General features: G+C 40.3%; 1 protein-coding gene across 1 annotated transcript; it reads left to right on the top strand.

Moving 5' to 3' along the window:
- Positions 1 to 79,272: 79,272 nt before the first annotated feature.
- Positions 79,273 to 222,847, top strand: LOC126299401 (vacuolar protein sorting-associated protein 41 homolog). Its single transcript, XM_049991275.1, has 19 exons — positions 79,273 to 79,531; positions 90,874 to 91,017; positions 93,191 to 93,349; positions 105,276 to 105,399; positions 117,819 to 118,017; positions 127,400 to 127,554; positions 139,416 to 139,634; positions 154,723 to 154,828; positions 160,672 to 160,823; positions 160,911 to 161,065; positions 164,581 to 164,759; positions 164,841 to 165,027; positions 194,358 to 194,553; positions 194,820 to 194,960; positions 203,266 to 203,402; positions 220,922 to 221,021; positions 221,099 to 221,143; positions 221,297 to 221,379; positions 222,716 to 222,847. The coding sequence occupies exons 1-19, from the start codon at positions 79,520 to 79,522 to the stop codon at positions 222,791 to 222,793; spliced, it is 2,571 nt and encodes an 856-aa protein (XP_049847232.1). The 5' UTR covers positions 79,273 to 79,519; the 3' UTR covers positions 222,794 to 222,847.
- The last annotated feature ends 3,584 nt before the right edge of the window (positions 222,848 to 226,431 follow it).

Raw genomic sequence — 226,431 nt, 5'->3', positions numbered from 1 at the left:
AATATTATAAGTACTTGTCTTTGCAATCTTTTGTTCTACTAACACATTCCACATTAGGATGTTAATCATTAAATAATCTACAGGACATGAAACTAACCTACCTGCAGAAAATTTTAATCTGTTCATAAATCACCCAGATGCTGTGTGAGCCTATTTAACAGAAAATCAAATAGCAGTTGTTGGTGATTTTAACATAGATTTTCTTAAAAACTGCTACACTAACATTATCATTGTAAATTAATTCCTAATGAGAATTTACGAAATTCAGTAGATAATTCCTTAAAAGAACCATCGATAAAAATTTTTATAGAATGGTCTAATGAACATTATATTATAAAAAGAGTAGTATGTGGCTCCAAATATCATAACATACAATTTATTGTGTTGTAGACTATTGTTAAGATTGATCAGGACCAAAAATCTATTGAATCTGGATTCAGAAGGATAGTCAGTATGTCACAAATTGATTATTTTAGTAAAACATCAATAACATCAACTACAGTGGTGTATACAGTACACATGACATGAAAGACAAATACAATATATTTATTAATAAAGTTCTTAACTTATTTGAAATCTGTTCCCTCCAAAAGTATCCCTATTTAGATCAAAGTCTACAAAAACTCCATGGATTAATCAAGGAATAAATGTATCTTGTAGGACAACAAAGAAAAATATCTGTTAGACAGATATCATTCTGATGTTGATTCTATAGCTCATTACAAGGCATATTGATACTGAAGAAAGCAATATGGGCATTGAAGCAAAAGCTAAACAATAAAAAAGTAGTTACCACAGGTAACAAAATAAAGACAATGTGGAATACAGTGAAGTATGAGACTGATAAGACCAAGATGAGGTGTAGACAGCTTTAACATTTTTTTATTCCGACATTTCCATTTCTTTTTTGTTTAAAATAGTCTGTTCCTTGATTTTATGACTTTTAATGGTTTTAGAGGAGGCTTAAGTTGCCTTAATTGTTTTGCTTTTAATTACTAATTTCTATGATAATTACACATTCACTATTGGTTCTTGATGGTGACTGGCGGACCACTTCTCATAGAAACACAGTTTACCCAATTTATTTGCAATGATTAACTTAATATAGTGTTGCGAGTAACAGTTTTTGAAATTCAGTTTGTTGTGACTAATTGTTTGACTGGTAAGTATAATGGATTGCTATCGCAGTTGTGGCCTTTCTCATGCTGAGAACAAAGTATTGGCTGCTCACAGACGTTAAAGTTAGATATTTTCTCAATGGTTTTTCTTACCTGGGAAAAGATGGAATGGGGCCTGTGGATATTAGCATGAGACATCGTACTACGCTATGTCTCAAGGCACGATATTTACAAAACGGAAAATATGTTACATCATACAGCTTCTTCACTTCTCTCAAACTGGGAAAAGAGCTGAAAAAGATGGGTAGAAGTGTCGTTGGCATTTGGACCAGGATTAGAGGGTAAGTGCCACCATCTGTGAGAAAAGGTTAAGATATACTTAATTCAACCGTTATATACAAGGGTGATGACATTAATCTGCCCTCTTACCAAGTGAAAACTAAGAAAAATTTGTTAATTCTTAGTTCTGTGCGCTTTATTGTAGTAGTCAATGAGGCTGCAGTAAGGAAAACAGCAGTAACAGTCAGTGTTTACAATAATACACAATTATGCATAGATGTTGCAGGTCAAATGTTCATAAGAGACATGACAAAGTGCTGGCCCATAGATGTTTTCTGTAACATTCTTACATTCTTACAAGTTAATAACTGACTCTGTCATCTATAACTGTATTTTATAATGAAGTTGTAGAGAAATTAGTAGCACTAATCAGGAATTTTTGTCCTCACAAATTACAGATTTCGCCCATTTTAACTGAAACTTGCCAAGTTGGATTGTGCAAGAAAAAGAAACTAGCAGGTCATGTCTAGGCAAATGGATATGCAAAAAATTGCGACTGTAGTTCTCTAAATATACAGAGTTGTCTATATAGTTTTGTCTAATAAAACACTATTAATTTATTAGATAATAAAGGTGTAATTAGTGAGTAGGTAATTAATTCTATGGTAATAGCATTTGCCACCACTCTTACATGATTTAAAACACACACACTGAAACTGTAAGTAATTTTTTATACCACTACTGCATTGTCACTTAGTTCTGTATGGTGTAACATAAAAAAAATTTATCATGTTCAAATAAAAATGTGCCCACAAAATTATTATATATGAAAAATAATAAAGGCATTATTAAAGAATATAATACGAAATATCGTTACAGTTTGTAAAAAAAGAAAACTTAAAATGAAATGAAAATCTTAGCAGTCAGTATTGACCTCCATTGGACATTCTAGAGGGTAGTTCGAAACTTGGTGTTCTAGTGTTAAGAATAAATGATACTTTAGCAACAGTTTTGAGAACTGTTTCAATAGATTTTAACAAATATTCCGTAACTATCACAGAAATGATGAATTACCTGGCTCAGTAAATGCTAGGACTGAGTTTCTCTAACTAGCTATTATAAAAAATTTCAGTTGTGTGAATATGAGCCTCGCTGCATCAGAAGAAGTAATTCAATCATAAACTCATTAAAATAAAAAAAATGGTTATGATAAAATATCAATTAACTTAATTAAAGTGGTGTTCTGAGTTGATAAATATGTTAAAGTTATTTGTACAAACAATTATTTATCACTGGATCATTTCCCAGTTGGGTAAAATATGAGAAATTAAGCCTACTGTGCAGGAAAAGAGAACCAAAATTATATCTTATTTCAGTTTTACCAGCATTCTCAAACATTTTATAAAATATAACATCCAAGCAACTTCTTAACCTTGCGATTACAAAAAATACACTCACGCTCATAAATTAAGGATAATTGCAGAATGTGGTGCCAAGCAACGTTGCACTACACAAAACTGGCGCTAATAGCATAGGCACATAGGGAACACACATGACACAGATTTGTAAGTCCACGGTATTGGTGATAAGTTGAGTAAACCGTCTCGAAACACATGTGCTACAAAACGCCACTGTTTCCTGCCCATTTACCTCGACATCAATATGGCATATGATCACCATGCACATGTGCACAGGCCGCACAACGAGTTGGCATACTCTGGATCAGGTTGTCGTGCAGTTGCTGGTGTATAGTCTCCCATTCTTGCACCAGTGCCTGTCGGAGCTGCTCAAGTCTCCTAGGAGTTTGAAGATGTGCAGCTGTACTTCGACCGAGAGCATCCCAGACGTGCTCGATGGGGTTTAGGTCTGGAGAACAGTCAGGCCACTCCATTCGCCTGATATCTTCTGCTACAAGGTACTCCTCCACGATGACAACGTGATGGGGCCATGCGTTATAATCCATCAGGAGGAATGTAGGACCCACTGCACCTCTGAAAAGGTGGAAATACTACTGCAAAATTACGTCCTGATACACCTGACCTGCTACAGTTCCTCTGTCAAAGACATGCAAGGGTGTACGTGCGCCAATCATAATCCCACACCACCAAACCACGACCTCCATACAGGTCCCTTTCAAGGACATTAAGAGGTGGTATCTGGTTCCTGGTTCACACCAGATGAAAACCCAGAGAGAATCAGTGTTCAGGTTATACCTGGACTCACCTGTGAACATAATCTGGCACCACTGTTCCATGACCATGTATTGTGTTCTTGTCACCAGGCTTTAGGGCTCTCCTGTGACCAGGGGTCAGTGGAATGCACCTTGCAGGTCTCCAGGCGAATAAACCATGTCTGTTAAGTCGTCTGTAGACTGTGTGTCTGGAAACAACTGTTCCAGTGGCTGTGGTAAGGTCCAGAGCAAGGCGGGCACTGATGGTGAGATATCGGTCTTCTTGTGGTTTGTACACTGTGGACGTCTCGTACTGCAATTGAACTGCATTGTCTTCTGGAATGGTTGCCATAATCTGCAGTACTCCGTGGCCGTCTGCGGGCACTGATGGTGAGATATCGGTCTTCTTGTGGTTTGTACACTGTGGACGTCTCGTACTGCAGCGCCTGGTCACGTTTCCTGTCTGCTGGAATGGTTGCCATAATCTTGAGATCACACTTTGTGGCACACGGGGGCCCGTGCTATGATCTGCTGTGTTTGACCAGCCTCCAATCGCCCTAGTATTCTACCCATCATAACGTTATCAACGTTATTTTTAACGCACAGTCACCATTAGCATGTCTGAAAACGTCTGCACAATTACTCGCTGCACCGTACTCTGAAATGCACAACACACCTCTGCATATGTGGACTGCTGCCAGCGTCACTGTGTGACGACTGCCTTTCAAATGCACCGAATGGTCATATTCCGAGGTGATTTAAACCCACAAACCGCCCACCGGAGCGTTGTTTCACCATGTATGAGCATGAGTGTATATTGTCAAAGTCACATTGTGTATTTCTGTATAGCTCCAATACTGTAATTGCCATTTACAAACAGCTAGAATCTACTGAATTTGTTAGACAGTAAAAAACAGGCTACCAGTATATTCTGTGATCTGTCAAAGGTGTTTGACTGTACTAATCACAGTACTCTTTTAAGTAACTTGAGTCATTACCGTGCAATGGGAGCTGCATTAAAATAGTTCACTTCTCCGACAGGAAACACAAGGTTACAGTAGGAAAGAGTCTTTATTGTGGTATCAGTTGTCATTCAAGTGAGAACTAATTACATGTGATATCCCACAAGAATCTGCCTTAGGACCTTTATCTTTTCTTGTTCTTTGTTTGTGTACATGACATAAATATTGCAATAAAGAGCAAATGAAGTTTTGTTTTTGAAAACACTAAGTAATGAAATTTTCGTGCACATTACTAAATGGTTTCTGTCGGTTCTTTGTCCCTAAACTTGAAAATGACACCCTGTCCACAGTTCAGACCTTATAAGAAGAGTCCTGCAAGCATATGTCTACAATATGATAAGTAGATGCTAGAGGATGACTGTTAAATTCATGACATTAAACTTTATAGTTAATTCAACTGGTCATTGCAAACCACACAACTGTTAAAGCATATAGACGAATAGTAATTTGTAATGTGGATGTTGTCATGTTAAATAACGTAACATCCAAAACTTTGACTGACATAATTTGGTTACACTTATTCCAGGTCCATTTCGAGCTAAAGTTCTCCGAGACCAGAAGGATGTAATATGAATTATTTGTGGTATGGACTCAAGAACATAATGCAGAGGCTTATTCAAAAATTTGGGGGTAATAACTACTGCTTCCCAATATAAAGGGTGTTTATAATTAATTTTCCAGTTCCAAAGGTTATAAAAACGAACCAATTCTCAGAATAACGTCAAATTTGAACGGAATATCATCGAAGAAGGAGGAAACGTTATGAGAAACAAACAGAATTACGAAAATTATGCCATAGCGCTGTAAGCGGTGGAATATGCGTTTATGGTGATTGGCAATGTCTGTCTCCACGCAGGATCGCACACTGCTGATAAAGCTTTTTTTAAAGAACGGTGACTGCGCCAGTAGCTCTGTAGAAGTTCCGGACACTCAATGGTATGAATAAAAGGCGTTGGTTCGATGTGTGCCTATGGTCTGGAGAAAATGATTACGAAATTCTAAAAGACAGGTTCCTTTGAAGTGCAATGTCGCAGAAGAAGGAAAACATTGATCCGAAGTCATTAGAATATGTGGGCACAACATAGTAAGGTGGGGTTGAGTGATGATGTACAAACATGGAGCGCACGGGGAATTGCGTGAAGTTCGGATATGCCTGTGCTCACGGAGCACAGAGTTCTATGAAACAGCCTGTATTGCCATCCCTACGAAATTATCCGTGATAAAAGGTGCTTCATGATCTGCCAGTAAGACATGTTTGCTTTACAATTTCTTTCTCGTATGGAAGTGGGCAATGAATGTCATTCTATGGACAGAAGCCCATTTTCATCTCCATGTTCGTGTTAATATGCAGAATATGGGCAGTGGAAAATTCTCTCACACACTAACCAATACTGCTTCATTCTGCGAAGGTAAAAGGTAACTTTGTTGCGTGGGTTGACGGCATCATTAATCACAGGGCCATATTTTCTCAAGATGGGTGCTTTGAGTCCTGTTACCTGTGCCGTCACTGTAAAACGCTGTGAGAGTCTTTTGTGCACTGTCATTCCTATCCTTCAACAGCGTGGATGTATGAGTAGGATTATTTATGCGCAAGATGGTGTTCCTGAACATACTGCACAGCCAGAGCACCAGCCGTTGCAGAGGCATTTTGGAAATACTACAATTACCAACCGTCATTTCCCTACAGCCTGGCAATCCAAATCACCTGATCTTAATCCATGTGACTTATGACTGGATTTATCTGAAAGAAAGTAACATAGCAGAAATGAAGGTACAAATTATGCAACGCGTTCCGAACATGAGCCCTCGGCACTCTGACCTGTTGTGGAAAATGCTGTTTCTCGATTTCAACTTGTGTCTTCAAAACAGTCGACACAATATTGAACATATCTTGGAACAGTCCCACGGTAGCTAAAAGCCGATTTCATTGTTGCTTTTTATGCATTTCTTTGAAATCAGCTCAATTAAAAGCCGTTGTCATTGTTGCTGTTGCAGATGTTGGCCTCAGGACAATTAAAACCGACTTTTCCCATCGGATGTGGTGCGACCTTGTCATGGAGGCCGGCCGCGGTGGCCGTGCGGTTCTGGCGCTGCAGTCCGGAACCGCGGAGCTGCTACGGTCGCAGGTTCGAATCCTGCCTCGGGCATGGGTGTGTGTGCTGTCCTTAGGTTAGTTAGGTTTAAGTAGTTCTAAGTTCTAGGGGACTTATGACCTAAGATATTGAGTCCCATAGTGCTCAGAGCCATTTGAACCATTTTTTTTTTTTGCCATGGCGGATGGGCTTCCTTAACAGCGCCACAACTGTTGAATGCCATACTTGAGTAGTCATGCACATTGTATAGTACGGATGGTTCAATGTTCAGCTCACACCAAAGCCGCCGTATTGCGCTTCATCTGTCGTTTATAGTGGAACACATTTACGTTATGACGCTTACAGTGCCAACTAGTGGGAAAATTTTCCTTCAATTTATATTTTCTTTTGTTTCCATTACGTTTCACCTTTCTTTGATAATACTCTGTTCAATCTTCATGTCATTCTGAGAAGTGGTTCTTTTTTTTTACAGCGTTTTGAAAGTAGAACTTTAATTATAATCGCTCTGAATTTATTCCTTAAAGAAATTTGCATAAATAATAAGTTCAGTTTTAGGAAAGCCTAAGGACTTTATTGGTAGTCAACTCTTTGTACTCCACTGACAAATTTATTAGTAGAACCAACTGACATATATGTTGTTAATGGCATCAAATAATCCATTTCTTATGTAGAGTCTGATTTCTTCACATCATCAGTGAGTAATATGATCAGTGTACATGAATAAGTGTGATAAACTGCTTCTGTATGATGACACAAGGCTACATTAGTCCAAGAATGGTATTTTGTATTGAAATGGATCTGAGCACTATGGGACTTAACACCTGAGGTCATCACTTCCCTAGAACTTAGAACTACTTAAACTTAACTAACCTAAGGACATCACACACATCCATGCCCAAGGCAGGATTCGAACTTGCGACCGTAGCTGTCGCATGGTCCCAGACTGAAGTGCCTAGAACCGCTCGGCCACACCAGCCAGCTGGCATTTTGTACTTCATCTGTATATATATTACCTCTCAGAAGGTACTTAAGTGTTGCAGAAGTAATAAGCAAATGTTCTCATTTCTTTGCTATTTGTCTCTTAAACATAAATAGCAGGAGAGACGCTCAGTAGGTCAGTACAGGCTTTTGTTAAAGTTTCGAGAACATACCTCCACCGAAGACTCAAGCAGTATATTGCTCCCTCCTACGTATATCTCGCGAAGAGACGATGAGGATAAAATCAGAGAGATTAGAGCCCACACAGAAGCATACCGACAGTCATTCTTTCCACGAGCAATACGAGACTGGAATAGAGGGGGGGAACCGATAGAGGTACTCAGGGTACCCTCCGCCACACACCATCAGGTGGCTTGCGGAGTATGGATGTAGATGTAGATGTAGAGAAATAGTCTTGCTTGTGATAATATTATTTGTTACATCATAGACAATAAGACCTTTTCATTGTCTGTGATATCACAATAGATTTGTTGTGTTGAGAATGGTAAAAATCATATTATAAATGATCCAATGAAAAGTATGTGGCGTTTGTGATTCATATGTATGTCATATCTGCTTCATCTCTATATTGAAGCATTTCACACTAGTATGCAATGTTTCAGTAAATAATATTGTGCAACTTGTAAATATTTTGGCGTGATTGATCAAATATTTGTGTCTGTTACCAGTTAAGGCAAGAATCAAAAACAAATTCTTACGGTGTATGAATAGATGGACTGTGACAAAATTGGCCATTTTTATTACAGGGAACAATTATCCACTGAAATATATAATCGTGGTAATAAGCTTCTACCTTGAGCAGTCCACCACCAAAAAGCGAGTTGCAGTCACAGTATTAATTTCCATAGAAAGTTCCACTCCTCAGTTATAAATAGTCGTATCCATGCACTCATAGACATTCTTACAGTTACTGCATAATGAATGAGCTTAAAAAGGTATAGTTTCTGGAAGTATTACAAATTCCAAAGCCTGTATTACATTTCTTAGTATAAAACATAAAATCTAAGCTACATGGAGAAGCAGTACTGAGTACATCCACAGCATACTGTGGCTAATTATGAAGTTTTTACTATTGACAAGATGAAGCTGCAAATTTGGTGATGGGGTTAGTCCTCAAAGTATTCACCCTTCAGTGCAACATATTCTCTAAAATACATAAAGGAACAGTACTGGGTACATCCGCACCATATCACGCTTATTCATAAAGTTTTTGTTGTCACATTGAACAGATTAAGCTGCCAATTTGGTGATGGTGTTAGGCCTCGAAGAATTCACTCTTCAGTGTAACATATTTTTCCCTATGATGGCTGATTCGTCAGTGACCTTGGTTGCAGGAGTTTGCATATTGGCCCTTCAGGAAATATTGCACTTCAAACATCACCTTTTCATCAACATCGAAATGCATGCTATGCTATGGTTCTTCATCTGAAGAAAGAGATGAAAGTCACTAGGTGCCATATCAGGAGAATCTAAGGATTAGGGTAAGTTTTATAAGCCAAATAAGTAGCATGTATGACTGCATCTCTTTGCAGGGTGAGCTGGAGTGCTGTCATGGAACAAAAATACAAAATTGGACAGATTTCCGCGACACCCCTTCTTGATAGGCTCCTGTAACTTGGTCAGGGGTTTTGGTAGTATGTTCCTCTGATTGTTTGCCCCTAACTGAACCATGGCAGTCTCAAAAATCACTCAGCATCACCTTGCTCAATGATGGTTGGTTTTTTGCCTTCTTCAGCTGTGGTGAAACCTCACATTTCCACTCTTTGGTTTTCCCCTTCGTCTCAGGGTCAGAGAGGTGAACCGAGCACTATCATGATTAGGAGACTAAAGAAATCACCTGCATTGCCCTGGCACAGCTGTAACATTTCCGGTGCTGCGTTGGTTCTGTGGGCTTTTGAGTGGGTGTGAACAGTCGTAGATCTCAGCAAGTGATGACCTATGTGTTGTTCAAAATACCACGCAAAATGTTGAAAACTCAACGATGACTGATTTTTCAGATTTTCCAGTATCTCCTCTATTGCAATACACCTGTTTTCGAACATAAGACCTTTTACTTCTCTTGTGATTCTCAGTTTTTCATAGAGGGACGATCTGCCACTTTGCTTTTTGTCTTTCAGGCTTGTTAGATCACAACATAAGCAGCTGTGGTATGTAAGCACTGTGTATTCTACTACTGACTCAACATGGATTGTTGCAGCATTGTTCCCCTTCAAATGCACAAAATTAATTATCATAGTTTACGGTACTCTACTTTATCAGTGGGCTGTGACATTTTGTTTTGACTCCTCTAGTGGCTTGCTATGTGAGATGATAATTAAAACTTTATGACTGACTCTCTTACATATCGGACTGTATTTGTCACTGGGGCACCTGATGATTCTGCACTGTGAAAAGAATTTTATTAATCCATTCCTTTTCTGTGTTGAACAACGCTGATCATTCATTCTGTTTCCATGAATCTCCTACACTGAAGAAGTAATGTGTCCGCATATGCAGATTTAGAAAGTTACGTTACAGGAAATTATTACAGCATTACTTTTTCTTGTATTTCAGTTTTATGATCAAAAAAATTTACGAGATCATTAAAGACGGAGCACAAGCTTAGATTACAGAAGGATGGGGAAGAAAATCACTCGTGTCCTTTCAAAGGAATCATCTCAGCATTTGCCTGGAGTGATTTAGGGAGACCACGGAAAATCTAATCTAGATGGCCGGATGCGAGTTTGAGCCGTTGTCCTCCCGAATGTTAGTCCAGTGTGCCACCACTGCGCCAGATTGCTCGGTACCTAATTTTACGACTGGTACACTTTCCATTTATTTGTCTTTCATCATTTCACTATCTTCTCATCTATGGCTGAATCTGTGAAAAGCCCTATAAAACTACCTATACATTTCTGGACGTCTTTGGCAAATTTGTCTCAGAAAATGAAGGTAGCCCTTATAATCCCACTTTTGACACTTCATTATTGAATTATTTTACAGTAGGAAGTACCAATTCATGTAACGTTAATACTGAAATTTATGTTGAAGAAAAGTCTCAGAAGATACCCTTTCAAGCATTGCATCTTACTAATTTTCTTGAATGTTAATTACATATCTATTTCAAACACACATATTTCCTTTGATGTTTCAGGTTATTAGGTAATTAACAAAATATGTTCATCGTTTGTTTTACAGCTCCTTGTATTGGTCGTGTTTACAGTTAAAATTGTTGGATGTGAGGTCCGCCAGTTATGCAAAACACCGATTTTTCTCAGTAGCCAAACATGTTTCGGCACCACTGTGCCTTCATCAGTGGGTTTTCGTTTTTATTTATTCTGCAATGTGAACACTTTTGTTAAATGATTAAAAAATTATGTTCATCTTTAGTTCAAACAACAGATCGTTTCTTTTTGTAAATACCTTTGCATTTGGTGTGCATGAATTTTCTGGATCACTTGTGTGTTAATTACTGCAGGTAGCTTGTCATCTGCAACCGAACGATGTTGATGAGATAGTTTTTTGCTGGGAGTTAACCTATCTTCTAGAATTTAATTTAGTTTGTCGCGATGTTTTCGCGCCTATATTCGTTTTTAGTTACGTTTTCGTGTGGCAAGAACCTCCATTCTCTGCATCATGCCAAAACACAACATTAACACAAACATTTAAAACAATTCAATAGACAACTTCATAACGGAATCAGAACACATTATACAGGAACAAGAAAGTCTGAGCACACCAAATTTTAATGCAAACTTGACAAGAGAATTAGTAGCTGCAGAAATAACACAGATAACCAGAACACACAAATCCACAATTATTTCTAATCACAAAACATCAGAGGAAATCGCAGCCAGCAAACTAAAACAAAAATTCAAACAGAACAATGCCGTAGTAACAAGAGCAGACAAAGGGAATATTACTGTAATTATGGTTGAAAAAGAATACATAGAGAAAACACTACATTTTATCAAAGACAACATCACAGAACTAATCCGTGACCCAACAGCAAGATACCAGACAAACATTCAACAGACACTGAAAAACATCAATAATACATTCTCAAAAAGCCAGGTAAAGAGGATGGCACAGAAAAATCCAAAACCACCCACCCTAAATTCCCTACTAAAGGTTCAAAAGGATAATATCCCATTAAGACCCGTTATTAACTTCCGGAATGCTCCATCCTACCACCTAGCCAAAGAAACACGAACACACTACTGAAAAAACTGTACACGTTTGATAACAACAGGAATTTCGAAAACTCAAAGAAGTTAATCGACAGAATCAAGAACATAGACATACTGGACACAGCAACCCCCGATGTCACATCAATGTGCACTTGCATTCTAATAAATGAAACAATCAACATCATCACACAAAAATTAAAACAGCAAAGAAACATGCCAGACACACACAACAATGAAATAACAACCATACTCAAGACCATAACATCACAAAATTATTTTGTATTCAACAAAGATTTTTATTCTCAACATGAAGGACTGCTAATGGGATTACCAATCAGTGGCCTCCTATCTAACATATTCATGAACAACCTGGAGAACATGATCTTCAGACACATAATAAAACCAAAAAACTAGAAAGTTATATACAGCTACCATTATGTCGATGACACAATATGCCTGATTGATGAACGACATACACACATAGAGCAGCTACATAATGAGATAAACAACTTATACCCAAAAAGTAACTTCACATTAGAAACAGAAACTAACAACACACTACACTCTCTAGATCTCACCATACATAAAACTAACAACACACACAACTTCACAATATTCAGGAAACCGACAATTTACAAGCACCACCATTCACGACCTATCAAACCACCCATTGACACATAAGCATGCAAACTTCAGATTAATGTTCCACAGATTAAATAGAACACCCACGAACAAACAGAACTGCACTCAAGAACTAAACACAATTAAAAGAAATAGCAGTAGAAAATGATTGTACTACCCATATGTTGGACAAGTTAAATAAAAAAATATGCAAGCAGTACCAAAATGAACATACCACACGCACACAAATCCTCACCCAGCACAGAACAACACAAAACACAAACAATGACCACACCCAAGACACAACAGAGCAACAACACACACAAAAAACTAAATGGAACATACTCAACTACAATAACAAGATTTTTCACAGAATAGGCAACACATTAAAGAAACAGGGACTCCAAATAGGATACAGGACCAAGAACACAACACAGAAAAAAATCAGGGCACAAGAAACACCCATGGATAAATTTAACAGATCAGGAATATATGAACTCACATGCAACACTTTCCTGTCAGTGTACATAGGACAAACATGCAGATACTTCAAAAGGAGATCTTCAGAACATCTCAGAGCTTTAAAAAGCCTCTCCATCGTTTTTAGGTCCTTGGTTCAATACAATACAATATAATACACTTCCACATCAAATCCATACCTTCCTTACGAATGGACATAGTCATTTCCTTTGTACGTGTCAGACCACAAACACATACTTCACAAGCCTCATGCTCAAGGTGAACCTATCACGCACTTCCTACTACTAAGTATAATACTTCACCAATAACTGATTGGTAGCGATACGAAATAATACTGACCCAAAATCAGCGATGGGTGGATGTGTCTCATAAGTTTTTCTTACGACTGGTACCACTGTGCCTTATAAAGTGAGGCGTAATCATCTTACAAACCGCCAAATTAAAAAAAAAAAAAAAAAAACGCGTTCGCAACAACTACTGTATGTTACTGTCACAAGCGGTCTTCGTTCTACAGGGGCGTACAAGTATCCATGTTAAAAGCTATACTGGCTTTATAAATCGAGGTATGGCACTACCTCCAAATCAAGTGGTTTTTTCAAGACAAGTACTGTTGTTGTTGTTGTGGTCTTCAGTCCTGAGCCTGGTTTGATGCAGCTCTCCATGCTACTCTATCCTCTGCAAGCTTCCTCATCTCCCAGAACCCACTGCAACCCACATCCTTCTGAATCTGCTTAGCGTAGTCATCTCTTGGTCTCCCTCTACGATTTTTACCCTCTACGCTCCCCTCCAATACTAAATTGGTGATCCCTTGATGCCTCAGAACATGTCCTACCAACCGATCCCTTCTTCTGGTCAAGTTGTGCCACAAACTTCTCTTCTCCCCAATACTATTCAATACTTCCTCATTAGTTATGTGATCTACCCCTCTAATCTTCAGCATTCTTCTGTAGCACCACATTTCGAAAGCTTCTATTCTCTTTTTGTCCAAACTATTTATCGTCCATGTTTCACTTCCATACATGGCTACACTCGATACAAATACTTTCAGAAATGACTTCCTGACACTTAAATCTATACTCGATGTTAACAAATTTCTCTTCTTCAGAAACGCTTTCCTTGCCATTGCCAGTCTATGTTTTATATCCTCTCTACTTCGACCATCATCAGTTATTTTGCTGCCCAAATAGCAAAACTCATTTACTACTTTAAGTGTCTCATTTCCTAATCTAATTCCCTCAGCATCGCCGGACTTAGTTCGACTACATTCCATTATCCTCGTTTTGCTTTTGTTGATGTTCATCTTATATCCTCCTTTCAAGACACTATCCATTCCGTTCAATTGCTCTTCCAAGTCCTTTGCTGTCTCTGACAGAATTACGATGTCATCGACGAACCTCAAAGTTTTTATTTCTTCTCCATAGATTTTAATACCCACTCCAAATTTTTCTTTTGTTTCCTTTACTGCTTGCTCAATATACAGATTGAATAACATCGGGGAGAGACTACAACCCTGTCTCACTCTCTTCCCAACCACTGCTTCCCTTTCATGTCCCTGGACTCTTATAACTGCCATCTGGTTTCTGTACAAATTGGAAATAGCCTTTCGCTCCCTATATTTTACCCCTGCCAGCTTCAGAATTTGAAAGAGAGTATTCCAGTCAACATTGTCAAAAGCTTTCTCTAAGTCTACAAATGCTAGAAACGTAGGTTTCCCTTCCTTAATCTAGCTTCTAAGATAAGTCGTAGGGTCAGTATAGTCTCACGTGTTCCAACATTTCTACGGAATCCAAACTGATCTCTCCCCAGGTCGGCTTCTACTAGTTTTTCCATTCGTCTGTAAAGAATTCGCGTTAGTATTTTGCAGCTGTGACTTATTAAACTGATAGTTCGGTAATTTTCACATCTGTCAACACCTGCTTTCTTTGGGATTGGAATTATTATATTCTTCTTGAAGTCTGAGGGTATTTCGCCTGTTTCATACATCTTGCTCACCAGATGGTAGAGTTTTGTCAGGACTGGCTCTCCCAAGGCCGTCAGTACTTCCAATGGAATGTTGTCTACTCCGGGGGCCTTGTTTCGACTCAGGTCTTTCAGTGCTTTGTCAAACTCTACACGCAGTATCGTATCTCCCATTTCGTCTTCATCTACATCCTCTTCCATTTCCATAATATTGTCCTCAAGGACATCGCCCTTGTATAGACCCTCTATATACTCCTTCCACCTTTCTGCTTTTCCTTCTTTGCTTAGAACTGGGTTTCCATCTGAGCTCTTGATGTTCATACAAGTGGTTCTCTTATCCCCAAAGGTCTCTTTAATTTTCCTGTAGGCAGTATCTATCTTACCCCTAGTGAGATAAGCCTCTACATCCTTACATTTGTCCTCTAGCCATCCCTGCTTAACCATTTTGCACTTCCTGTCGATCTCATTTTTGAGACGTTTGTATTCCTTTTTGCCAGCATCATTTACTGCATTTTTATATTTTCTCCTTTCATCAATTAAATTCAATATTTCTTCTGTTACCCAAGGATTTCTACTAGCCCTCGTCTTTTTACCTACTTGATCCTCTGCTGCCTTCACTACTTCATCCCTCAAAGCTACCCATTCTTCTTCTACTGTATTTCTTTCCCCCATTCCTGTCAATTGCTCCCTTATGCTCTCTCTGAAACTCTGTACAACCTCTGGTTCTTTTAGTTTATCCATGTCCCATCTCCTTAAATTCCCAACTTTTTGCAGTTTCTTCAGTTTTAATCTACAGGTCATAAGCAATATATTGTGATCAGAGTCCATATCTGGCCCTGGAAATGTCTTACAATTTAAAACATGGTTCCTAAATCTCTGTCTTACCATTATATAATCTATTTGATACCTTTTAGTATCTCCAGGCTTCTTCCATGTATACAGCCTTCTTTTATGATTCTTGAACTAAGTGTTACCTATGATTAACACAAATACCGTAACACTGAATATAGATGGTGATCGCTGGTGTGTGTATTATCAAACCAACAGTGGGGTTACGCGTCGCCGATGGTGCAACCTCGTAATAAAATTATAAAATTACCTAATTTAGAAAGAGATTCGGCTAAGGAACGTGATATGAAACCAGTATTTGCAACTCCCTCATTTCACTGCTAGATATTTCTCCAGTCATTGTAATGCATTCTGCCTTTATGTCATGTCAGAGGCTTGGTGATATATCAGTTGGGTTATAGGTGATGGTTGATTGAGAAGGATCACAAACAGTAGATAGTTTGCTGATTGAGGTCATTAGAAATGTACACTAGCTTTTCAGATATCTAGGGCTACGCTTTTCAGTAGAAATGATGTCTATTATTTGGAATCAAGTCTTTCCATTCAACCACATATCTGCGTTGCATCCGATGTAGAAGTCTTTCAATGATTACAGCCACTAGTGAATCATATTTCTGGCACTCTCATATCTCAAAGCGAGTTACCTTTTTCGAACCTATCTGCTACAGCAAAATTTTAGATAGTCGTTATGCATCTTGCAACTGCCCCCTCAGACTCTGCGCTGCCACCCAGCAGATTTGCGCATGTGACTGTTCCAGGCTGCATGGGATTATCCGAGCAGTGTATGGGCCTGCAGTCATGGTCCCGGCGGAGGTTCGAGTCCTCCCTCGGACATCGGTGTGTGTGTTAGTCCTTAGGATAATTTAGGTTAAGTAGTGTGTAAGCTTAGAGACTGATAACCTTAGCAGTTAAGTCCCATAAGATTTCACAGACATTTGAACTGTTCCAATTTAAGTCGAAACTGAGCAGAAGTCGGAGAGCTATATCCACCACCTTCTGCAACCCAAATAGAAACAGACTGACCCGAGTGAGTGTGATAAGACCGTGTTTTGACCATTTGGTGGAAATGGGAACAAGTTGTTGCAACTCCGCCAGCAATGTACGATGTGTAAGGTCAGCGCCAACACGAGGTAGTATAAAAGACAGTATGGGAACTGGGAGAAGGATGAGGATTTTGCTACTGCATTGTGGTATGTCCCCAAACTACATGCAGATACTGCAATCAGAACCAGATCCGTGTCCCTCAGGCCCATTCACGTCTATCACACCAACATGCTATCATCGTTATTCTGTACCATCCAACAGAGAAAATTTATGAACTATAAAATCTCCACTAACTTCATCCGATAGAGAACTCCTTAAGATTTTTGCTGTATCTCTCTCCTCCCATATATCATAAACAAATACTGTCTGCATGCCTGCATCAAACACATGTGATGATCCTATTAAATATACAGGTATTGATCCATTGCACAGACCAGTGTAAAGTTGCTCATCTGTACCGTAGCAGGATGGCCATATCCCACAAACTATACTATAAGTCGCAAGAGACGCTCCATGTGATCCTGTGTCATTGTTTGAAACATTTTTTTCTGCTGTAAGACGCTTTGTACATTTTGTTTCTTCCACCACGACTTCAAGGTCTTACCTGACATTAACACGTTCTAATCCGTTGTTTCTCACGGAAGACTAGATATTACATGCCGTAAATCGTGCTGTTACTGCTGCTACCATAACAGACCACACACACTGGAAGATTTTAAATAAAAGACAGTTACAACATAAGGAAACTGGAAAAGTTTGGTGGCGTTGTGGAGCGTTTCCAAACTGCTGTCCAAAGGTGATTGACGAGCTCTACATTTAAACTCATCTGTCATAGTGATGGAGTGGCTGATGGCTCTGTGTTCCGTTTCTACTGATTCGTCATATTGCAGTCATATACGCGATCACTGTTTCAGTGCTAGCCATCCCCAGTAGGTGTTGCCCCTCCACCAAAACTCTTTCCCCATCTCAAACAAGTAATGTCGGTCAATGATTATGTGGTAACCAACAGCGTACCAGTGGACGGATGGGATGGAAAAACACCGTCGATGTACTGTAATAAAAAGCATCACTGTTGATAGTGCGAACAATTTTACAGTAATTCTAACACCAACCAATGATACAACAGCATTTTTCCCAATTGCAGTACCATCGCTAACCCCGCCCCCCCCCCCCCCTTCTCTGCTTTGCGAGTACCATTGCGGATGTAGATAGATAACTGTGCAGTACGCCCATTCATTGTTAATTCTCGAACATATACGTCATCAAAATTACCAGACAGCGCTCTACATATTTCTAGCATCTCAAGCATAGTGCTTAATATACGATCTCTTTGCGGATGGTAGTCGCAGAGCATTCGCGCAGTCTTAGGATAAAATTAGAGACTGAAAGAGCCCGTCGCACTGTCTTTAACCAACATGCCCTACAGCACCTTTACCGATTTAATCTGCAACTGACTAGAAGTAGACCATTAATTTCCGCGTCTTATGAATGAATTGAGCTTGCCAAGTCTTCGCCCATCCAAGTGCACAAGATTTATCCAGATGCGCCCATGTCGGGGATGTTAGCACTCCTTATCTTTCTATAGTAACAGATTTGAAAGTGTTGTGATGTAATAGCGGACGGTTAAGAAGAACAAGAAACGGGTGATTATGCATAATGGATCTCCATACAGATGGAGTTTGACGCATTTTACGTAAATCAACTGCGCTATCAATTTTAAAGTATTGTTCAAGTGTCTGGGATCATACCAAGAGGGTATTGGTAAGAAAGAACATAAACACACGCAGTGCTAAGGCCACACGGTTCTGCACTTAAAACAGGTTATAATGTTAGCTCGCTTGAGTTTCCGACCTATCAGTCGTGTGGAACGCAGCGCCGTTGATATTCCAATATAAGAAATATATTTCCAGAGCATGACATACATCCTTCTTGCATGTTTCTCTACTATAAATTATGGTAAGAAACTGTAAAATGAAAAAACTACTTCCTTAAAACTTCAGCTCTGTGTGATACATGCACAATATAGCTTTCCAGAGATGTACAGTGTCCACTGTTCACATCCGATCATGGTTCAGAAATTATACTATGCACACATCACTTCTATATAAAATGATCGTTAGTAATGGAGAATACCTCTTACAAAGAAACAAATTGATGCATAGCAGTGGCGTCCGACATGTGAAATTACACGTCATGCCGCCACTAACTCTGTAAACAGCACATCTGTCAGGCAGATGTATACACGGGGACTGCAGTGTCTCACAAGCACCTATCGTTAACTTACAGTCATCTTAGTTATGAAACTGAAGTCCCAATTTTATACCCAAGATGCGACAGGGGAATGGAGTACATCACATAAATCTTCGTTCGTTTAGAGGAATGTGTCGGAACAGGATGGTCACGTTTCATCACACATAAGATGGAAGTCCTCTGATGACGGAGAGGTTTGCTAAGTCACATACAGAACACGTGGTTGTATACGAGTCGAGCGCAGGCTATGTCACGCGACTGATGCACCCTGAGAGAACAGCGGAAAAAATGGTCAAATGACCTGCAGCAGCATCTCCCTCTCTAGAATGCATCATCAGTCTGCCATTAAATCGTAGCTCGTTACAGCTTCATCTCAGTCGATCACTTCGTCCACTCTCTGTTATACTTTAACGCAGATTCATGTAAGTTTAGAGGCAGATGGTTCTCTGTTTTCCTGAAAAGCGTCAAATACAGTAGTCAACTCTCGTGTATCACTGTTACCTCAATAGACATATAGTAGAATGCTGCCTCGACGGAAAAAAGGGACTGTTTCCTTGGTTCCCTTCTCTTCCATGTCGACGTTTTCTTGGATTCCTCTTGCGGTTGCCATACTTGTTTCCATGTACAAACTGCTCTGCGCCAACCCGAAGACACGCAAGTACTTCCTCAATTTCCCCCAGCATTTCGGTGTATGTTCCCTCAATTTATATGTATTTTCCCGTCATTTACGCAATTGTATCGATTTTATGTCAGTTCTATCCATGCGATCATGACGTAACCACTCGATCCGTGTTCGAAAATTGCTTGTAAATGTAGTACAGCTGCCAACACCTAGTGCAAATGCGCTATTTTTTGATCGGGAAGCATAGTACAACACTGTACTCGATTGCATCCAGTCACCTCCACCCACATATTTCACATTTGCCGTGTTTGCTCTGTTCTCTGTATGTCTGTGTATGTGCATGTATTGCGGATTGCTCCCAGGACCCCCAGTAGACCCGAATTAGCGTTCGAGTGTGGATCCGCCCCCGTTATATACAGAGCGATGTTGGGATGCGGATCCGCAATATGTCGTGCCCGGAATAGGGTTTGAAGGGGGATCTGCCACGCATAATGTACGGAGCGATGGTGGGATGCAGATCTACAATATATCACATCCGAGTTAGTGTTCGAGAGCTGATCTGCAGCGCACTATATCCAGACCGATGTTCAGAGGCGGATCCACCAGACGTCACATCTGGGATAGGGCTCGTAAGTGGACCAATCACGCATTACGTCCGAAGACGTGTTCTATGTCCGGAGTCCACCATCGGGAGGACAAGTGAGTCGTAAATGTGAGTGTCTGCTTAGCTGTGAAATGCACTAACTACAACAAAAATGTTTTTCGCATGATCAGATTTCCAAGTGATCCTGAACGAAGAAAAAGATAGGGCATAAATTGCGGGAGAGACAACTAGGAATGAGGACCTGGCACCAAATTGTGTATTGCAAGTATACGTTAGTAAAAGTAGTAGTTATAAACATGAAACAAATAGTATACAATTACATTTCTTCCCCAAGTCGAAAACTATACTGAAGTACTTCGTCTCAAAATTTTTCGATTCTTGAGATATTTTCGTAATTGACAAAATGGAGAGCAATATTTGAGATTTTATACATCGTTATCATAAACATACGTACAAAAACTGAACACTATTTAACCCCATATCTTATATGGGTACAGTAGGACAAGTGATACTTAAGACATGTTTATAAAGGAATGGTCATAGTGAGGGAAACATTACAGGTAATATAATATTCAATTTTTATACAACTCAACAAACAACAAATCTATCATAAAGTACAAATGAATACTGGATAAATAATAGACGAAACTATTAATAAATTTTCACTTCACTGTAACATGATACTATTTTTAATCATAAGAAAGTTCTTTAAGAAATGCGGAATTTTTATAGCACAGAGGGGGAAAAAGTATAAAGACCACTTCTACAAGTGCCTATATAAGGGCAAAAACTAATAAATAGGCACAGTGGGTAACTGTATAACAACCATATTTGAAGACATTGGAACCGAGTTCATGACTCATCACATTTAATATCTACAAACTAACACTCAAGTTCTGAGCCTACATTTCTATAGCCTTGTAATATTATACAGGGCAATTCAAAAAGAAGGAACAGATTTCAAACATTTATTGCTTTCAAACTACAAAAGGTAGAAACACGATCCCAACGTTCCTGGAAAGAGAAAAGTTCAAATTTTTATGCATTCAATGTGAGCACCATGAGTTACACTACAAATATCAAAACGGTGGCTCATTTCCTACCACACATGATGCAGTTGGTCTCTCATTATCGAATTCACAGCTTCAAGAATATGATGTCGCAGACTTTCAAGAATGTCAGGCAGAGGGGGGATAAAAATGTGGTCTTTTACGTAACACCACATGTGAAAATCACACGGTGTGAGGTCTGGAGACCTGGGAGGCCACTGGCGATGAAGTTCATCTTCTGCTCTTCCTCTTCTGACATGCTCTGAGAAATTCTCTGAGCACGTCCGACGTACCTGCATGACACCATTCCAGGACGTTGGATCGGAAGAGGGGGAGCAGAAGACGAACTTCATCGCCGGTCGCCTCCCAGGTCTCCAGACCTCATACCTTGTGACTTTTATCTGTGGAGTTACCTTAAAACCGCGTTTTTATCTCCCCTACGCCAGACAATGTTGAAAATGGACGACACCGCATTGTTGAAGCTGTGAATTCGATAACGAGAGACTAGCTGCTTCGTGTGTGGCAAGGAATGAGTCACCGTTTTGATACTCCCACTGAATTCTCAAAAACTTGAACTTTTCTCTTTCCAGAAAAATGGAATTGTGTATCTATCTTTTGTAGTTTTGAAGCAATAAATGTTTCAAATCTGTTCCTTCTTTTTGAATAGCCCTGTATTTCAGTTTTGCTGTTGGAAAGGGCATTCTCAATATTTCATTACACAGTAACTATTTTTTGGTACGTTTCATACACGCAGTATCAAATATTTTATAAGAAATTTTGCGTGAATAGGCTAACCACCCACAAGGTAAACATTGCCGAATCCTCAGTGTTGGGGTAAACATGGCGGACGATTCAGCCTATTTCATAGGACAGGGGTGATCAAGAATTCAGCTTGTAGGCCGTGCCGTGGCACGAGTGCCGTAGTGCTCAGCCTGGTTGCCACATTTCACGCACCGCCTGCTCACGTTGTCTCACCATGAGGAGGAGGAATCTGTGAACACGCCACGCTGCATACGACTTGGTTTCATATTTCACATTTCTCAGCAACATACATCAAAAACGAAACAAATTTTCAGTATTACTGATGTATTTTTGGAGCCCCGAAGACATGCAATTTTTATCTGGTACATACTGTCGGCATACGAAAAGATGTAGACGGTTTTCACACTCAGGTTGCCAGTAATCGTAACTTATTTTGTTTGACAATCTAAAAAAAAGTCTTTCCCAAAAACATGATGGTCGAAATAGTCTACTGCTTTTGCAAACTAATTATGTAGATGCGGAAGGCACCCGAGGAAAGTAGTGTTGAACACCTTGCATTGTCTTAGTGTGGGTAGTGTGCAGTCAAGTCCACTTATAATACGAGGTCTGCAATCCATTCCATATGTCCCAATTTTCGTTCCTGCACTCCTTCTTCCTTCATAAATTCAACAATAGCAAGTTTGAAATCGAAAAATTGCTGCATGCATGAACCTCGTCTTAATCAACGTACTTTGCAGGAATACATAGTTTCCATACACATCGTTCATTTCCATTGGAAACTCTTGTAATTGAAACACCGAGTTTGACTTCAGAAATTTTACTATTCGTGCCACCAATTTCTTCACGTGCTCCTTGCCTGCTTATTTAGCAAAAGTGCTTTTGATGTACAGAACAATGAATCCCATCTATTGATCATAGTAATTTTCTGCCCTTTCACTGCCAACTAAATTTTTAAATTCGTTCTGGGTGGTACTGTAATGTCGTTTCATAGCAAATTTGGATCATCCATCGCTTATGCGAGTGCATAACATTTATCGAGAATTCACATCCCTCTCTTTCTGTCACCCCCATTCATTTTAAATGCTTCCGACCATAAATGGCTAGACTGTCTCTTTTTGTGCAAACAGCCACTGGACCTGTGAACGTCCCCCATTTCATGAACACGTAGCGAAGGGTAAACAGTGCTGACACCACGATTCTGCAGAACTGAAGTGAGTTGCAACGACCAGAAAATGCCACACCACAGTACCAAATAAAATGTCACACTGTACTGGCTACTTCCTGGAAGGAACGAGCAAAGTCGAGACAGATTGTGCCTTGGCCCACTCGTGGCCCGAACAACCTGCATGAATGAAATGTGGCATTTTCTGTTTTTTCTTTATTGTAATTTCATTCCCCTGCCCCGAGGGCTGGCAGCGGCACAGTCGACCGCTCTTCAGCCAAATGACTTTACAAAAATATAGGAGGGGGACTCTTGGATAAAAAGGGAGGACATAAAAAACACAGTATATGGAGATGAATTGCGGCATTCCGTGACTGGCCCTGATAAACGAGCTCTACGTCGCTGCCTCATGCCACCTGACGTCACTCTATCCTGTTTGAGGCCTCGGTTCCTCAGTGGGATGGAGCTGCTATGAACTGCTCAACATGCTTCCGCGCATGCCTCACTTTGGCCCTCTCTGGAAGGTTACAGAGACTTCTATTGCGTCTATACAAGCAGAATACTGTGGAAGCCCCAGCAGTCAGTGATTTTAACTCCTTATGAGCTCAAAAGCTCGAGGGTTTCACTCGATATGACATGGTTCGTAAAACGAGCAGATTTTATTAAAGAATGTCACTGTGAAAGACTTCGAGTACACATATTTAGAGAGTGACTAAAAATACGAGTTTCAGAGTTCGTGAGTGGTTGACGAGGCTGCTGTAAGAGTATGGACAATTCGTGAATCAGATACTAGAAGCCATAGCAAATCAGAACAGGACGATAAAAGAAGTAAAGGCGGAAAGCTGAACTTCAGATGAGGGCAGAAAACGTTGAGACAACACAGACTGAATTCAGAGAAAGGAGCAAAGTTAACAATGAATGGTAAGCTGTACCAAATGAGTAACTCGCTCAGAGAATAGATGCACTGGAGGAATATTTATCAGAGGAGCAGATTGAAACCAACAGATTAGTAGATCGAATCAGGTTACTGACTTCATGTGCGGAAGAGTCTATGCAGTCTTACTGAACAGGAAAGAAGCAGTTCATTTCGCTTGCCACTAAAGGGAGTGTGACATTAAAGAAGGAAGATGAATGCTGCAAGCTATATGTGTTCCCAAAGAAGTTTTTGGTGTATGCATATTCCGCAGGAAATTTACATTCAAAATTCTGCATACCTCAGTTCCTAGATGGCTCTGAGCACTATGGGACTCAACTGCTGTGGTCATCAGTCCCCTAGAACTTAGAACTACCTAAACCTAACTAACCTAAGGACATCACACACACCCATGCCCGAGGCAGGATTCGAACCTGCGACCGTAGCAGCAGCGCGGCTCCAGACTGGAGCGCCTAGAACCGCACGACCACTGCGGCCGGCTCTCAGTTCCAAGAGATGTTACTACCCTACTGATGTGACTAATTGAAAATACCATTTCCTTGCAGACACATGTGTAGTGAGGCCACGGGAGAAATGTGTCGTTATACAAAGGCATGTACAACTTTTGTGCAATTTACGGCTGTCTCTTTGAACGAGTACTGAGTGCAGTCAACACAAGAGAACATGAAACAGGGAATATTAAGTATGAGAGGATTTAATGACCAAAGGAGACACGGCTTGGTACAGTACTTCCGTGAGTCTGTCAAGCGAAATCACTTTTCAGATCAGTCCTACATAAACAATATCCTATCACAATTTATGCTACGAAGCTACTCGATCACAGAAGACGTGACATTATCTTTGTTAAAGAGAACTGACAAAAGTATTAGGTCTTTCCAATGCTTAATCGAAACTCTAGATCAAGGCCGGCCATGGCGTGCCAAACTGCAGCCGTGCTGCACGTGTGAACCGGGTGTGGATCAAGGCATGGCCTGTCACTCGACTTCACTTGGTCCTTCGAGTAATCACCCGGAACAGCGCGACATTTCATTTGGCATTGCAATGCGGCATTTTTCGGTCGGCACAACTCTCTGAGTTAGGCAGAATCGTAGTGTTATCGCTGCTTAACCTTCGCTTTTTTTTTATATGAGGGAGGCAGTCTAGCGATCTATCTCACTTTTTTTAATTAATGAGAAAGACAGAAGAGAGAGATGACACTTCTCAATTCGCATAAGCCATGAGTATTGCCTATTTCCTATGAAACGACATTAACATACCATGCAGAAAGAATATAACGATTTAGCTGACAGTAAAAGCGCAAAAAGTTACAACGATCGACAGACGGGATTCATTGTTCTGCACATCAAGAAGCACTTTGTGCTAAATTTGCAGGCGTGGTACATGTGAAGAAATTGATGGTAGGATAGTAAAATTCTGAAGTTGAACGCCCTATTCCATTGTCATTTGCAACAGTTTTCAATGTAACTGAATAAATAGTATAGAGACTTCGTACATTACTGCAAAGTGCGTCGGTTAAGTCAAGGGTCATGCCTGGAAGATTTTTCTATTTAAAACTCGCTATTGTCGAATTTATGAAGGAAAAATGAGTACAGCAACGAAAACTGAAACACCTGGAATGTATTGCAGACTTCCCATTTTAAGGGAACTTGACTACACACTGTCCACAGTAAGGCGTTGCGAGATAACTTCTTTCTGATTTAATGGGGATGCATTAAACAGAAACTCGCGTTGTGGAAGTGACACATTCTGACAAAGACATTCCAGTTCCCTAAGTTCACTGGCGTCAAAGAAACTGCAAGATTTGAAGAATCCATATGCATGTGCAGATGAAACTGATTGACCTGCAAGGTAATTCCAGGTTTAATGACGAATCTGTTTTAGCTAAAACCGTCCAGAACGTCTACATTGCTTTTCTCAGGTAGAGTTTCCAAGTTCCCATAATGAGGATGCATAAATGGTACAATATTTCGCTCGACAAATTTGTGTGAAAGACCTTTTCTCAATTATGAAACTAAATAACTCACGAATATGTGGCAACTTGAGTGCGAAACTCTATAAAATTGTCTGTGTCTGCCCTATTCCGATGATCTGTACCATATAAAAATTATATTATGTCTTTGGTGCTCCAAAAACAATTAAATAATACTGTAGATTTGTTTTGTTTGTGATCAATGTTGTTGCTAAATGTGAAATATGAAACCAAATCGTATGCAGTGTGACTACACTGCCATTTAAAAGTGGTGCTTTCGCAGTTTTCCTCTTTCACCCTCCTTGCGTAAACTTCAGCTCCTTTACGCAGGACAGACTACTCACCCTATTGATGAGCATTATGTAGAGTACTCACAATGTGTTAGAAGAAGGGAACTTGAGAACTCGACCGTGGCTTGACATTGCCTAGAAAATGGACACAAAATACAATCTGAGAAGACGAGAGTTTTGACTCAAATTTCATCCTATTGGGAACGTATTATAAAAGAAAATTCCGAAATTAGAATAAACAGCATCAGTTTTAACAGGAGAAATCTATATGTCACCAAATAATTTTGTACTGTAAGAGAATTCACACATACGTTCCAAGCAAAAACATTGAATTTTACAGGCTACAATCGTTATTAACCAGTGACTCTCCAAAACTAACCACACATTTTTTGCAGTCCTTCTCTAAGTGACCATACCGCCCAGAAATTCCAAAAGTCATGGGTAATCCGAATCATACGGTGCTTGGTGTCCAATTAAGTTACATTCTACACGAATGATTGGATTTGATAACCCATCCATTTCGCTACTGTTGCCACGAAATTTCCTTAAATTAGGCACAGTACTATTTGATACAAAGTTGACCTTAAATATTCTACAATCCTACATATTTACTGATGCAAATCAGTTACCCCGATCAAAGTTATCAACAAGTTATTCCACAAGCTGACTTACTTTACACATATAAACAAAATTTCAATGCAAAACAAGATTCAAATTCTTACACAAAGCATAAAACCTCATCAAATTTATCTATAAACCAATCAGCCAATGAATTCATCACATTTTAGCAACGCAGATAATCAATGTAGGGAAAAACAACGCTGGTTATCTTTGCAACACTGAAGTCGCAAGATACCTGTAAGAGAAAATTACGTATTAAATATTTCCTAGCATTTAACGCTTCCCAAAGGAACTTTGACGTCTAAAATATCCTGCCAGCCTTCGCCAGATGAATGTAGTCTCCTTTATTTTGTAAACACTGTGCTTAGCAATACCTAACCCGCAGAGAGTACCAAATCGTCTGGAATTCTATAAATATTAATTGATTGTTAGTCCTATTCTCTATGTTAATGAGAAAACTGCACAACGGAAATTTAACTAGTGAACTCCAGAAATACCGATCACCGTTTACACTTTAGTAAACATTTCAAGTAATTTTTCTCACAAAGTGCATAAGGTTACAGACTACAGCAATAGGGAAAGCAAGCTGGTATGCACGCTGGGGTGAATTTTAACGAGGTAAGTAGCTGCATATTGAACATTTAAGAGATGGAGCGTAATCCTGAAACTGCATTTACATGGAACACACATAAAAATACTAAGCCTACGGTTCCATATGAGCAAACCATAATAACGTACATTATTAGTTGGCAAGGTTTTGTGAACTATGGAAAAGCAACATGGACATGTAACTGTACACACACAAAGATTCAAACTCACCGCCTAATTGTAAGGAAAGTTCCCCACTTTTCATCAGCAAATGAACCATCAGAGCCAGATCATAACTCGCAGAAAAAGAATCATGAAAGTTAACTGGACCAACGATTCATGAAGTGAGTCATATCCAGCTAACGACCGAATTCGTTTCCATTTGAATTTACGTAAAATGATACTGAAATCATCACTAGTGAAAATTCCACAATGCTCCTAACGATGGAGTATAATCGTTATAGAGATTTCTATCTAAAAATTGAACTAGCTCCCATCCAAAGATCGCTGTTCAAATGTGCACAGAAACAGCGTGTCATACTTGATCATGGATCAGCAAGTAACTGTTGTGATTCGACTCAACCGTGCGCCAGCAACTTCTAACCAAAATGCATACAGTAGAACCTCTCTAATCCGTCACCTTCGGGCCGGGAGAATGGTCGGAACGAAAATAGGTCGGATTATCTGACAAATCTAATATTTATTGCAAAAAAAAAATAAAAAGACATTTAGTACAGAAAAATTAAACAATGTAAGAACTAAAAGACGTCTACAGTAATATAAAAAAATGTTTTTTACACAGTGTTGATCAATATATTAACTACAAAACGTCTACGCACACTATAGTATTGGTTTTAAAAGGAAAAACGACAAACAAATTACAGTACTGTACTGTACTTAATAATGTATATACGATGTATACCATAAACTAAAAAATTTTTATAGCACTGTATATAAAATAGAAATTTTTACAAAGAAATAAACTACTGTATGTACAAACTAAGAAATGATTGTACTGTATGCATTGTTTTCACAGTAAAAACGAAAACAAACTACTTTGTAAAAAAAGTCAGTGATACATATCTGTTTAGCAGATATTATTCTAGATTTAGTTACAGTGTCCCTACATTTTTTAATCCACAAAATGTCCAATGGAGTTGAAGTTGGATTCTGCTCGATTTGTTGAAGGGCGATGTCAAAAGCGTTTTTTGCATCGTTGTGTGAAAATCGGGTGGGAGGTTTGTCTTCCCCATCCGAGTCCTCATTCACAGTTTCCTGGCTAACAGCGGCAACAATCTGGTCGCCATTGAGCTCTTCAAGTGTCACAGTCTTTGTCACATTCGTTGATCCACTATTGAACTTCATTGGCAGGGACGTTCGGCTCCAAAGTTTGTAGATCTTTAACGATTTCCAGTGCGCCGTTGTTTTGCTCATCTTCGGTCTGCTCATTTTCAGTCATAACGTGTGGCCAAAGCTTACGCCACGATTTCCGCAGTGTGTCAGGTTTCAGTTCATCCAATGCTGCAATGATTGTGTAGATAGCATCTTTGATGTTCAGAGATTTCATTGCCTCAAATGAGTTACGACCTTCAGATTTTTCCAAGATTGAGCTGATATACTTTCTGCGACATCACCTTTTTAACCATTCGAGAACTCCCTGATCCATCGGTTGGTTGAGTGAGGTCACATTAGGAGGCAGAAAGAGAACTTTTATGTCCCCTTTCACCAAATCTTTCTCAGATGGATGTGATGGTGCGTTATCCAACAGCAGTAGAGCACGAACAGGCAGATTTTTTTGGTTATAGTCTTTTTCAACCGATGGCACAAACTCGTCGAAAACCAGGATTTAAAAAGGTTGCAGTCCATACATGCAGATTTTAATTGCGGTAATAAACCGGCAAGGCAGATAAGTTTATATTTTTGAATGGCGTTGGCTTCTTAAATTTGGCAGTGATGAACAAGGGGAGCTTGTGGCTACCATCTCAGTTGTTACAAGGAATGACTGTTATTCTATCTTTTATAAGTTTCGTGCCTACTGCAGATTCGTTTGAAGCTGCGATCGTTTTTGTTGGCAACATTTTGAAGGTCAACCCTGTCTCGTCGATGTTGGCAGGATAACAGTTCATTTTCTTCTACAATTTCTTGAAACTTAACAGAAAACTCCTTAGCAGCTGCGGCATCGGCAGGTAGTTTTTCACCGGAAATAGAAACAAATCGGACACCATGACGAGTTTTCCACCGATCAATCCAGCCTTCACTGGCAGCAAATTTACTTTCGACTTCCAGTTTTTTGTGCAAAACTATCGCTTTTTCTTTGAGAATTGGCCCGAATATTGGAGTTACTTTCCTTCTTTCTTGAGAAAACCACACCCACAGTGAATTATCAAGCAGTTCAAGTTTAGGCTTTTTTAATGTTTTGCGACTCTTCAGAATGTTTTCACCATCAATCGTAACTGTATAGGATTTAATGTCTTTCCTATTCTTCCTCCAATCCTTAATTATCGTAACACCTACATTCAGTTCCTTTGCAATTTTTTGGAGCTATTCTCCTTCGTCCAGTCTTTGTAACACTGCTAATTTGCCATGTAGTGAAAGAGTTACTTGTTTACATTTGAATCCACACATGTTGAAAAACAGACAACTGTACACGCAATGAATCTACAGTGATAAGTACTGTAGAGAACACGGAATAAAGCAAACAATGATGTTTTTTAATCCCAACAAAGGATAAAACTGCACAATAACGTACAGTACAACAATATGCGCAGCGATAGACACCGCAACAATGGCCCGACATGCGTCCAGTCACTGACAAGTCGGCACAGGCTCGCGAATCTGAGCATGGTCGGACTAACCGAAGTGGCGGACCATCCAAGGTCGGATTATAGGGGTCCTACTGTACAGAGAGCGACAAACTTGATGGGAGCGCACTGATCAATCTCAAAAGTGAGTTTACCAGTAAAAGCAGGTGTCTCTTCTAGTCAGAAGTCAGGATAGGAACGACTAATTCTGCTGTCCTACAATTTTCCACTCGTTTCAGTGGTTGAAATTTTGAAGACGGAGACGACTGTTTGAATTCGAAAGGGCCAACCATATGGCTGCAAAATTAGAGACGCAGAGCCGTGTGTGGTGACAGAGTGTCACGACAGACTGTCGTCGTCAGAGCTGGCTGCGAACATTACATTCAACTGCCATCCCAGGCTGCTACTGCAAAATTAAACCATGAACTCCCACATGGATTTGGATAGTTCCATGCGTTTGTAATTACACCCATATTCATTCAAAACAAGCGATATAGTTACTGATTATCAGTTGTAATTAAGATGGGAATCAACATTTACAATTTAGGTGCTCAGCGTGATCTTCCTCCCTGCCATGGAAAATATGAGCAAATACAGGCAGAGAAAAGATACTCCGCTTAACTTGATAAAACAAAACAACCAAATGATATGAGAGGCGGATTGATTGACACTTTTCAATTGCTCCTGTAGAAATGTGAGGCAAAGGCTGGTCTCCACATGTTTTGACATTTCTGTCGACCTTCTCTATTCAAAAGGCTGAATCTGTGGTGTGGGCAGCACTAGCCGGAATTTTGTGATAGCTAACACGCAAAAATAGAGTTTTAGTAGACTTTTCGAATTAAATGCTATCATGCAGCATTTAAGGTTCATTATTTAATTTTATAAATTTTACCATACAATATATGATTTAGTGAATAGGTGGAAGCAACTGAATTAATCAAATTGGGACTTTTTGCTGATCTACAATAAAATTCTCTGAAAAATGATGCGCTGTTATTCTGTCAGATCTTGTTAAGATTTTAAAACGGTGCTAATAGTGGCATCTTAGCATTAAATGTTCAGAAATGTAAAATTGTGCTCTTCACAAAATGAAATAGAAAATACAGTGTTCTATGACTACATTATCAGTGAATGACAATTGGAAATGGTCAAGTCAAACAAATACCTGAGTGTAACAATCTGTAGAGATATGAAATGAAAGAGTCATCTGCAGGTAAAGGAGGTGCCAGACTTCATTGGCAGGATACTACAAAAATGTAAGCAGTCTACAAGGGAGATCGTTTGCGAAATACTCAGGTCACCAATCCCGGAATATTGGCTGCAAATGGTCTCCAAGTAGCAGAACATAGCTATTTCCATTCAATGACCGGTCCAAATGAAACAGAGGCCCCATTCCATTCCACGTAAACACAGCCCACAACATTACAGAGCCGTCACCAGCTTCCGCAGTGCCTTGTTGAGAATTTGATAGTAAAAAAAATATGAAAACTTTTTCTAGCGTATTCAACACTTGTAAAAGTGAAAGTGTACCTAAATTCTGTATTATATATGTATGGCAATTTACAACAAAATTATGATCTGAACCTCCATAAATCTGATGTCTGATATGTGTTAGTGATTTCATAAATCTCATTGTGAAGCTAATAAAGATGATGGGTACGAGTGAATTTAAGAAAATTGCAACCATTGTCATAATCAACCGTTCAAAGCAAAAAGAGACTGTGAAACTATGTTCATTTGATGTGCAAGTTCAATTTGAATCCAAAGAGAATTTCCCCAATAACACAGCTGCATATGCACTAACCTTGTGTGACAGAGTCATTAATTACTAACCAATCACTGACATAAGACAAAGGGTAATATAGGAAGGACTTCTAAACCACTTCACAGTGGAACGTTAGAGAATAATCATCGTGGCAGACACACAAAAGGTTTAGCGAAAAGATGGTGAACTCGCCATTAAAATCATTGGTTTAATAGCATTCAGACTTATGACTTTTAATACAACTGTTGCCCCAAAAAAGTTGTTAAGAGATTTCAAGTGCCCCAAAACTTCCAGTAGCACCATATGACTGACGAAACACTATCATCGCTTGCACTGGCTTGTTACAAACGCTTAGAACTTTTGATCATACAAACACGATTTTATATTTCGAAGATCGTGAAAAACTGTTTGGATGAGAGTCATCTACAAAACCGAGTCAATATCAGTCCTTGAAGACTTCAACTGTCCAACAAATTCGCGGTTTGAAGAATGAAAAGAAGACTAGCTTGATTAATTCGTACGAAAATGTGCTGTTATTATTCAGCTGGGTGGTGAATAAATGACTAATGGCATTATTTTACGCGTAATTTATTAATGCAAATGAAAAGATATAGTCATTACTGGTGAATAAATGATTTTAATAACATATGAAGGGAATTCAGTAAGTAATATAACACATTATTTCCCGACAAATTTCGGTTGAAAAAAATGCGGTGTTTGTTGTGGGACTTAGTGAAATATTCCTGCTTCATGCCTTACAGTTTCATGAAGTTCCGATATGTAGCGGCGCTGTACATAGACTTAAAAATGACGTCAGTAGCGGAAGTGCATTGCAAGCAGTGAACTGTCATTGAGTTTCTTTGGCGGAAAACCAGAGATTCGCAGATATTCTCAGGCGCTTGCTGAATGTCTGCGGAGACCAGGCAGTGAAGCACAATGAGCCGTTGACCGAGGCGTTTGTCATCATCACAACAAGGTCGTACAAACTTGTCCGATCTCCCGCGTGCCGACTGCCCACACACAGCTGTGACTCCTGCAATGTTGGAACGTGCGGACACTCTCATTCAAGGTGATCGACTGGTGACAATCAAACACCACACAGCGTAACTGGACGTCTCTGATGGTAGGGCTGACACATTCGTCCACCAGTTGGGATAGTCAAAGATGTGTGTCCGCTGGAGCCTGCCGAAGTGGACGAAGGGTTCTAGGCGCTTCAGTCTGGAACCGCTCGACCGCTACGGTCGCAGGTTCGAATTCTGCCTCGGGCATGGATGTGTGTGATGTCCTTAGGTTAGTTAGGTTTAAGTAGTTCTAAGCTCTAGGGAATGATGACCTCAGAAGTTAAGTCCCACAGTGCTCAGAGCCATTTTTTTGTCCGCTGGGTTCCTCGCCATCTAACACCATACGAAACAACAAAGGACCATCTGTGAGGAGTTGCTTGCACATTACGAGGATGATCGTGACAATTTTTTGTCGAACATCGTCACAGACGATGAAGCATGAGTTGATCACTTGAGAAAAAGTCTAAAGCATCGCCCTCAGCCGATGAAGTCATGGCAACGGTCTTCTAGGACTCTGAGGAGGTTATTGTGTTTGATGTCCTCCTCATGGTGCAACGATCAACTCGGAAGTGAACTGTACTCCCGTCAGGAAACTGAAGAAACGACTTCAGCGTTTTCAAAGTGGCTCTGAGCACTATGGGACGCAACAACGGAGGTCATCAGTCCCCTAGACTTAGAACTACTTAAACCGAACTAACCTAAGGACATCACACATTCCAAGTCCGAGACAGGATTCGAACCTGCGACCGAAACAGTAGCGCGGTTCCGGACTGTAGCGCCTAGAACCACTCGGCCACTACGGACAGCTCAGCGTTTTCGTCGCAAAAAATGTAAACGAACTTCCCGTTCTCCATGACAACGCAAGGCCTCACAGGAACATGTGCGGCCAGCCCGGCCGAGCGGTTACAGGCGCTACAGAGTGGAACCGCTATGGTCGCAGGTTCGAATCCTGCCTCAGGCATGGATGTATGTGATGTCCTTAGGTTAGTTAGGTTTAAGTAGTTCCAAGTTCTAGGGGATGATGAGACCTCAGAAGTTAAGTCCCATAGAGCTCACAGCCATTTGATCCATTTGACCTTGTGCGTCCGAGAGGATCCCAGAAAACTGCTCTTCCTCATCCACCCTACAGCTAGGATCTCGCACGTTCCAAATTTCATCTGTATGGCCCAACAAAGGATGCATTCTGCGGGAAGCTGTGCGTGGATAGTGGGGAGATTACTCATATAGCATATACGTCGACCAGTATAGTGGTACCATGCAGGCATATAAATCGTCCCAGTAAGGTAGCGTAAGGCCGTAGCACTGAACGGAGGTTATGCTCAAAAATACGGTTTTATAACCAAAACAGTGGCGGATAAAGTGGTGCATTGGAATCCTGAATAAAATCAACCTGCTTTCGGAAAAAAATGTGTGGCTTTGCTTACTGAATGCCCCTCGTATGTGTTCTTTTTTCAGTGTTACACAACTTACACATCCATTCCCTCTTGAAACCATTTTCCCCAGTAACAGTCTCAGAAAAAGTGATTGATGTCAGATTAAACTATACTAGGAAGCTACTGGAGGTGGTAGTGATCTCATACCTGTCTGCCAGCTATCTAACCAGGCCCCAAGTTAAAAATCAAACATTTAGCAAGTGGTAGTGACAGCAAGCCTAAGATGTCGTGTAAGGGTCTGAATTGTAAGTATTTGACGTATAAATTTTATATATTATGTGCACATGTGAATTTTTTCCCATCATCTATCTATTCTTTCCCTGGTATTTTACAGTCGATATATTAATGGGCACTGGAGAGTATTGGTATTATGCACTTTGGAATGTTTTGTTGCTGCAAGAGCCAGCAATGGTTGAGACTGACATCCCCATTCCATGTAAGTAATAACTCTCTTATCGGAAATATTGTGGTTTTTTAAAGCGTGTTTACAATTTTTTAAGAGTTTTATTTTATATTTTATCGTTACAGCTATTTATGATGAGGATACCCACCCTGTCCCCATTGTGGGTGTGAATCATGATAACTACTGGTAACACTCTCTCTCTCTCTCTCTCTCTCTCTCTCTCTCTCTCTCTCTCTCTCTGTGTGTGTGTGTGTGTGTGTGTGTGTGTGTGTGTGTCTAATGATTCATTCCACATATGCTACAGATGGAATGCCAAAAGAAAATCGGGATGAGTATTTTGTTGGGACTGACTCACCATAAGTTGTGACAGGTGTTGTGAAGTGTAATGTTCCATGTAAGTACTAATAACTTTTTTCCCATCAGCTCTTGTGCGTGTAAAATTATGTATGTATATCGCCATTTTAAGAATTCATTCTATATGTTCAGCACACGTCCCTAAAATGTTGGATGAGCTGCATCAACAGCTAAAGGGTGAGCAGTAGCACCATATGTATAATGTTGCTATGGTACACACACATCAACATATGCCACAGCAGCATAATGTTGCTGTACAGACTGAGATCTAGGCAGACGATCAGCCATGTAAGTACTTTTTTTTTTAGATTTGGGTGTATATTTTACATTTATACATTATCTAATTGTCAGTTTTATGTCGCATGCTGCGTTGTTGATAATCAAGAGACAGCTCATAAAATTAATCAGGAGCAATATTTTGAGGCAAATGAGGCCTACCCCAGCACAGTGATGGGCGAGAAACACACTGAGACCGTGCTATAACATTTGAAGAATATCACAAAAAAGGAGTTGACGAACATGACATTAGAGTGGATGCAACAGGTAAAAATGGTGCAAGGTGCAATCAGTAAAAAACAAAAATCTTTTTCCACTTCGTCTTCTTCTTTATTCACTATTTAAGGATTTTTATTCGTTCACTGCACTATGCCAAGGTAATAGTGGTGCTCCATAGACCATAGATTGCAGGGGTGACAACAGTTGTGGAGATATGCACGGGCTAATAGATATGCAACTGTTGAGCAACTGATCACCCAGATGAAGCAAGTGGATACCAACAACGTCTCCACAACGACTGTTCAGGGAGCTTTGTTGTGTATAGGTTTCCACAACAAGCTCCTGTTTCATGCATCCATACTAACTGCTGTTCTTCATTGACGAGGGCTGAAATTTGTACACCAATACTTCATCTGGACATCTACTAACTGGCGACAGGTAGTCTTTGAATATGAGTCACGTTTCATGTTACATTGGCGTGAAAGGTCTGAAAGTAAACACGGTGCACACACACCCACCCACCCACCCACCCACCCACACACCCACCCACACGTGTGTGTGTGTGTGTGTGTGTGTGTGTGTGTGTGTGTGTGTGTGTGTGTGTGTGTGCTTTTATATATATATATATATATATATATATATATATATATATATATATATATATATGATTGTCATCGACTTTCTTTAAATGATGCTAACTATAATTTGTTTTCTTTTTTCCAGAGACACCACAGCTGAGTTAGTCTTTCTACCTGCCACCACCTACCAGAGTCGCCCAATGGCTAAGACCAACACAGACACCTGCCAGTTCCTCACAACAATGAAGCCTAGTCAGATACTCACATGTTTGCTCTGGGCAGCAAGCCCCTGCCAATGTTGCAGTAGTGATTTAGCATGTAAATTGACCAGCAGAAGATTCTCAGTCCCCTTGTTATAAACAATGATGACAACTCAGCACACTAGCATGATGCCACAAAAACATCATCCAAAGAGGCCTTCAGGGCCAAATGGTAGCGACTGGCCACCATGTCATCCTAAACCCTTAGGCATAATTGGTTGCAGATATGGACGACCAAGTGGTCAGCACACCTCTCTCCTGGGCGTTGTTAGTTTTCATGACTGGTGCCGCTACTTCTCAAAGAAGTAGCTCCTCAATTGGCCTCACAAGAGCTGAATGCACCTCGCTTGCAGAAAGTACTCGGCAGATCCAGATAGAGAACTCATCCGAATGCTAGCCAAATCGAACAAAGCTTAACTTCGGTGATCTGATGGGAACTGGTGTTACCACTGCAGCAAGGCCATTAGCATGATACCACACCGATACCACTTTCTGTAGCCAGAAGGGCATTTGGTGGTAGGATCTGGGATGTATTTATCACGAACGAGATTGCTTATTTAGATTCTTTCATGTTCCTATATGCGTTTCAAATTGTTTGGGAACATGAGATTTCCAAAATTATTAATGATTTACGATATTTCACCACTATGTGGCATAATTCCCTTTCTGGGAATTTAATTCGGTAAGCAGGGAAATTGAGATCAGTACCATCTAAGAGAGATGATAATGCGGGGCATACTGAGTACTGCATGGTGTGAGAAGTGAAAATTAAACTTGATCTGGGTTCGTCTTTCTGAATTCTAGGGAGGGAAGTCCAGAAAAACGCTAGTTCGCACGCTATGACTCAAGGTTCACTCATGTAGTTTTGATCTTGTGTAAGGAGGTTCTTCACACTTTGAGCTTGAAAAAGATGAAACTAAAAGAAGGGGTATTAGTAATGTGAGGAATAAGGACATCGCATGCTTTGCTTGGCCCATCTGTATTTTGTGTGGTTGTCAGGTTTACATGTATTATAATTCTGCTGGTATTGAGTTCCCCTAACGCTTCAGGACGTTTCAGATTTTGAGAGGCAAAACACCAAATTTTCAGTTCATGAATATGCACTACAAAAAGACGAGTCTACTAATGTGAATAATCGTAAATCTTTCAATCTACTCCATACCACTCCCCACATGGAAATCAGCATCAAAAATGTTGATTTGCTACTCATATCTGACTGTTTGCAACAGTATTACTGCTTAATCAAAAACATATTCAAAGAATTTCCTCCCAATTGACTAACTATGACCATAAGTGATGTATTTGTAGCAGGAGCCAATTGATTTAGCCTTTGAGAGATTACTCTGCCCAGGATTACTAACAAGTTCTTACAATCTGAGAACTTCAAACACAAAGATTAGCACCCTTTACTGTTCATGCAATTTCCAAATGTCGTCTAGTTCTGTGGTGGGCTGTGTGAATAAGCACACCACTACTCAAACATTTCGTACAGAATCACACACACCATTCATCGCAGCACATCAGGTAGTTTGCATATATCATTCGAGTCTTAGTTTTCATTGATCATATATCGGAGAAGAGCCTACGAAATGGTTTCTCTCTGTCACAGAATATTGATGTGATTTGTCACACTGAGGTTTCTCTAATTAAAACGCAGACAGCTTGAAAACAGTTTAAGAATGCTGTTAACTTTTTTATTTTATCAAATCTCAACGAAAAAGGGAGTTTGATCACTGCCATTTGACCGGAAATTTTTATGGGGCGGTATACAACTCACGCAACCTCAAATATCAACTCCTTCATTACATACGAATTTCCTTACATTATTTGAGCGGATATGATGTTCATTTCATCATTAAGAAATGGTAGATTTAGTACCGCGTAAATGCACAGATGAACATGGAGAATTAAATTTAGTTTTATAAGAGGATTATGTCACGTTGTAATTCCTGAATTTGTTAGTATTTATGCATGCACTGCTTCAGAAACTTGCTGAATATTTTCATCAGGTAGACATGTATCTCACACAAGCTACATATCCCGATGATGTAAAGTTTCAGCTCATTAGAAGTGCGTATTCCCATATCAGTATCTGGATTAGATGGAGAAACTCAACGAAACCACACTGCCTAATATATTGCACTCTCTGGTGAAGTTAAAAAGTGATACCGCAAGAGATGGAAAATATAGGCATATGGTGAGCGTTTGAAGGGAATTTAGTACCCCAGACTTAAGTCAATATACCAAGTTTGGTGGTGCAGTGTTAGCACATTGGACTCGCATTCAGGAGGACAATGGTTCAAATCCGCGTCCTCTCATCCAGATTTAGGTTTCCCATAATCTCCCTAAATCGGCCCAGTCAAATGCCAGGATGGTTCCTTTGAAAGGACACGATCGACTTCCTTTATCATCCTTCACACAATCCGAGTTTGTGCTCCATCTCTAATGATCTAGATGTCGATGGGACGTTAAACCCACTCTTCCTTCCTTCCTTCCTTGGGTTAGGAGTCAGGCAGCAGTAGCCTACCGCGACAGTCGCAACAACAGATAAGTAAACCGCTTTTGTAACATTTACGAGTTCCTAACCAGGAGCGAATTTCATTATATCATCTGAGTGCTTTAATAGTTTAGTTTCTTGAGTTTCTGCATGTAAATAGCAACAGTTCTCGCGTTTTCGTTTGCGTCAGAAAGTAAACCGATTTTGTGATATATTACAAGTTCCTTATCAGGGGCAAATTGTTTAGTTTCACCTGAGTGCTTCGGTAGTTAGGTTCTTGAATATCTGTGTATTACTAGACACAGTGTGTTTTTGTCAGGGTCCACATTAGAGTTGCGCAGCATGTGCGATAGTCCGTTTATCTGCATAGTTTAGTTTTCCACAGTCTTTGGTATGGACAGGGACTGTGATTGTTGTGTGCAGATGCGAGCCGAGTTGGTGACACTTCGCCCTCAGCTTCAGGCTGTGCTGGCTTCGGTTACACAGCATGAGGCTGAAGTAGATGGGCACCGCTGTTGTGAGCCGGCCGTGGGGATCCAACGGGCGTCCAGCGTGTCAGAGTCCTCCGATCGGTCCTCACTGGAGGCCAACCCAGTTACTGCTCGCATTGAGGGTGACACCCCTCACCTGTGGTCGAATGGGAGGTCGCCCTGGGCAAAGCAGGCGGCGAAAGACTTCCCAGGTGGCTGCACGTAAGGCCTCCCCGGTTTGTATGACAAACAGGTTCCAAGTTCTGTCTGTGGCTGACACTGTTGCTGAGCCGGATGCTGTTGCCTGGCCTGTTTCAGAGGAAACCACTCAGCCTACAAGAACCGTGCAATCGCAGAGGGTGGGACTATTAGGAGTTGGGAGCCCGAACGCTAGGCGCGTTATAGGGGCCTCTTAGAGACTTGGCTGACAAGCAGGGTAAGAAAACCAATGTGCACTCCGTGTGCATTTTGGGTGGAGTCATTCCAGATGTGGAAAGGGTCCTCCCGGGTGCCATGAAGAGCACAGAGTGCAGCCAACTGCAGGTGGTTGCTCACGTCGGTACCAATGATGTGTGTCGCTTTGGGTCACAAGAGATTCTCTCTGGTTTCGAGCGGTTAACAGAAGTGGTAAAGGCTGCCAGTCTTGCTTGCAAGATGAAAGCAGAGCTGACCATTTACAGCATAGCCGACATGACCGATTGCGGACCTCTGGTACATAGCTGAGTGGTGGGTCTGAATCAGAGGCTCAGACGGTTCTGCGACTGTGTAGGCTGCAGATTCCTCGACTTGCACCAAAGGGTGGTTGGGTTTCGGGTTCTGCTGAATAGGCCAGGTGTCCACTAGAGGCAGGAGGCAGCTACACGGGTAGCATGGGGTGTGTGGCGTGGACTGGGCTATTTTTAGATTATAAGGTCTCAAGAAAACACAAGATGGGCTTCAGTCACAAAGGCTGCAGGCTGAACACAGGAAGAACATAGATACAGGAACCATTGGTACAACAGTTGTAAATTGGTGTAGCTGTGTTGGGAAAGTACCAGAGCCCCAAGCGCTAATAGAAAGCACTGATGCTCAAATCGTTATGGGCACTGAAAGCTGGCTAAAACCGGATATAAGCTCAGTCGAAATTTTTTTGAAGAACCTATGTTGTTGTTGTCTTCAGTCCTGAGACTGGTTTGATGCAGCTCTCCATGCTACTCTATCCTGTGCAAGCTGCTTCATCTCCCAGTACCTACTGCAACCTACATCCTTCTGAATCTGCTTAGTGTACTCATCTCTCGGTCTCCCTCTACGATTTTTACCCTCCACGCTGCCCTCCAACGCTAAATTTGTGATCCCTTGATGCCTCAAAACATGTCCTACCAACCGATCCCTTCTTCTAGTCAAGTTGTGCCACAAACTTCTCTTCTCCCCAATCCTATTCAATACCTCCTCATTAGTTACGTGATCTATCCACCTTATCTTCAGTATTCTTCTGTAGCACCACATTTCGAAAGCTTCTATTCTCTTCTTGTCCAAACTAGTAATCGTCCATGTTTCACTTCCATACATGGCTACACTCCAAACAAATACTTTCAGAAACGACTTCCTGATACATAAATCTATATTCGATGTTAACAAATTTCTCTTCTTCAGAAACGCTTTCCTTCCCATTGCCAGTCTACATTTTATATCCTCTCTACTTCGACCATCATCAGTTATTTTACTTCCTAAATAGCAAAACTCCTTTACTACTTTAAGTGTCTCATTTCCTAATCTAATTCCCTCAGCATCACCCGATTTAATTTGACTACATTCCATTATCCTCGTTTTGCTTTTGTTGATGTTCATCTTATATCCTCCTTTCAAGACACTGTCCATTCCGTTCAACTGCTCTTCCAGGTCCTTTGCCGTCTCTGACAGAATTACAATGTCATCGGCGAACCTCAAAGTTTTTACTTCGTCTCCATGAATTTTAATACCTACTCCAAATTTTTCTTTTGTTTCCTTTACTGCTTGCTCAATATACAGATTGAATAACATCGGGGAGAGGCTACAACCCTGTCTCACTCCTTTCCCAACCACTGCTTCCCTTTCATGCCCCTCGACTCTTATGACTGCCATCTGGTTTCTGTACAAATTATAAATAGCCTTTCGCTCCCTGTATTTTACCCCTGCCACCTTTAGAATTTGAAAAAGAGTATTCCAGTCAACATTGTAAAAAGCTTTCTCTAAGTCTACAAATGCTAGAAACGTGGGTTTGCCTTTTCTTAATCTTTCTTCTAAGATAAGTCGTAAGGTCAGTATTGCCTCACGTGTTCCAACATTTCGACGGAATCCAAACTGATCCTCCCCGAGGTCTGCATCTACCAGTTTTTCCATTCGTCTGTAAAGAATTCGCGTTAGTATTTTGCAGCCGTGGCTTATTAAACTGATAGTTCGGTAATTTTCACATCTGTCAGCACCTGCTTTCTTTGGGATTGGAATTATTATATTCTTCTTGAAGTCTGAGGGTATTTCGCCTGTCTCATACATCTTGCTCACCAGCTGGTAGAGTTTTGTCATGACTGGCTCTCCCAAGGCCGTCAGTAGTTCTAATGGAATGTTGTCTACTCCGGGGGCCTTGTTTCGACTCAGGTCTTTCAGTGCTCTGTCAAACTCTTCACGCAGTATCGTATCTCCCATTTCGTCCTCATCTACATCCTCCTCCATTTCCATAATATTGTCCTCAAGTACATCGCCCTTGTATAAACCTTCTATATACTCCTTCCACCTTTCTGCCTTCCCTTCTTTGCTTAGAACTGGGCTGCCATCTGAGCTCTTGATATTCATACACGTGGTTCTCTTCTCTCCAAAGGTCTCTTTAATTTTCCTGTAGGCAGTATCTATCTTACCCCTAGTGAGATAAGCTTCTACATCCTTACATTTGTCCTCTAGCCATCCCTGTTTAGCCATTTTGCACTTCCTGTCGATCTCATTTTTGAGACGTTTGTATTCCTTTTTGCCTGCTTCATTTACTGCATTTTTATATTTTCTCCTTTCATCAATTAAATTCAATATTTCTTCTGTTACCCAAGGATTTCTAGCAGCCCTCGTCTTTGTACCTACTTTATCCTCTGCTGCCTTCACTACTACATCCCTCAGAGCTACCCATTCTTCTTCTACTGTATTTCTTTCCCCTATTCCAGTCAATTGTTCCCTTATGCTCTCTCTGAAACTCTGTACAACCTCTGGTTCTTTCAGTTTATCCAGGTCCCATCTCCTTAATTTCTCACATTTTTGCAGTTTCTTCAGTTTTAATCTATAGGTCATAACCAATAGATTGTGGTCAGAGTCCACATCTGCCCCTGGAAATGTCTTACAACTTAAAACCTGGTTCCTAAATCTCTGTCTTACCATTATATAGTCTATCTGATACCTTTTAGTATCTCCAGGGTTCTTCCACGTATACAACCTTCTTTCATGATTCTTAAACCAAGTGTTACCTATGACTAAGTTGTGCTCTGTACAAAATTCTACTAGGCGGCTTCCTCTTTCATTTCTTAGCCCCAATCCATATTCACCTACTATGTTTCCTTCTCTCCCTTTTCCTACACTCGAATTCCAGTCACCCATTACTATTAAATTTTCGTCTCCCTTCACTATCTGAATAATTTCTTTTATTTCATCGTACATTTCTTCAATTTCTTCATCATCTGCAGAGCTAGTTGGCATATAAACTTGTACTACTGTAGTAGGTGTGGGCTTCGTATCTATCTTGGCCACAATAATGCGTTCACTATGCTGTTTGTAGTAGCTTATCCGCATTCCTATTTTCCTATTCATTATTAAACCTACTCCTGCATTACCCCTATTTGATTTTCTGTTTATAACCCTGTAGTCACCTGACCAGAAGTCTTGTTCCTCCTGCCACCGAACTTCACTAATTCCCACTATATCTAACTTTAACCTATGCATTTCCCTTTTTAAATTTTCTAACCTACCTGCCCGATTAAGGGATCTGACATTCCACGCTCCGATCCGTAGAACGCCAGTTTTCTTTCGAAGAACCTAAAGACAGGCTAAATACGGTTGGCGGTGGCGTGTTTGTTGCTGTTAGAAGTAGTTTAACTAGACTCGCAGTTGAAGTAGATACTTCCTGTGAGACAGTATGGGCAGAGGTCATTGTTGGCAACCGAAATAAAATAATATTTGGATCCTTTTACCGACCTCCCAGTTCAGATGATGCAGTTGCTGAAAGGTTCAAAGAAAGCTTGACTTTGATTTCAAACACGTACCCGACTCATACGATAATAGTTAGTGGTCACTTTAATTTACCCTCAATATGTTGGCGAAAATACATGTTTAATTCCGGGATTAGGCATAAAATATCATCCGAAATTGTGCTAAACGCATTCTCTGAAAATTATTTCGAGCAGTTAGTTCATGAGCCCACGCGAATAGTAAACGGTTGTGAAAACACACTTGAGCTTTTAACAACAAATAATCCTGAATTAAAAACCAGCATCAAAACCGACATAGGGATTAGTGAACACAGGGTTGTCGTAAAGAGACTGAATATTGTAATCCCCAAATCCTCGATAGATAAGCGAAAAATATATCTATTCAAAAAAGCAGATAAAAATTCACTTAAAAATTCACTTGACGCCTTCCTGAGAGACAATCTCCACTCATTCCAAATTAATAATATAAGTGTAGAACAGATGTGGCTTAAATTCAAAGAAATAGTATCAGCAGCAATTGAGAGGTTTACACCAAATAAACTAACAAACGAAGGAGCTGATCCTCCTTGGTACACAAAACGGGTTAGAAGACTGTTGCAGAAACAACGAAACAAACATGCTAAATTTAAACAGACGCAAAATCCCAAGATTGGCGATCCTTTACAGAAGCTCGAAACTTTAGCGCAGAGTTCAATGCGAGAAGCCTATAACAGTTTCCACAACGAAATTTTGTCTTGAAACCTGGCAGAAAATCCAAAGAGACTCTGGCCTTGTGTGAAGTACACTCCTGGAAATGGGAAAACGAACACATTGACACCGGTGTGTCAGACCCACCATACTTGCTCCGGACACTGCGAGAGGGCTGTACAAGCAATGATCACATGCACGGCACAGCGGACACACCAGGAACCGTGTGTTGGCCGTCGAATGGCGCTAGCTGCGCAGCATTTGTGCACCGCCGCCGTCAGTGTCAGCCAGTTTGCCGTGGCATACGGAGCTCCATCGCAGTCTTTAACACTGGTAGCATGCCGCTTCAGAAGAGCCACGAAGCTTTGCTGTAGTGTGTCATTGGACCACTATTTGCCGGTATAAGTACTGAGAACTGATGAGACTAAACAGTTTTCCCTGTAAAAGATAGAGGAGGAGTTCGGTGTCACATTTTAAGCATCAATTTCCCCCAGAATCAGGAGCGGCTGGGGAAATTGATCAAGGACAATTTCATATTGTAGAAAATTCAGCGAGCACACTGTTAACCGTCATCTGAGCAGATACTGTGACTGCAACCACATGCATGTCTGTGATGAGACGACAGATTTAAATGGCTCAAATGGCTCTAAGCACTATGGGACTTAACATCTGAGGTCATCAGTCCCCTAGACTTAGAACTACTTCAACCTAACTAACCTAAGGACATAACACACATCCATGCCCGAGGCAGGATTCGAACCTGTGACCGTAGCAACTACGCGGTTCCGGACTGAAGCTTTTAGAACCGCTCGGCCACAGCAGCCGGCGACGACAGGTGAAACGTGACACTCATCACTGAACATTCGGGAGGACGACGGTTCAATCCCGCTGGCCGTGGTGGCCGAGCGGTTCTAGGCGCTTCAGTCCGGAACAGCGCGACTGCTACGATCGCAGGTTCGAATCCTGCCTCGGGCATAGATGTGTGTGATGTCCTTAGGTTAGTTAGGTTTAAGTAGTTCTAAGTTCTAGGGGACTGATGACCTCAGATGTTAAGTCCCATAGTGCTCAGAGCCGGAGGGTTGAATTCCGCGTCCGGTCATCCTGATTTAGGTTTTCCATGATTTCCCTAAATCGATCTAGGCAAATTCCGGGATGGTTCCTTTGAAAGGGCACGGCCGACTTCCTTCCCTGTCCTTCCCTAATGCGATGAGACCGATGACCTCGCTGTCAGGGCTCCTTCCCCAAAGAACCTAACCCTTATCACTGATGAATGCGGCATGGGATCTGCAATTTTTCCCTTGGGGCAGACGCGAAGTGGTCTTAGCTGTGTCAGGAATTTCAGTTCCTCCATTTGAAAACTTCAGCCATTAGAGCTCTACTGTACGTTCGGGCGTTCATTACTGAGATTTCTCTGTTACTCCAATTATTTTCCGTCTGTCACACATTGCCTGTTCCCATAAAATGTGTTTAGCCGTCTTCAGCATTTGAAATCACCACCCTTCTGCTGTAGTATCCCTTGCAGTTTGCTCTCTTTGTAGCATCTCTCTTGTTTCTTAACAACTTTAACTTCTGCATGTGTTTATGTACAGGATGATTCAAAAAGAAAGAATAAGCTTCTGTTGTTTATTAAGGACAAACTACGAAAGAGAGAGAAGCATTTCGCATGTCACTGGACAGAGGAAGGTTCAAAGTTTTATATTCGCAGAGACACTATAGCATACAGTCAACACGAGCACCATGCTTTGCTCGAGAAACATTGAAACGGTAGCCCATTTCATTAGACACACGAATCAACAGATTCCTGTTCTCATCTTTTGAAGAGTAGCTGCCATAGGCGGGATAAAGAGTCTGTCTTTTGTATAGCCTCACAGATAAAAATCACTGTGTTTGAGGTCTGGTGAAAGATCTTCTTGTCCACCTCTTTCAATCCAACGTTGTGAGATGATGTTGTTAATGCTGAAACTCAAGGTTAACGTGAGACAGGGCGCCGTCATGCATAAAAATGAAATAATTGTAATCTTCGTGGATTGAGGAAACAACCAGTTTTGCAACATGTTCAGGTATGACATTCCTATCATAGTTTCCTCCGCAATCAACATTATGGCTGTTTAGTGTACCCGACAGATGACACGTCGATTCGTCCGAAAGAATGAGTAGTCTGGAAAAAGTGTCCGCTGCCATATTATGGCGGACTGAAATGCAGAATTCGTACCTTCTGTTACCGTCTCCGGGTCATCATTACTGCAGTGACTACATCGTGTAACGCTTCATAAGCAGGAGTCGTTTTACAACACAGCACACCCCACACCGTTGTATGAGGAAGTTGAAGTACTTCGCTTGCCCGTATTGTGGACTTCCGAGGCCTCTGTGTCAAGATATCTCGGACACGCTCGACATTTTCATCAGACATGCGTAGCCAACCTGTGCTCTTGCCTTTGCATATGCAACCAACTTCCAAGAATTTTGTATGCCAGTATAAATCTGCTAGTGCAGAGGCGGCTTCTTGCTGAATCGACGGCGGAATGCACGTTGCACTTGAACAATGGATTGACTTCGCCGCAAATTCCAACACACATAATGATTTCTCAGTGGTGTAGTCGCCATGTTGCAGCAAAAACGACAGCGCAGCTGTGTCAAAACTTTGAACCCTCCTTTATCCAGTGATACCCCCAATCTCTTATTTTTTATAGTTTGTAATATACGACTGATGTACGCCCTTTCTTTTTTAATCGCCCAGATAACTCTGATTACTACTTGATTTTATTATGGTTTTTGTTTCCTCGGATGAACGTAAGATCGCTCACGTGTATTTACATGAAATGATTTTACTGAACAGATTATATTAGATTAGATGTAACTTTCGTTCCAATTGATCCATAGTGAGGAGATCCTCTGTTATGTGGAACATTTCATAAAACAAGAATACACAATAAATAATTACAAAATAAGAACAGATATGCTAATGCAGCTTCCACAGATCCTAAATGAAACTGCCCTTGTGAATGTGGAATGTATTTGGAAAAAAGAATCCGTAGGTATATTTACATTTAAAAGGATATAAAACTTATCACCAAATAACAAATGTTCAGTACATTTAAGTGCATATGATTATTCTTAGGCTATTATATCTACGCGTCATCAAATGCTTATTTCCAACGGTCGCAATACTGCAAAAAATTAGTACAGAAGACCGTAGCAGTCCTGCAGTTCCGGACTGCAGTGCCTAGAACCGCAAGGCCACCGCGGCCGGCCTGCATCGAGTGATTTTGCTAACAAATTCATCAGTGGAGTAGAAGGAGTTTGCCACCAATAAGTCTTTCAGACTCCTCTCAAGCTGAACTTTATTATTAGTTAAGCTTTTTACGGCTGCTGGCGTGTTATTGAAAATCTGAGTTGATGAATAGTGGACACCTTTCTGAACCACAGTTAGTGACGTTGAATCTTTGATAACGCTATTCTTATTTCTAGTATTGATTCCATGAACTGAGCTGTTGGCTTTCTAATGGCAAATTTCATTAAGGAATAAATACACTGATCAACCAAAACATTATGACCACCTGCTCAAAAGCTTGTTTGTCCGTCTTTGGAACGAAATACACTCCTGGAAATGGAAAAAAGAACACATTGACACCGGTGTGTCAGACCCACCATACTTGCTCCGGACACTGCGAGAGGGCTGTACAAGCAATGATCACACGCACGGCACAGCAGACACACCAGGAACCGCGGTGTTGGCCGTCGAATGGCGCTAGCTGCGCAGCATTTGTGCACCGCCGCCGTCAGTGTCAGCCAGTTTGCCGTGGCATACGGAGCTCCATCGCAGTCTTTAACACTGGTAGCATGCCGCGACAGCGTGGACGTGAACCGTATGTGCAGTTGACGGACTTTGAGCGAGGGCGTATAGTGGGCATGCGGGAGGCCGGGTGGACGTACCGCCGAATTGCTCAACACGTGGAGCGTGAGGTCTCCACAGTACATCGCTGTTGTCGCCAGTGGTCGGCGGAAGGTGCACGTGCTCGTCGACCTGGGTCCGGACCGCAGCGACGCACGGATGCACGCCAAGACCGTAAGATCCTACGCAGTGCCGTAGGGGACCGCGCCGCCACTTCCCAGCAAATTAGGGACACTGTTGCTCCTGGGGTATCGGCGAGGACCATTCGCAACCGTCTCCATGAAGCTGGGCTACGGTCCCGCACACCGTTAGGCCGTCTTCCGCTCACGCCCCAACATCGTGCAGCCCGCCTCCAGTGGTGTCGCGACAGGCGTGAATGGAGGGACGAATGGAGACGTGTCGTCTTCAGCGATGAGAGTCGCTTCTGCCTTGGTGCCAATGATGGTCGTATGAGTGTTTGGCGCCGTGCAGGAGAGCGCCACAATCAGGACTGCTTACGACCAAGGCACACAGGGCCAACACCCGGCATCATGGTGTGGGGAGCAATCTCCTACACTGGCCGTACACCTCTGGTGATCGTCGAGGGGACACTGAATAGTGCACGGTACATCCAAACCGTCATCGAACCCATCGTTCTACCATTCCTAGACCTCAAGGGAACTTGCTGTTCCAACAGAACAATGCACGTCCGCATGTATCCCGTGCCACCCAACGTGCTCTAGAAGGTGTAAGTCAACTACCCTGGCCAGCAAGATCTCCGGATCTGTCCCCCATTGAGCATGTTTGGGACTGGATGAAGCGTCGTCTCACGCGGTCTGCACGTCAAGCACGAACGCTGGTCCAACTGAGGCGCCAGGTGGAAATGTCATGGCAAGCCGTTCCACAGGACGACATCCAGCATCTCTACGATCGTCTCCATGGGAGAATAGCAGCCTGCATTGCTGCGAAAGGTGGATATACACTGTACTAGTGCCAACATTGTGCATGTTCTGTTGCCTGTGTCTATGTGCCTGTGGTTCTGTCAGTGTGATCATGTGATGTATCTGACCCCAGGAATGTGTCAATAAAGTTTCCCCTTCCTGGGACAATGAATTCACGGTGTTCTTATTTCAATTTCCAGGAGTGTATGTTAGCGGCAAGAAACAATCAATGCCTTCTCTGCGCGATAACAATGGAGATACTATCGAAGACAGTGCTGCCAAAGCAGATTTACTAAACACAGCCTTCCGAATTGATATTACAAAAGAAGACGAAGTAAATATTCCAGAATTCGAATCGACAACAGCTGCGAACATGAGTAACGTAAAAGTAAATATGCTCGGAGTAGTGAAGCGACTCAGATCACTTAATAAAAGCAAGTCTTCTAGTCCAGACTGTATACCAATTAGGTTCCTTTCGGAGTATGCTGTAGCATTAGCTCCATACTTAACAGTCATTTACAACCGTTCGCTCGAAGAAAGATCAGTACCCAAGATCTGGAAAGTTGCGCATGTCACACCAATATTCAAGAAAGGTAGTAGGAGTAATCCACTAAATTACAGGCCCATATCGTTAACGTCGATATACAGCAGGATTTTAGAACATATATTGTGTTCGGACATTATGAATTACCTCGAAGGAAACGGTCTATTGACACACAGTCAGATGGTGCAAATCGCTCTGAGCACTATGGGACTTAACATCTGAGGTCATCAGTACCCTAGAACTTAGAACTACTTAAACCTAACCAACCTAAGGGCATCACACACATCCATGCCCGAGGCAGGATTCGAACCTGCGACGGTAGCGGTCGCGCGGTTCCAGACTGAAGCGCCTAGAACCGCTTGGCCACACCGGCCGGCGACACACCGTCAACATGGGTTTAGAAAACATCGTTTCTGTGAAACACAACTAGCTCTTTATTTGCATGAAGTGCTGAGAGCTATTGACAAGGGGTTTCAGATCAATTTCGTACTCCTGGATTTCCGGAAGGCTTTTGACACTGTACCACACAAGCGGCTCGTAGTAAAATTGCGTGCTTATGGAATATCGTCCCAGTTACGTGACTGGATTTGCGATTTCCTGTCAGAGAGGTCACAGTTCGTAGTAACTGACGGTAATTCATCCAATAAAATAGAAGTGATTTCAGGCGTTCCCCAAGACAGTGTTATAGGCCCTTTGCTGTTCCTTATCTATATAAACGATTTAGGAGACAATCTGAGCAGCCGTCTTCGGTTGTTTGCAGATGACGCTGTCGTTTATCGACTAATAAAGTCATCAGAAGTAAAAAAAAACTGCAAAACTATTTAGAAAAAATATCTGAATGGTGCGAAAAGTGGTAGTTGACCCTAAATAACGAAAAGTGTTAGGTCATCCACATGAGTCATAAAAGGATCTCGTTAAACTTCGGTTACACGATAAATCAGCCTAATCTAAAAGCCGTAAATTCAACTAAATACCTAGGTATTACAATTACGAACAACTTAAATTGGAAAGAACAGTTAGAAAATGTTGTGGGGAAGGCTAACCAGAGGCTGCGTTTTATTGGTAGGACACTTAGGAAATGTAACAGACCTACTAAGGAGACTGCCTACACTACGCTTGTCCTCTTTTAGAATACTTCTGCGCGGTGTGGGATCCTTACCAGGTAGGACCGACCGAGAACATCGAAAAAGTTCAAAGAAAGGCAGCACGTTCTGTATTATAGCGAAATATGGGAGAGTGTCACAGAAATGATACAGGATTTGGGCTGGAAACCATTGAAAGAATAGCGTTTTTCGTTGCGACGGAATCTTCTCACGAAATTCCAATCGCCAACTTACTTTCTCCCCTCCGAATACGAAAATATTTTGTTGACACCGACTTACATAGAACGGAACGATCACCACAATAAAATAAGGGAAATCAGAGCTCGTACTGAAAGATATAGGTGTTCATTCTTTCCGCGCGAAAAGTGGTTCGATGAACCCTCTGCCAGGCACTTAAATGTGATTTGCAGAGTATCCATGTTGATGTAGATGTAGTATTTTCTATGCCAAACATGGGCACAGACCTATGCCTCATAGGAGACGTTTTTGAAAAATTTGAATGATTAAAGCCACAGAGGTCGAACCCAAACTTTTGGCCAATGTCGACATACTGCTGTTCTTCAAGTGCTGGTTCTTCGGGGACTTTGCCAATGAGTATATAGACATGCCAAAGCAAATAATCCATGTATGGGTGAATCGTATGGTGAAACTTCTGACGAATCAATTTACATTCTGTGCTTGGGTATTAGCAGTTTACACTGACTCACCATGCAACAATGTAACCAATTGCCTGGCCGATGACGGAATCGCCAAGTTAACTGATAATATCTCAAATCTACCGAATAACGATGCTGAAAAAAATGTCTTGGAGGTAGAACTAACTTAGTCTGTTAGTTCGCATGACGTACGCAGAGATTAGCTGCCATGTCCAGAGCGCAAATACTACGAAACAGTTCCAAATCCAAGCAGTTGACAACACTAGGGAATAAATTTAGACATATAATGCATTATTAAAAAATCCGGAAGCAATATTCCAGATTAGGAATGGATGTTAGTAGAATCACTTGCGGCATCATCTTCAAGCAGAATCCCTAGCTGGAATTGTATATTGATGTGAACACTGAAAAGAGGGCTTCTACATCATGTAAGTTTGAAAAAGCTGTTTATAAAACCAATGATCAAAGCGATTTCCAGAAAAGTAATGGAGAGCATTCAAAGTTATCGTACAATTCATTTAATCAGAAAATGGGATGGGCCGTTTGGTGCTAGAGATTACATCACCATACCAACTTCTGAATGGGCAACTATCTTCAACGATGAATTTCTGACTCTGAAGATGGCTAAGGTTTTGATACTGTTTATAAAACCTATTTATGGTAGTATGTGTGTATTAGATGCAGCAAAATTCCACATATACCACTTTCATTAGGAGTTTATGAAAACTTACTAAAGTTATTTTATATGGATACAGACAATTTCATTTACAGGTGGAGGTTGCAATCCATAAGAAGTGATAAAGTACATCTGACACATCTGGATATGCAGTTGATAATCCTTATGGTAGTGCCAGCAAACAATAAGGATGTTGGCTTGATGAAAGACAGTGCGAACAGACAGCAGATTGTGAATTTTCTGGACATATGGTCCAAATTACACGCACACTGTGCCCAAGAAAGTCACACTCTGTGATGGGCTAAGGCTCTGAGTCTTTCAACTGACAATTACTGGGAGTAATTGTGTAATGACATCTTTCATTAATAGCATCTACTGATGAGTGAGATTAAGTTTCCTACTGCAGGTCGCCCAGTTCGAGTACTTTCTAAGCATCATCTAAAGAAAACCTGATACCATAATGGCATTTTTCTAATGTAATTTAATTTTTGATACTTCATACATAGATATAGTATTATATCAGTATATGTAATAGTTACTTAGATGCAGAGTATACATTTACCATTTCGACAGTCTAATGTTGTGTGATCTTAATGTATAATGCTACATATGCTTAGTTATAGAAATATCTGTGTATCGATAAATGTATGGTATGTGAATGATTGTTTTTTTTTATAAAGCTATAGTATAAAAGCACGTCTTCATATTTGTATACCGGTTTCATGAATTGGCATGAACTCTAACACACAAAAAGAAAAAAAAACAGCACCACCAAGGAATTATCTGATTGGGACGAAAAGCAGTAAATTTGGTGTATATGTACAGACAAACAAATTATTACAATTTCAGATAAGTTGGATAATTTATGCAAGAGAAAGACCTCACAAATTGAGCAAGTCAGTAACATGTTGGTCCACCTCTGGCCCTTATGCAATCAGTTATTTACCTCAACGTTGACTGATAGAGTAGTTGGATGTCCTCCTGAAGGATATCGAGACTAATTCTGTCCAGTTGACGAATTAGATCTTCAAAATCCCGAGCTGGTTGGAGCGCCGTGCTCATTATGCTCCAAACTTCCATAATTGGGGAGAGATCTGGCGACCTAGCTGGCTGAGTTAGGATTTGACAACCACGAAGACAATCAGTTAAAATTCTCGTTGTGTGCTGGCAGGCATTACCTTGCTGAAATGTAAGTCAAGGATGATTTGCCATGAACGGCAACAAAACGAGGCATAGAATTTCGTGGACATACCGCTGCGCTGTAAGGTTGCTGCGGATGACAAGAAAAGGGGTCCTGCTGCGAAAAGAAGTTGCGTTGCAAACTACCATTCCTGGTTGCCAGGTCGTATGGTGATGAGAGTCCGGTTGGTGGCCTACCACTGTCCATTGTATCTCCAGATACGTTTTCGCTGGTCATTGGGTTGCAGTTCGAAGTGGGATTCATCACTGAGGACAGTTCTATTCTAGTCAATGAGATTCCAGGCCGAAGACGTGTCTGGAAATGCACCAGTCAGCAGTGTGAAACTGATGTGACTGTTGCCTGCCATATGGCCCGACAGCCAGGAGTAATGGTCGGGGGTGGCAATTCTTTTCATATCCATGACCACTTTGGTTGTCACCAGTGGCACCCTTACAACGGTATGTCGAATATATTCAGCGCATTGGTTTGTTGCTCTTCATGGGCTTACATTTCAGCAAGATAATCCCTGCCTGCAGTTTCCACTAATTGTCTTTGTGCTTACTAAACCTTTCTTTGGTCTTCAACGTCGCTACATCTCTCCCCAATTGAGAATTTTTGGAGTGTTATGGGAAAGATCCTCCAGTCAGCAACTCTGTCAGCCAATGTCAAGCCGAATAACTGTTTTTGTGTGGGCCAGAGGTGGACCAGTGAGTTATTTACTTGCTCGATTTGTGAAGCTATTTCTGTTGAATAGATCGTCCAATTTTACTGATATTGTAATGATTTCTTTCTCTGTACACAAACATCAGATCTACTGATTTCTGTCCCATTCGGAAAATTCCTTCAACGTTGCCTCTCCTTTTTTTCTTAGAGTGTACATCTATAGATATTTCACTTTTTCAGTAATAACTCTCTCTGATATTTGCAAATGCAGAATATGGTTACACATTCCACTGAACATTTATTGCAAACAGTTCATTTGTAAAAATGCAGATATGCAACATACATTGACAACATAGTATATCTGCATTGTTAAACTATTTCTATCTCTGTTCATATATTTTTCCCACATTTGCCATTTATGTGCCTCTGCATGTGTGCTTATGTGTGTGTGTGTGTGTGTGTGTGTGTGTGTGTGTGTGTGTGTGTGTGTGTGTGTGTGAGAGAGAGAGTGTGTAGGGAAAAAATGGCAAATATATTTGCACAGCTATGTGCATTGCAATCATTTGCTCGTGTATTTTAAATACAAAGCTTGTATGGTAATGCTGTGGTAAATTACACCTATTCCTCACTTTTACATGAGCACATCTTTAATAAAATAATGTTCTTTATATGTATGGAGGTAAGTTGTACATATGTATTGCAGTAACACATGTAAACTGCAGTGTTGTCACCTCTCTCACTTAGTTAATATTGCAATGAAGCAGAGAAATCAGTGTGTGTCACTAAGTCAAAGTAAATATACCTATTTTCCATGTCACATGTATATTCCTTCTACTTTTATATGAGCATCAGCTATGTGCATTGCGCTGAACGAATTTTTTTATGGGTCACAGATACAAGTGTATCAGAAAAAAATACATGAACTGAATATCCCAATTTTCTAACATCACATGTATTCATTCCACTTCTATATGAGTACAGAGGTTCATTGCACTGAATCAATTTTTTCTTTACAGGTCAAAAGTACACTCCTGGAAATTGAAATAAGAACACCGTGAATTCATTGTCCCAGGAAGGGGAAACTATATTGACACATTCCTGGGGTCAGATACATCACATGATCACACTGACAGAACCACAGGCACATAGACACAGGCAACAGAGCATGCACAATGTCGGCACTAGTACAGTGTATATCCACCTTTCGCAGCAATGCAGGCTGCTATTCTCCCTTGGAGACGATCGTAGAGATGCTGTATGTAGTCCTGTGGAACGGCTTGCCATGCCATTTCCACCTGGCGCCTCAGTTGGACCAGCATTCGTGCTGGACGTGCAGACCGCGTGAGACGACGCTTCATCCAGTCCCAAACATGCTCAATGGGGGACAGATCCAGAGATCTTGCTGGCCAGGGTAGTTGACTTACACCTTCTAGAGCACGTTGGGTGGCACGGGATACATGCGGACGTGCATTGTCCTGTTGGAACAGCAAGTTCCCTTGCCGGTCTAGGAATGGTAGAACGATGGGTTCGATGACGGTTTGGATGTACCGTGCACTATTCAGTGTCCCCTCGACGATCACCAGAGGTGTATGGCCAGTGTAGGAGATCGCTCCCCACACCATGATGCCGGGTGTTGGCCATGTGTGCCTCGGTCGTATGCAGTCCTGATTGTGGCGCTCACCTGCACGGCGCCAAACACGCATACGACCATCGTTGGCACCAAGGCAAAAGCGACTCTCATCGCTGAAGACGACACGTCTCCATTCGTCCCTCCATTCACGCCTGTCGCGACACCACTGGAGGCGGGCTGCACGATGTTGGGGCATGAGCGGAAGACGGCCTAACAGTGTGCAGGACCGTAGCCCAGCTTCATGGAGACTGTTGCGAATGGTCCTCGCCGATACCCCAGGAGCAACAGTGTCCCTAATTTGCTGGGAAGTGGCAGTGCGGCCCCCTATGGCACTGCATAGGATCCTACGGTCTTGGCGGGCATCCGTGCGTCACTGCGGTCCGGTCCCAGGTCGACGGGCACGTGCACCTTCCGCCGACCACTGGCGACAACATCGATGTACTGTGGAGACCTCACGCCCCACGTGTTGAGCAATTCGGCGGTACGTCCACCCGGCCCCCCGCTTGCCCACTATACGCCCTCGCTCAAAGTCTGTCAACTGCACATACGGTTCACGTCCACGCTGTCGCGGCATGCTACCAGTGTTAAAGACTGCGATGGAGGTCCGTATGCCACGGCAAACTGGCTGACACTGACGGCGGCGGTGCACAAATGCTGCGCAGCTAGCGCCATTCGACGGCCAACACCGCGGTTCCTGGTGTGTCCGCTGTGCCGTGCGTGTGATCATTGCTTGTACAGCCCTCGCAGTGTCCGGAGCAAGTATGGTGGGTCTGACACACCGGTGTCAATGTGTTCTTTTTTCCATTTCCAGGAGTGTATTAGTGTGCCACAAAGCTCAGTACAACTGTTCACAGAGTTTCGTACCTTAAGATACCATTTTATGCATCTCTCTCACATAACACTGTAATAATGTGGAATACAGCTTACACAAAAAAGTAAGATGCAAAGTATAAGACTGTGAGCTGAATATACACAGCAACTATTTAAAACAATGAATATTAATTTTATTTATTTTATAGATACAAATCGTTATTAAGTGGAATCATTCATATTTTGTCACATTGGTTTGCTGTAGATCAATATTAAGTGAATAACTGACATTTGTATACTTTAAATTCGATGTGCATGTGATTTTGTTCACATGCATCTAAGCAGTTGTCCATTTCAACAAACCACAAACCCACTTATCTGAGCATGAGGAGGAGGAGAAGGAGGAGGTGAAAACAGAGAATGTGCCGCATTTAAATGCCAGTACAGTCGTAATGCATTGTCATGGTTTTATATTTCACATTTCTCACAACACAGATCGCAAATAAAACAAGTATTCACTATTAATTAATTATTTCTGGAACACTGAAGACTTAATTTTTTATGGTACAAACTGCCGCAGACAATCACAGAATTTCGCACTCAAGTTGCTACGTAATCGCGACTTATTTAGTATCATAACCGAAAAAATGTCTCTCACACAAATATATTGTAGCACTTTTGCAACCTCATTATCCAGACTTGGAAAATCTACCTGAGAAAAACGATGTAAACGTCCTCGACATTTTTAACGTAAAAATATTTGTAACTAAAGCTGGAATCACCTTTCAGTCAGCTAGTTACACCTGCACATCCACAGAGATGCTTTCAACTGAAACGGCAAACGGTCTCGAAATCAGCTTGAAAACAGATGTAAGATGACAGTACTATCAAACTTTTTATAAAACTACCGTTGTAGTTCTTGCAAGGTCACAATGGATACTTCAAATTTCTCGCTTTCCTTAACGCCAGTCAGATTAGGAAATGGGACTGACTTTGTCAGAATGTGTACCTTGGACATGGAGATTTTGTTTTGAAATGAATCCCCTTCAGATCAGAAGGACATTAACTTGTAATGTCTTATTGTGGGCAATGTGTTGTCAAATCCATTTAAAATGTGTAGTCTGCAATACATTCCAGATGTTCTAATTTTCGTTGCTGCACTTCTTTTTCCTTCATAAATTCAACACTAGTGAGATTTAAATCAAACAATGGTTCCAGGCATGCCCTTCGCCTTAACCAGCGCACTTTGCATTAATACATAAAGTCTCCATGCTCTTTGTTCACTCCCATTGCAATCTGTTGCAACTGAAAGTGAAATAAGGTGTGCAACTTCAGAAATTTTACTATTCTGACCATCAATTTCTTCAAGTGCTCCATACCTGAAAATTTACCACAAATAGCTATGCAGAACAATGAATCCCGTCTGTCGATCGATGTAATTTTTTATTGTGTGGTTGTTATTTAAAATTTTCTATTCTTTTTGCATGGTAATATAACTTCGTTTTGTAGCAAGTACGCAGTACCCATCGATTATGCGAAATGGGATTCCTCATCCCTCTCTTTGGTCATTTCCATTCATTTTAAAGGATTGTGATGATAGATCACGAGACTGTCTCATTTTGTGCAAGCAGCCACTGGGGCTGTCAACATCCTTTACACCACAAACAAATAGCTAAAGATAAACAGCGCTCAAATCACGATTGTGCTGAGTTGTACCGACCGCAAAATGCCCCATCGAAAATGTAAATGAAATGTGGAGCTGTTCAGTGTACTTCCGAGAATGACCGAACAAAGCCGAGTATTAGGTTGGGCCTTGGTATGCACATGGCGTTCACAGCTGCACATGTGAAGTTTGGTACATCGTGGCTGGCCCTGCTGTACACATTTCTTATATTGTCTGCCACTTACCATAACCTGTCTAAAGCATAGTATACAGCGTCATACACATTTTGTACATTCTAAACACTTTTTTTCAAAAGATATACAACATATTGTATCACAAAGCTGTATTTTAAGTACCGTACCACACTGTTGCTATTAAAGTGATGACACGACCTCTGGTGCTCCTGATGTTTCTGGTGTTGATACCACTGTTGAAGAGAACATTGATATATACGTCATATGGGTTATATTCTGTGGTAAGCTGGCTTTCAGTGTATGTCAGATTCTCATGTAAGTGTTGCCATTCTACTTGATTCAATTGAGCATTTCTACACTGTTGCACATTTTCCAGTTCAATGATGACAGTAAACTCTTTGTTTGATGCTATTCCCACAATAACACATTTTGACCCATGAGCAGTCAAATAAAATATACTCATAAACAGAATCATTGTTTGAAGACTAAGTAGATTGATGGCCTATGGGGCTTATATGCACTTGTAAAAACCGCTACTGTGGTATTGTCTGCAACTATGGTAGGGCACATCAGTCTGGAGTGGTGGCTGCCAATTGTCATAGTCTGCATCTGCCTTTTTCCCACCAATTTGTGAAAAAGTAGGACATCAGCTGAAAATAGAGTGTCCCAAGAAATAAGTAACTGATAGACTAAAAATTTAAACCCAGATATTTTCTGGGAAATAAGTAGGTCCTGTTTTTTAATAGGGAGGCCATGGCGCCCACTGGTTCTGATGGAGCCAAACACTGACGTAAAATGGAATTGAAGTAGGTCAGGGGGTGGCTACATCAGTACTGGTGAGCACATGCTACTTACAGTGATGTTGGACTCAGGCATCTGTAATGAAATCGACATTGTTAACTCATCCCAAAGTGTGCCACTGGGAGTAGTAAGTGGATACATTGAACACAATTGGTATGTTTTTATTGCACACACTTTTTTATGATTTAATTAAATTAATTATATCATATATACACAATATAATTAATGTAATTAATTGGTAAAAAGTGTAAGCAATAAATATATACCAACTGCACTGAATGAACCCACTTACAACTTATATTTCTATATTCACATCAATTTTGAGCACATTAGAATAAATTTTTTTAAATTACAAGTCATGAAATTCAGTATCATTTTTTAAAGTTTTTGCATTCCTAAGGATATCATCTTCAAAATAATTAAGATCTTTAGAAAGAATATTACTATAATGAATAAAAAAATGAAAATTTACTACTCAAACCACCGTTTTTTTCACCAAAAGTCCCTGTTTCGTATGGGGAAATCATGGGCAATATTACCCAGGATTTCTTAAAAATATCCAGTATATGAGCAGGATTTAAACCATGAAGTGTCACTAGTAAACATTTCATGGTTTGAATCCCCCTACCTTCATGCTGAGCTATCCACTCAAGGTGAAAAACGTTACTTTAATTTCATTTGTAGCTCAAACTGCACACATTGTAAACGGTAATACCTCATTTAAATAGTATAAGCTGAATTTTCAACTGTTAAGGTTGTGCCATTGGAAATATGTGGTACATGTTAACTTTTTGAAATGAATTTTAGCCATATCAGTTAAGAAATAACCGTAATTTTAGTCAATATTAGTGGTTTAAACTTTGAGTTATAATATAATAGGCAAAATATGATTGAAAACTTCGTATTTAACCTCCCTATTCTGGTGACATCTAGTAATCAGAATCTGAGACTTCCTTGTGTGCCAATATTGTGAATATAACTGCATGTCAAGCAAGAGCTACTGTGCGAGAGAGATGGTGATAAGGGGGCGGAGCAAGTGGAAGGTGTACTCAAATCATCCATGCCTAGCTCACATAGCTGAGACATGAGACGTATATGCAACAGCTGCTACCTGGTCAGTTATATAGATCGATTGTTGTTTATTTCACAGCCAAGTACCAACCGATTTAAAAAATTTAAAATGCTAACATAATTTACATGAAAAGGGCTATCCAGAAAAAATATAATGAATAAAATGAAATATCATCTACTAATTAATAATGTTCAGTAAGCATTCTGTGTTGAGAACCCCACGTCAATTTTTTTGCCAAACATGACTATATAGAGAAGTGTGTCCTTTGGTGTCTGAGCATGGACCCACTAATTTCATCGTTGCCTTTTGCCCTGTAACAATATTTTTTCTGTGTGTCATGTCAGTCACATGTATAGGGTAATTTGTCATGAAATTATACGAATTTATATCAATATCGCTTTTCAGTTGAATAACTCATTTAAAATCGAGAAAAGCATTATAAGCTTTCAAATAATTATCTGGTGATACTAAATTGCATGCTTTTTAAGGAAATATTTCGTTTCTTCTGTTTACCAAATGTAGATTTTGTAGCTTTATGTGATCATGTTTCGATGAATCAGACAATTGGTTACTTTTTCAATTAGTCTGAAACACAACAAAAAAAACAGCTAAACACAGTATGATAGATACCATTGATGATACCATCTACTCTTTCGAGAACAGTTACTAGTTATTCTATAAGCTCCCTCCTTTTTATCTTCTCTTTCTTCTATAGCGAATTATTCTAAGCCATTTTTTTGGATAATTTCTAACAAATATTTCAATTTATTTACCCTCTTTATCTGGCCAATATCTGTTACTAGGGAGTCTGGAGCATTTTTTATATTTGTCATAAATGTTTTTGTACAGATATTCTTAAACCTGATTTGTTGGCTATTTCTAGTAAGAGATTCATCTGTATTCCAGCATTTGTTAGGTTTTCAAAAAGAATGGTAAAATCGTCTGCAAATGCTAAAAGCTGAATCTCAATACCTTTCTTTTTAGTTCCCAGTATGATTGGTGACAGCTTCTCTTCTTTTAGCTTTTGTTTCCATTCTCTTACTATTTTCTCTAGTACACAGTTGAAGCGGAGTGGAGACAGCCTATCGCCTTGCCTTACACCTGTTTTTATGTTGAATGCCTTCGACATTTCACCCTGAAACTTTACTTTTTATTTGGTGTCTGTGAGCATTTCACTAATAAGGTTTGCTAGATTAGATTTGTTGCCAAATTTTCTGATCACTTTATCTAGTGTTTCCCTATCAACTGAGTGAAGTGCCTTTTTAAAATCTATAAATGTTACAACTTTCTGGCAGATTAAAACTGTGTGCCAGACCGAGACTCGAACTTATGACCTGTGCCTTTTGCAGGCAAGTGCTCTACAAACAGAGCTATCGAAGCGCGACTCACTCACTGTCCTAACGGCTTCACTTCTGCCAGCACCACGTCTCCTACCTTCCAAACTTTACAGAAGCTCTCCTGCGAACCTTGCAGAACTAGCACTCCTGAAAGAAAGGATATTGCGGAGACATGGCTTAGCCACAGCCTGGGGGATGTTTCCAGAACGTGGTCGTCATTCTGCAGCAGAGTGTGTGCTGATATGAAATTTCCTGGAAGATTAAAACTGTGTGCCGGACCAAGACTCGAACAAAAATCTTAGACATAGAAGTAACTATTGCATGCTTACCTAAGAGAATTTCAAGCGAACATCGACAAAGTTCATTAACAAAATTTTTGTCTGGAGGCAAAGTAACTAATATTTGGCCTTCATATCTTTATACTGTTATCTGCATTTTCTCTGAGATGACTTGATATTGTGTTTCTCATATTTGTAAATCCTAAAAGTTCATCCATAGCTTTAAACGATGGTTTATTCTTTTAATCAATATTCATAAACACTTGGTTATAATTATTTGTAAAACTGTTGTTGACAAGGTCGATAACTAATTCCAGGTCGCAAAACTAATTTTTATTCGAATTTTTCATAATTAAAATATGGGTTCTCTGATGAATTTTGTTCATTTTTGTACATATTTAGGTAGTACCATTTTGTTACTCTTGAACTATTTTAATCAAATCTTATAATATTATAAGTGTATACAAATTTAGGTACTTTTACTATTGTTGTTGTGAGAAAAACAGTTGCAGATGATAGGTGTAAAGCAATAATGTATTTGACTGATTATGCTTAGATAAGCAGTATGATGCTAAACTTACTCCAGTGAGTGATGATGTAATTGTGAATGATTAATGTTACTTCATTTAACGCAAATTCTTGAATTAAATTGTGAATATGAACGTCTTTGCTGTAATGACTTCCATCCCAATTCGCATATCATATCTGCCACACTCTCTCCCCTATTACGTGATAATTCATTATTTAGCGACAACTGCCACCTGCCACACCATACGGCAATCATTTCTAAATCGCTTTGCAACTGATACTGGTCTTCAGATGACCTTACTAGACGGTAAATTACAGCATCATTTGCGAACAACCTAAGAGAACTGCTCAAATTGTCACCCAGGTCATTTACATAGATCAGGAACAGTAGATGTCCCAGGACGCTTTCCTGGGGAACACCTGATATCACTTCAGTTTTACTCGATGATTTGCCGTCTATTACTACGAACTGTGACCTTCCTGAGAGGAAATCACAAATCCAGTCGCACAACTGAGACGATACCCCATAGGCTAGCAGCTTGATTAGAAGTCGCGTGTGAGGAACGGTGTCAAAAGCTTTCCAGAAATCTAGAAATACGGAATCAACTTGAGGTCCCCTGTCGATAGCGGCCATTACTTCGTGTGAATAAAGAGCTTGTTGCGTTGCCCAAGAGCGATGTTTTCTGAAGCCATGCTGATTACGTATCAATAGATCGTTCCCTCCGAGGTGATTCATAATGTTTGAATACAGTATATGCTCCAAAACCCTACTGCAAACCGACTTCAATGATATAGGTCTGTAGTTCGATGGATTACTCCTACTACCCTTCTTAAACACTGGTGCGACCTGCGCAATTTTCCAATCTGTAGGTACAGATCTATCGGTGAGCGAGCGGTTGTATATGAGTGCTAAGTAGGGAGCTATTGTATCAGCGTAATCTGAAAGGAACCTAATCGGTATACAATCTGGAACTGAAGACTTGCCCGTATCAAGCGATTTGAGTTGCTTCGCAACCCCTAAGGTATCTACTTCTAAGAACCTCATGCTAGCAGATGTTCGTTTTTCAAATTCTGGAATATTCCATTCGTTTTCCCTGGTGAAGGAATTTCGGAAAACTGCGTTCAATAACTCCGCTTTAGCGGCACAGTCGTCGGTACAGTACCATCGGCACTCCGCAGCGAAGGTATTGACTGCGTCTTGCCGCTTGTGTACTTTACATACGACCAGAATTTCTTCGGATTTTCTACCAAATTTCGAGACAAGTTTCGTTGTGGAACCTATTAAAGGCATCTCGCATCGAAGTCCGTGCCAAATTTCGTGCGTCTGTAAATTTTAGCCAATCTTCTGGATTTCGCGTTCTTCTGAACTTCGCATGCTTTTTCCGTTGCCTCTGTAACAGCGTTTGGACCTGTTTTGTGTACCACAGGGGATCCGTTCCATCTCTTACCAATTTATGAGGTATGAATCTCTCAATTGCTGTTGCTACTATATCTTTTAATTTGAGCCACATCCCGTCTACATTTGCATAGTCATTTTGGAAGGAATGGAGAATGTCTTTTAGGAAGGCTTGTAGTGACACTTTATCCTCTTTTTTAAATAAAATTATTTTGCGTTTGTTTCTGATGGATTCGGAAGAAACGGTATTGAACCTAGCTACAACGACCTTGTGATCACTAATCCCTGTATCAGTCATGATGCTCTCTATCAGCTCTGGATTGTTTGTGGATAAGAGGTCAAGTGTGTTTTCGCAACCATTTACAATTGTCGTGGGTTCGTGGACTAACTGTTCGAAATAATTTTCGGAGAAACCATTTAGGACAATTTCGGAAGATGTTTTCTGCCTACCACCGGTTTTGAACAAGTATTTTTGCCAACATATCGAGGGAAGGTTGAAGTCCCCACCAGCTATAACCGTATGAGTGGGGTATTTATTTGCTACGAGACTCAAACTTTGTCTGAACTCTTCCTTAACTGTATCATCGGAGTCTGGGTGAGGAAGAGTTGTAATACTTGAAGCGTGATGGGAATACACCAGAACATAAAACAAATCTAACTGAAGTTCTAATTCATGAAATTGGTCACGCATTTTGTCTATATCAGATTGATGTTTAGGGAGCAATAATGCATTCTTAATATAATGGTTCAAATTTAGAATTATCTCAAGATGATATCTATGCTATTCATAGCTCATATGGTAAAAAAATAAAAACTACTCCAAAAAGAATTTGAATTGTTTCATCTGAACCACCTGTATCACTATGTAAATTAAGAAGTTCGATTCCTTCTTATCTATGAATGGGATTTTGTGTATTTTTTATCAGAAGTGGGTGTTGATAGGCAGTGATACAAAATCACAGACACTGAATAGTGTAGTCAACAATTTCTCAGGTAGAACGTTTTTATTCCCTAGTGAATTTTTCTGAGCCAACTGCATGAATGTAATTTAAAATATAAAGGTCATGGAGCTATAAGCAGATGGTTTCCAATATTGCCTGCAGGTATATTAATGAATTATAAATTTTTCAAGGAAGATATTTTTTATGAACATAATAAATTCACAAAAAAGATAGAGCAGGTAAAATTGATCTATCATCATTTGATATTGATTGTAATAAATCATCAGCATTAGTTTCTCAGATAATACATAAATTACAAGACACATTACAAACATTAGAAAATTTTACTTCTCCCTAATAAAATATTTTCTTTATAAATAGAGGCCACCCAATCTAAACTGTGAAAGTATTTTAAAACTAGGAAGTCAATTGATAAATTTACTTCATACAAATAAACAAAATATGGTTATAGCACAATGTGTAGAGAATGTATATAAATGAATATCATGTAAGAGCATAGAACAGTAAATGAATTCCTCGGGTGTATGGGAAAAATGTTTCTATACTATTATAAAAATCGCATGCAAACAAATTCTGGGTGAAGACCATTCGAAAATTTTGTTGTTGAAAAATGATGAGCAACAGACTGAGACCAAGAACACACACAAAATGTGTTGATTGTCCCGAGATTAAAAAAAATAAAATGTTTTATTCAAATCCAATGTATAAAGACAAAACATACAAATAGGTGTAAGAAATATATAAAAAACAAGGAATCTGAGTGAGTCTTTTTTAAAATCCTTAATAAAATTTTTTATAATATATAAGAGACTAAAATTGATCAATTCATGATTGCCTAACTTCATGATTATTGTAGAAGAAATAATGAAACTAATTAGAGCAGATTAAGTAAAGATGAATTAACTGATTTAATTACATCAAATAATTTAGGTATTCCTACAAGGGTTCTCAATAATATGAGAGTAGTTGATCTGAGAGATAGAGCTAAAACTTTTGGTAATAGGGGTTACAACCAGTTACAGAAATCAGAAATAATTGATTCAGTTCTTTTACAAGATTTTCCATTTCATCAAGTATTATTCCTAACAAGACCAAAATGTGTGCCTAATATAAATTATTTTTACAGGATTTGTCGATGATGTCTTTGAAAAAACTTGTCCAGTGAGAAAAGAAAAAATAGTGAGACTAGATCAAATTTATACATTCATTAGTAAACTATTTGAGTAAGAAAACGAGAAGAAACTGACTAAAAACCATTTATTTGAGATTAACAAAATAAAATGTAAGGCATGTGAAAATTTAAAGCCTGGTCTGTTGACTGTAATATTCTCTTTAACGATTAGTAAACCCAATACTGTTAGTAATAAAACAGATTATATAAGGAAAGTACAATTTTAGAAAAGGAGATAAGTTGAACATAACAACAGCAAATTCAAAAATGTTATATCCAATTTCTACACAATATAAAGCATCAAATAATGTTCTAGTTTTGTGCAATATAATAAGTGACATATTAACATTTGATGAGTTTATTGATACAGCGAATACTACATTTAATATTCAAATTTTAGTGATTACAGGAGGCAACAAATGTATTAATATAAAAAATTAGGCAACGATAAAAGGACTAAAATATTTATTACTATAATTAAGAATAGTGCTAACTTGTATGCTTCTAGAGCAACAATACTTGCCTTAACATATCAAACAGACTGTATCTTAGACATAGAACCTAGTATTGGTAAAATTTAATCAAATCAGAGAAAGAGATAAATACAAATTACAAAAGGTGTTAACCAGGATATAATTTAGTCACTTTGGCTAATACAAAGAAGACGGATTAATTCATGACGATATTAAAAATGTTGAGCAACTATTGGTTACTCAAACAAATATTATATGCACCTATCATGACCCTAAGAAAGCAATAAAAACATATCTGTATAAAAATTGCAACCATTTAGACATAATTCTCTCTATGTCAGCATTCTGAGGATATTCATATCTCTGTTATAAATGTAGCAAAATGTATGATGACAAAACATGCATAAATGTAAAACAGAAAGTAAATTATGTATATTATGCAAGACATGGAACACAATACTGTGGAAAATAAGATGTAGTGTGAAAACTGCACAACATTCTGTTATAATGAAAAATGCCTAAACGATCACCAAGGGGTCTGGGATATAGCTTATTAATGTGAACAACGTATAAGGAGTTGTTTGAGATCTAACGTACATAAATATGGCTTCAAAAAATATAGAAACTGTGATCTACAAGTAGAAATTGAAAATGAAAAGTGTCACATGAAATAGACAATACTAATAGGTGGTGTATGTGAAAGAAAAGTCAGTGAAGAATACAAAGTCAAAGGTTGTCAAATATGGAGTAAAAATGGTTGTATTGATGGATAATTTAAAAATTATTATATAATTTAAAAATTAGTATATTTTTGAATGGTCGAAATGCAATAATATAGTTTCAGGAAAACAGTTTAAGTGTTGTAGGAAAGGATTCCCAGAAAGAATTCCACATGGCCTCATTTTGAAGCTCAACAAGAAACAGAAATACATATTCCAAATCTCATGATATTTCACAATTTTAAAGGTGATATTGTTTATAAATTGAAAACAAATGATGAATTCTTCAGCTGGATGATACCTAATAAATATAATGATTATACATTTATAGCTCATTATACTAAGATTGATTTACAATTCATTCTGAAGTACTATGTTGGAAACACAGTAATGCCATATACTATCTACACTAGATCTACATTAATGTTACTGGAGATAAAACAATTATGTATGAAAATTATAGATAGCAGCAATTTTATACAAGGAAACTAAGTACATTTCCAGAAACATTAGAAAGAATTAAAGAAAAAATAGAAAAAGAAATCAACAGACAAAGAAATGAAAATTACATAGGACTGTTCCCTGATATCAAATATTATTGTGCTGATAATATGACACCTAAAGTTCGATATGAAAAAAGAAATTGACTAATAGTGTAACTCTGATGTAAATATACCACGAAGAGTCTGATTAGAACTAACAAAACAATTGCTATAAATAGCTAACGACGAACCATTCTGTTATTTAACGATTACTAGAGTTTGTATGGCTATATACAGATCTAAATACTTACTTAATACAATTATTACTGTATTGGATACAGAGCAAAAGGAACATCATAGTAAAAAATCTATAGCTTGGATATATATTTCAAGCAACAATAATATTCAATATGCTGTTAATGAAGGTAAGGTAAATATAACTGGAGCTAAAGATTGATAAAGAAACCAATACTGTTTATCAGTACAATGATTGATTTTGGCATAGTTGCAAAAAATGTTTTGAAACTGAAACGATTAAAAGTAAAAATCGAGAATCAGTGGTTGATTTATATCAAAATACGTTAACAAGAAGAACAGAAATACGAAATTCAGGATATAATTTAGCATATATGTGGGAATGTAACTGGATTAGCTCAGCAGTTAATAAAAAACTTATGAAATTAAAACAGTTCAAATGGCTCTGAGCACTATGGGACTTAACATCTGTGGTCATCATTCCCCTAGAATTTAGATCTACTTAAACCTAACTAACCTAAGGACGTCACACACATCCATGCCCGAGGCAGTATTCGAACCTGCCACCGCAGCCGTCACGTGGTTCCAGACTGAAGCGCCTAGAACCGCACGGCCACACCGGCCGGCAATTAAAACAGTTACCTGAAGTTGTCGAACCACTAAATGCAAGAAATGCTTTTTATGATGGTTTAAGAAATACAACAAAATTGTGAGCTAAAGCAGATGGTGTTAACACAAAAATATTATATATATCACCATATCACTTAAGCTTAATGTGACTACAGCAGACACAAGTACAACTTCGTGTTATTTTAATCATGTCTTATACACTTAAGTGACAAGCAATGTATATATGACTATAATGAATTTCTTATACATATCCAGTCTTTTCCCTTATTCTTAAACTGTGTATCTCTGCTATAAATAATACATATCACATGAGCACAGGTTCTTTCTGCTACTTTAATCTTTCCCTTTATACTTCAGTGAGAAGTAGGATCATGCATTTCTTATGAAACACCAATGTGTGATTTACTTAAACTGCTTGTGGCAGAGCAAACAGCAGCTGGGTGAATGGGCTGCTTTTACCAGCTTTGATTTTAGAATATCAATTATCATCTTGTCTCTAACATTGTGCTGGTGAACATCGCCTCTTACATGAAATTCTCTTACATTCAGTTATCATATAGTGTTGAGACATATATGGACATTGACAAATAAACACTTACAAGTGATTTCAAGGAAATTCGCTATGCCCTTTCAAAGGAACCATCCAGGCATTTGCCTTAAGTAATTTAGGGAAGTCACAAAAAACCTAAATCTGAATGGCTCAGCCAGAATTTGAACTGTCATCTGCTCAAATGTGAGTCCAGTGTACCAAACACTGCTCTGCTTCTACCTTGAGAGTGAGCGCTAGCACCAACCTTATTAATTTCTCATATGACTTTCCTTTTGTATGTTCAATATATCATTTATACAACAAAGAATGACTGGAACTGAGTTAGCAAACATTTATATTGACAAACATAAATATTTACCACCTGCAGACCTTGTTAAATTCATAATTGACAACGATATTCAAAATGTTTAAAACAAAATAACAAAGCTTATCAAATTGATTCTTACATTCCCTGTCATTACAGCTTCTTCTGAAGAAGTATGAGCACCCTTAGAAGAATTTAAAATGCCTTCACAATTCAATGAAAAATGATGGTTCAAGTTCTCTTTGAACAATTTCCATATAAAAAAAATCTGGTTAGACCACTTACAAGTGATCATAAATTTAAAGATAATGTCATTCACAAATTTGTTAGCAATAAGAACTGACGTTTGGATCTCCTGTATAGAAACATATAAGGTAAGCCTACCCACAATTAGTGCATTAGCTTTTCCATTGAAAACATCAACTATTACATAGCAACACAGTTGAAACTGTGTGCTGAGTAGTCGTGACAGGTAGCTACTGAAAGGAATGTGACGAAAAATAAGAGGACGTCAGCAGCAAAAGTCACTGTTGAACTGAATGTCACACTCAAGAATCCCGTCAGCACCAAAACTACACTGAGCGAGCTCCAGAGCAAGGAATTGGGTGGACAGCTGGAATTCCAAAATCATTCATCAGTAATGCAAAATATCCATATCAGGAAAACGTTGTGTCAAAGCCATAAAATCTGGGCTGTGGAGCAACAGAAAGAATGTAATTTGTTTTATTCAGTCTTGTTTCACACTGCTTCAAACTGCTGACCGAGTTTGCATACTAACAGTGCAATATTATGGGGCTTTGGTCATGACAGCAGCCATATCACGGTATTCCATGGGCCTCATGCTTACTCTGTAAGCTACATGACTACCAAGGAGGATGTTTCCAGTTTGGCTGACCAGATCCATCCCATGGTATCATGTTTGTTCCTCAGTGTTTTGTAAGATGACAGGGAACCTTTTCACACAGCTCGCTTTGTCCAGGACTGCTTTTGTGAGCACAAGGATGAATTGTTGCGTCTCTGTGGCTACCACAGTCAGTAAATCTGAATATTAAGTCTTTGTGGTCTACTTTGAAGAGAAGGGTGTATGATCACTACGCACCACCATTATAATTACCCGAACTTGCCAATATTTTGCAGGAAAAATCATATGAGATTTCCTTGAAAACCTCACAGAACCTGTATTTATCCATTCTGAGAGGACTGGAAGCTGTTTTTAATGCCAACGTTTTTTGCACAGTGTATTAGGCATGGTGATTGTCGTGTTTATGGTGTTTCCATGTTTTTGTGCAACCCCTGCAGTACATAGTTTCCAAAAACATTCACATACAGGGGTAATAATAAAATGTATCAATAGAGAAGTTAACAATAATACTGTCCAAGCAGCCTTCTTTATGATTAGCACTTTGTTCATGCAGAAAAAATTGTGTAACCTTAGATCTTGAAAATTCCTTGTGAGACTGTGACATTTCTGTATGAAGGTCACTGCAAATATTGTTAATTTCTTTTGTCTTTGACATTTATTTCACTGACAGTTCAAAATTTTAGAAAATTATTTCTACAGCTCCATTTGGAATCCTATAAAGAATTACAACTATAATTTTTGGTCTTTCAGGTTTATGCAGTTGAACTCACAAGCCAGTTTAGAACAAAAAATGCTTACATTAACGTCTGTGAATTTCAGACAATCTTAGATAAAAATTACATCACTAGTATTTTTTCAAGTTTTCTGCTAACAACAATATAGCCTTGAGATACTGACCAGTTTATTTGGCTGACATCTAGAGAATAATTTATATTATTCTTACTAGTGTGTAGTACTACTAAGAATCTATTCAAGTTTTCTAACACGTTAAGCCCACTGTATAAAAACTATTTTAACATTACTCATGACAACATTGTGATCAAGGGAAAGATTGAAGGTGGATGAAGATTCTAGCACTTGCTATTGAAGTGCAATCACAGCTCCAGGCTTACGAAGTGAGCCGCATTAGGTCGGCAAATAGGAATTTCAGTGATTTCTGTGTGGATCTGCACAGCCAACAGGTACACTCTATTATCATAGAAAGAATTTATAAACTCACTGAAATTAAACGTCGATGCAAAGGCTTAGAGATATCAGCACCTTCACTAAGCAACCACTGAGCTTTCTTGATATCAATTTCCTTGAATAATTTTTGATTCCTCTGCTAGGCATTGATAGGTGTTCTCTGTTGGCGACAGGATCTGATTCGAAAATAGTACTACTTGCTTCTTGTTGCCTATCTCTGGCACTCAAGCCACTTAAGATCATTTATACTGTTTTAATTGTAACAGTAGCAGAAAACACAACTTTTCCACAACAGAAATAACACAGTACTGTGGTTCAGGCAGCAAAACATCAGGTTTCTCACAATTTTATAAACCTCAGCTGTTCTTTCTTATGATTCAATTTTCGCACTATATTTTTCTCGTGTACCAGTATGTCTGTGCCATGAACAACATTGTTTTCTCATCTACTCTTTCCACACCTATCAATCCATTAGATATATAAACATTGAAATTCTTTCAGCCTTTAAATAATGTTTGTCACAGATTGATTGGGAGCCAGCCTGAGTGTAACTAACGTAAATGATAATTTTTGTAGTTTCGTAAATAAATCCATCTCTCTATTTGAAATGAATTTTCCAAAAAGAATTGTGAGGAAGAACATTGAGGTTTGGCACAGTAAACCAAGGATTACTGTAGAAAGTAAAATTTCTTGTAGGAATAAGAGTGAATTATGTGCTTCGTTAAGAGTATCAAATGTTCCCCTTGAATTATAAATTGTACTGTGATGTTTTAAAAGGGTGATAATTAAATCTAGAAGCTTATATATTGAATCTGAAACTGATAAATCTAGGAACAAAAGGAAATAATTTGAAATATCACAAAGTGTGTGTGTGTGTGTGTGTGTGTATGTGTGTGTGTGTGTGTGTGTGTGTGTGTGTGTGTGTGTGTGTGAGAGAGAGAGAGAGAGAGAGAGAGAGAGAGAGAGAGAGAGACAGAGAGAGAGAGAGAGAGAGAGAGAGAGAGAGAGAGAGAGAGAGAGAGAGAGTGTCAAGAGCTGTAACAATGATAATACCATAAATATATGCTATAATAACAAGGTGGTACATGATCTTGTCACAATTTATAACATACTTAACAATCACTTCTTAAATGCAGCACAACATGTAGGTACTGTAGCAGCACTATCGTTCTATATAGGAAAAGTCAGTTTTGGTGCAATATTTCGGAACATTCAAGTTACAGCCAGGCACGGGCCTGTTTACAGTGAGTTACACTCACCAGCAGTTACAAAGAAAATAGAGGCCACAGAGGCATAGAACCATCAGGAAAAGTACACACAGTGGTTTGCAAGTCACAGACAGAAGGGGCCCACTGGCGAACCTAAATGTTATGAGTACATGACATGGAGTGGCGCGTTTAGCGAAACAGAGGCTGCATATAAATGGGTACCAGTACACTAACAAAGTATTCAAGTGTGGCAGCTCTCCTGGATGGCGGGCCGTGTCACACCACCAGCTACACACGGTAGCAGATGGGGCGCCAGCGTTCCAGTCCATGGCAGGTCGCTGGCTCGACGCTGTGAGGCTGACGCGGTGTCTGTAGCCAGCCAGTGATGGGCCACCCCATGGTTCGCTACCACGGGCAGCTGTCTTGCCTCCCAACACTCACCAGAGACATCCAGGGCGAGGTCCGAAGATTCAGATTCCGGATCGCAGGCACTTGTTGTCGCTGTGACCCAAGCCACACCGGCAGGGACACATGGTACAGGGCACCTTGCAGTTGTCAGTGGGCGGCACTGAGGCAGTGCAGGATGAAGGCTGCTGAGTCAGCTGCCGGCGCAGTCTTGTCGTCGTCATATCACCGTGGCTGTATAGGGTCGACACATTAGCAGAGCTCTGTGCAGTTCATTGAGGTGGTGTCCTCCTGATGACACAGGCCAAGGGGAATGCGGTACTGTAGTTGAAAACAATAAATCACTTGGAAAGCTTGGACGAGTCTTAATACTGTGCCTTGTATCTGTTCCTGCTACATTTGGGGTTGCTGTTACATTTGGTGACAGAAGTTGCCACTACAGTAGTAAGGGCTCATTAAATATGGACATAAATTTATTACGAGAAGTGGAGCACTAATTATATGACCCAATTTACATAGCTCCAGTAACTATTAGTGAAGCTGAAAATATAATTAATGCATTAAAAAACAAAAATAACACATGTCTGGACAACATTTCATCTAAAGTTATAAAGCACTGTAGTTATTATATGTGTCAAGTCCTGTGTCATGCTTTCAGTGAATCCTTGCAGCAAGGTACTGTCCCAGGAAGATTAAAGTTTACTGTAGCAAAATCACAGTTTATGAAGGGTGATGAATCTAATTTATCCAACTACTGTCCAATATCTTTCCTAAGTAGCTTCTAGAAAATATTAGAGAAACTGATATATAAAAGAATTTTAACCCAGCTCAACATTCACACGATCCACAACGAAAACCAGTTTAGTTTGAGGAAAAAAAGAAAAACGTATCATCAGAGCAAGCTGTTTTCTCTCTCACAATAAAGATTCTTGACTTAATGACTAACAAAATGTCACCTACTGGGATTTTCTGTGTCTTGTCAAAGTCCTTTGGCTGTGCAGACCACAATGCTCTCTTAAGGAAACTTGATTTTTTTATGGTTTTAACACTAGCACTGTATGGCGAGTTGAAACGTATCTACACATAGAAAGCAGAAAGTGATACTTAATAGTACTGATGGCAGTCCTGTTTCATTTAAAAGGGGCACATCTAAATGTGGAATGTCGCAAGGATCCATTTTGGGATCTTCATCAACGATTTTCTACTTTGTACAAAAAATTTTGACCAAATTTACACTTTTTGCTGGTGAGACTATATCCTGCTTAAAAGTCGAATAATCACTGAACTAGAAAATAAATCTAATGCTGTGCTTGTAGACATCTTACATTGTCTAAACTTAATAGATTAACACTATATACTGAAAAAACTCAATATATGCAATTTAATGCATCTCAACACAAAATGAAGTAATTCGCTTGTACTCTGATAACCAAAATATACTGCATTGTGAATCCTCAGCATTCTAATTGACGAGTCTCAAAAAAGACTCAGTGTGCAATTTATGTCCTATGTTTAAATACCCCTGTCAGTCATGTGAATACTATTAAAGCTGATAATGCTCGTTGTTTTCACTCTATCATGTCACATGGCGTAATTTTTTGCATAATCAACCTTTAGCTTTCTCACCAATTTTCTACACCTTCGTTATTGTGCATTTGTTTATGGCATCTCTATATTGATATAAACCTACTTAATTCCACATTGCCGGCCTGTGTGGCTGTGCGGTTCTAGGCACCTCAGTCTGGAGCCGCGTGACCACTACGGTTGCAGGTACGAATCCTGCCTCGGGCATCGATGTGTGTGATGTCCTTAGGTTAGTTAGGTTTAAGTAGTTCTAAGTTCTGGGAGACTCATGACCACAGATGTTAAGTCCCATAGTGGTGGTGGTGGTGATTAGTGTTTAACGTCCCGTCGACAACGAGGTCATTAGAGACAGAGTGCAAGCTCGGGTTAGGGAAGGATTGGGAAGGAAATCGGCTGTGCCCTTTCAAAGGAACCATCCCGGCATTGGCCTGAAACGATTTAGGGAAATCACGGAAAACCTAAATCAGGATGGCAGGAGATGGGATTGAACCGACGTTCTCCCGAATGCGAGTCCAGTGTGCTAACCACTGCGCCACCTCGCTCGGTAAGTCCCATAGTACTCAGAGCCATATGAACTATTTTGAATTCCACATTCTTGTGATTCATCACAATTTGGATCTACAGAATTTCAGATAAATAAATAAATAAAAGTAAAATAAATATGTGAAAGCTAGAATTTAAAAAAAATCAGCTAAATCTGCTACACACATCTGAGACCATACTTCATCTACTTCAGTCCTTATTTCATCAAAGAACAGAACATCATGAACTGAACTGTTCACAACGAGGAAAATGGTCCCAAATACAGGCCATGAGCTACTTTTTCAGGATTTCACCTTGAGCACCGTTCATAATTATGAGCACAAAGTTCTCTTTTCTCAGGACTGAATATCATAGGCTGCTTATGTCTAGTAGCTTGTAGGATAACACAGGGGAATAGCCAATGTCTATCTTGTTAACCCACGTTTACACAGTGATAGGTATGTCTTCATGTCTTGTGACTTTTTAACGTAAATTATTGTATTCCTCAATGTCACATAAATCTTTTCTATTTCAGGATGAATACGTTCTAATTTAGAAATAGATAGATGTTATCTTGAATGAGATTTCCCCTCTGCAGTGAATTGTGCGCTGATATGAAACTTCCTGGCAGATTAAAACTGTGTGCTGGACTGAGACTTCAACTCGGGACCTCTGCCTTTCGCGGGCAAGTGCTCTACCATCTGAGCTACGCAAGCATGACTCACGCCCCGTCCTCAGAACCTTACTTCTACCAGTACCTCGTCTCCTACCTTCCAAACTTTACAGAAGCTCTCCTGCGAACCTTGCAGAACTAGCACTCCTGAAAGAAAGGATATTGCGGAGACATGGCTTAGCCACAGCATGGGGGATGTTTCCAGAATGAGATTTCCACTCTGCAGCGGAGTGTGCACTGATGTGAAACTTCCTGGCAGATTAAAACTGTGTGCCAGACCGAGACTCGAACTCAGGACCTCTGCCTTTCGCAGGCAAGTGCTCTACCATCTGAGCTACCCAAGCACGACTCACGCCCCGTCCTCACAACCTTACTTCTGCCAGTACCTTGTCTTCTACCTTCCAAACTTTACAGAACCTCTCCTGAGAAGGTAGGAGACGAGGTACTGGCAGAAGTAAGGCTGTGAGGACGGGGCGTGAGTCGTGCTTGGGTAGCTCAGGTGGTAGAGGACTTGCCCGCAAAAGGCAGAGGTCGTGAGTACGAGTCTCAGTCTGGCACACAGTTTTAATCTTCCAAGAAGTTTCAGATGTTATCTTATTTTGTCATATGTTTCATGGAACTGAATTACATAACCAATGTCAGTTTTATTGCTTTTGGCCAGCTGAAATGAATTATAACATTCTGATGACCCATATGAAAAAACACATATTTGATCTTGTAGCTGCTATTTCCAGTCTTACAAGAGGATGGTCCGAATACGCCATGTCGAAATCTGCCCTCAAATTTTTATACTGGGAGAATACACAATGTCAAAATTTTAGCTGCTAAGACATTCTGCAATTATCTTATAAAAATTGTTGAAAATTGCTAATTTTGTATTTGGACAGGCCGATGGAGAAATGTACACACTCTACAGTAGCTGTAGCAGACAACGCATGAGACCATGGCAACCACATATCCTTGGTTGACGGCGCATTAGTAAACAGGTAATACAGCATGATCGTCATTTGTAAAGCAAATTTCAGTTTCTGTTGACAGCTTCTCTGACACAGTTGTTCACAGTTACTCTTCAGTCAAACATGTATCTCATTTAATGTACATAATAAATCAATAGCTACCTTTGGTGTATCGCTAAGTGTTAACAATGGATATAAAACTAAATTAATTTTCTGTAGTTTCTTTATAAATTCATGCTAATATCGTCTGTCTTTGGGTGAGAGCTTCACTGTAACGTGCAATCTAATTTATGTTTTCAACATTGCAAAGATAAAATATGAAGAACTTGGTATGCAGTCGAAATCACATACTTACCAGAAGTTCTGCATATGTGTTATTTATTAGTTAATTTGTTGGACATTCATTTTAATGATGTTGTCATTTCGTTAGAAATTGTGGAAACATTAGGAGAAACAGTACATTACTCTGACGATTCCATGAATTGTGGTTCGAACGATGAATGTTGTAGTAATTAAAGTCTAGAAGAAAACTACAGTATCTTCCTAGCCAAAAGAAAACATGTACAGCAAAAGAAATGTGCAAAGACTGTTCTTTTTTCATAAAATGCGAACGTGAATTGTAAAAATGGAAGAAACATCAGCATAAATTATGAAATATGCACCAAAACAGTACTAGTAAAAGAGTGAAATAAAAACTAATTGAAAGATTTAGAGCTGCTTATGAGAATCAGTGCAAAGGTAAATCTTCGAGACTGTGGCATCTGAAATTCAAGTGAGATGAAAATGACTGACTTTCAGATTTTTTTGAGTTGGTTAAAGAGATTCAGGAAATTATATGGGAAAGAAAGTCACAAAATTGTGGAGTTAACATCAAGTATATGTGTAGAGGACATGTCATTAATAGGAAACATTACAGAGAAATTCGTAGCTAACGTGAATACAATGTTTCTTGTTATCCACTAAAATGTTATGCAAAGTCAATCACTCAGGTTTCACACAAGAACTGGATGGAAATTGCACATTATCTTTTTGAGCAAAAAGAAAGAGTTTGGAAAACCAATATTAACAAGAGAACTCCTTCAAACCATCAGCTGCATTTTAGATCTGCTAAACGAAGAAGAAGCTCAGGGGTTCCAGAATCCACAACACGGCGGTGTCTTTTCTGACCCAGGCGTTGAGACCTAATATCCAGAGCGAAATGCGCTATTTGTAAAAAAAAAATATTTGTTTGGACCATGTCTTCAGTAATGTATTTTTTCCCCTATGTGAATTTTTTCTTAATTATAATTTATGTGTTTATTGTATTATTGTGAAATAAAAAAATTAAATATTTTAAAAGTCCGTTTTTTTTGCGGTACACACCCATTGATGCAAATAAGTGTAGCATTCCAGGGTTAATAAAAAATACATTATTCAAAAATTCTCATAGGAAACATGCTACAGGAAGTGTTATAAAATATCTCATGTCAACAAATTAAAGTCCAGATTGATGGAAGTCGTCTGTAGCGTAACATCATGCACTGATTTGATTTTCTTTTCTCTGCTAGTCGCTTGTGTCACAATTACATCTGCAACAGTCGATATGTACTGCAAGGTATTCAAAAAATTTACGATTTGAGACATTTTTAGTGTGGTTTGAGTGCTTAAAATTCGCGAGTGTACACATTGGACTTCGCGCTACACGGCACTACGTTCTTTTGCCACGGCTGCACCTGCTTATTCGTCGACTCATACGCTAGGCAGGAAGGGCTGTACAAACCGCTATTATAGGCGGTCTTTCGTGAAGCAAAAATGAGCAAATTTAATATAAAAAATTTGTCGTGGGTCTTAGTAGCTAAAATTTTTACAGTGAATTTCTTTTGTTTTTAATTACTTTTTATGTGACATTATCTGAAGTATAATACGATTCGCGATTTTCTACGTTAAGTGACAAAATGTTTATTTCACGATGCTGTTTGTAGCCGCTGAACTAGAAAAATTCAAATGCAGTCTTTTATGTCACGGTCGGTACATCATGTTTCAACTCCAGATGACTATAATAGCACTTCCTAGAAACGACTGACACATTACATAGCGGACATTTTATTTACATACTAACACCATTCGCTAATGCACATGCATTTGTTGTGCAGAACATTAAATGACGATGCTGGCTGAACTGTTTGCCACATAACCCGAACAAAAACGGTATATGTGAAATATTTCCACCCTTATGTGCAGAGCGATGCACTAAGGTTTTTTCGGTGTGCTTGTAACAATGTTTTTCTTAAATTATTGTTGTAATCAGAGCTTCTTCCACACTCTGAAACATCAAATATCCACCTACTGAACAAGCGCGTTTTTCGTCTGCTATCACATAGAGCTCGAATCTTCGCTTGAGACATCGGGTCTCGTGGAGCCGTAGTTGCGCGGCAGTGGCTAAACACATGTGATTCTAAGCTCCTTGGAACAAATAGATACAAATGTCAACATGGTATGAGGAACTTTGGTGAAGTGTAAAGCCCTTCATCTGTCACTTCATAAAGTGGTGGGGGTGTGTGTTTACTTCGTAGTGGACAGTAGATCTACGACCAAAACAATGGAAGCGGATGTATGTGTTCGTATGAAGAATCTACTTTCATTTTGTAGTACAAAAGATAATACTGACCCTAATTTTGAGTCTTATGTGAACACTTTCATGTTGATCTGTATGCCGTGACGCTCAAATGTCAACAGTGTTTGTTTATTGTCATAACCTTCTGTATAAATGTTTTATTAAGACGTTAATGTATTTTATAGGAGCTGTACACTATTAGTAACACCATGACTCAGTTTCAGCGTAGAATGTCAACCTTCAATCTGTAATTAGATACAATGGAATTGCATATTTCACCAGGGGTTCTGTGGTTGCAACTAACTCAACTATACGTAGCATTTTATAACCTTTACCCTATCGTAGCAAACATCTCCATGGTCTTCAGTTGCTAACAGTATTATTTGCTCTTTTGCATAGCAGTCGCAAAAATTGAATAGAGGAAGTAATGCAATCGATTAATAATGAACGTTACTAGTGTGCAGTACTGTCATTCGCTTTTAATATTTCGTGTAAATGACGTAAAGAAATAGTCAGCAGATAACAGCTTTAAGAGATTTTCGAGTTGCTTTTTATCATAGAATGCTTAGATAAAGAGTTGAAGTAGATACACAGGCAGAAAGAAACAAAATAATGGAGCATAAAAATGTAGATTATACGTATTCCAGATTAAATACCTGAAACAGGAGATTGAGTAGTAAAAAATACTTGAGAAACTGTTCACAGAACTTTTCCTGCAATTATTGTATTTCACAGGAAAACGGGCACACAAGACAAAAAATAAACAACATTGAGCATATCAGACCCATTACCATAATGTGTGAGAGATTCACAAAAGAGTCAGCAACCCCATACAAGAAATTACACTAGATTTCAGCCAGACAAAGAAACACGCTGACTTTAGAGGTGCATGTAGAACATTGGAACATTTACAAGCTGTGCACGGAATAGTGAAATGGCGAATTGATTTGCAATTGCCACTTTTCACGACATATCTTTGACGAAATTTGAATAAAATCCAGAACATCGTGTGAGAAACATCTGGTAGTGTAAAGGACAACATATATTCCAGTGCTATAACTTTCATTAAACTTTGTCAGGATAGGGAGCACTTCCAATGTAAAAGAGAAGTTTATCAGGGATTCCTTATCACCAAAACTAATAACAGCAATATTGGAAATATTTTCCACCTCCTAAAACTGGCTAAATGAAGCGGCTCCTTTATTTTTCAAATGACATATTTGTATCAGTTTTGTCTTAATAACAATGAGAGATGGATTTTTAAATTGAGAAGCATTAAGAATGGAGAGGTAGGTGTTGAAATTTGCTATGAGATGCAGGAAAACACACAGATAGCTCAGTGAATGGATTGTAATGGAAGATGTAATTATGACCGCAACTCAAAAACGGTGGACAGCCTATGAAAAAGGTGAGTGGATGATAGGCAGAATGAGGAATTTATTTCTGGGTTCTGTAGGTATGGAAAGACCAAGAGAGTGACCAAATATGTAGTGGTTAGGTGACATTAGAAAGCATGTGTGAAAAATATGTACAGAGTTTAGACAAAACTATGGAAACATCACGATAAATGCATGCTTGAACAGTAGGTTCCACTGTTGCATTTGACCATGAGGGACAACTGTGCAATGTCCTTTGTATGTGTAACTTCAGTGGTGGTCAGAACAGCAACCGGTGTGGTTGTGAGTGCATTATGTCAGAGCTAAGTGAATTTGAACATGGGAAAATAGTTGGTACTTGTCTTTTTGTAAAAAAGGTAGCGGAAGATTTATTGAGGATTTATGCTGCATGCAGGGAAAGTGGACAAATGCCATCCAATAAGTAACAATGCAAACCCTGTCGGCACCAAAACAATATGAAGTGAGCTCCTTAAGCGGGGAACTGCAGATCGAGTAGGAATTGCGAAATTACTCGTTGGTGGTGCAGATGACCTTCACAGGAAAATGTGATGGCAAAGCCATAAAACCTGGACTATACCAGAATGGAAGAAAGTCATTTGGTTTTGTGTGTCTTGTTTCATACTATTTACAACTTCTGGCCCAGTTTATGCCCCAAAAGTGAAACTTTGGACGGGGGTTGGTGATGATTTGGCCAGCAAATTTTTAGGCATCCATATTGATGAGAAGGCTTTACAGAAGTGTCCGCATCAACATGGCAGAAACAGCTACTTTCATTGTACACAAAATGATGCACTACATACATGTGCCAACAAATGTGAGCAAAAATAAAAATGACACAATAATGTCTCACTCCAAAAATAAAATGAAACTAATGGGACAACCGCGGAAAATTGGGGGCTCAGGGCAGGCACAAGCTAAATATAAAACAATAAAAGAATACAGCGCCATTCCAAAACAAAAAATATTAAAAAATTAATTTACAGTATTCTACTACACCAACAAAACCACAGGAATTGGACATTTCCGTTGTCCATTAGCTCAATCGCAGCTAGAGATACAAGAGAAACAACATCTACAAACCCAAAAAGTGAAATTGGAGATTTCCATTGATCTATGTAACTCCACTACAGCTATCAAAACCAACCACCAACAGCTCCAAAAAGTTTGCCCAAGAACTGATAAACCCAAATACCCCATATTAACTTCACCAATTAAAACATAACTGATCTACCATAAATATGCAACACCCAGAATGTCACAGTTACTATAGAATAAAACCAAATCAAAAATTACTTACTAACAAAAGCCTCCAGCAATACCCCCTACGTTGACCAAAACACACACACACACACACACACACACACACACACACACACACACACACACACACACACACAAAACCATTTGGACTTCAAGTTACTGCAGGCCTTTGGGAGAGAGATACTTTGCACATTTTCATTCAAGAATATAATATGGAATAATGTTCTGGGGCAGCTCATGTTTGAGAAGGAATGTCTTCATTGCTCAAAAACCTGCTGCAAGAATAATATGTGGTACTCACCCATGACCATCTTGTAGACCTCTGCTTAAGGTATTGGCCTTTTGACTACTACTTCACAGAAATTTATTCCCTTGTGAAGTTTGTTGCAAATAATCCACTGCCATTTACAAGGAGCAATGATGTACATAAATACAACTCTAGAAGAAAAAATACATTCATTACTTCACAAGCAGGGTGTCTTTGGCACAAAAAGAGGTGCACAATGATGCAACTAACATTTGTGATCACTTACCCAGTTATATAAAATATCTGATAGACAGGAAAGACAAATGTGAAAAAAAACAACAAAAAAACTGAAAAAGTTTCACCTTGACACCCCTATTCTGTTGAAGAATTTCTGTTGTTGTAATAAATATGAGGTGGTGGACAGGAATTACAAAGTCACATTCATTAAACTTATAAATGTTCAGCGTGTGGCCATATTTACAAATTAATTTCTTATGTGGATGTAAAATGACTTGTTCCATATCATTACAATTCATTGTGCAAACTATTCATGGAGCATGCAATTAACTTATGCCATTGGCCCCATGGTTATTCTTTAAGGCCAAATTACTGCCAAGGATTATGTCACCATTTAGGCTTATCAGATCTATCTGGTACGGTATTTGTTCCCCGATGGTGAGTTCCAAGATGACATGGCCCCTGTTCACACAGCTTGCTCGTCGAGGACTGGTTTTGTGAGCATGAGGATGAACTGTCGCATCTCCCCTAGCCACCTCCGCCAACACACGTCAATATTATTGAGCCTTTGTGGTTTACTTTGGAAAGAAGGGTGCGTGATTGCTATTCATTTCCATAATCTTTACCTGAACTTGCCACTATGGTATAAGATTCCTCTGAAAATCATGAAGGACTCGTATTTATCAATTTCAAGACTACTGGACGTTGTTTTGAATGCTATCAGGTTTTCTACACCGTATTAGATGTGGTAATGTGTTGTGTTTTTGGCTTTTACATATTTTTGGCCAACCCATGTACGTTGATAACTGAAGACTATAATGCCTTAAAGTCTAGAGGAGACCTTTATCCAAGCAGTGGATGTCATGGAGATGATGATGATGATGCAATAGAGTGTGTTAAATTCTTGTGAAACTCGGTGTGCCTAAACAAATTAGACCCGGGGGGGAGGGGTATTCAAGTTTCTGTTAAGGGTTTATTTTTTGCACAGTAGGCTTTATAAAAAGACAGTAGGTCCTACTAACAAATGTTCCCTTAGGTTGAACCTGCACCTAATGTGGTGTAAGACCATCTTTGGGACCCATAAAAGCTTGAAACTTCCTGGAAATCAGTTCATAGCTATCCTTTGGTGATTAGTTTGGTTTTATACCAATCATTTCAAAGAAATTCCTCCAGTTTCTTGTATAATAGGCCCATAATTATATTTCTAATAAATACCTCATTATGTTGACAATACATAAAAAACCACACCATTAAGGAATTATTTGAAAACCAGTAAATGTGATGTACATGTACAGACAAATAAGTGGTTACAATTTCAGAAAAATGGATGATTTATTCAAGAGGAAGGGCTTCACAAACTGAGCAAGTCAATTGTGCCCTTCATGTCAGGACACCCTGGGGTTACATTTCAGCAAGATCATGCCTGTCCACACACGACAAGGGTCTCTGTGCTTGTCTTCCTGCTTGCTGAACCTTACCGTGGCGAGCAAGGCTGCCAGATCTCTCCCCAATTTAGAATGTTTAGAGTATTTTGGGCAGGGCCATCCAACGAGCTCAGGATTTTTGTCATCTCATGCACAAGGTAGACAGAATTTGGCATGATATCCTTCAGGAGACATCCAAGAATTCTGTCAATCAGTGCTAGGCCGAATAACAGATTGCATAAGGGACAGACGTGGAGCAACGCATTATGACTTACTCAGTTTGTGAAGCTCTTTCTGTTTCATAAATCATCCAATTTTTGTTTGTCTGTACATGTACATCACAAATACCAATTTGCGACCCATTCGGATAATTCCTTTTTGATGCATTTTTCTTTTCCCTTTAGAGTGTGTATCCTGCATTTGTTAAGGCTAGGTTTTCATCCTCAATCAGATCAAACCCTCTTCCACTCTACCATATCACTAGTCTTCATTTGTCACACTACCATTAGAAACTAAGTTTTATTCACTATGTATGCCATGGTTGAATTACAATTGCAGAATTGCTTACCTTCCCTTTAGAGGGACCCATTATTAAGACACAGAGAGTATGAATGAAGCTTGGTCAACATTTCATTGGAATATAATAATGTCCAAGAAAATTGAAATGCCCACCATGTGCAAACTATGCTTAGTCATGTGATTGCTAAATGCATAGAATCTGCCAGTTCTGGAGTCACTGTAAGTTCTGTAAGGTGTAAGTGATATGTGAATACAGGTGCATTTGTGGTGAGGAATACAGTAAGTCACAATCTCTTGAGAAACTGCCATGGAAACGTAGGTGGGAGAGAATAGATGGTTTCACATGATAACCCTTTCTGTGTATTTTCCATTAATTTCCTGGTCACTGCTACAAGAACTTTTTTGAAGCTATGTAAATCACATGCCTGTCGGATCCCGCATTTACTGACAGATAGTCTCCTATGATTGTGAATTAGGAGAGAATTACTATTTTTATATAATATTGTGATGAGAGTACACCTTGTTTTAAACCACAACATGACTGAAGGCAATAAATAATTGTTACACAAGATGCTGGCAACAGATTGGTAGTTGACAGAATCAAGGCACATGTTGTTACATAAAATACTAAAGCTATTCCAGTTCATGGAGCGTGGTACAGACAAAGTGTATTGCCAGTTTAGACCACAGTGTGACTACTCAACATCAACAAATTTTGGAACACATTATTTAAACTGAATTGTGTGATCCAAAGCATGCAGTTTCAAATAGCAATGTCATGGTTCACAACAATTTCAGCAATGTCATGGTTCACAACAATTTCAGCCTCATACAGTTGCTGAAATATGAAGATTCATTACACTCTTTGGATGAAAGAACTCTCCTAATTCTTACATTGCCTCAACCAGGCCATGTTCTACACTATGTGATCAAAAGTATCTGGACACCTGGGTGAAAATGGCTCACAAGTTCCTGGTGCTGTCCATTGATAATGCTGAAATTCAATATGGTGTTGGCCCACCCTTAGCCTTGATGACAGCTTCCACTCTCGTAGGCATATGTTCAATCAGGTGCTGGAAGATTTCTTGGGGAATGGCAGCCCATTCTCCACAGAGTGCTGCACTGAGGAGAGGTACCGATGTCGGTCGGTGACGCCTGGCAAGAAGTAGGCGTTCCAAAACATCCCAAAGGTGTTCTATAGGATTCAGGTCAGGACTCTGTGCAGACCAGTCCATTACAGGGATGTTATTGTTGTGTAACCATACCTCCATAGCCTATGCATTATGAACAGGTGCTTGATCATGTTGAAAGATGCAATTGCCATCCCTGAATTGCTCTTCAACAGTGGGAAGCAAGAAGGTGCTTAAAACATTAATGTAGGCCTGTTCTGTGATTGTGCCATGCAAAACCACAAGGGGTGCAACCCCCATCCATGAAAAACACGTCCACACCATAACACCACCGCCTCCGAATTTTACTGTTGTCACTACACACACTGGCAGATGACGTTTAACAGGCATTCGCCATACCCACACCCTGCCATCAGATCAACACATAGTGTACGGTGATTCGTCACTCCACACAACATTTTCCCACTGTTCAGTCGTGCAATGTTTACGCTCCTTACACCAAGTGAGGCATCGTTTTGCTTTTACTGGCATGATGTGTGGCTTACAATCAGCCGCTTGACCATGAAATCCAAGTTTTCTCACCTCTCACCTAAATTTCACAGTACTTGCAGTGGATCCTGATGCACTTTGGAATTCCTGTGTGATGGTCTGGATAGATGTGTGCCTATTACACATTACGCCCTTTTCAACTGTCGGCGGTCTCTGCCAGTCAACAGACAAGATTGGCCTGTATGCTTTTGTGCTGTACGTATCCCTTCACATTTCCATTTCACTGTCACATCAGAAACAGTTGACCTAGGGATGTTTAGGAGTGTGGAAATCTCGGGTACAGACGTATAACACAAGTGACATCCAATCACCTGACCACGTTCGAAGTCTGTGAGTTCTGCAGAGTGCCCCATTCTGCTCTCTCATGGTATCTAATGACTACTGAGGTCGCTGATATGGAGTACCTGGTAGTAGGTGGCAGCACAATGCACCTAATATGAAAAATGTATGTATCTTCATCCCCTCTTAACGCTGGAAAAAAATTCCTTTCTGGTTATAGATTTCAATTAAACAATGCAATGTTGTGCCTACAGATGAATGGCATTGACACACTGAACATTCATAAGTCAAGAAATGAGCAGTATATGTCACTAACAACACAAAAGCTATAGCAAAACAAAAAAAAACAAACAAAAAATTAATTAATAAAATCTGAATGGGGATAGCAATATTTTAGGTGGGGATGTTGTTGTTCATAAGGTCTTCAAATATATTTAAAAATATCAAATGGGAGGACAGGTTAGGGGTTTGCATCAGGTACCTAAATTTTTTTGTAAAGCCTTTTTGTGCATGACATCATTTTTGACTTTGACATCTTAAAACCAATCTGTCATCTTACAACCTAATGTAGACCTTGGGCTACGTTACAGATCAGTCAGTCAGCAATACCCACATTTTAAATACACATTTAAAAGAATTTCTTTTTTAAAAAAATTTTGAGTCATTTTATCTTGTTTCTACTGGAAAATCGATAATTATAACAGTTGTTAATTTTTTTATAATAAAACAGTCCCAACTGCTGAGCATTGGTTATATTCCCCTTAGAGTGGTGCCTGCTCATCACCAGCTTCAGCAGACTTCCATGGAGTAAGCGATCTGATGATGACCAGGATAGTGGCTGAAACCAGTCACCAGTATATAAACAAACATCTACAAGTGGTTAGGACTGTTTTATTATAAAAAAGTAAAAATATAAACTTACAATAATTTCTTTCTGTCATGGCACATTACAACCAATCAATCACCTTCCAAACTAATCTTGAGCTACTCTACAGTTCAGTCTGTAAAGAAAACTGGAAAAACTGGAATGTGGTCCAGATCTATTAAACAACACAATATAAGTAACCAACCACAAGAACTAAGTGACATATTGTCAGAAAGGCACACAAACGACATCTACTACTGGAACATATAAATAGAAACTCTGAAGACACTAGGAGAAATGGTTAGATGGAAGATTAACATTTAGCCTTCAATCAATGCCTAGGAGGTGAGGATGGGTAAAGACATTGGCAATTTTCTTTTTTCAACAAAGCATCCCACCATTTGATTTACTCGTGGCATTGTAGTTTGATGGGGTATATTCATAAGACAGGGCTGTCAACATAGGTAATGTATTGCAAGGCCTGAATTTCACTTTACAATAAAATGTTGTGTTCCATTACTTTTGTTTTATGCTTTGAACTGGTGAATGGAATTTACTCTATTTTTACAGTCCAAGAAGAATCGCAATTTTAACTTCTTTAAAAATTCTCCTGTATGATTCCCTCCTTTCATTTTTGAATTATTCTTTTTTGAAGTGTAAATTACTATTTTGCTAAAATTTTATTTCCCAGATGCTCTTTCCATGTTGTAGCCACATGTATCTGAATGATAACCAAATACTACTGTTTCATTATTGCAGCAGTCCCAAAAGTTCTTCAAACTTTAACAGTCACTCATGCCTTTGCTAAATAATTCCCAGTTTTTTACTATGTTTAATGATCAGTCCACAGATTTTGCAGAAGACATTTGCTTATTGCTACATCTCCTCAGCTGCAATATTGTATTGGTTCTTGTTTTTGTTGTTATACCTTCAAAGGTAATCTGTACTAATTCTTGTTATACAACAATATAATTCTCTCTAAACTATCTTCATGACTTTTCTGATAGCTCAGAGACTTTTCACTGTAAATGAGATCCAATGCATCCATTAGTGGAAATAGCTCTCTCACCATCTGCAAACATCACCATCCTTGTTGCTAATGTGGTAAATAATTAATACATATCAAGAATAACAAAAGGCCCATACAAAGGTTTCAGGTACACCCCAACTAATGTCTCTTTTGTATTCTCTATTTTCAAGCAAAATTTATACTCTCTGTCATCTACCTGAAAGATGAGACTTAAACTGCTATTAGGCAACACTATGAGCGACAGATTCAGGAAGTCAAGTAGTAATTAGTCCACAGTTTAATTCATCCCAATCTATGGCATTAAGGACATGATTGAGGAGATTATACAACAGACATAGACAGTTTTTTTTCAATTGATTTTGGTTTTACAGAATTCATTTGAAACTTTTTCAACTATTCATTTTTTTCTATAAAAGTTAGAAAAGCCTTCATGCCTGACTCTCACAATTTCCTTAGACAGCTATGTGTTTATTAGACATGTCTGTAATTTTGTATGTCGTATGTGTGCAGGTCTGTGTTGCCTGAGGTATGTTTAATGACATAATCAGGTTAATGGAATGCATGAATTGAACTGTCCCCAACAATTAGGCCTCATTGGAAGTCTATATTGGTTGATCATAGTAATATGTACATCTACATGCACAAGCCACCTTACGGTACGTGATGGAGGGTATCCTGTACCATTACTAGACAGTTCGTCTTCTGTTCCACTCACAGGTAGACAGAGGAAAAAACGATTGTCTATATGACTCTGTATGAGCTCTAATATCTCATATCTTATCTTCATGGGCCTTACGCAAAATTTATGTTGGTGGCGGTAGGATCGTTCAGCAGTCAGCTTCTATTGCGAGTTCATTAAATTTTTGGAATAGTGTTCCTTGAAACACAGTTTCGGAGAAGTGTTGATACAAGTGAGAATCAAAATACAATGTCAGTGCCTGAGAGAGTAGTCAGAAAACATGCTCCAGAAATAGTTCTTTATAGCAAACTGTTAATGCTAATTTGTTGAATCCCTGTCGTTAATTACTATCTTTGGGAAACAGAGAACATTTGAGTGTGTATACTGTGTAGTAGCAGGCATGCTGAAGAGGCTAACTGCTAAGGTTTCATACAAAAGTCCTTTGTCAGAGAAAAAGTGCTCACTATCCTTCAGCTGGGGTGTGTGGGTGGGGTAGAATGGTTAGGAAAGGCTATTTGGATTGGTAATGTACAGGTAGATTCAGGAGAAATGGTTGGATGGAAGATTAGTATTTAGCATTCAGTCAATGCCTAGGTGGTGAGGATGGGTAAGGAAATTGGCAGTTTTCTTTTCAGTTTTCTTTTCTAAACAAAGCATCACACTATTTGATTTAAGCGATTTAGGGAAACTGTATAAAACCTGTATCATGGTGCTTATGCTGAGAAGAGGGCTGGGGGGGGGGGGGGGGGGGGGTCCATTCCGAACAGCAGTTCTCCCAAGCGAGTGTGCAGTGCTGCGCCACATTGCATTGGTGAAATACAAGAAGGTAGAGACTGCTAAGGGAAAAATTGGGAAAGTAGTGCAGAGATAAGCTGAGGAAACCAGAATGTAACAGAACTATATAAATGATGATACTGCTGAGTTGAGGGGGAATAAAAACATACCATGGTTGCTTGAAGGGATGAAAGGGAAAGGTGTAGAGTCAAGTAGAGCACTAAGGAGTGTGAATTGAGGCCAGGGGTCTGCAAGAATGGACAGTATGTTCGAGGGATATTTCTCGTTTGGGCCAAAGGGAAATGCTAGTATTCGGGGAAGGATTCACATGGAATGGGTTTGAAACAGTTGTTAAAGTTGAATAAATTATTCTCAGCAGCATGCTTCACAAGTTGAGTGGTATATTATTTGCTAGATGCTTCTTCTTCATGTACTTATATGTTCCATACCTTTACAGTCTTCCCTAATCTCCTCAACTTCTGTCCCTCCACTCCTCAACCATCAACTCTTCATTTATCCCAACACCCACCTCAACCAAGATAATTGTTCTTCATAGAGAGAGGGGAAGTAGAGATAGTCTTATGGCTATTTAACAAAGGACTTTCTCTGAAAGATCAGCTACTAATCAGACTTTATTCACATGCCTGTTTTCTGCTCAAGGTCTCCTCTTTTTGGTGGGAAGTGATCTGTCCTCATATAGATATTTATTTATATTTCAGTCTGAATTTGCCATAACTGAATTTATATATTTGTAGGAATCCAGTAATTACACTGACATAAATCTTTGTCTGTGCCAGTCATAAAATCCAGGTATTTGTAATGGGCCAGCAAATGTTTGGTGCGATGACTCAGGACTTGTAATTTTGTATTCCTATTAAATCTTTTGTTTTCATTAGAGTACTTGAAATATAATTAACTTTTTTTAAATAGTGTACTTGCTTCTTTACAGAATGGCGACATGCCTAGCGATGATGACATGAATAGTTCATCATCAGATGAAATTGAACCAAGACTGAAGTATGTGAGGATGACTAATGATGTACTGAAAATATTAAATAAGGATGCTGCAAGTTGCATGGCTGTTCATCCAAAAGTAAGTCTCTTGCCACATGTGAGGACATTTTTATATTTTGCAAAGCTGTAGATCATATCACAAGAGGCTGCCATAGCCTTCTAGTTGTAAAATCGGGGGTGATCAGAGTGGTTGAAAGGAGGAAGGGTAATGTGGGCAATATTAGATTAGGTGATAAAGAGTTGATGGATTAATTAACTCATAGCACTCATTTGTTATAACTACATGTGAGATGTGCTATAATCTTGAATTTATAAAAAAAAATTAATTATGAGTACAGGTGCATCACTCATATGATATAAGAATCTATATGTAACAAACTTGAAAGAGCATCTGTTGCAGCACACACTTAACTTCAGTTTGTGACAAACATATTTAGCCAACCTAAAAAGTAGCTGTGCCTATATTGTCATAAGCGCTACTTTAACAACTGAGAAAGAGGGAAGTCAGTTGTATACTGTAATGACCAACTTGGTCCTTGATATATTCACTCATCACTTTCTTATTTATTGTAAATATCCTTGTGCTTCTATTACAATAGCCATTTCTTTGTGGTATTAATGTCTCTCCTTTATTAATAGCATTGAAGACTTCTTTATCGGTGCATACAGGAGGTCTGGAAGAAGATAACCAGTTACAGTTAAAAAATCTGTTCCAATGAGCATTAGTGATCATTCTTGTAGTAGACATAATTTTGTGTTTTAGATTATATTTTACACTCAGGAAGTCCTTACACTGATGCATCTTTTTTCATTTCTCTTTTTAAAAAAAAGAAAAAATTTTTCTGTTGCTGATATGTGGTTAATGGCAATGTATATAATATTCCACATGGGTGACCCACAGAATATCCAAGTCGTACTCATTTCAGTACTAATTTTATTAATTATCTCACATCTGAAATGAGTGACACTGACATTTATCATTATTTTCAATGTGACAATGTGATTATGTACTGTGTCCATGCTGTGCTCCCCTCTAAGTAAAATAGCACAGTGGTTAGACACCGGCCTCATATTGAAAATGACCAAATTTTCTAATCAGTGCCTGAGCATTTCAATTCAGGTTGTCCATAATTTCCCTAAAACACTTCTCGTGACTGCTGGGATGGTTTCTTCAGAAGGCCCATTTTCAATTTACTTTACTGTCAGTGTGCAACTGAGATTGTGCTCTATCTATAAAGATGATGCAATCAATAAGAAATTGAAGCTGTTAACCTACCTTTCTTCCTTGTACCCCTAGTGGGGAAAAAAAGGACAAGGGATACTGTGAATGTAATGGTCAATCCACTTCATTATTATATCCAATTCACTTAGAAAAAGTCACATTTAGGTTGGTTGGTTGGTTTGTAGATTAAAAGGGACTAAACTGCAAGGTTATCAGTCCCTCACATTTAGGAAGCTGCAAACTATAAAATGTAGATTTGATGCTGAATTAGTGTTGCTGGAAAATCATTGTAGCTGCAAGTCTAGTGCTAATCCAGAACACATTTTGAACTGAGTCAACAATATTACCCTCACCCTTTATTGTTGTGGAATTGATTACTAAGACCTTTCGGTGTCATTCATTTCTTGGCTCTATTTAGGCCATTCATTCCTGTTCGTAATAGAGGCATTTCTGGCTGATGGATGATATGATCTTGATTTGATGGGTCTCATAAAGCATAAAGTGATTGATACTAGAAGAAATCCTTATGTCACTCACAAAATGATCCATTATGCTGAAACTTCCTGACAGGTTAAAACTGTGTGCTCGACTGGGATTCATATCTATACCCTTGCCTTTTGCGGGCAGTACTCTTTGTATCCATACTATTTGATTTGATTTGAATGTTAGATGTGTCAGTGCTTCTCTCTTGTTTTCAAATTTTCACTGAGACATATGTCATGGACTAGCACGTGGACATGAGATCCTTGAAGATTAAAGCTTTGAATTTAGCAATGAGGTATGCCCAAATAGCTCATTTGGTAAGAGAATTCCTCACAAAAAATTGTGCTGTTTTTAACTTATTTTAACACCATCTCATCTGAGAATCTACTGTAAGGAAGGTCTTTCACTGTCAGTTTAGGTGTATTGATTTACTCTTTCCGATTCCGTAAATTTTATTTTATTTTACTCCTTCTGAAAACACTAGGTATTTTAAATCTTTGATTTCAGTTTCAATATTAATTTTTTCGTCATTGATATTTTTTTTCAGTTTGTATGCCTTGGCACCCATTGGGGAACCGTTCATCTTCTGGATCATCAAGGCAACAATATTAAAAGTAAAGCCTTGCGTTCACATACAGTATCAGTGAACCAGATAAGCATTGATCAAAATGGGGATTTTGTTGCAAGCTGTTCAGATGATGGCAGGGTAAGGAAATTTCCTTTTCATACTTAAGATATTACTTTGCTGGGTGCATCTGATTATAACTTCTGCAGGTGTTTTGTTTCATTGTGTTGAATGTGACTACTACTCTCTACAGTGCACCACATTTCACTATTTTGGACCACATGTGTGCATGTTACCTTTCTTAGGTTACATTCTCCAGATTCAAGAACCATAACAAGTTACTAAATTTCTCTCACAGTGTAAAGGACCACAGTGTTGTATGGACTGCTATGATAAAACCACAGATCCAGAATTCCATTGAGTGAAATCCCTTACTATAGTATGACACTCACTATGATGCAACACACTATTTATTACACAGAAAATATGGATACACTTTAATTGCTTGATAGTTCAAAATTAGAGTTCACACTGGATCATAACATATAGAACACACAAAGTGAAGAATACTGATAGTTTAGGTCAAGCAAATTTGACAAAATTGTAAAATCAGTGTAGTTGAAATTCAGCGAGCATCGTGTAAGAGAGCACAGTATGATTTGAAGTGTCTAGCAGCAGCCTGGCAGCAAAGTTTGATCTGCAGCTTGATGTCAGTGGTGAGGCCCCCGTGACTTGTACCTCTTACTGGTCACCTGAGGAATCATTGAAAGCAGACATCTCAGAGTATCATCATTGCTGTGGGATGATAGATATAGCTGCTGGAAGCATCTTACTTGACACACAGGGCCAGAAGTATCCTTGTTCGTATCTTGATTGCTTAACCTGAAGGGGGAGGGGGGTGTGATGCTGGTGCTGGAGTCAGCCAGAGCTGGTGTTCCTGTCTCTAGGTCCATGCTGGAAGTCACTGGTGCTGGAGATTGGAGGTGGGAGAAGGTCCCATTCCATAGGGGACCAACTACAACAGCAATGGACATTGGAATATGGGTCTGCCAGGCATCTGAAGTTGTATTGAGCTAGCTTCAGGAGTGGTGGAGGTTGCCTCAAGATTGAAGCTGGTAAGCATGGGTGCAGTTAGTTGGCTTATCATATCTGCATGGCGCCATTGGTGTCCACTGTGGACCGTTTTATGCCCAGGCAGCTCTGACACCACCAAGTATCCATTCTGGAACTGTCCCGAAGGTGTGATCCCAAACCTCTGTGGCCACCGTGTAGTGGGAGTAATGGTTGGACTGGTGTGGGGTGTTTTAGGCCTCAGGATATCCGATAGGGTCCAGTGTGAGCACCTGTGAAGCATTTTTGGCAGCCCTGTATCAGTGTGGTCTTGTAGGGACCAGAAACTGAGTTAGGACTTCGGCCTTAAATGCAGCTGATAGTATGTTTTAATGAATGGTTTGGCTTCACCATTAGAGGCTGAGTGGAACATCACCGTTGTCAAATACACTATGCTGATCTGAGAGCAGAAATCCCAAAACATACTGGGTGAAAATCCATTATCTGAAACAATTGTTTCTGAGGCCCCTTCAGTTGTCTACGCTACTGTGGTATTTGACATTTGGACTACAAAAGGAAACTTTGAAAATGAATCCTATGATGATGACCACATCTCTCTGAGGATGGACACACTCTCATGGACACTGTGGCATTGACCATGCATTGAACCTTTGTGGGCTACTCGCCGTTGACACACAAGTCTTGCTATAGTGGGCTGTCCTCATGATGTCCTGCATGATGCCAACCCAGTAGGCGTGCCACGTCTTAAGCGCCTTCATGTGTACCACACCCTAGTGATAAATGTGCAGGAGACTTATGGCACACTGGCACAATTGCAGCAAGATGACCACTTGGCAGTCATTGTCATTATCATCTGATATTAGCCTCAGTACCCTCTGTACTGTCTGGATCCTGTTTCTTAGTACAAAATATGTGTGGTGTCCTAGAAGGGAGTGAGGTGGGAGTTGTTGTGGCCAATGTTGGTGAATGTATTTTATGTTAGGTGGGTCTTAGGACTGAATAAGGAAATTATTGGCTGATTGTCTGTTATGAGGAGAAACTGTGTGTAATTTCTTACTGCAATATGATTCCCAGTGCTTCTTTCCCATTTTAGAAGCATGTATTATCAGTTTTCTATTGCCCATCATCAATTTTGTGAGAAAGAACAGCTCCGATGTCATGTTGAAACACGTTGGTGGCCAGGCTAAGGCATTTTGATGGGTCATGGGTCTCCACTCAAGGAATAGACTTTAGATAATGTTTTAACATAAGAAATACCTCCTAGATTAGATTAGATTAATACTTGTTCCATAGATCATGAATACGACACTTTGTAATGATGTGGAACGTGTCAGGTTAATGAAAGATGTCTGTACAAGATATTACATTACACTGTTCTGACCATTCATATTTTGCACCTTTATTGTGTAGAGTATTTAGGTTCTGGCAGTCTGTACAGAATTTGGTATAACTCTATCCTCATTCCTTTACTGCCTCAACACCTTCTCTCATATCTGCTTCACCTAATCCTAAAGTTCAGCATGCTTCTTTTCCCATCCTAGAAGTCCAGCATAACCTCCAGTTGCTACTCAAATCCCTAGACCCACTGCAGAATCCCTCCTCCCCAGTCCATCTCCCTCCTCATCTCAACTACTGCTCACACACCTTGCTTCTACAATTTGGACCTCCACACAGCTGATTATTGTTCTCTCATGGAAAAATCAACACATCCAACCCATTGCCTGCAGCCTAGTTTCCTGTATCAAGGGCACAAACCAGTTTCAGTGCCTCTCAACCATCCCCTTCATATTACTTCCTTGATCCGTGGTTGTGGTTGTTGATAGCACTTCCCTATACACCAATGTCTCCCATGCCCATGGCATTGCCACCATCAAGCATGACCTCTCCCAATGTCCTGCTGACCCCAAACTCATCACTTGTTTCCTTATTCACTAGACCAGCTATATCTTTACTGGTAACAATTTATTTGTTCGTACAAATCCACAGCACAATATAAGCATCTGCAAGGTATCCTCATATGCCAACTAGTTTATGGGCCATTTGGAGTTAACCTTCCTTGCCAACCTAAACTAAACCCTTTGCCTGATGAGTTTCATTGATGATATCTTCTTCATCTAGGCCCACGATCAAGACACTGTATCCTTATTCCTCGACTGCCTCAACACCTTGTCTCATATCTGCTTCATTTAATCACCCTGAAGCCTAGCATGCTGCCTAGTCAAGCCCTCCAGCAGTCAGTAGCTGCCATCTCTTTATCACTAAAAAAACCGTCCAATACAGTCTCACCTCCCATGGACAAAGTATCTGCAGTGATGAACAGTCCCATGTCCATTATTACCCTTTTCACGGTCAGGCATTACTCTCCATACCTAGTCAACAAACAGATGCCATATCCACATGTGCCTTTAATTGTCCAACCACCCCTCATGAATCAGCTGGAAAGGAACACACCTATCATTACCCAGTGTCACACTGAATTGGAACAACTTAAAAAATATCCCTTGCTAGTGCTTAAACTAACTTCCATCATGTCCTGAAATTAGGAACATCCCCTCCATCTATCACAAACTGGTATTTTGCCAGTCACCAAATCTCCAAATTATCTCTCCTGTTTACTTTGGCAGTTCAATTTTTTGAATCTCGGCATGTTACTCTAATTTACTAGACACAGTTCTTGCATTTTCGTCATTGTCTACAATAGAGTTTCACAGTGTGTGTTGATATTGGTTTTTTAGTTTGTTTGTAAAGCTAGTGGTTGCTCATAGGCAATAGTCTGGTAAGTCAGGCAGCAGCCACTGGCCAAGCAGCAGCAACAAATAAGTAACTGATTTTGTGACATTTTACAAGTTCCTGACTGGGAGCAAATTATGTAGTTTCATTTGTGTGCTTTAGCAGTGTAGTTTTCGAATTTCTGTGTGTTTATTTAATATTTACTAGACACAGTTCTTGCGTTTTCATTTTTGTCAGAAAGTAACCAATTTTATGACATTTTAATAGTTCCTAACCAGGAGCAAATTATTTAGCCTCAACTGTATGTGTTGGTAGTTAAGTTTATGAATCTCTAAATGTTAATCTAATTTACTAGACACAGTTCTTGCAGTTTCTTTAGTGCCTACACTGGAGTTCTACAGTGTGTGTCGATGTTTGTTTGTCTGTATAGTGTAGTTTACCACTATCTTTAGTCTGGTTAGGGACAGTGATTGCTGTGTGCAGATGCAAGTGGAGTTGATGATACTTTGCTCTCATCTCCAGGCTGTGTTGGCTTCAGTTACACAGCTTGAGGCTGCAGTGGATGGGCATCACTGTTGCAGATTGGCCACTGGGATACAAACAATGTTAGTGTAGGTCAGAAATGGCCTGAATTCAAGAAGTAGTATCAACAACAGTTAAGAGATTTATACCAAATAAGTTAACAAAAGATGGAGCTGATACCCCACGGTGACACAAAACAGGTCAGACACTGTTGCAGAAACAACAAAAAAAATCATGCCAAATTCAAATGAACACAAAATCCCCAAAATTGACAATCTTTTACAGAAACTCAAAATTTAGTGCAAACTACAATGTGAGATGCTTATAATAGTTTTCACAATGAAACTATGTCTTGAAAACTGGTCACATGTACAGTATACTAGAAGCAAGACACAGTCAGCGCCTTCTCTTTGTGATAGCAATGGCAATACTATTGATAACAGTATTGCTAAAGCAGACTTACTAAAAACAGCTTTCCAAAATTCCTTCACCAAAGAAGACACAGTAAATATTTCAGAATTCATATCAAGAACAGCTCTCAACATGAGTAACTTAAAAGTATACACACAAAAAAAAGTTTTACAGCACCCCGGTTCCCAGAACTGAAGATAGACATTGGCTGTGGATATTGTGTCACAGATACAGGCCCTTTGACTGTTCAAAGATGTCATTAAACCCACCCAAAGATGTAAACAACCATGCATGAGCAGCACCTATTAGACGGAGGGGGTTCCAGTGAGGAAGGAGGTGCACGGCTCGTGTTGTCTGTACTTCAACCACGCGTAGACAGTCAATACCATGGTTCAATTGTGTCCGCATTGTTACTTTGTGCCAGGAAGCACTCTCAACAAGGGAAGTGCCCAGGCGTCTCAGAGTGAACCAATGCGATGTTGTTCAGATATAAAGGAGATACAGAGATACAGGATGCCTCGCTGAGGCTGTCCAAGGGCTTTTACTGGAGTGGATGACCGCTACCAGCAGATTATGGCTGTGCAGAAGGCTGCATGATATGCAGGTTCACCCCCGACATCGATGGTGAGATCCATCTTTGCACCCACGACACTATGCAGTGTGTGGCAGATGGGCCCAACAACATGCCAAATGGACTGGTCAGGATTGGCATCGCATTCTCTTCACAGATGAGTGTCGCATAGGCCTTCAACCAGACAATTGTCGGAGACGTGTTTTGTGGCAACCCAGTCAGTCTGAATACCTTAGACACACTGTCCAGCAAGTGCAGCGCAGTGGAGGTTCTCTGCTGTTTTGGGGTGGCATTATGTGGCACCGACATACGCCTCTGGATGTCATGGAAGGCGCCATAACGGCTGTGCGATACGTGAATGCCACCCTCCAACCGATAGTGCAACCATATGACAGCATATTGGCGAGGCATTCGTCTGCATGGATGACAATTCGTGCCCCCATCATTCACTTCTTGTGAATGACTTCCTTCAGGATAATAGCATGGCTCGACTAGGGTGGGCAGCATGTTCTCCAGACATGAACCCTGTTGAACATGCCTGGGATAGATTGAAAAGGGCTGTTTATGGATGACGTGACCCACCAACCACTCTGAGGGATCTACATCAAATCGACATTGAGGAGTGGGACAATCTGGACCAACTGTGCCTTGATGAGCTTGTGAATAGTGTGCCATGATGCATATAGGCATTCATCAGTGCAAGAGGACATGCTACTGGGTTTTAGAGGTACTGGTGTGTACAGCAATCTGAACCACCACCTCTGAAGGTCTCATTGTATGGTGGTACAATATGAAATGTGTGATTTTCATGAGCAATAAAAATGGCGGAAATGATGGTTATGTTGATCTTTATTCCAATTTTCTGTACAGGTTCTGGAACTCTCGCAACCGAAGTGATGCAAAAACTTTTTTTTTTAATGTGTGTAGATATCCTTGGAGTAGTGAAACACCTTAAATGTAGCTCCATACTTAACAATCACATACAACAGCTTGCTTTGACAAAAGATCCATACCTAAAGACCAGAAAGTTGCACAGGTCACACCATTATTCAAGAAAAGCAATTGGAGTAATCGGAGTAATCCACTAAACTACAAGTCCATATAATTAATGTTGATATGCAGCAAGATTTTGGAGCATATATTGTATTCAAACATTATGAATTGCCTCGAGGTGAGCATATATTGTATTCAAACATTATGAATTACCTCGAAGTGAACTGTCTTTTGACACACAGTCAACACAGATTTAGAAAACACTGTTCTTGTTAAACACAGATAGCTCTTTACTCCCATGAAGTGTTGAGTGCTATTGATATGGGATTTCAAATTGATTCCATATTTTTAGATTCCCAGAAGGCTTTTGACAGCATACCTCACAAGCAGCTTGTTGTCAAACAGTGTGCTTATGGAATATCGTGTCAGTTATGTAACTGCATTCATGACTTCCTGTCAGAGAAGTCACAGTTCGTAGTAATTGATAGAAAGTCATTGAATAAAACAAAAATGATTTGTGGAATACCCCAAGGTAGTGTTATATAAGTCCTCTGCTGTTCATTATCTATATAAATGACTTAGGAGACAATCTGAGCTGCCATCTTAGGTTGTTAGCAGATGATGCTGTCATTTCTTGTCTAGTAAAGTCATCAGAAGATCAAAACCAATTGCAAAATAATATAGATCAGCTATCTCTATGGTGTGAAAATTAGCAATTGACCCTAAATAATAAAAAGTGTGAGGTTATCCACATGAGTGCTAAAAGTAGTCCGCTAAACTTCATACAATGTTGTTGTTGTTGTTGTTGTTGTTGTTGTTGTTGTTGTCTTCAGTCCTGAGACTGGTTTGATGCAGCTCTCCATGCTACTCTATCCTGTGCAAGCTGCTTCATCTCCCAGTACCTACTGCAACCTACATCCTTCTGAATCTGCTTAGTGTACTCATCTCTCGGTCTCCCTCTACGATTTTTACCCTCCACGCTGCCCTCCAACGCTAAATTTGTGATCCCTTGATGCCTCAAAACATGTCCTACCAACCGATCCCTTCTCATAGTCAAGTTGTGCCACAAACTTCTCTTCTCCCCAATCCTATTCAATACCTCCTCATTAGCTACGTGATCTATCCACCTTATCTTCAGTATTCTTCTGTAGCACCACATTTCGAAAGCTTCTATTCTCTTCTTGTCCAAACTAGTTATCGTCCATGTTTAACTTCCATACATGGCTACACTCCAAACAAATACTTTCAGAAATGACTTCCTGATACATAAATCTATATTCGATGTTAACAAATTTCTCTTCTTCAGAAACGCTTTCCTTCCCATTGCCAGTCTACATTTTATATCCTCTCTACTTCGACCATCATCAGTTATTTTACTTCCTAAATAGCAAAACTCATTTACTACTTTAAGCGTCTCATTTCCTAATCTAATTCCCTCAGCATCACCTGATTTAATTTGACTACATTCCATTATCCTCATTTTGCTTTTGTTGATGTTCATCTTATATCCTCCTTTCAAGACACTGTCCATTCCGTTCAACTGCTCTTCCAAGTCCTTTGTCGTCTCTGACAGAATTACAATGTCATCGGCGAACCTCAAAGTTTTTACTTCGTCTCCATGAATTTTAATACCTACTCCAAATTTTTCTTTTGTTTCCTTTACTGCTTGCTCAATATACAGATTGAATAACATCGGGGAGAGGCTACAACCCTGTCTCACTCCTTTCCCAACCACTGCTTCCCTTTCATGCCCCTCGACTCTTATGACTGCCATCTGGTTTCTGTACAAATTGTAAATAGCCTTTCGCTCCCTGTATTTTACCCCTGCCACCTTTAGAATTTGAAAAAGAGTATTCCAGTCAACATTGTCAAAAGCTTTCTCTAAGTCTACAAATGCTAGAAACGTAGGTTTGCCTTTTCTTAATCTTTCTTCTAAGATAAGTCGTAAGGTCAGTATTGCCTCACGTGTTCCAACAATTCGACGGAATCCAAACTTATCCTCCCCGAGGTCCGCATCTACCAGTTTTTCCATTCGTCAGTAAAGAATTCGCGTTAGTATTTTTCAGCTGTGACTTATTAAACTGATAGTTCGGTAATTTTCACATCTGTCAGCACCTGCCTTCTTTGGGATTGGAATTATTATATTCTTCTTGAAGTCTGAGGGTATTTCGCCTGTCTCATACATCTTGCTCACCAGCTGGTAGAGTTTTGTCATGACTGGCTCTCCCAAGGCCGTCAGTAGTTCTAATGGAATGTTGTCTACTCCGGGGGCCTTGTTTCGACTCAGGTCTTTCAGTGCTCTGTCAAACTCTTCACGCAGTATCGTATCTCCCATTTCGTCTTCATCTACATCCTCTTCTATTTCCATAATATTGTCCTCAAGTACATCACCCTTGTATAAACCTTCTATATACTCCTTCCACCTTTCTGCCTTCCCTTCTTTGCTTAGAACTGGGCTGCCATCTGAGCTCTTGATATTCATACACGTGGTTCTCTTCTCTCCAAAGGTCTCTTTAATTTTCCTGTAGGCAGTATCTATCTTACCCCTAGTGAGATAAGCTTCTACATCCTTAAATTTGTCCTCTAGCCATCCCTGTTTAGCCATTTTGCACTTCCTGTCGATCTCATTTTTGAGACGTTTGTATTCCTTTTTGCCTGCTTCATTTACTGCATTTTTATATTTTCTCCTTTCATCAATTAAATTCAATATTTCTTCTGTTACCCAAGGATTTCTAGCAGCCCTCATCTTTTTACCTACTTTATCCTCTGCTGCCTTCACTACTTCATCCCTCAGAGCTACCCATTCTTCTTCTACTGTATTTCTTTCCCCTATTCCTGTCAATTGTTCCCTTATGCTCTCCCTGAAACTCTGTACAACCTCTGGTTCTTTCAGTTTATCCAGGTCCCATCTCCTTAATTTCCCACATTTTTGCAGTTTCTTCAGTTTTAATCTACAGGTCATAACCAATAGATTGTGGTCTGAGTGCACATCTGCCCCTGGAAATGTCTTACAACTTAAAACCTGGTTCCTAAATCTCTGTCTTACCATTATATAATCTATTTGATACCTTTTAGTATCTCTAGGGTTCTTCCACGTATACAACCTTGTTTCATGATTCTTAAACCAAGTGTTAGCTATGATTAAGTTGTGCTCTGTGCAAAATTCTGCTAGGCGGCTTCCTCTTTCATTTCTTAGCCGCAATCCATATTCACCTACATTTCCTTCTCTCCCCTTTCCTACACTCGAATTCCAGTCACCCATGACTATTAAATTTTCATCTCCCTTCACTATCTGAATAATTTCTTTTATTCCATCATACATTTCTTCAATTTCTTCATCATCTGCAGAGCTAGTTGGCATATAAACTTGTACTACTGTAGTAGGTGTGGGCTTCGTATCTATCTTGGCCACAATAATGCGTTCACTATGCTGTTTGTAGTAGCTTACCCGCATTCCTATTTTCCTATTCATTATTAAACCTACTCCTGCATTACCCCTATTTGATTTTGTGTTTATAATCCTGTAGTCACCTGACCAGAAGTCTTGTTCCTCCTGCCACTGAACTTCACTAATTCCCACTATATCTAACTTTAACCTATGCATTTCCCTTTTTAAATTTTCTAACCTACCTGCCCGATTAAGGGATCTGACATTCCACGCTCCGATCCGTAGAACGCCAGTTTTCTTCCTCCTGATAATGACATCCTCCTGAGTAGTCCCCGCCCGGAGATCCGAATGGGGAACTATTTTACCTCCGGAATATTTTACCCAAGAGGATGCCATCATCATTTAATCATACAGTAAAGCTGCATGTCCTTGGGAAAAATTACGGCTGTAGTTTCCCCTTGCTTTCAGCCGTTCGCAGTACCAGCACAGCAAGGCCGTTTTGGTTAATGTTGCAAGGCCAGATCAGTCAATCATCCTGACTGTTGCCCCTGCAACTACTGAAAAGGCTGCTGCCCCTCTTCAGGAACCACACGTTTGTCTGGCCTCTCAACAGATACCCCTCCGTTGTGGTTGCACCTATGGTACGGCCATCTGTATCGCTGAGGCACGCAAGCCTCCCCAGCAATGGCAAGGTCCATGGTTCATGTGTGGGGGGGGCTTCATACAATAAGTCAGTCAAATCTGAAGGCTATTAATTCAACTAAATACCTAGGAATTACAGTTCAGACAACTTGGACAGAACACGTTGAAAATGTTGTGGGGAAAGCAAACCAAAGAATGCATTTTATAGGCGGAACACTTAGAACATACAACAGATCTACTTGAGAGGCTGTCTACACAATGCTTGCCCATCCTCTTTTGAAGTACTGCTGCACAGTGTGGGATCCTTAGCAGATAGGGTTGCCGGAGTACATTGAGAAAGTTCCAAGAAGGGCAGCATGTTTTGGATTATCAAGAAGTAGGGGAGAGACTGTCACAGACATGATACAGGGTTTGGGGTGGAACTCATTGAAACAAAAACATTTTTCATTGTGACAGGATATTCTCATGAAAGTTCTGTCTCCAGCTTTCTCCTGTGAATGCAAAATGTTGACCTACATAGGGAGAAATGATTATCATAATAAAATAAGAGAAATCAGAGCTCCCATGGGAAGACATAGCTGCCAGTTTTTCCTCATGCTGTTCGAAAATGGAATAATAGAGAATTGGTTTGAAGTTGATTTGCTGAACCCTCTTCCAAGTTCTTAAGTGTGATTTTCAGAGTAGTGATGTAGATGTGGAGCTTGGTCCATCCTTATGCCACACCTGCACCTAGCCCATTGCCATGTGGTTTATAGGCCTGCGGAAGACATAATATCAAGACCTGTCCTGTGTACCCACACAACACATCATATTCGAGCCCCATAATTGGTGTTTCCAACTCTATCATAGCCAGGGCCACCTGTGAAGTTAGTCTTGTCACATAAAAACCCTGCTGTAGCTTCTGTACATCCAATATGTGGGCATGACCACCAACTAGCTGTCCACCTGAATGAGTGGCCTCCTCTAAACTTCGAACATGAGCAAAGTTGAACACCCAGTGGCAGAACATGTTGCTGAGTGCTATATGCTTGATCTCAATAGCCACTTCACAACTTGTGCCATCTGAACCTTCTCTCCTGGCTGCACTGGCTGCAGCACTAGGACAGTATAGTTGGCCAGGATACAGTAACTGTGCATGTATGGTTTTTTTCAGTTAGTATGAAGATGGACACTGTCTGAAAACTCAGCAGTGTTTTCAGTCTTCCTTGCGTTCCTGCTAACTTGCATGATCCATCAGCTATACAATGAGTCTTTGTTTTCATATGTTCTGTTGTTTGCATCACATCTAGGCCATTATAGCACCATGTTAGTTTGTTGTGTTTATTTACTTTTGTTGTTTTGTTTTGGAATTTGTAAGTACGTATAGACTAGGAGCTGATTTCATAACAATTGAATTGAACAAAAGTAAGGCCTACAAAACTGTTGAATTGTAAGAATTATCATCTAAGAGTATTGAACTCAGCAGAGAAGCATATTTTAACCAAATTAAACTGAAAATAATCTTAAATACAAAGACAGGTCAAGCAGTTAGTGACTTTGAATTCCAATAGAATGAAAAACACAGGGAGAAGTCTTAGAGAGGTAGGTGTTATGTGTATAACCAATGTGTTCTTTTTAAGTATTTGGCAGGAGTCATTGTGTTAGTATTTATGGGTATTTAAAACTTTATATTATTTTCTATTTGTGTGTATATTTTGTATGTATCTGTATAATAATTCAGAAGTTTGTTATTGGACCAGATTTTTATTAGTGGGCTCTGCTCAAGTGAGCATAATCAAGAGGTGGTGATTGGAAGACTGGTCAGATGTGTAGCAATTGATCCATATTATTCAAAACCAGGTTCAGGACGAAGGTTTATTACTGGTGAGTTGAGCTTTTGCTCTCTTTTTTCCCAATTTTGTAAATTTCCTGTTTAGATAGTATTTATGAGATTGCCTTGTATTTGCCTGTGATATAAATTACTAAGTATTTTTACTACTGTACAGTTCATTGTCTTGTTTAGAAATTTTCACTGTATCCAGCTGGCAAGTGTAGGATATTACTGTACACATCTAGCAGCTATATTAAAAAATCAGTAAATTAAAAGTGGTGACACAATTGCTCATACAAATGTAATGTACCATACAGTTGTTTCTATCTGGACATGACAATACACAATAAAGAGAGGAAGGGAACTTATTTCTCTTTTTAAGAAGTTTAAAAAGTTTCACAGGAAACATAGGCATTCCCCTCGGTGCACCACCTCCCCCAACCCTGCAACTTTTCCTCTTTGCCCCAAGTATGATATTTTGTAATGCACCTGGTGAAAATAAATACTGATTGTGATGCATAAAATTGAAAACTATGAAAATGACAGTATTGTTGCACTCTTACAAAAGTAAAGCCGAGAATAATGCCAGAAAGGCAGCGAAGTTGCATTACAAACAAAATTGTTTCCAGAATGAATTTTCACTCTGCAGGGGAATGTGTGCTGATTTGAAACTTCCTGGCATATGAGGTTCTGGTGGAAGTAAATCTGTTCGTGTGACTTGTGCTTGGATAGCCTAGTCAGTAGAGCACTTGCCCCCAAAAGGCAAAGGACCAAGCCAAGGTCCAAGTTCCAGCCTGGCAAACAGTTTTAATCTGCCAGGAAGTTTCAAACAAAACAGTATCTGCCTCCTTTCTGTCCGCATTTATCTACATATTTTCTGTGGTAGCCACTGTCCAGATAATTCATGTTAAGGGGCCACATTTAGAACCAAGCTGGATAGGATTCTCAAATTCATTGATAATCCATTGGGTTTCCTGAAAAAAAAAAAAAAAATGCCTACATGCATTAAAGTCCTTAAAATATACTACTGGTTACAAAACAAGTAACAGATTCAGAGAACTGTAACAAGCTCAGTGTTTGTATGACTGATAAGAAGTTGCATAAAGTAAGATCAGTTTTAAACAGTAGTAGAGAAAGAGTATGAGAAGCAGATGAATAATATGTAGCGATAGATGAAGAAATGTATAGTTTTCCAAGCACACATATGCTGCCCCCTATGTTACCTCCCTGATAAGTCTGAGATTCCTGAGTCAGTAGCAGGAAGAGTGACTGATAGTGATGGAATAATAAACTGTAGCCAGTGAAACCAAGTGTCTTCCCTCGACATTTTTTCACCTCATAACAAATATAGGGTAAAGTGCTATTACTTTTCTTCATCTCCAAATGGAACATTATCCTGTGAACCATGAGTGTGTACTCTGGCAGGAAAATCTTTGGTTTTTTTATATTCTTATGGTATACACACTTCAGCACATCACTGTGTAGCATGTGCTTTTCTTATTTTGATAAGAATTCAGCAATAAATGTAAGTGTGGACTTGCTCTCTGTTTTTGTTGTTGCTGAAATAAGTGCAAGACTTGTGTGTAAATATTATACAGGGTGAAGAAAAAGTGCCATACTTGGAGGTCAGCATGTGATTCCTCATCAAGATTTATCTAGCGAAATCACATTGGGTGCATTTTGAAAACGAAAGTATGAAAACGAAGAGATGGTGAGACCGTCATATCATGCAGTGCTTCGAACCGTACAAAAAAACATGTATCACCCCACACTACTGTAACAGCCATCATAGCTCACTGAGTAGACTGCTGGCACATCAAATGCATGCCCGCCATGGAGCTATGGTTTGAATCCGTGTCAGGTTCCTTTCTTATCTTTTAGATGTCCATTCCCTAGTTCTCATCAGTTATAAGCTGGAAATGGTCTTGTCACATGACAATAGTGTATCACATGACAGAGTGATCCACTAAACTTCATGCATGTATCTACTAACCGTGCAGCGCACAACCATAACTGGTCCTGTCAAGTACATGTAGAACAGCTTCCCAGAGGAGTTCACAAATGATGAACACTTTGATATGCTTTTGGTGCTGGGTGCATCTGATAACCAAGCTGCAGCTGCTGCTCTTGCATATGCTGTACAATATCCTCAAAGGAACCATCCCGATAATAATGTTTTTCATCACCAGGAGCGACACCTTAGGGAAACCGGTAATAGTTGTCCACAAGTTATGGACAGATGTCATCGAAGGACTAGACATACTCCACAAACACGAGGACATGATTCTTAAAACTATTCACCAATCATCTCGGCAAAGTACCTGTGATACTACAAGGCACTTCCAGATATGTCAAAGACTGATTGTTGAAGTTTCGTATGATGAAGAACTGCATCCGTATCATTATACATTAACTCAACATCAGCAGCCAGAAGACAACATTTGACAACTACAGCTATGTGAGTGGCTTTTGCACCAAGTGGAGGATAATGAACATTTTATAAATAATGTGATAGGGACTGACAAATCTAGCTTCACTCATGAAGGTATTATCAATCACCACAGCATCATTATTGGTTGGAACACAACCTACATATCATCTGTTAATGTGACTTTCACGCATAGTTTGACATAAACCTGTGGGCTGGAAACATGGGAGGAGTACTTTTGGGCCTTTACCTATTGCTGGACAAGTTGTATGCACCCCTGTATTGTATGTTTCTTTGTACTACTTTGCCTGATGCATTAGAAAATGTTCCACATGATGTTCAGCAACAGCTATTGTTTCAGCATGATAGTGCACTGCTACACTTTGGAATGAATGTGCATAACTATTTAAATGAAGTGTTTCCAGAGTAATGGATTGGTTGTAAGGGTCCAATGTTCTGGCCGCCATATACTGTGGACCTTAATTCACTGAATTTTTATTTGTGGGGACACTTAAAGGAACAAGTTTATAGTACCTCAACCCATGGATGTACATGACCTAATAGCTCGTGCTGCTTTGGCAATGGTGGTTGCAGGTGTGTTGCATGGTCCAATGAGTGATGAAGTGTTTGCAAATGCCAGGTGGTCACTTTGAACATTTTTTCTAAAGCAAAAATTGCTTGTATGTATACGTACCAGCTCTGTGAAGATAAGCCTGGATGTCAGACTTATAGAATGAAATTATTGTGTGTAGCATAATATACGAGCTGGTGTAGCCTACCCATTGTGCTTTTCATACCTCATTGAATACATGCAATGTTACTGTATCCACTATTATTTTCTATTGTCTTTATGTGTGTCATGGATGAAATGAAGTGGTAGTTTACAGCTGTAAGATGTTCATTTTATTTCTTTGTGTTTAAGTAAATGTAACAGTAAAAGAAAGAAGTCCATAAGATACTGCATTTTGGAGGTGTAAATTGGATACAATTTGATACTTTAATTGAAAAAAAGAAAAAAAAACTGTTTTACTTGAACACAACTCAAACATCAGAGAATCTGCATATCGTTCCCTGCAGCATTCCTTCATTTCACTGAGCTAATGGGACAGCTCCGGCATAGCACAGACCTGTTGCTACCTGTTCATGGCCACACTGAATGCATTGCCAGAGCCTTGTTTTTTAAATTGCATTTCTATTAAACCTGTTGGTGGGACAGGGTTTTGCTAAGATACACTTTTGTCTTGAATTTGGATGAGGAATCACTTGCCGAATGCAAAGTGGAGTGGTTTTTTTTTCCCCCTGTGTATAGTTTGGATTATAGCCTAAACTTAGGGACTGTCATACCATTAAATTAAAACTGACTGGGTCAGTCTCATTTATTTGCTTTCTTTGGAATTATAGTCTGCTCTTTGTCAACTATTCTCTTTATTTAAGGTGTTAAAAAAAGGCCAACTACATGATTTTGCATCTCTCTCTCTCTCTCTCTCTCTCTCTCTCTCTCTCTCTCTCTCTGTGTGTGTGTGTGTGTGTGTGTGTGTGTGTGTGTGTGTGTGCGTGTGTGTGTGTGTGTGTGTGTGTGTGTTCTTTTCTCTTTGTATCCTAAAGACCTGGTGAAATAGGAGTTGTCTGTGATAAGCATATAGGTCTCACAGTTTTCAGTTTTGTTCGATTGCAATAGTTGTGCACTTTCACAGGTGTTATGACGCTGTATCACAAGGTGGTGTATGTCTTAGATCCCACAGTTCTCTTTTTGTTTAGTTGGCACTAGTGTGATTTATTAGGAAATGCTTGCTGCCCATCTAATTGCCAGTTAATCTTAAAATGGTTAAGAAGTGTCTGGCTATGTTTTGTAGAAATCATAATAAAAATCCTTGTATTTCCTTTGGCCATAGAATTATTATTTTTACTCTTAAGAGACACAAAATGCAATGTCATCTAAATGGAATTAAGGACACATGTAAATTTTTGTATTAATGTAGTATTTAATTACGTATGGATTGTCACCTCAATTCTTCACAGCCATAGAAATAAAAATATTGAAGCAATAATAGCTATGTGGTAAAACAATTTTTTCTGTGGTATGGTAGAAGGCATCAATTTTTTATGAAGTTTTACTACAGGAGACTGATTTTCATTGCAGACACTAAATAATCTGAGTGACAATGTAATCCTTAAAACAGTTTGTTCTGCTGTATGAGAATAAAATAGATTTCTTTAATAGGAGACTGTTGTGACAATCATATTCTAGTTAAAAATTTTAAATATTGCAATACCTGCAGTGTGTATGGAAGTACTATTCCATTCAAACACAGAGTGAGTTGGTCCAGTGATAAGACACGGAACGCATATTCAGGAGGATGGTGATTCAAATCCCCATCTGGCCATCTAGATTAAGGTTTTGAATAATTTTCTTAAATTGCTTAAGGCAGATGGTGGCATGGTTCCTTTGAAAGAGCTTGGGCAGCTTCCTTCCCCATCCTTCTGCAGTCTGAGCTTGTGCTCCATATCTGAAGAGTACCCTCATTTTCCTTCATTCCTTTCTTCCAATACCAATTATTGCACCCACAAATTCTTTTCCACTTCTTAAAACTGTGGAACTGGTTCAAGTGCTGTCTTTGTAGACTTTTAACTTTTTATTTACCTATTAATTAAATTTCAGTCAAGACAGTTATGAGTGATCACACTGCCAGTCCTGTAAAATTAGACCCATTTGTTGTGTAAATGGCTTCTGCATGCATTTAATATATGTCTCATTCTAGTCACAAAACTCGATTAAGAGTGCCAGAAAAATATTGAGTGAGAATTTACCTAAAAACTGTGTTTTGCCAAGGAACACAAATTTTGAGTGAAATCTGGCAAGGGAATGCTGTTTATTTCCTTTTATTCTACTATTCTTTGCTGAAAAGCATATGCAATCACTCGATCTTTTATTGTTCATTAATTGGTCCATGCTTTCCAAACCTAATGGAGGCCATAAAAAAAGGCAAAGCATTGAGTCAAAAGAAGGAAAACTTGGTAGCTTTCAGAGTTATCCTTTGATGAGCTAGAAAAAAAAAAAAAAAAACACACACACACACACACACACACACACACACACACACACACACACACACCTAACTTTCTTACCATTGTGCTTTGCGGCAACAAAATGGCTCTTTCTGCTCAAACTGAAACTCCCAGTGGAAAGGGTGGACTGTTCCAGGGGTACTAACAAACAGCTGACATTGAAAGCTCAGGTGCACAGTCCTCCTTAGAAGAAAATCACAGGAATTATTGTAAAGAGAGTAACAAAGCACAAGTGTGTCAAAAAACATTTGTAGTTGTTGAGAGAGACGAGGAGCCCATTACAAAAAATATTTCCTTTCTACCTTCATAAAGATTTTTGTGAACTTTAATCCACATCATGGCCTTGGAGCTCAAGCAACAGAAAGAGGCCAAACAATACGTTTCAGCTTAGCCACAAGGTTGTTCTCAAATACTGACCTGGCATTCTGTTCATCTGCACACGCAAGTATTGCAGACTGGGAAGTGGAAATTGATCTTTCTTTAATCTACCACTTCCCTACGTGGATGCACATTCTATGCAGAAGAGACTCTGAAAGGAAGCTGTCAGAAGGATTCTGAGCAGAGCAAATTAAATGTTGTATAGCAAATTAGTGATATTTGAACATAGACAAGCATTCAGGACTGAGCTGATCATATTGCAACTGTGAGCAATCATGTCACAGAGGTATCCTTACTATAGACCCCAGAACACAGCTTTATAGCTGAAGCTTTATAGCTATAATATTACTGGAAGTGGAAAAACTGGCTTCTACGCAGATTTGTTCTGCTTGTGGGATGATTCTTTTAAGCATAGGCCTATACTTGGTTTGCCAAATATTTGGGGAAAAAGTTAAACATCTTGTATTTTGTTAATTTTTTTCTGTGCCATGTAAGCTGTATTTGTATTTTAAATCAAAGTATGTATTAACTTCTGGGTGTTAAGTGTGAATTTACACTACTGGCCATTAAAATTGCTACACCATGAAGATGACATGCTACAGAGATGAGATTTAACTGACAGGAGGAAGATGCTGTGATATGCAAATAATTAGCTTTTCAGAGCATTCACACAAGGTTAGCGCCGGTGGCGACACCTACAACATGCTGACATGAGGAAAGTTTCCAACCGATTTCTCATACACTAACAGCAATCGACCGGTATTGCCTGGTGAAATGCTGTTGTGATGCCTTGTGTAAGGAGGAGAAATGCGTACCATCACATTTCCGACTTTGATAAAGCTCGGATTGTAGCCTATCGTGATTGCGGTTAATCATATCGCAACATTGCTGCTCGCGTTGGTCGAGATCCAATGACTGTTAGCCGAATATGGAATCGGTGGGTTCAGGAGGATAATACGAAAAGCTGTGTTGGATCCCAACGGCCTTGTATCACTAGCAGTCGAGATGACAGGCATCTTATCCGCATGGCTGTAACAGGTTGTGCAGCCACGTCTCAATCTCTGAGTCAACAGATGGGGATGCAGCAGCATGGACTATCAGCTTGGAGACCATGGTTGCGGTTACCATTGATGCTGCATCACAGACAGGAGTGCCTGTGATGGTGTACTCAACGACAAACCAGGGTGCATGAATGGTAAAACGTCATCTTTTTGGATGAATCCAGTTTTTGTTTACAGTATCATGATGGTCGCATCAGTGTTTGGTGACATCGCAGTGAATGCATATTGGAAGCGTGTATTCGTCATCGCCATACTGGCGTATCACCCGGCATGATCGTATGGGGTGCCATTGGTTACACATCTCGGTCACCTCTTGTTCACATTGACGGCACTTTGAACAGTGGACGTTACATTTCAGATGTGTTATGACCCATGGCTCTACCCCTCATTCGATCCCGCGAAACCCTACATTCCAGCAGGATAATGCACAACTGCATGTTACATGTCCTGGACTGGCCTTTCTGGATACAGAAAATGTTTGACTGCTGCCCTGGCCAGCACATTCTCCAGATCTCTCACCAATTATAAACGTCTGGTCAATGGTGGCCGAGCAACTGACTCGTCACAATACTCCAGTCACTACTCTTGATGAACTGTGGTATCGTGTTGAAGCTGCATGGGCAGCTGTACCTGTACACACCATCAAAGATGTGTTTGCCTCAATGCCCAGGCATATCTAGGCGGTTATTACGGCCAGAGGTGGTTGTTCTGGGTGGTGATTTCTCAGGATCTATACACCCAAATTGCATGATAATGTAATCACATGTCAGTTCTAGTATAATATACTTGTCCAATGAATACCCATTTATTATCTGCATTTCTTCTCGGTGTAGAAATTTTAATCACCAGCGGTGTATCTGCGGGACCCATCTCGCACAGACTTTGCGATATCCAAGATGTTCCAACATTGTTTCCAAGGAATTACAGCCGGCATTCAGCTTTGTACACAATTCTCTGGTCGTTATCCGCCGATCAGCACAGATGAGATGAGGAAGCCACTCTTGATTGCGAGGCATGACAGCTGTGCAGAATCGACCGGCCCGTGGCTTGTCATGCACATCCTTTTCACCACCTTGAAAATTCCGTACTCATCACCTCACATTGTTCATGTCTATTGTCAAAGTATTGCAAGTCCTGTTAAAAGGCGGGTTGTATAGTAAAAGCCTATGAAATAACATTTTGAAACCAAATTAAACTTTCAGTAACTTGACTAAAAATTTTTTCATTGTATGAAACAGATCATGAGATACAAAGATTTGAATAATATCATTTTTCAAGATTAACATTTTTTTAGTTTTTAGAAGCTACTATGGAAAAGCTGGCAGAGGGTTTAAAATATGCCGTTCCAAGCACCAAAGAGTGTAAATTAGTTACCTTGAAATTCTGAATTTTTTGTACAGATTTTTATAAAAATTATTGTGATTCTTAATCTAAATAAAACATTTTATTGGATGTAACTAATTTTTACAGTTTTTATTACCACATCTATGTGAAAGGCCTTGTTTTGGTTCTAAAAAGGGGAAGGGATGAGGCTACTGGTCAGCTTTTGGGAACACACACAGATCCTAGTTGCAGTCACCACAAGAAGAGTTTTCCAATACAGATACCAGTAGTTGCTACTTTCCAACAGTCTCCAGCATCTATGATCCTGAAGATGTTAGGTAATTGCCTCAAGGAAATAGTGAGAGATTTTCACAATGTGATTTGATAGCAAATGTGGGAACTACAGGTTTGGGAGGGGGAGGGGGGCTGTAATGTTACAGTTCATATGTGATTTCTATTAAGTGCACTATGTTAGCAGTTGCTCCCTTGCCTTCCACAACTCCAAACAGCTCAAAACATTACCTTTATTCCTTTCCACTCAAAATAAATCCCGTGTCACGATTTACAAGATTTCTTTGGCAGCGATCGCTCAATAAAGCAGTAATTTGGCAACCAAATGATTTCATCATGTCAGACACATTGTACTTCACTAGAGAGTTCTGTGCCCATTAGCAGTTACAGTTCACAGAAATTTTTAAGACATTTAGAACATAGGAAGCTTTCCTTATAGTAGGTAACTGACATCGCAGAGAACCATGTGGTACATCTTCTCCCTTCATTGAAGAAAATGCTCAAAAATGTTTTAAACATGTATGCAAATTACATTATTACAGAAAATAAAACTTTGGATTTATTACTGCACTATTTGAACTGAGTCACAAAACAAGAAGTTATTGTCTGCAGATGGGTCTGCACTAGTTACAACCTGAAAATTTTAGTCTGTCAAAAAGAAAATGGTAGCTTTTTCCTGACTTCAGGAACTACTAATAAGCGTGTATGGTTAACAATGCAGAGTTGGTCATAGAATCAATTATAATCATCCACCTTTGCTCTAGACATGGTAGTGTGTTCTTTCATCAGTGAAGTGTTCCAATGCTTTAGAGGCTCCAGTCTTCTGACTAGTCTGATGTGGCCTGCCTGAATCCTCTCCTGTGCCAACCTTTTCATCTCAGAGTAGCAATTGCAACGTATGTCCTCAATTATTTGCTGGATGTATTCCAGTCCCTATCTTCCTCTACAGTTTTTGCCTTCAGCAGCTCCCTCTAGTCCCATGGTAGTTTTCCGTTATATCTCGACAGATGTCATATCATCCTGTCCCTTCTTATCACCAAGTGAGCTACTGCACTGGTTAGCACACTGGACTTCCATTTGGGAAGTTGCCGATTCAAACCTGTGTCCAGTCATCCTGATTTAGGTATTCTGTGAGTTCCCTAAATCACTTAAGGCAAATGCCGGTAAGTTTCCTTTGAAATGGTACATCTGAGTTCCTTCTCCATGTTCCCTAATCTGAGCTTGGCTCCCTCTCTAATGACCTCACTGTCAACAGGATATTAAACACGAATCTCCTTCTCCTTCTTGTCAGTGTTTTCCATATATTGTTTTCCTTGCTGATTCTGCAAATAACCCTCTCACTCCTTACCTTATCAGACACCTAATTTTCAGCATTCTTCTGTAGCACTATACCTCAAATGCTTCAATTCTCTTCTGTTCCAGTTTTCCCACAGTCCATGTTTCACTACTGTAGAAAGCTGTGCTCCAAACTTTCATTCTCAGAAATTTCTTCAACAAATTAAGGCCTATGTTTGGTACTAGTAGACTTCTCTTGTCCAGGAACACCCTTTTTGCCAGTACTAGTCTGCATATTATGCCCTCCTTGCTCCATCCATCAAGAGTTATTTTGCTGCTAGGTAACAGAATTCCTTAACTTTGTCTACTTCTCGAGCCCCAGTTCTGACTTTGTTTCTCACTATCCTCATTTCTGCTACTTCTCATTATTTTTGTCTTCCTTTGATTTACTCTCAATCCATATTCTGTACTTTTTGGTCTGTTCGTTCCATTTAACAGATCCGGTAATTGTTATTCACTTTGACTGAGGATAGCAATGCCATCAGCAAATCTTATCAATGATGTCCTTTCACTTTTAATCCCACTCTTGAACCTTTCTCTCCATCACTGCTTCTTTGATGTGTCTATTGAACAGTAGTGGCGAAAGACTACATCCGTGTCTTACAGCCTTTGCTCTGTCTCTTCCAGTCTTACTGTTCCTTCTTGGTTCATCTACATTTGTATATTACCCACATTCCATACAACTTATCCCTATTTTTCTCAGAATGTCAAACATCTTGCACCATTTTCCATTGTCGAATGCTTTTCCTTGGTTAACAAATCTTATAAACTTATCTTGACTTTTTGTCAGTCTTGCTTCCATTATCAGGTGCAATGTCAGAACTGCCTCTGTGGTGTTTTTAGCTTTGCTAAAGCCAAACTTATCACCACCTAACCAATCCTCAGTAGAATCGTTTGGCAGTCAGCTTCAAATGCTGGTTCTCTAAATTTTCTCAATAGTGTTCCTCAGTTTTCTTTTCCATTCTTCTGTATATTCTTATCAGCAGCTTGGGTGCATGAGTTGTTAAGCTGATTGTGCAATAGTTCTCACAGTTATCTGCCCTTCCTATCTTTGGAATTCTGTGGATGATATTTTTCTGAAAATCTGATGGTATGTTGCCAATCTCATACATTCTACACCAGCCAAAATAGTCATTTCCTTAATACTTCTCCTAACGATATAAAAAATTCCAGTGGAATGTTATCTGTATATTCTCCCTTATTTGATCTTAAGTCATCCAAAGCTTGTTTAAATTCTGATTCAAGTACTGGATCCCCTCTTTCTTCCCTGTCAGCTCCTGTTTGTTCTTCTATCATGTTGTCAGACACGTCCTCCCCCTCATAGATGCCTTCAGTGTATTGTTTAAAACTTCTGCTCTCTCCTCTGTGTTTAACAGTGGAATTCAAATGGGAATCCCCAGAGGAAAGGTGACGTTCTTTTTGAGAAACACTATTGAGAAAATTTAGAGAACCAGCATTTGAAGCTGACTGCCAAACGATTCTACTGCTGCCACCACACATTGTGCGTAAGGACCATGAAGAAAAGATATGAGAAATTAGGGCTCATACAGAGGCATATAGGCGGTCATTCTTCCCTCACCCTTTTTGCGAATGCAACAGGAAGGAAATGACAAGTAGTGGTACACAATACCCTCCGCCACACACCATGCAGTGGCTTGCGGAATATCTTTGTAGATGCAGATGTAGAGTTTCCATTGCACTCTTAATGTTACAACTCTTGCTTTTAATTTCACCAAAGGTTGTTGTGACTTTTCTATATGCTGAATCAGTCCTTCCAACAATCATTTATTTTTCAGTTTCTTGATGTTTTTAATGCAGCAATTTCAGCTTAGTTTCCCAGCACTTACTATTTACTTCATTCCTAAGTGACTTGTATTTCCCTGATCATTTCTGTACTTCCTTCTTTTGTCGATCAACTGCATGATTTCTTCTGTTACCAATGGTTTCTTTGCAGTTACCTTCTGTGTACCTATGTTTTTCTTTCTATCTCCTGTTATTGCCCTTTTTAGGGGTGTCCATTCCTTTTCAACAGAGCTGCCTACTGAGCTATTAATCATCGCAGTATCTGTAGCCTCAGAGAACTATAAGTGTATCTCCCACTTCTTTGTGCATTGATTCTTCCTGATTAGTCTCTTAAACTTCAGCCTACACTTCATCATTCCTACCTAAATTGTGATCTGAATCTGTATCTGCTCCTGGGTAGGCCTTACAGTCCAATATTTGGTTTTGGAATCTCTGCCCAAGCACAATGTACTCTAACTGGAATCTTCCTGTACTTCATGCCCTTTTCCAATTTTTCCCCCTCCTCTTGTGATTCTTCACCGGAGTATTCACTATTGTTAGCTGAAATTCATTGCCGTACTCAACTAGTCTTTCGTAGGGTATTAGTATTTAAGAGGTGTAGGAAGTGCTTGACGAACAACCTCATTTTGTGGTTATGATAGAATTATGACCATTTAAATTTATGTTATGTGTAATTTAAATTAATTTGAAAATATATATATATATATATTGGACGATGCTGACAAGCTTTTCTAGTTTCTTATGTAATCTTCACATTGTCATGTATGTATTATTATTTGCTTTCCAGGTGATGAACGATTAGTATTTCATGAAAAAACATTCCTGTCTCGTATCAGGACAACAGTCTTGTATGAAGCTGAAGGAACAGTGCAAAATATAAAGTGGAATGGCCAGTTTGTTGCCTGGGCTAGTAATATAGGGGTCAGAGTGTATGACATGTATGGACAATGTTCACTTGGCTTGATTAAGTGGACAAGGAACCCAGAGTAAGAATTTTTTTCTGTCTCTAATTTTTGTTGTTTCTGTAAGTGTTGTCTTCATAAAGGAGAAATTGTGTGCTAGGAAAAAAAGCAGATAAACTATTACTATGCTGCATTTTCATTTGCAGCTGAATCTCCCCCCCAACCCCCCCATTTTTTTGTTAAATCAAGAGTGTTTTTGATACCTGTTGTTATAGCCACCTGTCATATTCTTTTCATAATGATAACAAGTTTCCTTCAGTTACACAAAACCAGAACCAGATTAAGGACTTTTTCAAAATAAAGGGCAGAAATTAAGGAAAAATAAGTAAAGATGAGGACATGATAGAAATGACGTCAATATAGGCTTAATAATAATAATTTATTTTCACATTATCTGCCATACTATGGATGTGAAGTTAACAGTGGTGTTGCATTTACAATGTGAGTGTAAATATAAACACAAATTTTACATATTTTTGCATTGAAGATGAAGGTACAGACTTAGACTCACCGGTACTCGAGTAGTATTCTTAATAGTGTGTATTTGCTGCAGAAGTTTATTGTACAAGCCCATACAAGTGCCTGTAACAAAAGTGATTTCTATCACTTTAATTACTGAAAACATCTTACAGTAGTTTCATTATAACCTGGAACAGCTTGTGAAAATTCAATCAAGCTTCTAATATGGTTTAGATACACTCACTCATTGTGAAAAAAAAGTACAAATTTTCTGCCTCTTTCACTGACACTAACATTTGATTTCATATTCTAGTCCAACAATTTACCTTCACAGGTATGTACTTACACAGCAGTACTCATGAAAAAGTTCAGCATCAACAACATTGAAGTACAAGGCACTAGTATTTACAAAAATGTAGAATTCTTGCACACTAATCCAGCAGATGGTTTTATTTAGGATGATCCATTCCATTGACTGAAGAGCTTCCAGAAATGGTTCCACCATTCATGAATAAATTCAGTGCAGGTATCGTAGAAAGCTAGGGTGGTATCTGTAAACTTATCAGGTATCACTAGTCCCTCTGTTCCTAACTCACATAACTGCTGTTTTACCACAGATGACAAAAGTCTTTAGGATTGTCTTGCATTTAATTTGTTGAGTACATTTATTTTGTCTGCAACTTCAGTTATAGTTGCATTTTCTTTTCCATTGATTAAGTATTGTTGGAGTAAATACTTAACTACCTTGAAAGGAACTGAAAACTGGTGAATGAGATCGAATGTTTGAAAAAAATCATCAGGATGATAAGACACTTGTCTAGGGACAGCAATCGGTATTTTAACACTTGTAAAATGTATTCTTCAAGGAACTCGTAGAAAGATTTTTTTGTTCAACACATACTGCATAAATGTGGGAGGAAATCATCTTGAAGTCCATGTGGTGGGAAGAATCTCTCATCCCTGAAATAAACTGTGCTTCTGTTATCATTTATTCCACAGCAAATGGTGCAATCACATTCATGATAACTGATTTGACTTTCATCTGCAATCACAAGAACTTGTTGCTGCACAGTGAGTTAATTATGTCAGTGGTACAGTCCGTGGACTTGAAATTGTGGTTGTAGATCACTGTGTTGAGTGCAAATATGGCTTCTTGCACCAAAAGTTCCTTAGCCATGTCTGAAGATGTCTACACTGATACATAGTTATCAGTTTTTGATCTTGAAGAGTTAACCTGAAGTGCAGCTTCATGTTTGTTTGACTTCATGTGAGTTACTATGTCAGTGCATCCTCCTTGTCCAATGCTGATTTTCACACCGCTTTATACTCAGCATTCTCACCCCATCTTTTAATGAATGAAAATTCTTGTAGCATCTTACTGTTTAGTTTGCACTTGCATTTTTCTGTGATGAAAAGAGTTTATGAAAGTCACTGCTACAGACACTGGAAATGTTAGACTACTATACGACAGTAAGGCATATTAAAATTAAAAAACGTGCAATTGTACACAAGATCATGGTACAGCAAAGTTTCTAAAAGAGCTGATATATTATTACCCACTTGACAAATAATACAGTTTACTTTTTTGTGTGCAAATGAAGTATAACGCTAGTGTCCCAAAACTTCAGGCAAACAAATCATTTTATCAGGTCAGGTCATTTTATCAGTTCTAATGAACTTATGTCTGGAAATGCATGGTTTCCATGCTAGAGACCATTTATTCAGTCATACATTGTTACAGAGACTGCGGTCTAATACATGCTATGCCATGCAGCCACAGTTACAGTATATATTGAAAATGGTTTCCACGTGTCGCAATGCAGGCATGTAAGAGCCATAGCACGTTCTGTTTCGCACATTCACATCGACCAGGCTTCGTCCGAACAGTGTCAAAGACAGCATGAATGCACAGCTCCAGTGTCTCCACATCTGGAATGGGCTCTGCATATATGGTACTTTTGAGATGGCCCCATAACCATAAATCACACTGGTGGAGATCTGGTGAATGAGCAGCCATGCAACAGGACCCCCTCGTCCAATCCATCTACCCGGGAAGACACAAATGAGATGTGTCCAGACATTAATTGCAAAGTGGCCTGAAGCACCATCATGTAGCAGCCACGTAACCCTTTGAATCATAAATGGTGCTTCTTCCAGCAGGGGAGGCAAAGGCACCCACAAGAAATGCTGATAATTCTGGCATGCTAGGTGACTTGAAAGAAAGGTTGGTTCCTTAGGTATATCTGCCAGTTATCCCAACCCAAACATTCCAGCTGCACCAATGCTGATGATTCGCTGTCACCAACCATGGGGGTTCTGCATACTGTCCCACAGATGACTGTTATGAAAGTTGAAGATACCACTCCATATAAATGTGGCCTCGTCTGTGAATAGGATGGCTGACACAAATCCTGGAATCATGGTTGCCTGATGAAGAAACCAGTGACAGAACTGCTCACAATGTGGAGAGTCCATTGCTTGTAACCCCTACATACGCTGCAAGTGTTAAAATAGTAACAATTGTCATGGAGAATGTTCCACACTGTCATCTAGCTTACCCTGTACTGGCAGGCCAAATGCCTGATACTGACACAGCGGTCACCTTGCACAGTGGTAATCACATTTTCCTCTAAATTTAGTGTCCAAACATTTCGGGTACACCCTTCATGATTTCCTGCTTCCCGAAACGAAATTGTCTCAGACGAACAGTGAAGCACTCTTGCAAACATTGTATGCTGTGATTGTTGTCGGTGGGGATAGGTCTCCTGATACAACCTTGCTGCCTGGCACCCATTGCCATTTGCCTTTCCATAAGTAGGCACTGTGTTGGCCAGCTCCCAATTTGAATAGGGAACCAGTGTGCCAACAGTGTATCACATCCACTACATGGTGAAACAGGAAGAGAAGTGAATAGGACACTACATTACCAATTACTATGGCAAGAGCAGGTGCTAGGGCATGATGTATGAGGAGCAGTACTATCCTCTATGAGGAAACCAGACATTAACTGTGGCTGGATGGTACAGCACATATTAGACCACAGTCTAAGGTCAATTAGACCTTTTTTGTTCCATATTCTCTCACTGATCAATCCCTAGAGTTTGTACATGGTGGAAAAAATCACCCTGTATGTTACACTACCATACTAAGATTAACGTAAATTCCATTGTGTTAGAAAGGTGGCAGTCTATGGTTACCTGCAGAATGTAATATCTCTAATGTGTTGGAATTAAGGTTAAGTTTAGTGTATAATATATTCCAAATTATTGCCAAACATCCAACTAAGGCTAAGATAATAAAATGCATGTATTATAATGTAATGCTTATTTTGTGACTGATATCGACATTGTAAACACTTAATAGCTAAATCTGAGAGCTGCTAATGCAAGTATGTGCAACATGTTCAGCCAACATAAGAATCATTTCCACACTTGTGAAAAAGTTTAATCCTCTGTAAACAAGATGGTAGGAGAAATGACAATATTTACACAGGTGTTTTATTGTTAGCATTATTTTGTAAAATTCATGAGAAATTGGTGTAACCTAGAATGGTATCATATCAAAGCAATGGTAATATACTTAATAAATTCCAGTAGGAGTAAATTTTGTTTCAAAAACATGATTTGTGCAGTTAATTCACAGATTTGTCACATTGTTATTAATGAAAAGAATGCAGAAAGTTGTAGCATATCATTGTACAAATGTAGATTGCGTAAATTTTTCTGCCTGAGGAGAAGTTGTTAATGGAATTACAAAAGATTCCTTCTTCAGTCCACTACAGTTTCTCATATATGTATGTAAATAACTTTCTACTTAATTTGCAACTAACTGAATTGCAATAGATATTCACTGATAGAACAAAATTTAAGTAAATTATTGATGTATTTTCTGCAAATACTCTCTCCTAATTTACAAAAAAAAGTGAGCAAGGGTAAGGGGGGGGGGGTGTATAATAGTATAGATTATCAGTTCTACACTTTGCACTTACACCAGCAATGATAAATTGCGAGTGCATGCTGTAAAATGGGAAAAATATTATATTATAGAAATTGTTAAACAGTTTGGTTCATCCACTTGCATTTTATGTCATTGCAAGCTACAGAGAGAAGCAAATCATCCAATTATAAATTTCAATATTTTTACATTCAGTAATGTCCTATGGAAATATATTTTGAATAATCAGTATTTAAGAAATAATGTCATAATACTTGAAACCATATAATAAGAATAATATGCAATGTTAACCTGGCCCCGGTGATCTAACAAGTCTTTTGTGAGGGTACAATTGACAAACATTGGGCTCTGAGCCTTTGCAGCACTATTTCCCATTCCTTAATTGAAACAAAAACAAATGTCTCAACAGTATGTGTTTACTGTTAGAGATCAGAGACACTTACACAACTAAGAAGGCTTGTCAGAGTGGTACCACTGGAACTACATTTCTAAAATCAAACCTTGATTATTGTAACAGGATGCCAGAGACAAGGGTCACGCCTTGTCAGTGACAATTTCTGCCCAACAGGAACTACTACTGTCAGTGAAGAGATGGTCCATCTGAACAAGTTCCTGAGTGAATATTGTGAAGGGAATTGCATGCAGTGACATTTGTAGTCACAAACCTCACTAAAGGATGTTGCTAACAGTGGCACATGATCTGCATTTCTTCAGTGGCCCAAACAGCACGGAAACTGGATGGTAGCTGGCTGGAGGTATTTCCTGTCATCCAATGAGTCATGATTTTGCCTCCTTTCAAACACTGAAAGGCACTGAGTGCACCAATGATCCAGTGAGGTGTTTAAGCCACAGTGTATGGGGAGTGTAGATCAGGTTGGAAGTGGTTCTGTGATATTTGGGGGAGGTTTTTCATACTGTACCTTGGACACTCTCATCAAGATTATCATGAACATCGCCCAGAATGTTTGTTTAAGTACTATCAGTGACCAAGTGTTGCCCTTTCCTCTATATTTTCATGATGTGTGTGTTGTCAATGCTCACATCTTCAAAGTTAAAAACAGCCATGTTCATAGGGCTGCTCACACACATTCCCTCTTTGATGAACATTCAGCAGCATATCACCTCAACTGATACAGTAAATATCCCAATGCTAATGCCATAGAAAATGTCCTGCACTATTTGGAACAGTGGAGAAAACAAAGCAGTCAAGATCACCACAGTTTGGTAGCTCTAGAAGGTCTAATCATCAATGAATGACTTCAGCTAAATGTATCATCCATGAGGAAACTTGTGGACGCTCTTCCTCACTGAAGTGAAATCATTATCAAGATTAGAATAGGTGTCCTTAGTGAGGTGACTCCTGGGGGTGACTGGGTATCCAGTGAACCTTTAACCTCTTCATTCCAGAGGGGGGAAAACCACAGAACATTTTTCTTTCCATATTTTCCAGCAAACTAATAAAAAAAACATGACACAAATGCACAGAAAATGGGATTCTTAATGTTAATATTTTTTAAATATATGATTTCCAATATAGGTTTTTGCTGATGCTACCAAACAACTTCATAAATGAAAGAAAATAATAATCACACACATTTATGAAAAGTAATAATTTTCTACTGCCAGTAAATAAATCTTTGCTGTGCATTTTACTATAAGCTTCAAAAGAATTTTTTCGCAACACACAAATACAGTCCACATTTGATGCATATGTCTCTTACCTTGGAATTGCAGCCAGGTTTCCTGCATTTTGAAACATTCCTGGCCTCAACAAATTATGGTAGTTGGCCAATGTTGTAAATCCTAGCTTCTGAAATTGGTTGTAACACAGCTTCCCTTGGCTTTTTATTCACATTTTCTACACAATCTGCAGCTTCAGTGTCAGAGGAATTCACTGTACAAGGGCGTCCTCCTTTCCTAGCTTCTGGCACAACATGTTAACATCGTTGTTGTTTTTACCAGTCAGTCTCATCAAGCTCAGCATGACAATCTTGTCAAAAACAAAAAATCATCACCTTCCCCATCAGATAAGTTTGCATTGCTGTCGTTAAGATGAGCTTCTATTTCTTGCATTGCTATAGAGTGTAGAAATAACAGTTATTTCAGTATTTCATTATTGAAGACCAAATAGAAATTAGCAGGTATGCATTATGACTTGAGGTCCACATATGAGGACATTCAGAAAATGGGTTATTTGACAGTAACAAACAATATTCAAATCTGAACTAATTCCCATGCTCTAGAATAGGTTTGTGTTGTACTAATCATTTCATCATCGTTTATGGAAGTGGCGAGATTGGACTGAGAAAAGGTTGGGAATTTGTACGGGTGCTGATAACCGCACAGTTGAGTGCCCCACAAACCCATCATCATCATCATCATCATCATCATCATCATCTAGAATAGGTAGCAAATGTTAGATAAGAAACAGAGACTCTCATTTGTCTAATATTTAGGCATAATAATTATTTGCACACCTTTTCAAATTGTAGAAGTAACCATTTTGTGCATACAACCATCTGTAAACTAACAGATGAATCATTGCTTGGAAGGTGCTCCATGGTTATAAAACTAAGGTCTAGAAGGTCCACACTCGTGGACCATTGGTCTTATAAGCAAAAGAATATGTCTACTTATGGTGGGGAAAAAATAATGAATGAAGGTTCACATGCATGGAGCGAGGGAACAAAATAGTTCAACATAAATGTTAAGATGGGTTGTATAAGGACAAGGCTGTACTAGATTGGTAATAGATGTACTAGTGCAGCCATTAAAATGGAAATGTGCAAGTTAAATTTAAAAATACAGGTTGTAGGACTCTAATAGTACAAAGAGGTGGTGGGTAATTGGTAAAGGAAGCAATTAAGTTGGAAATTGTAGGAAGAAAAAGAGCAGGGAGGGCCATCATGCTGGAAAGTAGCACAAGTGACACCAATATTCAAGAAAGGAAATAGGAGTAACCCATTGAAATACAGACCCATATCACTGACCTTAATTTGCAGTAGGTTTTTGGAGCATATACTGTACTTGAGCATCATGAATCATCTTGAAGAAAATGACTTATTGATACATAACCAACACGGATTCAGAAAATATCATTCTTGTGAAATACAGCTAGCTCTTTATTCCCACGAAGTAATGAGTGCTGTCACCAAGGGATCTCAGATCGATTCCATATTCCTAGATTTCCAGAAGGCTTTTGATACCATTCCTCACAAGTGACTATTAATCAGAATGCATGCATATGGAATATCGTCTCAGTTGTGTGATTGTATTCATGATTTCTTCTCAGAGAGGTCACAGTTCATAGTGATAGGCGGTAAATCATCGAGTAGAACAGAAGTGAGATCTGGCATCCCGCAAGGTAGTGTCATAGGCCCCCTGCTGTTCCTGATTTACATAAATGATCTAGGTGATAATCTGAGCAGCCCCCTTAGATTGTTTGCAGATGATGCTGTAATTTACCAACAAGTAAAATCATCAGACAATCAATTCCAGTTACAAAATGATCTAGAGAGAATTTCTGTATGGTGCAAAGAGTGGCAATTGGCACAAAACAAAGAAAAGTACGAGGTCATCCACTTAGGTACTAAAAGAAATCCGATAAATTTTGGGTATATGATAAATTGCACAAATCTAAGGGCTGTCAATTTCACCAAATACCTAGGAATTACAATTACGGGCAACTTAAATTGGAAAGACCACATAGATAATATTGTGGGGAAGGTGAAACAAAGACTGCGCTTTGTTAGCAGAAAACTTAGAAGATGCGACAAACCCACAAGAGAGACAGCCTATATTACACTTGTCCATCCTCGGAATATTGCTGTGCGGTGTGGGATCCTTACCAGGTGAGATTGACGGAGGACATCGAAAAAGTGTAAAGAAGGGCAGCTCATTTCATGTTATCATGCAATTGGGGTGAGAGTGTCACTGGAATGATACGCGAGTTGGGGTGGCAGTCACTGAAGCAAAGGCGGTTTTCTTTGCGGCCAGATCTATTTACGAAATTTCAATCACCAACTTTCTCTTCTGAATGAGAAAATATTTTGTTGACACCCACCTATGTAGGGAGAAATGATCATCATAATAAAATAAGAAAAATCAGAGCTTGAACAGAAAGATTTAGGTGTTCCTTTTTCCCCATGTGCCATTGGAGAGTGGAATGGTAGAGAAGTAGTATGAAAATAGTTCAGTGAACCCTCTGCCAGGCCCTTAAGTGTGAATTGCAGAGTAACCATGTAGATGAAGAGATTCAAGGAAAAATTGCAGGATGATATTGAACACAGTTGACGGGCCAACAAGGCTGGTGAAAGTAACATGTCAGAAATGCACAGTCTGTATGCAAGAATTGGTTAAACATTATTATTATTATTATTATTATTATTATTATTATTATTTTGAAAACTGTTGTTATCAGTAATGTTATCACCACCACCACCAGTTCATCTTCTTCATGACTCTCACATACCCTCTTTCTTCCCAGTTTATATTTATTCCATCCTCCCCAGCATACAATTTTCCTACATGCCATCATCATTTCTAGCTTTCTTTTCATCACATCACTGGGTCATGTGAGGGGCTGCAACTGATAAGCAACAGGTATTGAAGTGTGTCTGCCTTTCCATTAGTTAGTCTCTCAAGTTTTTCATAAGTGGTGACTTTCATAATATGTGAATGTTAAATGTGTGTTTCCAGTTTTTCTTACCTGTTAGTGCTGGCCGCAGTGGCCGAGCAGTTCTAGGCACTTCAGTCTGGAACCGCGCGACTGCTATGGTCGGAGGTTCGAATCATGCGTAAGGCATGGATGTATGTGATGTCCTTGGATTAGTTAGATTTAAGTAGTTCTAAGTACTAGGGGACTGATTAGCTTAGATGCTTAGCTCAGTGCTTAGAGCCATTTGAACCATTACCTGTCAGTGGGTTACAGTTAACTGAAAACTTTTATTTGTAATTAAAAACAAAATATTAAAATATTAATTTGTTTCTGTAGAGCATTGCCCGAATGCTATCGCTGTAATCTGTGTTGGAAGACTGCAACTACACTTCTGGTTGGATGGGTTGACACAGTGCGTGTATGTATCATCAGGAAAAGAACTCCTATAGAAATGGTTGCAGGAGACCTTCCAGAGTTTGTTGTTGAACCAGGTGATATGTTCCTTAATATTGTAAATATATAATAATTTCTTGTGGTTTTTACTTACTATTTACATATTTTGTAAGTCGTATTTCACGTTTCCCTCATTGACGTATATCGTGCCATTAGCAGTATACCATTGTGTCAGCCACCGGATCATATATTTTCTGTATCCCTCAATATTTTCTCAAGGTAACTGTTCCACATCATCAGGTGGTGGCTGTTGAATTTGTAAGCTGGCTCTTTCATAGAGAAATTGTTGTTTCCCACTATCTTATCAATAAGTGAAGTCATCTGTAACTGAATTTATGTCAACATTCCAGACATTTTTACTTTAAAGTGTTTGTATAACATAATTGACTCAGTTGTAAACCATTAATCAAGTTCCCAACAACCACCATATGTTTACATTTTTGAACTACATCACTTTTGGTTTCTGTACTGTAAGTTGTAATTTCTAACCTTTGCAACAGGTTGATATATAAACATATTTTCTTAGTGGGCATCTGAGTAATACTGAAAGTTTCTTGAAAGTGTGGCAACACTTAATCATTTTAGTTACAACTTTTTATGATTCTCAAATTGTGATCCTTGAACAATACAAGATGTGTTTTGAATATTAAGTATTATGAGAAAGTACCTATGTTACCTTGAAGAGGTAAGTTTTGACCAGATAGGGCACATGTATTTGATCTTTATTGTGATCTAAAAGTTTCTTACAGGTAGAGTGGTGAAGAATAATAGTTCTGCCTTTTCTTGTAGGCAACTGTGACATGTGCTCTTTTATAATCAGTGAAAATGTTCTCTGCTCAAGGGATTGACACTGAATTATTATTAACAATTCCAGAATGAGATTTTCACTCTGCAGCGGAGTGTGCGCTGATATGAAACTTCCTGGCAGATTAAAACTGTGTGCCCGACCGAGACTCGAACTCGGGACCTTTGCCTTTCGCGGGCAAGTGCTCTACCATCTGAGCTACCGAAGCACGACTCATGCCCGGTACTCACAGCTTTACTTCTGCCAGTATCTCATCTCCTACCTTCCAAACTTTACAGAAGCTCTCCTGCGAACCTTGCAGAGCTAGCACTCCTGAAAGAAAGGCTATAGCGGAGACATGGCTTAGCCACAGCCTGGGGGATGTTTCCAGAATGAGATTTTCACTCTGCAGCGGAGTGTGCGCTGATATGCAGGAGAGCTTCTGTAAAGTTTGGAAGGTAGGAGACGAGATACTGGCAGAAGTAAAGCTGTGAGTACCGGGCGTGAGTTGTGCTTCGGTAGCTCAGATGGTAGAGCACTTGCCCGCGAAAGGCAAAGATCCCGAGTTCGAGTCTCGGTCGGGCACACAGTTTTAATCTATTACTAACAATGATGTTAATTCACTTAAAAAGTTCTGGGTATAGTACCTTTTTGGTACTACAGTTAAACTGCTTCATCAGTGTTCCATCAAATGTAATCATAAGCTGTGAGATCAGTAAATAACATAGTGTGTGTAATTTAAAATGTATTCACAATTAATATACAGCTGATATCACAGCCCTCCCTCATGCTCTTTGTCTAGCTACTAAAAAAATGTAGCAATAGAAATCTGTAAATGTGAATGATCTGGAAAGTATACTATCATGTTTCTTGAAGATATTGCAAATTTCCAAGTTGTTTGATTGTATTATAAGAATACAGAATGCATCTAAAATTGTATATTATTCTTAGAAGGCCTGTGTTTCGAATGAATGAAGGGCAATTCCATGTCAAAAGGAAAGTTACAGAAGCATCAAGTGGTATTTTCAAGGTACTGAAGAACTAAATGTTAGTTGCTGTCCATTATATACAGAGACTCAGTGTGGTCCAGACACAACTGACAGAAAAATCTGTAATTCTAGAAAGTTGAAAAATTCGACATTAGGATGACAGAGAGACATCTAAAAGAATGCCACAAAAACAACACAATGCTCCTTTCTGTGAACTGATGAACTGTGCCTCCTACCAAATTTCATTCATTTTATGTAAAACTTCTTTTAACTCTCCACAATTTTTTTAGCAATAAGTTGTAGAGTACATTCATATTGCAGACCCTATTCTGTCATGTTAGACAAATGAGTTGTTACTTGCTTTTGACATTCTCCTTGGTGAATAGCAATACAGTGAATACAAATTAGAGAGAGAATATTCCTTCTGGTTGGCATTCACTAATGTGTTTCATACACATTCAGGTAGTTACTATCTTCTTTACACAGCCAGTTTGATCTGCCTTCCCTAAATCTAAAGCACATGATCAGGATGTATATTTGTCTTCACAATACACATTAATGTTTTATGCTGGTGGGTTTTGTCCTATAAATGTGTAACAGGTGTATAGAACTCTGTTGGCAAACATCTGGATCCTCATAAAGTAGTTTTGCCGAGAGATCTGGTATAAAAAAACCCATGGCTTCCAGTGACCTGTCACTGAGAAGTTGCATTTCATTCATTATTTAACTGCGTCTTCCATTGTATATGTTTATATGAAGTGTGTATTAATGTTTGCAACAAAACGTATCCACCGATTCATGAAACTTGTGTATACAGATTGAGTTCTATCTTCCTTTCTCCCCTCCCCCCCCTTTTCTCAGTACGCAGTCATACAGATTGTTTATTTGCAGTTCATGACTGCTTCTCCAGAATGAAGTGGAACACAAGCACAGTAAAATTATAAGAAGTCATTCATGTAAGGATGGCAATCTTGTGCTAGTACATTTGCACATACTCCAAAACAATGAAGTTTCAAATGTATTTGATGACTGTTCTACCTCCTGTAGACCTGTTTGCAAACTATATCTTATATGTGATCAGTGACTGAGCCTTTATAATTCACGGAATATTTACACATTGGTGCCAGTGGACTGTTAAGGCACAGTTTACAAGGAATGAAGGTATTGAGACAAATAAAAACCCACGTGCATTAGTGTCTCAAAAAGTAGGAAAGAAGAGATAAACCTGGGAACACAAGTTCATAAGATAAACTGTCCTCATTATCACTGTTTATGTAGCTATCCACAGGTCAATACTGTAATTTGTTTATACTGTGAGTAGTTATCATTTTTCATATTGTTTTTTGTATTCCATTGGTTGTTCACTATTCATCAGTATTCTATGGGCAGTCATCTGTGATCCTCTGTGACCAAAAAAATTTAGCTTCAACAGTCAATTTTTGCAATGCCCCATTGCTTTTTGCACCTTTCTACACAGCACTTAACAATTTGCACTTAATAATTTGCATCTCTTTTTGTGGGTATCTGCTTGGCCACCATGAGAGGTGGCATGTCTATGATACTACTATTCTTTTTTCCCCTCTGTCTTTCCATTAGATGTTCTTCTAGGTGCCGACCGTTCTTGGATTTAGTTTTTGTAGCATTTTACAACTTTTCATTCTTCATTATATGGTCCCCATTGCTGGGATCGACCTGCTGTTTCTTTTACAAATTTTACAGAAGCACAGATCTTAGCATCCTTCCTTTCTTGCAAAGATATTACACCAAAAATCCAGCACGGTAGCTATTCTATTGTGTGGGGGATCATGCATGGTGGTAGCAACTTGAGCATGCAAGGATTGCACTGTTGGTGCCTGAGCTGGAAACTCCCCCTACATGCCAAGGCATATGTGCCTATCCTGGCTGGGGCACGGGGCCTCCGGGCAATGATTTATTGGCTACAGCTGGTTGGCGCTCATGGAGTGAGCCCTCATTGAGAGTGAGTGGCTACCTGGCAGAAGACTGGCACATGAAGCGAATTCAGCTGTCTTCTGCTGGTGGTCGTATGGCCTCAGCAGTCTCTTCTAATGGCACAACACAGAGAGAGATGCTCCCAAAATGCATGCTTCCCTGGCTACATTGTGGGAGGAACATAAGGCTCAGAGGCAAGAGAAAAAATACTCCCCCCAAAACTTAGTTTGTTCTAGGACCGATAGGATGTCACTGTTCTTTGTTGAACACCTGGAGAACAGGTTTGGGGAATTAACAGTGATTTCAAAAAATGCAAAGTGACTTCATTCTGATTGAAGCACCCCTCCCTGCTCGGTCATGGGTGCTGCTCACCTGTGGCAAGTTGGGTGTCATTCCTGTAACAATAACTCACCATAACAGTCTGAGTGTGGCACCATGATCTCCTTGTACAAACCTGTGATAGTTGTGTGCCAAATTGGAGTGATGGAGTGTGCATTTTGTCTGTTTTGTCCAGTGGGGACCAAAGAACAATGGACCCTTCATCTTTGTCTTGAAGGTGGCTTTTTGCTGAAAAGGTCAAGGTGATGGTGTATTGACGCAGTGTGAAGCCATGTGTTCCTCCTCCCATGTTCTATGTAGTGATAAAAATGCATGAGATTCATGCACATGAACATTCCTTGTGCCCCCCCCCCCCCCCCCCCCAATCCCATCTGTGTAAACTGCAGGAAGAACCATTCTCCCTGTTCACCAGACTGCACAGGCTTCCAAAGGAAATAAAATCAAAGAATAAAAGACTCATGACCAACTACATATTAAGTGGCCAAGAAGGAGTATGATCATTTGCATCCTTTATGTACATGATGACAGTTGATATGGCTACAACAACATTGTCCTCTCAAGCAACAGTTCCCTCATTCTTCATGCCTTCTGTGTCAGTTTGTTTGGGCTGCTTGACTACACGTTTTCCCGGGGGTTTGGCAGCCGCCTCCAACTGCTTCCCCCATACCCACTTTCGGAGCATTGACTCTCCACTGACTGGAGATATTGATTCCCAGCTTCCACTGGAAAAGCAACACCCTATTCTAGCGTTTCCCACCAGTAAATGGGCCACCAGGATTCTGCTAATCTGCAACCTGATTCCAGCCGGTGGCTGAAGGAGTCACAAGTTGCAGATCATAGAGATTTGCATTTCTACTCTCCTCCTGAAACTAGGGCAGAAAACCCTTGTGGACATTGAAATTGTCCAAGGAGAAGAGGTACAAAAAGAAGACCTCCAAGACAAAGGAGGTTCCAGTGGTCCCCATGCTATCAGACCCCATGTGTTTTGATGACTCTGTACCTGAGGCGGAGTTCCTAGTGGTCCCTGTGGCACCTGATTCCCCACAGAAATGGCTCAGGAAACGATGTGTATTTATGCCATATCCTCACAACCAATGGAAGCAGGTTACCCTGAGGCATGACCTGTCCCTATAGTCTCTTCATGCCTCCTTGGTATACTGCCAGCGAGGTCCTCTAGTGGAACTGTAGTGGTTTATTCCATCATCTGGCTTAGCTACAATATCTCTTACACATTTCCTCTACTTTCTGCATTGTTCTCTAGGAAATAGGATTCACAGCATTGCAAACCCCTACCCCTTGTGACTGTAGGGGCTATTTTAAGAATGTAACTGACTACAACAGAGCATTGGGTGGAGTTCACCACCTGTAATGTGTATCTCCCTCTTGATCATGAAGTATCTGAGGCCGCATTGTCCACATTGATTTCTAGCTTATCCTACATTTCCTTATTCTGGATGACTTCAATGCCCACAACTTATTGTGGGGTGGAACTACGACCACTGGCCACAGTAAAGCTGTCGAAAACTTGCTCACAGAGCTCAATCTTTGCCTCTTGAATCCTGGTGTTCCCACACAGTTCAGTGTGGCATATAGGTCTTATTCAGCCATTGATCTTTCCATTTGTAGCCCAGGTCTTCTCATCTCCTTCCACCGGGGTGCCCATGATAGTGTGACAGTGATCATTTTCTGATCGTCTGGATCCTCCCGCAACATCACTTTGGGCATCCACCCAGACGGGCTCTCAACACAGCTGACTGAGATGCCTTCACCTGTGTCATCTCCCTTAGCACCCTGCCATATGGAGGTATTAATGCGACTCTCAAGAGCTTACGTGCAACCATCCTATTGGCAACTGTCTTAGTGATCCCCTATCCCTCAGGACCTCCCATTGGAAGACAGTACCTTGGTGGACCCCCGAAATCACTGTGGCTGGGGATGGCAGATGTGCTTTCCAATGCCATAAGTGACATCCATTGATGGAGCACCTTATTGCCTCTAAATGCGTACATGCCTGGACGCACCACCTGATAAACTGACAGAAACTAGAATTCTGGGAACGGTTTGTTGCTATCATTGGACTTTGTATCTCTCCCTCAAATGTTTGGACAGAGCTTCAATGTGTTTATGGACGCCAGTCCTTCACGTGTGTACCTAACGTCTCTGTGAATGGTGTTGGCCAAGTTGATCCAGGCACTGTCGCTAAACATTTTACTTTGCATTATGCTGAAGCCTCTGTGTCTGATGAGAATTATCAGTCTGCATTTCATTCCCTCAAACAGTGGGTGTAGCGAATTCACTTACCTTTCATTACACAGCACCTGGAGACACACAATGCTCACACAGTGAGCGGGAATTCCTCAGTGTCCTTGTCCTTCGCTCTGACACAGCTCCAGGCACAGGTGCCGACTCCATGGGGCCCGAGGGGGCCCTAGCCCCCCCCCCCCCCCCCCAATAATTTAAGAAAATTATTAGTTATATAATGGTCTGTAAATCACAAAATTATGGTGGAATATTTTATTTCCCTTGTTTGATGATAGTTAACTTTTAAAATACATTCAGTAATGAGTAGAAGCAAATAATTATTATGGTAGTAAGCAGGTCAACTGAAAATGAGTGGTGTGAATCATAATAGTGTTATGGTGCTGTGGCATAGCCAGAATATGTCCTGGTGCGTGAAGCTTCGGGTAAAGTCTAGCGCTGGCAGGCCAGCGCTGCGGCTGGAGCGACATCAAAAGGACTGGAGTAGAATCACCTGGAGCCCTCAGTTTCAAAATATTAGTACTAGTTCAGTACTGTATTATTATATTACTATAGTACTGTATTAGCTATTTTCAAATACTTAAATACTTTTAGAGTGTAAGACCCGATTGAAACCCACTATTTACATACTTTTTGACTGAAAGTATTAGGCATACTGTATTAACTTTATTAACTCTATTAAAGCATTAACTTTGTGATATTGTTTTTATTTAATGAACCCTGAGCCTTATTCAAAGTAATCTTAAATTAGGTGTTTCACTTATTAATCAAAGTGCTATTACTGTGCGACAGCAATATTTCATGTTTTATTCTTTTAATGATAGTTTAGGATTTATTAAATATAATTTCAGTCTTTTCAGAGCTATATATTCACTGCTCTGTAATCTACAAGCATGATTATTACTGTAAATTATATTAGCTTTTTATGAAAATCCCGTGCATTTTTGTGTTTCGTTTCTGTTTTCAAAGCCAAAAAAAGCTTGTCGAGTTTCCCAGAGTGTCAAGTTATTGAGAGTCCAGTTTTTGGTGTTCTAATGTTGATCATATGACTCTAAAATGCTAAAAAAACTTTAAAACTCACTATTTTTCATCTAAAATTTAGAAAATTTCCCAGGGCCAGACACCCAGTAGAGGCCCCCCAATATTTTTTATAAATTGGCACCCCTGGCTCCAGATACAGAGTGCATCCACAGACAAAGGCTCAAACACTTATCGGTAGGTAGCCAGTGGCATGTCTTTGCCATTTTCAACTGGATCTGGAGCAAGTGTGAGTTCCTGTCTCATTGGTGAGGAAGTGTTATTGTCCCACTACTGAAACCGGGTAACCACCATCTTGAGATGGACAGCTTTCATTCAGCTGGTCTCACTTATGTTCTCTGCAAGCTGCTCAAACATATGATGAGCTGGCAGCAGTGTTCGTACCTTGAGTCTTGGAGTCTTCTGGCCCCGTCCCAGGGTGGTTTTTGCCAAGGCCATTCTACTGCTTACAGTTTGGTCTGCCTGGAGTCAGGGCGTTTTTGCCCAGCACCAACACCTATTCTTTTTTGACTTACAAAAGGCTTATGACACCACATAACATCACCACATCCTTGTTACCCTACATGAGTTTGGTCCCCGGTGCCTGCTCCCGTCTTCTTGTCACACCATATATTCTGGGTTCAAGTTGGTGCTTCCCACATATACAAGAGAATGGGGTTGTGGGGTTGTGCAGGGCTCCTTATTAAGTGTGCCCCTTTTTCTAGTTGCTATCAGTGGTCTAGCTGCAGCTGTAGGTTCTATAGTGTCACCCTTCCTGTATGTTGACAATTTTTGCATTTATTATTGCTTGTCAACTATGGATGTTGATGAACACCATGTTTGTTCTTGCACTAGCAAGACATTATTAATCGACAGTGACCCCGTGAGTAGTCTTTGAGCTATCAAGCAGTGCTACTGTTGACATCCATCGATTGTGACTATCGAGGATCTCCTTTGTAATCTGTACCAAGCTTAATGGTCGACCACCTTTGTATGGACTCAGGTCATGTTGGGATCCCAGGGAACGAACGCACTGGCCCGTTGGCCAAGTTGGAATCTGAAGATGGGGGTACTGGAACCGGACCTTCGGTCTACAGTGCGCCATCAATTTTTGGAGGCTTAGAACGTGTATTGGTGTGCCCTAGTTTCTCAGAAAAAACTGCAAACCATAAAGTGCACCATTGCCAAGTTTCAGTCTTGCCTTTGTGCTCATGGTAGGTTATCTACTGTTCTCTGTTGGCTTCACACTGGCGATTCGTGGCTGACCCCTGTCCACATTCTCCAACATGAAGATCCACAACACTATCAGTGTGGTGCCCATCTGATGGTGGCCCACATTCTACTGAACTGCCCTAATTTGGCCACCTTACACCAAAATATTAGCTGACACATTGCCTCTGGTGCTAGCAAATGACTTCAAAACAGCTGATCTGGTTTTCCATTTTACAAATGAAATTTCTACTCCTCAATGTGACTTAAGTCACATTAGCCTCGTCGGCTGCTTGAGGGATTGGAAGGGTGCCCCATCACCTGCTCCAACCCAGGGGCCCCTTGGCTGCCCTTGCACGATGGTGTGGCCTGGCTCCGACACTTCCCACCTTTTTTATTCTACTTATTCATTTACATCTTTTGTTTTTTTAGTGTCTCATCAGTATTATTCTCTTTCTTGAGATTTTATCAACTTGTCCATTTTCTGTGGTAATGGAGGGTGTGGAATCACTGGTTGGGTGCAGGTGGTGTGTCTCCTGTTGCATGTCGTGTCCTGGGGACATCCAGCCGCTTTCTGGGCTGGGCAACTCACTCACCTTCATCCTTTTATCCCTCTCTCACTTCTACTTGCTTCTGTCTCTTTGTTTTTCTGATTCTTGGATACAGTCGGTTTCATTGGATTTGTATTCCATATCCATCCTCTCTGGGGACTATTTCCACCTTGACACACAAAGGATTTAGGGACTGATAACCTCTTAATTTGGTTCCTTCAACCCCATCAATCCATCTATCTTAATCATGTAAGTCAAATGCACAAGTGGTTCCTCTGACAGGGACATGGTCATTTTTCTTCTCCAGTCCAAGCTTGTGCTTCATCTTTAATGATCTTGTTGTTAAACTATTATCTTTCGTCTTTCCTTCCAATGATTTCTATCTTTGTATAAGGGAAACTGCGTCAGAAATCCAAGCACCATTGTGTCTGTCCTCTGTGTCGGTTTTTTCATTTGTTTTCCTATTCAGTATATTCTCTCATTTTTGTTTCCTTCATCACTTTTTACGTGTGATCTTGATTTTGCCTTCCTCTTCTCCTCCTCCTCTATGACACTCTTTCTGAGTACTTGACAGTATTTTGAAAATACATGCAATGTGTCCTATTTCCATTAAGTATAAAAGAGCCAACCGTTTTGCAATATGTCACTGTTGTCATATCTTCCCACTCTAAATTTCTTGTATACACTTATGTCTTATGATCTTCTCCATTATTTAAGGAGAAGAATTTTTGTGTGTCGGTTCCTTAGCTGACAATTTTTTTTATTTTTTTTTAAGTATACCAACTCTATAGCTACATTTTAATTTTTGTTTTTTTCTATTTTTATTTATTTACTTATTTATTTATTGCTACTAGTTTTGTGGTCGCAGCACCTTTGTCAAGAACATCTGTTATTGGATCAAACAGAATGAAAGAAGAGAACCCTTTACATTTGCATTAAAATAAATGAGATCGAGATGCATTTTCACTGATTTTAGTAAATGGTGGACAGCCATCTGGCATAACCAAGTGCCTGACATTGTACTGACAGATTTTTCATTTATTTCAGTGCTTTGCAGTGTTTTTCTGCATAAACATCTCACTCTCTGTGCTGTGTAGACCAGGATGTTACACTTTCTAATGTTTTAACTGTGCCACTTTCCATACTATCCTGTCTTACATTTGGTATAAAGCATGAGCAGATGATGTACTTTGTAATTTTTTACACACACATCAAATATATGCCTATGGGGTAAATTCTGCTCTGAAAAATGTATGTTGATAGTCTGTTTCATTTCAGTTGTATTATATTGTAATCATTATTCCTTCTTGGCAGTTGTACTGCCTTCAAGTATGTCATACCTGTTTTATTCTAATGATGAAGTGTATTGCTATTTGCTTAGCATATAATGTAGCTACCAGTAAGCTACAGCTTAAATGTCTATTCTTTAGAAATGAGTTAATGTGCTAGATATTTTATGTTAAGCATGTAAGTGAGAAAAACTGTAGAAAAGGTTTGAAATTATGCTTAAATTTTGTTGGAAGTCAGTAACACTGGATGAATATAGTCTCGGTAACTTTATCTCCATTTTAAGCAAAAAGAAGTTTTCAGGCATATCAATGTTAATGATGTCAAATCTTCTAAACTATGTGTTATAATTTTTCAGGTACTTTCAGTGATACATGTAGATATTGTCTGCAAAGTGTGGTGCGAACATTATGTCTGATGCTGAAGTTTTACTGCATGAACAATGAAAATGTAATAAGTGATAAAAGCTTTTTCCTTTTATCATTTTGTGAGGGGTGTTGGCGATAAAAAGTTTCGCAAAGATTTGAAATTGTGTGTAAATTTTCTTGGAAATTGCCAGGTGCCCTCCTCCTTAAATATGCAGTGAATAAAAGTCCCGTTATTTGTGCCCCATCAGTTATGCTGCCTCAAGACAAACACACAGTCTCTTAACAGCAATACCTGTCCTATTGTGTAAAACATTTAACATAAGATTATGCCCCTTAATGACAAGGTTATGACAATAGTTTAAATTTTTTAATTCGGTCAGTAAATAGGCAAAATATTGAAAATAAAATTTTGTTTGCCTCGTGGAAGCTTTTAGATAGGCAACTTGCAACTGATTTTGTGTTCTGGATTCTGGGATTATCACTTAGTATTACAAAAAATTAGGATTACTGTCCCATCGAGCATTACATAAATTAGATTATAGCAGCAGTATACTGCTAGTAATTCACCAATAGTTTGTTAACTCAACTTACCTTACATTCTATCTAAGCTAAGTAGTTTTACTTCACATTTTTATTGAAATGATTCTGTTGACTTTAGTCTATGTTGCATGTTAATAATTTTCATCATTTACAGCCAATTGAGAGACTCATTGAATTTAGTTTGAGCTCACACAATTCTCTTCTACATATATTAATTTTTGTACCTGATAATGGATTAACAGCCGTAAATCATCTAGTTAAATAATAAATATTTTAGAATATTATGCAAGTGTCACGTTTTTGATTCATAATGTAATTTACCAACATTTATTATCTTTATGCTGACACTCAATTTTTATTTGTTATTTATATGCAGGTATGCTTGATAATGGGGCTTTGATCCAAAAATTAGTAGCATAGAAACAAAAATAAATAAAAAATAATGTGTAGCTGTGGAAATTCTATTTCCAGACAAACACTCATACATAACTCAAAATTTCCATTGAAAATTGTCAAAATATATTGTACAATGATACTATTGAGATGGTTTCCTTCTATTCAGTGTATACCATCATTAGTGCTGAATACATCAATTTCTTGTTACAGTGTCTACTTTCACCACAGAATTTTACATATGTGGAATTGGACCATTAAACAGTAATTTGGTGTTACTGGGATATTCAAAAGAGCCAGATTCTAAAGGCAAAGCACAACGGCCACAATTATATGTAGTGGAACCAGGAACTGATGATTATACTGAAATATGTACGGATAGCCTTTCAATGAGAGGTTACCAGGAGTACAAATGTAATGAGTATCATCTGGGTTAGTATTCATATATATTTTCATTAAATGTATGAATAGTTTATAGAATATTGGATTGAACTGTAACAAAAGCAAAAATTGCTTCTTCATCATTGATTGGAAATGCACAATCTGGTGCCATAATTTAAAGTAAAATATATGACCATGTGCATGTTTAGTGTATGGATAAGAGGAAAAAATGTGACAATGCCACAGGTCTGCTGTAACCTGGTACAAAGTTCATATATCCAAATTATGCTTTGTAGTGAAATACTGCAACTATGTCCAACTCATTTGTCTCCCCTGTGGGTCCAGCGGTTAGTGTAGGCCTGAAGTATTCCTCCCTGTCGTATGAGGTAACTAAAAGGGGTCTCTTTTTAGCCCTATAAGTTCAGGTCCCATTTTATGGTTTGACCTGCCACTTTCCAAATTCTATAGAAGTGCAAGCCGTATGGGGAAGGATGCCTTACCTGGTGCATGAGTTATCCATAGCGTCCTTAGATTCGATCTCCTGAACCTCATGTCATAATGGCTTCACATCTCCACCTGCTGCAATTCAACTATTTGGGCGAGGACACTTTCCGGGGTATGTCATCTTCTTCCGTTGTCTCCTGTCCCCTTTCGCCCCCATGACAAGATTGGATTTCTCTGCGCCCAATATCCAGCATGGTAGCCAGTCCGTTGTGGTGGGGTCCCATCATGTACCCATTTGGTGGAAGCCCCCTGACAACACAGGGATGGCACTGCTGATGCCTGAGCTGTAAACTCCCCATGTATGCCAAGGAGTACATGTCTGTCTTCCTGGGGCATCAGGACTCCCGGAAATGGCCATCATGTCAGGTGGCCTTTGCTGTGGCTGGGTGGTGCCTGTGGGGAGAGCCGCTGATCAGAGTGGATGGCATCAGGGTGGATGACTCGTGATGAAGCAGACTAAGTCGTCATTCTCTGGGGACCAAATGGCCCCGACAGTCTAATAAAAGAAAGGTTGATTTCATTGCTGACAGATATGACCCAAAATTGTTCCCCTCCCTTGCAACGCCTTGGGAGGAACGTAGGGCTTCAGAATGACAGAATTCATATTTGCCCCATTACTTAGTGTGCAGCAGAACTGATGGGTACTCCTTTCTGGAAACAAAGCCTCTGTATTTTGCTGAGCACCTGGAGGATGAGTTCAGGGAACTGACAGCTCTGTCCAAAATGCACAGTGGGATGGTTTTGATTCAGATGGCATCCCCAACCCAGTCCCAGGCGTTACTCGGCTGTGACAGGCTGGGTGATATTCTTGTTTCAGTCACTACCCACAAAAGCCTCAATACGGTCTAGGGAATTATTTTTCATAGCGACCTCCTGTTACAGTCGGATGACGATCTACATGCCAATTTAGGATAGCAGAGTGTTCATTTCGTCCAGAGCATTTATAGGAGATCCAAAGACAATAGGGTTGCCACTGGTGGGCTTCATCTTGGCTTTTGAGGGTGATTGATTACTTGAAAAGGTCAAGGTGATGGTGTACTGATGTAACGTCAAACCCTATGTCCCTCCCTCTATGTGGGGGGAAATTTGGGCGCATGTCTTCCTGGTGCCCTTCCAGCGCCATGTGTAGAGACTGCGGACGATTGCTGCATCTGAATACTCCATGTATGCCTCCTCCAACCTGTGTGATCTGTGGACAGCATCACTCCTTCTTCTCGACAGACTGCCCGGTACTCCAAAAGGAGCGCAAAATTATGGAGTACAAGACCCTGGACAGGCTGTCTTACCACGAGGTTAAACTCAAATATGAAGACTAAACCCTGTTCCCATGCTATCTTCTTATGCTGCCTCCATGACGGTGTCGCCATTGATGATGCCGTTATGCTCATCATCTAAGGTTACTCCAGTGGGCCTCCAGTTGGCTGGGGGCACGTCTTCTTCCGTTGCTCCCAAAGTATCTACTTTGGGAGCAAGGCCCCCCCAAACCCAGAGGACATCAGTCCCCTCTCCCAGCCAGAGAAGAAGAAGAAGAAGAAGAAGAAGAAGAAGACTAAGAAACAGGACCCTCAGGTAGCCCCAACACCACCACTCCCTACCAATTCTGCATCTGCAGATGAGGTGGAGAACTCAACTTCCCTCTGAGGCCTTGGATCTCACTCATGCCTCATCTGCAATGGGAATGGATATAAATACTCAATTGGTGGCAGCAGGTGACCCTGAGGTGTAACCTGCCTCCTTGCATGCTTCATGCCTTCCCAGCCTCATGATAATTTCACCCTCCAGTGGAATTGCTGCGTGGGTGTTTTTTCACCACCTGGCTGAGCTACGGCAACTGTTAAGCTTTACACCTGCTTTCTACATTCCCTCCAGGAAACCTGGTTTCTAGCAATGGGAACCCCTGCCCTCCACAGCTGTAGAGGTTATTACAAGAACCGTAGTAAATATCATAGAGTGTCATGTGGAGTTTGCGTCTACGTCCTGAATGCGGTGTGTAGTGAACCCTTACACTCCTCTTGAAGCTGTGGCTGTCAGGATAAGGACGATGCAGGAAATAACTGTCTGCAACGTATATCTTACTCCAGATGGTGCGGTACCCCTGAACCTCTTGGCTGCACTGAGTCAACAACCCCCTAAACTTTTCCTACTTCTGGGAGATTTTAACGCCCATAACCCCTTGTTGGGTAGCATCATGCTTACTGGCCGATGTAGAGATGTCGAAAACTTACTGTCTCAGCTCAACCTCTGCCTCCTAAATACTGGGAGCCCCAGACATTTCAGTGTGGCTCATGGTACTTAATCGGCCATTGATTTATCACTTTGCGGCCCAGGACTTGTCTCATTTGCCCACTGGAGAGCCCATGATGACTTGTGTGGTAGTGACCACTTCCCCATCTTTCTGTCACTCCCCTGGCATCATGCCAATGGACGGCACCCAGATGGGCTTTAAACAAGGCAGACTGGAAGCTTTCGCCTCTGCTGTCAGCGTTTGATCTCCCCCATAAGGTACCATCGATGTGATGGTTGAGGGGGTCACTAGAACAATTGTTTCTGTTGCGGAAAACATGATCCTTTGTTCTTGCAAAAGACAGTACCTTGGTGGTCACTGGAAATTGCTGAGGCTACTAAAGAGTGGCATAAGTGGCACCTTTCTCTGGAACACCTAATAGCTTTGAAAGGGCTCTGTGCCCATGTTCGCCAGCTTATAAAAAGACAGAAATAGGAGTGTTGGGAGAGGTACGTCCCAACCACTGGGTGCCATACATCACCTTGCCAAGTCTGGATGAAGATCAGACGCATTTTTGGGTACCAGACCCAAACAGGTGCCTCTGGCATTAACTAAAATGGCATATTATCTACCAACGCAAATGCGATTGCTGAGCACTATGCTTGAGCCTCTGCGTTGCAGAATTATTCTCCAGTCTTTCTCACTATCAAACGACAGATGTAAGGGAAAGCCCTCTCGTTCACTACACGCCACAGTGAACCCTACAGGTGTCCCTGGCGTTAACTTAAATGGCATGTTATTTACCGACGCAAATGCATTGCTGAGCACTATGCTCGAACCTCCACGTTGGAGAGTTATCCCCCAGTCTTTCTCACTATCAAACGACGAATGGAAGACAAAGCTCTCTCGTTCACTACACACCACAGTGAACCCTAAAACACCCCATTTACAGAGTGGGAGCTCCTTAGCGACCTTGCACATTGCCCTGACACAGCTCCTGGGCCGGATCGGATCCATAGTCGAATGATTAAAGATATCTCGTCCAACTACAAGTGACATCTCATCATCTTCAACTTGAGCTCTTGTGATGGTGTCTTTCCATCGCAATGGTGGGAGAGCACCATCATACCAGTGCTCAAACATGGTAAAAACCCGCTTGATGTGGATAGCTATTAACTCATCAGCCTCACCAACGTTGTTTGTAAGCTGCTAGAACTTTTGGTGAGTCGGCAGTTGGGTTGGGTCCTGGAGTCACATGGCCTACTAGCTGCATGTCAGGGCGGTTTCCGTCAGAATCGCTATACCAATGATAAACTTGTGTCCCTCGAGTCTGCCATCTGAACAGCCTTTTCCAGATGCCAACACTTTGTTGCCCTCTTTTTTGATTTACGAAAAGCTTACAACACGACCTGGCGACATCGCATCCTTGCCACATTGTATGAGTGTGGTCTCTGGGGTCCGCTCCCAAATTTTATCAAAATTTTTGGTGCTCCATACTTTCCATGTCCAAGTTCTTGCCTCCCATAGTTCCCCCCATATCCAGCAGAATGGGGTCCCGCAGGGCTCCGTATTGAGTGTATCTCTATTTTTAGTGGCCATTAACAGTCTAGCAGCAGCTGTAGAGCCATCCATCTCACCTTCTCTTTATACGGATGTCTTCTGCATTTTGTACTGCTGCTCCAGTACTGGTGTTGCTGAGCAGCACCTACAGGGAGCCATCCACAAGGCGCAGTCATGGGCTCTAGCCCACAACTTCTAGTTTTCAGCTGCAAAATTGTGTGTCGTGCACTTCTGTCAGCATCATACCATTCATCTGGAACCAGAACTTTACCTTAATGACGATCCACTCACTGTAGTGGAGACATATTGATTCTTAGGACTGGTTTTCAATGCCCGATTGACTTGGATTCCTCACCTTCGTCAGCTTAAGGGGAAGCTTTGGCAGCACCTCAATGCCTTCTGCTGCCTGAGAAACACCAACTGGGGTGCAGATCACTCTACACTGCTGCAGCTCTACAGAGGCCCTGTTCAATCCCACCTTGACTATGGGAGTCTGGTTTATGTTTCGGCAGCGCCCTCAGCATTGTGTTTACTCAAACCTATGCACCACTGTGGCGTTCAACTATCGACGGGAGCTTATAGGACAAGTCTGGTGACCAGCGTACTAATGGAGGCCGGTGTCCCTCCATTGAAGGTTAGGTGGATACAACTGCTCACCAGTTACATTGCACACATTCGTAGTTCCCCTGATCATCCAAATTACTGACTCATTTTCCCAACAATTGCGGTTTATTTCCCGCATCAGTGGCCCAGGTCAGGGCTTATGATTGCGGTTCGTGTCCTATCCCTTCTGTCCAAACTGGAGTCCTTCCCTTTACCATCTCTGCTCGAGGTCCATTCACATACACCTCCATGGTGTAAACCTAGGCCAAAGCTTCACCTGGACCTTTCGTGTGGCCCTAAGGACTCAGTTAACCCCGCCACTGTGCACTGTCACTTCCTCTCGATTCTTGACATCTTCCAGAGCTCTGAAGTGGTTTACACTGATGCCTCAATGGCTGGTAGTCATGTTGACTTCGCTTACGTCCACAGAGGCCATATTGAACAGCATTCCTTACCCAAAGACTGCAGTGTATTCACTGGAAAACTGGTGGCCATATCTCGTGCACTTGAGTACATCCATTCACGCTCTGGAGAGCCGTTTCTTCTCTATACTGACTCCCTGAGCAGCTTAAAAGCTATCGACCAGTGCTATCCTCATCATCCTTTGATAGTGTCCATCCAGGAGTCCATTTATGCCCTGGAACAGTCCAGTCATTCAGTGGTATTTGTCTGGGCCCCGGGTCATGTCGGAATCCCAGGAAATGAACTTGCCGACAGGCTGGTCAAACAGACTACACGGAAACCGCTTCTGGAGATCAGAATCCCTGTCACTTTTACATGTGTTTATTATAACACCGCCAGGTTTTTCGGCTTTTGAGATGGAATGGCGTAGTCTCAGTGTGCACAACAAACTGTGTGTCATTAAGGAGACTACAGATGTGTGGAAGTCTGCCATGCAAGCCTCTCGCAGGGACTCTATGGTTCTCTGCCAGCTCTGCATTGGCCATACGTGGCTAACGCATGGTTACCTCCTCCGTCGCGAAGATCCACCTCGGTGTCGCTGTGGCTCCCCTGTGAAAGTCATACACATCTTGCTGGACTGCCCAATTTTAGCCGATCTGAGACGTACTTTCTGGCACCCTACCTTCGGTGTTGGGCGACAATGGCTCAACAGCAGATTTAGTTTTACGTTTTATTTGTAAGGTTTTTTTTATCATACTGTGTAAGGTGGTGTGTTTAGCCTTCTCTCCGGGGCCTTCACCCTCTCTCCATTTTAACTCTGTCACCCTTTCTTTGCATTTGTTTTTCCTGGTGTTCACCTTTTCCCTTCATGTGTCCATCTTGCCTTGTCTTTTGAGGTGGATATTTTAGTGTATTGCAGAGTGGCTGGGTCATCCTCTTTTTATTCTTGTGATGAGCCTGCCCAGATCTTCTGCTCTGTGGTTTTAATACCTTCTTCTACTTTTTCTTGTGGTGTACATTTTCCCTGTTCTTTTATCATTCCATTTATTTTCTTTTTATGTGTTTTTCCACATTCCTTTTCCACCCTTTTGCTTTCCCAGATGTACTTTGGGTGTTGTTTTACACTGAGCCTTGTCTGTGTCAGGAAAAAGGGATTGATGATCCTGTAGTATGGTCCCTTTATACCTCAAGCCAACCAACTCATTTGTAAATAACATAACTTCATTCATATACCTGTATGTTGCAAAGTTCATTTTATTGTAACGTTATGAAGAATGAGTAATTTTACTTGAATGCCTGCAGGTGATGAAATTACCTCATACTTTCAAGAGGCGGGCTTTTAAAGAGAAGATTGAGATATTGCCCCTGTAATCATTCTTTTTTTTTATCTTCATCTCCTTAATTTTCACACTGCATACAAAAAGTCACAATATTTACATCCAAGTGCATTTTGTGTGTACCTAATGTCTGACTTCTACACAGTTTACACGTCAGAAAGCTATGAAACAAAAGACCTCTCTAGTTGGTGTGCATTCACTTTATTTATAACTTGCAATTATGCACCAGAATTTTTACATAGTGAACAGTTTGTTAACTACAGTAGTTTTATAATTGAGACCTATGTTACAAAAGAATCATATACTTCGTACAATGTCAGTTTTAATGCTGCAAAACAGAAGTTGTTATTGGTTCCATGCTTCACAGGTGTACTGGCCAGATCCTATTGTCTAAGATACATGATATTGCTGTGGAGAACTGTTCTGCTGTAATCGCATAGTGCTGAAGGAAGGAATTGTCTGCTGTGGGCTCAAGATATTTATACCTGCCTGTCCAGAGTTCAGGCTTCGCCAGCCCTACCCCATGTGTGTGGATGCGATGGTGCAGGGGAGAGTCTCAGTTGCCCTCTACTTGCCAACCCTGTCACAGATCAGGCCCGAGTGTCACATTTTGCTTTGATGGAGTTTAGTATTGGCTATGATACAATATGCCACAGCATTTGTCCTGACATCAAAGATATGTACCCAGTGTAGAGGAAATACAGTAGAGCTATCACAGTATTTTTCACATGAAATGGAGACAGGAGCTAACAAAATCGAGATGGACATAATCTGAAGGAAACTGCAGAGGTTGCCTTGAGGTACTGGTATTGCACCAGCCGCGCAACAGCACTTTACATTGATGCTTCTGTTGCAAGACCTGATGTGAAGTGCATATCATATGGCACTGGCCAGATGTAGATGTTTCAACTACTTGAGTAGCTGGTCACATTGTGTAAACACAATGAATAGGATTTTGGCTTTTTTAGAGTCCATTTAATGGTGCTACAAGTTTGATGGTGTCCAGAATGAAAGACAGAGAATTGTTATGTTTTCCAAACACTGATTATAATTTGGTTAACTTATTGAGTGCTGAGTGCCATGGTTCTTCTAGAGATTTCATAGGCCCCACCATATTTCTTAGAATGTATCATAAGTAGTAAAGCATCTGACTGGGATAACTTAACAGTTCAGTAGGTACCAGTACAGACCTATCTGCCATTGTAGTGAGAAAACCTGTCACAGATTCCACTGATAGTCAGCTCTGTTGCTCCAAGTAAACGTGTCTTCATGGTGTCTCATGGCAAGGATAGATCTGTTTAGAAACTACTAAAAAATTGTTGGTGCTCATGGACATGTCAGATTAGTTTATGGAATTGTAGAAGATATTCTAAAAGCTACTTAAAAATGACCATTGTACAGCAATAGTAGCATATGGTAAAGTTTGAAATGACCACAAATTTCCAGGACACTGACTGACTTTTGAACTGTAATGATAGGGCTGCTCAGGTCTGGGGAGAATGTACTTCAGAACTCCTACTTTTGCCAAGTGATTACCGTCATCGTAACTTACCACACAGTAGGCATTTGGAGTGCTGTGCATGCTGGATAAACACAAGATAGAGTCAGCTCAAAGAGAGATATGCACTTTGAAATTCTTTGTCTCATTTGGCTGCCAAGAACATCTGAACTTTCTGAGAATCCCAGTTTTCGTTTTAATGTTGTTGCACAGTTTTGCATCCCAAAGTTTTAATGTGAAATTTTCTAGCTGATACTCGAAATAATCAGCAGAGAATTCAGTAAATTTATGAAAAGTAAGATGGATAGAAACTGGAAATATTTATTAAATTTCTTGTGCAGCATTTTACTATGCAGTGGTTCAGTGGTGGGGTCTAAGGAAATTCAAAGGCAATTAACAAAAACTAAACCTTGGTAGCAACTTGAAGGAAAATATTTAGAAATTTTTGAGCATGAGCCTCCTTGAGCAGTGACTGTGCGAAATTAATGCACAGGGTTCTTCTTAAATCACTAAGTGTTATAAATTTTTTTAAATGCATTTTGTTTATTATTTTGTGTGTCATGTACTTGTAGGGCATGCTAAGTTGAACACTGTAGATATTTTTAATTTGATTTCACCAAAATCTTTGAAATATTAAATTTTTTATTTATCATTTTGGATAAGATATAATATTATGGAACTGCAGATATGAGGGCAAAGGTTGTATTCCAGTGCACACAAATGGGGAACAAATTTGAATCTGTAGTGCTGCAGAATAGGGGCTGTTACAGTGTTTCTTCTTCTTCTGCTTTTTTTTTTTTTTTTTTTTTTAAGTTACAGTAATGTCATTGTGAAAAGCATGGAGCGATACAACTAATGTGATTGTGAGTTACATCAACATGTAGATTACACAAAACAGCTTGTCACTTCCAGAGTGTCCTTTCACTCTGCAGCAGTATGTGAGCTGTTTTGGAACTTGCTGCCTAATTAAAACTGTGCACTGGACTGCGACTCGAAACCTGAATCTTGACCTTCCCAGGCAGTGTTCTTAGTGACTGAGCTACCCAGGCAAGGCTTTTGACTCACTCTCATGTATTAACTTCTCTCAGTACCTCTTTTAATTTTCAAACTACCTCTTCTAATTTTCAAACTTTAGAGAAGATTTCTTTCATATAATGATGGACTAGCAATTCTGGAATTAAGGATCTCTTTTTCTCCTCCTTCTCCTTCTCGTCCTCCTGCTTCCTCCTCCTCCTCCTCCTCCTCCTCGTCCTCCTGCTTCCTCCTCCTCCTCCTCCTCCTCCTCCTCCTCCTCCTCCTGCTTCCTCCTCCTCGTCCTTCTGCTTCCTCCTCCTCCTCCTCTTCTTCTTCACCCTTTCCTGCTTCTCTACAGGGTAAACATTGCTATGTGAGATGTGGTAAAGCTAGTGGTAGTTGGTGGCCTGATGCCCTTCCTGACACTACCACTACCCCCCTCCTGCCCCCCCCCCTCCCCACTGTCCCCCTCCCCCTGTGATGAAATTCCACATGCAGCCTGGCTGACACACTGGCCGCTGCCGTTAATCATCCAGGTGGATTTGATCCAGATCTGGCAAGTCTTCCTGTGTCCCAGAAGTGGGCATATTAATGCGCTTGACTGTCTGAACAGGTAGAATAAACATATTGTAAAGAAATGATTTCATTCTGGAAACAATGCCCTAGATTGTGGCTAAGCCACTTCTCTGTAATATTTCTTCCAGGTGTGCTAGTACAGCAAGGTATACAGAAGAACTTCTGTGAAGTTTGGAAGATAAGATAAAAATACTGGTGGAAGTAGAGCTGTGAGGGTGGGTCATGAGTCATACCCAGATGCTCTGTCAGTAAGAAAGGCAAGATTTCAGATTCTGTCCTGGCTTGACAAATGGTTTTAATCTGCCAGGAAGTTTCAGCTTAATGAGAGTGGTCAAACACTTCAAGCTCTTAAGACTAAAAATAGATGAAGTGTTTCCTTGGAGTAATCACAGTTAGGATTTGAGGAAGTAGAAGTTCCTGTCTTAAGTGTAACAATAGTCTTCTTTCTCAGAGGCACTGAAACATCAGAACTTTTTTGCCCTATTCTTATGTTCTCACTATTGTGCACTGTTGTATGATGATATAAGGCAACTCTGTGCACTCATGAAGGATACTCTTACCCCAGCAAAGGGTCATCAGAGTAATATATGGTGTCAGTTCATGGGATTTGTGGTTAATAATGAGACACATTCAGCATGAACTGCAGCATTTGCTACGTGGGCACTTTCTTAACTGTTGCCCATAAAGCTTTGCACTATTCTAAATGGTCCATTTCCCACAGACTGGCAGTTCAGTTGCAGAAAGGTGAGCGATGAAGCCCAGATATTTATTATGCACAGGAATTCTTTCCACTTCAAAATCTTTCATTTTATGGTGCTAAGTCATTCATGTGTATATTTTCTACTTATTTCTCATGAACTTTCTGTGAATTATTTGTAGTACTTGGTCTGTGACTGAATAGATTTGGTTCAAATGATCTCATGGAATGTGATGGGAGAAGGGAAGCTGGAGGAGGGGCAGAAGAAAGATGGAAAAGTGGCAGTGTTTGCAAATGTGAAAAAAGAATGAGCATCAATCATGGTGGAAATTAAAGTCAACATTAACAGATACTGGGAGGGAGTATAGTGAACCAAGTTCCAGATCTGTTTTGGCATTGGCACTGGTGGTGGAAATGAAGACAATGATATTTCTGTTCAGAACAAGATGGCTAAACCTATACTCACAGCAAGTTTGCTTTAAAGAGGCAAACTTGGCCTTATCTTCACACTGAAAAAGAGGAAGAATAATAAGAACAACCACATCCTGCCAGAAAGTCAAAGTGTGTTTCCTAGTTTAGCACATTGCAGTCATCAATGAGTTTCAGTGTTTTGCACTACATTTTGAACATGACAAAAGTTACTGCCCACTGGGCTCCATGACTGCTCACACTTTTCAGAAAGCACATCTGGCCAAAATGTTTCACCTGTGTCAGGTCAATACATTTGATTTCTTTAGCCACATGTTCAGTGGACAAGTGCTGGGTGAACTTCTATGATCTCAAGACAAAGGAGCAAACCAAGTAGTTGAAACATGTGGCTTTATTACCACTTAAAAGTGTGAGGATGATGATTAGTGTTTTTAGGACTGACATGGTGTGATGCTAAAAAATTATGCTTGTAAAGGGCACACTTACACAGGAGCATGCTATCAAAATCGAAAAGTGTTATGAGGCACTGTCCAAGAAGGAGACTCTGTTCCATGACAACACCTCAACTCATTCTGCACAGGACATATTTACAGTTCCTGTTTCTTTGGATTATAAAATTTTGCCTCATGCTGTATATTCTCCTTACATGTTGCCCAGTGAATTAGTATCCCTCTTTTTTTTAAACCTGAAGAAAACATTCCTTGGTTAGCATTTTCAGAATGACAAGAAGGTGACTTTTGAGGTGGAAAATTTCCTGCAGCCATCATTTTACAGCATGACCTTGTTATCTCAGAGCAGGAAAACAGCTGTGGCAGTTGTCTCTCCCTTATTTTTGCCAGTGTGAGTGATTTACTGACTCATTGTAAAAGACAAGGTTAGTTCCAGGTCTCATGTGGAATGGCATTCCTGTACTCAAAACCAAAAACTGATTGCCCAGTGTCACATTTTAAGTGAAAATCACTCAGGTTATTCTATGGAAATGACAAAGAAATATCAAGTGAATTTAACAGGATAATACTGTGCTATGCAGGAAGTAATGCTGCAATCACAGAGTTGCCAAACGTATTCCCCATTATTGCCAAGTTTCAGGAATACTAACAGCAGGAAGACTATGTTTCCACAGCCGCTGTTTGTCTTAAGTGAGCTGAGAAATAATTACAGTTTGCATCTCAAAGATGCAGATGTTGGCATGGGCCAGAATACGAGAAGTAGAAGCCAGTGAGTTTTATTCCCATTTCTGTAACTAGGTTTAAGTATTAGAATGTAGTTACTAATAGTACTCAGATTTACCAACTGCAAACTAAACATCATAAGTCAATAACTGTCACAGCTATTTTTGTTTTCCTGTCTGAAGCATACTGAAACCTGAAAAGCTCATTCGTCAGATGTAATTCACTTTCTTAGAGCACCTCTACTGATTGTACTATTAACATTATGAGCAGACAACCAGATCATCTCTATCTCATCTATTAAAGCATTGAAGTGTCTCAGACTGATGGGCAGTATCACTTGAGCAAAAATTCTGTAGGTTACTCCATTTGTCTATGAATTACATTTCCTTATGATTCTTCCAATGAATCCTGTCTTCCAATTTTTTAATTTAATGAGGTCCTTATACTTTATGCCACTCAGGGCACATATGCCTCGATATTTTATGGCTGTTACTGTTCGTAGTAATTGATCATCTGTCATGTAATTCAACAGTAATGGTTCTTACTGCCAATTTTTGCACATTTTGTTTGTACACAGTCAGATACTAAGCCTTACATCAATAGCTGATCCTTTGTAGATCTTCCTTCCTTTTTCTAGAAGTCTCCAGCATTGCAACTTTATATCATCACCATGTACAAACACCATCAGAGAGCTTTCGACATTGTCCATCCAATCATTTACATACAGGGTTATTCAGCTGTCCCTACTGGTGGGTTTTATACAACCTGCAATGCCTTCAAAAAATATGCGTTAGATTTTCATGTTCTCTAGCACGCTACATGCAAACTATTAGTCATACAGAAAGGTTTAACAGGACCTTTTTGTAGGGAATTTAATGTAGCTAATTTTGTACTGGGATAAATTTTCACTAGAGACCATGATTTTTGAGTTATCCAGTGTACAAAAGTTACCTTCAAAAAGCAGCTCCATCTCCCCACACTCATCCCTTACTAGTCAGGGTTTCTATTATGTTGTTCGTGGTGCTCCATCCTAACACTGTACAAAAATTTTCGACAGTGCAGACCATTCCCAATATTCAACTTTTTTTGGTCTCTATTAATTGGGGTATTACACCACCAGCACAGTCATCTATTTTGTTAACATTATTGATTTAAATGTCCCTATGAGGGCAATACAAGAAAACTGACTTTGAAAAACATCATGCCAAAAATAATTACATTGACAATCCGATTCTAACTTAGCTCTTACAAGCACAGTAGTTTCATAGTGAGAAGGCCTGAGAAATACAGCAATGTAATTGTTTATTTTATGCTGCTAAAATCTATAAAATGGTTAGGTAAAATTTACACAAATGTCAGTTTTATAGTTTGTAACTGCTTGACTAAGCTGGTGGTGTAATAAGGCCATTCAATGAAGACCAACAAAGGTGGAATGTGCTAAATAATTCTTGCTATCATAAATTTTTGTACAGTGGTAGGAGGGAGTCCCATGAACAACATACTAGAAATTCTGACCAGTGGGGGCTGAGTCTGGGAGCGAGCGTTGTGTTTGAAGGCCACTTTTCTACATTTTTCTTAAATAGCTTGAAAACTATGGACTCTAGCAAAAACATATCGAGTACCAACTTTTATTCCATAAGGAACTGTTGCGTGCAGCAAATGTAAACTATAAGAAAGGAGAGGCACACAGCAATCAGTTGCAATACCATTAGTTTTTGTTATTTTTGCAATCTAAAGTTCAGCTGTAAACAGCCATATTCATTGCATTTTGAGTTACAATCCAACAAATGTGTTGCAGTACATTTAACTACATTCAATTTCCTAGAAAATGGTCCTATTCATTTTTTTCTGTAGGACTAATAGTTTGTGAGCAATGGGCAAGAGAATATGAAAATCTCACACATGGTATTTGAAGGCATTGCCAGTTGCATAAAACCTATCAATTGGGGCAGCTGAATCACCCTGTTTATTGTGAATGGGAATGGCCTACAATACTTCTTGGTGGTGTGCCCACGTTTGCTTTTGCATCTGATGATTTCACCCTGTTAATGACAGAGCTGGTATGGTGTTATGCAATCTCATATTTTGTTCACTAGATGGCTGTGAAAAATTGTGTAATATGCTTTCTGGAAGTCCAGGAACACGGCATTGCATGGACACCATTATCCACTGAAAATCCCCATCTTCTCAGTGTAAATTTGTTTTCCACAGTGTATTGTACTTGTATTGCTGTGCGTGAAGTGCAGAAAATGTTGCTTGCATCTTTTACATGAAAGTGTAGTAGTCCTGCCGTGCAGAGTTCATCTGTGTCGACTACACTCTAATATTGGCATTAAATTGCCAGCCATTGTTCAACAACTATGATTCAACTAGATACATGATGACCGCAGAGAGAGAGAGAGAGAGAGAGAGAGAGAGAGAGAGAGAGAGAGAGAGAGAGAGAGAGAGAGAAAATAAAAAAGACACATTACTTAATGAGAATTGTGTTCAAAATATTGTCTGAACTCAAGCTTATAATAAAAAAGTTCCATAAGAAATGGAAATGTGATGAATCCTCCCATCCACTATGTTGCCATTGAAGGTAGGAATGTTAGTGTTCAATGTCCATTCAGTATTAAGATGATTTGAGATTGACCACAGACTTAGTAGCTCAAAGAAAGGGGGGAGGGGGAGCAGAATCAAGTGTGGCCTTTCACATGGAACTATTCTGGCATTTGCCTGCAGTAATAAAAAATAAACTGTGGAAAACCTAAATTAAGTTTAATGGATGGTGATTTGAATGTGCTGATTAACTATACAGCTTATTACGCATGTGGTACCATCATGTGTTGCTGTCATACCTTTGCTTTTTTCAACCTGTAGGTCTATATCTATTCTCTTTTCATACAACGTTTTCCCATGCGAAAAATTGGAAGATTCATTTCTGATCTCTGAGCGGTGTTTCCATGTATTAACATTTGATACTGTCAACTGCTCTTTCATGGTATCTGTTTCCCTTCCATTGTTGTTCACATTTGAAATAGTCTTCTTATTCTTATTTTGCTGTGTTAATTATAGAATGAGTAGTATTTAATCTTTCTGAGAATACTGATTAACAACAGATAAATATTATTTTCCTTTCAGAGTGTCTTATTGAAGAGAATCGGTTCTTTATTGTCAGCCCCAAAGATATTGTTGTGGCAAGCCCTTATGATGCAGATGATCGCATTCAGTGGCTCATTGAACATGGGTATGTTGCTTAGTTTTCCTGTTTTAAAATAAAAATGTAATGTATATAACTGAGGGGTATTTTGTTTCATTCATTTCATGGTGCTAATTTGGGTCCTTTAATTATATTATGGATGGAGTGCCATATGAAAACATCTTGAGACATTCTTGATCACTGTAGTGGCTTCTAGCCAGCCTACATTTACTTCTGGAAGAGGTCAAATGCACACAAAAATACACACAAAATGTCAGATCACTTTATCAAAACTTGAACGATCTGAAATACTTAACATGGAGCAATTAATGTACACAGGAGTGACCATCTGTTTGTTATTTTCAGTGAATTCAGTCACTTGTACAATACAGAATGATAGTCTCTTTTCCATGTACAATTGTCGATAAACTTTGATACTGTTCTGACTTCTAATACAACATACATTGGTGGATCTGAAGTAAGACAATGCTGTCGTCATAAGCAATGATTGCAGAGTAGCCTGAGTGGCACTGCACTGCAACATAAGTACTCTTCCAACAGCAGTGGCCTATGGAACCTCTTGAGATGTCTTTCATTCATTACTACATCAGGCAGCGACTGCCCTTATTTGTGGTTCTGTCATGAGATACCATCTTTGACAAAGGATGTGTAGGACACACGATCTTGTTCTTTGGAACACACAACATCCATCCCCCACCCCCATCTCCCACCCAGAAAACCTCTAGACCATCGTCATGCAGTGTTGTGTCGTGATTATGGTGGAGGGAGGCCTGAATGCAGATGAGGATGAGGAGACAGGAAGTGTAACTACAGCTGATGGCAGCTGTCTTTCCGCCCCCAGTATGCGGCTCGTGAGTGACCGGGAACACCGGCTGAAAAACCGGCCACAGGCTGCACACTCGCATGCAGTGACTGCGGGTTGACTGCAAGCAGAACTCCAAGATTGTCATGATGGATGTCTGGGATGATGCCTCAATAGACATTGGCTCAGGTTGCAGGACTGTCAGCAACTGCATGATTTTCAATCTCTGGTCACACTTATGCAGTCCAGAGGAACCTTGAACATCGTAAAACAAACAACCCAAGACTTTTGATGACATTATGTTCCAACAACTATTTCTTGTGGCTGAAACTTTGTCTGACTTGGCAGAATGAGCTCATTCTGTGGCAGAATGAGCTCTTTCTGTGGCAGTTGCAAAAGATGCAATAGAGTATAGTGACAACAACTGTGAAATAATTCTGCCAGTGACTTCCCAAAGAATGGTATGAGGAAAGAAAAATCGTTTATGGCGTTCTCCCATGTGTGAGAGGAGTGGAGTTTCTCCATGTGACTTTTGAATGTTCAAATGAACCGTTTGCTTCACTGTTAGACTTGACAGTGAAAAGGAGTGGTAGTTGCATGGTGTATTCCGCTGGCAGTACAAAGCTGTAGAAAATCAGATGACATGAATTGTGGTTCATTGTCTGAGACAAGGATCCTCACATTTCATTGTGGCTTACTTCAACTGTGATTTGACCTTTTAAAGCAATAGGCCATTTACTGTAAGTTACCACACTTTGTTTTTTATATCCAGAGATGGGTACCTGGACATGGGTACATCACAAACCGGGGGGCTCAAGGATGCAACAGCTTTGTTCTATTAATAGACTTATCGCTTGACCTTGTTGACCTCTCGCAGCTGCGGCCGGCTGACGCAATCGTGGTGGCGCACCAGCGGATGTGCACACTCTAGAACACCCAGTGTGCGCGTCCGGGATAACGTTCCGCTGGCACTGTGAAAATATTCTAAGTCCAAGCTACCGCATATACTATATAAGTGAACGAAAGCCTCGCAGAGGCTCATTCGCGCTGCTGCTGCTGCTGCTGCTGCTGCTGCTGCTGCACAGGCAACTGCATTGAACGCCACCACAATGCCTTACAGGAGAATTCGTCACCGTTCTAAACAGACAATGTATAAAACCATCGAGAACATAGAGTTCGCTACAACAGCTGGGGACAAGAAGAATAGTATTCCAGTGAAGAGTGCTGCTGCCCACGCTCTCATTGATGGACCTTGTTTTTTCTGACTTAATTTTAGTATTGACATTAATGATTCTTTCAATCATGGTAATGGTTGGCTCACTGTAGTTTAGTTAAGGTTATGGAGACACCAGTGTCACTTAGTTACAGGCAGCTGCTACATATCCAAGCTTGTTTCAAGCGTAGTACGTGGCATTGTGGTGTGGGCATTAATGGCAGCTGTGACTACATAAACACATGACAGAGGATTTCTCAATTTCTTATTCATATTGTGAACAACAACAACTACTACCACTACGACGATGACGACGACGATGACCACCACCACCACCACCACCACCACCGCTACTTCCACTTGAATTTTTTTTACACACAATGTTGTGGAAGCGTGTCTTTTGTATGCTATATTCTTGAGCAAATGTGATTTCAGACTTTAGTTTCGGTGTTATTAACTATGTTCCTAAATGAGTTAGATGCATCTTTTGTGAGGGTGACACAGGATCTAATGATGGTGATGATGATGTGCTGTATCAATTTTCTGTTATCGGGCTGTACAGGAGTTCAACGCCTATCAGAGGACATGGACCTAGAGGGCTCATAGTGGGCATAGCATAGCCAGTTAATAGTCAGTTCTGTACTTACATCTGATATTGTCAGTTACTATCATCATTGTACTATGCTCTATTTGATAATAGCCTTGCTAAGCACTGGGTTCTTCTCTCTGGTCACATTTTGGATTCTCTCTCTTTTTTTTTCTAGGCCTGTTGACATAATTGTGGCAAATGTTTTCACTTTGTACTTCGTTGTTGTGTAGGCTGCTTTGGGATTGTCCTAGTTTGTGTCTTGTCCACTGTCTGTCAGCCGTGTTTAACTTGGCTATTACTTGGTATCATGTTCTCTTCTGTAGGCGATCCTTCTGCCTTGCAGCTTCGCCAGTTTCTCTTCTGGGTTCTGACATGCACTGATATCCAGCTACTTGTGGATATAGCATTGGTGAAGAGGCAGTTGATTAGTAGCATGGACACTAAATTGATTTGCTTGCTGGAGCAACAACTAATGCAGCAGAAAAAGCTACAGATAGGCTTGATACAGAAGTAGCTTCAGCTTCAGGTGGACAAACTCCGAGCATGTGAGACCATTTGCTCCAGTCCTCAGCACCCTGAGCTATTGACAACCCCTTCCATCCTCTATCATTTCTGCCTTTTACTGACACTACAGAGGGCTGACACACATATTTGCATCATCTGAAGCAACATTTCAAGGTATTTCATGTCACAGATGATTCATTGCAGCAATCGTAATATCTGTCATGGGCATCACCAGATATGTTTTTTCTGCTCCGAAAATTAGACCTCTGTCTGATCCCATCATGCTCTCCTTGCAGTAGATATTCATTCTGTTGACTAGTTATTATTTCCATGTGGTTATCATCATGTGGTTGCCTCCAGGCTTTATTTTCGTCAGTGCCGTAAACGATTTCACTTGCACTGGTCAATGCTGCAAGGCTTCGTACACAGACGCCTCGATTCATAATCACAGTTCAGCTGGCACCCAATCCGGAGAGTTGCACAGTGCCATTGAAACTGGATAACCAGTTGTAGGAGGACATCTTGTGCATCGCATTCCTTGTCAAAATTTTGCGGGCTGCTGACAAACAACTTTTGGTGAGGCCACAAGTTGTGGCAGTTAAGGCACCACCATGAGTTCCACCTCCATGTCACAGGCATCGGATGACACCCAGGTTGCAGCAACATTGTGATTCATCATTGTCCGACATTTCTGTGGTATCTTAGCCTCCAACTGCCCCTTCGTTGATGGTTTTGGAGACCACATCCTTCATGCCTGTAGTGTTTTTCCACCTACTTCCAAGCACACTGTCCAGATCACTGGGGGTCTTGCACACACTGTGGCAAACAGGGGCATCTCCGCTCAGTGTGTCAAAGCTGGGCAACTCTTTCTCATACCACCTCATTAGTGACCGTGACACCTTACATGCCCTGCATTCAGTAGTCACTGCTGGTGATGCCTTCATGTAGAAATTGCTTTTCACACTTCACATTTCTCACCAGGAAGTCTGTATCGAGGTTGACCCAGGAGTCACTGTATCTTTTATGAATCAGGTAACGTGCAGATCTGGACTAGACTGTGTTGTTCCACCCTCATCGCATTTGGTGGTCTGTCGGAATGGTTCTATTCCTCTCTGTTGGCATTTCTCAATCATTGCGGCCTACAGACATGTTATGTGGCTCATTACATTATTTGTCAATGAAACCCATCTGTTGTCAACAATTTTGCCCTTGATGCCTTTATGTGGCGTGGATTTTCTACCTCTGGTGAAGTCAAGGTCTTATCAACTGCAGTTCCTTTCCAGGGACTGGAAAATCTTTGCACTGTGCTTGCACCTCTATTTCAGCCGGATACCACATTTTGTTTTTACTGTGCCAGACCAATTCTAGTTACCTTATGTGCTGCTGTGAAGCAGAAACTAGATTGTCTACAGGCTGATCAGGTTATCGTTCGCCATCCACCTTGCCATGTGAATACAATGCCAGTAGATTTCTTCGTGACCAGTATAAATGTGACCAGCCAGCAAATGGTCAGTCAGTTCTGCACTTGCGTGTGATTTTCTCAGTTGCAGTCATTGCTGTACTTTCAGAGTATTCGATGATGACCTAGCTTACCTTGTTATTTCTGTTCACATATCAGATTGTCTCTGTCTCTCTCTTTATTCTTGACCTGTTGACATTGTTGTCATGAAGGTTTTTGTTTTGCACTTCGTTATTACGTAGGTTGCTTTGGGCTTGTCCTAGCCTGTCTTGTCCACCATCTGCCAGCCGTGTTTAGTTCAACTATCATTTGGTATTGTGTTCTCTTCCACAGGCAGCCCTTCTGCCTTGTGACTTCTCCCATTTCTCTCCTGGGTTTTGACATGTGCTGATATCCAGCTACTCATGGATAGAGCAGATTTAACTTTGAGATCAATATTGTAAAGGATACAGTCCTACTACATGTAAGTCACTGTCAAGCATACATTGTTTAGATGAAAAAATTTTGAACACTGGTGTCTTGAGAACATAGACAATGATCCGACTTTCTCAGTGTGCTAGCTTAAACATCCAGGTTGGGAACTAGATACACAATTACATAAAAAATTAAAGACTGCATGCTGAATGGTTGCCAGTAATGGAAATATCTCTGGCCTGAAAAACATGAGAAAACATTGCAGAAAAGTATTTGAAACTTCCTTCATCTTATCAGAAGCTGGAAACACGTGTGGTGTCAACATCATTGTAGTAACCAGTAATGTTGATGCTAATGTAACCATATCGCACTCCAGTGTGTACCTAACTAAATTATTCTGCAGTTTCAGTAGGTTCACAAACTGGCATTGCTGTTTATCATACGCTGTTTTTGCAGTTGCAGTTGCTGCTGCCATATTTCCAGAAATGTTGTATCCATGATGCACTGCTAAATATGCAAGGGTTTGAATCTGTCTTGACATTTTTCTGTCTTTCTGTACATAATAAAACATGGATTACTGTTAAAATCAATTGTCTCTCTCTTGAGAGAGAAAGAGAGAATTTTATTGGTGAACCAATAGCTCATATTATGATTTAAACCTACGTTTTTTTCATGTAAAATGTCTTTCATTCAAAGGCAGCTGTATGTCACATTTATATTTCATGCTGGATAAGTTTTCAATCTAGTTAATTCCCAAATGAATATACAGTAGGCCCTAGATAATGCAAGTCACTGAATGTGGCAATCCACATGAATTTGTATGTTGTCTCATTTTGAAATTACACTGTGTTAATTTTTCTCCTGTACCCATGTTCTGGAAAATTTTCAGGAAGTATGAGGCTGCAATGGAGGCTGTTATCCAGTTTGAAGGACGTGATCTCAAAAAGCATGATTTGTTGAATGTTGGGAGAGCGTATCTTGATCACCTGCTGTCAGTTCAAAGGTATCAAGAAGCAGCAGAGCTTTGTGTTAAAATACTCGGTAAGTCCAGTGTCTTTACTTTGGTAGTGGATGATTTCTGTTCTTAATTAGACAACAGTTATGTTTTTTTCTGTTCCTTTTATTCAGGGAGAGACAAGAGGCTCTGGGAAGAAGAAGTGTTTAAATTTGTTCGGCTGCATCAACTAAGAGCTGTGAGTCCATACTTGCCAAGAGGAGAACCTTCTCTGGACCCTCACATATATGAAATGGTTTTGTATGAGTACTTGAAAATGGACCCAAAGGTAATAGAGTTGTTTTCATTGAGAGAGAGAGAGAGAGAGAGAGAGAGAGAGAGAGAGAGAGAGTGTGTGTGTGTGTGTGTGTGTGTGTGTGTGGTGGCGGCAATGATGATGATGTTTGGTTTGTGGGGCCCTCAACTGTGCAGTCATCAGCACCCATACAAAGACCCAATTTTTACACAGTCCAACTTTGTACAGAATCCAATCTAGCTACTGTCACGAATGATGGTGATGATGATGATGATGATGATGATGATAATGATGATGCTGATGATGAAATGATGATGAGCATCACCGGGCAGAGAAAATCCCCAACCCGGCTGGGAATCAAACCTGGGACCCCGTGATCCAGAGGCAGCAATGCTAGCCACTAGAGAGAGAGAGAGAGAGAGAGAGAGAGAGAGATTGTGTGTGTGTGTGTGTGTGTGTGTGTGTGTGTGTGTGTGTGTGTGTGTGTACACGCACTTGTGCACACGTGAAAGCAATAGTGTGCTGTTATGTGTGACTGGAAAGATAAATGGTAACAGCAATTAGTCTGTAGAGGGTCTGCTGCTGCAGTGTGGGTGTGGGTGGGGGGGGGGGGGGGCTAGAAAATGGTCATATTTAGTGACAACAAAACTGGCCATAGCACAGAATTACAACTGTCTCATCAAAATGGCAGCAACAGATCATGTAACTTCATAGTTACTAAAGTAGAGATAGAGGAGGTAACTGTGAATGCTGTAAACTGCCTTGTCTGCTGGGTACCTATGAGGACATGCTGAAAAGTAACGCCTTTGAATTTCTTAAGTAAAAGCTCTTAAAACCTTTTTAAATACAACAAAAATTACTAATATTCTGCTTCTTCATTCTTCATGTCTACTTATTTCTAGACATTTACCATTAGAGGGCTCCTCATTGTAGCATGTAACATGGCAGTGTTAATGAAACTACATCAGTGCCTGAGAAACAGTGTGCTATAACCGAGTTTTGAATTTGAAGGGTTTGTCCACACATGGAACACCCTCTTCTTCATCATGACAGTGCCAGAGCACACGTGAGTACTGCAACATCTGCAACAATTCAGTGCCTCGGGTTAACTGTCATTGATCAGCCTCCATAAGGTCGCAACATGGCCCCATCCAATTTTCATTTGTTTCCAAAACTTACAGAACACCTTCGAGGACTGCATTTTGATAGTAATGAAGTGGTGCAAGCAGAGGTGAGGTTGTGGCTCTGTCAATTAAGTCAAACATTCTACAGTGACAGTACCAACAAACTGGTCTCTCATAGCAAGAAATCTGTTTCTCATCAAGGTGACTATGTTGAGAAATAAGTATGTAGACATGAAGGATAAAGATGCAGTATGCTAGTAACACATGTTTTATTTAAAAAGCTTTAAGAGTTTTCACATAAAAAATTCGGAAGCATTACTTTTCAGCATGTCCTCGTGTAATGATTAGCATGACGTGACTGAGGGAGTCAGAGTAGATCAGGATTTTTACCTCATCTACATCTAATCTGCAGCAGTGCCTTAAGGATCTTGCACACATATATCTGTGTTTCATAGATGACAAATTTATCCAGTAAGCTGATTCTGAGGTCATGTTTTTGGGTAAATTACACAGCAACCAAAGTTGTTGACAGGTACACCACTGTAGTGCCAATATAAAACAATGCAAATTTTAATTAAGAATCTTAATCTGTTGAACTGTCCCATAGGAAGTCAAGGAAATCTAAAATAAATCTTAAAATTTTTGATCTTCAGGTTGGCAGTAGCCTACACTCTTAGCAAGCAAGGTGGTGCAGTGGTTAGCACGATTGCATTTGGGAGGACGATGGTTCAAACATGCGTCTAGTCATCCTGATTTAGGTTTTCAACGATTTCGCTAAATTCCTTCAGGTGACTGCTGGGATGGTTCCTTTGAAAGGGCAAAGCTGACTTCCTTCTGTAATCCGATGGGACCGATGATCTCACTGTTTGATCTGCTCCCATAAATCAACTGCCCAACCAACCTAAACTCTTACGGTAAAGACCACAATCTGGCCGATGCCAAGGGTCACGAGGTCTACTTTTGCAGAAATCCTGTATTTGTGATAGCTTAGAGAACTACATGGGATACCAGTGAGTGCTGATTAAACAAGAATCTGTATGTGTGACATACCTTGAGGAAATGTCAGTAGATTGGTGCTGGGAGCTCACCAGCCTGAGCAAAGAAGCTGTCTTGTAAGTGTGTGCAGGCAGCTGAAGCCCTTTGTGATGGAAGGCATAGATAATCTTCAAACACTTTGGTATTCTTGCCTCATATTACTGATGCCCGTTGTCCACCTGTGATAGCATGGAAACTTTCTGGAACTGAATTAGCCATTCTTTCCTTTGTGAATATTATTTTGTAGCCAAGAGGACATAGGTGAAAGGGTAAAATTTTGGTTATCTGGAATGTATGTAGTTTAGTGGATTTTTCTCATTGAAGTAAATATCTTAAAAACTTTGGATGTCAGCAAAGTTTCAGTATCCCAAAAGTAACATTTCTACTACTGACCAGTTACAATTCAAAAGTCTCAAGTGGAAAACAATAAACTGATCCACCAAGTGTTAAGTGCAAAATTTACACTGCTTTAAAAGCATTCAGTTGGGAGTTTTTTATTGGGAGACACAAAAAGTACTGTAACTTTTGACATGTGTCATGGCAGTCATGGAGCGTGGGTGCACTGTATAACTTGGATTTTAAGGTAGTGTTCATGGAGCACTGGAATGGATCAGACTGCTCTTTGCTTACAAATATTTTACCAAAACTAATTATACTTTGAAAGTTGTGACTTCCAATATTTCTTTTTTTTTTTCCACCGTAATGTGTATTGCGCAAATTTTTAGAGATTGGAATGGTTCTGTAAGAAAAGGTCTATTTACCATATTCCCCATGTTGATTTAAATTGTCATCTGCTCAGGCTGCAGATCTTGCAAGAACAGAAGTTACTGGGCACCAGTGCCTTATATGCAGTGCGCCCCCTCTCCCTCTCCTCCCTCTCCCTCTCCCTCTCCCTCTCCCTCTCCCTCTCCCTCTCCCTCTCCCTCTCCCTCTCCCTCTCCCTCTCCCTCTCCCTCTCCCTCTCCCTCTCCCTCTCCCTCTCCCTCTCCCTCTCCCTCTCCCTCTCCCTCTCCCTCTCCCTCTCCCTCTCCCTCTCCCTCTCCCTCTCCCTCTCCCTCTCCCTCTCCCTCTAACACGCTTGGTATCACCCTGTCTCTCTCTCTCTCTCTCTTTCTCTCTTTCTCTCTTTCTCTCTTTCTCTTTCTCCCTCTCAGATATCTTGTGTTGTGTCGTAATCTCTCCATAGTATTACAGGACTGTAGGGAATAAAATTTACCTATTTACATAATGATTATAAAAAACAGAGCTAATTCTTTTGTCAATGCATGTTGTTAATGTGTGTGTCTTAATAGTGATCAATTAATTTTTGCATTTTACTTTTCATTTTATGAAGTTGTTATGAAATACAGCATATTTTTTGTAATTAATGAACTGTATTTTATTTTTCAGGGCTTTCTGAAAACAGTGAAGGAATGGTCACCAACACTTTACAATGTTCCTGCTGTTGTGAATGCTGTCCTGGAACATCTGCTGGTAAATGATACAGATAAGACACTACTGTTGGAAGCATTGGCCATCTTATATTCCCACGAGCACAAACACGATAAGGCTCTAGCTATGTACCTTAAGTAAGTTCCTAAAGTAACAAATAATTGTTTCTTTTTGGTTATTTTTCTTTTTCTGTTTAAAAAAATACCTTTCCATTGTAGGCTGCATCATAAGGATGCCTTCCAGTTGATCCAGGAACACAATCTGTACAGTTCAATCTATGACACAATAGAAGAATTGATGGATCTAGATTCTGAACAGGCTATTAATATGTTTCTGGAGAAAGATAGAGTTCCTGTTGATGTTGTTGTAAAGGCCTTGGAAAACAACCATCGTTATCTGTATTTGGTATGTTTATTTCACTTATATACCTTGTTAAGTACTTAAGCTATTTAAGTTGCAATGGAAATTAAAATTCTATTTGTTTTTACCTTTTTTCGATAGTCATTACACTGATCTTGGAGATTTTCCAAAAATCCTATCTGGTGTAGATGTTACTTTTGTGCTTTACAGCTGTAGTCTTGTCTGGTGAATTGATGATGAAATTTTCGTATTGGGCAAGAGTTTCTTGGTGAATATTTTGAGAAATAATGCAACTCACTCTGCAGGGACAGAGATTGTGAGTTATTTCAAGTGTCTGAGTTTTGGGCATATGTCTTCTCACTATACAGCCCCCCCCCCCTCTCCCTCTTCCTCCCACACCCTACACATGCCTACACACCTGTGGAGGCTGCAGGAGACAATGCACGAGAGGGCACATTCTGAATGAACTCTGGTATGTGTAAATTTGCCTGGACAGCACTTTCCCCAATCAAGAATATGCCCCAAGTTTAAGAAGAATGAAATCTAAAGATATAAGATACATCACCATGTTAGTCTGCTGTTGACCTCTGTCATTTCTGTGAGGAAACTTGCATGCAGCACAACTGCACTAAGATTGTCAAAACTTTTAACTCCAGACTCTAGTCTTGTATTCATACAGACACTGACCGTCAAGAGAATACATTTTTCTTCATTGCTACTTCAGTGACAGAGCCAGATAAACCCCAGTCTCCTCTAGAATTACAGGGGAAGAAGATGAAATGAGTGTGCTAATCTCCTGTTCCTGAGGCAACACTCTTACTTTGAGCACTTCACTGGGTGCCAGAACAACAGTAGGAAAGAAAATAAATACAGACATGCCTCTTGTGTAGGCAGTGGGCAACGTATGAATAGCAGAAGAATGATTTCTCTCTCTCTCTCTCTCTCTCTCTCTCTCTCTCTCTCTCTCTCTCTCTCTGTGTGTGTGTGTGTGTGTGTGTGTGTGTGTGTGTGTGTGTGTGTGTGTGTGTGTGTGTGTGTGTGCACTGCTAGACACTGAACTAGAAGCAGTTGTTGTTAATGTTAAGGTATATGAAAGTCTAATGGCAAGCAACAATTTCTGCTCATCAGACAGTGAGATTAAATATAAATACATTGATGACCTACTAGAACAGCTGCTACAGTTGTTTCTGTAATTGGGAGACTTCAACACACTCAACCCATTGTAGAGCTTTAGAAGTAAGTCCAGAAAACATAATATAGCTGAGAAAATAACTATTGGGATTTACTTATGTGTACTTAATCCTTGAGAAACAACACACTTGACTAGAAGACACAGTATCTACACCAGTGTTGACCTTGCAATTAGTAGTTTAGTTTAAACCATGTTTCAATTGAACATTCATGATCAGCTGTGTGACAGTGACCATTATCTAGTTATCTTCTCTTCTCCAAACCAGAAACCAGTAGATTTACTTTGCTTTCCAAAGAGCTGATTTGTCAGCTTTTAGCTGCAGGGTTATGTTGGAAACTTTTGCATGTTGCTGAAAAGACAAGTTCTTGTATCTTGACTCTTTTCCATCAAAAAAATGTACTTTGGTGGTCTGAGGAGAATGCAGCAGCCACCAGAGAGTGCTAACAGCTATTTCAGTGGTATAAAACCATCCTCCATGACCAGCTTGATCACATTTAAAATATTGTACATGAAGGCATGCTATTTCATAAAAAAGGAGAAAAGGAAGCTGGATGTTATCCATGAGCGGACATATCCCATATTCATAAGTGTGGTGTAACCGTTGTCATTTCTGTGACCATTATATTTTTGTATCAGTGACCAGAACTGAATTTAATGGTGGTATTATTGTGAACCCTTTTGGTATTGTCAACACTTTGTTCCATACTCCTTGAGCAAAAAGTATCACACTGTATTTGTTTCCATAAGCAGGTAGCAGTATGTCAGCTTGTCTTTCTGTACGCAATGACCAGTGCTAGATAGTGACCCATTTTCTGACTGAAAGATTCACAGTTAACAAACATTGTTTCAAGACACACCTCTAGATCCTGACAAAATTCATATTCAGATGATTAAAGACCTTAGCATCAAAAGTAAAATATTTGGAACAGTTTTAGGCATGCAGACAAGTGGTCGTTTACTACACTCCATGATATTTTGACTGGGCACTAGCCAGTCACCTTCAAGTGATCTGTGGAACATTGAAGATGACCTCCCAATCCCACAGTTTATTAGTGAGCTGTGTTTGTTCTGCATATGTGTGAGATTGTGGTGACAGGCTGACCATTCTATCTGGCAGGCAGTGCTCTCACTGGTGAAATTACGGAGCTCAGCTGTCCTTGTGGCTGTCACTTGCTGTTGTCATTGGCATGCTCTGTCATCTTCATTTGAAGCAAATCACAGAAGTGATGGTGTGACACACTTTATGGAGCAATAATCGTGATGATAGGTGAGTTACCTAATTCCACCAGCAAGGACATAGCCTGCCAAGTAGTGTTATCGGCCTGTCACCACAATCTTATAGCATGCACAGAATACACACAGCATGCTAAAAAATTGAGGGGTGAGGTTAGTCTACTTCTGTTTTTGATGATTTTCTGGAAGATGCCCAGTCAAAATATTGTGGAGTGTAGTAAATGACCACTGGCTCCAAGCACGAACCTTTGAATATCAATGCTGCTGGGAACATTTTAAAATTCAAGAGTAAGATTCATATTCTTAGGATTTTCAATCATGTAGGGCAGAGAGGTGAATTTCCTTTCCACTGAAGAGACAGTATTGTCATTACACTATTGAAACCTGAGAAGGACCCATGTTTTCAGAACTATTATAGGTCAATCTGTCTGATGAACTGTGCAACACAGTTGAAAGGATGGTGAATCAGCGTCTACTATGGTGCCTCAAATTCTGTGAATTTCTGTCCCAGTACAAATGGCCATTTGTGGCTTGTGATCCACTACCTATCATCTGCTGTGCCTGTAATCCACTTCCAGAAATGCCTTTGTGCACCTTCATCACTTAATTTCTGTTTTCTTTGATTTTTAGAAAGTTTACGACACTGCTTGGCACTACCGTTGTTGTGGTAAATGGGGAATTCGGCTTTTATCCAGAATTTCTTGTCTCCTTGACTTTTGTTCAGCAATTAACACATACAAAAGAATAGAATACTCCAGAGATTTGTCCTAAGTGTCATCCTTTTTGCTATTGTGGTCAGGTCCTTTGTTTCACAGTCACTATATGTGAGTGATTTCTATCTACACAGCACTACATCAATGGGTGCTGCTGAACACCAGTTGTAGGAAGCCAATTGCATAGCTAATGCTTGATTTTCAGCCACCCCCTGTCCCCTTCTCTAGAAACATGTCATGTAGTTTCACCGTCTCCGCGCAGTACATCCCCACCTTGACGTCTCCATAAATAATGATTTCTTAAATTTGGCTGAGCTATTCCAATTCCTGAGTTGTTTCTTTGGTAACAAACTTATGTGGCTGCTACACAAATCCCAGCTGAAAACAAACAATATAGCAAAAATATGGACAGTGTCTGACAAGTTCCATCAGTGGGCTTCTAGAAGAGGTTGGCATGCTGCTGCCAAGAGTCTGACACTAGTTGTACTAGTGAACTGTGCGGTAATCATCTGTCAAATACCCAGCCACTACCCATTAATCTTGTATAACCTACACTATAGGCTTTTTATGCACTGCTTCACAGTTGACAGGATAACTGGTGAGTGAGTGGAGGTTTTAAGAAATTCCTTCCTGCTCCTTTTAGTAAACTACATCCAAAGACATCCTCCTCAGGTATAACGATAAAGTATACTTAGTTTTGAGTTACATCTTAACCTGTTCCATAGACCACAGGAGCATGCAGGTTTTACCATCTTCCTGCAGCTACTACTTTCTGTCCTCCACAAATACCTCGGTGCAGAAATTATACAGGATGATTTTTCCACTGTGTTTAAGTCTACGGATTGATCGATGAGAGGACACGGAACAAAAAAAGGTCCAATTGACTTACGTGCTGAAATGCATGGTTTCCATGTTGGAGACCACTTATTGGATCATACTTTGTTACAGAGACTGTGGTCTAATATGTACTGTACCATCCAGCCACAGTTACATTATGTCTGGTTTCCTCCTAGAGGATAGTACTGCTCCTCATACGTCATGCCCTAGCACCCGCTCTTGCCATAGTAATTGGTAATGTTTTGTCTGATTCACTTCTCTTGCTGACTCACCTTGTAGTGGACGTGATACAGTGTTGTCACATTGGTCCCCTATTCAAATCAAGAGCTTGCCGAATGATCCATGTGTGTACTTACAGAAAGGCAAACACCAATGGGCAACGGGCACCTCAGCATTCAGTATTTGCAACAGTGTTCCACCATTTGTCTGAGACAGGGTCGTTCCAGGAAGCAGAAAGCCATGAATGACGTACCCAGACATGGAGGAAAATGTGATTAACACTGTGGAAGGTGACCACCATGTCAGTATCAGACAGTTGGCGTGCCAGTACAGGGTAAGCCAGGCAACCGTGGGGAACATTCTCCATGACAGTTGTTTCTACCTTCATTACTTGAAGTGTGTGCAGGGATTACTAGCAACAGACTTTCCAAATTGCGAACAGTTTTGTCACTGGTTGCTTCACCAGACAACCACAATTCTGGGTTTTATGTCATGCATCCTATTTACAGATGAGCCACCATTATGTGGAGTGGTATCTTCAACTTTCATAATGGTTATCTGTGGGATAGTATGCAGAACCCCCATGGTATGGTGACAGCAAATCATCAGCGTCAGTGCAGCCGTCATGTGTGGGCCGGCATAATTGGCAACCATATTTAAGGGACCAGTCTTCCTTCCAAGCCATCTAACAGGTCAGAACTATCGGCATTTCTAGCGGGTGACTTTGCCTCCCCCCCTACTGGAATAAGTGTCGTTGATGACTTGAAGAATGGTGTGGCTGCTACATGATGGTGCTCCAGCCCACTATGCCATTAACGTCCATACGCATGTCAGTTGTGTCTTCCCTGCTCGATGGATTGGACGAGGCGGTCCAGTTGCGTGGCCTGCTCATTCCCTGGATCTCAACCTGTGCAATTTGTGGTTATGGGGCCATCTCAAAAGTATCATGTGTGTGGAGCCTATTCCAGATAAGGGGACACCGGAGCATCATATTCGTGCTGCCTTTGACACTGTTTGGATGCTGCCAGGCCAATGCGAACATGTGAGACAGAACATGCTACAGCGCGTACACGCATGCGTTGAGGCACATGGAAACCATTTTCAACGCATATTGTGACTGTGGCTGCATGGTACAATGCACATTAGACCACAGTCTCTGTAACAATGTATGATTTAATAAATGGTCTCTAGCATCGAAACCATGCATTTCTGGACATAAGTTCATTAGAACTTTTTTGTTCCGTATCCTCTGATCGATCAGTCCCAAGAGTTTGTCCACAGTGGAAAAAATCACCCTGTATATAGAATGAGCCAGCTAAGAGAAATCACCCAAAATTTATCCAAAATGAGTGAAAATAACAAGGTGTGATTTTCACTAAGCTATAGTGGACAATATATTAAATTTTCAGACACTCACAGGTAATTTTTATTGTTTATAGTTGCCTCATGACACCAACTTTTTTTTTTAATAGAACAACATACTTTTTTGTGACCTTGAAAAGAGTTCGAAGAGGAAGTCAATGACATAACATGTGTGGAACTTGTTCAGATATAACAAGGTAACAGTACTTAACACCACTCGCCTACCATCTGAAGAAGAGGTCCCACAAATATATGCCTTACAGTACCAAGTACAAGCAAACTCAGTTACAGTTTCTGTGTTTAGGGTTGTGATTATCATTTCAAGTGCCCAAAATGTTAATCTTGAACATTGATGCAGGCTATACAATGATGTAGGACAGATGTTACTGCCTAATGAATTTCGCAGTACAGTACAGTACTTCACATATTTGGCAGTTGCAAGTGTGTCGTTGCAGAACTCTTGTTTCAATTCTCCCCACAGATAAAGGTACAAAGATGTTAGTCCGGTGGTTGTGCAGCCATTTTGTGTTCCCCAAATGACAAATCCAGTAAACTCAATGTTCTGTTAATCTGTAATAATTTGGGTGGAGTGGGTGGTACAGCCATCACACTGCTACCACATGGGCTGGTGTAAAGTGAGAAGTCTTACAGTAATTTCAGCAACATATCTGTTAGGAACAGAAGCTACTTGTGGTTGTCAGCGTCTCATTAATAAAATGATCCAATGAAGCAATTCTTCAAAACCGGCACTGCATGTTGACAAAACAAGGTGGTTGTTTATCCACTTCTCTTAGCCAGTGTGGATTTTGGACTGACCAGTAGTGCATATTGCGAAGATTGATTTGTATATAGTTTGCAGGTGACACTTATCTGTGTACAAAATCTCAAATGGAAATGCTGTTTCACTCTGCAGTTTCTATAAACACCTTGCAGCTCTGTAATTGATTTTCAAAGTCATTGCCATGAATCTGTTGATGGAGTGAAATGTAAAAATGATGAAATGTGTTGAGCATAGTATTCAGAGCATTTTTCAAGCTGCCTCATAGTGATGTGTAGGTTGTATGTTACAGATGCTAAAATGTTATTTGTATTTCTCTCGGCAATTGCTGATCTTTTTCGTTGGCATATTTCATTCTCCACACTTCCAGTTTGTTGAAATTTTGTATTATGTATGCAAAGACAGATTGCATTGACTGAGCCCAATAAGGATAGGTTTCAGCACACAACTGCACTGCTGCTGTAATAGTTTGGTGACATTCACCACAAGCAAAAACTATAACTGTTGTATACATCATGAATCTCTGAATAGCTTCATGAGGAAGTTGACTGATTACTGCATCAGCAGAACCCAGACTGAGGAAATTCAAGAGTGCAGTTAAACATATGAACTGTATCTGCAGTATGTGTTTGCTTGCATTTAGTGCTGTAAGGCAGATGTTTGTGTAACATCTGACTGCAGGAATGTTGCTTGTGGTGCTGCATACCTTGTCACTATTCAATTAAGTGCCACACATCCACATGTTATATTTCTTAAGGCCTCTAAAGGCTCATTTCAATGCCATGGAAAAAAATGTAGTTCTCCTAAAAAGAAGAAAGGTCAGAAAATTTGCCATACTGTTGCTATAACTAGCAAAAACAGCACCTCGATATATTTACTTTATTATGTGATGGCTGTGGTTATAGCTTGATACCAGTGCCTACCAATTTTAATTGTATGTTACAGCACTGAGGATGACAAAAAAAAAAAAAAAAACAACGGCCAATGCTGATTTTCCTTCCAATTCTATCCACTTTTTGGTCATGATGCACACACGACGCCATGGAGTCGCCAATCAATATATTTACTTATCCTGGATATACGAGAGAACTTCAGAACATAGGTTATAGATGTTGTCCCACACAAAGATCATTGCAGAACAAGAGTGGCACATTGCCGGAGGAGAGTACATGTTGTGGCACTCCTGCAGACACAGATATGCTGTGATATCGGTAACAGGTGCATCACAGTGTAGGGCTGAAGTGACACGGCAACTGGAAATGTACACCAAAGTTGAAATACACAGGACAGTATGATTCTTATGGGCAAAACATCTAAATTTCACATACATTCACCATGAAATTCTGGCAGTGTACAGACCAAATGCAATGTTGTGTCTAGCCATAGTGAAATGGTGTCAGCAATTTGACTAAAGCCCCACAGATATGGGCAACACTGACCAGGAAGGAAGGCCATTGACATGACAACAGATGACAATGTCCAGGATATCTAGGAACTGACTCGCAATAGTCTTAAATTCTCTGACAATAAGGATGGTTACAAAGTGGTTCTCAAGTGACTCTGTGACCAAAGAGTGGGTTTCTGTCATCCAGAAACTGAATGATTCGTGGACCATTCTGACCATGACTTGTTGAATATATTGAAAAATAGTGTCATGTATCTTTGCCACTTTGAAGCACAATGCAGCATTCAAGAAAATTTATTTGGTCTGCCATAATAAGGTATAACTTCCTTTATGAAGTACCCTTGTATCTGGGGTGTCCTGTCCTGCCCTGTATACAGACAGATTGCATTGTGTACAGTGGTGCCTATGAACAATGTCATATACTAAGAGTATATGAAGACAGTAACTTGTTCTCGAAAGAACAGTTACTGTTGATGACCATGCAGCTCTTCCCGGTCGGGGCATGCATTTTCAGCTGTCCACATCAAGGTATATCAACACCTGTCGGCAGCTGAGGTTTTCAGTTAGTCATCATTTATGTACTAAGAGCATGCAGTGTGTTCCGTGCTGAGATGATAGCCAGCACCTGGGCTTTGATACAAACACATCAGAAGTTGGGAAAACAAAAATTTACTATTGTACTATGTCACCTACAAGCTACTGATCAGTAGTAGCCACTGAACATACTGGTATCAAACATCTAAGATCTGCTGGCTGAGATTAATGGCTCTGGCAATTCCTCAGGTTCATTTGGGCTGCAGGTCACATTGACATTCTATGAAATTAGCTTGCTGATCAAAATAAGGGAGATTTACTACAGGAGAATTACTAAATCTTGGAAAGCCTGGCACTTTCTCATTAAAACTAAGATACTTAGTCACAAAATTTTGGGGCCATTGCAAACCAACACCCCCCCCCCCCCCCCCCACCTTCACCCCCATACACATACAAAGCAAAAATGTTATGGCCACCATCTTAATAGTGTTTTTCTAGCTTTGGAATAAATACAGCAGTGATTTTGCATGGCTTGTGTTTGACAGGTCCTTGGTAGGTTTCTGGAAATATGTGGCACCTGATATCTATGCACAGATCAAGCAGTTCCCATAAATTACACTCTGTTGGTCTGCAGGTGTAGAGCTGGCACCTGGTAGCATCCCAGATGTGTTCCATTGGGATCAGATCAGACAAATTTGATGATCAATACATCTCCTTAAGTTCACTATATGTTTGTCAAACCACTGTAGCACAGCTCTGGCCTTGTGACACAAACAGTTATCTTAGTGGAAGATGCTATCATTGTCAGGGAAGACACCACGCATGTAGGGATGCAGGTGGTATGCAATAGTATTCATGTAGTGCACAGCTATCATGGTGTCTTTGATTACTACCACAGGTCCCATGGAAGCTAAGGCGAATGTCCTTAATAAGACAATGCAACCTCCACCAGCTTGTGTTTGTTGCATAGTGCGTTTTCCAAGCATCCATTCACCTGGATGATGGTGTATCTGAACATGACCATTGAGCTAGTGTAACAAGAAATGTGAATCATCCAACCAGGTACTCATTTCCATTGATCCATAGTCCAGTCTTGACGATCCAGTGGCCACTGGTGATGTCATTGGGTCAACATGGGACATGTAAGGGTTGTCTGCTGCGAAACCCCATGGCCAGCAGGAAGCACTGAATGGTGTACTCCAGAACACTTGTGCTGCACCAGAATTTTGCTTTTTTATCAGATATGCCACAGATCACCACCTATCCTGCTTTACAGAGTAAGCAAGCTTCAGATTTCCACATTCTATAATGAGGTATAGACATCCAACATACTGCCACCTTCATGTGATTTCACTAACCTTCATGCACTTTCCCTAGATGTCCACAACAGCAACATGTGAACAGCTGACCAGTTTTGCCATTTCCAAGAAGCTCGTTCCCAAGTGTTGGTCTATAACAACCTCCTCCTTTGTCAGAGTAGCTTATGTTAGTAAATTTCCCCATTGACAGCCTGTATTGGCTTTAGGATGATTCCCTGTTTGTCTCTACTCTGCTTACATACTTTCGTTACCACGTTATGTTCCCACAGTGTCACCAGACTATTTAATTTTGTGGTGGACATTTGTCATAATATTTGGGCTCATCAGTGTATTACAGTATGCAAACTGAAAGCTTGAGACACCAGGCTTACTCACAGTTTTACATTGTGATGTGTGGACTTGTTCTACATGTGCTCCTTCAGCAATACAAGTTTTATTGAACACAAGTTAAGTACAAATAAATCATAGAAAATAATGGATCATGACTCTTCATGAACCAAACAGAAAGAAAGACTTCTAGATGTGAATATCTCTTGACAGTTAAAGTGCTGTAGAGATTTACTGAGTAACTCAAACATTAGTGCTGGAGGACACTGAAGCTTGATCAGGCTGGGAAACACTCTAATACAAACTACTGTCTCGGTGGACGCATATGCTGTCAGTAGAGTCACAGTAGGTATGACATGAGGTCGAATGGAGACACCACCACATGAGGAAAATAGACATGACCGTGTGCAAGCCAACAGCTGGAGATAATTCAGTCCAAATCAATCTCCAGAAAATAGCATTGTATCAGAAGGTCATCGTAAATAAGTCCATTGTGACAGTCCTTAAATCAGCCACTTTTGTGTACCCAAGTGGTTCCGATAGATGTATCATTCCACTCCTAGCAACCTCACTAGATATATGCATAATGATATCAATTGATCTATCAAAATATTTACAAGATTGTCCCCCCCCCCCCCCCTCCCCTCTCCGAAGAAGCCCATAGGGCTGAAGCCTTCCTGGCTGGTGCAGGGCAGGAAAAGGTGGGTGCAGCGTATCCTGCTCCAAAGGTAGGGGCTATGGTTTGTGATGCTGTTGGTGGTAGAAGTGTCATCCTAACCGCCGTCTGCTTCACGTCTGCTGTGCAGCGAGCTACTTTAATTTAAGTATTAACTGTATTTTTCTTACTTGTCACTTCTTCTTCCGTGTGTTTTTGCTTTGAGGAAGCTTTAATTGTCGAGTGCTATTAATAGTGTTTCATAGATTTCGTGTTTGTTTTGAATACAGTGAGAGAGAGTCCCTTTAGTCAACCATAGTGCCAGTAGTGCTAGTGTTTGTTTTCAATACACTCCAAAGACAGGTAGTGCTATTTTCATTGTTTTCTACAAGAAGTGGCTAGCAATCACAGTTTAGTCAATAATCAGCCGCCTTTAGTGAATTAGCAGTCTAGCAGAGTTGATTAACTCTCTCCAGTAAATTGATTCCTTAGGATGGATAGGATGTGTGACTGCTGTGTATGGACGCAGGAGGAGCTGGCCACTCTTCGCGAACAGCTGAGCGTGTTGATGGCCGCGGTCAGCCGTCTTCAGGCTGCTGCCTCAGAGTGTAGCGGCAGTGGGGAGTCTGGTGCGTCGCAAGGTACACCCCAGGTGTTACATGCTTCACCTACTGTCCCTGCTGTCGAGACATCTTCGTGGGTACCGGGCGCGGTTGGGCCACCCTCTCCCCAAGGGAAGTGCTGGGTTCAGCGGCGTTCGCCGTGCACGAGGCGGAGGGTAAATGTGGAGGCTGTCTGTGTGGCATCACCCGCTCTGCCTGTGAGTGGACATGTGGCTGCTCCTTCAGCAAGGTCCGAGCAGGCACACGGGGGGAGGGGTTTATTAGTTATTGGGAGCTCCAACGTTAGGCGGGTGATCGATCCCCTTAGGGAAATAGCGGAAAGGTCGGGGAAGAAGGCCAGTGTTCACTCTGTTTGCTTGCCGGGGGGTCTCATCTGAGATGTGGAGGAGGCCCTACCGGCGGCGATAGAGAGCACTGGGTGCACCCGACTGCAAATTGTTGCTCATGTTGGCACCAATGACTCCTGCCGACTGGGTTCAGAGGTCATCCTCAGTTCATACAGGTGGTTGGCGGAATTGGTGAAGGCGGAAAGCCTCGCTCGCAGGGTGGAATCTGAACTAACTATTTGTAGTATCGTTCCCAGAACCGATCACGGTCCTCTGTTTTGGAGCCGAGTGGAAGGCTTAAACCAGAGGCTCAGACGATTCTGCGGAGATCTGGGGTGCAAATTTCTTGACCTTCGCTATCGGGTGGAGAAATGTAGGGTCCCTCTGAATAGGTCAGGTGTGCACTACACGCCGGAAGCGGCCACAAGGGTAGCGGAGTACGTGTGGAGTGCACATGGGGGTTTTTTAGGTTAGAGAATTCCCTCCCTAGGCCCGACAAGATGCCTCCTGAGACACGGCAAGGTAGGAGTAGGCAAAATGCAACAGGGAATAACAATATTAATGTACTAATAGTAAACTGCAGGAGCGTCTATAGAAAGGTCCCAGAACTGCTCTCATTAATAAACGGTCACAACACCCATATAGTACTGGGGACAGAAAGTTGGCTCAAACCAGATGTAAACAGTAATGAAATGCTAAACTCAGATTGGAATGTATACCACGGAGACAGGCTGGACAGTGAAGGGGGAGGCATGTTTATAGCGACAAGAAGTGCAATAGTATCGAAGGAAATTGACGGAGATCCGAAATGTGAAATGATTTTGGTGAAGGTCACGGTTAAAGCAGGCTCAGACATGGTAATTGGATGTCTCTCAGCAGCTGTTGTGGCTGAGCACCTGAAGGATAATTTGGAAAATATTTCGAGTAGATTTCCCCACCATGTTATAGTTCTTGGTGGAGATTTTAATTTGCCGGATATAGACTGGGAGACTCAAACGTTCATAACGGGTGGCAGGGACAAAGAATCCAGTGAAATTTTTTAAAGTGCTTTATCTAAAAACTACCTTGAGCAGTTAAACTGAGAACCGACTCGTGGCGATAACATATTAGACCTTCTGGTGATAAACAGACCCGAAGTATTTGAAACAGTTAATGCAGAACAGGGAATCAGCAATCATAAAGTGGTTACTGCATCGATGATTTCAGCCGTAAATAGAAATATTAAAAAAGGTAGGAAGATTTTTCTGTTTAGCAAAAGTGACAAAAAGCAGGTTACAGAGTACCTGATGGCTCAACACAAAAGTTTTCTCTCAAATACAGATAGTGTTGAGGATCAGTGGACAAAGTTCAGAACCATCGTACAATATGCATTAGATGAGTATGTGCCAAGCAAGATCGTAAGAGATGGAAAAGAGCCAATGTAGGACAACAACTGAGTTAGAAAACAGCTGCAGAAGCAAAGGGAACTTCACAGCAAACATAAACATATCCAAAGCCTTTCAGACAAACAAAATTACGCGAAGCGAAATGTAGTGTGAGGAGGGCTATGTGTGAGGCGTTCAATGAATTCGAAAGTAAAGTTCTATGTTCTGACTTGGCAGAAAATCCTAAGAAATTTTGGTCTTATGTCAAAGCGGTTGGTGGATCAAAACAAAATGTCCAGACACACTGTGGCCAAAATGGTACTGAAACAGAGAATGACAGACTAAAGGCCGAAATACTAAATGTCTTTTTCCAAAGCTGTTTCACAGAGGAAGAGTGCACTGTAGTTCCTTCTCTAGATTGTCGCACAGATGACAAAATTGTAGATATCGAAATAGACGACAGATTAACAATTAAAATCGCTCAAAAGAGGAAAGGCCGCTGGACCTGATGGGATACCAGTTCGATTTTACACAGAGTACGCGAAGCAACTTGTCCTCCTCCTTGCAGCGGTGTACCGTAGGTCTCTAGAAGAGTGTAGAGTTCCAAAGGATTGGAAAAGGGCACAGGTCATCCCCGTTTTCAAGAAGGGACGTCGAACAGATCTGCAGAACTACAAACCTATATTTCTAACATCGATCAGTTGTAGAATTTTGGAACACGTATTATGTTAAAGTATAATGACCTTTCTGGAGACTAGAAATCTACTCTGTAGGAATCAGCATGGGCTTAGAAAAAGACGGTCGTGTGAAACCCAGCTCGCGCTATTCGTCCACGAGACTCAGAGGGCCATAGACATGGGTTCCCAGGTAGACGCCGTGTTTCTTGACTTCCGCAAGGCGTTCGATACAGTTCCCCACAGTCACTTAATGAACAAAGTAAAAGCATATGGACTATCAGATCAATTGTGTGATTGGATTGAGGAGGTCCTAGATAACAGAACGCAGCATGTCATTCTCAATGGAGAGAAGTCTTCCGAAGTATGAGTGATTTTAGGTGTGCCGCAGGGGAGTGTCATAGGACCGTTGCTATTCACAATATACATAAATGACCTTGTGGATGACATCAGAAGTTCACCGAGGCTTTTTGCAGGTGGTGCTGTGGTGTATCGAGAGGTTGTAACAATGGAAAATTGTACTGAAATGCAGGAGGATCTGCAGCGAATTGACGCATGGTGCAGGGAATGGCAATTGAATCTCAATGCAGGCAAGTGTAATGTGCAGTGAATACATAGAAAGATAGATCCCTTATCATTTAGCTACAAAATAGCAGATCAGCAACTGGAAGCAGTTAATTACATAAATTATCTGGGAGTACGCATTAGGAGTGATTTAAAATGGAATGATCATATAAAGTTGATCGTCGGTAAAGCAGATACCAGACTGAGATTCATTGGAAGAATCCTAAGGAAATGCAATCCGAAAACAAAGGAAGTAGGTTACAGTATGCTTGTTCGCCCACTGCTTGAATACTGCTCAGCAGTGTGGAATCCGTACCAGATAAGGTTGATAGAAGAGATAGAGAAGATCCAACGGAGAGCAGCACGCTTCGTTACAGGATCATTTAGTAATCGCGAAAGCGTTACGAAGATGATAGATAAACTCCAGTGGAAGACTCTGCAGGAGAGACGCTCAGTAGACATGAGCTGTGTGCCTCCTTCCTGATGGAATGTCTAAAACTGGTCAGCAGTCAGACCCCCCCTTTCTAATAGGCACTGCTCATGCATGGTTGTTTACATCTTTTGGCAAATTTAGTGACATCTCTGAACAGTCAGAGGGACTGTGTCTGTGATACAATATCCACAGTCAACGTCTATCTCCAAGAGTTTTGGGAACCAGGGTGATACAAAACTTTTTTTTTTTTATCTGTGTAACAAGTAACAATGAGGGCGTAGAAGCAAAAGTTCTGAGGGGGTTAGATCTCAAAACAGTGTTGTCTAGTATGGGGATAAAACTGAGATCAGTGTAGAAACAGTAGGGGTGGATGTCAAGATTTTTCTGATCACTGTCTTAAATGTTCTTACAAAACCATCTTTCATGCCATTGGACACAGGGTGAAACAGACATGTGGAAACATGTGTAATTCCTTTCTGGGTACAAAACCACTGCAAACCCGCAGAAGTAAACTGCAAAACTTTATTTTGATAATGGTACACGGGGCTGTTTAAATAGAAAAAAATTGTTGTTTAGTGCATATGGGTAGTGAAAATATGCATCTAACAAAATCAAACACATGGCCACATGTAATAGGTCTGTAAAAATCTGCATGCGCCCTATGTCCTGGATAGTAGACAGCTGATGGCAGTGCTGCTTACTGTGACTGACAAACCTGACATATCTGAACCACTTGTGTGACATTCTCGTCTACATATGGTCAATACATGTATTACCAGGCAAGATTCTTCATTCTAGATATGCCCCAGTGGGACTAACGTAAGAGCTGAATTACATGGGAGTGCAAAAAATCTCCAGAATCAATACTCAACACTGGCAGTCATTCTGATTGAACAATAGAAGACCTCTGAAAAAGTGAAGGACATACCATCGTCATAGAAAAGCAATGTAGTTCTGTGTATGCTGCTGAAGGAAGTGCATGAGCCCAGCCAGTTTGTATGAACTGGCAAACCTGTCTCTATAGTAGAATCTTATGTGTGACTGCTGAGACATCTCTCTAAGTGATGGGAAACTCTTCCACTGACTGTTCTGTGACAGTGTGAGAACATTTTTTTTCTCCATATTCCTCATCTGGACCCATAGGATATCTTTTCAGCACATCGGCATTTGCGTGTTGAGCTGACATACGATAATAAATGGAATGTTGGAAATTTGATGAGAAAAGAGGTCACCGTTGTAACTTCTGAGATTTCCATTCAGGCAACTTTTTTGACTGTGTAACGGATTGAAATCTGAGAATGGTGGCTACAAAATTTCTTAAGAGTATTTTCGTTATTCTTATAAGTTATGCAGTCCATTAGTACGTGGTGTAAGATGGATTCGCAAACAGCGCCTGCGGAACGCGTAACACTTTGAGTATTATGATACGGTTCTGTTGAATTCTTCACTATTTTTGCCAATCTAAGGTAGATCTACACTCCTGGAAATTGAAATAAGAACACCGTGAATTCATTGTCCCAGGAAGGGGAAACTTTATTGACACATTCCTAGGATCAGATACATCACATGATCACACTGACAGAACCACAGGCACATAGACACAGGCAACAGAGCATGCACAATGTCGGCACTAGTACAGTGTATATCCACCTTTCGCAGCAATGCAGGCTGCTATTCTCCCTTGGAGACGATCGTAGAGATGCTGTATGTAGTCCTGTGGAACGGCTTGCCATGCCATTTCCACCTGGCGCCTCAGTTGGACCAGCATTCGTGCTGGACGTGCAAACCGCGTGAGACGACGCTTCATCCAGTCCCAAACGTGCTCAATGGGGGACAGATCCGGAGATCTTGCTGGCCAGGGTAGTTGACTTACACCTTCTAGAGCACGTTGGGTGGCACGGGATACATGCGGACGTGCATTGTCCTGTTGGAACAGCAAGTTCCCTTGCCGGTCTAGGAATGGTAGAACGATGGGTTCGATGACAGTTTGGATGTACCGTGCACTATTCAGTGTCCCCTCGACGATCACCAGAGGTGTATGGCCAGTGTAGGAGATCGCTCCCCACACCATGATGCCGGGTGTTGGCCCTGTGTGCCTCGGTCGTATGCAGTCCTGATTGTGGCGCTCACCTGCACGGCACCAAACACGCATACGACCATCGTTGGCACCAAGGCAAAAGCGACTCTCATTGCTGAAGACGACACGTCTCCATTCGTCCCTCCATTCACGCCTGTCGCGACACCACTGGAGGCGGGGTGCACGATGTTGGGGCATGAGCGGAAGACGGCCTAACAGTGTGTAGGACCGTAGCCCAGCTTCATGGAGACTGTTGCGAATGGTCCTCGCCGATACCCCAGGAGCAATAGTGTCCCTAATTTGCTGGGAAGTGGCAGTGCGGTCCCCTATGGCACTGCGTAGGATCCTACGGTCTTGGCGTGCATCCGTGCGTCACTGCGGTCCGGTCCCAGGACGACGGGCACGTGCATCTTCCGCCGACCACTGGCGACAACATCGATGTACTGTGGAGACCTCACACCCCACGTGTTGATAAATTCGGCGGTACGTCCACCCGGCCTCCCGCATGCCCACTAAACGCTCTCGGTCAAAGTCCGTCAACTGCACATACGGTTCACGTCCGTGCTGTCGCGGCATGCTACCAGTGTTAAAGACTGCCGATGGAGCTCGGTATGCTACGGCAAACTGGCTGACACTGACGGCGGCGGTGCACAAATGCTGCACAGCTAACGCCATTCGACGGCCAACACCGCGGTTCCTGGTGTGTCCACTGTGCCGTGCGTGTGATCATTGCTTGTACAGCCCTCTCGCAGTGTCCGGAGCAAGTATGGTGGGTCTGACACACCGGTGTCAATGTGTTCTTTTTTCCATTTCCAGGAGTGTAATTAACTGCCCGAATAACCACTTGCATGACGTCCTCCTTACATGGTGCGTCATGTCCATCATGCACTGAGATCTTTAGCCTACTTTATCATCGTGGATTTGCAGTTCCACTCATTCTCCATCTGTCAGGCAAGGAAATCTTTCTGGGAGCATTTTCCTCCATCCGCTGTGCAGTGTTGTGTTCTGCACCAATGATGATCGTGGACTTCTTTGCACCTCATATCCGTTGTGGTGGGGCTGCCATGTATCCTATTGTTTGTAGCCCCCTGTCTAAACAGGGATCGCTCTGCTGATGCCTGCACTGTTAACTCCCCACTTATGCCAAGGAGTAGATGCTCATCTCCCTGTTGCATCAGGACTCCCGGCAATGGCCATTGTGCCAGGTGGCCTTTGCTGTGGCTGGGTGGTGCCTGCGGGGAGGGCTCCAGGTTGGAGTGGGTGGTATCAGGTTGGATGACATGCCATGAAGCGTACTACATCATCTCATGCTGGTGGTCCAACACCAGCAGTCTGTAAGCGGTCAAGGTCTAACTTTAATGCGAAGAAGTATGATCCCAAGTCATTCCCCTTCCTGGCCACACAATGGGAGGAACACCAGGCTAAGGGTGGCAGCAAACCTTATTCACCCCAGTACCTCGTATGTTCAAGAGCTGATGGGGAATCTTTCATCTCAATGAAGCCTCAGTTTATTGTGGAGCATTTAGAGGACAAGTTTGGGGAGGTGGAGGGATTGTCCAAAATGTGATTTGAGTCAGTCTTTATACAAACAGCATCCTCAGCCCAGTCACGGGCATTACTCACCTGTGACAAGCTGGGGAAGTTTCTGTTTCCATTACACCCCATAAGAGCTTAGATATGGTCCAGGATATTATATTCCATAGGGACCTTCTTTTGCAGTCTGATGAGGAGATGATGAGAACCGATAGAGGTACTCAGGGTACCCTCCGCCACACACCGTCAGGTGGCTTGCGGAGTATGGATGTAGATGTAGATGCACACCAACTTAGAGTGACGAGGTGTGACCCATGGCTATCTCATATGCCGTGAAAACCCACCTCAGTGTTAGTGTGGCGCCCGGTTGCACTGTCCTACTTTGGCTGCCCTGAGCCATAATCTTCAGTTACCAGACTCGTTACCATTAATTTTAGCAGACAACACCTCATTGGCTGATTTAGTTTTATATTTTATGTGTGAGGGGGGGATTTACCCTTCTACATAAGTTTTAGCGCTTGTCGTTTGTCCCTATGTGTCCTCCACCCTAGTGCTTTTAGGCTGGAGATTTTAATGTGTTCCAGAGAGACTGGCTTATCCTTTTTATTGTTGTGGTCAGGCAGCCGTGGTCATCTGCTCTGTTGATTTAGTCCCTTCTACCTGTTTTTTGCATATTTCTCTGGTTTTCTTGTAATCTTTTGTTCATTGTAGTGTTTGTTGCCCTTCTGTCGTTCTTGTGATGTTTTCCTTTATCCCAGTTTGTGCTGTGAGTGTTGTTTGTTTTATTCTTATTATTGTGAAATTGTTTAATAGGAACAAGAGACTGATGACCTAGCTGTTTGGTCCCTTCTCCCCCTCTTGTAAATCAGCCAACCAACCACCCAACCTTAGTTAATGTAATTTTGCCATGGCAACGGCACACGTGGGCGGGCATGCGTCATTAGTTGCAGTACCTATCTTGCAGATAATTTTTTCATTTGTTTTCATTTCATTTCATTATTCAGTTACCCTCTCAGATGACATCTGGCAAGTGTGATTAATTTCACACACTTTCAATCGGTGATCCTCCATGACCATTTTGTGCACTTTTGCAATGATTTCTGGAGTAGTGACACATTTTGCACAACCACTGCACGGATCATCATCTAAGCTCTCCCAACCAAATTTCATTTCATTTGTCCACTTGGCAACAATTGAATATGAAGGAGCAGAGTCCTCTCTTCCAAGAGCACCGACGTGGCACATGTTTACAGGCAGCAGTCCAATGAATATCATGTGAACAACTCATTGTGCTGGCGCTGACCTCTCATGGTGATTCCATGAATATTTCAAACCACCCTCATACATACTGATTTGAACTGATAATACAGTACCACACTTAAGTTGTTCTTTCATAGATCACTGTATAACACATACAAGATGATGACATTTTATATATTTGACTGTTAAAGTCATTAAATTTAAAAGTAGCATACTCACACTGTGAAGCAACAAAATATATTTTTATTCAACACACATAATTAGCTTTCAAAGTAAAACTACACTGTAAAGTTGTTCCTGATGACATTATATATGCCAACGAACATAACACACGATAATCATCTCTAAAAAACTAGTATTAACATAACCATTCACGTAGTACAAGAAATGCATTGATTCAATTACATACATATATTGGACACAACAGTGTCCTCAACACTGATATGCAACAGTATATGCATGGTTACTACCAATTGTATCTGTTTCGCATCCTGAGCATTGTCTGTTGCAGATGCATAACTATTGACAATATTCTTCAGAATTCCTGCATTGTTATCCTGAAAGAACTTAAGTAGTGTGAAATATCTTTCTTCTTTGCATCCGTAATTCCAGGAGAAGACATCTTTGCCATCACTATGTCTGTCTTGCGCATTGGCAATGTACATCCTCGTTTCTTTATTTGGTAAGGACTGACTATTCCTGCATAAGTAGATGAGACAGAAAATGCATTCCTGTTGTAATACAAAATGATGTATTTCTGTATTCCAAAGAGTGTCTTTCCTTTGGGTTTTGTGACATAGTATGGTGATAAAGCTGATGCCCGGTCCTCAATAATATCCACTCCTTTCACCACCCCAAAGGGTACTGGATTTTTTCTGCAGCTCTGAAGCACTGAAACATATTGGCACATATTCTCAATGTTTTCAATATTCCTTAGTATTTTTCCATATAGGCGTTAGTTACGATCGCATTGTGTGTACGAGTGCCCACGAACTGGAAATATGTGTTGTATGGTTACATTGTTTTATTCTGAAAGCCAAGTACAAAATCATACCACACTCATAGTTTTATTTTGGCTTCTGAGTGAATCTGATAGAAATATAATAGTCTTAATATTGTTGGGCCTCTGGAGTTTCCTACTTATGAAGTCAAATAAAAAGGAACAAACAGAATTTGAATCTTGTTTTGCTGAACCATCAAGAAACCAATAAAATGTACTTGATTGGTCATTGTGACAGTGAACATTAAATACATAGAGCCACAATAGCCTCTCATAGAATTGTGCAGTAATGCTCAGTTTAGGCAGAGGCAGGTTCTGTATGTAATCAAACTCGATTACTTAGCTATCTGTGTTGTCGAGTTTGGTTGACCTCAAATACTTGTCCCTGAGTTTATTGCACTCCACAACCTTCAGTTTGTGCTCTTCATGTTTGTCTTTACGAATATTATTTGGACTGACACTCAATATAACTTCACACAACAGGTATCACTTCTTGGTTTTCGAAATGAATATGGACTATTTACCCTAAAGAACACTTGATAAGTTTTATACTTCATCTGGAGTACCATATTCATTTAATGGAGAAAAGATCTCCGAGTGATGTGAATAATTTTGCAACACTAAGGTCAGGGTTGACAAAATATTTTGTTTCTGACTTGCCTTGACATTAATGCAATGGTTCAGAAGGAAACTGGTCTCAGTGAGAGCAGACCATGTCCTAAATTTCTGATGCAATTTTATACAGTCTGTTGCTGTTTCCCTCTTTTGTCTTCTACTGTAAGAGCAGTAGCATTGTGCCTTTAAAATTGTTTTCAGATTACTCTTGGTAACTCCAAGGTACTTTGGAACAGGGATTTACAGACTACTGTCTTATTATTGTGCATTTGAGATGGTATATATAGGTGGAGCTAGAATTCCGGCCAGACCTAGGTGCATTAGATGTTCTAGATTGTGTTTTCTTTTGAGTCAGACTTAACATCATTGTATCTTGTGTGTTCTCGTCACCGAAAGCCCAAAATCATTCATGGATTTGTTACTGATCTGTTGGGCATCTTTTTAGCTAGCATCCTTTGTGCAACATTTCTTAGTGACTGCAAATTTCTTAGAACAGACTTTCTTACCAATTTTCGTTGAAATATAACACCATCCTGAATGTCTCTTTTTTTTCTTCGCAACCTCTTTCTCCACTTTTGTTTCTGAATTTTATGTTTCCTTCCAATTAGGTGGTCACATAATCATACTCTGTACTGGATATACTATCACTATCACTTCCCATATTTTGTTTGCAGCCACTATTTACTTCCTATGTGATGTTGGCAAACATAAGTTTCACAGTGCAGATATCCCATCTCTGACAAACACATGTCAGCACAGTGCACACACAGTGCTGTTAGGAGCGGCGTGGAAGTTGTCTATTGGCTGCCGCAGTTGGTGGAACGACAACTTGGAGCAACACAGCCATCAGATGTTTCTATAGGGTGTTGCATATGTTGGAGTGTAATAATAATTTGTGAACACAAAGACTTGTTCGTACAGATGCAATTATTGCTGGAAATAAAAAAGGACTTAATGGATGTCACATTTCCAGGGAACGCTTAATTGGAATTGAGGTCATTGTATAAAAATGTGCTACCCTTGAATCTGTGATGCTAGTTATTTGCATTGCCACAATTGTCCAGTGATAGCACAGTCAGTTCTGACAAACATCTACTATATGACCCTAGAGAAACACTGTTAGCAGACATCCCTTTAATGTGAGCAACTTTGTCTAGCATATAAAGAACAATAATAATGACAAATTGGCAGTTTATGAAAATTTTGGCAAGACCAAGGTGAAAAACAGTGATGGCACAGAGTCTGATGCCCTTGTGGTCAATGGTGGGCACTCCACTTCCACCCAGACTGTATAACATTTTTGAAATTTCATCATCTGTCTGACTAGGTCATGCCACATTTGATGATCAAGATGATGACGCTGATAAATCTTATTTTGTAGAAAGTACAGCCTGAGGTGATTCTGAACTCCCAAAAGCTATGGCAATATGCAAAACTTCAATTAAGAAGGATCTGATAGTCTTAAGGCTTGACCATGAACTTCACTGTCTGGTGCTTATTCTGATCACCATGTAACAATTTAGTGATTATGCATATTATTTTCCATGTGTACATGTTGACTTGCATTTTCTACTCAGGCCCTACATATGTGCAGTCCAAGAGGCATCTCTGTCTGATTTTGCTGTATAGTATTGGAAGGACTTTAAACAAGCAGCCATCACATGCAATTTTGTTGGAAAATGTTCACTTACAAGTGAGTTAACAGTGGATAGATGCAGACAGTTTTTTGCACAAGATAACTGAGCTGTGGGTTTGGAAATAATAAAAAAAGTCAGTCTCTCAGGTCTCTTAATGTCACTTGCCTGTAAATGAAATACTAAATGTTTTTAGTACACTTAAAAGTCATCTTGAGCTGAAAAGCAGGGTTTGCTGGAAGCAACTGTAGACATGCTGGATCTGCAAACTTATGAAAGAGCTCATGCTGCTGATTGAAATGTTGTTTCCAGAGCTCAAAAAACAGCTCGTCCATCTTGGTTTTAACACTTAGCAAAGTGGTGTGATAAGTTTTATTCTGGCATGGGATGGGTTATAGTTCTAAATAACCTCCACTTTTGTATATCTGCTTCTTCAACGCAGGTTTTATTGAACATCAATTACTTACCACTAAATCACAGAAAATAATAGATCTCAACTCTTGTTGAACTAAACAGGAAGAAAACTTATTGACAGTTAAAGTATTCTGGAGATTTACTGAATTGTGCTCAAACATTATTGCTGGAGAATGCTGTAACTTTGTCAGGCTGTGAAGCACTCTAGGACAAAACACTCCCTTGGTGCGCGCGCACACACACACACACACACACACACACACACACACACACACACACACACACACACACACACCATCAGTGCACTCACGGTAGGCACAGCAGGTTGTCAAATGGAGAACAACAGAGACCACACCACGTTAGGAAAATAGATCTACAAGCCAAACTTTGATGCCCAAGTATAACAGAGTCCAAATCAATATCCAGAAATTAGGCAAGTATCACAAGGTTGTCATAAAGTAGTTCACTGGAGAGCATGTAGTACACATCAGTGAGTTGAGACAAGTGATGCTGAGGTGACCCATAGCTGTCCTTAAATCTCCCAGCGTTGTTTACCCACATGACCTACTACTGGCAGATATACCACTCCACACCATGCCACATACGTGTAATCGTACCAGTTGATCCATCAATATGTCTATCAGTATTACAAGAGCACCCACCTTGGTATGATTGTTGTCCCCTCTGTCTTTGACTCATATTCTCATCATGTGTGCCATCTTGGCCAACGTAAGGAGAGAACTGTGATGTTTAAGCTCATATCCATCCCTCATAGTTGAAGACAGCAAAACAGCTGTTGTATGAACCCAGAGATTTCTGAAGGAATTAGGATTTTGTGGTAAGCTATTAACTATGTACTTTGATGACTGGGTGTGGTGGGCATGGAGTGAAAGACTCCCTGCAGTATCAGCCAATGAGGTCTCTAGCTGCGAGTTCCCATGTTACCGATATTCCTAATTTTTTTTAATCCGTTCGCCACTTAACCTCTTTTTAGTTCCATTGGATACTGTTGCTTGTTTTTAGTAGCTTAATGTATCACTGATGGGCATCTGATTTTTACCTCCACTTTGATATGACAGCATTTTGTTCAGTTCTCCAATTTTGTAGTGTCCACAAACTGATATTTCTTGTACTAAAATGTTGTTGCTGTTGTGGTGTTCAGTCTGAGGTCTGGTTTGATTCAGTTCTTCATACCAGTTGTCCAGTTCTCATCTTCTCTGCATGACTATTGCAACCTCCATCCACTTGAAACCACCATCCTTGGTCTTATTCTACAGTCCTGTCTCGTATATCTTGCGTACAAATTGGAATAGTTTTGTCATGGTTGGTCCTCTCAAAGATCATAATAATTCTAAGGAAACATTATCTACTCCAATTACACTTTCCACACAGGTCAAATTCCTCCCCACTTTATCACAGTTTCCATTTCATCATCATCTACTTCCTCTTCCTTCTCATAATACTCTCTTGGAGTTCAATTACATTGTATGGCATTTCTGTATGTTCCTTCCAACTTACAACCTTCCTTTCTTTGCCTGGTACGGACTTTCCATCTGAGCTCTTGATATTCATACAGACGCTTCTCTTTCCTGCAAATGTGTGTTTAATCTTCCTATAAAAGATGAGCTCCTCGTCCAGGTCATTAAGGTCAAGGGATGTCTGCCAGCCACCATGTCGTCCTGTGCCTTGCGTCTCATATGGATGCAGTATAGAGGGACATGTGATTAGCACACTGCTGTCCTGGCCATTTTGCAGACTTTCCAGACTGTGGAGCCACTAATATTCAGTCAGGTAGCTCCTCAGTTCGCATCATGAAGTTCACTGCATCCCATACCAGTCCTCCACCAAGGGAAAATCCATAGCAGTACTAAGAGTCGAAACCAGACCCTCCACATTGCAGCCATCTACAGTGACCACTGAGCTATGGAAGTGAACTTAGTTTCCCTGTAGGTGGCATTTTTTTTTTTTTGTAGACATTTCTATTCATTTTTGTCTACTTCATTTGTATATTTTCCCAGTCCAGGGATCTGAATGATGGATTATTTTACCTCCATCAATGAAACTTAAAATCTCTTGTGTTATCTAAGGTTTTCTATTAGGAATTGTCTTTTTGCCTAGTTGTTCCACCGCTGTGTTTATTATTTCATTTCTCAGAGTTATCCATTTGTCCTACCTTGTATTTCTTTCGTATGCTTCTGTCAGTTGTTGCCTAATTCTTCCTTTGAAACTCTTTACAATCTCTGTCTGTTTCAATTCACCTGAACTAAGTCTCATTAATTTTCCACTTTTCTTCAGTTTTAATCTGCAATTCATACACAATAGACTATAGTCAGCATGTTCAACGCTTGTGGCAATGTTTTGCAGTTTAAGATCTTGTTTTGAAATCTCTGTCTTCCCGTTGTTTAAACTAAAGCAGTGCATCCATAAAACATTTATTCTGCAGGAGAGTGTCTGTAAAGTTTTGAAGTTAGGAGACAGTTACTAGTGGAAGAGAAGCAGTTAGGGGCAGGTCATGAGTTGTGCCTGGATTGCTCAGTGAATTAGTACATTCCCCAATGAAAGGCAAAGCATTATGTTTGAGCCCCAGTCCAGCACACAATTTTAGTCTGCCAGGCAGTTTCAAAGAGCACACATTCCAATGCAGAATAAGTCTCCAAGACTGTGGCTCAGCCATTTCTTTACAGTATCTTTTCTTCCAGGAGTGTTAGGCCCACAAGCTACGCAGGAAAACTTTTTGAAGTGGAAGGGATCCCATGAGGGTAGGTTGCAATTACTGCTTGGATAACTGTCGGTAAAAGCACTGTCTTGTGAAAGGCAAGGTTTCGCGTTTTCCCCCCTGTGGGGCACATAGTTTTAATCCCTCTAAGTTTCAACAAATCCAGTGTATTTCTTGTTCTTTATTAGATAAGCAGGGGAACAGTTCTCTTTTATAACTTCTTTAATGGTAGGTTATCAGAAATACAGTGCATCTCACATGACTGAAATAAGTTAAAAGTCACTTCCATTTTTAAGATGATCAATATGCAGGGTATCTAACTTGAATAACAGACACTAGTTTGGTGTAGGATTTTGATTCACAGCTGGATTAAAGATGTAATGACTTTTCCTGGGCCTAACTGGTTGAAATAGTTGTCATAGGAAACCTGTCTCTGTGACTTCATTAACAAAATTTAGAAGAATATGGACAGTGGTGTTGAAATGGATTTTGAAAGCCTTTAGTTTCATAAACAAAATATATATTTATATGATGCCTGACCAGACTTGTATAGACTGAGAATTGTCGACATGTATAGTTCAGTGTGTCATTATAGATGAAGAGTCATTATCAGAAATGAATGTAACTGCAGAAATACCTCAGGGTGTGGATTATTGCTGTTGACTGCAATTATAAGTAAATTATTTAGCTGGTTATGTTAGTCATGGACTATTTCGTTCTCAGAGCTTCAGAGGTATTGCAAGAAATCTTGCAACTGCAACTGGAAGCCACATGCTCCTGGCATGTGAAACAATGTACATACAGTATTTCATCTGACCTGCTCTAAATCCTGGAGGACCTCCTCACTATGGATAAATTGGAATGAAAGTAAATCTAATCTAATCTAAAGATAAATTAGGAAACATTTATTGCGACCTGGATCTATACTCTACAGTACCACACTTACAGAATCCTTGCTTTGACATGTGAGGTGGGGGTAAACTGGTCAGTGCTCCGAAGCCTATTATTAATGTGCTGCCCTGCGTTCAGCAAGAGACCTGACCATTGGACTGGAAAGTGTGCACAGGTAACAGTCAGTGCACTACCTCCACTTTTGATGATAAACTTCACAAAGACAAAACCATATAACGGCTCAAATCCAATAAATTAAAAGTCCCAAGCAAACACCATACTTATAAGTTTCCACTGTAAGAAATTTAATGTACTGGCCTTTAGTTAAACATGGCGAAGTCTGTCTCTTTCAATAACCACCACTTCCAGCTAGCTAAATGGTTGAATTTTTTGTACAAAACATTTTTTCCAACCGATTACGTGCAAATGCACCAAACTAGAATACTGATCTGTAAAACTGGAAATGACAATGAGAATTCCATGCCCCCACATCGGAATGCACATGTGAACTTATTTAAGCTTTTTATACTGTCATAATAGCTTTATCAATCAACAAAGATCACTCAGTTCTGACTCTCTCAAAAATTACTCTACCTTCACCCCACAGGTCTCGCGATATGTCGCATACTGCCAGGAGTGGTGTTGGCCAGTTCCACATTACCAGCTCCAAGCAGCTTCTTGAAACTGTTTTTACATTCAGGTGTTTCAGCTAGTTAACCTCAGGAGCAGAACGCAGGCATTCCATTGCTAATTTCTTGCTGCCTTAGAAGCACTCCTGTGGAAAGTGATTTTTCCTGAGAGGACTTTTCACATTTCTGACCAGTGCTGGAAAACATGTCTTCTTTGGGAAGCCAGTCTAATAGATTCTGACCACAAACCACTTTAAACAGATTACAGAAAGACCAACCTGTTAACTCCAGGTTGAACAAAGCCCGTCTATCAGTGGATGCTGAAAATGAGCTCTGTCATCCCCAAAAACCAAGAGGACATCCCTGTGATGTGCCTAGGAATGATACGTTGCAACACATCTGTATAAAGTCAGCATATAGCAAATTTATGCAGATCAGCCAGAGCATTATGGCCACTGACCTGTTATTGATATAAATCTGTCCAGGCAGTAGCAGTGTTACCTGGCAAAGAATGAGTGGTAGTCAGACACAGGCACGATGCCTGTCTTACCAGTGAGCATGTTGTCCATGTGAAGAATGGTGAAGGCACACAATCTCTCTGACTTTGACCAAGGGCAGATTTTGATGGCCCTGAGGCTAGGCATGAGCATTTGGGAAATGGCACAACCTGTCAGGTGTTCGAGGAGTACTGTGGTGAGTGTCTTCGACACGTGGCAAAACCAAGGTGAAAGTATGTCCAGACTGAGTGATATTGGCGGCTACCCTTCATTACAGATCTCGGACACCTTAGGCTGGGCAGACTGGTAAAACAGGACAGGCAGCAAACTGTAGCAGAACTGACATCAGACTTTAATGCTGGACAGATTACAAGTTTGTCTGAACTCACAGTGCACTGAACACTCCTAACGATGTGCCTCCACAGCTGACAACCCATGCATGTGCCAATGTTAACACCATGACATCAACAGCTATGACTGAAATGGGCACATGACTATCAGCACTGGATGTTGGTGCAGTGGCAGAGCATTGCATGGTCTGATGAATCCCAATACCTTCTTCATCATGCTGATGGGAGGGTGCAAATCCATCGTCTTCTAGGGGAACAGCTCCTTGACTCATGTACTGCAGGACGGAGATGAGCTGGTGGAGGCTCCATTATGCTCTGGGGAACATTCACATGGTCATCCATAGGTCCAGTGGAGCTTGTGCAATGCACTATGATGACCAAGGAGTATCGTACACTGGTTGAAGACCACATACATCCCTTCAGCATGATCATGTTTCCCGACGGCAGTGGCATTTTTCGACATGGTAATGCATAATGTCACAAGGACAGGAGAGTGATGGAGTGGTCTTAGGAACACAGTCGCGAGTTCCATTTGATGTGCTGGCTCCCCTACTCACCAGATCTAAACCCAGCTGAACACATCTGGGATGTGACTGGACATCAGAGCTCATCACCCCCTCCCTGGAATTTGGGGGAATTAGGTGACTTGTTTGTGCAAATGTGTGTCAACTCCCACTAGCAACCTGCTGAGCCAAGCCAGGTAGTGGCTTCCGCGCAATGATGTGTCACCACTGTTTTCCATGCCAAAGGTTGGTGTCCTGGCTATTTGGTAGGCTGTGGTAATGTTCTGGCTGATCAGTGTAGAAAGGGTTGTGTAATTTGTTCAAATCTGTTTCATCAAGAAGAGTCTGGTATGTAGATGTTTTAAAGGGGAAGAATTGTTCCTATGTGTGAGAGAACGAGGAGGACAGTATTTATAATGTGGACAGCATTCAGAATTTTGAGAAACTAATTCACAAAGGAATACAAGAATTGCTCTTCCATTACCTGTGCAACAGTGCTTCTAAATTGCAGTCTGATTTTAACTTTGGGCATGTGGAAATTGGACTTCATTATTATAAATTGTACCAGTTATGGTGATTTTCCATATTTCAAACAACAATAAAACTATCATTGTAGCAACATTGATTTGGAGATGAGCATAGTTTTATCTTGTGTAAAGAGTTGTTCAAACATCAATAATAAATTATTGTATTTTCAGTATTTAGATGCTCTCGATAAAAGAGATACAAAAGAAGTAAGTCGGAAGTACCATGGCTTGCTTGTCAGATTATATGCAGATTTTGCTAGAGAGAAACTTCTTCCTTTCCTTCGACGTAGTGACCAGTACCCTATTGTGGAATCTCTTCAGGTTTGTGAAGAAAGGTCCTTCTATCCAGAGCTCGTTTTCATCCTAGGTAAATATTTAATTATATCTGTTCAATAAACTATTAAGTTAGATTGTGCTTTGTGAAGCAAAATGTGATGTAAAAGGGAGGATGAAGGTACACTGTCAGATGACAATCTGAGCATATACTTGATGGTGCTAGTATAAGACATTTTTGACTTCAATCTTTTGTGTGAATAAATAATTTAGTTTGAACTTATTATTCTGCAAATAATTTATTTTTTGTTATTCTCATGTTAAAGCTTTAAACACTGTCAATTTTTATTTGTTTTCAAGGACGAATTGGAAGACCTAAACAGGCTCTTAACATAATTATGCAACAGCTGAATGATATAGATCGTGCAATTAATTTCTGTAAAGAACACAATGACAATGAACTATGGGAAGATTTGATCCAGTATTCTCTTGAAAAACCAGGTAATAGCCTCTGGAATCACTGTAAATTTGCATCACCATCATTATTACAACTTACTTATGAGCTCTTTAAAATAAATTAAATGTGTATCTTCTGAAATATCCAAACTTTCCTCTGTTGTCCACCAATAATTTGCAGCATCTAGTCAACTTGTACTGAATTACAAAATCACCAGCCTTGTATCAAGGAGCCTATCATTGCGATCTGTCCTACTGAAAAATCTTTCCCATACATCCACTTTCAAGCATTCACTCTAACCTAACTATTAAGAAAACCTACTTTTATTAATTTGACGAGGCCAAGGTTCACAATTAACTGTGGAGCCATAGAAGAAGAAGAAGAAGAAGAAAGTTAAGGGCAGACTCTTATATGATGTACCTCACATCATATACCGACTGACGTGTTCACAGCATTGTCTTCTTTGTGGGGATATCTACCATAAAGCAGATAGTGTTTATAAATATACACTTGATAAAATGTTCAATGGAGATTCCAATCATACTACAAGTGTGCAATGTGATTCTACAGCTTCTCCTAGCATAATTCATGATGATACAGTTCACAAGTGAATGTTCTTCCCTCGCACCCTCCGACCTGCTACTCTGTCTGCAGCCAGGGGTGGTGACACTTGCAGCATTTCCCCTCCTCCTCTACCCACCGACATGTTGCTCTTTCCTCTTCTTCTTGCCCAAGGACACATGCTAACAGCCTCTCTCCTGTAGCCCTCACTGCCCCCAAAGTCAGTTCATTGTGGCATATCTCCTTCCTCTTCTTAATCTGATTAACTGCACATTCACAGGCCTTACTAAGGATATAGTCCCTATCATGATTAGCTGTTCCCTTACTCGAATTTTGATAGATTCTTTAATGACACAGTCCCAGAAGTTAGACATCTGTGTCAGAAACTTAATGTGGTCATAATCCATTCTGTGTAATTCCTACAGGCAATATTCTGTGACTATTGACATGTTAGGCTGTTGCAGTCTGGTGTGCCATTGGTGTTCTTGACAACAATCTTTGTAAGTACGCTGTGTATGACCTATGTGTCATGCGATATTGGCGGGGTATCTGATAGGCCCCAGAAATCCAGTGCCCAAGGTAGTCCATGACATTACCAAGCAGTGCCCATGTTTTAGCTGGTGGTTGGAAGACCATCTGTTCTTATGGAGAATTTTTCCCATCTTTCCAAACAATCCACCACAAAATGAGGTTCGTCTTCTATTTCTGTTGGTCTAATGGCTGGTGTAGGATGTAGGGCTCTGCAAATTTCCCACTCCGTGTAGCTATTCTTCCAGAACACAATCCTAAAATTTTCAATTTCTTTGTTGAGATTGTCATTACCGGAGGGAGTGTAAGCCCTATGTTCTATTGTTTTGAGGATTGCATGTGTGTATAGGTCAGTATGGTATGTACTGTGTCCACTCTTATTTTTACTTGGACATTGAGAAAGGGGAGCACTGTATCCACTTCAACTTTCATGGTAAAATTGATGTTCTGGTGTTTAGAAATGAGGTGTATGAGGAAGACATTCGGCTGGTCTCTTCCATGTGGTAAATTTCCATTGGGTTAATTCCACGACTTCCACCTCAAAATATTCCATGTTCAGATTGTTGACAACTGGTGAAAGAGGACTCACCATGGCCACCCCTTCTGTCTTCTTGTAGTAACCACCTTCAGTCCCATAAGCCATTTTGATGATGGGCAATTCATTAAGGTTTTGAATCCTTAACACACACCCTAAGATGTGGATGCTACCATGGCATGACAGCGTAAACTACTACCACTAATCCAGAAATCAAAGAAAGGATGAGTGGTCGTCTTTCAACTCCACAAAAGTTTCTTTGCTACCCATTGTGCAATGGAATGTACTCCTTCTCTAAGGGTTGCGTGAGATGTCTTGCTATTTCTGTAATTTTCAGCACAAGTTAAAATGGACCGCAGCTCATTTACTGTATTAGTATTAGAAAATTCCTGCACAGCTAGTAAGAGCCAAGATCTGTTTGTACACTATCTTGACTGATAATATGGTCTAAATCGCAAACTTTCCAGAGATCAGAATGACATTTCCCCAAATTCAGTGTTATCTGTGGTGCTCATAGCTGACTAAACACTTTCTGTAACCACACTACTTGTTCATCGCTATCCTTGAAAAACACAATACCATGATCAAAGTACACCATGCACTTCCTGGGTTTCATGCACCCCCTGTAACATTTACTGGAATGTTACTGGCACATTTATTAAATTCGAGTGAAATTTGATGGTATCGCTAATGGCTGAATTGAATCATAAATGTGGTCTTGGTCGATCCTTTGATCATACATTCAACTGATGATACCTGCTTCGTAGATAGTAGTTGTGAAATAATGGTATTGCCTTAGGTTATACAAAATTTCCTTAATATTTGGCACATACCTTATTCCCATGTGTGCTTTTCTTGTGTACATTTACCATAGATACCTCGCAAGGGCTGGTAATTTATTTTATAATCCCATCACAGAGCTGCTGAGTTGTAAACTCTCCCATTCCTGATTGAAGGTGATGCAGAACTCGATATTGTTTCTTATACAACAAAGTTCATTTTCAGTGGAAGTCCTATCCTGTGTTATCAGAGCTGCTGGCAATAGTCCAGTAGGGATAAGCAATTCTGCTTATTCTTCTAAATAATATTCCACTTTCCCCATATCACTTCCCTGTAATGCTACTCACGACATAGCAGAGATGCTGAGACACAGATAAGCACAACAGAAAGACTGTACACACACACACACACACACACACACACACACACACACACAGGCAGACTGACTTCAGCTGGCAGAGACTGTGGTCGTGTGTGTGTGTGTGTGTGTGTGTGTGTGTGGTGTGTGTGTGTGTGTGTGTGTGTATTTTTGACAAAGGCCTTGTTGGCCAAAAGTTTATTGTGTGATAGAGTTTTTGTTGTGCCTATCTGTGACTTATCATCAGTGCTATATGGTGAGTAGCAACTATTCTTTTGATAATATTGTTACATTCCATCCTGGATTTTGCATTGTTTGAATGTGGCTAAATTGATGTACTGCCCCAGCTTAGAGTGCTCTAGGAGTAACTCTTATCGAAATCATCCCCTTCCAGTACATCTAAGTGTGCTATCAGTGCACCTTGTGATAGCTCTTCCTCTACTGAATCAATTTACTCATGCCAACAGGCTCCCATCCACCTTTTGCCCCCCCCCCCCCCTCCCCAATGAATCCAGGGGTTAGAATAGGCCCGAGTTAGCCCTGCCTGTCGTAAGAGGTGACTAAAAGGAATCTCACATTTTTTGGCCCTTTAAGTTCAGGTCCCATTTTTTGGTCTGACCTACCACTTTCCAAATTCTACAGAAGTGCTGGCCATATAGAGGAGGACACCTTACGTGGTGCACAAGTTTCCATAGTGGCCTTATATTCGATCTCCTGAACCTCTTGTCATGGCTTTGCATCTCCACCTAGAATTCAACTATTTGGGTGAGGGCATTTTTCCTTGCCTCCTGTCTTTCTTTGCCCCCATGACAATATTGGATTTCTCTGCACCCAATATCCAGCATGGTAGCCAGTCCGTTGTGGTGGGGCCATCGTGTACCCATTTGGTGGAAGCCCCCTGACAACACAGGGATGGCACTGCTGATGCCTGAGCTGTAAACTCCTCATGTATGCCAAGGAGTAGATGCCTGTCTTCCTGGGGCATCAGGACTCCCAGCAATGGCCATCATGTCAGGTGGCCTTCGCTGTGGCTGGGTGGCACCTGTGGAGAGAGCCCCTGATTGTAGTGGGTGGCATCAGGGTGGATGACCCACAATGAAGTGGACTGTCATCTCTTGCTGTTGACCGTGCGGCACCAGCAGTTTCTAAGGAGGTCAAGATCGAGTACAATGCTGACAGATATAACAATAAATCGTTTCCCTCCCTCGCTACACCATGGGAGGAATGTAGAGCTACAGAAAGCAGAGAGCCATATTCACCTAGGTATTTAGTCTGTAGCAGAATGGACAGGGACTCCTTTCTACCTATGAAGCCTCAGTTTTTTGTTGAATATCTTGAGGATAAGTTGGGGGAAGTGACAGCACTGTCCAAGATGAGAAGCGGTGCAGCCTTGATTCAGACAGCATCCCCCGCCCAATCCCAGCTGTTAATTGCTTGTGACTGGCTGGAAGATATTCCTGTTTTCATCACTCCCCATAAAAGCCTCAACATGGTCCAAGGGATTATTTTCCATTGTGACCTCTTGCAGTCTTACAATGAGCTCCACGCCAATCTAGAATGACGGGGTGTTCATCTGGCATGTTTACAGGGGACCCAAAGACAACAGGGTTGCTACTGGTGCCTTCATCTTTGCCTCTGAGGATGATTCATTGCCTGAAAAGTTCAAGGTGATGGTTTACTGCTGTGACGTTAAACCATACATCCCTCCCCCTATGTGGTGCTTTAAGTGCTGGAAATTCGGGCACATGTCTTCCCACTGCACTTCCAGTGCCACCTGTCGAGACTGGGGAAATCCACTGCATTCAGATACTCCATGTGTACCTCCTCCCACTTGTATCATCTGTGGAGAGCAGCACTCCCCATGCTCACCAGACTGCACAGTACTCCAAAAGGAGTGGAAAATCATGGAGTACAAGACCCTCAACTGGTTGACTTACCAAGAGGCTAAACGTAAATTTGAAAGATTACACCCCATTTGGTTAATGTCCACATATGCTGCAACTGTGTTACCATCACTGTCACAAATACCAGCCATACCACGCTCCGTGCCACAAACAGTGGCCCCTCCGGGCCTACAGAATACGTCCACCCCCTTGGTGGTACGGAAAAGTCTCCTTCTGTTGCTCCCAAAGTACCTTCTTCGGAAGCAAGGCCCCCCAACAAACACAGGGGACATTGGTCCCCTCCCCTCAGCCAGAGAAGCAACAGCTTCCTCTGGCTCCTCTCATGCTGAAGGGGTCCATTGTGACCCTCTCTCCCAAGGTCTCCACTAATGCCACAGCGGACACTTGCCATTGGCTAAAAGAGCGTCCTCCTCTTCCTCCGTGTCTGAAGCTACTTCTGAGAAGTCTTCCCAGCAAGCCCCTAAAGAGAAGTGAGAAGGTGAGCAAACAAAGAAAAATACTAAGAAACAGGACCCTCAGGTGGCCCCAACACCACCACTCCATACCAATTCTGCATCTACAGATGAGGTGGAGAACTCAACTTCCCTCGGAGGCTTTGGATCTCACTGATGCCTCATCCACAATAGAAATGGATACAAATACTCTATCAGTGCCAGCAGGTGCCACTGAGGCGTAACCTGCCTCCTTGTGTGCTTCATGCCTTCCCATCCTCACAATAAGGTCATCCTCCAGTGGAATTACTGTGGTTTTTTCCACCACCTGACTGAGCTACGGCAACTGTTAAACTTTACACCTGATTTCTGCATTGCCCTCCAGGAAAACTGGTTCCCGGCAAATCGGACCCCTACCTTCCGCAGCTACAGGGGATATTACAAGAACCACATCAACTATAATAGAGCGTCAGGTGGAGTTTGTGTCTATGCCCTGAACTCAGTATGCAGTTAACCTGTGCCCCTTCAAACCCCTCTTGAAGCTGTGGCTGTCAGCATAAGGATGACACAGGAAATAACTGTTTGCAATGTATATCTTCCTCCAGATAGTGCAGTACCGCTGAATGCATTGGCTGCACTGATTCATCAACTCCCTAAACCTTTCCTACTTTTGAGAGATTTTAATGCCCATAACCTCTTGTGGGGTAGCATCGTGCTTATTGGCCAAGGTAGAGTTGTCAAAAATTTACTGTCTCCACCTGTGCCTCTTAAATACTGGTGCCCCCACACATTTCAGTGTGGTTCATGGTACTTACTCGGCCATTGATTTATCCCTCTGCAGCCCAGGACTTCTCCCATCTGTCCACTGGAGAGCCCACAATGACTTGTGTGGTAGTGACCACTTCCCCATCTCCCTGTCACTCCCCCAGTGCCTTTCCTCCAGACATTTACCAAGATGGGCCTTAAACAAGGCAGACTGGGAAGCTTTCACCTCTGCTGTCACCATTGAATCTCCCCCACATGGTACCATAGATGTGGTAGTTGAGCAGGTCACTAGAGCAATTGTTTCTGCAGCAGAAAACATGATCCCTTGTTCTTTAGGATGCCCCTGGTGAAAGTCAGTACCTTGTTGGTCTCCGGAAATTGCTGAGGCCATTAAAGAGCATCAGTGAGCTCTACAGCGACATAAGCAGCACACTTCCCTAGCGCACCTAATAGCTTTTAAATGGCTCGCGTAGGCCAGATTCTAAAAAGTTGGAAACAGGAATGTTGGGAGAGGTATGTTTTGAGCACTGGGTGCCATACATCACCTCTCCAAGTCTGGACAAAGATCAGATGTGTTTGTGGGTGCCAGACCCCAACAGGTGTCACTGGCATTAAATTCAATGGCATCTTATCTACCAATGGAAACGAATTGCTGAGTACTGTGCTTGAGCCTCCGCGCCGAAGAATTATTTCCCAGCATTTTGCACCCTCAAACGGTCTGGTATATGGTTCGGTGGCACCCTCAGCATTTGGTTTACTTGACCCAGTGCACCACTGTGGCATTCAACTGCCAACAGGAGCTTATAGGATGAGTCCGGTGACCAGCATCCTGGTGGAGGCTGGAGTCCCTCCATTGAAGATTAGGCATGCACAACTGCTCACCAGTTACGTTGCACACATTTGTAGATCTCCTGAGCATCCGAATTACCGTCTCCTTTTCCCACCCACAGCGGTTCATCTCCCACATTGGAGGCCCATTTCTCGTGCTCTTGAGCACATCCGCTCATGCCCTGGCAAGTTGTTTCTTCTCTGTACTGACTCCTTGAGCAGCCTACAAGCTATCAACCAGTGCTACCCCTGCCATCCCTTGGTAGCGACCATTCAGGGGTCCATCTATGCCGTGGAATGGTCCAGACGTTCTGTGATGTTTGTGTGGGCTGCAGGCCACGTCTTAATCCCGGAAAACGAACTTGCTGACAGGCTGGCCAAACAGACTACACAGAAACTGCTTCCGGAGATCAGCATCCCCATAACTGATCTGTGATCATTCGTACGCCCAAGGTTTTTCGGCTTTGGGAGATGGCATGGCATAATCTCAGTACGCACAACAAACAGCATGCCATTAAGGAGACTATGAATATGTGGAAGTCTTCCATGCGGGCCTCTTGCAGGGACTCTGTGGTTCTCTGCTGGCTCTGCATTGGCCATACATGGCTAACACATGGCTACCTCCTCTGTCACGAGGACCCACCTCCGTGTCACTGTGGCTCACATTTGACTGTTGTCCACATCTTGCTGGACTGCCTACTTTTAGCCCCCCCTCTGCAGCAGACTTTTAACCTTCCCTGCACCCTGCCTCTGGTGTTGGGCGATAATGCCTCAACAGCAGATTTAGTTTTACGTTTTATTCATGAGGTTTTTTTTATCATACCATCTAAGGGTGGGCATTTAGCCTTCTCTCTGAAGCCACCACACACACTCCATTTTAACTCTGTCGCACTTTCTTTGCATTTGTTTTTATTGGTGGTCGTCTTTTCCCTACATGTGTTGCAGTAGCTGGCTCATCCTCTTTTATTCTTGTGATCATCCAGCCCAAACCATCTGCGCTATGGTTTTAATACCTTCTACTTTTCCATGTGGTTTATGTTTTCCTTGTTTTTTGCTTGTTCCATTCATCTTCTTTTTAGGTGAGGTTCCCCCTTCCTTTGCACCCTTTCGCTTTCTCAAGCGTACTTTGAGTGTTTCTGTACCTTGAGCCTTGCTTGCGTCAGGAAAAAGGAACTGACGACCCTATAGTTTGGTCCCTTTATGCCCCAAATCAACCAACCAACCAACCAACCAACCTTTTGCACACTCAATACATTATGGTGTGTACAACACTGTGCTTTGTCCAGTTCCTCATTCTCCATTTTCATTAGGAATCAAGAACCATTTCACTATCTGCCAGTATTCATCACTTAATCAACACAACAATTAAAAATTGAGAAATATGTGCTGATATGGAGCTGTACTAGCAGTTATTCTTAAAACATTATTCACAAACAGAATGAGGGGGACGAATGATATTCATACACCACATTATTACTTCATTGACTGCTGCTAAGAATTTTATTTAAGCTTTTGAATATGGTTCACAGGCTCGTCCATATTTGTATACATTCTGTATAAATTTGTTAAAAGTGGTGTAATTATGGTATATTATGATATCGTAAAGCACATGGTTAATGTAATTCACATGCTAGTAGTAACAAAGAGGTTTTATTTCAGAATTCATAACATTCCTCCTACAGAAAATTGGAACTTACATTGATCCAAGAAAACTGGTACAGAGAATTAAAACTGGAATGGAAATACCTGGTCTGAAAAACTCTCTTGTTAAAATGATGAAAGACTATAACTTACAGGTACTGTACTATTTATTCACTTATAATTAGTATGTTGCATTATTTATGCACACCTCAAGCATTGTATGTAACAGTTTGAAATGAAAATGTGCACTGAAATGTTTCTAAAATTATGTGAAAGCACGCATTGTATGCCAGCTTCTATATAGTTTCTACTTCTCAGAAACCGGGTGTTAAAATCAGAGTACACCTAATCTTTCTGAAATTTAGACTCCCCATCAGATTTATTTTCCATTAATATGCTGTTGAGTACAGAAACTACAGTAAAGGTGTAATTATCATAAGGTCATCAAAAAGGAATAAGATTTTGATGCCCTCTGCATTTACATGATTTTAGTGTATTTTTGTTTTGTTCTTTGCATGTTGACTGCTTCAGGAAATGTGTTAAGCATTTTAATCTTGTGAAAGCTGAGTCTCTCTGGTAGTATACAGTGTTCAGATAACTTACGGGAAATTCACCCAGGTGTTGTCTTCGACCGATGTTTTGACAGGTGCACACTCTGTCATTTAATTTGAAGACACAATTGCAGCAAGGAATCTCTCTCTCTCTCTCTCTCTCTCTCTCTCTCTCTCTCTCTCTCTCTCTCTCTCTCTCACACACACACACACACACACACACACACACACACACACACACACAGTAAACACTAGCACCATCACACAACCAAAGAAGACGAAGGTCAAAAGTTATCTATAGTGAAAATTAATAATCAACTGGTGAGGTAGCACTAACTCAGTGCCTCTGTCTTTTGACAAGGGATACCATGCAGAATTTAAGTACAAACCTCCATCTCTAGTTCTAAGGTAACTTCATTATTTAATTTCACCTGCTTGTTTAATAACACCATCCCAATAGCTGGAAGTGTACGCCAGAATCTCTTTGTTATATTACACAGGTTGACCAGTGCCAAGGCAATGTTCTGCAATAGCAGAACTTCTTGACTGTTGTAATTGTGTTTGACATGTATGCCCAGCATACCAGTCATCCAAGTTCTGATGGTCTGATCAATGTATGACAGCCCCCAACTGCAAAAAATACTACAGACACCTGCCTTACGCAAACTAAGATGATCCTTTATGGATCCTAAAAGCACCCTAATCTTGGTTGGTGGTCGAATACATTTCACATCATATTTCCACTTAATGTTACTAATCCTGTTGTAAATGCTTCCTGTGTAAGGCAAATAGGCTGTAGATTTCAGTGCCACCTACATATTATCATCCTCATCCGGCACGTTATTGGTTGATAGTACAATGCATGTCTGATCTCTCTTTTGCTAAAACCATTCTTGCTAAAGGTGACTAACTCTCAGGGTCTGAAATGAATGACCCCATGAACCAATGTTCAAAGTACGCGTTCAATGTGAGCCAGATGGTGAAAACTATCGGGCTGTAAATACAAGTCAGTGGTCCTGACGTACCATTATCCTTCCCCCTGATGAACACATCAATGAAGGGAAGGCAGCTATCCTTTCCCACATCCATTGTGAAATGAATGTTTGGGTAGATTGAATTCAGATGTCCTAAGCAGTCATGTAAATTCTCACAACTGTGAGGCCACACAGCGAAAGTATTGTCTACATATTTGAAAAAACATACAGATTTGAATACCACTGACTCCAAGGCACTTTCCTTGAGGTCTTCCACAAACAAATTGGCAATAATAGGTGTCAACAGGCTTCCCTTTGCAACCTCATCTGTCAGTTCATAGTACTATTCATTTAATATAAAGTAAATCGAAATCAACACATATCAAAATAAATTCATCAATGAACATCAAACCTAACCTCAGTTAACTGTAACGAATCAACAGAGGAACACGAGTGGAGAGAGAGAGAGAGAGAGAGAGAGAGAGAGAGAGAGAGAGAGAGAGAGAGAGAGAGAGAGAGAATGAGCACAAAAACTTAGTAAGAGATCAGAGTCATTCAAACACATTCCCTCTAATTGACATAAGAAATCTGCCAAGTTCTTAATATGATGCTCACACCACCCAGCTAGTGGGTGCTACAGGGTAGCAAGGTGTTTTGCTATATGGTATGTCAGAGCATCAATGTTACTCACAATCAACCTAAGAGGAATCCCTTCCTTGTGAATCTTCAGGATGTAATATAATCTGGGGGGGGGGGGGGGGGGGGGCCAACAGTTCTTGATACTCTCCTGAAGCAAGGAACTTTTCTTCTGGCGGTTGTTAGTCTTTCTCTCAGCACCGATCCTGCAGTATGTTGAATCAGATCAGATAGTAAACATTGCCTCTTTTGAAAATAACCTCACTCATACAATTCAACTGCAGCATTGCTCTTGTCCCCAAGTAAAATAACAATATCCATGTTCGCTCTAAGTGAATGTAAAGCAGCCATCTAAGCTGCTGTTATACTCCTATTGAGTTGACATGCCTCAATCAACACATGACATGCTTCCCTCCTAAACTCCTCTGCAGCATCAGGAGGTAGCTTCAAAACAGCATGTTCAACAGAATTTATAAATTCAGTTGGTAAACACTTAGGCAGTGGTGCAAAATTTAAACCTTTCCCTATCACAGATGAAGCTGCAGCATCAAAAGCTTTCTTTGTGAGATTGGCCCCAGAATGGTGAGGTATAGTACTAAACTCTTAGCCATGGAAACATTCAGACTTTGCCATATGCCAGGCAGTTACAGAATGAATTTCCCTATCAAACTGTGATGAGGAAGTAACATCCAGCCAGTTCTAATAAAAGCACAAAATTCTGTAATTTATCATAAATCAAGCTGAAACATTCCTTGGAAACAAAATCCATCTGTCAACAAATGTAATCGATCCTTACATAAACAACAGCTAAACCAGCATGTTGCTCGATGTGACTGGAATTAATACGATGCACAACTTTGGCAAACATTGGGACAATATTATGATTTTGAAACCTCACCAAAAATGACAATGCAGACTGCAGTCTCTCTCCACTGCTGTGGAGTTCATCTGACCTCTGCAAGAAATGATACATTTCCTCTCCATAGAGGTTAACATTTTTTTATGATTGTATGATGTAACTGAATAGACAACCACAGGTCATTGGACAATTATTGAATGGGATGAGAAGGAAAGACTGATTGTTGGGGACTGCACTGCATGAGATTTGAAAACTTGAAAGCTTAAAGGTGGACGACAGGATGATATGCAAGAAGAGATTACTGCTAAAACATTGTGCCTGAGTTAATAAGAGTGAAATGCTCAGTGTATTGTATGTATCAGTGATGGGAGGGGGACAGCAAAAAAATAGACGGGTCAGAAAATGATAGATGTAGAAAACTAAAACAGAGTGAAGAAAGGAGTACTTACTGTGAAGACATGCTGAGACCCTGAAATTTTGACCAGGTGTGGGTGGCCAGAACCAAGGACATGTTGCAGCACTTTCCTCAGAAGTCTGCAGGTGGTAATTAATGCTACATGTCCTTGGTTCTCACCAGGTTTTCAAATCTCATGCAGAGCAGTCACCAACAATCAGTCTTTGCTTCTCATCCCGTTCAGTAAGTCCCCCCCTGACATGAGGTTCTGGGTGACTTTTCCTAAATCTGACCCTTTTCCTTCACCCCTGTTCTTTCCCATTCTGCTGGAAAAATGAGCCACTGGCTCCAAAAGCTTGCATAAGTGTGACCTCCTTTTATGTGCATGTTCTGCCGATACTTGGTAAGTAGATTTTTTATCTATCCAATTACATCATATTGTCAAAAACTGATCATTTTTGTTGTTTATGGTTATGATATTTTAGTAAGTTTTGATGTTGTCTCTCTCTTCACTCATGTTCCTTTGTCTCATTTGTTACAGTTAATTGGGTTTAGGTTTGGTGTTAAATTAATGAATGTATTTTGACATGTGGTGACTTCCACTTACTTTTTATTCAATGACCAGTGCTACAGGCAGACATAGGGGGTTGCAATGGAAAGTCCATTGTCACCTGTTATTGCCAATTTGTTTAGGGAAGACTCTGAGGAACGTGCTTGGAGTCAGCAGCACTGAAACATGCATGTTTTTCAAATGTGTAGACAATACTTTCGTTGTGTGGTTTCGCTGAATTCAGTCCACCTAAATATTCGTCTCACGAAAAAGGTGGACAACGATCGCTGCCTTCCCTTGCCTTCCCTTCCCTTCCCTTCCCTTCCTTTCCTTTCCCTTCCCTGTCCTTGGTTTTGATCAGGAGGAAGGTTTATGGTACATTGGGACATGCCATTTATAGGAAGTCAACTCACACTGACTTGTATCTACAGGCTGATAATTGGTACCACCTGGCTCACCATGAAGGGGTACTGTGTATCATGGTTCAAATGGCTGAACCAACTGCACGCCAAGTGAGTGATGCTAATATCGAGGTGGCACTTTCACAGTCGTTTTGCTTTATGCAGGAAGCATTTCCAACAGGATTGGTGACATTTTGTCAAAATATGATATGAAATGTGTGTTTGGACCACCATCCAAGATTAGGGTCCTTTTAGGATCCATAAAGGATGACCTTGGTTTTAATAAGGCAGGCTTCAACCGTATTCCTAGCAATTGTGGTGTGTTGTATATTGATCAGACTATAGGATTGTGGAGAAGTGGTGTACTGAGCATAAAGTTCACACACACACACACACACACACACACACACAAAATTATAATAGTTGAGCAACTCTACTTTTGCAGAACATTGCTTTTGTACCAGTCACCCTGTGGAATATAACAACATGGAGTTTCTGGCATGCACTTCCAGCTATTGGGACAATGTTATTAACCATGCAAATGAAATTAAGTTAGGAAGTTACCTTATAGATAGGGATGAGGGTTTTGCTTAAATTATGCAGGGGATCTCTTGTTAAAAAATAGAGGGACAGAATTTAATTTTATTTTTACTAGTAGTTTTCATGAACAGAGTGAGGAATTTCATGAAATGTTTTCACATGGTCTTGCCCTTCTGGCTATTTGTCTTGCTGGTGAAGAGAAGCATTTGTAGATGATGATGACAATGAAGAAGATGATGACAACTTATTATTATTGTATCTAAATTATTGATTCCTAGTGTTCATTATCAATTTAGAAAACTCCTGGAAATCTTTTTTTTCCCTATTTTGTTCTGTTATTGAAGAAGTTGACTGGCTGTAGCAAACTGTTTGTTTAACTGCTTCTCAATGAAGAGCAAAACACAATTTTTTATTTTCATTTTTATTTCCCTGACATGTTTCACTGAAGTTTCAACATCATCAGTAGGTTTTAAATTATCTGTCTATGAAAAAGGATAAATAGTATTTACTGCTTGTACCCACATATTTGAAAAAAAAGAAGAAAAAACAGACAAAGTTTTGTAAATATACCTTGTTACCACAAACTGTGGATTTTCTGGGTTTTACAGTTTGTCTTCTGCTACCATATAGAACAGTTATTTACTTTGAAAAATTACAACTGGCATATTATGGTTATGCTTACCAATTACTAGTACCATGTAGCTGTGTGTGTGTGTGTGTGTGTGTGTGTGTGTGTTTGTTTCATTTCGAACAAAGCTGCTGTACAGGGTGAACAGGTTCTGGGATTCTATCTTTAAAGAGGCTATGGATATACGACTCCATGATGACCTTGTCAACCGAGATAGTGCTTTTCAACTTAGCACCGCATGGGATGCTGTGACAACAAAAACACAACTATGCTACAGTGTGAAAACAGTGCAGGCAGCAGACAGAATGGACAGACCCCGGCAGGATGCGATGCTCACACCTGCCAGCACGCAGGGAGCCCCCACCACCACCACACCACGGGTTGCGACACCCCTTCCTGAGGCTTGCAACTGGCACTGCCAATGCAGATGAGGCAGAGGAACCTGTGGTTCAGCAGCTATAAAGAACCAGACAGGACATGAACCTGACACTTTGCCTGAAGATGACAAGTAGGAACCTTGTTGAAACTTTGCCATGGAATGATGCCTTGACTCGGCTGATAACTCGAGAAGACTTCATCATCAGATAATGTAACATTTTGCAAAATTTTTTACTTGAGTTTAGGATACATATCTAGGTCAATCAAGCCAAAGCCATCTATTCAAAATAATTTATTCATTCAATAAGTTAAAACTCGGATTCATCATAATTTTTCTGCAGATTATTTTACTATCAATGCTTTGTTGTCAATTGTAAGACTCTGTCATGGTCATTCTGTAGTTACATAAATCAACAATTCTTTGTATATTAATATAAAATAATAATAATCATAACACCACCCTTTATTCAAGCAGCAATGAATCAAGCTATTAAATAATTATGCTTAGGTTGAAGCTCTTCTGTCCATGTTTGTTTTTTAAAAGTGCTCTTTTTGGAGAGGGTCCACCATGAACAAAACACAATTTTTCCTGTTTCTTTTCATTTCCCAGACATGTTTTGTTGAAGTTTCAGCACCATCAGTGGGTTTTTTTAATCATCTTTCGATAAAACCAGAAAAATGCACTTTACTACTTGTACACACATAAGTTTGACTTTTTACAATAGTATATACATATCTGACGGATAAAGTTTTGCATGTATACCTTATTATCACATGCTGTGGATTCCCAGGGTTTTGCGTCATTTAATGCAGTTATTTTGTTTCGCAGTTTGTCATCTGCAACTATATAAAACTTAATGCAGAACAGTTATTTACTTTGAAATTTTATGACTGGGCATGTTACCATTAAATAATACTATATGGAAGATTGTGTGTGTGTGTGTGTGTGTGTGTGTGTGTGTGTGTGTGTGTGTGTGTGTTTGTGTTTGTGTTTGTGTATTTCTGTACAGGTGTGATGGTATTGGTGCTGTGGGGTACATCCTTCTAACCATACCCTTGCCATACCAGATTTCTTTTGCAGTGTGATTGTCTTCCTTGTCACCACTGATGTAGGTTCCTTGTTCACTTGTTTGTTAGCTGGATCTTGTTAGCATTTCCTTTGTCTGCCACTAGGATGACCATATCTTTGTCTTCTCGTAGGTCACATATCGCCCTGCGTTCAGCTGTGGAGATGCTGGTTTTTGGCGTTTTTACATTTTCTAAGACCCTGCAAGTCTCCCTTCTGACCTCTTTGGCCGTGTCAGAGAGAAGCCCTCTGATGGCCTGCTTGACACTACTGATGACCTGTTTATGTAGTGTGGCTGGAACTGGTGCAAAATTTAATCCTCTTGACAGCACTGATGTTGTTGCCTCATCCAGTTCCTTTCCACTTAAATTGATAATGGTCTTTGAAATTTTTGTTTCGATACTCTGCACTTGTGCCCCCAGCAGTTGGTGGAATTTGTCTTGTTGTTTCACAGTGGCTTTGTCCGCCCCCGGTATGTGAGTGATCAATGTGACAGAATATCAATTCTAAGAGCCTGGGTTCAATTCCCGGCTGGTTCGGAGATTTTCTCTGCTCAAGTGGCGTCAGGTCGAAAGACTTGCACCCGGCAAACGATCTACCCAACGGGAGGCCCTAGTCACCCGACGTTTACAGTGGCTTTGCGTTTGCAGAGTTCACTGGTTGCGAATGTGTTACCATGTACCCACTCTCATGAGCAAGTTGAGAGTTTGGATGCCAGTACAAAGTGGCATGCAAGTAGTGTGTGACCTGTTTTGTCTAGTTCAAGCCTTGAGATGCATATGCGTTCATGCACCAAGGCCGAGCTAGCATGCTGTAAAATGTGTTTTTTCCTTGTCCCGACATCGTTGCAGGAAGGCTAGTCTGCTGAGCAGCTTTGCCTTCTTGTTACAAAGTTTCTGCAGCATCTTCAAGCAGTGTTGTATCTCCTCCCCATAGAAGTGTGCTATATGTAAATTGATACTTTCTCAGTGAATCTCGATGATGGAGTCTTCTCGAGATGTCAGCGGACTCAAGGCAGTCCAGCATCTATAAAGAACCAGACAGGACACGAGCCCAACACTTCACCTGTAGATGTCAAGTAGGAAATTTGTTGAAACATTGCTGCAAAATAACACCTTGACTCGGATGATAATCCAAGATGATTTCATCATTGAGATTCACTGAAAAAGTCTAAATTTGCATTTGCTTCATTATTTGTCTTTTTTTCTCATGTGATTGTATTCTGTCTTTGGTATTGTTTCCTCCTTTGTCAGATAAAATGATTTTTTGTGGGGTATTGTGGTTAAATTAATTTCTGTGCTACTTCTAGGCGCACTTTACTCCAACGTTTTTATCTTCTACATGTTAATGTTGCTTGTCCTTATGTTGTGTCGTTCTTATTTGTTATCATTTCACTCTTATATATCTGTGTTGTCAAACTGAATTACAAATTAGCAAAACATTTCACAAAGGACATTAAATGGTAGACAAAGTTCACCTCAAATTTCTATGAAATTACTCTCCGAGAAAGGGAGGCGGATGTCTGCTACCATATGCTCAGTTGATGCTTTTCCTATTGTATAGTTCTTCCAAGTATTTTATAATGCCTCTGTGGTTAGTAGGAGGAGGTTGTGATAGGTTTAAAAACACAGTGATAAAGATGAAACCTTTATTAATAAATATGGTTTATAGGAAACAAATGGTGTACCATGAAAACTTATTTGCGTCTGTACTTGTAATACACTTAAACAGCAGCATTCTGAAAGAGAATAGTTTCAGTGATTATATGAAACATTGCATGTTTCAAAGGCATTTCCTCTATCTATGGCATTACCTCTTCCTGACACATTGCCTCTTGCATGTCTGAATGATAAATTTTTGTATGTAGTGTTGCGTAATACATCATGATGATATGTCTGTTTATTTCCTCTTGACTCATTCCATGCCCACTGATGTTTCTCTAGTTTGGTGGTTTTCAATGAATAAGATTAAGTTCCCCTCCTCCCTCAATACAGTGCACTTTTATAACCTGGCATTTCATGAGATTGATTAAAATTGTCCAGTTTTGGAGGTAAATCAGCAGTGTTACTGGAGATTTGTGACTCTTGGTAAATAATTTCATAAACAAGATCACGAGAGAATGCCCTTGCAACATATGTGCAATAAAGAAGAGACACAGGCTTGTGGTGGCATTATTATACTGTGAAGGACAGTCACATGGACCTCCTTGCAACCCAGATTTTCATAGAAACCACCATGAAAGTTGTGGTCTGTGCCAGTATCATTGACTGATAACCACTTACATCCCTTTCTGCCTTATGTTATCCACACTGAACATGGGGTCAGGACAGCAGCAGACCTGCTTTACAATCCGGTCCCTTCCCTACAGCATAAGTATCCATGGTAAATGGTATCCATATCCCTCAAAGCCTGCACTGATAATCTTTTTCCATGATTTTTCTCTTACAACAAAGTCAATGACTTTGTCCACAAACAGATTTCCCTTACAGTCTTCCCTGACTGGCATTGTTCCTACTTCCAAAAGAGTCAGGAGCACCCTCCTTGTTTTGCAGTAGCACTCAGGCCTTAAATACCTCTACAGATTACTTCACAAGATCTACAACTTTCCCAAGACAGTCCTTGAAATGAGAACACATCTCACCAGTACTCTGTTCGTGTCATCTACTGTCATCTTCTGTTACCTTCCTAAGCTTTGCAACTTCCTTGTCAAACTATGTGACACTCCCAGGCCACCATCTCTACTCCAGCTGTTTCATGCACCCACCCACTGATCCATAATACAGTCTGCCTGCAGGCAGGGCAACATGTGAATCTCACCAAGTTATTTACCAGCTGACTTGTTAACTGCTTGGCATTTGATATTGGGATGGCCACCTCCAGAGTGGTAGGCTGTATGACTACACATAGGAGATTTGTGCACATTGGTGATGTTGAGCACCCAGTTGCTCTGCATCTGACCCTTCACCCCGTATTGCTCTCCTTCCCTTTTTTTACCATTTTTTGTGTATTATTTTTAATTGAATTAATACTTCCACATTTCATTAGCTGTTACCCTCTTTGTACATCCTTATGTTCTCTGTGCTACTTCTACCTGTAACCTGTCACTTTCTCTGATGCCTTTTCCTTCATTTTGTTTTCCTTCCTCCTCCGCTGCCCCCTCCCCCCTCCCTCACACACAAATATCCAACTTGTCCAGACCAATTCCTGTTTCCTCCCTATTTCCAGAGTGATTCTTTCACTCTACAGCAGAATATGGATGTTATAAGATGTTTTTCTTCAAATAATTCATCCAAGGATCATCTTACAATGATATAGGATTTGTCATCAAAACACAATGAAAGTAAATGCCTCAAAAATACACATACACATAGAAAATATAAGTATGCTTTATGAGGATAGGAGAGGTGGTCGGCTGCGGCCTGCATAATGGAACCACCCCCACATTTGCGTGAAATGATTTAGGAAAGCCATGGGAAACCTAAAGCAAAATGGAGCTGGATAGAGAAAAAACTCCATCCTCCCAAATGTTGGGTCAGTGTCTTAACACCACTACCTCATTCAATTGGTCCCTGTTGTATAATATTCTTTTGTTCATACAGAATTTGGACAAGATAAAATGTGATACACAAATGGTTTTGTAGCGTTTCTTTGCATCTCTGTACACTATCAATACACACACTATGGACACTCACTGGTGTCTCCAGGTCTACAAACACGCTGCTGGAGCCCCTTGCACTCCTGTCAGTCCGTCTAGACAACTGACTCCAGGACGACAGACATGCTACCAGACCCCATGAACATCTCTGTGGTCTCCCTTTAGTCTACCTGGGAAACTAAACCAGCATCCCATCGTGATGAGTGAGGTGTTAAACTCAGGACAATGCCAAGACGTTACTGTCATGCACTGTTGATCGTGGCACACGATTTTCTGATAAAAGCGTTACAGTAGTGTAATGTGACAATATGTGTACTTATTTCATTACTAACTGCTGCTGTGAGTCTGCATAATCTTTGATTGTGTAGTACATATTACTAATGAAGAACATTTTAGCAGATGTATTTTAGTAATCTTTTTCATCTGCTTGGGTAATTTATTATACAACTTTATTCCCTTACAGAAAATGCTGTTTTGAGCTCCCCCCCCCCCCCCCCCCCTCCATGGTAAATGTAAGTTCAAACTGACTATTGTTCCATGATTATGTATAGAACTGTCAGTGAAATAAGTAAATGTAAGTTCAAACTGACTATTGTTCCATGATTATGTATAGAACTGTCAGTGAAATAAGTAATGTTTTCCCTGATGCTTGCAACATATTGGTAGATGTACTCACTTGATGCAGTAAGGCTACCTAGTTCTTTAAACAGTTCTTCACAATGATACTGATTACTACTAGTAGTTGTTATTCATGTGTCTCTTTTCTGCAGTTTAAAAACTGTGTCCAAGTTTTGTGCCTTCAGTCCTCAGAAAAGAATCCCATAAGTAAGAATTGATTGTTCATAAGAATAATGTCACTACAAGACATTATCAGTTATAAACTGATGCTAAAACCCTAAGAGCAAAACATGATGATGACATTCTTCTCCCCAAAGTATTTGTGTGTTCATTCCATGTTAATTTACAGTTAATATTCGTACCTAAAATCTTGCTGTTTGATAAACAATCCATGAAGTTATCACCTATGTCTGATGTACAGAATTGTGCTCGCTCTGTATGCTGAAGTGAATGCTGTTTGTTTTCTCTATGTTTAGTGTTCATTTATTCCATACTGCCCATTTGCAGACATCCTTGAGAGTTTCATTAGCTTTCTCATATAGCAGTTCTGGTGGTTTATCAGTGACTATGATCTATAATCAGCATGTTTTATATCGTCTGGAAAGTCAGTGATTCCACATGGTACACACACACACACACACACACACACACACACACACACACACACAGTTGGCCCCCACTTGTGTTTATCTCACAATTACTTTACTAAAAAATCAACATGTACTTATGTATGGAAGTCATTCCAACTTCTAATTTTATAATTACGAACTTGGTCGTTTGATACTGAACACTCACTGTACAATTTCAGGTTACACACACACATTCATATATGTAAAAGTGTGGAAGAGTCAGAATTTTTAATTATTCAAAAATTGTTTCCACATTAATCCCTACTGGTAACCCCTTTCATTAATCTTATTGCTTATCTCTGAAATTAAAATAATTATTTTGTGAAACTTGCATTTTCACAGGCTGTGCATATTTGTGTAGTTTTGTTTGCTATGCAACAGCATATCCTAAGCATTCTGAAGATGTAACAGTGTGTACCCAACCTTTTGTTCAGTAGTTAAACACATTTTTTCTCATTTTAAATGATAAACTCCTAAAAATTTCGATTATAATGTTCGTTCAATGCTACAGTCCCCTAATTGTGGGTGTATATTGCTCCTTCCGTTTGCTCTCATCTCACTAAAGCTCACACATCCCATGTTCTTCACATTTACCACAATGCAATTGTTTCTAAACCATCTTCCTGCTTCTTGTGTTCTCACTTGAGACCTTCTCTTTAAATTAGTTTCATTATGTCCTCTTATAAAAATGCTAGTATAATCTGCAAAGAACATCAGCTCTGCTGCTGACAAGTGGTTGGTCAGTCATTTATGAAAATCAACAGAAACAGACAACCTGACACAGAGTCTTGAGGTACACCATAACTAATTCTTCTGTATCCTGAAAAGCAACTTTCATTTTCATGGCATATTTCTGGCATCTCTTGCCTACTGGGAAGGTACAACTTAAACCAGTTGTAGGTAACACCATGAATACTGTATTTGTATAATTTGCTAAGCAGAAGATCATGATTGATCACATCCAAGGGCTTAGATATGTATAGAACCAGCCCACAGTTTATTTTATCATGGTCTGTAGCATTCAGGATGTCGTAATGCTAGACACAACCAATAGTGTGGCCACTAAGAATAAGAGTTTATTGATCCACATTCAGGTAAACGACAAACATAGAAACTGAACAATAAGCATTAGAACAAAGCAGTAGAACATGATCTGCAAACAGGTCCCTGCCTCGCTGTCCTTATATAGAAGAGAGCTCCCATAGAAGGCACGGCCAGCACCATGCCGTGCCTTGTGCACAAGTTGCAGGTGGTCTCTGGTGGCCAGCCCATGCAGATTCTTGGTGGAGTATTTGAGTGTAGCTCGCCGGTGGCCAGGAATGATGTACAGGGTTATAGCGCCCCTTCCCATTTGGGGAAGGGTGCCTCCTCTGATGCAGGCATGGGAGTGACTGATGACACGTCCATGGGTGGGAGATGGAGATTCCATGGTAGGACTGGTGAGTAGGGGAGGAAGCGGCGTAACCACAGACGTGCATGGTGGCTGCTCCCACTCCCCCTACACACACACACACACACACACACACACACAGTAGCATAAGGAAGGGTAGGACTGGCAGCATCTCAAAGTCTGGACCCACGATGTGGTGGAACTGCACCAATGGTGAAAGTACTAGCTACTCAGGAGGGGCACTGGTAATATTTTTGGTGAAGGACCCAACAGCATCGGTCCAGATGGCAGCAGAAGTGCAGGTGGCAGCAAAGCATTATCAGAACGGCTGGCATCATGTGTTGTGACACTGGACTCCAGAAGGGATGTAGGAGACAATGACATTCACAATGAGGGCAGGTCTGCCTCTGTAGCAGGGACACGCCACGAGGCCATGACAAGTACTAAGAGAGGAGGTGAAAGTGATGGTGGTGGTGGCAGACGCGTGGCCCTTGCTGTGGCACGAGGACACAGCTGGTCACAGTCACAGAATCCACTTCAGCTGGCGGCCAAACCACCAAGCCCAGACCACAGAGCCAGGATTGAACTATGACAAGGGCCATGCCAACAGGCCGGGGTGGCACGAGCAGTTGCAGGAGGATATATGGCTGGTAACCATGAACCATCTCAGTTGGACTCCAATCCCCCACTGTCATAAACTTTTAGGAACTTAAGAACTGCATCAAGATGTCACCCGTGGAAGAGTCAGAAACAACTTCTTCATTTGAACCTTGAATGTATGGTTGAGTCATTCTCCCATGCCATTAGATTGGGGATGGAAAGGAACAGTCATTATGTGGCAAATGTCTTTATAGGTGTAGAAATTGTGCAAAGGCTGAGACAAACTGTGGACCATTATCCATCACAAGTGTATAAGTAATCCTTCAATAGCAAAATTTTTTGAGAGGGCCTGAACCGAAGCCACAGCTGATGTGGAAGGACAGTGGATAACATATGGAAATTTAGAGAAAGCATCAGTAACCAATAACTAGTAAGAATTGAGGAGAGGTACTGTTAATTCAACATCAACATATTCCCATGGATGCTGCGGTGCAGGCCGTGGAGAGTGTGTCACCCATGGCACCACATGTAGCACTGCCCTCTGAGAGCAAGCTGCGACAAGATGCACAATGTCACTGTTGCAAGGTTAAATCTTAATTTGCAAACTAGTCATTTACCAGAGCATCTACCTTTATCATTGCTTACATGCATATTTCTTTGCACAATAAATTGCATGGAATTATAGAGGAGCAGAAATTACAATGTACCATAGTTTTACTATGCAATAACTGTATCTACCCCCTTAAGAAATCATTCGTGTAGGAGGATAATACCAACACAGCATTATTTAAATGTCGCATAGACTCCTGTATGGAGGACACACTAATAGGCATCCCTGAGGTAGAGAAACAATGGAAAGATTTGAAAACAAATGTTGCCAGGTCTGGGTGGAATCCCAATTCAGTTTAAGAGTACTCTACAGCACTGTAGCCTCACTTATTGCATTTATCTCAAATCTCTCATCCAGAAAAATCACAAGCAACAGTAAAAAAATCACAGGTGACTCCTGTGTATAAGAAGGGTAGAAGAACAGATGCACAAAATTACAGACCAATAACCTAAACATCGGTTTGCTGCAGAATTCTTGAACATATTATGAGGGGTTGAATATAATAAATTTCCTTAGACAGAAAACCTTCTGACCACTAATCTGTGCGGATTTAGACAGCATCGCTCTTGTCCTTTTCTCACATGATATCCTGTGGACCATGAACGAAAGGCAACAGGCAGATTCCATATTCCTTCATTTCCAGAAAGCATGTGACATGGTGCTGCTGCAATTCTGACCGTTAATGAAGATACGAGCATACAGATTAGGTTCCCACATAGGTAAGTGACTCGATGACTTCTTAAGCAATAAAGGCCAGTATGTTGTCCTCAATGGCGAGTGTTCGTCAGAGGCAAGGATTTTGTCAGGAGTGCCCAGGGAAATGTGATAGGACTGCTCTTACTCTCTATATACATAAATGATTTGACAGATCAGTTGAGCAAGAATCTGCGCTGTTTGGTGTACAGGAAGGGGTCATCATTGAGTGACTGCAAGAAAATGCATGGTGACTTAGAGAAAGTTTCTAGGTGGTTTGATGAATGACAACTTGCTCTGAAAGTAGAAAAATGTAAGTTAGTGCAGATGGGGGGGAGGGGGGGGGGGAGGAGGGGGGAAACAGTCCCATAATGTCAGATACACTTTTAATAGTGTGCTGCTTGACACAGTCATCTCAATTAATATCTAAGCATAACACTGCAAAGCAATATGAAATAGAACAAGCATATAAGGACAGTAGAAGGGAAGGCGAATTTGTTTGACTTCAGTTTATTGAAAGAATCTTAGCAACTTATAGCTCATCTATAAAGGGGATGGCATATAGAACACTGTGCCACCCATTCTTCAGTACTGCTCAAGTGTTTTGGATCCTAACCAGGTCAGATTACAGGATGTCATTGAAGCAATTCAAAGGCAAGATGCTAGATTTGTTAGCGGTATGTCTGACCAACATGTATTTTGGAGATGCTCTGTGAACTCATATAAGGATCCTTGGAATAAACAAGATTTTCTTTTCACAAAACATGTTGAGAAAATTTAAAGAAATGGCATATGATGCTAGCTGTAGGATGATTCTACTGCCACCAGCGTATGCTCATAAGGAGGCTTAAACACAGTAATTTTTCATTTGCAAGAGGAACACAAAAGCAAATGACTAGCAATGGTACAAGGACACTCCACCATGCCCCATCTTCAATAGGGGCCCTGATTTCACTTACCTTGTCATCGCAGTTCTTGTGCAAGATGTATGTTGGTGACAGGAGGTTCATTCTACTTTGTCAAAAATCCCAGTTTGGTAAACTTCTGCAGTCATCCTTGACTCTTATACAACATGCTTTATCAGTTCTCATAGCTTGATAACATTTTTATCCATAATAATTATGACACAGTAAAGAACTTTATCTGTCACCAATTCAACATAATAAATAGCCTTTTAAATCGCCTTGTTTTAGATGCAGAAATGAAGAAACCATTCGAACATTCTTAAACAGTCTTCAATGATAGCAGTAGGAGGAAGTTTCCATTTTTGCACTTAAAGTGTGTGTGCATGATAATCAGTTTCTTGGTTATTTTTCTAACACTTTGAAATCAGCTTTCTCAGTAAAATCTGGAATAAACACAAATATAGAATAGAAAACTAGATGGATAATTAATGAGGATATACAAGGTGATCAAAAATGAATGTACTGGTTTTAAGGCTTTGTAGCCTTTATTGTGTTCGCCTTACAATTAGGCCATGCAAAACAAGCTGTGTCATCCTGCACCTTGCAGCCAATCCAGTGGTTGGGTACTATGTCATTTAACCAATCGCATACTGAATTATGCCAGTGAGGCACCATCTTGCTGCCAAATAAAGTTTCTTGGTTCCACTTCTTCCAGTTGAAGAAAGAGCAATAGTTCTATTGCATCAAGTTAAGAAACACCAGTTACAGTTGCTTCATCAAAAAAGAAAGGTCCATAAACTTTCCACTGGCATATGGTGCAATAAAACATTCAATTTAGGGGAATCTTCTTACAGCTCTCCCATTTCATAGGGATTTACTGACACCTAGCTGCACACATTGTGTGTGTTCACATTTCCACTTACGTGAAATTTCGATTCAACACTGAAAGCGACATGATCCAGACAATCTTTATCGTCATCCAGCAGTATTTTTTTTGTTGTTGTTGTTGTTGTTGTTGTTGTTGTAAAGATGGCTTGTAAACCATGATCTGTAGAATTTAGATCTTATAACAGCATTACAAACAAAATTGTTTGCGTTGCTCTTTCATTTCATGTATTATTTATAATTGCACCATGAATATAATAAATGCTACAAAGCATTAAAACTGATGTACTCATTTTAAAACACCCTGCGTATTGTATGGCAGGATGAAAAATCTTTCAGCAGAGCACGGAGGGCCAGCAGAAATGAAGTAGTCTGTGAGAAAAATAGCACTGTGTGCTGGTAAAAAGGTCAAAAGATTATGTACACAACTCAGATAATATTGCAAGAAGCAGGAATGTCTTATTTATCGGGCGAGGGGGGGATTCTATAATGATTTTGAAATAACCATAAAAACAAAATATTTGCAAATTATTTCATTGATGGTTTTATAATTTTGAATTTAATGTTACAATGATTTTAGTAATTTGTTATGTAATTTTATTATTCACACCAACAAAAGGTGCCAGATACAAGATAATTTATTTTATTTTTATGTGCCAGGGCTTATATTTGTTTGGGGAAATAACATTCCCAAAAAAATTTCTGTCCATAGGTATCTGTACAGGAGGGATGTAAGAAAATAATAGTTTCAGATTACTTCAGTCTACACAAGAAACTGGTCAGGAGTCAGGACAAAGGAATCAGTGTAGATGGTAAAGTATTTGCATAATTTTCCTTGAAAGCATGTTAAATTGATCAAGAGTTTCACTGTTTCTTATTTCCTTTACAGATGAACAGGTGTGTGGTGCTTGTCATGGAAAAATTATTGTCAGAGGTAATAGATGCTGTTTTACAACTGACAGTCAGTTTTATCCGTTTTCACTTTATTTGTACATTAGTGGTCATTTATTCAATAGCAGAAATATAAATGAAAACATTCTTTAACTGAAATTTATTTGAACATCATTATGTTTTATATTATTTTCAGATATAAGTCATGCAACTAACATCATTGTGTTCTTCTGCAAACATCTTTTCCATGAAGAGTGCTTGCCCACGTTAGATTCTGTGGTAAGATTTCAAAATAATCTCAAAATATCATTATTATATAGTAGAAAATATTTTGTTAATTTAGTAAAATATAATTAATTACTCATAATCACATACATACCACCGCATGGTCATAGTGTAATCGCTGGATGCTTAGGACATGAATATCTGATGGTATATTGTGCTTTAAGATTCATATCTGTACAATAGAAATTTTAAAATAATATTTTATAAGCAGAGAGAAAATTATTCACGCTTGGATTCATTGGTCTTTACTTGCAAATAAGAAGAGAAGAATCTCATTTCAAGTTGACTATACAGTTTAAGGCAGTGCTTTTACCCAGTCATTCCACAGTGATTATAATTAAATATATATGCAGCGAGAACCAGATGCAGTCCTAGTGTCCATGGTTATGATTCTACATAAATCCTTATCTGGCATTCTAAAACTGAAAAGCTATTGCTGTGAACTGTACAAAGGTGGACCACATCACTTCCCATGAAAAAAGATACCTCTGGAAGTGTGTATTCCATGCCTGGGAAATACTGGTCTTGAATAGTGTCTCCCTTACTAATATGATGACATCATTGCTGAATCAGTTGATCCTATTTTGTCATTAGTTTCAGTGAGTTATAACTACAACACAATGAAATGGACATAATATTTTTGTAAGTAACTGCTTATGTAATGGTTTATGGATCATTATTTTGGCCTTCCAGATCATCATATAATTTTCAACACCACTATTAGGTATAAAATAGATATATACTCTTCTTCATGTGCCCTTTGCAATTCTGTCTCTTAAGGGGACAGAGGACTCGGATGCCAGAGTTTTCATTTTCTGTGCATTCAATGATTGATAGATACGCAAGAAGTCCATCTGTAGACCAATTTTTATCAACATACATGTTAGTGAAAAATTTTCTGTACATGACTTTAAAAAGCTTGCAAGAACTAATTCCTAAATGATTACCTGATAACAGGTTTTATTTTCTCTCAGGGCGCATGCAAAATATGAATGGTAATGGCTCAGTTATTCAATGCCATACTACAGATCCAAAATTCAATTCACAGTCATTCCTAGCATTTTTATCTGTTACATTTCACTTCTGGTAACAACATTTGTTAATGTGAAAAATGCACAGTTGCACTGTGATCAACAAGCTACATTACACTGTAGACCCTCCCCCCTAAACTTGCTATGTAAGGTAAGGTTGAAGGAAGGCAAGGGTATACCACATCCAACAGGACAATGCCTTGTAAAGCACTGCGGGATTCAAACCAATCTTCTTTCTTGTTTAACTTGCTTTAGACTAGCTTATTAATGTGTGTTATTCATTCTGTTTTAATTTTCAGGGAAACTGTGTGATATGCAAATCAATAAAACGACCCGGTAATGCTCACACACCCGTTATGAAACAGCACTTCAAGTGAATGTAATTTAAATAAATTAAGTTAATTAGAAAATAAAATTTCATATGTAACATGTTGTGTGTTTTTCTGTTACACCTTGTAGTGTACCATTTGCACTTGAAATGGCACTTTGAAGAAGATCCTAAATCTCATAATGATAACACAGAATGCAGTGTTTCCTGGACATTGTCATAAATAATGTATGCATTTATTTATAAAATAATTCATTGGAAATAATAGTGTATTACTTGATTGACTACTATCATTGCTGCCCCTACACTGACAATTTGTTACACATCAGAACATGATGCATAATAAAGTGGATGTCCAGCGCACTGTGAGCAGAAGATAACCAATAAAGTTTTCTTGTAAACCTTCAGTAATGACATACAGGGTAGTCCATTGATAGTGACCGGGCCAAATATCTCACAAAATAAGCATCAAAGGAAAAAACTAAAGAACGAAACTTGTCTAGCTTGAAGGGGGAAACCAGATGGCGCTGCAATAGGCGAGACGGATATCAACTGCATTTTTTAAAAATAGGAACCCCCATTTTTTATTACATATTCGTGTAGTACGAAAGAAATATGAATGTTTTAGTTGGACCACTTTTTTTGCTTTGTGATTGATGGCGCTGTAATAGTCGCAAATGTATAAGTACGTGGTATCACGTAACATTCTGCCAGTGTGGACAGTATTTGCTTCGTGATACATTACCCGTGATAAAGTGGGCCATTTACCAATTCTGGGAAACGTCGATATCGTGTTGATGTATGGCTATTGTGATCAAATTGCCCAATTGGCGTGTGCTATGTATGATGCTTGGTATCCTGGACGACATCATCCAAGTGTCCGGACCGGTCGCTGGATAGTTACGTTATTTAAGGGAACAGGAACTGCTCAGCCACATGTGAAACGTCAACCACAACCTGCAACAAATGAGGATGCCCAAGTAGGTGTTTCAGCTGCTGTCGCAGCTAATCTGCACATCAGTAGCAGACAAATTGCGTGAGAATCTGGAATCTCAAAACGTTGGTGTTGAGAATGTTACATCAACATCGATTGCACCCGTACCATATTTCTATGCACCAGGAATTGCAAGACGATGACTGTACATCGTGTACAGTTCTGCCACTGGGCACAAGAGAAATTACAGGACGATGACAGATTTTTTGCATGCATTCTATTTAGCAACAAAGTTTCAGTCACCAACAGCGGTAACGTAAACCAGCATAATATGCACTGTTAGGCAACGGAAAATCCATGCCAGCTGTGGCAAGTGGAACTTCAGTGACCTTGGCTGGTTAATGAATGGTGCGGCATTATGGGAGGAAGGATAATTGGCTCCCATTTTATCGATGGCAATCTAAATGGTGCAGTGTATGCTAATTTCCTATGTAATGTTCTGCCGATGTTACTACAAGATGTTTCACTGCATGACAGAATGGCAACGTACTTTCGACATGATGGATGTCCGGCACATAGCTCGTGTGCGGCTGAAGCGGTATTGAATAGCACATTTCACGACAGGTGGACTGGTCGTCGAAGTTCCATACCATGGCCCGCACGTTCACCGCATCTGACATCCCTAGACTTCTTTCTGTGGGGAAAGTTGAAGGATATTTGCTATCGTGATCCACCGACAACGCCTGACAACATGTGTCAGCGCATTGTCAGTGCATCTGCGAACATTACGGAACGCAAACTACTCGCTGTTGAGAGGAATGTCGTTACATGTATTGCCAAATGCATTGAGGTTGATGGACATCATTTTGAGCATTTATTGCATTAATGTGGTATTTACAGGTAATCACACTGTAACAGCATGTGTTCTCAGAAATGATAAGTTCACAAAGGTACATGTATCACACTGGAACAACCGGAATAAAATGTTCAAACGTACTTACGTTCTGTATTTTAATTTAAAAAACCTACCTGTTACCAACTGTTACTCTAAAATTGTGAGCCACATGTTTGTGATTATTACAGCGCCATCTATCACAAAGCAAAAAATGTGGTCCAACTAAAACATTCATATTTCTTTACGTACTACACGAATATGTAATAAAAAAATGGAGGTTCCTATTTAAAAATACCCAGTTGATATCCGTTTGACCTATGGCATCACCATCTAGTGGGCCAACCATAGCGCCATCTGGTTTCCCGCTTCAAGCTCGACAAGTTTCGTTCTTTGTAGTTTTTTCGTTTGACGCTTATTTTGTGAGATATTTGGCCCGGTCATGATCAATGGACTGCATGGCATATTACTTCACCAGAACGGAACTTTATTCCTCCCATTGCGTCTTTGAGTGGTCCAAACATATGGAAATCACTTGGGGCAAGGTCTGGTGAGTATGGTGGATGAGGAAGACACTCACAATGCAGGTCTGTGATTGTTGCAACTGTTGTACGGGCAGTGTGGGTCATTGCATTGTCATGTTGCAAAAGGACACCTGCTGACAGCAATCCATGTCACTTTGATTTGATTGAAGGCATGTAATGCTCCAAAATGACACCTTTTTCGTCCCAAAAGAGTGTCAGCATAACCTTCCCTGCTGATGGTTCTCTTCGAAACATATTTGGTTTTGGTGATGAGGAATGGCGCCATTCCTTGCTTGCTCTCTTCGTTTCCGGTTGGGGGGAAGTGAACGCAGGTTTCGTCCCCAGCAATGATTCGTGCAAGGAAGCCATCCCCTTCTCGTTCAAAGTGCCGAAGAAGTTCTTCACAAGCATCAACACGCCACTCTCTCATTTCAGGAGTCTGCTGCCGTGGCACCCATCTCAGACACTTTGTAAAACTGGAGCACATCACGCACAATGTTGTGTGCTGACCAACGACTAATCTGTAAACATGCTGCAATGTTCTGTGGAGTCACAACTCATTGTGCCTGACCTGGACGAGGAGCATCTTCCACTGAAGTCACACCATTTGCAAACTTCCTACTCTATTTGTAGACTTGCTGCTGTGACAAACATGTATCACTGTACTGAACCTTCATTCGCCAATGAATTTCAGTAGGTTTCACACCTTCACTACGCAAAAATCAAATAACAGCACGCTGTTCTTCCCTGGTGCAAGTCGCAAATGGGGAGGCCATCTTTATACTGATACTGTGACGGTATGTGTGCATCTGCACTATGCTGCCACCTACAGGCCATTCTGCACACTGTTTGTAGCACACTTATCAACTTACAGGATAACAGTGCGAAATTTCTATTTGTTATTACAAATTTAAGGTTTTCATTTGACGCACTCTCGTATGTTATCATAATCATATATATTAGGTCGAAATTCTAAATACCAGAATAGTGTGCCAAAGCATCTTAAGTGTGTGCAGAGTGGGGTGAAATACAGGAAAAAGAGAAAGGAAGTCTTTACTGCCAACATTAGAAACCTGAATTAGCAACTATGTGACTACATGTATATGCAAATGAAGGTTACATTAACTAGAAGTCGGCATTTTATAACTGAAGACAACTTTCGTTCAGAGTCTAAATAGTTATTGCAATACATGACTGCCAGGTGGCACATAGACATGGGGTATGTAACAATTGAGTAAGTTTAAAAATCGCCAGCCTTGAAATGAGGAAATAGTTTCTCAAAGCCTATGTTTGGAGTGTAGCAAGTTGTGTCTGTGAAACCTGTGGAACTGAGTAAG

The sequence above is a fragment of the Schistocerca gregaria genome, chromosome X (genome assembly GCF_023897955.1).
Source record: "Schistocerca gregaria isolate iqSchGreg1 chromosome X, iqSchGreg1.2, whole genome shotgun sequence".
Lineage (NCBI taxonomy): Eukaryota > Metazoa > Arthropoda > Insecta > Orthoptera > Acrididae > Schistocerca > Schistocerca gregaria.
Note: the sequence above shows the minus strand (reverse complement) of the source record. Positions and strands in the feature narration are given on the sequence as shown.

Coding starts and splice junctions, on each gene's coding strand:
- LOC126299401 (XM_049991275.1), top strand. Junction 118,018..127,399: donor AAGTGGACAAGGAACCCAGA/GTAAGAATTTTT, acceptor TTGTTTCTGTAG/AGCATTGCCCGAATGCTATC. Junction 161,066..164,580: donor ACTTGAAAATGGACCCAAAG/GTAATAGAGTTG, acceptor TTTATTTTTCAG/GGCTTTCTGAAAACAGTGAA.